Source organism: Rhinoraja longicauda, chromosome 23 (assembly GCF_053455715.1).
Source record: "Rhinoraja longicauda isolate Sanriku21f chromosome 23, sRhiLon1.1, whole genome shotgun sequence".
Taxonomy (NCBI): Eukaryota; Metazoa; Chordata; class Chondrichthyes; order Rajiformes; family Arhynchobatidae; genus Rhinoraja; species Rhinoraja longicauda.
This window is the reverse complement of record NC_135975.1, coordinates 24889624-25177981: the sequence shown is the minus strand read 5'-3', so window position 1 is coordinate 25177981 and position 288358 is coordinate 24889624. Positions and strand designations below refer to the sequence as shown.

At 40.0% G+C, this 288358-nt stretch overlaps 1 protein-coding gene and 3 long non-coding RNA genes across 4 annotated transcripts; all 4 read left to right on the top strand.

Moving 5' to 3' along the window:
- Window positions 1-96591: 96591 nt before the first annotated feature.
- On the top strand, window positions 96592-139349 carry LOC144604954 (uncharacterized). Its single transcript, XR_013548792.1, has 3 exons — window positions 96592-96621; window positions 98093-98158; window positions 139318-139349. It is a non-coding gene; the product is annotated as an uncharacterized LOC144604954 (long non-coding RNA).
- LOC144604952 (uncharacterized) lies at window positions 119420-122723 on the top strand. The gene is made up of 4 exons (XR_013548790.1): window positions 119420-119480; window positions 120669-120734; window positions 121412-121468; window positions 122658-122723. It is a non-coding gene; the product is annotated as an uncharacterized LOC144604952 (long non-coding RNA).
- A 2825-nt stretch (window positions 139350-142174) lies between the features above and the next one.
- Window positions 142175-284762, top strand: LOC144604797 (uncharacterized). Its single transcript, XM_078419461.1, has 25 exons — window positions 142175-142184; window positions 145284-145340; window positions 146529-146594; window positions 147274-147330; window positions 148518-148583; window positions 149263-149319; window positions 165179-165235; window positions 171167-171223; window positions 172412-172477; window positions 173157-173213; window positions 252347-252412; window positions 253056-253112; window positions 253612-253677; window positions 254360-254416; window positions 255607-255672; window positions 256382-256447; window positions 257045-257101; window positions 258258-258323; window positions 258589-258651; window positions 268310-268369; window positions 269731-269765; window positions 271512-271613; window positions 273916-273970; window positions 282241-282349; window positions 284410-284762. The coding sequence occupies exons 1-25, from the start codon at window positions 142175-142177 to the stop codon at window positions 284573-284575; spliced, it is 1641 nt and encodes a 546-aa protein (XP_078275587.1). The 3' UTR covers window positions 284576-284762.
- Window positions 161196-163246, top strand: LOC144604951 (uncharacterized). Its single transcript, XR_013548789.1, has 3 exons — window positions 161196-161256; window positions 162445-162510; window positions 163190-163246. It is a non-coding gene; the product is annotated as an uncharacterized LOC144604951 (long non-coding RNA).
- Window positions 284763-288358: the final 3596 nt, after the last annotated feature.

The window sequence follows — 288358 nt, the reverse complement described above, 5'->3', positions numbered from 1 at the left end:
CATCGTGACCTGTCTGACCCCCTCCATCTTTGATTCCCAAATGAACCGGAAGGTGGCCCGGGTAATTGCAGAAGCGGGGGACAGGCCACACCTGCACCAAGTACAGCAGCCCCGAGAATACCTCGCACAGTATGACCACATTTTTTCCGGTTATCGAGAGGGAGCCAATTTTTTCATGACCTTCGCTATTCGCTCCAGTCATTTCTTGTTGCATGCCTCGGCCCCTCCAAACCAGATCAGGATATCAGATTTGATGGTGAAGGGGATGGAAGATCATTCGGGCCAGTTGCTAAAGAGCATGGCCTTTGTTTGACTGCAATTGACTCTGGCACCCATTGCTAACAAACTGGTCGCAGATTCTGAGCAATCTGTGGACAGACTATGCATCCCAACAGTAGACAGCGACATCATGCATGTACACGGAGGTTTCAATCTGAGTACAATCTACCAGAAATTTTGAAATATTTGAGAATTTAATTCAGAGAAATGTGGTTTTGCATTTTGGGAGCACCTACAGATCCTACATAGGATGGGCAGATCCTACACGGTGAACAGTGAGGCTCTGGGGAGTGCTGTAGAGCCGAAGGATCGAGGAGTACAGGTTCATTGTTCATTGAAAGTGGCATCACAGGTAGATAGTGTGGTCAAAAAGGCATTTGGTATGTGGCTTTGATCAGTCAGAGCTTTAAGTATGGTAGTTAGGAGGTCATGGGAGTTAGGAGGCCATATTGCAATTGTATATGACATTGGTGAGACCGCATTTAGAGTATTGTGTTTAATTTTGGGCACCATATTATAGGAAAGATGTGCTGGAAAGGGTGCTGAGAAGATTTACAAGAATGTTGCCAGGACTCGAGGACCTGAGCTATGGCAAGAGGTTGAGCAAGCTTGGACTCTATTCCTTGGAGCACAGGAGGATGCGTCGTGATCTTACAGAGGTGTATAAAATCATGAGGGGAATAGATCGGGTAGACGACACAGAGTCCCTTGCCGAGAGTGGGGGAATTGAGTACCCAAGGACATAGGTTTAAGGTGAGGGTGGAAAGATTTAACAAGAATCTGAAGGATAACGTTTTCATGCAAAGGGTGGTAGGTGAATGGAAAAGCTGCCAGTGGAGGCAGGCACTATCACAACTTTTTAAGAAACATTTTGACAGGCACATGGATAGGGAAGGTGTAGAGGGATATGGGCCAAATGTAGATAGGTGGGTCTAGTGTAGACGGGACATGTTGGACGATGTAGGCAAGTTGGGCCGAATGGCCTGTTTCCATGCTGTAGGTCTCTGACTCGATATCAAATAAAACTTAGACTTGCGGTGTTTAGGTGAAAATAAATAAAGAAATAAATAGATAAAATGTGAAAGAAACACCAAATTATATCAATTTTTGTCAAGTGTTTGCATTGTGGAAAATTGTTATACTGATAGTCTTCTAGAAACATCCCTCCTTATTCCAGGGGTGTAGTGTAATGTTTAACAGTTGCCAAGATTAGTGATGTAGAGAGATGAGCAAAACAAATGCCTTGATGGCATCCATCAGGGAACAGGTGAGAGAGTAGCTGTCATCGTGGCATCCGGTTAGATTACTAACCGGAATATTTTAATTATAGTAAATAAGCCAGAAGCATTTCTCATGCATTCTGAAAGATCCACCACTGATATAATTTTAGATCCGGTTGAAAGATAATGAATCTTCCATGAGAAAACTAATATTTATTATTAAACAATCCTTACAGGCATTAACATACAATGATGAATTAAATGCTAACAGAACAGATTATTTTATATGTAGGACAGAACTGCAGATGCTGGTTTAAATCGAAGGTAGACACAAAAAGCTGGAGTAACTCAGTGGTCAGGCAACATCTCTGGAGAGAAGGAATATAAATTATTTTATATCCTGCACAATGATGATATCAACATCTGATATCATTACTTCTGAATAACTTCTCTTAAGAGAAACAATTCATTTTTCAAATCAAAAACCCTTCATCTGAAGGGTTTTCAACCTGAAACTGTTTCTTCAACAAATGTTGCCTAACCTGCTGACCTTTTCCAGCAATTTCGGTTTTTATTTCCGATTTCTTGCATCTGCAGTTCTTTTCAGTTTAATTGGTAAAATTGTTACTGGTAAAATAACTGAATTACTCACCTCAGTGTAAAACTTCTATTAATTTTAATGCCATTTTATGTAACTACATTTTTTTTTTAAATGATCAGTAGACATTTGAGTTTATGTGTTTTCAAGCAGAGTATTACACTGAGATGATTCTGGCCACTATAAGAAACTGATGAAATATGATAAATTGAATATTTATAAAGTAAAAATGGTGGATTATTGTTGTGAAAAGACACTAAAGAATATGACACTAAGATAAGTTAAAATTCATATGAGAAATGATCTAACTGAATGGTGGAAAGGGCGAAAAGCAGTAAGCACTGATATTTTACCTTGGACCCACTATCTTGCACTGATCCCATGCCTGATATTTTTTTTACAAAAGCGAAGGAGGTGATTCAGCCCAATATGTCAATGCTATTTTCCAGAACAATCCCATCAATCCCTTTATTCGACTTTTTTCCTTGCATCCCATTCTCTTTTACATGCTCATGAATTCCACCATGATTCTCTGATCACTCAGCTACACTATGAGTAACTTGTACTAACCAATTTGCCAACCAACCAGCATATCTTTTGATAAACCAGCATCTGCAAATGCTTGTTTCTACAGCACAACCACTCAGTTGTTGGAGGAATGAAGATGAGCTGCAGAAATGGGCGGAGAAATGGCAGGTGGAGCTTAACCCAAGCAAGTGTGAGGTTTTGCACTTTGGGAGGTTGAATGTATGGAGAGAGTATAGAGATAATGGCAAGACCCTTAATAGTATTGGTGTGCAGAGGGATTTGTCCTTGCATGGCATTGAATATAAGAATCAGGAAGTTATGATGCAGCTCTATAGGACTTTGGTTTGGCCGCATGTAGAGTGTTTTGTGCAGTTCTGTTTGCTCCAATAAAAGAAAGAAGTGGAGGCTTTTGAGAGGGTACAGTGGAGGTTTATGATATGATTGGATAGAACTTTATTTATCCCAGGAGTGAAATTGATCTGCCAACAGTCATAAAACACAAAATACACGAAGCATGAAATTAAAGTGACGAGTGGAAAGGATTGGGGATGTGCAAAGATTGGGGGGGGGGGGGGGGGGAGTCAGTCTACTGTGCTATACTCTTCTATGTTTCTGTGCTCTACTCTTCTATGTTTTAACCATAAATTTACAACTCTTTGAATTTGCACAATTCTGTTCCTCATAATACTATCTGAAAGGAAATTAATATTTCCTGTATCATTTGTAAATGGCCAGCAGGAGACCACTTGCTGGGCATGCTGCTCAATGTCAGTGCCAAACAACACCAACTCTAATTTGCCTGCACATAAGCCATATCGCTCCATTGCCCGCATATCCATGTGCCAATCCAAAGTCTCTTAAATATCACTAACGTATCTGCCTCCACCATCATCCCCGGCAGTGTGTTCCAGGTATTTACCACTTTTCAGAAATTTCCCAATGAGTTAGTACGCGCACCTCTTCAATCTATTGCACCCTTTGCAGCCCTTTTATGTCTGCTACACTTTTACTGAGGGATCGTTGAAAGCTCTTTCCAAATCTATTGGCCTTTTTGGTTCTCTCTCTCTCTCATTTTTTGGATCGCCTTCTTAGGTTTTTCCTATAATTATACAGTGTCCAGTTATTGACTCTCAGAATCATCGTGGAACATTATATTTTGTAAAATATACTTTAAAGAGAGCTTGGTGTGACCTCACAGCTCCAGCAACCATGGTTTGATCCAGACCTTCTTTGCTGTTCTATGAACATGTGGGTCACCATAGCTTATTTTCACATCCCCAAAAATAATAGCTCCAGTGTTGGGTGATAGGGTGACTAATGGGCTCTGCTTATTTGACACAGGGTATGTGCTGGTCTGACAGGCCAGTATTTTTTTAAACGTGGTTTTCAAATGATGAGTTTTTAATATTACAAAAAGATTACTAATTTTTCAAAAAACTCTTTGTTAACAGCACTTTTTTTGTTTTCTAAAAAGCACAGCTAATGGATAGGTTAGAGAATAGATTATTGGGAAATCAAGGGGGAAATGGGAAACATTGGGCTGAATGACTCGTTAATGATGCAAAGAAATGAGAGATTAAAAAAAAAAGAAAAAAATCATTCATTGTGCCTTTAAAAAACAGGAATACAGGTTCACCATCGATTTTCCAGCAACTGGTGGTCTGGCACCTTCTTTAATCCAGACTAAATTCCGAGAGCCTAATTGAGTTCCATCCTGGAAATCCCCTCGCAAAAATGGCACCGAGACCGGGTGAGACAACTGATCTCAACCGCATTGGGACCTCCATGGGCAATTGGCGATCGCTGGAACAAGATAATCCAGAATGGCTCTCGAACCAAGGGTGCCGGAAAATCGGTGGTGGACCTGTATTACTGTGCAATTGCATACACACGATTCACAAAGGTAAACCAAAGATATATGGATTTCACCACAATTTAATTAACTTCCTCATTTCATTCAAATTTGCCAGGGAGTAGTTGAGCTATATAAGAGTTCAATAAGAAGACTGCCACAGAAGGCTCAGTGTGCTGATCAGTTTCTAACTGAAACCATGAAGCACCCAATACTTTGCCTTTTCTGGTTATTGGTCCTTCTTAAAGGTAAGCTATTTTCCAATATACTTCTATTTTTCTATTGTGTACATTAACAATTTAAATGACAATGGAGTTAACATTGTTAGTACATTTGCAGATGATACCAAAATTGGTAGGTATAGTGGACAGTGAGGAAGGATATCTAAATTTACAACATGATCTCAATCAGTTAAGAAGGTAAGCCAAGGAAAGGCAAATGGAATTTAACTCTGCCAAGTGCAAGGTGTTACACTTTGTAATGCCAAACCAGAACAGGACTTAGAACATGGTGGAGCCTTAAAGAGTGTTGCAGAACAGAGAGATCTGGGAGTAAAGGTGCATGATTCCCTAGAAATGGTGAGTCATGTGGATAGTATGGTAAAGCAGGCGATTGGCACACTTGCCTTGTTTTGAGTACAATAGTTGGAACATCATGCACCTCTACTCCCAGACAAGTTGATGGTGAGACCACAGAGTACAGATGCTCCCCTACTTACGTAAGTATTACGTCCCATGGACCCTTGCTTAAGTCAGATGTTACATAAGTCGGAAACAGAAGTACTGCAGCGCATGTGTAAATTTACTACTCAGCGCAGAGATCACATGGGAGCATCCATGAGAATAACTGATTGGCTTGCAGAAACGGCCGTGTGTGACAGCAATAGAGCACTGCAACCGAGACTATTGAAATGCGCAACTCAGAAATAAAACGGTGGTCTTAAAGAATTACTTAGTAAGTGTGAGTTTATGTAAGTCACCTTTTACGTGTCAGGGAGTGCTTGTGCTGTGTGCAGTTCTTGTCACCCAGCAACAGGAAGGATGTCATTGAATTAAAAAGCGTACAGAAAAGATTCACCAGGATGTTGCCTAGGCTTGCAGCCTTGCGTTACAGGGAGAGATTGAATAGAAGGATGGCGCAGTGGTGCCTTACGTTGCCAGGGACCTGGGTTCGATCGTGGCTATGGGTGCTGTCTATGCGGAGTTTGTACGTTCTCCGCATGACCTGCGTATGTTTTCTCTGGGATCTCCGGTATCCTCAAACATACCAAAGACATATAGGTTTGTAGATTAATTGGCTTGGCATAATTGTAAATTGTCCCTAGTGTGTGAAGGATAGTGTTAGTGTCGGGAGATTGCTGGTTGGCGCGGACTCGGTGGGTTGAAGGTCCTAGGAGTGTAGAATGCTGAGGGGTGACCTTATTAAGGTGTACAAGATCATGAGTGGCATGGATAAGGTGAATGCTCAGTCTTTTTTTCCATCAGAGTAGCATATTCAAAAACTAAAGTGCATAAGCTGAACGTAAGTGTGGAGGTATTTGAGAGGGAGCTCAGGGGTAACCTTTTCACCCGGACAGTAGTCTGGATCTGGAGTGAGCTGCTCGAGGAAGTGAGAGAAACAGATACAATTATAACCTATTAAAAAAATTTGGACAAATATATGGATAGGAAGAGATAAGACGGATATAGAACAGTACAACACAAGAACAGGCTCTTCAACTCACAATGTCTGTGCCGAACATGATGCCAAGCATGATCTACAAGTACAACCTCTACCTATAGCTAATACCCTCTAATCCAGCCATCATTCTGGTAAACCTCCTCTGCACCCTTTCCAAATCTTCCAGGGTAGGAATAGGAAGATAGGGCAGATAGTGTATGGATGAGGAGTTGGTGCAGGGGGCAGGGATTCAGATCTGTGGACCATTGGGATTTCTTCTGGGGCAGAGGTGAGCTGTACAAGAAAGACGGGTTGCACCTGATCTGGAGGGGAACCAATATCCTGCCAGACAGGTGAGAAAGAAAACTGCTGATGCTGGTTTAAATCGAAGGTAGACAACTCAGCATCTCTGGAGAGAAGGATTGAGACCCTTCAGACTGACTGCCTGACAGGTCCGCTAGTAAAGCGCAGGAAGGTGGGATCCCATGAAAGACTGAGACAGGTAAGAGGCTGGAAGTTGGTGATGAAAGAAAGTTCATTGGAAAGAATAGGCAAGAGAAAGCACTTGTTTTGAATTGCACTTATTTCAATGCAAGAGGCCTGAACAGTAAGGCAGATGAACTCGGGGCGTGGATAGGTATGTCCGACTGGGACAATGAAGCCATTAGAGAAACTTGGTTAAGAGAGGGACAGGACTGGCAGCTTGATGTTCTAGGGGACAGATGCTTTAGGAGAGATAGAGGTGGGGGTAAAAGGAGGGGGCGTAGCTTTATTGATTAAGGAGAATGTCACGGCAGTGGTCAGAGATGACATTAGAGATGATTCACCCAGTATCGCTATGTGGGTGAAGTTAAATAATAAGAGATGATCACCTTGTCGGGAGTGTACTAGTCAAACAGTCAACGGGAATATGAAGAGCAAATATGCCAGGAGGTTGCAGACAGTTGCAGGATTAATTAGATTGTCATAGTAGGGGATTTTCCCAATATTGACTGGGGCTGTCAGAGTGCAAAATGTTTAGACGGGGCAGATCTTGTCAAATGTGTTCAGGAAAGTTTTGGCAGGAAATATGCACGGGGCCCTTTGCAGGAGAAACAATGCTTGATCTAGTTTTAGAAAAATGGGACAGGCAAGTGGGTGAAGTGTTTGTGGATGAACCTTTTGGGACCAGTGACCATTGTTCTAGTATGTTCAAGATAGTTTGGGATAAAGAAATGACCAATCGACAAGTTAAAATTCTAAGATGGGGCAAAGCCAACTTTGACGATATTAGATGGGAACTCGCACAAGTTGATTGGAGCTTAAAGAAAAAGGAACGTCCTGAAAGTAGGACGTTCCCATCTTTTTTAAAGTGTGCTGACAAGAGTCCATGACATACAAGTTCCTGCTCGAGTGAAGGTCAGGGCAGATGAACGTAAGAGAGCTTTGATGATGAGAGAAATATTACTTGTGACTCTTGAATTGTGAGCAAACTAAACAGATATATTCCTAATTGACATCAAATATTGCATATTACATGAATAATAAAAAACTCTTACTTTTAAAATGTTCCATCCAATTATTATCCTGTTGAAGAATAATTAAATCTGTCTTTCCTCACTATTAGTTTTTTCGCTACAGTATTCTTCTAAATTAATGAATATGATCTGATTCAAAATATTTATGCAGTAAAAATTAATACAAGTTCCTGCTCGAGTGAAGGTCAGGGCAGATGGGCGTAAGAGAGCTTTGATGATGAGAGAAACTGAGGCTCTAGTCAAGAATAAGTAGGAGGCATGGGGCAAGTATAGGCCGCTGAGCTCAAGTTTATCCTCAGAGGACTCTCAGGAACTGAGGAGCAAGCTAAAAAAGGAAATCAGGAGGGCAAAAAGGGGACAGAAGATAGCTCTGGCAAATAGTATTAAGGATAATCCCAGGAAATTTGAAAAGTACATTAAGGGAAAAAGGGTAACCAGAGAGAGAATGAGGCCCCTAAGAAATCAAAGCAGTCAACTTTATGTGGTCAGTTGATTGGAGTAGGTTGTTCGCAAGCAAAGGAACATCTGGAAAGTGGGATGCTTTTAAAAATAAGGCTTATATGATAGTCATAGTGGGGGATCTTAACTTTCCCAATATAGATTGAAACTGTCATAGTGCCAAGGACACTTAAAAGACATTTGGATAGGAACTCTAAAGTACCAATTGCCACTTTTGATTGGTGTAGTTGACATACAAAAGAAGAAGAGGAAGGTACAGGGATAGGAAATGTTTTAGAAAGATATGGGCCAAATGTAGGTAAGTCAGACCAGTGGAGATGGGGTTTCTTGGTCGGCATGGGCAAGTTGGGCTTAAGGGCCTATTTCAACGTTGAATAACTAACTCTATGACTCTTAGTCTGGTGACAGGAGTTCAGGTCATGCATGTTCCTGTTGGGGAGAAGGGCCAGGCAAGTGGCAGTAACAAAACTTAGATGATGAGAGAAATTAAGACTCTGGTCTGGAAAAAGAAGGAGGTATGGACAAGTATAGGAAGGTGGGATCAAGTGTAACCCTGGAAGAGTTTCAGGAACCGAGGAGCATTCTTCAGGAAATCAGAAGGGCAAAAAGGGGACAGGAGATGGCTCTGGCAGATAATATTACGAGGCTTTATAAGTACATTAAGGGAAAGGTGGTGAATAGAAAGGAAAAGGAACTCTTCAGAAACCAAAGTGGTCATCTTGCTGTGGAGCTGCAGGAGATGGGCAAGGTCCTTAATGAGTCATTTCTCTGTTTACAGAGAAGAAAGATGTGAAGACTGGGGAACTTGGGACAGTTAATGTGTCTTGAGAGCAGTTAGTATTACAGTCAAAGAAGTGCTGATGGTCTTAAGGCATGTGAAGGTGAATAAATTTCCTGGGCCAGATCAAATATATCCAAGAACACTGTCGGATGCACAAGAAGAAATTGTAGGCACCCTGGCTGGGATGTGCGAATCATCATTAGATTTGGGTGAGGTGTTAGAAGACTGGAGGGTGGCTGATGTTGGGCCTCTATTTAAGAAAGGCTGCAAGGAAAAGCCTGTGAATTATAGACCAGTGAGTCAAACACCTGTGGTCATAAAGTTACCAGAGAGTATTCTGAGGGATAAGATATATATGCATTTGGATAGACTGGGGCTGACTCGGAATAGTCAGTATGGTTTTCTACGAGGGAGATTGTGTCTCTGAATTTGATAGAATCTTTTGAAGAAGAAACTAAAAAGGGTGATGAGGGAAAAGCCGTAGATGTTGCCTATATGGATATCTGCAAAGCATTCGATAAGGTTCCCCACGGTAGGCTGCTCTGGAAGCTTAGATCGCATTGGATCCCAGGGAGAGCCAGCCGACTGGATAGTGAATTGACTTCATAATAGGAGGCAGAGGATGAAGGTGGAAGGTTGTTTTTTAGACTGGAGGCCTGTGACTAGTAGCATCAGGAATTGGTTTGAGCCCATTGATGTTTGTGATTTATATCAATGCTTTGGATGAAAATATGGAAAGCATCATTTGTAAGTTTGCAGATGACGTGAATGTGGGTGGCATCTTAGATAGTGAAGATGTTTATCAAAAATTGCAGCAAGTTCTTGATCAGTTGGGCAGTGAGCTGAGGAATGGTTACTTGAGTTTTATACAGATAAGTGTGACGTGTTGCATTTTGGGAAGCCAAACCAGGTCTTCACAGTGAATGGCAGTGTTCTGGGGAGTTTTATAGAGCAGAGGAATCTAGGCGTGCAGGTACATAGTTCCTTGAATGTGGCGTCACAGGGAGTATAGTGGTCGATAAGGCTTTCAGCACGTTGGCCTTCATCAGCCAGGGTATTGAGTATAGAAGTTTGGACGTTATGTTACAAATGTACAACACATTGATGAGGCCACATTTGGAGTCTTGGGTACAGTTTTGGTCACAAGATCCCACTGGATATTAATGGTATTAAGGGTCTTGCCAGAAACTATAGCACCATTTAAAATACGTTTAAACAGGTACATGGATAGGAAAGGTTTAGAAGATATGGGCCAAATGCACACAGATGGGACCAGTGTAGTTGGGCATCTTGGTCGGCATAGGCAAGTTGGGCCGAAGGGCCCGTTTCCATGTTGTGTGACTGTTTGACACCTTCACTGTTATGCAACAACTTATCCTTTTTCAGTTTGAGGTAGCTGTAGAATTTGTAACGTGTTTTTCCACAACAAAAAAGATTTCACTCTTTTTCCTGCTGTCAGTAAATGCACTAAAAAATAACTTTTACGTTTAAACATTCCATCCTCGAGACCTCTGCATCAAACTTCAAGCAGAATTCAATTCACAGGACATTAATTTCCTCTTCCTCAAAATACCATTATCATTTAACCCCCCCCTGCACACCAGTTCGCTTCTTTGTTTATTTATTCCTTCTCTAGCATCTCATTATTGACAATACACATATTGGCCATTCCCAATTGCATTTGAGAAGGTAATGGTAAGCAGCCTTTTTGGGAGCTGCAATCTATAGGTGAAGATGCTCCAACAGTACTAATCAGAATGGGAATCCATCATATGTCCCATCACGGTATTGTTGTTGCCTCTTTGAATGTCCTCATCTCCACTGTACTTACTTGTTGCAGGTGCCACTCCCTTTCATTCACTTCCTCTATGTCTAAAGATTATAAGGCATTAAATATTTTGTAAACAAGCAAATTAACAATATTAAAGCTTTTATCAACATTGCTGAAAATAATTTTGCGAGTACATTTTACAGGTTTAATCAACATTGCTGAAAATGATTTTGCAAGTCTCATTTTTAAATGATTGCTAAGTTTAAATAAATGTTTTGAAATTCCTATATTTTACTGTTTCACAGTTTCATCTGCGCAGAAACATCTTCCAAACCAACAAGGTATGCAAACTCCTTCTAAAGTTTATTATTTTCCAGGAATTGTGGAAGTTATTATCTTCTGTCAATAATCAGTGACTTTTTTTATGCCTGATATCTATTATTTTCTTCTTCCTGTAAAGCATTTTGAGAAATGTATGTTTCTAGAGGTGTCATGTAGATAGATGTAGCAGTTATGGTTTTCTTTCTGTGAATTGCATTTGATTATCCCACATTAAAAAAGCAGTTTCTACAGAGTTAGTATTGTAGATGAACAAAGATGATATGTTAATTATTTTTTTGTTTATTTATCCATGGTTATTTATTGTTGTTATCAGTCTTCCTATTCCATTTTTTCAGATGTAACGTGCACAAAAACAATGTGGATCAGATTTATTGTTAGTAATTATTTCTTCCCTGCTGCCTTTCATTAGGTACCATTGAAATTGAAATAGACACAAAATGCTGGAGTAACTCAGCAGGACAGACAGCATGTCTAGAGAGAAGGAATGGGTGACGTTTCGGGTTAAGACCCATCTTCTGAAGGGTCGATAGAAGGATCTCGATCCGAAACGCACCCATTCCTTCTCTCCAGAGGGGGCTGAAGAAAGGTCTCGACCCGAAACATCACCCATTCCTTCTCTCCACAGATGCTGCCAGTCGTGCAGAGTACACCAGCATTTTGTGTCTATCTTCGGTGTAAACCAGCATCTGCAGTTCCTTCCTACACATTGAAATTGAAACGTTGGCGAGGTTGCTTCCAATGATCATTGGATTCAAATGCTGGCAAACATGAACATGGCTTTATGGAGTTGGCTTTCTCTTCCTGTCTTCCTCCCCTCTACCTACTTAAAGAGAAGTGTATTGTGAATGCCTATATCGAATGATGTGGCCAATGTTAGAAACTTTGCCAATCGGACTGAACCAATTCCGCAACTTATTCATGAAAAATATTTTAGTAAGTTTATTCTTTTGTTCATTCCACCTCCAACCAGACATACATTTAAATGTCAAAATTGAAACATTTTAATAGCAGAAGTCTTCCTTTACATATTGACAATTTAATCTATTCGTCTCAATATAATCCCCTTCCCTACATCTAGGTACATCTACTTATCTCCTGAACATAATTATATTACTTGTGACTCTTGAATTGTGAGCAAACTAAACAGATATATTCCTAATTGACATCAAATATTGCATATTACATGAATAATAAAAAACTCTTACTTTTAAAATGTTCCATCCAATTATTATCCTGTTGAAGAATAATTAAATCTGTCTTTCCTCACTATTAGTTTTTTCGCTACAGTATTCTTCTAAATTAATGAATATGATCTGATTCAAAATATTTATGCAGTAAAAATTAATACAAGTTCCTGCTCGAGTGAAGGTCAGGGCAGATGGGCGTAAGAGAGCTTTGATGATGAGAGAAACTGAGGCTCTAGTCAAGAATAAGTAGGAGGCATGGGGCAAGTATAGGCCGCTGAGCTCAAGTTTATCCTCAGAGGACTCTCAGGAACTGAGGAGCAAGCTAAAAAAGGAAATCAGGAGGGCAAAAAGGGGACAGAAGATAGCTCTGGCAAATAGTATTAAGGATAATCCCAGGAAATTTGAAAAGTACATTAAGGGAAAAAGGGTAACCAGAGAGAGAATGAGGCCCCTAAGAAATCAAAGCAGTCAACTTTATGTGGTCAGTTGATTGGAGTAGGTTGTTCGCAAGCAAAGGAACATCTGGAAAGTGGGATGCTTTTAAAAATAAGGCTTATATGATAGTCATAGTGGGGGATCTTAACTTTCCCAATATAGATTGAAACTGTCATAGTGCCAAGGACACTTAAAAGACATTTGGATAGGAACTCTAAAGTACCAATTGCCACTTTTGATTGGTGTAGTTGACATACAAAAGAAGAAGAGGAAGGTACAGGGATAGGAAATGTTTTGGAAGGATATGGGCCAAATGTAGGTAAGTCAGACCAGTGGAGATGGGGTTTCTTGGTCGGCATGGGCAAGTTGGGCTTAAGGGCCTATTTCAACGTTGAATAACTAACTCTATGACTCTTAGTCTGGTGACAGGAGTTCAGGTCATGCATGTTCCTGTTGGAGAGAAGGGCCAGGCAAGTGGCAGTAACAAAACTTAGATGATGAGAGAAATTAAGACTCTGGTCTGGAAAAAGAAGGAGGTATGGACAAGTATAGGAAGGTGGGATCAAGTGTAACCCTGGAAGAGTTTCAGGAACCGAGGAGCATTCTTCAGGAAATCAGAAGGGCAAAAAGGGGACAGGAGATGGCTCTGGCAGATAATATTACGAGGCTTTATAAGTACATTAAGGGAAAGGTGGTGAATAGAAAGGAAAAGGAACTCTTCAGAAACCAAAGTGGTCATCTTGCTGTGGAGCTGCAGGAGATGGGCAAGGTCCTTAATGAGTCATTTCTCTGTTTACAGAGAAGAAAGATGTGAAGACTGGGGAACTTGGGACAGTTAATGTGTCTTGAGAGCAGTTAGTATTACAGTCAAAGAAGTGCTGATGGTCTTAAGGCATGTGAAGGTGAATAAATTTCCTGGGCCAGATCAAATATATCCAAGAACACTGTCGGATGCACAAGAAGAAATTGTAGGCACCCTGGCTGGGATGTGCGAATCATCATTAGATTTGGGTGAGGTGTTAGAAGACTGGAGGGTGGCTGATGTTGGGCCTCTATTTAAGAAAGGCTGCAAGGAAAAGCCTGTGAATTATAGACCAGTGAGTCAAACACCTGTGGTCATAAAGTTACCAGAGAGTATTCTGAGGGATAAGATATATATGCATTTGGATAGACTGGGGCTGACTCGGAATAGTCAGTATGGTTTTCTACGAGGGAGATTGTGTCTCTGAATTTGATAGAATCTTTTGAAGAAGAAACTAAAAAGGGTGATGAGGGAAAAGCCGTAGATGTTGCCTATATGGATATCTGCAAAGCATTCGATAAGGTTCCCCACGGTAGGCTGCTCTGGAAGCTTAGAACGCATTGGATCCCAGGGAGAGCCAGCCGACTGGATAGTGAATTGACTTCATAATAGGAGGCAGAGGATGAAGGTGGAAGGTTGTTTTTTAGACTGGAGGCCTGTGACTAGTAGCATCAGGAATTGGTTTGAGCCCATTGATGTTTGTGATTTATATCAATGCTTTGGATGAAAATATGGAAAGCATCATTTGTAAGTTTGCAGATGACGTGAATGTGGGTGGCATCTTAGATAGTGAAGATGTTTATCAAAAATTGCAGCAAGATCTTGATCAGTTGGGCAGTGAGCTGAGGAATGGTTACTTGAGTTTTATACAGATAAGTGTGACGTGTTGCATTTTGGGAAGCCAAACCAGGGCTTCACAGTGAATGGCAGTGTTCTGGGGAGTTTTATAGAGCAGAGGAATCTAGGCGTGCAGGTACATAGTTCCTTGAATGTGGCGTCACAGGGAGTATAGTGGTCGATAAGGCTTTCAGCACGTTGGCCTTCATCAGCCAGGGTATTGAGTATAGAAGTTTGGACGTTATGTTACAAATGTACAACACATTGATGAGGCCACATTTGGAGTCTTGGGTACAGTTTTGGTCACAAGATCCCACTGGATATTAATGGTATTAAGGGTCTTGCCAGAAATTATAGCACCATTTAAAATACGTTTAAACAGGTACATGGATAGGAAAGGTTTAGAAGATATGGGCCAAATGCACACAGATGGGACTAGTGTAGTTGGGCATCTTGGTCGGCATAGGCAAGTTGGGCCGAAGGGCCCGTTTCCATGTTGTGTGACTGTTTGACACCTTCACTGTTATGCAACAACTTATCCTTTTTCAGTTTGAGGTAGCTGTAGAATTTGTAACGTGTTTTTCCACAACAAAAAAGATTTCACTCTTTTTCCTGCTGTCAGTAAATGCACTAAAAAATAACTTTTACGTTTAAACATTCCATCCTCGAGACCTCTGCATCAAACTTCAAGCAGAATTCAATTCACAGGACATTAATTTCCTCTTCCTCAAAATACCATTATCATTTAACCCCCCCCTGCACACCAGTTCGCTTCTTTGTTTATTTATTCCTTCTCTAGCATCTCATTATTGACAATACACATATTGGCCATTCCCAATTGCATTTGAGAAGGTAATGGTAAGCAGCCTTTTTGGGAGCTGCAATCTATAGGTGAAGATGCTCCAACAGTACTAATCAGAATGGGAATCCATCATATGTCCCATCACGGTATTGTTGTTGCCTCTTTGAATGTCCTCATCTCCACTGTACTTACTTGTTGCAGGTGCCACTCCCTTTCATTCACTTCCTCTATGTCTAAAGATTATAAGGCATTAAATATTTTGTAAACAAGCAAATTAACAATATTAAAGCTTTTATCAACATTGCTGAAAATAATTTTGCGAGTACATTTTACAGGTTTAATCAACATTGCTGAAAATGATTTTGCAAGTCTCATTTTTAAATGATTGCTAAGTTTAAATAAATGTTTTGAAATTCCTATATTTTACTGTTTCACAGTTTCATCTGCGCAGAAACATCTTCCAAACCAACAAGGTATGCAAACTCCTTCTAAAGTTTATTATTTTCCAGGAATTGTGGAAGTTATTATCTTCTGTCAATAATCAGTGACTTTTTTTATGCCTGATATCTATTATTTTCTTCTTCCTGTAAAGCATTTTGAGAAATGTATGTTTCTAGAGGTGTCATGTAGATAGATGTAGCAGTTATGGTTTTCTTTCTGTGAATTGCATTTGATTATCCCACATTAAAAAAGCAGTTTCTACAGAGTTAGTATTGTAGATGAACAAAGATGATATGTTAATTATTTTTTTGTTTATTTATCCATGGTTATTTATTGTTGTTATCAGTCTTCCTATTCCATTTTTTCAGATGTAACGTGCACAAAAACAATGTGGATCAGATTTATTGTTAGTAATTATTTCTTCCCTGCTGCCTTTCATTAGGTACCATTGAAATTGAAATAGACACAAAATGCTGGAGTAACTCAGCAGGACAGACAGCATGTCTAGAGAGAAGGAATGGGTGACGTTTCGGGTTAAGACCCATCTTCTGAAGGGTCGATAGAAGGATCTCGATCCGAAACGCACCCATTCCTTCTCTCCAGAGGGGGCTGAAGAAAGGTCTCGACCCGAAACATCACCCATTCCTTCTCTCCACAGATGCTGCCAGTCGTGCAGAGTACACCAGCATTTTGTGTCTATCTTCGGTGTAAACCAGCATCTGCAGTTCCTTCCTACACATTGAAATTGAAACGTTGGCGAGGTTGCTTCCAATGATCATTGGATTCAAATGCTGGCAAACATGAACATGGCTTTATGGAGTTGGCTTTCTCTTCCTGTCTTCCTCCCCTCTACCTACTTAAAGAGAAGTGTATTGTGAATGCCTATATCGAATGATGTGGCCAATGTTAGAAACTTTGCCAATCGGACTGAACCAATTCCGCAACTTATTCATGAAAAATATTTTAGTAAGTTTATTCTTTTGTTCATTCCACCTCCAACCAGACATACATTTAAATGTCAAAATTGAAACATTTTAATAGCAGAAGTCTTCCTTTACATATTGACAATTTAATCTATTCGTCTCAATATAATCCCCTTCCCTACATCTAGGTACATCTACTTATCTCCTGAACATAATTATATTACTTGTGACTCTTGAATTGTGAGCAAACTAAACAGATATATTCCTAATTGACATCAAATATTGCATATTACATGAATAATAAAAAACTCTTACTTTTAAAATGTTCCATCCAATTATTATCCTGTTGAAGAATAATTAAATCTGTCTTTCCTCACTATTAGTTTTTTCGCTACAGTATTCTTCTAAATTAATGAATATGATCTGATTCAAAATATTTATGCAGTAAAAATTAATACAAGTTCCTGCTCGAGTGAAGGTCAGGGCAGATGGGCGTAAGAGAGCTTTGATGATGAGAGAAACTGAGGCTCTAGTCAAGAATAAGTAGGAGGCATGGGGCAAGTATAGGCCGCTGAGCTCAAGTTTATCCTCAGAGGACTCTCAGGAACTGAGGAGCAAGCTAAAAAAGGAAATCAGGAGGGCAAAAAGGGGACAGAAGATAGCTCTGGCAAATAGTATTAAGGATAATCCCAGGAAATTTGAAAAGTACATTAAGGGAAAAAGGGTAACCAGAGAGAGAATGAGGCCCCTAAGAAATCAAAGCAGTCAACTTTATGTGGTCAGTTGATTGGAGTAGGTTGTTCGCAAGCAAAGGAACATCTGGAAAGTGGGATGCTTTTAAAAATAAGGCTTATATGATAGTCATAGTGGGGGATCTTAACTTTCCCAATATAGATTGAAACTGTCATAGTGCCAAGGACACTTAAAAGACATTTGGATAGGAACTCTAAAGTACCAATTGCCACTTTTGATTGGTGTAGTTGACATACAAAAGAAGAAGAGGAAGGTACAGGGATAGGAAATGTTTTGGAAGGATATGGGCCAAATGTAGGTAAGTCAGACCAGTGGAGATGGGGTTTCTTGGTCGGCATGGGCAAGTTGGGCTTAAGGGCCTATTTCAACGTTGAATAACTAACTCTATGACTCTTAGTCTGGTGACAGGAGTTCAGGTCATGCATGTTCCTGTTGGAGAGAAGGGCCAGGCAAGTGGCAGTAACAAAACTTAGATGATGAGAGAAATTAAGACTCTGGTCTGGAAAAAGAAGGAGGTATGGACAAGTATAGGAAGGTGGGATCAAGTGTAACCCTGGAAGAGTTTCAGGAACCGAGGAGCATTCTTCAGGAAATCAGAAGGGCAAAAAGGGGACAGGAGATGGCTCTGGCAGATAATATTACGAGGCTTTATAAGTACATTAAGGGAAAGGTGGTGAATAGAAAGGAAAAGGAACTCTTCAGAAACCAAAGTGGTCATCTTGCTGTGGAGCTGCAGGAGATGGGCAAGGTCCTTAATGAGTCATTTCTCTGTTTACAGAGAAGAAAGATGTGAAGACTGGGGAACTTGGGACAGTTAATGTGTCTTGAGAGCAGTTAGTATTACAGTCAAAGAAGTGCTGATGGTCTTAAGGCATGTGAAGGTGAATAAATTTCCTGGGCCAGATCAAATATATCCAAGAACACTGTCGGATGCACAAGAAGAAATTGTAGGCACCCTGGCTGGGATGTGCGAATCATCATTAGATTTGGGTGAGGTGTTAGAAGACTGGAGGGTGGCTGATGTTGGGCCTCTATTTAAGAAAGGCTGCAAGGAAAAGCCTGTGAATTATAGACCAGTGAGTCAAACACCTGTGGTCATAAAGTTACCAGAGAGTATTCTGAGGGATAAGATATATATGCATTTGGATAGACTGGGGCTGACTCGGAATAGTCAGTATGGTTTTCTACGAGGGAGATTGTGTCTCTGAATTTGATAGAATCTTTTGAAGAAGAAACTAAAAAGGGTGATGAGGGAAAAGCCGTAGATGTTGCCTATATGGATATCTGCAAAGCATTCGATAAGGTTCCCCACGGTAGGCTGCTCTGGAAGCTTAGAACGCATTGGATCCCAGGGAGAGCCAGCCGACTGGATAGTGAATTGACTTCATAATAGGAGGCAGAGGATGAAGGTGGAAGGTTGTTTTTTAGACTGGAGGCCTGTGACTAGTAGCATCAGGAATTGGTTTGAGCCCATTGATGTTTGTGATTTATATCAATGCTTTGGATGAAAATATGGAAAGCATCATTTGTAAGTTTGCAGATGACGTGAATGTGGGTGGCATCTTAGATAGTGAAGATGTTTATCAAAAATTGCAGCAAGATCTTGATCAGTTGGGCAGTGAGCTGAGGAATGGTTACTTGAGTTTTATACAGATAAGTGTGACGTGTTGCATTTTGGGAAGCCAAACCAGGGCTTCACAGTGAATGGCAGTGTTCTGGGGAGTTTTATAGAGCAGAGGAATCTAGGCGTGCAGGTACATAGTTCCTTGAATGTGGCGTCACAGGGAGTATAGTGGTCGATAAGGCTTTCAGCACGTTGGCCTTCATCAGCCAGGGTATTGAGTATAGAAGTTTGGACGTTATGTTACAAATGTACAACACATTGATGAGGCCACATTTGGAGTCTTGGGTACAGTTTTGGTCACAAGATCCCACTGGATATTAATGGTATTAAGGGTCTTGCCAGAAATTATAGCACCATTTAAAATACGTTTAAACAGGTACATGGATAGGAAAGGTTTAGAAGATATGGGCCAAATGCACACAGATGGGACTAGTGTAGTTGGGCATCTTGGTCGGCATAGGCAAGTTGGGCCGAAGGGCCCGTTTCCATGTTGTGTGACTGTTTGACACCTTCACTGTTATGCAACAACTTATCCTTTTTCAGTTTGAGGTAGCTGTAGAATTTGTAACGTGTTTTTCCACAACAAAAAAGATTTCACTCTTTTTTCTGCTGTCAGTAAATGCACTAAAAAATAACTTTTACGTTTAAACATTCCATCCTCGAGACCTCTGCATCAAACTTCAAGCAGAATTCAATTCACAGGACATTAATTTCCTCTTCCTCAAAATACCATTATCATTTAACCCCCCCCCCCCCCCTGCACACCAATTCGCTTCTTTGTTTATTTATTCCTTCTCTAGCATCTCATTATTGACAATACACATATTGGCCATTCCCAATTGCATTTGAGAAGGTAATGGTAAGCAGCCTTTTTGGGAGCTGCAATCTATAGTACTAATCAGAATGGGAATCCATCATATGTCCCATCACGGTATTGTTGTTGCCTCTTTGAATGTCCTCATCTCCACTGTACTTGCTTGTTGCAGGTGCCACTCCATTTCATTCACTTCCTCTATGTCTAAAGATTATAAGGCATTAAATATTTTGTAAACAAGCAAATTAACAATATTAAAGCTTTTATCAACATTGCTGAAAATAATTTTGCGAGTACATTTTACAGGTTTAATCAACATTGCTGAAAATGATTTTGCAAGTCTCATTTTTAAATGATTGCTAAGTTTAAATAAATGTTTTGAAATTCCTATATTTTACTGTTTCACAGTTTCATCTGCGCAGAAACATCATCCAAACCAACAAGGTATGCAAACTCCTTCTAAAGTTTATTATTTTCCAGGAATTGTGGAAGTTATTATCTTCTGTCAATAATCAGTGACTTTTTTTATGCCTGATATCTATTATTTTCTTCTTCCTGTAAAGCATTTTGAGAAATGTATGTTTCTAGAGGTGTCATGTAGATAGATGTAGCAGTTATGGTTTTCTTTCTGTGAATTGCATTTGATTATCCCACATTAAAAAAGCAGTTTCTACAGAGTTAGTATTGTAGATGAACAAAGATGATATGTTAATTATTTTTTTGTTTATTTATCCATGGTTATTTATTGTTGTTATCAGTCTTCCTATTCCATTTTTTCAGATGTAACGTGCACAAAAACAATGTGGATCAGATTTATTGTTAGTAATTATTTCTTACCTGCTGCCTTTCATTAGGTACCATTGAAATTGAAATAGACACAAAATGCTGGAGTAACTCAGCAGGACAGACAGCATGTCTAGAGAGAAGGAATGGGTGACGTTTCGGGTTAAGACCCATCTTCTGAAGGGTCGATAGAAGGATCTCGATCCGAAACGCACCCATTCCTTCTCTCCAGAGGGGGCTGAAGAAAGGTCTCGACCCGAAACATCACCCATTCCTTCTCTCCACAGATGCTGCCAGTCGTGCAGAGTACACCAGCATTTTGTGTCTATCTTCGGTGTAAACCAGCATCTGCAGTTCCTTCCTACACATTGAAATTGAAACGTTGGCGAGGTTGCTTCCAATGATCATTGGATTCAAATGCTGGCAAACATGAACATGGCTTTATGGAGTTGGCTTTCTCTTCCTGTCTTCCTCCCCTCTACCTACTTAAAGAGAAGTGTATTGTGAATGCCTATATCGAATGATGTGGCCAATGTTAGAAACTTTGCCAATCGGACTGAACCAATTCCGCAACTTATTCATGAAAAATATTTTAGTAAGTTTATTCTTTTGTTCATTCCACCTCCAACCAGACATACATTTAAATGTCAAAATTGAAACATTTTAATAGCAGAAGTCTTCCTTTACATATTGACAATTTAATCTATTCGTCTCAATATAATCCCCTTCCCTACATCTAGGTACATCTACTTATCTCCTGAACATAATTATATTACTTGTGACTCTTGAATTGTGAGCAAACTAAACAGATATATTCCTAATTGACATCAAATATTGCATATTACATGAATAATAAAAAACTCTTACTTTTAAAATGTTCCATCCAATTATTATCCTGTTGAAGAATAATTAAATCTGTCTTTCCTCACTATTAGTTTTTTCGCTACAGTATTCTTCTAAATTAATGAATATGATCTGATTCAAAATATTTATGCAGTAAAAATTAATACAAGTTCCTGCTCGAGTGAAGGTCAGGGCAGATGGGCGTAAGAGAGCTTTGATGATGAGAGAAACTGAGGCTCTAGTCAAGAATAAGTAGGAGGCATGGGGCAAGTATAGGCCGCTGAGCTCAAGTTTATCCTCAGAGGACTCTCAGGAACTGAGGAGCAAGCTAAAAAAGGAAATCAGGAGGGCAAAAAGGGGACAGAAGATAGCTCTGGCAAATAGTATTAAGGATAATCCCAGGAAATTTGAAAAGTACATTAAGGGAAAAAGGGTAACCAGAGAGAGAATGAGGCCCCTAAGAAATCAAAGCAGTCAACTTTATGTGGTCAGTTGATTGGAGTAGGTTGTTCGCAAGCAAAGGAACATCTGGAAAGTGGGATGCTTTTAAAAATAAGGCTTATATGATAGTCATAGTGGGGGATCTTAACTTTCCCAATATAGATTGAAACTGTCATAGTGCCAAGGACACTTAAAAGACATTTGGATAGGAACTCTAAAGTACCAATTGCCACTTTTGATTGGTGTAGTTGACATACAAAAGAAGAAGAGGAAGGTACAGGGATAGGAAATGTTTTAGAAGGATATGGGCCAAATGTAGGTAAGTCAGACCAGTGGAGATGGGGTTTCTTGGTCGGCATGGGCAAGTTGGGCTTAAGGGCCTATTTCAACGTTGAATAACTAACTCTATGACTCTTAGTCTGGTGACAGGAGTTCAGGTCATGCATGTTCCTGTTGGAGAGAAGGGCCAGGCAAGTGGCAGTAACAAAACTTAGATGATGAGAGAAATTAAGACTCTGGTCTGGAAAAAGAAGGAGGTATGGACAAGTATAGGAAGGTGGGATCAAGTGTAACCCTGGAAGAGTTTCAGGAACCGAGGAGCATTCTTCAGGAAATCAGAAGGGCAAAAAGGGGACAGGAGATGGCTCTGGCAGATAATATTACGAGGCTTTATAAGTACATTAAGGGAAAGGTGGTGAATAGAAAGGAAAAGGAACTCTTCAGAAACCAAAGTGGTCATCTTGCTGTGGAGCTGCAGGAGATGGGCAAGGTCCTTAATGAGTCATTTCTCTGTTTACAGAGAAGAAAGATGTGAAGACTGGGGAACTTGGGACAGTTAATGTGTCTTGAGAGCAGTTAGTATTACAGTCAAAGAAGTGCTGATGGTCTTAAGGCATGTGAAGGTGAATAAATTTCCTGGGCCAGATCAAATATATCCAAGAACACTGTCGGATGCACAAGAAGAAATTGTAGGCACCCTGGCTGGGATGTGCGAATCATCATTAGATTTGGGTGAGGTGTTAGAAGACTGGAGGGTGGCTGATGTTGGGCCTCTATTTAAGAAAGGCTGCAAGGAAAAGCCTGTGAATTATAGACCAGTGAGTCAAACACCTGTGGTCATAAAGTTACCAGAGAGTATTCTGAGGGATAAGATATATATGCATTTGGATAGACTGGGGCTGACTCGGAATAGTCAGTATGGTTTTCTACGAGGGAGATTGTGTCTCTGAATTTGATAGAATCTTTTGAAGAAGAAACTAAAAAGGGTGATGAGGGAAAAGCCGTAGATGTTGCCTATATGGATATCTGCAAAGCATTCGATAAGGTTCCCCACGGTAGGCTGCTCTGGAAGCTTAGATCGCATTGGATCCCAGGGAGAGCCAGCCGACTGGATAGTGAATTGACTTCATAATAGGAGGCAGAGGATGAAGGTGGAAGGTTGTTTTTTAGACTGGAGGCCTGTGACTAGTAGCATCAGGAATTGGTTTGAGCCCATTGATGTTTGTGATTTATATCAATGCTTTGGATGAAAATATGGAAAGCATCATTTGTAAGTTTGCAGATGACGTGAATGTGGGTGGCATCTTAGATAGTGAAGATGTTTATCAAAAATTGCAGCAAGATCTTGATCAGTTGGGCAGTGAGCTGAGGAATGGTTACTTGAGTTTTATACAGATAAGTGTGACGTGTTGCATTTTGGGAAGCCAAACCAGGGCTTCACAGTGAATGGCAGTGTTCTGGGGAGTTTTATAGAGCAGAGGAATCTAGGCGTGCAGGTACATAGTTCCTTGAATGTGGCGTCACAGGGAGTATAGTGGTCGATAAGGCTTTCAGCACGTTGGCCTTCATCAGCCAGGGTATTGAGTATAGAAGTTTGGACGTTATGTTACAAATGTACAACACATTGATGAGGCCACATTTGGAGTCTTGGGTACAGTTTTGGTCACAAGATCCCACTGGATATTAATGGTATTAAGGGTCTTGCCAGAAATTATAGCACCATTTAAAATACGTTTAAACAGGTACATGGATAGGAAAGGTTTAGAAGATATGGGCCAAATGCACACAGATGGGACTAGTGTAGTTGGGCATCTTGGTCGGCATAGGCAAGTTGGGCCGAAGGGCCCGTTTCCATGTTGTGTGACTGTTTGACACCTTCACTGTTATGCAACAACTTATCCTTTTTCAGTTTGAGGTAGCTGTAGAATTTGTAACGTGTTTTTCCACAACAAAAAAGATTTCACTCTTTTTTCTGCTGTCAGTAAATGCACTAAAAAATAACTTTTACGTTTAAACATTCCATCCTCGAGACCTCTGCATCAAACTTCAAGCAGAATTCAATTCACAGGACATTAATTTCCTCTTCCTCAAAATACCATTATCATTTAACCCCCCCCCCCCCCCTGCACACCAATTCGCTTCTTTGTTTATTTATTCCTTCTCTAGCATCTCATTATTGACAATACACATATTGGCCATTCCCAATTGCATTTGAGAAGGTAATGGTAAGCAGCCTTTTTGGGAGCTGCAATCTATAGTACTAATCAGAATGGGAATCCATCATATGTCCCATCACGGTATTGTTGTTGCCTCTTTGAATGTCCTCATCTCCACTGTACTTGCTTGTTGCAGGTGCCACTCCATTTCATTCACTTCCTCTATGTCTAAAGATTATAAGGCATTAAATATTTTGTAAACAAGCAAATTAACAATATTAAAGCTTTTATCAACATTGCTGAAAATAATTTTGCGAGTACATTTTACAGGTTTAATCAACATTGCTGAAAATGATTTTGCAAGTCTCATTTTTAAATGATTGCTAAGTTTAAATAAATGTTTTGAAATTCCTATATTTTACTGTTTCACAGTTTCATCTGCGCAGAAACATCATCCAAACCAACAAGGTATGCAAACTCCTTCTAAAGTTTATTATTTTCCAGGAATTGTGGAAGTTATTATCTTCTGTCAATAATCAGTGACTTTTTTTATGCCTGATATCTATTATTTTCTTCTTCCTGTAAAGCATTTTGAGAAATGTATGTTTCTAGAGGTGTCATGTAGATAGATGTAGCAGTTATGGTTTTCTTTCTGTGAATTGCATTTGATTATCCCACATTAAAAAAGCAGTTTCTACAGAGTTAGTATTGTAGATGAACAAAGATGATATGTTAATTATTTTTTTGTTTATTTATCCATGGTTATTTATTGTTGTTATCAGTCTTCTTATTCCATTTTTTCAGATGTAACGTGCACAAAAACAATGTGGATCAGATTTATTGTTAGTAATTATTTCTTACCTGCTGCCTTTCATTAGGTACCATTGAAATTGAAATAGACACAAAATGCTGGAGTAACTCAGCAGGACAGACAGCATGTCTAGAGAGAAGGAATGGGTGACGTTTCGGGTTAAGACCCATCTTCTGAAGGGTCGATAGAAGGATCTCGATCCGAAACGCACCCATTCCTTCTCTCCAGAGGGGGCTGAAGAAAGGTCTCGACCCGAAACATCACCCATTCCTTCTCTCCACAGATGCTGCCAGTCGTGCAGAGTACACCAGCATTTTGTGTCTATCTTCGGTGTAAACCAGCATCTGCAGTTCCTTCCTACACATTGAAATTGAAACGTTGGCGAGGTTGCTTCCAATGATCATTGGATTCAAATGCTGGCAAACATGAACATGGCTTTATGGAGTTGGCTTTCTCTTCCTGTCTTCCTCCCCTCTACCTACTTAAAGAGAAGTGTATTGTGAATGCCTATATCGAATGATGTGGCCAATGTTAGAAACTTTGCCAATCGGACTGAACCAATTCCGCAACTTATTCATGAAAAATATTTTAGTAAGTTTATTCTTTTGTTCATTCCACCTCCAACCAGACATACATTTAAATGTCAAAATTGAAACATTTTAATAGCAGAAGTCTTCCTTTACATATTGACAATTTAATCTATTCGTCTCAATATAATCCCCTTCCCTACATCTAGGTACATCTACTTATCTCCTGAACATAATTATATTACTTGTGACTCTTGAATTGTGAGCAAACTAAACAGATATATTCCTAATTGACATCAAATATTGCATATTACATGAATAACAAAAAACTCTTACTTTTAAAATGTTCCATCCAATTATTATCCTGTTGAAGAATAATTAAATCTGTCTTTCCTCACTATTAGTTTTTTCGCTACAGTATTCTTCTAAATTAATGAATATGATCTGATTCAAAATATTTATGCAGTAAAAATTAATACAAGTTCCTGCTCGAGTGAAGGTCAGGGCAGATGGGCGTAAGAGAGCTTTGATGATGAGAGAAACTGAGGCTCTAGTCAAGAATAAGTAGGAGGCATGGGGCAAGTATAGGCCGCTGAGCTCAAGTTTATCCTCAGAGGACTCTCAGGAACTGAGGAGCAAGCTAAAAAAGGAAATCAGGAGGGCAAAAAGGGGACAGAAGATAGCTCTGGCAAATAGTATTAAGGATAATCCCAGGAAATTTGAAAAGTACATTAAGGGAAAAAGGGTAACCAGAGAGAGAATGAGGCCCCTAAGAAATCAAAGCAGTCAACTTTATGTGGTCAGTTGATTGGAGTAGGTTGTTCGCAAGCAAAGGAACATCTGGAAAGTGGGATGCTTTTAAAAATAAGGCTTATATGATAGTCATAGTGGGGGATCTTAACTTTCCCAATATAGATTGAAACTGTCATAGTGCCAAGGACACTTAAAAGACATTTGGATAGGAACTCTAAAGTACCAATTGCCACTTTTGATTGGTGTAGTTGACATACAAAAGAAGAAGAGGAAGGTACAGGGATAGGAAATGTTTTGGAAGGATATGGGCCAAATGTAGGTAAGTCAGACCAGTGGAGATGGGGTTTCTTGGTCGGCATGGGCAAGTTGGGCTTAAGGGCCTATTTCAACGTTGAATAACTAACTCTATGACTCTTAGTCTGGTGACAGGAGTTCAGGTCATGCATGTTCCTGTTGGAGAGAAGGGCCAGGCAAGTGGCAGTAACAAAACTTAGATGATGAGAGAAATTAAGACTCTGGTCTGGAAAAAGAAGGAGGTATGGACAAGTATAGGAAGGTGGGATCAAGTGTAACCCTGGAAGAGTTTCAGGAACCGAGGAGCATTCTTCAGGAAATCAGAAGGGCAAAAAGGGGACAGGAGATGGCTCTGGCAGATAATATTACGAGGCTTTATAAGTACATTAAGGGAAAGGTGGTGAATAGAAAGGAAAAGGAACTCTTCAGAAACCAAAGTGGTCATCTTGCTGTGGAGCTGCAGGAGATGGGCAAGGTCCTTAATGAGTCATTTCTCTGTTTACAGAGAAGAAAGATGTGAAGACTGGGGAACTTGGGACAGTTAATGTGTCTTGAGAGCAGTTAGTATTACAGTCAAAGAAGTGCTGATGGTCTTAAGGCATGTGAAGGTGAATAAATTTCCTGGGCCAGATCAAATATATCCAAGAACACTGTCGGATGCACAAGAAGAAATTGTAGGCACCCTGGCTGGGATGTGCGAATCATCATTAGATTTGGGTGAGGTGTTAGAAGACTGGAGGGTGGCTGATGTTGGGCCTCTATTTAAGAAAGGCTGCAAGGAAAAGCCTGTGAATTATAGACCAGTGAGTCAAACACCTGTGGTCATAAAGTTACCAGAGAGTATTCTGAGGGATAAGATATATATGCATTTGGATAGACTGGGGCTGACTCGGAATAGTCAGTATGGTTTTCTACGAGGGAGATTGTGTCTCTGAATTTGATAGAATCTTTTGAAGAAGAAACTAAAAAGGGTGATGAGGGAAAAGCCATAGATGTTGCCTATATGGATATCTGCAAAGCATTCGATAAGGTTCCCCACGGTAGGCTGCTCTGGAAGCTTAGAACGCATTGGATCCCAGGGAGAGCCAGCCGACTGGATAGTGAATTGACTTCATAATAGGAGGCAGAGGATGAAGGTGGAAGGTTGTTTTTTAGACTGGAGGCCTGTGACTAGTAGCATCAGGAATTGGTTTGAGCCCATTGATGTTTGTGATTTATATCAATGCTTTGGATGAAAATATGGAAAGCATCATTTGTAAGTTTGCAGATGACGTGAATGTGGGTGGCATCTTAGATAGTGAAGATGTTTATCAAAAATTGCAGCAAGATCTTGATCAGTTGGGCAGTGAGCTGAGGAATGGTTACTTGAGTTTTATACAGATAAGTGTGACGTGTTGCATTTTGGGAAGCCAAACCAGGGCTTCACAGTGAATGGCAGTGTTCTGGGGAGTTTTATAGAGCAGAGGAATCTAGGCGTGCAGGTACATAGTTCCTTGAATGTGGCGTCACAGGGAGTATAGTGGTCGATAAGGCTTTCAGCACGTTGGCCTTCATCAGCCAGGGTATTGAGTATAGAAGTTTGGACGTTATGTTACAAATGTACAACACATTGATGAGGCCACATTTGGAGTCTTGGGTACAGTTTTGGTCACAAGATCCCACTGGATATTAATGGTATTAAGGGTCTTGCCAGAAATTATAGCACCATTTAAAATACGTTTAAACAGGTACATGGATAGGAAAGGTTTAGAAGATATGGGCCAAATGCACACAGATGGGACTAGTGTAGTTGGGCATCTTGGTCGGCATAGGCAAGTTGGGCCGAAGGGCCCGTTTCCATGTTGTGTGACTGTTTGACACCTTCACTGTTATGCAACAACTTATCCTTTTTCAGTTTGAGGTAGCTGTAGAATTTGTAACGTGTTTTTCCACAACAAAAAAGATTTCACTCTTTTTTCTGCTGTCAGTAAATGCACTAAAAAATAACTTTTACGTTTAAACATTCCATCCTCGAGACCTCTGCATCAAACTTCAAGCAGAATTCAATTCACAGGACATTAATTTCCTCTTCCTCAAAATACCATTATCATTTAACCCCCCCCCCCCCCTGCACACCAATTCGCTTCTTTGTTTATTTATTCCTTCTCTAGCATCTCATTATTGACAATACACATATTGGCCATTCCCAATTGCATTTGAGAAGGTAATGGTAAGCAGCCTTTTTGGGAGCTGCAATCTATAGTACTAATCAGAATGGGAATCCATCATATGTCCCATCACGGTATTGTTGTTGCCTCTTTGAATGTCCTCATCTCCACTGTACTTGCTTGTTGCAGGTGCCACTCCATTTCATTCACTTCCTCTATGTCTAAAGATTATAAGGCATTAAATATTTTGTAAACAAGCAAATTAACAATATTAAAGCTTTTATCAACATTGCTGAAAATAATTTTGCGAGTACATTTTACAGGTTTAATCAACATTGCTGAAAATGATTTTGCAAGTCTCATTTTTAAATGATTGCTAAGTTTAAATAAATGTTTTGAAATTCCTATATTTTACTGTTTCACAGTTTCATCTGCGCAGAAACATCATCCAAACCAACAAGGTATGCAAACTCCTTCTAAAGTTTATTATTTTCCAGGAATTGTGGAAGTTATTATCTTCTGTCAATAATCAGTGACTTTTTTTATGCCTGATATCTATTATTTTCTTCTTCCTGTAAAGCATTTTGAGAAATGTATGTTTCTAGAGGTGTCATGTAGATAGATGTAGCAGTTATGGTTTTCTTTCTGTGAATTGCATTTGATTATCCCACATTAAAAAAGCAGTTTCTACAGAGTTAGTATTGTAGATGAACAAAGATGATATGTTAATTATTTTTTTGTTTATTTATCCATGGTTATTTATTGTTGTTATCAGTCTTCCTATTCCATTTTTTCAGATGTAACGTGCACAAAAACAATGTGGATCAGATTTATTGTTAGTAATTATTTCTTACCTGCTGCCTTTCATTAGGTACCATTGAAATTGAAATAGACACAAAATGCTGGAGTAACTCAGCAGGACAGACAGCATGTCTAGAGAGAAGGAATGGGTGACGTTTCGGGTTAAGACCCATCTTCTGAAGGGTCGATAGAAGGATCTCGATCCGAAACGCACCCATTCCTTCTCTCCAGAGGGGGCTGAAGAAAGGTCTCGACCCGAAACATCACCCATTCCTTCTCTCCACAGATGCTGCCAGTCGTGCAGAGTACACCAGCATTTTGTGTCTATCTTCGGTGTAAACCAGCATCTGCAGTTCCTTCCTACACATTGAAATTGAAACGTTGGCGAGGTTGCTTCCAATGATCATTGGATTCAAATGCTGGCAAACATGAACATGGCTTTATGGAGTTGGCTTTCTCTTCCTGTCTTCCTCCCCTCTACCTACTTAAAGAGAAGTGTATTGTGAATGCCTATATCGAATGATGTGGCCAATGTTAGAAACTTTGCCAATCGGACTGAACCAATTCCGCAACTTATTCATGAAAAATATTTTAGTAAGTTTATTCTTTTGTTCATTCCACCTCCAACCAGACATACATTTAAATGTCAAAATTGAAACATTTTAATAGCAGAAGTCTTCCTTTACATATTGACAATTTAATCTATTCGTCTCAATATAATCCCCTTCCCTACATCTAGGTACATCTACTTATCTCCTGAACATAATTATATTACTTGTGACTCTTGAATTGTGAGCAAACTAAACAGATATATTCCTAATTGACATCAAATATTGCATATTACATGAATAATAAAAAACTCTTACTTTTAAAATGTTCCATCCAATTATTATCCTGTTGAAGAATAATTAAATCTGTCTTTCCTCACTATTAGTTTTTTCGCTACAGTATTCTTCTAAATTAATGAATATGATCTGATTCAAAATATTTATGCAGTAAAAATTAATACAAGTTCCTGCTCGAGTGAAGGTCAGGGCAGATGGGCGTAAGAGAGCTTTGATGATGAGAGAAACTGAGGCTCTAGTCAAGAATAAGTAGGAGGCATGGGGCAAGTATAGGCCGCTGAGCTCAAGTTTATCCTCAGAGGACTCTCAGGAACTGAGGAGCAAGCTAAAAAAGGAAATCAGGAGGGCAAAAAGGGGACAGAAGATAGCTCTGGCAAATAGTATTAAGGATAATCCCAGGAAATTTGAAAAGTACATTAAGGGAAAAAGGGTAACCAGAGAGAGAATGAGGCCCCTAAGAAATCAAAGCAGTCAACTTTATGTGGTCAGTTGATTGGAGTAGGTTGTTCGCAAGCAAAGGAACATCTGGAAAGTGGGATGCTTTTAAAAATAAGGCTTATATGATAGTCATAGTGGGGGATCTTAACTTTCCCAATATAGATTGAAACTGTCATAGTGCCAAGGACACTTAAAAGACATTTGGATAGGAACTCTAAAGTACCAATTGCCACTTTTGATTGGTGTAGTTGACATACAAAAGAAGAAGAGGAAGGTACAGGGATAGGAAATGTTTTAGAAGGATATGGGCCAAATGTAGGTAAGTCAGACCAGTGGAGATGGGGTTTCTTGGTCGGCATGGGCAAGTTGGGCTTAAGGGCCTATTTCAACGTTGAATAACTAACTCTATGACTCTTAGTCTGGTGACAGGAGTTCAGGTCATGCATGTTCCTGTTGGAGAGAAGGGCCAGGCAAGTGGCAGTAACAAAACTTAGATGATGAGAGAAATTAAGACTCTGGTCTGGAAAAAGAAGGAGGTATGGACAAGTATAGGAAGGTGGGATCAAGTGTAACCCTGGAAGAGTTTCAGGAACCGAGGAGCATTCTTCAGGAAATCAGAAGGGCAAAAAGGGGACAGGAGATGGCTCTGGCAGATAATATTACGAGGCTTTATAAGTACATTAAGGGAAAGGTGGTGAATAGAAAGGAAAAGGAACTCTTCAGAAACCAAAGTGGTCATCTTGCTGTGGAGCTGCAGGAGATGGGCAAGGTCCTTAATGAGTCATTTCTCTGTTTACAGAGAAGAAAGATGTGAAGACTGGGGAACTTGGGACAGTTAATGTGTCTTGAGAGCAGTTAGTATTACAGTCAAAGAAGTGCTGATGGTCTTAAGGCATGTGAAGGTGAATAAATTTCCTGGGCCAGATCAAATATATCCAAGAACACTGTCGGATGCACAAGAAGAAATTGTAGGCACCCTGGCTGGGATGTGCGAATCATCATTAGATTTGGGTGAGGTGTTAGAAGACTGGAGGGTGGCTGATGTTGGGCCTCTATTTAAGAAAGGCTGCAAGGAAAAGCCTGTGAATTATAGACCAGTGAGTCAAACACCTGTGGTCATAAAGTTACCAGAGAGTATTCTGAGGGATAAGATATATATGCATTTGGATAGACTGGGGCTGACTCGGAATAGTCAGTATGGTTTTCTACGAGGGAGATTGTGTCTCTGAATTTGATAGAATCTTTTGAAGAAGAAACTAAAAAGGGTGATGAGGGAAAAGCCGTAGATGTTGCCTATATGGATATCTGCAAAGCATTCGATAAGGTTCCCCACGGTAGGCTGCTCTGGAAGCTTAGATCGCATTGGATCCCAGGGAGAGCCAGCCGACTGGATAGTGAATTGACTTCATAATAGGAGGCAGAGGATGAAGGTGGAAGGTTGTTTTTTAGACTGGAGGCCTGTGACTAGTAGCATCAGGAATTGGTTTGAGCCCATTGATGTTTGTGATTTATATCAATGCTTTGGATGAAAATATGGAAAGCATCATTTGTAAGTTTGCAGATGACGTGAATGTGGGTGGCATCTTAGATAGTGAAGATGTTTATCAAAAATTGCAGCAAGATCTTGATCAGTTGGGCAGTGAGCTGAGGAATGGTTACTTGAGTTTTATACAGATAAGTGTGACGTGTTGCATTTTGGGAAGCCAAACCAGGGCTTCACAGTGAATGGCAGTGTTCTGGGGAGTTTTATAGAGCAGAGGAATCTAGGCGTGCAGGTACATAGTTCCTTGAATGTGGCGTCACAGGGAGTATAGTGGTCGATAAGGCTTTCAGCACGTTGGCCTTCATCAGCCAGGGTATTGAGTATAGAAGTTTGGACGTTATGTTACAAATGTACAACACATTGATGAGGCCACATTTGGAGTCTTGGGTACAGTTTTGGTCACAAGATCCCACTGGATATTAATGGTATTAAGGGTCTTGCCAGAAATTATAGCACCATTTAAAATACGTTTAAACAGGTACATGGATAGGAAAGGTTTAGAAGATATGGGCCAAATGCACACAGATGGGACTAGTGTAGTTGGGCATCTTGGTCGGCATAGGCAAGTTGGGCCGAAGGGCCCGTTTCCATGTTGTGTGACTGTTTGACACCTTCACTGTTATGCAACAACTTATCCTTTTTCAGTTTGAGGTAGCTGTAGAATTTGTAACGTGTTTTTCCACAACAAAAAAGATTTCACTCTTTTTTCTGCTGTCAGTAAATGCACTAAAAAATAACTTTTACGTTTAAACATTCCATCCTCGAGACCTCTGCATCAAACTTCAAGCAGAATTCAATTCACAGGACATTAATTTCCTCTTCCTCAAAATACCATTATCATTTAACCCCCCCCCCCCCCCTGCACACCAATTCGCTTCTTTGTTTATTTATTCCTTCTCTAGCATCTCATTATTGACAATACACATATTGGCCATTCCCAATTGCATTTGAGAAGGTAATGGTAAGCAGCCTTTTTGGGAGCTGCAATCTATAGTACTAATCAGAATGGGAATCCATCATATGTCCCATCACGGTATTGTTGTTGCCTCTTTGAATGTCCTCATCTCCACTGTACTTGCTTGTTGCAGGTGCCACTCCATTTCATTCACTTCCTCTATGTCTAAAGATTATAAGGCATTAAATATTTTGTAAACAAGCAAATTAACAATATTAAAGCTTTTATCAACATTGCTGAAAATAATTTTGCGAGTACATTTTACAGGTTTAATCAACATTGCTGAAAATGATTTTGCAAGTCTCATTTTTAAATGATTGCTAAGTTTAAATAAATGTTTTGAAATTCCTATATTTTACTGTTTCACAGTTTCATCTGCGCAGAAACATCATCCAAACCAACAAGGTATGCAAACTCCTTCTAAAGTTTATTATTTTCCAGGAATTGTGGAAGTTATTATCTTCTGTCAATAATCAGTGACTTTTTTTATGCCTGATATCTATTATTTTCTTCTTCCTGTAAAGCATTTTGAGAAATGTATGTTTCTAGAGGTGTCATGTAGATAGATGTAGCAGTTATGGTTTTCTTTCTGTGAATTGCATTTGATTATCCCACATTAAAAAAGCAGTTTCTACAGAGTTAGTATTGTAGATGAACAAAGATGATATGTTAATTATTTTTTTGTTTATTTATCCATGGTTATTTATTGTTGTTATCAGTCTTCTTATTCCATTTTTTCAGATGTAACGTGCACAAAAACAATGTGGATCAGATTTATTGTTAGTAATTATTTCTTACCTGCTGCCTTTCATTAGGTACCATTGAAATTGAAATAGACACAAAATGCTGGAGTAACTCAGCAGGACAGACAGCATGTCTAGAGAGAAGGAATGGGTGACGTTTCGGGTTAAGACCCATCTTCTGAAGGGTCGATAGAAGGATCTCGATCCGAAACGCACCCATTCCTTCTCTCCAGAGGGGGCTGAAGAAAGGTCTCGACCCGAAACATCACCCATTCCTTCTCTCCACAGATGCTGCCAGTCGTGCAGAGTACACCAGCATTTTGTGTCTATCTTCGGTGTAAACCAGCATCTGCAGTTCCTTCCTACACATTGAAATTGAAACGTTGGCGAGGTTGCTTCCAATGATCATTGGATTCAAATGCTGGCAAACATGAACATGGCTTTATGGAGTTGGCTTTCTCTTCCTGTCTTCCTCCCCTCTACCTACTTAAAGAGAAGTGTATTGTGAATGCCTATATCGAATGATGTGGCCAATGTTAGAAACTTTGCCAATCGGACTGAACCAATTCCGCAACTTATTCATGAAAAATATTTTAGTAAGTTTATTCTTTTGTTCATTCCACCTCCAACCAGACATACATTTAAATGTCAAAATTGAAACATTTTAATAGCAGAAGTCTTCCTTTACATATTGACAATTTAATCTATTCGTCTCAATATAATCCCCTTCCCTACATCTAGGTACATCTACTTATCTCCTGAACATAATTATATTACTTGTGACTCTTGAATTGTGAGCAAACTAAACAGATATATTCCTAATTGACATCAAATATTGCATATTACATGAATAACAAAAAACTCTTACTTTTAAAATGTTCCATCCAATTATTATCCTGTTGAAGAATAATTAAATCTGTCTTTCCTCACTATTAGTTTTTTCGCTACAGTATTCTTCTAAATTAATGAATATGATCTGATTCAAAATATTTATGCAGTAAAAATTAATACAAGTTCCTGCTCGAGTGAAGGTCAGGGCAGATGGGCGTAAGAGAGCTTTGATGATGAGAGAAACTGAGGCTCTAGTCAAGAATAAGTAGGAGGCATGGGGCAAGTATAGGCCGCTGAGCTCAAGTTTATCCTCAGAGGACTCTCAGGAACTGAGGAGCAAGCTAAAAAAGGAAATCAGGAGGGCAAAAAGGGGACAGAAGATAGCTCTGGCAAATAGTATTAAGGATAATCCCAGGAAATTTGAAAAGTACATTAAGGGAAAAAGGGTAACCAGAGAGAGAATGAGGCCCCTAAGAAATCAAAGCAGTCAACTTTATGTGGTCAGTTGATTGGAGTAGGTTGTTCGCAAGCAAAGGAACATCTGGAAAGTGGGATGCTTTTAAAAATAAGGCTTATATGATAGTCATAGTGGGGGATCTTAACTTTCCCAATATAGATTGAAACTGTCATAGTGCCAAGGACACTTAAAAGACATTTGGATAGGAACTCTAAAGTACCAATTGCCACTTTTGATTGGTGTAGTTGACATACAAAAGAAGAAGAGGAAGGTACAGGGATAGGAAATGTTTTGGAAGGATATGGGCCAAATGTAGGTAAGTCAGACCAGTGGAGATGGGGTTTCTTGGTCGGCATGGGCAAGTTGGGCTTAAGGGCCTATTTCAACGTTGAATAACTAACTCTATGACTCTTAGTCTGGTGACAGGAGTTCAGGTCATGCATGTTCCTGTTGGAGAGAAGGGCCAGGCAAGTGGCAGTAACAAAACTTAGATGATGAGAGAAATTAAGACTCTGGTCTGGAAAAAGAAGGAGGTATGGACAAGTATAGGAAGGTGGGATCAAGTGTAACCCTGGAAGAGTTTCAGGAACCGAGGAGCATTCTTCAGGAAATCAGAAGGGCAAAAAGGGGACAGGAGATGGCTCTGGCAGATAATATTACGAGGCTTTATAAGTACATTAAGGGAAAGGTGGTGAATAGAAAGGAAAAGGAACTCTTCAGAAACCAAAGTGGTCATCTTGCTGTGGAGCTGCAGGAGATGGGCAAGGTCCTTAATGAGTCATTTCTCTGTTTACAGAGAAGAAAGATGTGAAGACTGGGGAACTTGGGACAGTTAATGTGTCTTGAGAGCAGTTAGTATTACAGTCAAAGAAGTGCTGATGGTCTTAAGGCATGTGAAGGTGAATAAATTTCCTGGGCCAGATCAAATATATCCAAGAACACTGTCGGATGCACAAGAAGAAATTGTAGGCACCCTGGCTGGGATGTGCGAATCATCATTAGATTTGGGTGAGGTGTTAGAAGACTGGAGGGTGGCTGATGTTGGGCCTCTATTTAAGAAAGGCTGCAAGGAAAAGCCTGTGAATTATAGACCAGTGAGTCAAACACCTGTGGTCATAAAGTTACCAGAGAGTATTCTGAGGGATAAGATATATATGCATTTGGATAGACTGGGGCTGACTCGGAATAGTCAGTATGGTTTTCTACGAGGGAGATTGTGTCTCTGAATTTGATAGAATCTTTTGAAGAAGAAACTAAAAAGGGTGATGAGGGAAAAGCCGTAGATGTTGCCTATATGGATATCTGCAAAGCATTCGATAAGGTTCCCCACGGTAGGCTGCTCTGGAAGCTTAGATCGCATTGGATCCCAGGGAGAGCCAGCCGACTGGATAGTGAATTGACTTCATAATAGGAGGCAGAGGATGAAGGTGGAAGGTTGTTTTTTAGACTGGAGGCCTGTGACTAGTAGCATCAGGAATTGGTTTGAGCCCATTGATGTTTGTGATTTATATCAATGCTTTGGATGAAAATATGGAAAGCATCATTTGTAAGTTTGCAGATGACGTGAATGTGGGTGGCATCTTAGATAGTGAAGATGTTTATCAAAAATTGCAGCAAGATCTTGATCAGTTGGGCAGTGAGCTGAGGAATGGTTACTTGAGTTTTATACAGATAAGTGTGACGTGTTGCATTTTGGGAAGCCAAACCAGGGCTTCACAGTGAATGGCAGTGTTCTGGGGAGTTTTATAGAGCAGAGGAATCTAGGCGTGCAGGTACATAGTTCCTTGAATGTGGCGTCACAGGGAGTATAGTGGTCGATAAGGCTTTCAGCACGTTGGCCTTCATCAGCCAGGGTATTGAGTATAGAAGTTTGGACGTTATGTTACAAATGTACAACACATTGATGAGGCCACATTTGGAGTCTTGGGTACAGTTTTGGTCACAAGATCCCACTGGATATTAATGGTATTAAGGGTCTTGCCAGAAATTATAGCACCATTTAAAATACGTTTAAACAGGTACATGGATAGGAAAGGTTTAGAAGATATGGGCCAAATGCACACAGATGGGACTAGTGTAGTTGGGCATCTTGGTCGGCATAGGCAAGTTGGGCCGAAGGGCCCGTTTCCATGTTGTGTGACTGTTTGACACCTTCACTGTTATGCAACAACTTATCCTTTTTCAGTTTGAGGTAGCTGTAGAATTTGTAACGTGTTTTTCCACAACAAAAAAGATTTCACTCTTTTTTCTGCTGTCAGTAAATGCACTAAAAAATAACTTTTACGTTTAAACATTCCATCCTCGAGACCTCTGCATCAAACTTCAAGCAGAATTCAATTCACAGGACATTAATTTCCTCTTCCTCAAAATACCATTATCATTTAACCCCCCCCCCCCCCCCTGCACACCAATTCGCTTCTTTGTTTATTTATTCCTTCTCTAGCATCTCATTATTGACAATACACATATTGGCCATTCCCAATTGCATTTGAGAAGGTAATGGTAAGCAGCCTTTTTGGGAGCTGCAATCTATAGTACTAATCAGAATGGGAATCCATCATATGTCCCATCACGGTATTGTTGTTGCCTCTTTGAATGTCCTCATCTCCACTGTACTTGCTTGTTGCAGGTGCCACTCCATTTCATTCACTTCCTCTATGTCTAAAGATTATAAGGCATTAAATATTTTGTAAACAAGCAAATTAACAATATTAAAGCTTTTATCAACATTGCTGAAAATAATTTTGCGAGTACATTTTACAGGTTTAATCAACATTGCTGAAAATGATTTTGCAAGTCTCATTTTTAAATGATTGCTAAGTTTAAATAAATGTTTTGAAATTCCTATATTTTACTGTTTCACAGTTTCATCTGCGCAGAAACATCATCCAAACCAACAAGGTATGCAAACTCCTTCTAAAGTTTATTATTTTCCAGGAATTGTGGAAGTTATTATCTTCTGTCAATAATCAGTGACTTTTTTTATGCCTGATATCTATTATTTTCTTCTTCCTGTAAAGCATTTTGAGAAATGTATGTTTCTAGAGGTGTCATGTAGATAGATGTAGCAGTTATGGTTTTCTTTCTGTGAATTGCATTTGATTATCCCACATTAAAAAAGCAGTTTCTACAGAGTTAGTATTGTAGATGAACAAAGATGATATATCATATCATATCATATATATAAAGCGCGGAAACAGGCCTTTTCGGCCCACCAAGTCCGCGCCGCCCAGCGATCCCTGTACATTAACACTATCCTACACCCACTAGGGACAATTTTTACATTTACATTTTACATTTTACCCAGCCAATTAACCTACATACCTGTACGTCTTTGGAGTGTGGGAGGAAACCGAAGATGTCGGAGAAAACCCACGCAGGTCACGGGGAGAACGTACAAACTCCTTACAGTGCAGCACCCGTAGTCACGTGCACAAAAACAATGTGGATCAGATTTATTGTTAGTAATTATTTCTTACCTGCTGCCTTTCATTAGGTGCCATTGAAATTGAAATAGACACAAAATGCTGGAGTAACTCAGCAGGACAGACAGCATGTCTAGAGAGAAGGAATGGGTGACGTTTCGGGTTATGACCCATCTTCTGAAGGGTCGGTAGAAGGATCTCGATCCGAAACGCACCCATTCCTTCTCTCCAGAGGGGGCTGAAGAAGGGTCTCGACCCGAAACGTCACCCATTCCTTCTCTCCACAGATGCAGGTCTTCCTTTACATATTGACAATTTAATCTATTTGGCTCAATATAATCCCCTTCCCTACATCTAGGTACATCTACTTATCTCCTGAACATAATTATATTACTTGTGACTTGAATTGTGAGCAAACTAAACAGATATATTCCTAATTGACATCAAATATTGCATATTACATGAATAATAAATAACTCTTACTTTTAAAATGTTCCATCCAATTATTATCCTGTTGAAGAATAATTAAATCTGTTTTTCCTCACTATTTGTTTTTCATTACAGTATTCTTCTAAATTAATAAAATATGATCTCATTCAAAATATTTATGCAGTAAAAATTAATATTTGTTTAAAAATTACAACTTACTAAGAATTGTGAACAATAAACGTATGTGTTTCATGTGGGAGATAGTTAATAATAGTAATGCCATGGATTCTGAAATTACACTGAGACATTATTACATAATGTCATTTAAAATTTGTTGATATTTGTCACATCATTATTTCAACTAGTTTTTAAATGTGGGTTAATCCCATTAATTTAGGTTATGGATATTGTTGTTAAAGCTTATTACATATATATTTCTAACTCCAATTAATCTACTTTGAAATAGGATGGGACTCTACGCCAAATCCAGAAACTGCTCTCACTGCTTTGTTATCAAATTGTTATTCCCGTGAGTATATTGTTCCTCTCTTTCTGAGATTTTTGAATATCCAAGGATATCATCTATACCATTGCATCATATTGAATACGTTCCTATTGTTTTATTGCAAAGTTATTATTTCCTTTTTTTCAGGTACCTGTGCAACATGGGGGAATGGAGCATTTAGGACATTTGATGATCATTTCTACCATTTTACTTCAAATTGCTACTTCATTTTGAGCTCCAATTGCCAAGACCCAAGTAATCTGAGCGTGAAGATCCTCCGAGGAAAATCTGGCAAACTGCAACATATTTTCATTGAAATAGAAAGTATTATGATTGTTGTACATGAAGGGAATATTATAGTTAAGGATCAACAGTAAGTTATATTTGATATTTTTGCTGATGGGTTTTTCAGGGTTACTTTCAGATCAGTCATCTTATTTAATGGCCATCTGCCCATAAATTCTGATCCTCCCTACATTGATGCAGTTTAGGCTGCAGTTGGAATGTTACATGCAGTTCTGGTCACCCCTTCACAGGAAAGATTTGGAGGGTTTGGAGAGGGTGCAGAAGAGGCTTACCAAAATCTGCACAGATTGGTGGGTTTCACCTACAGGGAGTGGTGGAATAGAAGGTAGACATAAAATGCTGGAGTAATTCAGCGGGACAGGCAGCATCTCTGGAGAGAAGGAATGGGTGACTTTTCGGGTTGTGACCCTTCTTCAGACTGATGTTCGGGGAGTGGGTGGGACAGAAACAAAATGTAGTCAGAGACAGTAAGACTGATGGGAGAACTGGGAAGGGGGAGGGGATGGATAGAGAGGGAAAGCAAGGGGCTATTTGAAGTTGGAATAGACTGGGATTGTTTTCTTTGGAACATCAGAGGTTGAGAGGATAGAAGTAAATAAAACTATAGGGGGGATGGATTGGGTGGACAGTCAGACCCTTTTTCGCTTGGTGGAATTATCCACTAGAGGGCATAGGTATAATTTGAGAGGGGAAATGTTTAATGGAGATGTGTGGAACGAGTTTTTTACAGACAGTGGTGGGGGCCTGGAACGTATTGCCAGGGGGTTTGGTGGAGGCAGATATGATAGAGGTGTTTAAGAGGCTTTTAGATATGCTCGTGGAAGTACAGGGAGTAAAGGGAAATGGATCATAGATATATAGATATATAGAAAATAGGTGCGGGAGTAGGCTATTCGGCCCTTTGAGCCAGTGCCGCCATTCAATGTGGTCATGGCTGATCATCCACAATCAGTACCCCGTTCCTGCCTTCTCCCCATATCCCTTGATTCTTCTAGCCCTAAGAGTTCTATCTAACTCTCTTTTGAATGCATCCAGTGAATTGGCCTCCACTGCCTTCTGAGGCAGAGAATTCCACAATTTCACAACTCTTTGGGTGAAAAAGCTTTTCCTCATCTCAGTTCTAAATGCCCTGCCCCTTATTCTTAAACTGTGGCCCCTGGTTCTGGATACTCCCAACATCGGGAACATGTTTCCTGCAGCTAGCGTGACCAATCCCTTCATAATTTTATCATGTACAGGCAGATGATATCATTCTGACTAGGCATCATGGTCGGCATAAACATTGTGGGCTGAGGGGACCCTGCCTGTACTGTACCTTTCTATTCTGTTCAAATATCAATTTTAGCATTATTGAACCGTAACCACTTTCATAATATTGGTTGAGAAATACATATTGACCAGTGTACTGGGAAAATCCCTTCTGCTTTTATTCTAATAATGTCATGGGACCATTTATTTTTATGTTTGAACCCAGACTAGGCATTATTTCAAAATATAAGCTGATCAATGGGATCTTCAACAATACACCACTCATATGGTACTAATGCTCAATTTTCGGGAGCAAAATTCTAAGCCCTTAACACAGGAGGAAGAGTCCATCCATCAATTGTAAACTAGTTGATAGTTTATCTTGAAGATAGACACAAAATGCTGGAATAACTCAACGGGACAGGCAGCATCTCTGGAGAGAGTGAATGGGTGACATTTTGGGTCGAGACCATTCTTCAGACTGATATCAAGGGAGAGGGGGATACATGGATAAGCAAGTGTAAGCTGTGAAAACAGGACAAAGGGAATCGAGATTAAGGAACATGTAGATTAGATCAGTGTTAGCTAGAAGAAGATAGCAACAAACCAAACAGAGATAAAGAGCAGTTGGACTGGTTGGAGCACTGGGAGTGGGATGGAGAGAGATAGAAGGCAAGGGTTACTTGAAGTTAGAGAAGTTAATGTTCATACCATTAGGGTTGTTAGTTGCCCAAGCAATATATGAGGTGCTGTTCCTCCAATTTGCGCTGGGCCTCACTCTGACAATGGAGGAGGCCTAGGACAGAAAGGTCAGTGTGAGGATGAGTGGGGGAGTTATTGTTTAGTAACCGGGAGATCAGGTAGTTTAGGCGGACTGTGCAAAGGTGTTCAGCGAAATGATCGCCAAGCCTGCGCTTGGTCTCGCCGATATATAGGAGTCCACACTTGGAATGAGGTCTAGTAGATGAGGTTGGAGGAGGTGCAAGTGAACCTCTGCCTCACCTGAAAAGACTGTTGAGGTCCTTGGACGGAGTCAAGGGGGAGAGGTATAGGGACAGGTGTTGTATCTCCTGCGGTTGCAGGGGAAAGTACCTGGGGAGAGGGGGTGGTTTGGGTGGGAAAGGACGAGTTGACCAGGGAGTTGTGGAGGGAACCGTCTCTGCGGAAAGCGGAAACAGTTGGAGATGGGAAGATGTGGCTAGTGGTGGAATCCAGTTGGAGGTTGCGAAAATGTCGGAGGATTATGTGCTGTTTATGCGACGGCTGATGAGGTGGAAGGTGAGGACTAGGGGAACTGTCCCTGTTGAGACTGGGGGGAGGGGGGGCAAGAGCGAAGCTGCGGGATATTGAGGAGCCCCTAGTGAGGGCCTCATCTATGATGGAAGAAGGAAACCCCCGTTCCCTAAAGAACGGGGACATCTCCAATGTCCTGGTATGGAACACCTTTTCATAGGCGCAGATGCGGCGTAGATGGAGGAATTGGGAGTTGGGGATAGAGTCTTTATCAGGGTGCAGGGTGGGTAGAAGTGTAGTCGAGATAGCTGTGGGAGTCAATGGGTTTGTAATAGACGTTAGTCGATAGTCTATCTCCTGTGATGGAGACTATGAGATCACGAAACAGTAGGGAGATGTCCGAGGTGGTCCAAGTTTATCTTTTCTGTCAAACAAATTGTTTTGGCTATGAGAACTAAAGCACCTTTCATTTGATGATTTTTCCATTTTATAGCATAACAGTGCCATACGATGACAAGGTAATCAGCGTTCAGCAATATGGAACTTATATAAAATTTTCAAATAGGAAGCAGACTATATCTGTACTCTGGAATTTAAAAGATGCATTATCGGTAAGTCATGTTCAATCATTCTTCTTTTGAATGTACATTCTAAATTGTAGATTAAGTTTCGGTCATCTGCAGGCTAAACCTGTATACATTGCTCTGGAAATCAGATCTTCTGGTCATAGACAATAGACAATAGACAATAGGTGCAGGAGTAGGCCATTCAGCCCTTCGAGCCAGCACCGCCATTCAATGCGATCATGGCTGATCACTCTCAATCAGTACCCCGTTCCTGCCTTCTCCCCATACCCCCTCACTCCGCTATCCTTAAGAGCTCTATCCAGCTCTCTCTTGAAAGCATCCAACGAACTGGCCTCCACTGCCTTCTGAGGCAGAGAATTCCACACCTTCACCACCCTCTGACTGAAAAAGTTCTTCCTCATCTCCGTTCTAAATAGCCTACCCCTTATTCTTAAACTGTGGCCCCTTGTTCTGGACTCCCCCAACATTGGGAACATGTTTCCTGCCTCTAATGTGTCCAATCCCCTAATTATCTTATATGTTTCAATAAGATCCCCCCTCATCCTTCTAAATTCCAGTGTATACAAGCCCAATCGCTCCAGCCTTTCAACATACTTTCATCTACCCAAGTAAATACTGGTCTGGAAATTCAAGTGTTACAATATCCTCAATCACTGAGAATAATATTTTAAGTAACATTACTGCTTTCAGCCTGCACCTTTATTCCTGTACCATGTAAAAAAGCAAAGTATTCATTCAGATGTACCTGGTATTTATAAAATTTGTTGACATAGTTGTAGAATGGCACAAGAAAAGCCCTTACGCTAGCAATGACTGTGGTGATGCCAAAACCATCACTTGCCTACCTGCACATAATCCATATCCCTCCATTCCCTGCAGATCAATATACCTATCCAAAAGTCTTTTAAGTGCCATTAACATATCTGCTTCAACCACCACCCCCGGCATTGTGTTCCATGCAGTCACCAACCTCTGTGGCACAAAAACTTGCCCCGCACAGCTCCTTTAAACTTTGCCCCTCTCACCTTAAAGTTATCCTCCCTAGTGCTTGATTTTCCCATCCTGGAATAAAAGATTCTGACTATGTTTACCCTATCTATGCCCCTCATAATTTTATATACTTAGAGTCATAGACATAGAGTCACACAGCTTGGAAACAGGCCCCAGTGGTGTGAACATTGACTTCTCTAACTTCAAATAGTCCCTGCTTTCCTTCTCTATCCCCTCCCCCTTCCCAGTTCTCCCACTAGTTTTCCTCTCCGACTACATTCTATCTTTGTTCCGCACCCTCCCTTGACATCAGTCTGAAGAAGGGTCTCGACCCGAAAAATCACCCATTCCTGACCCGCTGAGTTACTCTAGCATTTTGTGTTTACCTCAACTACGTTCTCTGACAGCTCATTCCATATATCCACCACCCTCTGTGTGAAAAAGTTGTCCCTCAGATTCCCTCGGATTCCTATTAAAAAATCTTTCCTTCTTACTTAAAACATATGTCCTCTGGGTCTGATTCCCCTACTCTGGGTAAAAGTGAGGATCTACCCCAATTATTCCCCTCATGATCTTATAGATCACCTCTCATGCTCCCTCACTCCAAGGAATACAGCCTTAGCCTTCCCAACCTCTCCCTGTAGCTTAGGCCCTCAAGTCCTGGCAACATTCCCGTATATTTTCACTGCATTCTTTCCAGCATAACAACATCTTTCCTAAAACAGGGTGACCAAAACTGAGCGGAAAACTCTAAATGTAGCCTCACCTATGTCTTGTACAACTGTAAGATGATCTTCCAACTTCAATACTTAAAACCCTGACTGATGAAGACCAATGTGCTGAAAGCCTTCTTGACTACTGTATCTACCTGTGACACCACTTTTAAGGAACTATAGAAAAGGACGGACCCGTTCAGCGCAAAGCTCTCCTGCATTGGTCTAGCAACCTCCCCTCCCTATTCCCCCCTCCCCCCCACTCCCCCGTCCCCCTCCCCCTTCCCCCCTACTCACCCATCATCCCCCCTCAATCCCCTTTATCCCCCCTCCTCCCCTTCCCCCCTCAGCCACTCACCCACTCCATCCCTCTCACCCCCCTAAACCTCTCCTTCATTGGTCTTGCACCCTCCCCTCCCCCACATCCCCATCCCCCCCTTCCCCTCCTCCCCACTCACCCACACCATCCCCCCTCAATCCCCCTTATCCCCCCTCCAACCCTCTCCCCCCGCACTCCATCCCCGCTTATCCTCTCCTCGTTCCCTCCCCCACACCTCACCCACTCTATCCGCCCTCCCCCCCTTACCCACTCCATACCCCCTCAACCCCCCTTAAAACTCCCCCGGGGCCAGGGGCAGACAAGGGGGGAGAGATAAGGGCAGAGCTCTCCTCATTCCCCCCCCCCCCCCAATTGGCCACCACTCCCGTCACTCGGGCAGGTCTCGCCCCCTTCCGAGCTCCCAACTGCGCATGTGCGGACCTTCTCCCATTGTGACAACGCCATTGGTTGAAGTGGGCACTGGAGGAGACGCGGGAGGAGGAGGAGAAGAAGCTGTTATTACCGTAGAGGTGTGCGTGTGTATGCCGCAATGCCCGCTGGGGGTAGTAGTCCAGTGATGGTCCGGGGTGCTGGGGCCGGGCCTGGCGGGAGTGTGGACTCATTTGCGAGGTGCGCACAAGATGGCAGAGTAGGAGGAGGAGGAGGAGAAGAAGGAGAGCGGCCGCCATTGGTGTTTGCGTCGTCGACAACACCATCGGTTGAAGCGGGCACTGGAGGAGACAGAGGGGAACTCAGGCGGGTCCCGTCTCCCTCCGAGCTCCCGTGGTCAGATCCCGTCCCAACCTCGACCCTCATTGGCCAGGCAACTGTTGGGTTCAACAGTGTGATGTCAAACACGGCTGATGGGCTGTTGAAAGTTGAAAATGGATTTATTAAAGTTTAAAAAGTGATTTTTTAAGTTTAAAAAGTGAAAAACATTTAAAATATAACAAATATTTGGACCCCATGACAATGGTGAGTAAGGTGGGCTTAAAATTGTCGCGCTATCGTGTACCGTTGTGGCTGTATTCGAAAACAAATATATTCACAAATATACAAACCCACAAATATACAAGATGAGAGTTTTAGTATATAGATATACCTGCGCTCCTCAATCCCTCTGTTCTAAAACAGTCACCAGATTCTTACCATTTATTGTGAAGGTCCCGCACAGGTTAGACTTCCCAAAATGCTACACCTCACATTTATCTGCATTAAAATCCAACATCTGCCCACTTACCCAATTAATCAAGATCCTGCTGTAATCTTTGACAACCATCTTCGCTATTTACCACTCACTTTAGTATCGTCTGCAAACTTACTACTCATGCCTTATACGATCTCATCAACATTGTTGATACAAACTACAAAACAGTAATGGGCCCAGCATTGATCCTTGAGGCACATCACAAGTCAAAGGCCTCCAGTCTGAAAGACTACCTTCCACCATCACCCTCTGCTTCCTTCCAGGAAGCCCAATTTTCTATTCAAGTAGCTAGCTATCCTTTGATCACTTAGGTCTCGCCCTCACCTCCGGCGTTCCAGTAAAAACAACCCAAGTCTGACCAACCTCTCCCAGTGGGTGATGTCCCCTAATTCAGGCATCATTCAGATAGATAGATAGATAGATAGATAGATAGATAGATAGATAGATAGATAGATAGATAGATAGATAGATAGATAGATAGATAGATAGATAGATAGACAGACAGACAGACAGACAGACAGACAGACAGACAGACAGACAGACAGACAGACAGACAGACAGACAGACAGACAGACAGACAGACAGACAGATTAGATAGAGATAGATAGATAGATAACAAATTATTTCCATTACATTTTGATGAACATATCACGTAAAACTACAAAACTATAAATATTTCCATGAATTGTATATTACAATAGTTATAGTTATTGTAGGAGCCATTTGTGTTTATTAGCTGTCTTAGCATATTATTTTATTTTGTATCTTGCTGCATTATTTTTGGACACTTGGGGGTTGTCGTGAGGTGAATACACATATGGGCATATATGGACTGTAAGGAGCCAGAATTAGGAGTATAATTGGGAATGCAGAGAAGTGATGTGTCAGACGCGGAGAAGCTGTGGCAGGATACAATTCTTACCAGACTTATGACAGGAGAAATACTAATCTGTTTGTATCACTACAATAAATGACTAATTAAACTGAAACGTCGTGTAAATCTCTCTGTTGTTGTTTACGTCAAGAACGATCACTCCACTCCTAGTGGCAAGCGGAGAGGAGTTCAGAGGGAAGGACTGAAGTTGCCACTATAGTTAGACTTAACTATAGTTAGACATTATTGCCTTTTTTCAGGTCCATCTTAATCCTCGATACCAAGCGGAGTTATGTGGTCTCTGCGGCAATTTTAATACACCTACTGCGGACCAAACATTTGATGTCGTGCGTAAGTAAAATTCCAATTGGATATCAGATAAAGCAATTAAATCATGAACTCTCAGTAACTATTCATATTTCATTGGATTGGCAAATATTATGTAAGCTATTCTACAAACTAATGAAAAAATGAAACTTACTTTCTCTTTGCAATGTTTTTTCGGTTTAGGCACTATCTTTTTATATCAGTTGAGTGCTTCAACGGACCCCTGTGAGACCATCATTTCAGAAGATGGAGGATGCGAAAAGGCTCGAGTAAGTTACATACTTTAAAAAGGAAAATGCAATACGCTCTGAGGAAAGCCTTGGGGAATTACTAGATTTCTCATTTTCGAGGGGTTTAAAAATAATAAAGATGTATAGGTACATTTAAGTTGCACTCAAAACTGCTTTCCATAAGTATATATCTATAATCGTGCATATTATTTTATACTTGGTGCTGGAACAAATTTTGCCAAAATACTTTAGGTAATGTGTTTTTTTCAATATTTTCATTATCGGTAACTTTTATATTTGTGGCTTTAAAACGTAAAGATATATTTAAAATACAAGAATCATCCATTAGAACAATTCAACTCAATATTTAAATTACAAGCAATTAATTTATAGAAACAGTGCCCTACAAAATGGATTAGACAGCAGCTGTTTCATCCAAGAAATTGCCCCTGGTCCATTTCTTAAACCAATGCTCCTTTCCACAACTTAACAATATTCCTGGCACCTTTCATCTGTTGGATTGTCAGAGTGTATAGCAGGAAGCATTAATGCATAGTCATTTTATTGTGACCAAAGCCGATTTTTGAAAGAGATTACTGAAGCTTATTACAAAAATATTACCATTGAATTCTGCCAGCTTGAAGTTTGGAGGTATGCAATTTTTGGCTGGTTGAGGTGGTTGCCATTAATATAAATATAAATATTAATATTAATATAAATATTGTGTCAACCCCCCCCCCCCCGAAAACACATAACAGCCAGCAAATGGTAATTATGAATGACCCTTTAAATAGTGACATTGTCTTTTTGGCAAAATGCTGGAGTAACTCAGCAAGTCAGGCAGCATCTCAGGAGAGAAGGAATGGGTGACGTTTCGGGTCAAGACCCTTCTTCGGGTCTCGGCCCGAAACGTCACCCATTCCTTCTCTCCTGAGATGTTGCCTGACCTGCTGAGTTACTCCAGCATTTTGTGAATAAATACCTTCGATTTGTACCAGCATCTGCAATTATTTTCTTATATTGTCTTTTTGACAGATTACTTTGTAACTACCAGGGTAAAGGATTCCTGAGTGGATAAATATGTTTGCAATAAAAGGAAAACAAGGTAGATAAAGGTGGTAGTTCATGCAGGAATCAATAAAACGTGAGAACAACTTTCACAGAAAAATGTTGAAGTATTAGGAAAATAATGTAAATTTTGCTATTTTAAAGATTATTCCTAATATCACATGCTTGGGTATTTGCTAAGAATAAGGTTGTGTCTCTGTCTTCAGAAAGAAGACAAGGAATAAATTCTGGGAGTGAAAGAAACATAAGGGTGACATCAATGCCTCCATTTGTGTGGTGAATAGATAGAGGAGGAGGAAGTAAACAGATTACATATAGCAGAAAGGAAGGAGCAGGAATTTTATAAAAGACTAGAAGGAAGAAAATGAATCGTTTAATATAACAAACAAGAAAAGGCAATTTTAATATCAAACATCCATGAGTAAACTAGCAAGACTGGATGCATTGCCTGTTGGATTTTGATATCCGTAATAAGGATATTAGCCTACTTAATATTCTCACATCCCTAGTGAGTGAGTGTTAAACTAATATGTCCAGCATGATATTATAGTTGTCTATCTGAACATTATTTAAAGCGTTACTAATTGCTAGAGCTATTCAAGGGAAATATAAGGTGCGTTTACTCCCCTTTCCATTCCCATTCTGTCCTTTCTGTTCTGGGCCTCCTCCATTGCTAGGTTGAGGCCACACGCAAATTGGAAGAACGGCACCTCATATTTTGCTATGTATTCAAGAGTGAGTAAGATATAGCACTTAGGGCGAATGGAATCAAGGGATATGGGGAGGGAGCAGGAACAAGATACTGATTTTGGATGGTAAGCCATGATCACATTGAATGACAGTGCTGGCTCGAAGAGCTGAATGGCCTACTCCTGCACCTAATTTCTATGTTTTTATGTATCCCTCTAGGGCTCACACCAGTCTCTAGCCAAAACTTGGCCTATTAGGGAACCTCCTCTCCTGTGGTCATCTGTTGCTGACCCTGATTTGTCCTGTGTTTTTGTTTTCTTGCTTCCAATTTCCCCCCCACTCTTCTTACTACAATTAGTCTGACTCGAAACGTGAAGCTGTTACATTTAGGAGTGTTGGTTAGGTTGCTGAACACGTCATGCAAAATGGATAAAATTTGCCAGTGATGCTCATTCCATCATTTGTCACCTATCCATTTTCTCCAGAGATGCTGCCTGAGGTGCTGAGTTACTTCAACATTTTGTGCCTATCTTTCGTATGAACAAGCATTTATTTATTTTTATTACATTAATGATGAATTGAATGTTGCTGGCAAATTTTATCCATTTGCATGATGCTGAGCAATCTGAGCAACACTCCTAAATGCAACAGCTTCACAAAAGATTAATTATTAATTTTAGTTAAGAAATTTTACTCCATGTAAATAATGTTAGCATAAATCTGTTGCAGTAACAACTGTTGGAAAAACAGGGAAGTTGCTAACTGTGGAGCTGAAGGGATTAAAAGTACCATTAGCAAATTTGCAGATGATACTAAGTTGGGGGGTAGTGTGAATTGTGAGGAAGATGCAATAAGGCTGCAGGGTGACTTGGACAGGTTGTGTGAGTGGGCGGATACATGGCAGATGCAGTTTAATGTAGATAAGTGTGAGGTTATTCACTTTGGAAGTAAGAATAGAAAGGCAGATTATTATCTGAATGGTGTCAAGTTAGGAGGAGGGGGAGTTCAACGAGATCTGGGTGATCTAGTGCATCAGTCAATGAAAGGAAGCATGCAGGTACAGCAGGCAGTGAAGAAAGCCAATGGAATGTTGGCCTTCGTAACAAGAGGAGTTGAGTATAGGAGCAAAGAGGTCCTTCTACAGTTGTACCGGGCCCTGGTGAGACCGCACCTGGAGTACTGTGTGCAGTTTTGGTCTCCATATTTGAGGAAGGATATTCTTGCTATGGAGGGCGTGCAGCGTAGGTTCACTAGGTTAATTCCCGGAATGGCGGGACTGTCGTATGTTGAAAGGCTGGAGCGATTGGGCTTGTATACACTGGAATTTAGAAGGATGAGGGGGGATCTTATTGAAACATATAAGATAATTAGGGGATTGGACACATTAGAGGCAGATAACATGTTCCCAATGTTGGGGGAGTCCAGAACAAGAGGCCACAGTTTAAGAATAAGGGGTAGGCCATTTAGAACGGAGATGAGGAAGAACTTTTTCAGTCAGAGGGTGGTGAAGGAGTGGAATTCTCTGCCTCAGAAGGCAGTGGAGGCCAGTTCGTTGGATGCTTTCAAGAGAGAGCTGGATAGAGCTCTTAAGGATAGCGGAGTGAGGGGGTATGGGGAGAAGGCAGGAACGGGGTACTGATTGAGAGTGATCAGCCATGATCGCATTGAATGGCGGTGCTGGCTCGAAGGGCTGAATGGCCTACTCCTGCACCTATTGTCTATTGTCTATTGTCTATTGTGCAACAACAGTGCAATAATTGTAGATATTCAATAATAAGTCAGAAAACATCCTTTGTAAAGAACATTAGGAATCTTATAGCTGCCTCACATTAATAACAATACTAGACAGAGATGGAGAGGATTCAACAATTTTGGTCCATGTTAGACAATAGACAATAGGTGCAGGAGGAGGCCATTCGGCACTTCGAGCCAGCATCGCCATTCACCGTGATCATGGCTGATCATGCACAATCAGTACCCCGTTCCTGCCTTCTCCCCATATCCCCTGACTCCGCTATCATTAAGAGCTCTATCTAACTCTCTCTTGAAAGCATCAGAATCGGCCTCCACTGCCTTCTGAGACAGAGAATTCCACAGATTCACAACTCTCTGGGTGAAAACGTTTTTCCTCATCTCCGTTCTAAATGGCCTACCCCTTATTCTTAAACTGTGGCCCCTGGTTCGGGACACCCCAGCATCAGGAACATGTTTCCTGCCTCTAGCATGTCCAATCCCCTAATAATCTTATGTTTCAATAAGATCCCCTCTCATCCTCCTGAATTCCAGAGTATACAAGCCCAGTCGATCCAGTCTTTCAACGTACGACAGTCCCACCATTCTGGGAATTAACCTTGTGAACCAATGCTGCACTCCTTCAATAGCAAGAATGTCCTTCCTCAAGTTTGGAGACCAAAATTGCACACAATACTCCAGATGTGATCTCACTAGGGCCCTGTACAACTGCAGAAGGACCTCTTTGCTCCTATACTCAACTCCCCTTGTTATGAAGGCCAACATTCCATTGGCTTTCTTCACTGCCTGCTGTACCTGCATCCTTCCTTTCAATGACTGATGCACTAGGACACACAGATCTCATGGTACTTCCCCTTTTCCTAACTTGACACCATTCAGATAATAATCTGCCTACCTGTTCTTACCACCAAAGTGGATGACCTCACATTTATCCACATTAAACTGCATCTGCCATGCATCCGCCCACTCACACAACGTGTCCAAGTCACCCTGCAACCTCATAGCATTTGTCTCACATCTTCCTCAGTTGACACAAACTGATGAAAAAAGTGGACAAAAATTGTGTAGGGGCGATAGAAATACCTGAAGCTAAATTACCAAACTTAACCTTATTGTACCTGGTATATGTTGCACCCTGAATATGCCTCCTGTCATACCCACTATGGGGGTGATTAATGTGATGTGGGGAGAATAAAACTAGTATTAGTGTAGGATTAGCATAAATGGGTGATTGATAGTTGCCACAGACATGGTGGCTGAAGAGCTTGATTTCATGCTGTTCATGTGGCTGAAGCACATTAAGGACACAATCTCCAGCTACTGAAACATAAATCCATTCATGGCTAAAGAGATAAGGGATAACTTTATAAAAAATATACATAACTGGAAAAAACAGCCAAGAAACTGGCCAGCAGGGTAAATCAGCAACAAAACGTGATATAGAAATTATACTCATGAAGAAATTTGGAAAGGAAAGCAAAAGCGTTTTTCTGCATTTTGTGCAAAAAGAATGGTCAGGAAAAATGTAGATATGTTGCAAATTGATAAAAGTAGCATGCCAAACATGCCAAGAAAACTAATACTGAATTTGGAAATTGGCTTCATCAAAATCATCATAAGGATGATTTACAGTGGTGAAGTACCCAATGGACTGAAAAAGTGCCTACTTTCCTGGCTCCTAAAATTTCCTACCTGGATTTTAAAACATGAATATTACAGATGTCTTGACTTTAATCTATCTAAATCATCTTGATTGAGGAACTATTTTATTTGTTTATTAAAATGACGGTCACCCTCCTGTTTGAAGTTAAGAGAAGGGAACAGAGCAATTTCTGGGCAAATTAAGCTAACATCTGTTTTAGGGAATTTATCACCGTCTGTACAGATATAGCGTGGAAACAGGCTATTTGGCCCACTGAGTCCACCCAGTCACATTAATTCCATGTTATCCCACTTGCTCATCCATTCCCTGCACGCTAGGAACAATTTACACAGACCAATTAACCTACACAACCCGCACATCTTTGGGATGTGGGAGGTAACTCTTCCAGAAGACCATAGTAAAAATGATTAACTTTCCTCATAATTGGCAATTAATTTTCAATGTGGGATTGATAGATTTTTGTTACTTAGCGATATTATACAATGTATATTTATGCAGCTATTCCACAGTTCAACCAATACATCACTGGCAAAATAAGCTTCAAGAGAAATGTTCCCATGTTACATTCATGCCCAACAGTTTCCTCCTCTCCCATAAACATTTGATATCTGCTTCAAATTGGCTGCATTCATATTGGACACAAATCAGAAGATATTCTAGGTCTCCTATCACTATTTTGGATTCAAGTCACCTTTAATTAGTTTTGATAGAAGGGTTTTCCATATGTATGCATCTTCCGTTATTTCCTGAAAGAAACATATTTCAGAGATGAGAATATTTAAGGTGAGGGGGGAAAGATTTAATAGGAACCTGAAGTCAACATTTGAACACAAAGGGTGGTGGGTATAGAGAGCGAGCTGCCAGAGGAGGTAGTTGAAGCAGCTCCTATCATGTTTAAAAGACATTTGAACAGGTACATAGATAGGATAGGTTTAGAAGGAGAAGGGTCAAATGCAAGTAGGTAGGTGAGACTATTGTGGTTGGGGCATGTTGGTTGGCGTGGGCAAGTTGGGCCAAAGCACCTGTTTCCACTCTCCATGACTATGAGATTTTGGGTACCATTTGACACACCTCAGGATTTATGATCACAAGATATGAATAGTAATAGTACTTGGGGTTAACTTTTTAAACCATGCAGCCTATTTGAAGAAGGCAGTGCATTGTTTTCTGATACTCTTCGAAATGTTCATTATTGTGACTCTCCTTTTTTAATGTTCAGCCCTGTGAAAAATTACCAATCTATTTCCGGAAATGCACTACCGGTGCCATTTTAGAGAAATATATGGAGATTTGTCAGAAGGATGCTTGCTCTCAGGAAGCTGAAGAAATTGACATTGTATGTGGCAGTTTTGAAGAAACAGCACGCCAGTATGCAACAACAGATGATAGTCAATGGCAAAATTGGCAGAATGATTTAAAATGTGGTAAGTTTCCTCAGCGGACTGGTATATTAACTTTAACTAAACTTTTCAAATATCTGTGGATTTGCTATTTTTATTTTATCCCTGAATAAGTTGACAAATACGAATGTTATGATTATCTTTTAGTGCTAGACTATCCAGTTGAATTTATAAAATCAAATCTCCTTTTCTTTCCAGCACCACCGCGCTGCCCCGAGAATCAAGTTTACAAGGTGTATGGTTCTTGCTGCATTCCAACATGTACTGACCCAGATCCTCAAAGTCAATGTGATAAATGTGTGAATACATGTGATTGTCCAGAAGGTATTTTTTTATAGCAACCATTTAATTGGTTTAGATCACATTACACTTGACTTAATAGGCCAGACTAGGTGAATTAAACTGAATGTAATGACATCTTAAAATTCTGGCAACTGTTCCATTTGTAGTTCTCTCGTGTGCATATGTAGTTTTCCCTCAGATAATTGTGCTGAAAAAAGTAAAAAGAGCGGTTGGTTTACTGGCCTTTCTCAGATTACTTATTTTTTCAGCAGTTTTGGTGTATGAATGGTGCCACTAATTGTTATTCCTGCCTTCCTTCCTCTTACATTTACGCACTTTTCCAAGATTCTTTGACATGTGCACCCAACAAATTCCCCTATCTTGCATTTTATTCTGAAATCTATAACATTTCATGTATCCACTACTGAGCTCTGTGCATTTCTGTAGATGTTTTCCATGTGTGCCTTTATCATGTTGCTAGCTAATGCATGATACTTACTTTTCAATCATTGACAAAAATGAGACACACAATTTACAATGCAACTTTCTTTCTTCTTATCCTGTTTCAGCCTTCACCTTAAACCCATATATTTCAAATTCCTCAGTGATGTCATTCCTTATAGATTCTGGATGAGTATAATGCTTTCTAGTTTCTTGTTAGCCTTGGAGGAGTATCAATAATGGGAGAAGAGTAAGTACAGTAGACAGGGAAAAAAACACAATGCTGGGACTGTGACATGCAGAGTTTACCGGGATTTCTGGAACTCAGAAATATAACAAACAGTGCTGGAAATAGATCAGGTATCATCTGTGGAGACAGGAAAACTGAGTTGATATTGCCAATGAATATCCTTGCATCAGAACTGAGTAGTTTTAATGCAAGCAGGAAAACTGGTTATTCAAAAATGCTGATCTTGATGTTGGGTCCCAAGGCTGCTATTGCATCTGGACAGAAGATGACGGGCTGTTCTTTGGGATTATATTGGGCTTCGGCAGAACATTATAGCAGACCAAGGATACAGAAGTCAGACTGGGAGTGGAATGGAGAACTGAATTGACAGCAAGGGGTGACATAGGATCAGAAGATGTAGAACCCTTGTGGGTAGAACTAAAAAACTGCAAAGTTAAAAAGACACTGATGGGAGTTATTTGAAGGCCCCTGATCGCAGTCAAGATGTGGGGTGCAAATTATATCAGGAGATACAATCAGCATGCAAGAAAGGCAATGTTACGGTGGATGGACCATGGTCACGGTGGATTTCAATATGCAGGTAGACTGGGTAGATCAGGTTGGTACTGGACCCCAAGAGAAGGAATTCGTAGAGTGCCTACGAGCTAGTTTTTTTGGAGCAATTTGTGGTGGAGCCAACAAGGAAAAAGGCAATTCTGGATTTATGTAATGAACCAGATTTGATTAAGGAGCTTAATGTCAAGGAACCACTTGGAGGTAGTGCCCATAATATGATAAAATTCAACCTGCAATTTGAGAGGGAGAAGATGACATCAGATGTGTCGGTGTTACAGCTGAGCAAAGGTGACTACAAAGGCATGGCTAAAGTTGATTGCAAAGGGACCCTAGCAGGAAAGATGGTGGAACAGCAATGGCAAGAATTTCAGGGAATAATTTGGAAGAGGCATGATCTTTTCATTCCAAAATGGAAGAAAGATTCTAGGAGGAGAATGAGGTGACCGTGACTGACAAGGAAAGTCAAAGACAGCAAAAAACTAAATGAGAAGGCATATAACATTGCAAAGATTAGTGGGAAGCTGGAGGATTGGGAAACTTTTTTTAAAAAACCTATAAAAGGTAACTAAAAAAGCAATATGGGGAGAAAAAATGAAATATGAAAGTAAGCTAGCCAATAGTAGGATATTAAGAGGATAGCAAAAGTCTCTTCAGATATATAAAGAGGAAGAGAGAGGCAAGAGTGGACATTGGAATTATGCTGGAAAAGTGGTAATGGGGAATAAAGAAATGGCAGAGCAATTGATTAACTTTTTTGCATCTATCTTCACTGTGGAAAACACCAGCAACGTGCCTGAAATTCTAGAGAGTCAGGGGATGGAAGTTAGTGGAGTGGCTATGACTAAGGAGAAGGTGCTTAGGAAGCTGAAAGGGCTGAAGGTGGAGAAGTCACCTGGACCGAATGGTCTGCACCCCAGGGTTCTGAAAGGGAGGTGGTTTTAGAGATTGTGGACACATGAGTTGTGATCTTTCAAGAATCACTAGAATCAGGTGTGGTTCCAGACGATTAGAAAATTGCAAATATCACACCGTTATTCAAGAGGGAGCAAAGCAGAAGAGTGGAAACAACAGGCCAGTTAGCCTGACTTTAGTAGTTGGTAAGATGTTAGAGTCCATTATAAAGGATGAGGTTTCTGAGTACTTTAAGCTCGTGATAAAATAGGCCAAAGTTAGCATGGTTTTGTGAGGGAGAGATCTTGCCTGACGAACCAATTGAAATCTTTGAGGAAGTAAATAGATAGACAAAGGAGAGTCAGTGGATGTTGTTTACTTAGATTTTCAGAAGGCATTTGATAAAGTGTTGCACGTGAGGCTGCTAAAGAAAATGAGAGCCCATTGTATCAGAGGGAAGATACTAGCATGGATAATACAGATCCCTAAAGAAGGACTTGGACAAGTTGGGAGAGTGGGCTGAGAAGTGGCAGATCGTAGACTATTTTCTAAATGGGGAGAGAATTCAGTAATCGGAGGTGCAAAGGGACTTGGGTGTGTTGGTGCATGATTCCGAAAAAGTTAATTTACAAGTCAAATCGGTAGTAAGGAAGGCAAATGCAATGCTAGCGTTTATTTCACGAGGACTAGAATATAAAAACAGGGCTGTAATGCTGAGGCTTTATAGGGGAGACCATCAGACCACAGTTGGAATATTGTGAGTAGTATTGCACCCCATATTTGAGGAAGGATGTGCTAGCGCTGTAGTGGGTCCAGAGGAGGTTTACAAGCAGGATCCCAGGGATGATTGGGTTAACATACGATGATCGTTTGACGGCACTGAGCCTGCACTCGCTGGAGTTTAGAAAGATGTGGGGGAATCTCATTGAAACTTACCGAATAGTGAAGGGCCTGGATAGAGTGGATGTGGAGAGGATGTTTTCACGTGGGAGATATGTTTCCTCCAGGACCAAAAGCCATCGCCTCAGATTAAAAGGATGGACCTTTAGAAAGGAGAGGAGGAGGAATTTCTTTAGTCAGAGGGTGATGAATCTGTGGAATTCATTGCCACAGAAGGCTGTGGAGGCCATGTCAATGAATATTTTTAAAGCGGAGATTGATAGGTTCTTGATTAGTACGGGTGTCATATGGGAAGCAGGAAGGAAAATGGGATTGAGAGGGAAAGATAGATCAGACATGATTGAATGGTGGTGTTGACTTAATGGGCCGAATGGCCTAATTTCTGCTCTTATGATTTATGAGCTTGTGAACTTATGACTGCCGATTGGAATCTTGGTGTCACTCTTCCAGACAAAAGAGTGGTGTCCTGCAATGTGGTCAGCCAATCTATTGATACATCCTGGTTTCTTGCACTAACACATCATTATTTAACAGAGCAATCATCTACTTTTTCCCAGTTTCGAAGGTTTTCCAAATGTTCTATATTCTTCAAAATTCAGAAGTCAATCTATGTCATCTTCCTTAACCTCTGTCAAATCATCTTAATTATTTCATGTCAATTCATCAGTATTGTTTCAAATTCTACAAAGATACAGAGACATTACTTTGATCCTTTTGTCATTTGTTACAACTTAAATCCTTGTCTATTGATTTATTCTTGGATTTGTCTTCTCTTCCCTTCGTGTTAATTTGTCTTTCATGATAAAATATACTAGCAAAACTTATCAGATGTCACAGCATACATCACAATCAGTATAAGCAGGATGATAAAATACTCTTGTGAATCTATCATGTGAAATATAAAGCTGATGCTTTCACAAACATATAACAAATATTGCATCAAGCAAAAATGAATAAATCTTTCTATCTGTACAGCGGGTTGATATAAAAGAGAAATAAAGTTTAAGAAACACTGGTGAAGCCACATAACTTTAGCATGAAATCTCCTAAGATATATATTTTTAAATGCTATTGATTTCAGATGTGCCTTTCGTTGAGCAAGATTTCAAGATTTGTCATAAATATTATGTCTTGCATTTACAACATCTAAGTGCCTATTCACCATAATAAGTGATACAATTGTAACTAACTCAGATATTGGACATATTAAATGTATAGCCTCTCTTTGGCAATCAAAATAATCATTTAATATTTTAATTGGAGATTTAATTATTTTTCAAAACAGTGTCAAACACCTCCAAATGCGTATCTTTTAATTATAGCCATGTACTTTTTAACTGTTTATTTTTTAGGAATGGTTCTTGATGATATAAGAAACACTAAAAGATGCATTCAGAGAAAAGAGTGCCCCTGTACATGTGGTGATAAAGTTTATTTGAATGGGGAACTAAAAGTTGAGAACTGCCAGTCATGGTAACGATAACAAGTTTGAATCATGTATATTTTATTGATTCAGTTTTAATTGTTTCATCGAAGAAATGTAGTTATAAATGTATTTTTTCTTTCTGCTTCCAGCACCTGCCAAAGTGGAGAATGGTCATGCTTCAAATTAAAATGTCCTCAAATATGTAAATTTGAAGAAGGAAACCATATTACAACATTTGATCAGAAAAGCTATCAGATGATGGGTGATTGTACATATGTTGCTGTTCTTGTACGTGACTTTTACTCTTTCTTTGTAGTGATCATTGGTAATTAATAACAGTCATGAGGCCTTGTCTATTGAATGTATTTCTGAAATTTGAATTTGAAATTGTCCTCTAGGCTCGTAATTGGACGATAACTGTTGAGATACATCCATGCCTAGAAGGTCATCAACAGATTTGTTTAGATAGTGTTACGGTCACAGGAATTGAGGAAAGTATTTTACTATTGCTTCTTTACAAAATTGCTTCACATCTGCATTGAATTTCATAAATAATACAAAGCAATGTCTATTTTTCCATAGATTGACACATATAAAATCAAAACGACTGGTGCTGTCTCTGGTAATGGAATTCCAATTACACTACCATTGATTGAAGGTAAGATAATTCATTTTATAGCCTTTAAATTATGGGAATGAATTGCCCAAAATGAATGATATTATTTTTGCTTTTACAGATCATATAACTATCTTTCATCAGTCCTCGCAATTCATTCAAATAGCAGTAGAGAATGGGATCAAAATGCAACTGAACATTAATTCCGTAGGACAACTTTATATCACTTTGCCTGAAGATGCAAAGGGAACAGTGACAGGTATGATTGAAATGTAATTAAATTAAAAATAATAACATAACATTACAATAGAATAATTAAATCTAAACTAAATCAAAACTAATTATTTAATACCACTTTTGCAGTAGCACAATGCTGTCTTAACAAAACATTGTGGTTCCATTGAACCATAATTCCCAATGTGTATAACAGTTAATGAAAAGTAGATGATTGGACAGTATAGAAGAAGTGCTCGTGTGATAACTTGCTATTATTCCATTATTCAGGGAAAACTTTGCCTTTGTGTGATGTACAATGAATGAAAGTGAGTCAGCCTTTTCTTTGACAGTAAAATCAAAGGAACTAAAAGCAATAGACAATAGACAATAGACAATAGACAATAGGTGCAGGAGTAGGCCATTCGGCCTTTCGAGCCAGCACCACCATTCAATGTGATCATGGCTGATCATTCTCCATCAGTACCCCATTCCTGCCTTCTCCCCATACCCACTGACTCCACTATCCTTAAGAGCTCTATCTAGCTCTCTCTTGCATTCAGAGAATTGGCCTCCACTGCCTTCTGAGGCAGAGAGTTCCACAGATTCACAACTCTCTGACTGAAAAAGCTTTTCCTCATCTCCATTCTAAGTGGCCTACCCCTTATTCTTAAACTGTGGCCCCTTGTTCAGGACTCCCCAACATTGGGAACATGTTTCCTGCCTCTAACGTGTCCAACCCCTTAATAATCTTATACGTTTCGATAAGATCCCCTCTCATCCTTCTAAATTCCAGTGTATACAAGCCTAGTCGCTCCAGTCTTTCAATATATGACAGTCCCGCCATTCCGGGAGTTAACCAAGGCACATTCCTTATATATGCATACTTGGCCAATAAACTTATTCATTCATTCGTTCATTTCTCTTTCCACAAATCTTGAGTACTTAGCCCCCCTACTGTACTCCCTGTACACACATGACTGTGTGGCCAGGTTCAGCTCAAACTCCATCACCAAGTTTGCTGTGGTGGTGGGCTAGATATCCGACAACGATGAGAAGGCCTACCGGGAGGAGGTGGCTGATCTGGCACTCCGCTGTCGAGACAATAGCCTCCTCTTGAATGTCAAAAAAACTAAGGAGCTGATTGTGGACTTTAGAAGGGCTCAACCTCCAAGGACGTACACGCCACTGGAAATAAATGGGTCTACTATAGATAGGGTGAGCAGCCAGGGTGGGTAAGCCAAAGCAGCGCCTTTACCACCTTAGACAGCTGAGGAAATTCAGAGTGTCTCTGAGGATCCTTCAATGCTTCTACTCTGGGGCTGTAGAGAGCATCCTGTCCGGCAACATCACAGTCTGGTTTTGGAACAGCTCTGCCCAGGACAGGAAGGCCCCGCAGAGAGTAGTGTGTTCGGCAGAACGCACCATGGGAACGTGCAGAACATGCACATGGGAGGTGCAGATCGAGAGCAAGCAAGATTATGAGGGACCCCTGCCACCCCAGCAACGGTCTGTTCCAGCTGCTACGATCAGGCAAACGCCTCCGCTGTCATGCTGTGAAAACGGAGAGGATGAGACAGAGTTTCTTCCCACAGGCCATCAGGACTGTTAACTATTATAACTCCAGGGACTAAATTTTCTTTTATTTTCTGTATTAATTTTAATTTATCTGCTGTAATTGTAAAAAAAAAAATGCACAATCCGCAGGCATTGCCACTTTCATTTCACTGCACATCGTGAAATGTATGTGACAAATAAACTTGACTTGACTTGACTGCAGAGTATTTCCACTGTTTTCTGCTTCTTAGCTGTCCAGTAGTACGCGATTTAAAAAAATTTCCATCATAAATGTTTACAGCCCTTGTGGGAAACAATGGCTCTGGCTTCTTTCTATAGAGTGTTTTACTTTTCATGAAGACCCAAACCTCACTCAATGCACATGCAATGGAGAGCAGGTGGAGAGCTATGCACTCTGATTTTTTGTATTTTCTTGTTTTACAGGATTGTGCGGCAACTTCAATGGCAAGGTAGATGATGAATTTATATCCAGAGAAAACATTTTGGAACCAACGGTTCTTTCATTCAGTCATTCTTGGAGAAACAGCGCATGTGACAATGAAATGGTCCCAGCCCCTGCCTGCTTCAGTTCAGAAAATGGTGATGCTTTATTTCAAAATACTTTTTGCTTCACAGTGTATTTTTTTATGTGATTTTTAAAAAATATCGAGTATGGAAACAGGCCATACGGCCCAACTTGCATATGCCGGCCAAAATCTCCCATCTACACTAGTCCCACCTGCCTGCATTTGGCCCATATTCTTCTAAACCTTTCCTATCCACGTACCTGTCCAAATTTCATTTAAATGTTGTTATAGTGCCTGACTCAACAATCTCCTCTGACAACCTGTTCCATCTACTTATCATCCTCTGTGTGGATAAATTTGCCCCTCGGGTTCCTATTGAATCTTTCCCCTCTCACCTTAAACCTATGTCCCTAGTTCTTGATTCCCCTACTTTGGGTAAAAGACCCATGTAATTACCCAAATTATGTCCCTCGTGATCTTCTGCACCTCTGTAAGATCACCACTCATTTTGTAGAAGGACTTAGACAGGTTGGAAGAGTGGACAAATAAGTGGCAAATGGTCATGCACTTTGGTAAAAGGAATAAAGGCATAGATTATTTTCCAAATGGGGAGAGGATTGAGAAACAGGGACTGGGAGTCCAGATTCCGAAAAGTGTAATTCCTCAACACTCTACCTATCTTCATATCATCCGCATACCTGGTTATGAATAAAAGGTTATGAATAATTGGAAAGAATGACAAATGAATGCAAATAAAATAATATTGTAGAATGCTAGAAATATAAAATATAAACGGAAAATGGTGGAAACAGTCAGCAGGTCAGACAGTATCTGTGGAAAAAGAAGCAGGATCAACATTTTAGGTCACAAGCTCTATGAGCTTGAATGACAAGAAAACAAATTGGTATCAAGCTGCAAGGAGGGCAGAGAAGATAGAAAAAAGGGAATATTTCCGATATGGTGATGACAGTGTGAGCCTCGGGATAAATTGGAAATTAGATCATATAATCCATGGAGAAAGAGGAAGAACAATAGACAATAGGTGCAGGAGTAGGCCATTCAGCCCTTCGAGCCAGCACCGCCATTCAATGCGATCATGGCTGATCACTCTCAATCAGTACCCCGTTCCTGCCTTCTCCCCATACCCCCTCACTCTGCTATCCTTAAGAGCTCTATCCAGCTCTCTCTTGAAAGCATCCAACGAACTGGCCTCCACTGCCTTCTGAGGCAGAGAATTCCACACCTTCACCACTCTCTGACTGAAAAAGTTCTTCCTCATCTCCGTTCTAACATTGTCTTTTTTAAATAAAAGCAAAGAAATAAAGGTAGACAGTATGAACACAGATAAGTAGTTGTAAAGTGCATGCTGCACAACAAACCCAACAGGTTGAACAATGCTAATGGAGCAGGGAAAACTGCACCAATATCATGCCTGTTCTGTTAATGATAGAGAAAAAAGTTAGCAGAAGTAGTAAAATTTGATATTAAGTTTGAAAAGCTGTAACATGGGCAGATGAAGCTGAGATGCTGTTTCACCAGCCTACTTTGGGCTTTGTTATAATAGTGTAAGGGGCATATTGGAAGACCTACAAGTGAATTGCTGTTTCACCTTGGGTGATTGTTCGGGCGAGTGGATGAGGTGGAAAGAGAGAGGAGGTGGAAATGCAGGTGTTGCATAGGAAGGTGCTAGAGGAAGGGAGCAATTACAATACTGTGGAGCATGGTTACTGTGTCAAGTGATTTTACGGTAGTTTCTAACTTTAAAAAAAAGACATAGATATCGGTAAAAATGAAACCCATTGTTTAACTGGGGACAACATGTACGAAAAGAGTTGAGAGGGGAGCCATGTGGAATTGAAACAAATACTGCTTCACATAACCTTAAAGCAGACAGATGTGGCCCTGTTTGCCCTGATGCATGTTTGGACTAAATTTTTTATGTTGCTGAATTAAAAGGTAATACCTACTTGAAATTGTAATTTTATCCTTACAATTGCTTGACAGAAATGTATGCGATGGAACATTGCGCCCGCTTACGGGATTCCCAGTCTGTTTTTTTTGGGTGTCATTCTACAGCGGATTTCAGAAAGTACTATGAGGTAATGGTTCAGTTTAATCCTTCACAAGTTAATTTCATTATATTGACATTATTTTGTCACAAGCATTGAAATATCTGATACAAGTGATTGAAAAACTGACAAGATTAGGATTTGCAGTTATATTGCAGTTATGACCATCTGTGACTGCAGTTCTACACTCAGTTTACCAGATAACCATTTTGCACTCTCCTATTTCTAAACTGCTATGCCATTCGGAGGTTTGCCGTTCATTGCCTTGCTTTCAGGCATTAAATCACATAACGCTGCTAGCAAAAAGTTCTATTGGGGGCTGAGGAAGGGGCCTAAATGGAATTGTCTTCTATCGATTTTTTCCCACAGATGTTGCCCAACCGACCGAGTCCCTCCAGCACTTTCTTTTTCCTCAAGGTTCAAGCATCTGCAGTTTATTGTGTTTCCATTGTGAGCTCAACAGGGTGTCAGACTTCTGCAGCTGTGTGTGATGAAAAGAAGAAGACAGGAGCCCACAATTTAAAACATGTAAATGATTTGTTTTATTTTAATAGTTCAGTGTCAGAGGAGCAGCGGGAGATTTGAACCACTGAGATTTCAAAAGTCAGTAGTTGGATTGGTTGAGTGATCAAAATCAGCTTATTGAGCAGCCAATAAAAGGAAGGCAAGGTGTAGCGGAATGGCCGTATTGGGGGAGAGGCTTTGATGCAAGAGGCTGAGTAAAAGCTGAGCAGTGGGGGACAGGAGGTAAAGGTATAGACTGATGTTTCCTGTATGTGTTTGTTGTGTCTTTTTCTTCTTGGTTTTAGTGCAGCAATGATGGCAGGTAGAATGGTGCAATGTTTCTCCTGCAGGATGTGTGAAATCAGGGCAAAACTGCTAGTGTCACTGACTACTCCTGGTGAATTGTGCCCAGGTGCAGCTCATTGCAGGCCACGTTAGGGAACTGGAGCGGTAGCTGGTTGACCTCAGGATCATCCAGGAGAATGAGAACTTCATAGAGACGAGTAAAAATTAGGTGGTCATGCCTAAAGTACAGGAAGAGAGTAGGTGAGTGACCAGGAGGAAAGGGAGCCAGCAAGAGAGTGCAGGTTATCTCTGTGCCTATTCCTCATCAAAACAGATATACCATTTTGGATACTCTTGGGGGGCTTAACCAGTCAGTGGTGAGCAACCGTAGCAGTCAGGTCTTTGGTATTAAGCCTGGCTGTGGCACAGCGGGAAAGGGTAATGTCAGGTAGAGCAAATATGGTTTGAGACTCATTGGTTAGGCAACAGACAAGAGATTCCGTGGCAGCAATCGAGATTCTAGGATGGTGTGTGCCTCCCTCGTGCCAGAGTCCAGGATGTATTGGAGTGCCTTCATGACATTCTCAAGAGGTAGGGTGAGCAGCCAGAGTCATTGTGCATGTTGGCACAAATGAATCGAGTAGGAAAAGGAATGAGGTCCCGCAAAATGACTATTGGGTAAAAAGGTTAAAATGCAGGACCACCAGGGTGGTGATCTCTGGATTACTCCCGGTACCACGTACTAGTGAGGGTAGGAACAGGAAGATAAAACAGATGAATGCTTGCTGAGGGGTTGCTGGAGAGTGCAGGGATTCAGCTTTTTGAACCATTAGGTTCTGGTCTGGGGCAGAAGTGACCGACACAAGAGTGATGGGTTGCACCTGAACTGGAGAGGAACCAATATCCTGGCAGGCAGGTTTGCCAGTGCTACATGGGTGGGTTTAAACTAGATTGGCAAGGAGGCAAGATCCATTGCAGGACTGAGGCAGGTGAGAGGCTGGAAGTCAGTATGATACAAGATACCAATAATTTAATAGCCAAGTATATATGGCAAGAGCAAATTCTCCAAATTTAGGTATCCTTCATTGTAACCATAGAGACACGAGTAGACCCAAGCACAGAGAACGCACAGAGAACGTCAGGAGTAAGTTAAACTCAATAAAGATTATTACCTGAATCATGATAAGCAAGAGTACAAGGCTTTGCATCAAGATTGAGTAAAGACTGAGATCAACATCAGCACTTAAATATGGATCTCAATGGGTAGACAATAGGTGCAGGAGTAGGCCATTCGGCCCTTCAATCAAGCACTGCCATTCACTGTGATCATGGCTGATCATCCACAATCAGTACCCCGCTCCTGCCTTCTCCCCATATCCCTTGACTCCGCTATCTTTAAGAGCTCTATCTAACTCTCTCTTGAAAGCATCAGAATCGGCCTCTACTGCCTCTGAGGCAGAGAATTCCATAGATTCACAACTCTCTGGGTGAAAAAGAAATAGGTGACATTTCGAGGTGAGACCCTTCTTCAGACTTCAAGCTGGTTAATCTCTGCTGGATCCATGTTTAGTTCAGTCTTGCTGTAACATTATCGAGAGGTTAGTAGTTCCATATGTGTCCATTATATATAAGAGACTTGTCTGAGATGATCTATGAGGTTAATGGACATATTTGTCTAAATTGATTTAATTGTATTTATATTTTTAATAACTCAGTATCTCTGTTATATCTTTTTAATATCTATAACCTGCAGAACATGCTCCCAAATGCTGCTGTCGCTTTAACTTTAAGACTTTCTATACATTTTTCTCGACCAAGCAAGCTAATATTTCCATCGGCTCAGCGTTAGGTTTTGATTCTGCTTCTGGAATTAAATTTACGCTTCTTTTGCTCCATATTCTTTTGACAACCTCATCTATGTATGAAATTGGTATTAAAATTATCATTATGAAAATCATCAATCAGGTGTAGTACTTCATTAAAATGAAATGTTTCCATTGGACATGGTTTACATACATTTTAAACATTAAAATAAGTCAAGTCTAATTATTAAATTATTCCTGCTATTATCCTGTTTGAACACTTGGTAAGTGTAATCTTTGTTGCCCCTCAGAAAACCAGGCGGCTCATGCTCATGAGCATTATTTAGACAACATGCACAAAGGGCTGATAGGCAGCATTTGTGACACATAGCATAAAATAACAGTCCCCAGCAAGGAAGGGTGCGAGTACCTGCCTTGAGATTCAATGGCACTACCACTGCTGAGTCCATCAACGGCAGTAATCTTGCGTCATAATTGACCATAAGTTCAATTGTATCAACCGAGTTCGTACTGTGGCAACAAGAATAAATTAGAGACCTAGATAGTCTTGGGTGAGTGACTCACCTCCAGGTATGCCAAAGTTTTTCCACCATCCACAAGGCACAAGTGAAAATGAAGTGGTCTCCACATTGCCTAGATGAATGCAGGTCCAGTAACTTCAAGCTCAATACAAATCAGTTCACATGATTGACATATCTTCAGCATGCTAAACATTCATTCTCCATCACTGGAGCACCATCATGGTTATCATCAGTAATATGCAATTCAGTTATTCGCTTATATTATATGCTGCTGCATTTTGCCAAACAGCACTGTAGCTTTGACCCGAGGACCTGTAGTTCAAGAAGGTGGCTCAACACCAACTTCTCCAAGTCAATTCATAGTGGACAATAAATGCAGATGTTGTCAGTGAAGCCTAAGTTCCCAAAATAAATACGTTTAATAACTGTATATAGATACACAGGCAAAGGAAAATGGTAACGCAAGTTTAACAAAAATAATTTGCTTTCATTTGTACATTTCCTCAGATGTGCATAGCTGCCTCATGTAACTGCCTGAACATTGACGAATGTATCTGTGCATCATTCGAAGCATATGCTCATGAATGTGCTGCAAGAGGTGTACTTGTGCGTAACTGGAGAACGGACATTTGCAGTAAGTGTTCACATATATAAATATTAATTGTCGCAAGACAACATAAGCAATGTTACATAGTAATTATAACTAGTCACAGTCCCCATTGAGGAAGAAGCACAGGGGTAGAGTTGCTGCCTGGAGCACCAGAGACCCAGGTTTTATCCTGACTCCAGGTGCTGTCTGTACGTTCTCCCTGTGACTGCGTGGGTTTTCTCTGGGTTCTCCGGTTTCCTCCCACATTCCAAAGACGTGCAGGTTTGTAAGTTAATTGGTTTCTGTAAATTGTCCATTAAAAGTAAAACTAGAACTAAACTGATGGTACAATATAGTTCAATTTTACAGTTGTATTCTATGATGTTATCATAACTTTGTCTACAAATTTAGTGAAGAGACTAATTTTAACTCTTGTAAATATCCAGACTTGAGAGATGGCTGGTAGTTAAATCTATAATCATTGACAGCTTTCTGGAAGTTTGATGCCATCCACTGACATTTAAATTCAACCCAAGGTTATCGGCCTGCGATTGGAAACCCTCTTTGAAAGAGGAGGATGGGTAATCATGAAGAATGATAACGCTGGAAGTTTAATTTAGTTTAGAGATATAGCATGGAAACAGGCCCACTGAGTCCACACTGATCGATGTCCACCAGTACACGAGTTCTATCCTGCACTAGGGACAATTTACAGAAGCCAATTAACCTACAAACCTGCTCGTCTTTGGAATAGAGGAGAAAACTGGAGCAGCCGAAGGAAACCCTCAGGACAGCACACAAAGAAAATCTTGTGTAGCAGTGTTGAGATTCTTGAACAAGCCCTTTTATTCAGGCCTTTAACAGTATGTATCCGGGAAGCACTTTGAGTGAGGGCTCAACGATGCTTCAGTCACTCAAACAATATTGAGAAATATACAGTATTTGCATTACAATGGTTGCACATTTTGCATTTTCACAACAATTCATCAGTAACCTATTTTTATGTGTAGTCTCTGATCCTTGTTTTATCTCTGTAGGAGTTGCCCCTATCAACCTAACAGATATTTTCATAATTTCCTCTATATATGGGAACTAAAAATTATGGCTTAATATCATGATTCCTTTTATCTTATGATCAATTTTCTTGCCCTCAGCCAGGATCACAAACAACCTATTTATTTTTACACCAGGCAGCTATGGCATAAAATCTAAACACTCCCTAATCTAATTACTGACTTGTATCATAGCATAAAATAAAACGTAACTTTACTGAATTGGCATAGATTCCCATAATAAGGCCCTTAGTCTGCCTAGGCCTTCCCGATCTCCCTTTTGCAAAACACTTTAATCCCACTTCCCATTCCCACACTGGCCTTCCGTCCTGGGTCTCCTCCACTGTCAGAGTGAGGCCCAACACAAATTACCGGAATAACACCTCACCTTGGGGAACGGTATGAATTATGATTTCTTTAACTTCAAGTAATCCTTGCTTTCCCTCTTTCACTGTCGCTCCCCCATCCTAATCCTCTGACCAGAATCAATGCCCTCCTGATTAAATATTACTAATTGATGCCTCATTGTTAGTTTCCCCTCAGCTAATAAAGCATCATTCAACATTTCCGTGATCATCTGCACTTTGATCTGTGTTTTCATACTTGCCCTTCCAGGTCTCTATGTCTCCCTCTCACCTGACTCTCAGTCTGAAGAAGGGCCTTGACTCAAAATATTACCCATTCCTTCTCTACAGAGATGCTGCCTGTCCCACTGAGCTACTCCAGCATTTTGTGTCTATCCCCTTCGGTTGACTATTTCACAAACATTTCCCATGTTATGATTCCATTTCCAAATCTTAACTTAGAAAATCAGAAAATAGATTCAAGTTTGGATGGAGTTAGGAAAGACCAAGGAACTGTAACCATTGGTGGGCTTTATATACCGGCCCCTAGTTACTTCAATGGATGGTATAAATCAAGAAATTAGAGGTGCATGTAACCAGAGTATTCATGGGGCAAATCAAATAAGTAGGAATAACATAGAAGATGAATCAATGAAGTGTAAAATAGATTGCCTTCTAGGTTAGTATATTGAGGAATGAATTGGGAACGGGCTAGTTTAGATGTAGTATTGCTTAAGGGGCGAGAAATAACTAATTGTCTGGTAAACAAAGGGCGATTTTATGGAATGTTGATCACAATATAGAGTTTTATACAGGAATTTAAATTGAAGATTTTAAATCTAATTAAAATAAAGGACACAATCATAAGGCATGAGACTGATAGATTGAAGAATGGCATTAAAATGTCTGACAATAAGTAAGAATTAATTAATGAATTTGTTTATTATTTACAAGTAATGGATAAATCTTTAAGGTAAAAAAAAACAGACAAAATGATCTTGGTGTGGCTAACAAGACATTAAAGATAGCATTAGATCAAAAGAAGCATACCAACGCATCTACCAGCACACCAATGCCTCTACTTCCGTAGAAGGCTTAGAAAGTTCGACATGACCCCAACAACTCTTACTAACTTCTACAGATACACCATAGAAAGCATTTTATCGGGATGCATCACAGCTAGGTTGGGGAACTGCTCCGTTCAAGACCACAAGAAATTGCAGCGAATTATGGACGCAGCCCAGACCATCACACAAACCAACCTCCCTGCCATTGTCTCCATTTATACCTCACGCTGACTCAGCAAGGCCAGCCGCTTAATCAAGGATGAGTTGCACCCTGGCCACTCCCTCTTTTCCCCTTTCCCATCGGGCAAAAGGTATAGAAGTGTGAAAACGCATACCCTCCATGATATTTGGGACAAGAACCCATCATTTATTTATTTGCCTCTGTACTCCACAATTTTAGAATTGTAGTAGAAAAAATTACATGTGATTAAAGTGCCCATTGTCAGATTTTAATATAGACCATTTTTATACATTTTGGTTTCACCATGTAGAAATTACAGCAATGTTTAAACATAGTCCCCCCATTTCAGGGCACTATAATCTTTTGGACACAGCAATGTCATGTCAATGAAAATAGTCATGTTTAGTATTTTGTTGCATATTCTTTGCATGCAATGACTGATTAAAGTCGGCGATTCATGGCCATCATCAGTTGCTGGGTGTCTTCTCTGGTGATGGGCCTATATTGCAGGCCTGTAATGCAGCCATCTTTAGCTAATGCATGGTTTGGGGGCTAGTCCCCTTCAGTTTTCTCTTCAGCATATAAAAGGCATGCTCAATTGGGTTCAGATTGGGTGATTGACTTGGCCACTCAAGAATTGTCCATTTTTTAGCTTTAAAAAACTCCTTTGTTGCTTTAGCAGTATGTTAGGGATAATTGTCTTGTAAAATGAACCGCTAGTCAATGAGTTTTAGAAACATGGAAACATTGAGGCATTTGTTTGAACTTCAGCAGATAGGATGTGTCTATACACTTCAGAATTCTTTATGCTACTACCATCAGCAGTTGTACCATCAATGAAGATAGGTGAGCCAGTACCTTCAGCAGCCATACACCCCCAGGCCATAACACCCCCACCACCGTATTTCACAGATGAAGTGGTATGCTTTGCATCTTGGGCAGTTCCTTCTCTCCTCCATACTTTGTTCTTGCCACCACTCTGAAATAAGTTAATCTTCGTCTCATCTGTCCACAAGACCTTTTTCCAGAACTGTGGTTGCTCTTTTAAGTACTTCTTGGCAAACTGTAACCTGCCCATCCTAATTTTGCAGCTAACCAATGGTTTGCATCTTGCAATGTAGCCTCCGTATTTCTGTTCATAAAGTTTTCTGCGGACAGTGGTCATTAACAAATCCATACCTGACTCCTGAAGAGTGTTCAAGATCTGACAGACAGGTGGTTGGGGATTTTTTTTAATTATAGAGAGAATTCTTCTGTCATCAGCTGTGGAGGTCTTCCTTGACCTGCCAGTCACTTTGCGATTGGTAAGCTCACCAGTGCTCTCTTTCTTTTTAATGATGTTCCAAACTGTTGATTTTGGTAAGCCTAAGGTTTCGCTGATGTCTCTTACAGTTTTATTCTTGTTTCTTAGTCTCATAATGGCTTCTTTCACTTTCATTGTCACAACTTTGGTCCTCATGTTGATAAACAGCAGTAAAAATTTCCAACAGTGATAGAAACACTGAAGGAAAGACGAGGTGTTGAGAGCTCTCTTGTACCTGCATTAAGGAGGCAATTAAACACATCTGAGCAATTACAAACGCCTGTGAAGCCATGTGTCCCAAACATTATGGTGCCCTGAAATGGGGGGACTATGTGTAAACACAGCTGTCATTTCTACATGGTGAAACCAAAATGTATAAAAATGGCCTTTAATAAAAATCGGACAATGTGCACTTTAACCACATGTGGTTTTTTTTTCTAGTACATATCTCAAATTGTGGAATACAGAGGCAAATAAATAAATGATGGGTCTTTGTCCCAAACATTATGGAGGGCAATGTACCTTCAGATTCAGAGACAGTTTCTTCCCAGCTGTTATCTGCAACTGAATCATCCTACCACAACTAGAGAGAAGTTCTGAATTACTATCTACCTCATTGGTGTCCCTCAGACTCTCTTTGATCGGACTTTAATGACTTTACCTGCACGAAACGTTATTCCTTTATCATGTATCTATCCACTGTAAATGACTCGATTTCCGCTGACTGGTTAGCATGCAACAAACGTTTTCACCCTACCTTGGTACATGTGACAATAAACAAAACTGAACTGAGAAATGTATAATGTCTAAAACCATAATAACTATGAGGATCAGGATGATTTAAGATTTCAGTAATGGAGGCATTGATAAAGGAGAGAAAGTAAAATGTGGGAGTTATTTATCAAGATTATCTTCAACCAATTATTTGTAGTATAACTCCTATTTTTGATGCATTTGTGACTTGTTTCTAGGAATAAATTGTCCCCAAAGCCAGGTGTTTCTGTATAATAGGAAAGCCTGCAACCAGAGCTGTAAATCATTATTCAAGTATGATGCTACCTGTAATATTGAAGATGTACCAGTTGAAGGTTGTGGATGCCCTGAAGCAATGTATATGGACGAATCTGGAATCTGTGTTGATCAGTCAAACTGTCCATGTTATGTTGATGATGCTGCTATAAAACATGGCCACAGTACAACTATTCAGGATACCATATGGTATGCACATTTCTGCACTCAAACAAATTAGATATAACTAATTACACAGATATAAAATGAATAAATATAAATTTTAAATGTTTTTTTTAATTACCCAGTTTTTGTAAAAGTGGAGTACTTAGCTGCATTCTTCCAAGCACTGAAAAACCCACAGAAGGTAATGTTCTTTAATTTCTTTCAGAATTATTGGTACATTGGTTCAGCTCAAAGTTAATTAAATTCCTTTTTTTCAGATTGCACTGGGAAAGTGTTTATGAATTGCAAGGATTCTCAAGAAAATCGACGTGCCAAGACATGCCTATCTTTAAACATACCCAGTGTAAGTAAAATTCAAATATAGGTACAGCACCGATTTTCCAGCACCCTTGGTTCCAGAGCCTTTATCTGTTTTGCCGAACCAACAGAGGAAACGTAATAACAATACAATACGTCTCTGACCCAATAATTATACCCCTTCTGTGTCTGTACAGCACAATGGACTGCTAGAAACTTAAATAAAACAAATATTAAATGTAAATTAAATCGAGAACAAAACTTGTATTTCTCGCATGGGCAGCCGAGGCCTCGATTCGCAAGTCACTCTCGGAAGTCCCGATGAAAGTCAGATCGGCAGCCGCCCGTGGGTCCGATGCTTTCCCGACCAACTACTGGGCCGACCCCCCACCCCATCCCCTCCCCCCCCCCGACCCAAGATTTGCATTTCTCGTATGTGAGGTTGGCTGAGATTTTGGATAACACATTTTTCAGAGTCACGTAAAGGGTTGGCGGAGCATTTCGAACGGTAATGGAATGTCTAGGCCACTGGGGGAGGGGGGGGGGGGGCGGCTGAGATACCAGCTCCCAAAGTTGGCTTGAGAGGTTGGCTATGGGAACAGTTCAGCCGGGCTGGAGTTCCAAAGCCACGGCTGCAGAGGGCAAATTTGACCCGTTAATCAGAAACTTGAATTTCTTGTACGGGGGGGGGGGGGGGGGGGGGGGTTCGTAGGGTATCCGGAGATTTAGGGACTGATTTTTTTTCAAGTGGCAATGTTAGTCTCGGAGGTGCAGTTCATCTGGGGTAAAGGCCCAGGCGGGTCAAATAAATGCCGGATCGGCAACGATTAGCAGGTTTGCAGTGCCCGGAGGGCAGAAACATGAGCCGTGGAAACTTGAACCTAGGTTGAGGTTGGCGGCTTCACCTGGCCAAGGTGCCATATTTTTCAAGGGGACCTCCAAACACCCATACCACTGAGTTAGCGACACCCTTGGCGAATTGCACTAAATCGATCGCGGGAGCCCCAATGCAGTCGAGATTGGCCGTTTCATCGGGCTAAGGCACCACATTTTTGGAGGGACTTCTGGGGGGAAATTTCAAGTGTGTACTCGTAATTTTGTCGGGATTAAAGGAGGTGCCGGTTGCTGGAAAATCTGTGGTGTACTTATATTACCCTTTAATAACATAATTTACAACATCAATGTTTTAAATAATGTTTTAAACTCATAGTTTCAGACTTTAAAAAAGGATCATCTTAAAATCTTGGATTTGGCCATTGACATTGTAAATGGTGCATGGTTGCTGGGCAATAAGTTCCAGAACCTTTTATAAGACTATGTAATAAAAATAGAATTTGGCATAGTTACTGTGAAATTGTGGGCTGGATATACATAAAATACATCAATAATGACATTTTCATCTAATAGTGTAATTAATAGTGCTTAAATAATAAATATTACCCATTCATTTTTAAAGGCTAGTGTCTGTGTTCCTGGCTGTGTGTGCCCTAATGGTCAAGTGAAAGATATAAATGGAAATTGCATTGCTCCTGAAAAATGCCCCTGTGAATACAATGATATCTACCATGACCCTGGAGCTACAATCCAACTGGATTGTAATGTATGGTGAGTTTAAATTGGCAAATAATAAATGAATCAATATCTGCAGCGAATTAATCAATATAAACTGCTCTGACTTGCATTCTTTTTATTTTAGCATATGCAAAGGTGGATCATGGAACTGCAGTCAAAATGAATGTGCAAAGACTTGCCTAACTCTTGGGGAAGGCCATTATTCAACTTTTGATGGACTTAGCTACTTCTTTGATAGCAATTGTGAATTCATTTTTGTTCAGGTGAGTCTTCACACTGAAATTGTGCTTGCATGGCAAAGTGACCTTATTCCACATTTCTGGTCAAATTCATTTAGTAAATTTTCCACAAATCAGTGCAATTTCGCGTATGATTTTTAGGAAACAATTTTGCAGTAAAATGTATGCATTAATATACCTCAGATGAAAATGAGACGATCACAAAATATTATTTTGACTCAGTGAATCAAACATACCACTTGTCATTCAGGTCATTAAATGATTGAAAATATCTTTAAAACAACACAGAGCCATTCACTTGTTCTGTAGTGTAAAGTTTCAGGTTTTTTGTAAGAAAAAACAAAAGCTTCTTAAAGGCACTATTAATGTATACTATAAATATTCTTCTTGAAGGCCCACAAGTGAGTACAATTAAGGGCCTGTTCCACTTAGGTGTTTTTTTAGGCGACTGCCGGCGACTGTCAAAGTCGTGGCAGATCGGCAACATTTTATTTTACCCTATGACAATGACCACGACAATGCCGAGTCAGGTCAATACAAGTTACTTTTTTTGTGAAACTAGCACCTGGCTAAGAGATTACACCGTCTTCGGAAACATCGCAAAATTCCCATGCTTATCAATGCTTCTCCGGCGTCCACATTTTCGCTGAAATCACTGACAAGTCTGTAATTACTTGAGAGTTTTGAAATATAACATCTTGCCCGGGTTACTTGAAACTAAGCTTCACGGTAACAAGGCATAAACTGGTTAAATGGATTTTTGTGTGGGCATTCTTTGAAAATGTATGGAGATGCATATCTGGTTAATGGGTTGCATATCTGGGTTGGGAGCTTACTTTAAAAGTAATCGCTTGTATTTGTTTTACTAATGTCAATGTTTATCTCTGCGTCTGGGATGGGGCGGGGGGTGGGGGGTGGGGGTGTATCTTTACACGTATTGTTTGTTCATTGTTGAAATAATTGTAAAAACTAATAAACAGATTAAAAAAATAATAATAATTTTTTAAAAAAAGTAATCGCTGATTGCCATAAACATCACAAAATTCCCACGCTTACCTGACCGTCAAACTGTCGCCTCCAATCTACCTGTCAAATGGCCTGACGGTAAATAAATTGGTTAAACACAAGTATTTTATGGTATCTTCAAATTACATTACTTAATTTAATATTACGTGCTTCTAAATGCATCTGCGACAACCCAGTAAACCTGGGGACAGCATGCGGCAGCGCCCGCAATCAGCAACGAACGATACCTGGCGACAAGCCAGCTGTCGCTGAGAAATCTCTATCTGGAAGATTTCTCAGCGACGTGCCGAGATGCACTACGATTCTTTGAAGTCTCCTCACGATCATGCCCGCGACACCCCGGCGAACTGTCGGCAACAGCCTAGTCACCGGCAGTCGTCTTAAAATCACCTAAGTGGGACAGGCCCTTTACTGGTGTTGATTTGATCTGAGAGCCAAGCCTTTTGTGAGTGAGACCTGTAATCAGTTTAATGGGTTTTAAATCAACTTAAAAGATTGTGAAAGCTGGTCTGCATTTGATTTCCACAATCATATCTGATGGTGCAGTTCATATTTGGATGAATTGTATAGATAATTACCCTTGCTCTTTGTTGACTAAGTTCCCAGCTACTTACATTCTCATAACATTTTCAATAGAATATCTATAAACAGTACCTTTCACGTGAGCATTTGCAACCTTCCAGATTCAATACTGAGTTCAAATATTACCTATCATAAGCATTTCTTCGGACATTGATGTCCACTCCTCAAAATCTAACATTGATGTCTCCATCTCCTCCACACCAGACTTGTACACTTTTTCTTTTTTTTTCTCTGTACCATCATTACCGTTGCTATTTAATCTCATCAGTGTCGATTTGAACCACTGGGTGGTGCCACCAGCACTGGCTGCCTTGCCAACAGTCCTTTCAACTGTTTTTGTTATTTTAAGTATGTTTTAGAATTCCTTCGTTTGTTTTATGTGGTGGGGGGTGGGGGGGGGAGGGGTGGAATTGGGCGAAACTTTTTTTCAATCTTTTACCTCGACGGAGATGCGATTTTTCTCCCTATCATATCTCTGTCCCCACTGTGGCCTAACATCATGGAGTGGTGCGGCCTTTCCTGGAGACCGACCCAGCACACCATGCCGTGGATCGACTGTGGAGAGCTCCAACCACGGGGCCTGTGGACTTTAACATCATGCAGAAGAGGCCAACTCAGGAGCTCCAATGCCGCAGAGAGTGTTTCAATCGGTCCCGGATCTGGAGTTTTGATCATCCCGACGCAAGGCGCTCAGACAGTTGGCAGCGGCAACTGCGGATGGTTCAGCAGCCCCGACTGTGGGTGAACAAAGAGGAAGATGTTTGAACTGTATTACCTTCCATTGCAGTGAGGAATGTGGAATCTGCTGTGATGGATGTTTATGTTAAATTTTATTTTATGTGGCTGTGTCTTGTTGCTTTTTACTTAATATGGCTGTGTGGTAACTCAAATTTCACTGTACCTTAATTGGTACATGTGACAAAAAATTGAATCTTGAATCTTCAATCTTCTTTCAAATGTGTTCCCTTTCTTTTGTGTTCGGTCTTTCCCATACTCCTTCAGACTTGTTTAGAACCTCTTACATGTGGAAGTTTAGCAACTTTTGAAAGACCATCAACAAATAATAACTTTGTTTCTCTCTCATTATTTGTTGCTTGAACACATTGCAGATTTACTGTTATTCTTATTGAACGCCTGGCATTGATTATATTTCAATCTCTTTTGATATCTAGACCTATCCAGGAGAACCTGATGCATTTCAAATACTAATAGAAAGTGTTGCTTGTGGACAGGGTCGATTTACATGTTCAAGAGTGATCAGAATTTTAATTGAGGCAAGTATTTATCATGGTACAAACAGGTATAAAGGCTATAGGATAATGATGGTGAACGAACACTTGACCAATATAAAGTTAAAAGCAAAATGAGCCTTCTTATCAGGGACTTCAGCTTGCGACAGCTGGTCTGGAGAACTCGAGAGTTCTGGTTCTTTTCTGGATCCCAGTCTGAGGAGGTCCAGTGAGCTCATTTGCAGCATGGACATATAATCAGTAAGCCTGCACTTGTTCCCCAATCTGCAAACAACAGTCAGCTTTATTTTAAATGTATAAGTCTGAAGAAAGGTCCTGACCTGAAATGTAACCACGTAACCTATCAATGTTCCTCAGGGATGCTGCCTGACCCACCGAGTTACTCCAACACTTTGTTGAGCTATATTTTAAAATATATATTTGATGTGAAGAATACAAGAACCTTAATTTATTTTCGTCCATCAAAATCATTCTTGCAGGGAATAGAATTGAAACTACTTGATGGCAAAGTGCAAGTCTCATACTACAATTCAGATGTTTGCACAGATCGTATTTATTCACTGCACATGGTGGGACTCTATTATATTCTTGAATTTTACTCAGGAATAACTGTGATTTGGGACAAGCACACTCGAATTTCTGTAACACTGGCTCCAAAATGGCAGGTAAGCAAAAGTCAATTTTCTTTGTGCCTGCCCATAGCAAATAAATAAGAATTACTTTCATAAACTGCAAGCAGTCCTTGAATTTCAATTGAGATGCTTACAGATTATTTAATATTATTTATTTAAAAAAATAACAGAGTACCAATGTTTTTCCCTGAACGCTTTGCCAGTGCAGAGATGTTGAAGATAACTGCCAGGATTACTTCCAGAGCTATGTGCCAGTGAGGGTAGAAGTAGAAAGAAAGAACAGATGAATGCATGGCTGAGGTGTTGTTGCAGGGGGCAGAGATTCACATTTTTGAACCATTATTAACATATGGGTTAACATATGATGAGTGTTTGATGGCACTGGGACTGTATTCGCTATTGTTTAGAAGGATGAGGGGGGGGGACCACATTGAACTTACTGAATAGTGAAAGGCTTGGATGTGGAGAGGATGTTTCCACTAGGGGCCTATGCCCCTATGATAAGTCTAATTGTTTAAAAAGTTGCCTACAGTAGGAAGTATTTGTTCTTCAGGGACAACATAAAGTTTGTTAAATCAAAATATTGCTTTTCTAACTGGTAATTGTATTTTATTATCATGAACCTTTATTACAGAACAAAGTATTTGGACTCTGTGGAAATTTCAATTCTCGTATTGAAGATGATCAAATGACAAAATCAAAAACATTGGTGACTGATCCTGTGGAATTTGCAAAAAGCTGGAAATCTCCAAACCCATGCAATATATTTGTAGAGGATGCTGGTTTTTGTGACAAAAATCCATATTGTTATTCATGGGCTACAAGAAAATGTACTATCATTACAGGGGACATTTTTAATGCCTGCCATAAAATGGTAAGGGTCGACAAGAATTGTGACTTTATAAAGAAACAAAAAAAAGTTTTAAATGATTAATAGAGCTTCTTGCAAAACATTCATTGTTTTCTGATGCTGTGATCTACAGGTTGATCCAACTCCATTTTACAAAATGTGTGTATTAGAAACTTGCGTTGACTGCCAGGGAGGGAAATGTTTGGGTTTCTGCACTGCAGTAGCAATGTATGCGGAGACTTGTAACAAAGCTGGCATCTGTGTTGACTGGAGAACTCCAGATGTGTGTCGTAAGTAGAACATTTCTAAGAATGCTAAGCAAGAATCAATTTAAGGAGAAAATAAATGTACTTCCATTTGCTAAATCTGATATAGCTAAATCTTCAATTTGCTATATGAAATTTTTTTTAATGTCCAGCTTGCTGGAAATATTTATGTCGGTATATTTACTCTTCCAAGAGTCATAGTTTCTGTTTCTGCAGTTGGGACAGCTCCATTGAAACTTGAAAAAACTTGAAGAACTTGAAAAAAATATTCACAATTTAAAAAATGCAAAACGTAAAATAATCTTTATACATTCTCTGTGTAACATTCAATATTGCTAGAGTAATACCCAGTATTATTGGCAATGGAGATGAGGAGGGATTTCTTTAGCCAGAGTGTTATGACATTGTGGAATTAATTGCCACAGACAGCTGTAAAAGCTAAGACATTGGGTATTTTTAAGGTGGAGATTGATTAGGAAGTGCATCAAAGGTTACAGGGAAGAAGGCGGGAGAATGGGATTGAGAGGGAAAAATAGATCAGCCATGATTGAATGGCAAAATAGATTAGATAAGCTGAATGGTCTAATGCTGTTCCTATGTCTTGCGATCTTATGCTGATCTACATGTATATACCTACATTTCCTGCATAACCAAGTGCTTTCTTTAAAAGCCTCTAAAATGCCAGTGTTGTATCTGCTTCCACTACCACCCCGGCAAAGCATTCCAATCACCCACCACTCTCAGTGTAAAAAACACTGTCCTGCACATTCCTTTAAATTTTCCCCCTCTCACCTTAAAGCTCTGCCTTCCAGCCTTTCACATTTCCACCCTGGGAAAAGGTTCTGACTGTCTCCTTAATCTATGCCTCCCATAATTTTATAACCTTCTATCAGGTCTCCCTTTGATCTCCAATGTTCAAGAGAAAACAATCCAAGTTAATCCATTTTCTCCTTGTAACTAATACCCTCTATTCCAAATAACATTCTGGTAAATGTAGGGACTTGGCTGAAAAAGGATTTTGACCTCGACGTAACCTATCCATGTTCTCCAGAGATGCTGCATGCCCTGCTGAGTTACTCCAGCACTTTTGTCTTTTTGAGCATCCTGGTATATCTCTTCTGCACCCTCTCCAAAGCTTTCATATGCTCTTTGTAATGGGGAAACCAGAGATGCACACAACATCCAAATGCAGTCAAACCAAAATTGAATAAAGCTGCAATATGAATTATTGATTCTTATACTCAATGACCCCACTGACAAAGATAAGCATATCATATGCCTATTTTACTACTATCTATTTATGTTGCCAGTTTTAGGGAGCTATGGTTCTGTACATCAATGCTGTTAAGAGTCTTGCTATTAACTGTATACTTTATACTTTACCCTTCCATACGACCTCCCAAAGTGCCACACCTCACAGTTGCTCGATTAAATTCCCCCTGCCATTTCTGCATCCATTTCCATAACTGATCTATATCCCATTGTATCCTTTGACAGCCTTCCCTCGCTCTCTGCATCTTCACCGATTTGGTGTCATTTACAAACTTGCTAACCGTGAAAAGTAACATGCTAGTCACAAACAACAAAGGTCCAAGAACAGATCCCTGCAGAACACCACTGGTTACAGACATCCAGCCAACCTCAAGATTATCTTGGGTATTTGAGTTGGAAAATGACTTTTATAACAATAAACTTGCTGTTGGCAAGTTGTTGGGCCCTGGGCTCTCTCCAGTTGCCAACTCGTTGGTTTTCTGCTAGATCTGTGCCTTCTGGTGCCTGTATAGCTGTTCCTTACCTTGAGAAAAGGTGGATCAATGTTGATTAATTGATGAAACAAGACAAGAAGGTATGGCACAGATACAAAGAGCTTATTAACAATATGATTACATTACAACATGTTTCTCAATGGTTCAATGTTCAATGGTACTTTATTGTCACTTGTGCCGAGGTACAGTGAAATTCTTTTTTGCAGACAGTTCAGTAAAAGTATTACTAAGTATAAGCACATCATTAAGTACACGTGTTATTCTTTCTCAATCACCTTTCAGATAATTATCCTGGTGACCCTACGCTACACACCCCCAATAGCAAAAATGTCCTTCTCAAATTAGGAGACCAAAATTGCACACAATACTCCAGGTGCGGTCTCACCAGGGCCCTGTACAACTGCACTAGGACCTCCTTGCTCCTAAACTCAAATCCTCTTGCAATGAAGGCCAACATGCCACTAACTTTCTTCACTGCCTGCTGTACCTGCATGCTTACTTTTAGTGATTGATGTAAAAGCTCACCCAGGTCTTGTCGCACCTCCCCTTTTCCTAATCTGACACCATTCAGATAATAATCTGCCTTCCTCGTTCTTGCCACCAAAGTGGATAACCTCACATTTATCCACATTATACTACATCTGCCCACTCACCCAACCTGTCCAAGTCACCCTGCAGCCTCATAGCACCCTCCTCACAGCTCACACTGCCACCCAGCTTTGTGTCATCCGCAAACTTGGAGATGTTACATTTAATTCCCTCTAAATCGTTAATATATATTGTAAATAACTGGGGTCCCAGCATCGAGTCTTGCGGTACCCCACTAGTCAAAGGGTCCCATTCTGAAAAGGACCCGTTAATTCCTACTCTTTGCTTCCTGTCTGCCAACTAGTTCTCTATCCATGTCGATACCCTACCCCCTATACCATGTGCTCTAATTTTGCACACTAATCTCTTGTGTGGGACCTTGTCAAAGGCTTTTTGAAAGTCCAGATACACCACATCCACTGGCTCTTCCTTGGCCATTCTACTTGTTACATCCTCAAAAAAAATCCAGAAGATTAGTCAAGCGTGATTTCCCCTTCAAAAATCCATGCTGACTTTGACCGATCCTGTCACTGCTTTCCAAATGCACTGTTGTAACATCTTTAATAATTGACTCATCTTGCCCACAACTGATGCATGGCTAACTGGTCTATAATTCCCCGTTTACTCTCTCCCTCCTTTCTTAAAAAGTGGAGTTACATTGACTACCCAACAGAACACAGGAACTGACCCAGAGTCGAGAGAACATTGGAAAATGGTCACCAATGCATCCACGATTTCTAGGGCCACCTCTTTGAGTGCTCTGGAATGCAGACCATCAGGCCCTGAGGATTTATCTGCCTTCAGTACCAACAGTTCACCTAATACCATTTCCTGACTAATGTGGATTCCCTTCAGTTTCTCCCTCCCACTAGATCCTCGGTCCCTTAGTATTTCTATCCAGGTGGAGTGGAACCAATTAAGGCTCACACTGCAGTACAACTGCATTCTTCTTTTAATCACCTTTATTTGTCATGTAACCCACTGCCTGGCATGTTTTGCTCAGATGCAGAACCAAGTTTGTCCCTGTGCTTCTGTTCTTAAGTTTGAATTTGCTATTTCTAACAAGATGGATGACCAAGAGTTATAATTTTATAGATTTGTTGCCTGTGATATCTGTGATTGTTATAGATAAATCACTGAAACTGCTGTAAACTCATTGCTCCCCTGCTCAGCAGATAATAGATTCACTCGAACCAAGCTCCTTGCTTATTGTTTTCAAAACTGTTCTTTCCTCTACTTTATGAGAATTTTAATAATTTATATCCAGGAGGATAAATTTACGGTATTGTTTTTTTAATTCATGTGATTACAATAATTTACAAGAACCCTTTGTGATGTTCAATAAATATTAATTCATTAATTTTACATGCAGCTATATACTGTGACTATTATAATCAAGATGATGAATGCAGTTGGCAGTACAAACCTTGTGGAACAGAAATTACAAAAACTTGCAGCGATCATGAAATTGACAAGAACTTCTCTCCAATTCTTGAAGGTTTCAAATTTCAGTTTTTATGAATGGCTTAATTATAAATATATAGCCAGCTTAATGGGAATATATATGCATGTGCACAAAGAGTATTAATAATGAGATAACAAAGCTTGCTTTATATTGAAAATTATTTTAATAATCTTTACATGTTTTACTTGCAATATTAATTGTTGTAAGCATTGAAGTGCACAAATTAATTAGAATCAACTGCACCATTTGAACAAGATAATACCTTGTCTAACCTTGGTGACTATGTTAGCTATTGATGAAAATTTAACATATAGCATTGGTTATTGGTGAACAAGCTGTAACTCAAGCCTCCACTAGAAAGTACACATTCACTTGAGCCAAATCAGAGTGCATGTTGGGTGAGTTAGTAACAGGCTAGAGTACATTTCCTAAGATAACAGAGCCCAAAATACATTTTAGAAGAATGTTCCCGATGTAATTTTCTGAATGTGTACCAGGATTTAATTTAAGATGCAGAAACAAAGAACTGCAGATTCAAAACGACACAAAGTGCTGATAGACGATGTTTTGGATCAAGACTGCTCAGCGTGCGATACAAATGTTTGAATCAAACATGTGTATGCTTCATCTATTCATATCCCAAAATTATAACCAGGATCCTGGATTTATCATGGGATTATGAGTTGCATGTAACAAACCACTTTCTAGTTTTAAGAGATGGGGACTATGATGTTTATCTGACGACATGCTGGAGAGCTGATCGAAATGGGTGATAACAGTTGCTACCAACTTCACCCTTTAGCTATCTCCTTTAAAACAGCCTATTTAATCCATAGAAAACATAGCACAGTTCAAATAGTTAGACATCATGATTATTATGAATGTAAATTACTTTTAATTGCTTCCACTGCCAGTTTGATGCCTTAGCAAATATGCATATAGCTGTTTAAAATACTTGAGAATTGGAAATATTTCAACTGCTCCATTCCATTTGCGCTTTCCAGGCATGTTGGTAAATTAATTAGCCTTCTGTAGTAGGTAGAAAACAGCTTACTCAAGCAGATCGGGGTACCTGGCCATTTGTAGGACATCATTTGCCTTGTAAAGTACAATAAAATGAAAAAAGTGAGAAGTTTGCCAACATATAATCTCATTTATGTTTTTTTAATTTTCAGGATGCTATGCAAAATGTCCAGATAATGCTCCATATCTGGATGAAAATACAATGAAGTGTGTTAACTTACCTGATTGTACTTGTTATTTTAATGGTATATTATTGCAACCAAATGAAGAAACAACTACAGAATGTGGACAAAGGTAAAATATCAGTTAAAATCTATTTGTTATCAATTTCCAAAAATAATATTTACCTCCAATTTCACATGCTGAAACAAATTTATAATCAACTTGGCTTTCACTGGCCAGAGAAGCTATAAGGGCCTGTAGCACTTTAGGCGATTTTAAGGCGATTTTAAGGCGACTGCCGGCGACTAGGCTGTCGCCGACAGTTCGCCGGGTGTCGCGGGCATGATCATGAGGAGTCTTCCAAGAATCGTAGTGGATCTCAGCGCATTGCTGAGAAATCAACCGGAGTGAAATTTCTCGCCAACTGCTGGCTTGTCGCTAGGTATCGTTGCTTATTGCGGTCGCTGTCGCCTGCTGAAAACCAGGTTTGCTAGGTTCGCTTAGATGCATTTAGAAGCACATAACATTAAAATAAGTAGTCATTTCAAAATACCATAAAATGCTTGTGTTTAACCAATTTACTTACCGTCAGGACATTTGACAGGTAGATTAGAGGCGACAGTTTGACGGTCAGGTAAAGCGTGGGAATTTTTGCGATGTTTATGGCCATCAGCCACTACATTTAATGCAACCCAGAAACCAGATAAGCATCTCCCATACATTTTCAAAGAATGCCCACATACTTTTCACAAAAATCCACTTAACCACTTTTTAATATATTTTTTTTAATACAGCTATTAGTAAACAGGAAGTAAATCCAGTTTATGCCTTGTTACAGTGAAGCTTGGTTTTTAAGTAACCCATACAAGATGTTATAGTTCAAAACTCTCAAGTACTTACCGACTTGTCAGTGATTTCAGCGAAAATTAGGACGCCGGAGAAGCATTGACAGCGTGGGAATTTTGCAATGTTTCCGAAGACGCTGTAATCTCGACCTGACTTGGCATTGTCGTGGCCATGATCGTCGGGTAAAATAAAATTTCGGCGATCTGCTACGACTTTGACAGTCGCCGGCTGTCACCTAAAAAATCGCCTAAGTGGGACACGCCCTATATTGACCAAAACATTTTTCTATCTTATAGAAACCATTCAGGCCTTCCTGAGATCTTAATATATTCCTCAACACCTTGCTTTTGAAATATATCCATTTGTCCCTTGAATCCATTCATAGCAATTGGAAATGCTTCAGGTACATGATTAACCACCAGTAGTCTTCTCGGGTTACATTTTCCCCCTGATTTTGACCAGTCATTTAACTCGAGTCACTCTGATCTAGAAGTCATCAGGGCCTTGATCCAAATATCTTTGAAGCACTTTTGATGCTGTTTGCAAAAGTCTTAATTCAAAACAAATTTTGTTTCTTTAGAAAACTTTCCCAGTATCTTCTGCACATTGCCCAGGGCTTATTTTTAGGATGATTGAGCGAAAGCAGGGCAAATTTATTCTGTAACCTTGTGAAAGTGCCATCAAAGCATCAAATACTGTATCCAATACCAATATCAACATAAAGTCAGTATATTTGTGCTCATAAGCATATTTCAATCATTTATTGCTAATGTTAACAAAATCAGCAATAATAATTAAAGACTGATTTATAAATTTTAATGTTTCACATATTTTGTATTTTGCAGCAAGTGTCACAATGGAACCATTCTTTTCAGTAAGTAACAGTTTTGTTAATTATTTAATGATTTTGTTAGATTCCAGGATAGTGTGTTGTCTCCCTGGTGTCGGGGTCCAGGATGTCTCTGAGCAGCTGCAGAACATTCTCAAGGGGGAGGGTGAGCAGCCTGATGTTGTGCATATTGGTAGGAAAAGGAACAGGTAGGAAAAGGAATGAGTTCCTGCAGAGCGAATATAGGGAGTTAGACAAAAGTTTAAAATTTAATCTCTGGATAAATCCCTGTGCCATGTGCTGGAGAGTAAGAGTAGGAGGATATGACAGAAGAATTTTTAGCTGTGGAGATGGTGCAGGGGCCAGGATTCTGATTTTTAGACCTTGGGATCTCTTTTGGGGTGAGGTTGACCTGGACAAGAAGAACGAATTGTACCCAAACTGAAGGGGTCTAATATCACTCAGGAGAGTTTAAAATAGATTGGCAGGGGGATGGGATCTAAAACAATGATGAGATAGGTGGGAGGCTGGAAGTCGATACAGAAACACATATGCCAATAAACCTTTCCTATCAGGTACCTGTCGAAATGACATAGAACATAGAAACATAGAAAAAAGGTGTAGGAGGGCATTTGGCTCTTTGAGCCAGCACCGCCATTCATTGTGATCATGGCTGATCATCCACAATCAGTAACCTGTGTCTGCCTTCTCCCCATATCCCTTGATTCCACTAGCCCCTAGAGCTCTATCTAACTCTCTTTTAAATTCATCCAGTGAATTGCTTCCACTGCCTTCTGTAGCCGAGAATTCCACAAATTCACAACTCTCTTGGTGAAAAAGTTTCTTCTCACCTCAGTTTTAAATGGCCTCCTCTTTATTCTTAGACTGTGGCCCCTGGTTCTGGACTCCCCCAACATTGGGAACACTTTTCCTGCATCAAGCTTGTCTCGTCCTTTTATAATTTTATACGTCTCAATTAAATCCCCTCTCATCCTTCTAAACTCCAGTGAATACAAGCCTAGTCTTTCCAATCTTTCCTCATATGACAGTCCCTCCATCCCAGGGATTAACCTCGTCAACCTATGCTACACTGCCTCAATAGCAAGGACGTCCTTCCTCAAATTAGGAGACCAAAACTGCACACAATACTCCAGATGCGGTCTCACCAGGGCCCCATACAACTGCGGAAGGACTTCTTTGCTCCTGTACTCAAATCCTCTCGTTATGAAGGCCAACATGCCATTAGCTTTCTTCACTGACTGCATGCATACTTTCAGTGACTGGTGTACAAGGACACCAAGGTCTCGTTGTACTTCCCCTTTACCTAATCTGACACCATTGAGATAATAACCTGCCTCCTTATTTTTGCCGCCAAAGTGAATAACCTCACATATATCTACATTATACTGCATCTGCCATGCATCTGCCCACTCACGCAACCTGTCCAAGTCACCCTGCAACCTCCTAACGTCCTCTTCGCAGTTCACACTGCCACCCAGCTTTGTGCCATCCGCAAACTTGCTAGTGTTACTTCTAATTCCATCATCCAAATCATTAATATATATTGTAAATAGTTGCGGCCCCAGCACCGAGCCTTGCGGCATTCCACTCTCCATTGCCTGCCATTCTGAAAAGGATCCGTTTATTCCTACTCTTTGCTTCCTGTCTGCCAACCAATTCTCTATCCATGTCAATACCCTATCCCCAATACCATGTGCTCTAATTTTGCTCACCAACCTCCCTTGTGGTACCTTTTCAAAGGCTTTCTGAAAGTCTAGAGACACTACATCCACTGGCTCCCCTTCATCCATTTTACTTGTCACATCATCAAAAAATTCCAGAAGATTAGTCAAGCAGGATTTCCCCTTCATAAATCCATGCTGACTTGGACCAATCCTTTTACGGCTTTTCAAATGCGCCATTATTACCTCTTTAATAATTGACTCCAGCATCTTCCCCACCACCGATGGTCTATAATTGGTCTATAATTCCCCGTTTTCCCTCTCGCTCCTCTCTTGAAAAGTGGGATAACATTAGCTACTCTCCAATCCACAGGAACTGATCCTGAATCGATTGAATATTGGAAAATGATCACCAATGCATCCACGATTTATTGAGCCACCTCCTTGAGTACCCTGGGATGCAGACCATCAGGGCCTGGGGATTTATCAGCCTTTAGTCCCGTCAGTCTACGCAACATTATTTCTTGCCTATTGGACATTTCTTTCAGTTCCTCTGTCTCCCTTGATCTTCTGTTCACTCGTACATCGAGGAGATTATTTGTGTCTTCCTTAGTGAACACAGATCCAAAGTACCTGTTCAACTCTTCTGCCATTTCCATGTTACCCATAATAATTTCACCCGTTTCTGCCTTAAATGGACCCCCATTTGTCTTTACTAATCTTTTTCTCTCAACATACCTAAAGAAGCTTTTACTGCCCTTCTTTATAATCTTGGCCAGCTTCGCTTTGTACCTCATCTTTTCAGCCTGTATTGCCCTTTTTGCTATCTTCTGTTGTCCTTTGAAAGTTGCCCACTCCGCTGGCTTCCCGCTACTCTTTGCTATTTTATACATCTTTTCTTTAATTTTATTCCATCTCCAACTTCCCTTGTCAGCCACGGGTGCCTCTTACTCCCCTTAGAATTTTCTTCATCTTTGGAATGAAATGGTCCTGCATCTTCTGGATTATGCCCAGCAATTCCTGCCATTGCTGTTCCACTGTCATTCCTGCTAGGATCCCTTTCCATTCGACCTTGGCCAGCTCCTCTCTCATGCCTTCATAATCCCCTTTGTTCAACTGCAACACTGATATTCCTGGTTTAACCTTCTCCCTCTCAAATTGCAGATTAAAGCTAATCATATTATGGTCACTACCTCCAAGCGGTTCTTTTACCTTGAGTTTCCTTATTAAATCTGGTTCATTGGACAACACTAAATCCAGAATTGCCTTCTCTCTGGTAGGCTCCAGTACAAGCTGCTCTAAGAATACATCTCGGAGGCACTCTACAAACTCCCTTTCTTGAGGTCCAGAACCAACCTGATTTTCCCAGTCTACCTGCATATTCGCTCAACACCTTCGCTCAGTCCGCCTTAAACAACCTGATCCCCTGGTGGCTGAGCACTTCAACTCCCCCTCCCACTCTCAGTCTGACCTTTCTGACATGGGCCTCCTCCAGTGTCATAGTGAGGCCCACCGCAAATTGGAGGAACAGCACCTCATATTTCGCTTGGGCAGCTTACAGCCCAGCGGTATGAACATTGACTTCTCTAACTTTAGATAGCTCCTCTGTCCCTCCCTTCCCCTCCCACTATCTTCCTGTCTCCATCTATATCCTTTTTTTGTGCCCCCCCCCCCGACATCAGTCTGAAGATGGGTCTTGACCCGAAACGTCACACATTCCTTCTCTCCAGAGATGCTGCCTGACCCGCTGAGTTACTCCAGCATTTTGTGACACCTATTGAAATCCTCCATAACTACAGTGGCATTACCTTTGTTACATGCCAATTTTAACTCCTGCTGCAACTTACACCCTATATCCAGGCTACTGTTTGGGGGTCTGTAGTGTCTTCTTACCTTTACAATTCCTCAACTCAATCCACAGTGATTCTACATCATCCGTCCCAATGTTACCCCTCACAAGGGACTGAATTCCATCCCTCACCGACAGAGCTACCCCACCTCCTCTGCCCACCTGCCTGTCCTTTCTATAGGACGTATAACCCTGCATATTTAGTTCCCAGTCCAGATCCTTCTACAGCCACGTCTCTGTAATCCCCACAATGTCATACCTACCAATCTCTAACTGAGCCTCAAGCTCATCCACTTTACTTCTTATGCTTCGAGCATTCATATATAGTACTTTCAATCCTTTGCTCATCTGAGCTCCCACATCGATTCTTATTACACTTCGCCATTCTCTCCTATTGCTTCATGAGCTTTCTGTCCTGTTAATTCTGGGGTGTTTCTTAATTATTCCTAAACTCTCTTTCCCTTTAACTCCATCCTTGACTATCCCATTTGAAACACCCTCCCCCACTATTTAGTTTAAAACCACTCGTGTAGCAGTGGCAAATCTGCCTGCCAGAATGCTGGTCCCCCGCCTGTTGAGGGGCAACCCGTCTCTTTTGTACAATCCATCCTTACCCAAAAACAGATCCCACTGGTCTAAGAATCTAAATCCCTGCCCCCTGCACTAGCTCCTCAGCCACACATTCAGCTCCCGTATCTCCCGGTTCGTGCCCTCACCAGCACGAGGAACTGGAAGCAAACCGGAGATAACCACCCTGGAGGTCCTGCTTTTCAGCCTTCTTCCGAGCTCTTGAAAGTCATGCTGCAGAATCTCTTTCCTCTTCTTCACAACGTCGTTTGTGCCGACATGCACTACCACTTCCGGCTGCTCACCTTCACCCTTGAGGATGCACTGCGTTTGGTCCGTGACGTCCTGGATCTTGGCACCAGGGAGGCAACACACCATCCTTGAATCCCGCTTGTTGCCACAGAAACCCCTGTCCGTACCTCTTACGATTGAGTTCCCTACTACCACAGCTCTGCCTGACGTCGGTCTTTTCGGCTTTGGTTCAGCGCCACGTTTTGCCTCGCAGACTTGCTCGCCGCTCAAATTTGCAGTGTCTTCTGTTTTAAACGTTGTTATTAAACCCGCTTCAACTATTTCTCTGGCAGGTCATTTCATATTCCCAGTACCCTTTGTGTTAAGAAAGACGCTGCTCAGTTTCCCATGAGATCTTTCCCCTCTCACTTTAATCCTTTGCCCTCCAGTGCTAGATTCCCCAACCTTGGGAAAAAGCTGATATGCATTTACTCTGTATATGCCCCTCATAATTTTATACACCTCTTTCAGATCATCCTTCACTCGTGTGCTCCACGGAATAATGTCCTAGCCTGTCCAACTTCTCCCGAAAGCTCAGTCCTTCAATATCCTTGTAAATCTTCTCTGCACTCTTTCCAACTTTATGGATCTTTCCTATAGCAAGGTGACCAAAACTAAACACAGTACTCCTGAGTGGCCTCACCAACTTTGTGTACAATGGTAACGTCAGAACTTCTTTACTGAATTCCCTGACTGCTGAAGACCAGCATGTCAAAAGCATGTCAGGAACTAGGCACTCCTATATTCCTTTCTCTACCTCACAGCCCAGGGGTCCGCCCTGGTTTAACTTTCAAAAATGCAATACTTCACACTTATTTGAATGAAATTCTATTTGCCATTCTTTTACCAATTCCAGTTGATCACGAATGCGCTGTAATTCTTAATAATTATTCTCACCATCTACAATTAAACTTATTTTAGTGTCGTCTGCAAAGTTACTAATTATTACTTGTACATTCTTATCCAAATCGCTGGTGTGATGGATAAAAAATTAGCTTCATGGAAGGAAGCTGAGGGTGATGGTGGAAGATTGCTTCTTGGACTGGAGGCCTGTGACTAGTAGTGTGCCAAGGTTCGGTATTCGTCATCTACATCAATGATTTGGATGAAAACATACATGGCAAGATTAGCAAGTTTGCTCGTGATACAAAAGTGGGTGGTTTTGCAGGCAGTGAAGATGGTTGTGAAAAATTGCAGCAGGTTCTTGATCGATTGGCCAGGTGAGAAATGTGAGTTGTATTTTGGGAATTTTAACATGGGCATGACCTGCCTCTGGGTAGTGTTGCAAAGCAGAGGGATCTTGGAGTGCAGGTGCATGGTTCCTTGAAGGTTGATAAAGTGGTCAAAAAGGCTTTTTGTACATTGGCCTTCATCAGGCAGAGTAATGAGTATAGTTGGAAGGTCATGTTGCAGTTGTTTAAGACGTTGGTGAGACTGCATTTAGAGTATTGTGTGGGCACCATGTTTTAAGAAAGATGTCAAGCTGGAGAGGGTACAGAGAAGATTTACGAGGATGTTGCCAGGACGAGAGCGTTTTAGCTATAGGGAGAGGTTGAGTAGGCTGGGACTCCATTCCCTGGAGAGCAGGAGGATGAGGGGTGATCTTATAGAGGTGCATAAAATCAGGAGAGGAGTAGATCGGGAGAGAAGTAGATGCACAGAGTTTCTTGCCCAGAGTAGGTGAATCAAGGACCAGAGGACATACGTTTAAGGTGAAGTGGAAACGATTTAATAGGAATCTGAGGGGTAACTTTTTCACACAAAGGGTGTTGGGTATGGCAGGTGGGACTGGTGTGGCTGGGACATAATGGCCGGTGTGGGCCAGTGGCTGAATGGCCTGTTTCCACATTGTATCACTCTATGACTCTATCGATGAAAAACAGCAATAGGCCCAGCACCCATCCCTGAGGCACACCAATTTTCATAGGCCTCCAGTCCCAAAGATAACCCTCACTCTCACAACCATTATTCTCTGCTTCCTTTCATTAAGCTCATTCTGTATCCAGTTAACAAGCTCTTCCTGCATCCCATATGATCGCTGAGGACAAATGGAATGGCTGTCCAAACACTTCTTTCTTTCTCACCATGTAGGGATACACAAGATCTTTCCAGGTGCAGCATTGACTCATTTGCATTTCCTGAGCATTTTGCATGCGATGTTCACAATGTGCCCTCCTCTATCTGGACAAACAAAACACAGATTGAGTGTTTACCTTGTCGAGCACCTGCAATTGTGGGAGTGACCATGAGCTTCTGGTTACTTGCTACTTCACCATCCCACTCAAACTCTGACCTGTCTGTTAGTCAACACTGGCACAGTTCAGAGGCCCAAAGTAAGCTTTGTCTGGGCACTTCTGATCTCTGGAAATGCTGGAATTTCCTTCTGGAAATTCTCCAACTTTCGAGAATGGTCTCCCGCTTTTTGTCTCTATCATATCTGTCCATTTCACTCTGTCAACATTTTGAGTCAGATTTTATTTTTCTAATATACAGTCTGGACTGCTGGACATGTCCTATAGCATTGCTACGAGCAACACATTACAGAGACAAAGAAGCAAATTCTCTTTCAAACTGTGAATTACTGCTGCATAAAATCACTACATATCAGAGATTTTCCTTTTTTTCTACCCAACCTTACTCCACTTTCTCTGTTGCAGAAAATTAACTTGTTTTCGGTGTTTTTTAGTTCCGATGAAGGCACCTGACTTGAATTGTTAACTGTTTCTCTTTCTACAGATGCTGCCTGCCCTGCTAAGTAATTCCATCTTTAGCTATTTTTATTTCAATTTATCAGTTATGATATTTTTTTGATTTTCATGATTGTAAGTATGACTGGCAAGTTATCAGAATTAGGATTAGGAATATTAGCTACTGAGAGAAATCAAATAGACTTGGATTGTTTTCTGTGGAACTGCACAGGTTGCATTGAGACCTGGTAGAGGTATACTAAATTAGGTGGGGTAAACATTCAGAACCGTTTTCCAAGGAGTTAAAAATCAAATAATAGAGGGCTAAGGTGAGAAGGGTAAAGTTTAAAGGAGATCTGCAGGGCAAGTTTTTTTTTACACAGAGGATGGTGAGTGCCTGGAGCGTATTGCTGGGGATGGTGGTGGAGGTAGATATGATAGTGGCATTTTAAAGAGACGTTTGGATAGGCACATGGATGTGCAGCGAATGGGGTGATATGGCTTATGTGCAAATAAGAATTTATGTTGGCATTATGTTCAATGCAGACATTGTGGGCATAAATGCTGTACCGTTCTTTGTTCAATGTACCTTGACCGTGAACATTGTGGGAAGGATTTTGTCAGTGTTTTCAGCAAGACATTTTCTTCAGAGCCAATTAATGCCAGAAGTAAATAAATAAAGTGTGAAACTCAGACAGGAATAATGAATCAATTCATTCTATTTGCAGCAACATTTGTTTCTTTGTAACAATGTTATGTCACAAAGTAATATAGGAGCCGCTCTTTAGTGTGAAGAAATGTCCCGATCAAAAATGCCACCTTAGTCATGTTCTCCTGAGGATGCTGTCTAACACACTGAGTGACTTCAGCATTCTGTTTTCAATTTTTATCATATCATATCATATCATATATATACAGCCGGAAACAGGCCTTTTCGGCCCACCAAGTCCGTGCCGCCCAGCGATCCCCGTACATTAACACTATCCTACACCCACTAGGGACAATTTTTACATTTACCCTGCCAATTAACCTACATACCTGTACGTCTTTGAATAATTTCCAATAATTTCTCTAATCTACAGCGCCATCAACTACTCCAGCGACAACAAGATTGACAACTGCTGCAACGACACCCTGTGAGTAATATTCCAGTTGTCAAAAAATCAAATAAACAAACAATAACAGCGCAAAGCTATATTTTCCATTAATTGGGCGATCGAGCTGCTGAACCAGGCCGTGATGCAACCAGTCAATATCGTCTCTGCTCTATTGCCTTGATTTTTAAGCAAAAGGATGATGAGATGCAGCTGGGCCAACCAGCTAATTGGACACAGTTGTTGCTCCTTTGACTGTGGCATCGGCTCAATACGGAGCTTATTCCAGGCTACTGGGGTTTACCCAGTGGTAAAGTTTTTATCAAAGAGATTTCAGCATGATGGAGAAAAATTCGAAAAATTACATTTGAAGATGTGGAACATGAGGTAAATGTGAAGCGGCAGGGATTGTCACTACACTAGGGTTTAACGAACACCACAGAGTCATAGAGTGATACAACATGGAAACAGACCCTTCGGCCAAATTTGCCCACACCGGCCCACATGTCCCAGCTACACAAGTCCCACCTGCCTGCTTTGTATGGAGGCCCATATCCCTCCATACTTGGCCTACCATGTACCATGTAACTGTTTCTTACACGTTGGGATAGTCCCCGCCTCAACTGGGTGGGTAAAGGTGCAAATAGTTGTTGCGATGGGCTTACATAATTGAAAAACAGATTAATTAACTGAAATGACAGAAAGATAAACAGACTACTCGCTTGTCGTGATCTTTGCGGCATCGTGTGCATATTAATTTCATTTTCATATTTGTTGAATGGAAAAATCCTGTTGAAAGTTTGAGGAAATATGTTGAATATCCTTTGAATAATTTTTGCTCCTTGGTATCCTCTAGCCACCGCTGGGCCATCGACAACTGTAGGGACAGGCACCACTCCAACCCCAGGCACCTCACCGACATGTAAGTAGCAGATCTTTCCAAGCTTGTGTGAAGTGTAAAACCAAATAATGGTGAGGTCATAGGTTCTAGGTTCATTGCTGAATATTGGAATATTTGTGTCTGCTGAAGTTCTATGAAATTCAGCAACGATATAGAAAATTGGAAATGAAATCGGCAATACTGGGCATGGTCTGATTAGGTGAGCAGAATGAGATCAATGTCATTTCTGAATTGACTGGCCAGCATGCCTTGACCAAGAGCCATTGATCAAGTTTTAGATCAAAATCGTTTCAACATGTTGATGAATAGATGAATAATGACACATTTAGAGACATGTATCTTAAGCAAAATGTAGAGCAGTGGTGTCCAAACTTTTTTCAAAGAGGGCCAGATTTGATAATGTGAAAATACCCAAGGGCCAATGGCCCCCCCCCGAACCTTTAACTTATGCGCTCCCCCCACCCCTGGACCTTTAACTAATGCGCTCCCCCCCCCCATCCCCCGGACCTCGAGTCTGACAATCCGCAGATCGGGCAGCGCTGAGCGTCGGGAGGTGTAGTCGCCGTCGCCTCTCCCGATTGGGGGGGGGGGATACGGCACCCGCCCGGCTGACGGCAGCGCCTGCCAATGAGCGTGACGGGTGAGGAGAGCTCAGCTGCTGCTCTCCCCCCCCCCCGCACGCCTTCAACCCCGCCGCCAGAAAGTGTAGTCGCCGTCGCCTCTCCCGCTCGGAGCGGGGGGGGCGGGGAGGTTAAGCAGCGCTGACCAACCGGGAGGTTTAGTCGCCCTCTCCTCTCCCCTCTCCCCCTCCCCCTACCTTCATTCTGTTAGACAGTGCTGGCGGGCCATAAATAATAAATTTTAAGACGGAAGCTGCGGGCCGTATAAAATGTGACCTCGGGCCGCGATTCAACCCCCGGGCCGTACTTTGGACATGTCTGATGTAGAGGGATTATCACGACTACATTGTGTCCAAAAGAGGTGTGACTTCATCAGAGACTGGGTCATTGTGCAAGATGAAAGAGAGAGCTAGCGGATGGTTAATGGAGCCAAGGGCTGTTGCAAAGAACATACACAATCGAGAACCAGGCTCATTTCCTAAAATGATAAAAGTATGGGTTATCTTCGGCGTTACATAATCTTTTCTCTGCTGCGCAAAGTACAGGCATTCTTCCTTTTCCTCAATGTTGAAAGTACCATGCCGATAGATTTTTTGAAATATGTTGAGTTCCTTTGAATAATTATTACTTCCTGATATCCTTTCTTCATCACAGCACCAAGTACAACTTCAGTGACAGAGCCCCTACACCTCCTGGCACTACCACCATCTGTAATTCACAGTACATGATATCCAAGCTTTCAATGTGCTGGTTAAGGTGTATTCAGATAATAATTTATTGGATGCATATCACAATAATGAAAAAAATACATCAAGCATGCCTCCTTTGAAACGTGCCCAATTGGTAAAAACACCACTTACTGAAAGTGTGGTTTATAATGTGTGAAGTGATGCTGTCTTATTACTGAACAATGTCAATTGATGGCATAAATGAGGACATTGACGACAAATATCAATAACAGCTTCTTCACTCTTGAGCCGGATGATGTTAATGGTGAAACTACAAATTGGGATGAGTGCCATATATGCCCTTATTCAGTCATAACAGGCCCAAAGCATTGCGATAATATGTGTGAACATAGCAATAGGAAAAATGATGAATTCATTCACTCCACTCGTCCTATCTTGAGAACATTGCATATTTCATTGAGACCTTCATCATATCATCATATCATATATATACAGCCGGAAACAGGCCTTTTCGGCCCACCCTCCGTGCCGCCCAGCGATCCCCGCACATTAACACTATCCTACACCCACTAGGGACAATTTTTACATTTACCCAGCCAATTAACCTACATACCTGTACGTCTTTGGAGTGTGCGAGGAAACCGAAGATCTCGGAGAAAACCCACGCAGGTCACGGGGAGAACGTACAAACTCCTTACAGTGCAGCACCCATAGTCAGGATCAAACCTGAGTCTCCGGCCCTGCATTCGCTGTAAAGCAGCAACTCTACCGCTGCGCTCCCGTGCCGCTCTTTGATTATCATGCATACAGAAATGACAGTCTCCTACTCAATTATCGTTATTATAATTTCTTATACTATTTGATCTGTGGGGTACAACCACCACAGAAGGAACAGGCATAACGACAACTGTTGAACACAATGTGAAATTTGTATTTCCAGATCAGATTCTTTGACATTTAGCAATACATTAGTAATTTTGAAAACGAATGGCAAATACTGGGAATATTCTGACGAGGGTAGAAAATGGAGAGCATGGACATTTCTGAAGGGGCTGTCCAGCATCTTTTGGCCGAGTGCCAAAGATTATGTTCTAGGATACAGGTGTTCAGGGTAATGGGCAAAAGTTAGTGATGACACATTTGTAGATGTGGAATCTGTGGTAAGTGTGGTGCAGTAGAAATTGGCACTCCGATGGAATATAAAGGAAGAGTGATAAATTTATGCAGAGGGTGAATGTGCAAAATAAAGGAAAGTGGCAGTGGGTGGGTAAAGATGCAAATAGCTGTTGTGATGGGCTTACATAATTGAAAAACAGATACATTTACTGAAATGACAGAAAGATAAACAGACTACTCGCTTGTCGCGATCTTTGCGGCATCGTGTGCGTATTAATTTCATTTTCATATGTGTTGAAAAGAAAAATCCTGCTGAAAGTTTGAGGAAATATGTTGAATATCCTTTGAATAATTTTTGCTCCTTGGTATCCTCTAGCCACCGCTGGGCCATCGACAACTGTAGGGACAGGCACCACTCCAACCCCAGGAAGCTCACCGACATGTAAGTAGCAGATCTTTCCAAGCTTTTTTGTCTGAGGTGTAAAAACCAAATAATGGATGAAAAGGTATAGGTGGATTGAGGTCATTGTTTCTTGGTTCATTGCTGAATATTGGAATATTTGTGTCTGCTGAATTTCTATGAAATATAGAAAATTGGAAATGAAACCGGCAATACTGGCCATGGTCTGACTCAGTAAGCAGAATGAGATCAATGTCATTTCTTAATTGACTTGCCAGCATGCCTTGACCAAGAGCCATTGATCAAATTTTAGATCAAATTATTTTCAACATGATGATGAATAGATGAAGATGACACATTTGGAGACATGTAACATATGCAAAATGTGGAGGGATTGTCATGACTACATTGTGTCTAAAAGAGGTGTGACTTCATCAGAGACTGGGTTCATAGTGCAAGATGAAAGAGAGAGCTAGTGGATGGTTAATGGAGCCAAGGGCTGTTGCAAAGAACGTACACAATCGAGAAGCAGGCTCATTTCCTGAAATGATAAAATATGGGTTATCTTCGTTGTTACAAAATCTTTTCTCTGCTGTTCTAAGTACTGACATTCTTCCTTTTCCTCCATGTTGAAAGGACCATGCTGATAGATTTTTTGAAATATTTTGAGTTCCTTCGAATAATTAATGCTTCCTGATATCCTTTCATCATCACAGCACCAAGTACAACTTCAGTGACAGAGACCCCTACGCCTCCTGGCACTACCACCATTTGTTAGTCACAGTTCATGATACGTTTATCTTGGATGTAAAGCCAAGCTTTCAATGTGCTGGTTATGGTGTATTCAGATAAAAATTTAATAATAATAATAATAATATATTCCTTTAATTCATCCCGCACTGGGGAAATTTACAGTGTGACAGCAGCAAAGTGGATAGCAAGATAGCAAGATATCTTTAATCATAAATAAAAGATACATAAGATGTCATTTGTATGCGTGTGTTCTTAGCTGTTTTTGTTGACTCGTCTACTGGGAGCAGTGCTAGTTGTGCAGTCTCACGGCAGCGGAAGGAAGGACCTCCTATATCTCTCCTTCACGCACTTGCGGTGAAGGAGCCTTGTCACTGAAGCATAAGCATATTTCTTGGATGCATATCAGAATATTGAAAAAAATACATCAAGCATGCCTCCTTTGAAACCTGCCCAATTGGTAAAAACACCATTCACTGCAAGTGTGGTTTATAATGTGTGAAGTGATGCTGTCTTATTACAGAACAATGTCAATTGATGGCATAGATCAGGACATTGATGACAAATATCATTAACAGTGTCTTCACTCTTGAGTCGGATGTTGTGAACGGTGAAATTACAAGTTGGCTTGAGTGCCCATATATACCCTTATTCAGTCATAACAGCCCAAAGCATTGCGATTACATGTGTGAACATAGCAACAGGAAAAATGATGAATTAATTCACTCCACTCGTCCTAGTTTGAGAACATTGTATATTTCATTGAGACCATGTTATGATTATCATGCATACAAAAATAACAGTCATTATAATTTCTTATACTATATGATCTGTGGGGTACAACCACCACAGAAGGAATAGGCATAACGACAACTGCAGTAAAAACCACAACCTGCTTGAACACAAAGTGATATAAGTATTTCCAGATCAAATTCTTTGACATTTAGCAATACATTAGTAATTTTGAAAATGAATGGCAAATTCTGGGAATATTCTGACGGAGATTTGTAGATGTGGAATCTGTGGTAAGTTTGGTGCAGCAGAAATTGGCACTCCGATGGAATATAAAGGAAGAGTGACAAACATATGCAGAGGGTGAATGTGCAAAATAAAGGAAAGTGGCTGTGGGTGGGTAAAGTTGCAAATAGCTGTTGCGATGGGCTTACATAATTGAAAAACAGATTAATTTACTGAAATGACAGAAAGCTTTACACAAATGACAGTGTCTAACTCTATTATCGTTATTATCATTTCTTATACTATTTGATCTGTGGGGCACAACCACCACAGAAGGAACAGGCATTACTATAACTGCAGTAAAACCCACAACTGGCTGAACACAACGTGATATATGTATTTCCAGATCAAATTTTTTGACATTTGGCAATGCATTAGTAATTTTGAAAACGAATGGCAAATACTGGGAATATTCTGATGAGGGTAGAAAATGGAGAGCATGGACATTTCTGTGGGGGCTGTCCAGCATCTTTTGGCCGAGTGCCAAAGATTATGTTTTAGGTTACAGGCGTTCAGGGTAATGGGCAAAAGTTAGTGACGACACATTAGTAGATATGGAATCAGTGGTAAGTGTGGTGCAGCAGAAATTGGCACTCCGATGGAATATAAAGGAAGAGTGACAAACTTATGCAGAGGCTGAATGTGCAAAATAAAGGATAGTGGCCGTGGGTGGGTAAAGATGCAAATAGCTGTTGCGATGGGCTTACATAATTGAAAAACAGATTAATTTACTGTACTGACAGAAAGATAAACAGACTACTCGCTTGTCGCGATCTTTGCGGCATCGTGTGTGTATTAATTTCATTTTCATATGTGTTCAAAGGAAAAATCCTGCTAAAAGTTTGAGGAAATATGTTGAATATCCTTTGAATAATTTTTGCTCCTTGGTATCCTCTAGCCACCGCTGGGCCATCGACAACTGTAGGGACAGGCACCACTCCAACCCCAGGCACCTCACCGACATGTAAGTAGCAGATCTTTCCAAGCTTGTGTGAAGTGTAAAACCAAATAATGGATGTAAAGGTATAGGTGCATTGAGGTCATAGGTTCTAGGTTCATTGCTGAATATTGGAATATTTGCATCTGCTGAAATTCTCTGAAATTCAGCAACGATATAGAAAATTGGAAATTAAATCGGCAATACTGGGCATGGACTGATTAGGTGAGCAGAATTAGATCAATGTAATTTATGATTTGACTGGCCAGCATGCCCTGACCGAGAGCCATTGATCAAGTTTTAGATCAAAATCTTTTCGACATGATGATGAATAGATGAATAAGACTCAATTAGAGACATGTAACTTATGCAAATTGTGGAGGGATTGTCACGACTACATTGTGTCCAAAAGAGGTGTGACTTCATCAGAGACTGGGTTCACTGTGCAAGATGAAAGAGAGAGCTAGTGGATGGTTAATGGAGCCAAGGGCTGTTGCAAAGAACGTACACAATCGAGAAGCAGGCTCATTTCCTGAAATGATAAAATATGGGTTATCTTCGGCGTTACATCATCTTTTCTCTGCTGCGCAAAGTACAGGCATTCCTCCTTTTCCTCCATGTTGAAAGGACCATGCTGATAGATTTTTTTTAATATGTTGATTTCATTTGAATAATTATTGCTTCCTGATATCCTTTCTTCATCACAGCACCAAGTACAACTTCAGTGACAGAGACCCCTACGCCTCCTGGCTCTACCACCATTTGTAAGTCACTGTACATGATGTTTATCTTGTATGTAAAGCCAAGCTTTCAATGTGCTGGTTAACATGTATTCAGATAATAATTTATTGGATGCATATCAGAATAATGAAAAAAAAACATCAAACATGCCTCCTTTGAAACCTGCCCAATTGGTAAAAACACCATTCACTGAAAGTGTGGTTTATATTGTGTGAAGTGATGCTGTTTTATTACAGAACAATGTCAATTGATGGTATAGATCAGGACATTGATGACAAATATCAATAACAGTGTCTTCACTCTTGAGCCAGATGTTGTTAATGGTGAAATTACAAATTGGGATGAGTGCCCATATATGCCCTTATTCGGTCATGAAAGACCCAAAGCATTGCGATAATATGTGTGAACAGAGCAACAGGAAAAATGATGAATTCATACACTCCACTCGTCCTAACTTGAGAACATTGCATATTTCATTGAGACCATGTTATGATTATCATGCATACAGAAATGACAGTCTCCTACTCAATTATCGCTATTATCATTTCTTATACTATTTGATCTGTGGGGCACAACCACCACAGAAGGAACAGGCATTACTACAACTGCAGTAAAAGCCACAATCTGCGTGAACACAATGTGATATATGTATTTCCAGATCAAATTCTTTGACAATTAGCAATACATTAGTAATTTTGAAAACGAATGGCAAATACTGGGAGTATTCTGACGAGGGAAGAAAATGGAGAGCATGGACATTTCTGAGGGGGCTGTCCAGCATCTTTTGACCGAGTGCCAAAGATTATGTTTTAGGTTACAGGCATTCAGTGTAATGGCCAATGTTAGTGTTGACACATCTTTAGATGTGGAATCTATGGTAAGTGTGGTGCAGCAGAAATTGGCACTCCGATGGAATATAAAGGAAGAGTGACAAACCTATGCAGAGGGTGAATGTGCAAAATAAAGGAAAGTGGCAGTGGGTGGGTAAAGATGCAAATAGCTGTTGCAATGGGCTTACATAATTGAAAAACAGATTCATTTACTGAAATAACAGAAAGATAAACAGACTACTCGCTTGTCGCGATCCTTGCGGCATCGTGTGCGTATTAATTTCATTTTCATATGTGTTGAAAGGAAAAATCCTGCTGAAAGTTTGAGGAAATATGGTGAATAGCCTTTGAATAATTTTTGCTCCTTGGTATCCTCTAGCCACCGCTGGGCCATCGACAACTGTAGGGACAGGCACCACTCCAACCCCAGGCACCTCACCGACATGTAAGTAGCAGATCTTTCCAAGCTTGTGTGAAGTGTAAAACCAAATAATGGATGTAAAGGTATAGGTGCATTGAGGTCATAGGTTCTAGGTTCATTGCTGAATATTAGAACATTTGCGTAGCTGAAATTCTATGAAATTCAGCAACGATATAGAAAATTGGAAATGAAATCGGCAATACTGGGCATGGTCTGATTAGGTGAGCAGAATGAGATCAATGTAATTTATGATTTGACTGGCCAGCATGCCCTGACCGAGTGCCATTGATCAAGTTTTAGATCAAAATCTTTTCGACATGATGATGAATAGATGAATATGACACACTTAGAGACATGTAACTCATGGAAAATGTGGAGGGATTGTCACGACTACATTGTGTCCAAAAGAGGTGTGACTTCATCAGAGACTGGGTTCATTGTGCAAGATGAAAGAGCGAGCAAGTGGATGGTTAATGGAGCCAAGGGCTGTTGCAAAGAACGTACACAATCGAGAAGCAGGCTCATTTCCTGAAATGATAAAATATGGGTTATCTTCGGCGTTACATAATCTTTTCTCTGCTGCGCAAAGTACAGGCATTCCTCCTTTTCCTCCATGTTGAAAGGACCATGCTGATAGATTTTTTGAAATATGTTGATTTCCTTTGAATAATTATTGCTTCCTGATATCCTTTCTTCATCACAGCACCAATTACAACTTCAGTGACAGAGACCCCTACGCCTCCTGGCTCTACCACCATCTGTAAGTCACTGTAAATGATATGTTTATCTTGTATGTAAAGCCAAGCTTTCAATGTGCTGGTTAAGATGTATTCAGATAATAATTTATTGGATGCATATCAGAATAATGAAAAAAACCCATCAAGCATGCCTCCTTTGAAACCTGCCCAATTGGTAAAAACACCATTCACTAAAAGTGTGGTTTATATTGTGTGAAGTGATGCTGTTGTATTACAGAACAATGTCAATTGATGGCATAGATCAGGACATTGATGACAAATATCAATACCAGCGTCTTCACTCTTGAGCCAGATGTTGTTAATGGTGAAATTACAAATTGGGATGAGTGCCCATATATGCCCTTATTCGGTCATGAAAGACCCAAAGCATTGCGATAATATGTGTGAACATAGCAACAGGAAAAATGATGAATTCATTCACTCCACTCGTCCTAACTTGAGAACATCGCATATTTCATTGAGACCATGTTATGATTATCATGCATACAGAAATGACAGTCTCCTACTCAATTATCGCTATTATCATTTCTTATACTATTTGATCTGTGGGGTACAACCACCACAGAAGGAACAGGCATTACTACAACTGCAGTAAAAACCACAATCTGCGTGAACACAATGTGATATAAGTATTTCAAGATCAAATTCTTGGACATTTAGCAATACATTAGTAATTTTGAAAACGAATGGCAAATACTGGGAGTATTCTGACGAGGGAAGAAAATGGAGTGCATGGACATTTCTGAGGGGGCTGTCCAGCATCTTTTGACCGAGTGCCAAAGATTATGTTTTAGGTTACAGGCATTCAGGGTAATGGCCAATGTTAGTGTTGACACATCTTTAGATGTGGAATCTATGGTAAGTGTGGTGCAGCAGAAATTGGCACTCCGATGGAATATAAAGGAAGAGTGACAAACTTATGCAGAGGCTGAATGTGCAAAATAAAGGATAGTGGCCGTGGGTGGGTAAAGATGCAAATAGCTGTTGCGATGGGCTTACATAATTGAAAAACAGAATAATTTACTGTACTGACAGAAAGATAAACAGACTACTCGCTTGTCGCGATCCTTGCGGCATCGTGTGTGTATTAATTTCATTTTCATATGTGTTCAAAGGAAAAATCCTGCTAAAAGTTTGAGGAAATATGTTGAATATCCTTTGAATAATTTTTGCTCCTTGGTATCCTCTAGCCACCGCTGGGCCATCGACAACTGTAGGGACAGGCACCACTCCAACCCCAGGCACCTCACCGACATGTAAGTAGCAGATCTTTCCAAGCTTGTGTGAAGTGTAAAACCAAATAATGGATGTAAAGGTATAGGTGCATTGAGGTCATAGGTTCTAGGTTCATTGCTGAATATTGGAATATTTGCATCTGCTGAAATTCTCTGAAATTCAGCAACGATATAGAAAATTGGAAATTAAATCGGCAATACTGGGCATGGACTGATTAGGTGAGCAGAATTAGATCAATGTAATTTATGATTTGACTGGCCAGCATGCCCTGACCGAGAGCCATTGATCAAGTTTTAGATCAAAATCTTTTCGACATGATGATGAATAGATGAATAAGACTCAATTAGAGACATGTAACTTATGCAAATTGTGGAGGGATTGTCACGACTACATTGTGTCCAAAAGAGGTGTGACTTCATCAGAGACTGGGTTCACTGTGCAAGATGAAAGAGAGAGCTAGTGGATGGTTAATGGAGCCAAGGGCTGTTGCAAAGAACGTACACAATCGAGAAGCAGGCTCATTTCCTGAAATGATAAAATATGGGTTATCTTCGGCGTTACATCATCTTTTCTCTGCTGCGCAAAGTACAGGCATTCCTCCTTTTCCTCCATGTTGAAAGGACCATGCTGATAGATTTTTTTTAATATGTTGATTTCATTTGAATAATTATTGCTTCCTGATATCCTTTCTTCATCACAGCACCAAGTACAACTTCAGTGACAGAGACCCCTACGCCTCCTGGCTCTACCACCATTTGTAAGTCACTGTACATGATGTTTATCTTGTATGTAAAGCCAAGCTTTCAATGTGCTGGTTAACATGTATTCAGATAATAATTTATTGGATGCATATCAGAATAATGAAAAAAAACCATCAAGCATGCCTCCTTTGAAACCTGCCCAATTGGTAAAAACACCATTCACTGAAAGTGTGGTTTATATTGTGTGAAGTGATGCTGTTTTATTACAGAACAATGTCAATTGATGGTATAGATCAGGACATTGATGACAAATATCAATAACAGTGTCTTCACTCTTGAGCCAGATGTTGTTAATGGTGAAATTACAAATTGGGATGAGTGCCCATATATGCCCTTATTCGGTCATGAAAGACCCAAAGCATTGCGATAATATGTGTGAACAGAGCAACAGGAAAAATGATGAATTCATACACTCCACTCGTCCTAACTTGAGAACATTGCATATTTCATTGAGACCATGTTATGATTATCATGCATACAGAAATGACAGTCTCCTACTCAATTATCGCTATTATCATTTCTTATACTATTTGATCTGTGGGGCACAACCACCACAGAAGGAACAGGCATTACTACAACTGCAGTAAAAGCCACAATCTGCGTGAACACAATGTGATATATATATTTCCAGATCAAATTCTTTGACAATTAGCAATACATTAGTAATTTTGAAAACGAATGGCAAATACTGGGATTATTCTGACGAGGGAAGAAAATGGAGAGCATGGACATTTCTGAGGGGGCTGTCCAGCATCTTTTGACCGTGTGCCAAAGATTATGTTTTAGGTTACAGGCATTCAGTGTAATGGCCAATGTTAGTGTTGACACATCTTTAGATGTGGAATCTATGGTAAGTGTGGTGCAGCAGAAATTGGCACTCCGATGGAATATAAAGGAAGAGTGACAAACCTATGCAGAGGGTGAATGTGCAAAATAAAGGAAAGTGGCAGTGGGTGGGTAAAGATGCAAATAGCTGTTGCAATGGGCTTACATAATTGAAAAACAGATTCATTTACTGAAATAACAGAAAGATAAACAGACTACTCGCTTGTCGCGATCCTTGCGGCATCGTGTGCGTATTAATTTCATTTTCATATGTGTTGAAAGGAAAAATCCTGCTGAAAGTTTGAGGAAATATGGTGAATAGCCTTTGAATAATTTTTGCTCCTTGGTATCCTCTAGCCACCGCTGGGCCATCGACAACTGTAGGGACAGGCACCACTCCAACCCCAGGCACCTCACCGACATGTAAGTAGCAGATCTTTCCAAGCTTGTGTGAAGTGTAAAACCAAATAATGGATGTAAAGGTATAGGTGCATTGAGGTCATAGGTTCTAGGTTCATTGCTGAATATTAGAACATTTGCGTAGCTGAAATTCTATGAAATTCAGCAACGATATAGAAAATTGGAAATGAAATCGGCAATACTGGGCATGGTCTGATTAGGTGAGCAGAATGAGATCAATGTAATTTATGATTTGACTGGCCAGCATGCCCTGACCGAGTGCCATTGATCAAGTTTTAGATCAAAATCTTTTCGACATGATGATGAATAGATGAATATGACACACTTAGAGACATGTAACTCATGGAAAATGTGGAGGGATTGTCACGACTACATTGTGTCCAAAAGAGGTGTGACTTCATCAGAGACTGGGTTCATTGTGCAAGATGAAAGAGCGAGCAAGTGGATGGTTAATGGAGCCAAGGGCTGTTGCAAAGAACGTACACAATCGAGAAGCAGGCTCATTTCCTGAAATGATAAAATATGGGTTATCTTCGGCGTTACATAATCTTTTCTCTGCTGCGCAAAGTACAGGCATTCCTCCTTTTCCTCCATGTTGAAAGGACCATGCTGATAGATTTTTTGAAATATGTTGATTTCCTTTGAATAATTATTGCTTCCTGATATCCTTTCTTCATCACAGCACCAATTACAACTTCAGTGACAGAGACCCCTACGCCTCCTGGCTCTACCACCATCTGTAAGTCACTGTAAATGATATGTTTATCTTGTATGTAAAGCCAAGCTTTCAATGTGCTGGTTAAGATGTATTCAGATAATAATTTATTGGATGCATATCAGAATAATGAAAAAACCCATCAAGCATGCCTCCTTTGAAACCTGCCCAATTGGTAAAAACACCATTCACTAAAAGTGTGGTTTATATTGTGTGAAGTGATGCTGTTGTATTACAGAACAATGTCAATTGATGGCATAGATCAGGACATTGATGACAAATATCAATACCAGCGTCTTCACTCTTGAGCCAGATGTTGTTAATGGTGAAATTACAAATTGGGATGAGTGCCCATATATGCCCTTATTCGGTCATGAAAGACCCAAAGCATTGCGATAATATGTGTGAACATAGCAACAGGAAAAATGATGAATTCATTCACTCCACTCGTCCTAACTTGAGAACATCGCATATTTCATTGAGACCATGTTATGATTATCATGCATACAGAAATGACAGTCTCCTACTCAATTATCGCTATTATCATTTCTTATACTATTTGATCTGTGGGGTACAACCACCACAGAAGGAACAGGCATTACTACAACTGCAGTAAAAACCACAATCTGCGTGAACACAATGTGATATAAGTATTTCAAGATCAAATTCTTGGACATTTAGCAATACATTAGTAATTTTGAAAACGAATGGCAAATACTGGGAGTATTCTGACGAGGGAAGAAAATGGAGAGCATGGACATTTCTGAGGGGGCTGTCCAGCATCTTTTGACCGAGTGCCAAAGATTATGTTTTAGGTTACAGGCATTCAGGGTAATGGCCAATGTTAGTGTTGACACATCTTTAGATGTGGAATCTATGTTAAGTGTGGTGCAGCAGAAATTGGCACTCCGATGGAATATAAAGGAAGAGTGACAAACCTATGCAGAGGGTGAATGTGCAAAATAAAGGAAAGTGGCAGTGGGTGGGTAAAGATGCAAATAGTTTTTGCAATGGGCTTACATAATTGAAAAACAGATTCATTTACTGAAATGACAGAAAGATAAACAGACTACTCGCTTGTCGCGATCCTTGCGGCATCGTGTGCGTATTAATTTCATTTTCATATGTGTTGAAAGGAAAAATCCTGCTGAAAGTTTGAGGAAATATGGTGAATAGCCTTTGAATAATTTTTGCTCCTTGGTATCCTCTAGCCACCGCTGGGCCATCGACAACTGTAGGGACAGGCACCACTCCAACCCCAGGCACCTCACCGACATGTAAGTAACAGATCTTTCCAAGCTAGTGAAGTGTAAAACCAAATAATGGATGGAAAGGTATAGGTGCATTGAGGTCATAGGTTCTAGGTTCATTGCTGAATATTAGAACATTTGCGTAGCTGAAATTCTATGAAATTCAGCAACGATATAGAAAATTGGAAATGAAATCGGCAATACTGGGCATGGTCTGATTACCTAAGCAGAATGAGATCAATGTAATTTATGATTTGACTGGCCAGCATGCCCTGACCAAGAGCCATTGATCAAGTTTTAGATCAAATTCTTTTCAACATGATGATGCATAGATGAAGATGACAGTTTTGGAGACATGTAACATATGCAAAATGTGGAGGGATTGTCATGACTACATTGTGAGCAAAAGAGGTGTGACTTCATCAGAGACTGGGTTCATTGTGCAAGATGAAAGAGAGAGCTAGTGGATGGTTAATGGAGCCAAGGGCTATTGCAAAGAACGTACACAATCGAGAAGCAGGCTCATTTCCTGAAATGATAAAATATGGGTTATCTTCGGCGTTACATCATCTTTTCTCTGCTGCGCAAAATACAGGCATTCCTCCTTTTCCTCCATGTTGAAAGGACCATGCTGATAGATTTTTTTTAATATGTTGATTTCATTTGAATAATTATTGCTTCCTGATATCCTTTCTTCATCACAGCACCAAGTACAACTTCAGTGACAGAGACCCCTACGCCTCCTGGCTCTACCACCATTTGTAAGTCACTGTACATGATATGTTTATCTTGTATGTAAAGCCAAGCTTTCAATGTGCTGGTTAACATATATTCAGATAATAATTTATTGGATGCATATCAGAATAATGAAAAAAAAACATCAATCATGCCTCCTTTGAAACCTGCCCAATTGGTAAAAACACCATTCACTGAAAGTGTGGTTTATATTGTGTGAAGTGATGCTGTTTTATTACAGAACAATGTCAATTGATGGCATAGATCAGGACATTGATGACAAATATCAATACCAGCGTCTTCACTCTTGAGCCAGATGTTGTTAATGGTGAAATTACAAATTGGGATGAGTGCCCATATATGCCCTTATTCGGTCATGAAAGACCCAAAGCATTGCGATAATATGTGTGAACATAGCAACAGGAAAAATGATGAATTCATTCACTCCACTCGTCCTAACTTGAGAACATCGCATATTTCATTGAGACCATGTTATGATTATCATGCATACAGAAATGACAGTCTCCTACTCAATTATCGCTATTATCATTTCTTATACTATTTGATCTGTGGGGTACAACCACCACAGAAGGAACAGGCATTACTACAACTGCAGTAAAAACCACAATCTGCGTGAACACAATGTGATATAAGTATTTCAAGATCAAATTCTTGGACATTTAGCAATACATTAGTAATTTTGAAAACGAATGGCAAATACTGGGAGTATTCTGACGAGGGAAGAAAATGGAGAGCATGGACATTTCTGAGGGGGCTGTCCAGCATCTTTTGACCGGGTGCCAAAGATTATGTTTTAGGTTACAGGCATTCAGGGTAATGGCCAATGTTAGTGTTGACACATCTTTAGATGTGGAATCTATGGTAAGTGTGGTGCAGCAGAAATTGGCACTCCGATGGAATATAAAGGAAGAGTGACAAACCTATGCAGAGGGTGAATGTGCAAAATAAAGGAAAGTGGCAGTGGGTGGGTAAAGATGCAAATAGTTGTTGCAATGGGCTTACATAATTGAAAAACAGATTCATTTACTGAAATGACAGAAAGATAAACAGACTACTCGCTTGTCGCGATCCTTGCGGCATCGTGTGCGTATTAATTTCATTTTCATATGTGTTGAAAGGAAAAATCCTGCTGAAAGTTTGAGGAAATATGGTGAATAGCCTTTGAATAATTTTTGCTCCTTGGTATCCTCTAGCCACCGCTGGGCCATCGACAACTGTAGGGACAGGCACCACTCCAACCCCAGGCACCTCACCGACATGTAAGTAGCAGATCTTTCCAAGCTAGTGAAGTGTAAAACCAAATAATGGATGTAAAGGTATAGGTGCATTGAGGTCATAGGTTCTAGGTTCATTGCTGAATATTAGAACATTTGCGTAGCTGAAATTCTATGAAATTCAGCAACGATATAGAAAATTGGAAATGAAATCGGCAATACTGGGCATGGTCTGATTACCTAAGCAGAATGAGATCAATGTAATTTATGATTTGACTGGCCAGCATGCCCTGACCAAGAGCCATTGATCAAGTTTTAGATCAAATTCTTTTCAACATGATGATGCATAGATGAAGATGACAGTTTTGGAGACATGTAACATATGCAAAATGTGGAGGGATTGTCATGACTACATTGTGAGCAAAAGAGGTGTGACTTCATCAGAGACTGGGTTCACTGTGCAAGATGAAAGAGAGAGCTAGTGGATGGTTAATGGAGCCAAGGGCTGTTGCAAAGAACGTACACAATCGAGAAGCAGGCTCATTTCCTGAAATGATAAAATATGGGTTATCTTCGGCGTTACATCATCTTTTCTCTGCTTCGCAAAGTACAGGCATTCCTCCTTTTCCTCCATGTTGAAAGGACCATGCTGATAGATTTTTTTTAATATGTTGATTTCATTTGAATAATTATTGCTTCCTGATATCCTTTCTTCATCACAGCACCAAGTACAACTTCAGTGACAGAGACCCCTACGCCTCCTGGCTCTACCACCATTTGTAAGTCACTGTACATGATATGTTTATCTTGTATGTAAAGCCAAGCTTTCAATGTGCTGGTTAACATGTATTCAGATAATAATTTATTGGATGCATATCAGAATAATGAAAAAAAAACATCAATCATGCCTCCTTTGAAACCTGCCCAATTGGTAAAAACACCATTCACTGAAAGTGTGGTTTATATTGTGTGAAGTGATGCTGTTTTATTACAGAACAATGTCAATTGATGGCAAAGATCAGGACATTGATGACAAATATCAATAACAGCGTCTTCACTCTTGAGCCAGATGTTGTTAATGGTGAAACTACAAATTGGGTTGAGTGCCCATATATGCCCTTATTCAGTCATAACAGGCCCAAAGCATTGCGATAATATGTGTGAACATACCAATAGGAAAAATGATGAATTCATTCACTCCACTCGTCCTAACTTGAGAACATTGCATATTTCATTGAGACCATGTTATGATTATCATGCGTACACAAATGACAGTGTCTAACTCTATTATCGTTATTATCATTTCTTATACTATTTGATCTGTGGGGCACAACCACCACAGAAGGAACATGCATTACTATAACTGCAGTAAAACCCACAACCGGCTGAACACAAAGTGATATATGTATTTCCAGATCAAATTTTTTGACATTTGGCAATGCATTAGTAATTTTGAAAACGAATGGCAAATACTGGGAATATTCTGATCAGGGTAGAAAATGGAGAGCATGGACATTTCTGAGGGGGCTGTCCAGCATCTTTTGGCCGAGTGCCAAAGATTATGTTTTAGGTTACAGGCGTTCAGGGTAATGGGCAAAAGTTAGTGATGACACATTAGTAGATATGGAATCAGTGGTAAGTGTGGTGCAGCAGAAATTGGCACTCCGATGGAATATAAAGGAAGAGTGACAAACCTATGCAGATGCTGAATGTGCAAAATAAAGGATAGTGGCCGTGGGTGGGTAAAGATGCAAATAGCTGTTGCGATGGGCTTACATAATTGAAAAACAGATTCATTTACTGTGGTGACAGAAAGATAAACAGACTACTCGCTTGTCGCGATCTTTGCGGCATCGTGTGTGTATTAATTTCATTTTCATATGTGTTCAAAGGAAAAATCCTGCTAAAAGTTTGAGGAAATATGTTGAATATCCTTTGAATAATTTTTACTCCTTGGTATCCTCTAGCCACCGCTGGGCCATCGACAACTGTAGGGACAGGCACCACTCCAACCCCAGGCACCTCACCGACATGTAAGTAGCTGATCTTTCCAAGCTTGTGTGGTGTAAAACCAAATAATGGATGTAACGGTATAGGTGCATTGAGGTCATAGGTTCTAGGTTCATTGCTGAATATTAGAATATTTGCGTAGCTGAAATTCTATGAAATTCAGCAACGATATAGAAAATTGGAAATGAAATCGGCAATACTGGGCATGGTCTGATTAGGTGAGCAGAATGAAATCAATGTAATTTATGATTTGACTGGCCAGCATGCCCTGACCGAGAGCCATTGATCAAGTTTTAGATCAAAATCTTTTCAACATGATGATGAATAGATGAATATGACACACTTAGAGACATGTAACTTATGCAAATTGTGGAGGGATTGTCACGTCTACATTGTGTCCAAAAGAGGTGTGACTTCATCAGAGACTGGGTTCATTGTGCAAGATGAAAGAGAGAGCTAGTGGATGGTTAATGGAGCCAAGGGCTGTTGCAAAGAACGTACACAATCGAGAAGCAGGCTCATTTCCTGAAATGATAAAATATGGGTTATCTTCGGCGTTACATCATCTTTTCTCTGCTGCGCAAAGTACAGGCATTCCTCCTTTTCCTCCATGTTGAAAGGACCATGCTGATAGATTTTTTTTAATATGTTGATTTCATTTGAATAATTATTGCTTCCTGATATCCTTTCTTCATCACAGCACCAAGTACAACTTCAGTGACAGAGACCCCTACGCCTCCTGGCTCTACCACCATTTGTAAGTCACTGTACATGATATGTTTATCTTGTATGTAAAGCCAAGCTTTCAATGTGCTGGTTAACATATATTCAGATAATAATTTATTGGATGCATATCAGAATAATGAAAAAAAAACATCAATCATGCCTCCTTTGAAACCTGCCCAATTGGTAAAAACACCATTCACTGAAAGTGTGGTTTATATTGTGTGAAGTGATGCTGTTTTATTACAGAACAATGTCAATTGATGGCATAGATCAGGACATTGATGACAAATATCAATACCAGCGTCTTCACTCTTGAGCCAGATGTTGTTAATGGTTAAATTACAAATTGGGATGAGTGCCCATATATGCCCTTATTCGGTCATGAAAGACCCAAAGCATTGCGATAATATGTGTGAACATAGCAACAGGAAAAATGATGAATTCATTCACTCCACTCGTCCTAACTTGAGAACATCGCATATTTCATTGAGACCATGTTATGATTATCATGCATACAGAAATGACAGTCTCCTACTCAATTATCGCTATTATCATTTCTTATACTATTTGATCTGTGGGGTACAACCACCACAGAAGGAACAGGCATTACTACAACTGCAGTAAAAACCACAATCTGCGTGAACACAATGTGATATAAGTATTTCAAGATCAAATTCTTGGACATTTAGCAATACATTAGTAATTTTGAAAACGAATGGCAAATACTGGGAGTATTCTGACGAGGGAAGAAAATGGAGAGCATGGACATTTCTGAGGGGGCTGTCCAGCATCTTTTGACCGGGTGCCAAAGATTATGTTTTAGGTTACAGGCATTCAGGGTAATGGCCAATGTTAGTGTTGACACATCTTTAGATGTGGAATCTATGGTAAGTGTGGTGCAGCAGAAATTGGCACTCCGATGGAATATAAAGGAAGAGTGACAAACCTATGCAGAGGGTGAATGTGCAAAATAAAGGAAAGTGGCAGTGGGTGGGTAAAGATGCAAATAGTTGTTGCAATGGGCTTACATAATTGAAAAACAGATTCATTTACTGAAATGACAGAAAGATAAACAGACTACTCGCTTGTCGCGATCCTTGCGGCATCGTGTGCGTATTAATTTCATTTTCATATGTGTTGAAAGGAAAAATCCTGCTGAAAGTTTGAGGAAATATGGTGAATAGCCTTTGAATAATTTTTGCTCCTTGGTATCCTCTAGCCACCGCTGGGCCATCGACAACTGTAGGGACAGGCACCACTCCAACCCCAGGCACCTCACCGACATGTAAGTAGCAGATCTTTCCAAGCTAGTGAAGTGTAAAACCAAATAATGGATGTAAAGGTATAGGTGCATTGAGGTCATAGGTTCTAGGTTCATTGCTGAATATTAGAATATTTGCGTAGCTGAAATTCTATGAAATTCAGCAACGATATAGAAAATTGGAAATGAAATCGGCAATACTGGGCATGGTCTGATTAGGTGAGCAGAATGAAATCAATGTAATTTATGATTAGACTGGCCAGCATGCCCTGACCGAGAGCCATTGATCAAGTTTTAGATCAAAATCTTTTCAACATGATGATGAATAGATGAATATGACACACTTAGAGACATGTAACTTATGCAAATTGTGGAGGGATTGTCACGACTACATTGTGTCCAAAAGAGGTGTGACTTCATCAGAGACTGGGTTCATTGTGCAAGATGAAAGAGAGAGCTAGTGGATGGTTAATGGAGCCAAGGGCTGTTGCAAAGAACGTACACAATCGAGAAGCAGGCTCATTTCCTGAAATGATAAAATATGGGTTATCTTCGGCGTTACATCATCTTTTCTCTGCTGCGCAAAGTACAGGCATTCCTCCTTTTCCTCCATGTTGAAAGGACCATGCTGATAGATTTTTTTTAATATGTTGATTTCATTTGAATAATTATTGCTTCCTGATATCCTTTCTTCATCACAGCACCAAGTACAACTTCAGTGACAGAGACCCCTACGCCTCCTGGCTCTACCACCATTTGTAAGTCACTGTACATGATATGTTTATCTTGTATGTAAAGCCAAGCTTTCAATGTGCTGGTTAACATGTATTCAGATAATAATTTATTGGATGCATATCAGAATAATGAAAAAAAAACATCAATCATGCCTCCTTTGAAACCTGCCCAATTGGTAAAAACACCATTCACTGAAAGTGTGGTTTATATTGTGTGAAGTGATGCTGTTTTATTACAGAACAATGTAAATTGATGGCATAGATCAGGACATTGATGACAAATATCAATAACAGCGTCTTCACTCTTGAGCCAGATGTTGTTAATGGTGAAACTACAAATTGGGTTGAGTGCCCATATATGCCCTTATTCAGTCATAACAGGCCCAAAGCATTGCGATAATATGTGTGAACATACCAATAGGAAAAATGATGAATTCATTCACTCCACTCGTCCTAACTTGAGAACATTGCATATTTCATTGAGACCATGTTATGATTATCATGCGTACACAAATGACAGTGTCTAACTCTATTATCGTTATTATCATTTCTTATACTATTTGATCTGTGGGGCACAACCACCACAGAAGGAACAGGCATTACTATAACTGCAGTAAAACCCACAACCGGCTGAACACAAAGTGATATATGTATTTCCAGATCAAATTTTTTGACATTTGGCAATGCATTAGTAATTTTGAAAACGAATGGCAAATACTGGGAATATTCTGATCAGGGTAGAAAATGGAGAGCATGGACATTTCTGAGGGGGCTGTCCAGCATCTTTTGGCCGAGTGCCAAAGATTATGTTTTAGGTTACAGGCGTTCAGGGTAATGGGCAAAAGTTAGTGATGACACATTAGTAGATATGGAATCAGTGGTAAGTGTGGTGCAGCAGAAATTGGCACTCCGATGGAATATAAAGGAAGAGTGACAAACTTATGCAGATGCTGAATGTGCAAAATAAAGGATAGTGGCAGTGGGTGGGTAAAGATGCAAATAGCCGTTGCGATGGGCTGACATAATTGAAAAACAGATTCATTTACTGTAGTGACAGAAAGATAAACAGACTACTCGCTTGTCGCGATCTTTGCGGCATCGTGTGTGTATTAATTTCATTTTCATATGTGTTCAAAGGAAAAATCCTGCTAAAAGTTTGAGGAAATATGTTGAATATCCTTTGAATAATTTTTGCTCCTTGGTATCCTCTAGCCACCGCTGGGCCATCGACAACTGTAGGGACAGGCACCACTCCAACCCCAGGCACCTCACCGACATGTAAGTAGCTGATCTTTCCAAGCTTGTGTGGTGTAAAACCAAATAATGGATGTAACGGTATAGGTGCATTGAGGTCATAGGTTCTAGGTTCATTGCTGAATATTAGAATATTTGCGTAGCTGAAATTCTATGAAATTCAGCAACGATATAGAAAATTGGAAATGAAATCGGCAATACTGGGCATGGTCTGATTAGGTGAGCAGAATGAAATCAATGTAATTTATGATTTGACTGGCCAGCATGCCCTGACCGAGAGCCATTGATCAAGTTTTAGATCAAAATCTTTTCAACATGATGATGAATAGATGAATATGACACACTTAGAGACATGTAACTTATGCAAATTGTGGAGGGATTGTCACGTCTACATTGTGTCCAAAAGAGGTGTGACTTCATCAGAGACTGGGTTCATTGTGCAAGATGAAAGAGAGAGCTAGTGGATGGTTAATGGAGCCAAGGGCTGTTGCAAAGAACGTACACAATCGAGAAGCAGGCTCATTTCCTGAAATGATAAAATATGGGTTATCTTCGGCGTTACATCATCTTTTCTCTGCTGCGCAAAGTACAGGCATTCCTCCTTTTCCTCCATGTTGAAAGGACCATGCTGATAGATTTTTTTTAATATGTTGATTTCATTTGAATAATTATTGCTTCCTGATATCCTTTCTTCATCACAGCACCAAGTACAACTTCAGTGACAGAGACCCCTACGCCTCCTGGCTCTACCACCATTTGTAAGTCACTGTACATGATATGTTTATCTTGTATGTAAAGCCAAGCTTTCAATGTGCTGGTTAACATGTATTCAGATAATAATTTATTGGATGCATATCAGAATAATGAAAAAAAAACATCAATCATGCCTCCTTTGAAACCTGCCCAATTGGTAAAAACACCATTCACTGAAAGTGTGGTTTATATTGTGTGAAGTGATGCTGTTTTATTACAGAACAATGTCAATTGATGGCATAGATCAGGACATTGATGACAAATATCAATAACAGCGTCTTCACTCTTGAGCCAGATGTTGTTAATGGTGAAACTACAAATTGGGTTGAGTGCCCATATATGCCCTTATTCGGTCATGAAAGACCCAAAGCATTGCGATAATATGTGTGAACTTAGCAACAGGAAAAATGATGAATTCATTCACTCCACTCGTCCTAACTTGAGAACATCGCATATTTCATTGAGACCATGTTATGATTATCAGGCATACAGAAATGACAGTCTCCTACTCAATTATCGCTTTTATCATTTCTTATACTATTTGATCTGTGGGGCACAACCACCACAGAATGAACAGGCATTACTACAACTGCAGTAAAAGCCACAATCTGCGTGAACACAATGTGATATATGTATTTCCAGATCAAATTCTTTGACAATTAGCAATACATTAGTAATTTTGAAAACGAATGGCAAATACTGGGACTATTCTGACGAGGGAAGAAAATGGAGAGCATGGACATTTCTGAGGGGGCTGTCCAGCATCTTTTGACCGAGTGCCAAAGATTTTGTTTCAGGTTACAGGCATTCAGTGTAATGGCCAATGTTAGTGTTGACACATCTTTAGATGTGGAATCTATGGTAAGTGTGGTGCAGCAGAAATTGGCACTCCGATGGAATATAAAGGAAGAGTGACAAACCTATGCAGAGGGTGAATGTGCAAAATAAAGGAAAGTGGCAGTGGGTGGGTAAAGATGCAAATAGCTGTTGCAATGGGCTTACATAATTGAAAAACAGATTCATTTACTGAAATGACAGAAAGATAAACAGACTACTCGCTTGTCGCGATCCTTGCGGCATCGTGTGCGTATTAATTTCATTTTCATATGTGTTGAAAGGAAAAATCCTGCTGAAAGTTTGAGGAAATATGGTTAATAGCCTTTGAATAATTTTTGCTCCTTGGTATCCTCTAGCCACCGCTGGGCCATCGACAACTGTAGGGACAGGCACCACTCCAACCCCAGGCACCTCACCAACATGTAAGTAGCAGATCTTTCCAAGCTTGTGTGAAGTGTAAAACCAAATAATGGATGTAACGGTATAGGTGCATTGAGGTCATAGGTTCTAGGTTCATTGCTGAATATTAGAATATTTGCGTAGCTGAAATTCTATGAAATTCAGCAACGATATAGAAAATTGGAAATGAAATCGGCAATACTGGGCATGGTCTGATTAGGTGAGCAGAATGAGATCAAAGTAATTTATGATTTGACTGGCCAGCATGCCCTGACCGAGAGCCATTGATCAAGTTTTAGATCAAAATCTTTTCAACATGTTGATGAATAGATGAATATGACACACTTAGAGACATGTAACTTATGCAAAATGTGGAGGGATTGTCACGACTACATTGTGTCCAAAAGAGGTGTGACTTCATCAGAGACTGGGTTCATTGTGCAAGATGAAAGAGCGAGCTAGTGGATGGTTAATGGAGCCAAGGGCTGTTGCAAAGAACGTACACAATCGAGAAGCAGCCTCATTTCCTGAAATGATACAATATGGGTTATCTTCGGCGTTACATAATCTTTTCTCTGCTGCGCAAAGTACAGGCATTCCTCCTTTTCCTCCATGATGAAAGGACCATGCTGATAGATTTTTTGAAATATGTTGATTTCCTTTGAATAATTATTGCTTCCTGATATCCTTTCTTCATCACAGCACCAAGTACAACTTCAGTGACAGAGACCCCTACGCCTCCTGGCTCTACCACCATCTGTAAGTCACTGTAAATGATATGTTTATCTTGTATGTAAAGCCAAGCTTTCTATGTGCTGGTTAAGATGTATTCAGATAATAATTTATTGGATGCATATCAGAATAATGAAAAAAAACCATCAAGCATGCCTCCTTTGAAACCTGCCCAATTGGTAAAAACACCATTCACTAAAAGTGTGGTTTATATTGTGTGAAGTGATGCTGTTGTATTACAGAACAATGTCAATTGATGGCATAGATCAGGACATTGATGACAAATATCAATACCAGCGTCTTCACTCTTGAGCCAGATGTTGTTAATGGTGAAATTACAAATTGGGATGAGTGCCCATATATGCCCTTATTCGGTCATGACAGACCCAAAGCATTGCGATAATATGTGTGAACATAGCAACAGGAAAAATGATGAATTCATTCACTCCACTCGTCCTAACTTGAGAACATCGCATATTTCATTGAGATCATGTTATGATTATCATGCATACAGAAATGACAGTCTCCTACTCAATTATCGCTATTATCATTTCTTATACTATTTGATCTGTGGGGTACAACCACCACAGAAGGAACAGGCATTACTACAACTGCAGTAAAAACCACAATCTGCGTGAACACAATGTGATATATGTATTTCAAGATCAAATTCTTGGACATTTAGCAATACATTAGTAATTTTGAAAACGAATGGCAAATACTGGGAGTATTCTGACGATGGAAGAAAATGGAGAGCATGGACATTTCTGAGGGGGCTGTCCAGCATCTTTTGACCGAGTGCCAAAGATTATGTTTTAGGTTACAGGCATTCAGGGTAATGGCCAATGTTAGTGTTGACACATCTTTAGATGTGGAATCTATGGTAAGTGTGGTGCAGCTGAAATTGGCACTCCGATGGAATATAAAGGAAGAGTGACAAACCTATGCAGAGGGTGAATGTGCAAAATAAAGGAAAGTGGCAGTGGGTGGGTAAAGATGCAAATAGCTGTTGCAATGGGCTTACATATTTGAAAAACAGATTCATTTACTGAAATGACAGAAAGATAAACAGACTACTCACTTGTCGCGATCCTTGCGGCATCGTGTGCATATTAATTTCATTTTCATATGTGTTGAAAGGAAAAATCCTGCTGAAAGTTTGAGGAAATATGGTGAATATCCTTTGAATAATTTTTGCTCCTTGGTATCATCTAGCCACCGCTGGGCCATCGACAACTGTAGGGACAGGCACCACTTCAACCCCAGGCACCTCACCGACATGTAAGTAGCAGATCTTTCCAAGCTAGTGAAGTGTAAAACCAAATAATGGATGTAAAGTTATAGGTGCATTGAGGTCATAGGTTCTAGGTTCATTGCTGAATATTAGAATATTTGCGTAGCTGAAATTCTATGAAATTCAGCAACGATATAGAAAATTGGAAATGAAATCGGCAATACTGGGCATGGTCTGATTACCTAAGCAGAATGAGATCAATGTAATTTATGATTTGACTGGCCAGCATGCCCTGACCAAGAGCCATTGATCAAGTTTTAGATCAAATTCTTTTCAACATGATGATGCATAGATGAAGATGACAGTTTTGGAGACATTTAACATATGCAAAATGTGGAGGGATTGTCACGACCTCATTGTGAGCAAAATAGGTGTGACTTCATCAGAGACTGTGTTCACTGTGCAAGATGAAAGAGAGAGCTAGTGGATGGTTAATGGAGCCAAGGGCTGTTGCAAAGAACGTACACAATCGAGAAGCAGGCTCATTTCCTGAAATGATAAAATATGGGTTATCTTCGGCGTTACATCATCTTTTCTCTGCTGCGCAAAGTACAGGCATTCCTCATTTTCCTTCACGTTGAAAGGACCATGCTGATAGATTTTTTTTAATATGTTGATTTCATTTGAATAATTATTGCTTCCTGATATCCTTTCTTCATCACAGCACCAAGTACAACTTCAGTGACAGAGACCCCTAAGCCTCCTGGCTCTACCACCATTTGTAAGTCACTGTACATGATATGTTTATCTTGTATGTAAAGCCAAGCTTACAATGTGCTGGTTAACATGTATTCAGATAATAATTTATTGGATGCATATCAGAATAATGAAAAAAAAACATCAATCATGCCTCCTTTGAAACCTGCCCAATTGGTAAAAACACCATTCACTGAAAGTGTGGTTTATATTGTGTGAAGTGATGCTGTTTTATTACAGAACAATGTCAATTAATGGCATAGATCAGGACATTGATGACAAATATCAATAACAGCGTCATCACTCTTGAGCCAGATGTTGTTAATGATGAAACTACAAATTGGGTTGAGTGCCCATATATGCCCTTATTCAGTCATAACAGGCCCAAAGCATTGCGATAATATGTGTGAACATAGCAATAGGAAAAATGATGAATTCATTCACTCCACTCGTCCTAACTTGAGAACATTGCATATTTCATTGAGACCATGTTATGATTATCATGCGTACACAAATGACAGTGTCTAACTCTATTATCGTTATTATCATTTCTTATACTATTTTGATCTGTGGGGCACAACCACCACAGAAGGAACAGGGATTACTATAACTGCAGTAAAACCCACAACCGGCTGAACAGAAAGTGATATATGTATTTCCAGATCAAATTTTTTGACATTTGGCAATGCATTAGTAATTTTGAAAACGAATGGCAAATACTGGGAATATTCTGATGAGGGTAGAAAATGGAGAGCATGGACATTTCTGAGGGGGCTGTCCAGCATCTTTTGGCCGAGTGCCAAAGATTATGTTTTAGATTACAGGCGTTCAGGGTAATGGGCAAAAGTTAGTGATGACACATTAGTAGATATGGAATCAGTGGTAAGTGTGGTGCAGCAGAAATTGGCACTCCGATGGAATATAAAGGAAAAGTGACAAACTTATGCAGAGGCTGAATGTGCAAAATAAAGGATAGTGGCCGTGGGTAGGTAAAGATGCAAATAGCTGTTGCGATGGGCTTACATAATTGAAAAACAGATTCATTTACTGTAGTGACAGAAAGATAAACAGACTACACGCTTGTCGCGATCTTTGCGGCATCGTGTGTGTATTAAATTCATTTTCATATGTGTTCAAAGGTAAAATCCTGCTAAAAGTTTGAGGAAATATGTTGAATATCCCTTGAATAATTTTTGCTCCTTGGTATCCTCTAGCCACCGCTGGGCCATCGACAACTGTAGGGACAGGCACCACTCCAATCCCAGGCACCTCACCGACATGTAAGTAGCAGACCTTTCCAAGCTTGTGTGAAGTGTAAAACCAAATAATGGATGTAACGGTATAGGTGCATTGAGGTCATAGGTTCTAGGTTCATTGCTGAATATTAGAATATTTGCGTAGCTGAAATTCTATGAAATTCAGCAACGATATAGAAAATTGGAAATGAAATCGGCAATACTGGGCATGGTCTGATTAGGTGAGCAGAATGAGATCAATGTAATTTATGATTTGACTGGCCAGCATGCCCTGACCGAGAGCCATTGATCAAGTTTTAGATCAAAATCTTTTCGACATGATGATGAATAGATGAATATGACACACTTAGAGACATGTAACTTATGCAAAATGTGGAGGGATTATCACGACTACATTGTGTCCAAAAGAGGTGTGACTTCATCAGAGACTGGGTTCATTGTGCAAGATGAAAGAACGAGCTAGTGGATGGTTAATGGAGCCAAGGGCTGTTGCAAAGAACGTACACAATCGAGAAGCAGGCTCATTTCCTGAAATGATAAAATATGGGTTATCTTCGGCGTTACATAATCTTTTCTCTGCTGCGCAAAGTACAGGCATTCCTCCTTTTCCTCCATGTTGAAAGGACCATGCTGATAGATTTTTTGAAATATGTTGATTTCCTTTGAATAATTATTGCTTCCTGATATCCTTTCTTCATCACAGCACCAAGTACAACTTCAGTGACAGAGACCCCTACGCCTCCTGGCTCTACCACCATTTGTAAGTCACTGTACATGATATGTTTATCTTGTATGTAAAGCCAAGCTTTCAATGTGCTGGTTAACATGTATTCAGATAATAATTTATTGGATGCATATCAGAATAATGAAAAAAAACCATCAAGCATGCCTCCTTTGAAACCTGCCCAATTGGTAAAAACACCATTCACTAAAAGTGTGGTTTATATTGTGTGAAGTGATGCTGTTGTATTACAGAACAATGTCAATTAATGGCATAGATCAGGACATAGATGACAAATATCAATACCAGCGTCTTCACTCTTGAGCCAGATGTTGTTAATGGTGAAATTACAAATTGGGATGAGTGCCCATATATGCTCTTATTCGGTCATGACAGACCCAAAGCGTTGCGATAATATGTGTGAACATAGCAACAGGAAAAATGATGAATTCATTCACTCCACTCGTCCTAACTTGAGAACATCGCATATTTCATTGAGACCATGTTATGATTATCATGCATACAGAAATGACAGTCTCCTACTCAATTATCGCTATTATCATTTCTTATATTATTTGATCTGTGGGGCACAACCACCACAGAAGGAACAGGCATTACTATAACTGCAGTAAAACCCACAACCGGCTGAACACAAAGTGATATATGTATTTCCAGATCAAATTCTTTGACAATTAGCAATACATTAGTAATTTTGAAAACGAATGGCAAATACTGGGAGTATTCTGACGAGGGAAGAAAATGGAGAGCATGGACATTTCTGAGGGGGCTGTCCAGCATCTTTTGACCGAGTGCCAAAGATTATGTTTTAGGTTACAGGCATTCAGTGTAATGGCCAATGTTAGTGTTGACACATCTTTAGATGTGGAATCTATGGTAAGTGTGGTGCAGCAGAAATTGGCACTCCGATGAAATATAAAGGAAGAGTGACAAACCTATGCAGAGGGTGAATGTGCAAAATAAAGGAAAGTGGCAGTGGGTGGGTAAAGATGCAAATAGCTGTTGCAATGGGCTTACATAATTGAAAAACAGATTCATTTACTGAAATGACAGAAAGATAAACAGACTACTCGCTTGTCGCGATCCTTGCGGCATTGTGTGCGTATTAATTTCATTTTCATGTGTGTTGAAAGGAAAAATCCTGCTGAGAGTTTGAGGAAATATGGTGAATAGCCTTTGAATAATATTTGCTCCTTGGTATCCTCTAGCCACCGCTGGGCCATCGACAACTGTAGGGACAGGCACCACTCCAACCCCAGGCACCTCACCGACATGTAAGTTGCAGATCTTTCCAAGCTTGTGTGAAGTGTAAAACCAAATAATGGATGTAAAGGTATAGGTGCATTGAGGTCATAGGTTCTAGGTTCATTGCTGAATATTAGAACATTTGAGTAGCTGAAATTCTATGAAATTCAGCAACGATATAGAAAATTGGAAAAGAAATCGGCAATACTGGGCATGGTCTGATTACCTAAGCAGAATGAGATCAATGTAATTTATGATTTGACTGGCCAGCATGCCCTGACCAAGAGCCATTGATCAAGTTTTAGATCAAATTCTTTTCAACATGATGATGCATAGATGAAGATGACGGTTTTGGAGACATGTAACATATGCAAAATGTGGAGGGATTGTCATGACTACATTGTGAGCAAAAGAGGTGTGACTTCATCAGAGACTGGGTTCACTGTACAAGATGAAAGAGAGGGCTAGTGGATGGTTAATGGAGCCAAGGGCTGTTGCAAAGAACGTACACAATCGAGAAGCAGGCTCATTTCCTGAAATGATAAAATATGGGTTATCTTCGGCGTTACATCATCTTTTCTCTGCTGCGCAAAGTACAGGCATTCCTCCTTTTCCTCCATGTTGAAAGGACCATGCTGATAGATTTTTTTAAATATGTTGATTTCATTTGAATAATTATTGCTTCCTGATATCCTTTCTTCATCACAGCACCAAGTACAACTTCAGTGACAGAGACCCCTACGCCTCCTGGCTCTACCACCATTTGTAAGTCACTGTACATGATATGTTTATCTTGTATGTAAAGCCAAGCTTTCAATGTGCTGGTTAACATGTATTCAGATAATAATTTATTGGATGCATATCAGAATAATGAAAAAAAACCATCAAGCCTGCCTCCTTTGAAACCTGCCCAATTGGTAAAAACACCATTCACTGAAAGTGTGGTTTATATTGTGTGAAGTGATGCTGTTTTATTACAGAACAATGTCAATTGATGGCATAGATCAGGACATTGATGACAAATATCAATAACAGCGTCTTCACTCTTGAGCCAGATGTTGTTAATGGTGAAATTACAAATTGGGATGAGTGCCCATATATGCCCTTATTCGGTCATGAAAGACCCAAAGCATTGCGATAATATGTGTGAACAGAGCAACAGGAAAAATGATGAATTCATTCACTCCACTCGTCCTAACTTGAGAACATTGCATATTTCATTGAGACCATGTTATGATTATCATGCATACAGAAATGACAGTCTCCTACTCAATTATCGCTTTTATCATTTCTTATACTATTTGATCTGTGGGGCACAACCACCACAGAAGGAACAGGCATTACTACAACTGCAGTAAAAGCCACAATCTGCGTGAACACAATGTGATATATGTATTTCCAGATCAAATTCGTTGACAATTAGCAATACATTAGTAATTTTGAAAACGAATGGCAAATACTGGGAGTATTCTGACGAGGGAAGAAAATGGAGAGCATGGACATTTCTGAGGGGGCTGTCCAGCATCTTTTGACCGAGTGCCAAAGATTATGTTTTAGGTTACAGGCATTCAGTGTAATGGCCAATGTTAGTGTTGACACATCTTTAGATGTGGAATCTATGGTAAGTGTGGTGCAGCAGAAATTGGCACTCCGATGGAATATAAAGGAAGAGTGACAAACCTATGCAGAGGGTGAATGTGCAAAATAAAGGAAAGTGGCAGTGGGTGGGTAAAGATGCAAATAGCTGTTGCAATGGGCTTACATAATTGAAAAACAGATTCATTTACTGAAATGACAGAAAGATAAACAGACTACTCGCTTGTCGCGATCCTTGCGGCATCGTGTGCGTATTAATTTCATTTTCATATGTGTTGAAAGGAAAAATCCTGCTGAAAGTTTGAGGAAATATGGTGAATAGCCTTTGAATAATTTTTGCTCCTTGGTATCCTCTAGCCACCGCTGGGCCATCGACAACTGTAGGGACAGGCACCACTCCAACCCCAGGCACCTCACCGACATGTAAGTAGCAGATCTTTCCAAGCTTGTGTGAAGTGTAAAACCAAATAATGGATGTAAAGGTATAGGTGCATTGAGGTCATAGGTTCTAGGTTCATTGCTGAATATTAGAACATTTGCGTAGCTAAAATTCTATGAAATTCAGCAACGATATAGAAAATTGGAAATGAAATCGGCAATACTGGGCATGGTCTGATTAGGTGAGCAGAATGAGATCAATGTAATTTATGATTTGACTGGCCAGCATGCCCTGATCGAGAGCCATTGATCAAGTTTTAGATCAAAATCTTTTCAACATGATGATGAATAGATGAATATGACACACTTAGAGACATGTAACTTATGCAAATTGTGGAGGGATTGTCACGACTACATTGTGTCCAAAAGAGGTGTGACTTCATCAGAGAATGGGTTCATTGTGCAAGATGAAAGAGAGAGCTAGTGGATGGTTAATGGAGCCAAGGGCTGTTGCAAAGAACGTACACAATCGAGAAGCAGGCTCATTTCCTGAAATGATAAAATATGGGTTATCTTCGGCGTTACATCATCTTTTCTCTGCTGCGCAAAGTACAGGCATTCCTCCTTTTCCTCCATGTTGAAAGGACCATGCTGATAGATTTTTTTAAATATGTTGATTTCATTTGAATAATTATTGCTTCCTGATATCCTTTCTTCATCACAGCACCAAGTACAACTTCAGTGACAGAGACCCCTACGCCTCCTGGCTCTACCACCATTTGTAAGTCACTGTACATGATATGTTTATCTTGTATGTAAAGCCAAGCTTTCAATGTGCTGGTTAACATTTATTCAGATAATAATTTATTGGATGCATATCATAATAATGAAAAAAAACCATCAATCATGCCTCCTTTGAAACCTGCCCAATTGGTAAAAACACCATTCACTGAAAGTGTGGTTTATATTGTGTGAAGTGATGCTGTTTTATTACAGAACAATGTCAATTGATGGCATAGATCAGGACATTGATGACAAATATCAATAACAGCGTCTTCACTCTTGAGCCAGATGTTGTTAATGGTGAAACTACAAATTGGGTTGAGTGCCCATATATGCCCTTATTCAGTCATAACAGGCCCAAAGCATTGCGATAATATGTGTGAACATACCAATAGGAAAAATGATGAATTCATTCACTCCACTCGTCCTAACTTGAGAACATTGCATATTTCATTGACACCATGTTATGATTATCATGCGTACACAAATGACAGTGTCTAACTCTATTATCGTTATTATCATTTCTTATACTATTTGATCTGTGGGGCACAACCACCACAGAAGGAACATGCATTACTATAACTGCAGTAAAACCCACAACCGGCTGAACACAAAGTGATATATGTATTTCCAGATCAAATTTTTTGACATTTGGCAATGCATTAGTAATTTTGAAAACGAATGGCAAATACTGGGAATATTCTGATGAGGGTAGAAAATGGAGAGCATGGACATTTCTGAGGGGGCTGTCCAGCATCTTTTGGCCGAGTGCCAAAGATTATGTTTTAGGTTACAGGCGTTCAGGGTAATGGGCAAAAGTTAGTGATGACACATTAGTAGATATGGAATCAGTGGTAAGTGTGGTGCAGCAGAAATTTGCACTCCGATGGAATATAAAGGAAGAGTGACAAACTTATGCAGATGCTGAATGTACAAAATAAAGGATAGTGGCCGTGGGTGGGTAAAGATGCAAATAGCTGTTGCGATGGGCTTACATAATTGAAAAACAGATTCATTTACTGTAGTGACAGAAAGATAAACAGATTACTCGCTTGTCGCGATCTTTGCGGCATCGTGTGTGTATTAATTTCATTTTCATATGTGTTCAAAGGAAAAATCCTGCTAACAGTTTGAGGAAATATGTTGAATATCCTTTGAATAATTTTTGCTCCTTGGTATCCTCTAGCCACCGCTGGGCCATCGACAACTGTAGGGACAGGCACCACTCCAACCCCAGGCACCTCACCGACATGTAAGTAGCAGATCTTTCCAAGCTTGTGTGGTGTAAAACCAAATAATGGATGTAACGGTATAGGTGCATTGAGGTCATAGGTTCTAGGTTCATTGCTGAATATTATAATATTTGCGTAGCTGAAATTCTATGAAATTCAGCAACGATATAGAAAATTGTAAATGAAATCGGCAATACTGGGCATGGTCTGATTAGGTGAGCAGAATGAGATCAATGTAATTTATGATTTGACTGGCCAGCATGCCCTGACCGAGAGCCATTGATCAAGTTTTAGATCAAAATCTTTTCAACATGATGATGAATAGATGAATATGACACACTTAGAGACATGTAACTTATGCAAATTGTGGAGGGATTGTCACGACTACATTGTGTCCAAAAGAGGTGTGACTTCATCAGAGAATGGGTTCATTGTGCATGATGAAAGAGAGAGCTAGCGGATGGTTAATGGAGCCAAGGGCTGTTGCAAAGAACGTACACAATCGAGAAGCAGGCTCATTTCCTGAAATGATAAAATATGGGTTATCTTCGGCGTTACATCATCTTTTCTCTGCTGCGCAAAGTACAGGCATTCCTCCTTTTCCTCCATGTTGAAAGGACCATGCTGATAGATTTTTTTTAACATGTTGATTTCATTTGAATAATTATTGCTTCCTGATATCCTTTCTTCATCACAGCACCAAGTACAACTTCAGTGACAGAGACCCCTACGCCTCCTGGCTCTACCACCATTTGTAAGTCACTGTACATGATATGTTTATCTTGTATGTAAAGCCAAGCTTTCAATGTGCTGGTTAACATGTATTCAGATAATAATTTATTGGATGCATATCAGAATAATGAAAAAAAAACATCAATCATGCCTCCTTTGAAACCTGCCCAATTGGTAAAAACACCATTCACTGAAAGTGTGGTTTATATTGTGTGAAGTGATGCTGTTTTATTACAGAACAATGTCAATTGATGGCATAGATCAGGACATTGATGACAAATATCAATAACAGCGTCTTCACTCTTGAGCCAGATGTTGTTAATGGTGAAACTACAAATTGGGTTGAGTGCCCATATATGCCCTTATTCAGTCATAACAGGCCCAAAGCATTGCGATAATATGTGTGAACATACCAATAGGAAAAATGATGAATTCATTCACTCCACTCGTTCTAACTTGAGAACATTGCATATTTCATTGAGACCATGTTATGATTATCATGCGTACACAAATGACAGTGTCTAACTCTATTATCGTTATTATCATTTCTTATACTATTTGATCTGTGGGGCACAACCACCACAGAAGGAACAGGCATTACTATAACTGCAGTAAAACCCACAACCGGCTGAACACAAAGTGATATATGTATTTCCAGATCAAATTTTTTGACATTTGGCAATGCATTAGTAATTTTGAAAACGAATGGCAAATACTGGGAATATTCTGATCAGGGTAGAAAATGGAGAGCATGGACATTTCTGAGGGGGCTGTCCAGCATCTTTTGGCCGAGTGCCAAAGATTATGTTTTAGGTTACAGGCGTTCAGGGTAATGGGCAAAAGTTAGTGATGACACATTAGTAGATATGGAATCAGTGGTAAGTGTGGTGCAGCAGAAATTGGCACTCCGATGGAATATAAAGGAAGAGTGACAAACTTATGCAGATGCTGAATGTGCAAAATAAAGGATAGTGGCAGTGGGTGGGTAAAGATGCAAATAGCTGTTGCGATGGGCTTACATAATTGAAAAACAGATTCATTTACTGTAGTGACAGAAAGATAAACAGACTATTCGCTTGTCGCGATCTTTGCGGCATCGTGTGTGTATTAATTTCATTTTCATATGTGTTCAAAGGAAAAATCCTGCTAAAAGTTTGAGGAAATATGTTGAATATCCTTTTGAATAATTTTTGCTCCTTGGTATCCTCTAGCCACCGCTGGGCCATCGACAACTGTAGGGACAGGCACCACTCCAACCCCAGGCACCTCACCGACATGTAAGTAGCAGATCTTTCCAAGTTTGTGTGAAGTGTAAAACCAAATAATGGATGTAAAGGTATAGGTGCATTGAGGTCATAGGTTCTAGGTTCATTGCTGAATATTAGAACATTTGCGTAGCTGAAATTCTATGAAATTCAGCAACGATATAGAAAATTGGAAATGGAATCGGCAATACTGGACATGGTCTGATTACCTAAGCAGAATGAGATCAATGTAATTTATGATTTGACTGGCCAGCATGCCCTGACCAAGAGCCATTGATCAAGTTTTAGATCAAATTCTTTTCAACATGATGATGCATAGATGAAGATGACAATTTTGGATACATGTAACATATGCAAAATGTGGAGGGATTGTCATGACTACATTGTGAGCAAAAGAGGTGTGACTTCATCAGAGACTGGGTTCACTGTGCAAGATGAAAGAGAGAGCTAGTGGGTGGTTAATGGAGCCAAGGGCTGTTGCAAAAAACGTACACAATCGAGAAGAAGGCTCATTTGCTGAAATGATAAAATATGGGTTATCTTCGGCGTTACATCATCTTTTCTCTGCTGCGCAAAGTACAGGCATTCCTCCTTTTCCTCCATGTTGAAAGGACCATGCTGATAGATTTTTTTAAATATGTTGATTTCATTTGAATAATTATTGCTTCCTGATATCCTTTCTTCATCACAGCACCAAGTACAACTTCAGTGACAGAGACCCCTACGCCTCCTGGCTCTACCACCATTTGTAAGTCACTGTACATGATATGTTTATCTTGTATGTAAAGCCAAGCTTTCAATGTGCTGGTTAACATGTATTCAGATAATAATTTATTGGATGAATAATCAGAATAATGAAAAAAAAACATCAATCATGCCTCCTTTGAAACCTGCCCAATTGGTAAAAACACCATTCACTGAAAGTGTGGTTTATATTGTGTGAAGTGATGCTGTTTTATTACAGAACAATGTCAATTGATGGCATAGATCAGGACATTGATGACAAATATCAATAACAGCGTCTTCACTCTTGAGCCAGATGTTGTTAATGGTGAAACTACAAATTGGGTTGAGTGCCCATATATGCCCTTATTCAGTCATAACAGGCCCAAAGCATTGCGATAATATGTGTGAACATACCAATAGGAAAAATGATGAATTAATTCACTCCACTCGTCCTAACTTGAGAACATTGCATATTTCATTGAGACCATGTTATGATTATCATGCATACAGAAATGACAGTCTCCTACTCAATTATCGCTTTTATCATTTCTTATACTATTTGATCTGTGGGGCACAACCACCACAGAAGGAACAGGCATTACTACAACTGCAGTAAAAGCCACAATCTGTGTGAACACAATGTGATATATGTATTTCCAGATCAAATTCTTTGACAATTAGCAATACATTAGTAATTTTGAAAACGAATGGCAAATACTGGGAGTATTCTGACGAGGGAAGAAAATGGAGAGCATGGACATTTCTGAGGGGGCTGTCCAGCATCTTTTGACCGAGTGCCAAAGATTATGTTTTAGGTTACAGGCATTCAGTGTAATGGCCAATGTTAGTGTTGACACATCTTTAGATGTGCAATCTATGGTAAGTGTGGTGCAGCAGAAATTGGCACTCCGATGGAATATAAAGGAAGAGTGACAAACCTATGCAGAGGGTGAATGTGCAAAATAAAGGAAAGTGGCAGTGGGTGGGTAAAGAAGCAAATAGCTGTTGCAATGGGCTTACATAATTGAAAAACAGATTCATTTACTGAAATGACAGAAAGATAAACAGACTACTCGCTTGTCGCGATCCTTGCGGCATCGTGTGCGTATTAATTTCATTTTCATATGTGTTGAAAGGAAAAATCCTGCTGAAAGTTTGAGGAAATATGGTGAATAGCCTTTGAATAATTTTTGCTCCTTGGTATCCTCTAGCCACCGCTGGGCCATCGACAACTGTAGGGACAGGCACCACTCCAACCCCAGGCACCTCACCGACATGTAAGTAGCAGATCTTTCCAAGCTTGTGTGAAGTGTAAAACCAAATAATGGATGTAACGGTATAGGTGCATTGAGGTCATAGGTTCTAGGTTCATTGCTGAATATTAGAATATTTGCGTAGCTGAAATTCTATGAAATTCAGCAACGATATAGAAAATTGGAAATGAAATCGGCAATACTGGGCATGGTCTGATTAGGTGAGCAGAATGAGATCAATGTAATTTATGATTTGACTGGCTAGCATGCCCTGACCGAGAGCCATTGATCAAGTTTTAGATCAAAATCTTTTCAACATGATGATGAATAGATGAATATGACACACTTAGAGACATGTAACTTATGCAAAATGTGGAGGGATTGTCACGACTACATTGTGTCCAAAAGAGGTGTGACTTCATCAGAAACTGGGTTCATTGTGCAAGATGAAAGAGCGAGCTAGTGGATGGTTAATGGAGCCAAGGGCTGTTGCAAAGAACGTACACAATCGAGAAGCAGCCTCATTTCCTGAAATGATAAAATATGGGTTATCTTCGGCGTTACATAATCTTTTCTCTGCTGCGCAAAGTACAGGCATTCCTCCTTTTCCTCCATGTTGAAAGGACCATGCTGATAGATTTTTTGAAATATGTTGATTTCCTTTGAATAATTATTGCTTCCTGATATCCTTTCTTCATCACAGCACCAAGTACAACTTCAGTGACAGAGACCCCTACGCCTCCTGGCTCTACCACCATCTGTAAGTCACTGTAAATGATATGTTTATCTTGTATGTAAAGCCAAGCTTTCTATGTGCTGGTTAAGATGTATTCAGATAATAATTTATTGGATGCATATCAGAATAATGAAAAAAAACCATCAAGCATGCCTCCTTTGAAACCTGCCCAATTGGTAAAAACACCATTCACTAAAAGTGTGGTTTATATTGTGTGAAGTGATGCTGTTGTATTACAGAACAATGTCAATTGATGGCATAGATCAGGACATTGATGACAAATATCAATACCAGCGTCTTCACTCTTGAGCCAGATGTTGTTAATGGTGAAATTACAAATTGGGATGAGTGCCCATATATGCCCTTATTCGGTCATGACAGACCCAAAGCATTGCGATAATATGTATGAACATAGCAACAGGAAAAATGATGAATTCATTCACTCCACTCGTCCTAACTTGAGAACATCGCATATTTCATTGAGACCATGTTATGATTATCATGCATACAGAAATGACAGTCTCCTACTCAATTATCGCTATTATCATTTCTTATACTATTTGATCTGTGGGGTACAACCACCACAGAAGGAACAGGCATTACTACAACTGCAGTAAAAACCACAATCTGCGTGAACACAATGTGATATATGTATTTCAAGATCAAATTCTTGGACATTTAGCAATACATTAGTAATTTTGAAAACGAATGGCAAATACTGGGAGTATTCTGACGAGGGAAGAAAATGGAGAGCATGGACATTTCTGAGGGGGCTGTCCAGCATCTTTTGACCGAGTGCCAAAGATTATGTTTTAGGTTACAGGCATTCAGGGTAATGGCGAATGTTAGTGTTGACACATCTTTAGATGTGGAATCTATGGTAAGTGTGGTGCAGCTGAAATTGGCACTCCGATGGAATATAAAGGAAGAGTGACAAACCTATGCAGAGGGTGAATGTGCAAAATAAAGGAAAGTGACAGTGGGTGGGTAAAGATGCAAATAGCTGTTGCAATGGGCTTACATAATTGAAAAACAGATTCATTTACTGAAATGACAGAAAGATAAACAGACTACTCGCTTGTCGCGATCCTTGCGGCATCGTGTGCGTATTAATTTCATTTTCATATGTGTTGAAAGGAAAAATCCTGCTGAAAGTTTGAGGAAATATGGTGAATATCCTTTGAATAATTTTTGCTCCTTGGTATCCTCTAGCCACCGCTGGGCCATCGACAACTGTAGGGACAGGCACCACTTCAACCCCAGGCACCTCACCGACATGTAAGTAGCAGATCTTTCCAAGCTAGTGAAGTGTAAAACCAAATAATGGATGTAAAGGTATAGGTGCATTGAGGTCATAGGTTCTAGGTTCATTGCTGAATATTAGAATATTTGCGTAGCTGAAATTCTATGAAATTCAGCAACGATATAGAAAATTGGAAATGAAATCGGCAATACTGGGCATGGTCTGATTACCTAAGCAGAATGAGATCAATGTAATTTATGATTTGACTGGCCAGCATGCCCTGACCAAGAACCATTGATCAAGTTTTAGATCAAATTCTTTTCAACATGATGATGCATAGATGAAGATGACAGTTTTGGAGACATTTAACATATGCAAAATGTGGAGGGATTGTCACGACTACATTGTGAGCAAAAGAGGTGTGACTTCATCAGAGACTGGGTTCACTGTGCAAGATGAAAGAGAGAGCTAGTGGATGGTTAATGGAGCCAAGGGCTGTTGCAAAGAACGTACACAATCGAGAAGCAGGCTCTATTCCTGAAATGATAAAATATGGGTTATCTTCGGCGTTACATCATCTTTTCTCTGCTGCGCAAAGTACAGGCATTCCTCCTTTTCCTCCATGTTGAAAGGACCATGCTGATAGATTTTTTTTAATATGTTGATTTCATTTGAATAATTATTGCTTCCTGATATCCTTTCTTCATCACAGCACCAAGTACAACTTCAGTGACAGAGACCCCTACGCCTCCTGGCTCTACCACCATTTGTAAGTCACTGTACATGATATGTTTTTCTTGTATGTAAAGCCAAGCTTTCAATGTGCTGGTTAACATGTATTCAGATAATAATTTATTGGATGCATATCAGAATAATGAAAAAAAAACATCAATCATGCCTCCTTTGAAACCTGCCCAATTGGTAAAAACACCATTCACTGAAAGTGTGGTTTATATTGTGTGAAGTGATGCTGTTTTATTACAGAACAATGTCAATTAATGGCATAGATCAGGACATTGATGACAAATATCAATAACAGCGTCTTCACTCTTGAGCCAGATGTTGTTAATGGTGAAACTACAAATTGGGTTGAGTGCCCATATATGCCCTTATTCAGTCATAACAGGCCCAAAGCATTGCGATAATATGTGTGAACATACCAATAGGAAAAATGATGAATTAATTCACTCCACTCGTCCTAACTTGAGAACATTGCATATTTCATTGAGACCATGTTATGATTATCATGCGTACACAAATGACAGTGTCTAACTCTATTATCATTATTATCATTTCTTATACTATTTGATCTGTGGGGCACAACCACCACAGAAGGAACAGGGATTACTATAACTGCAGTAAAACCCACAACCGGCTGAACACAAAGTGATATATGTATTTCCAGATCAAATTTTTTGACATTTGGCAATGCATTAGTAATTTTGAAAATGAATGGCAAATACTGGGAATATTCTGATGAGGGTAGAAAATGGAGAGCATGGACATTTCTGAGGGGGCTGTCCAGCATCTTTTGACCGAGTGCCAAAGATTATGTTTTAGATTACAGGAGTTCAGGGTAATGGGCAAAAGTTAGTGATGACACATTAGTAGATATGGAATCAGTGGTAAGTGTGGTGCAGCAGAAATTGGCACTCCGATGGAATATAAAGGAAAAGTGACAAACTTATGCAGAGGCTGAATGTGCAAAATAAAGGATAGTGGCCGTGGGTAGGTAAAGATGCAAATAGCTGTTGCGATGGGCTGACATAATTGAAAAACAGATTCATTTACTGTAGTGACAGAAAGATAAACAGACTACTCGCTTGTCGCGATCTTTGCGGCATCGTGTGTGTATTAATTTCATTTTCATATGTGTTCAAAGGAAAAATCCTGCTAAAAGTTTGAGGAAATATGTTGAATATCCCTTGAATAATTTTTGCTCCTTGGTATCCTCTAGCCACCGCTGGGCCATCGACAACTGTAGGGACAGGCACCACTCCAATCCCAGGCACCTCACCGACATGTAAGTAGCAGATCTTTCCAAGCTTGTGTGAAGTGTAAAACCAAATAATGGATGTAACGGTATAGGTGCATTGAGGTCATAGGTTCTAGGTTCATTGCTGAATATTAGAACATTTGCGTAGCTGAAATTCTATGAAATTCAGCAACGATATAGAAAATTGGAAATGAAATCGGCAATACTGGGCATGGTCTGATTAGGTGAGCAGAATGAGATCAATGTAATTTATGATTTGACAGGCCAGCATGCCCTGACCGAGTGCCATTGATCAAGTTGTAGATCAAAATCTTTTCGACATGATGATGAATAGATGAATATGACACACTTAGAGACATGTAACTTATGCAAAATGTGGATGGATTGTCACGACTACATTGTGTCCAAAAGAGGTGTGACTTCATCAGAGACTGGGTTCATTGTGCAAGATGAAAGAGCGAGCTAGTGGATGGTTAATGGAGCCAAGGGCTGTTGCAAAGAACGTACACAATCGAGAAGCAGCCTCATTTCCTGAAATGATAAAATATGGGTTATCTTCGGCGTTACATAATCTTTTCTCTGCTGCGCAAAGTACAGGCATTCCTCCTTTTCCTCCATGTTGAAAGGACCATGCTGATAGATTTTTTGAAATATGTTGATTTCCTTTGAATAATTATTGCTTCCTGATATCCTTTCTTCATCACAGCACCAAGTACAACTTCAGTGACAGAGACCCCTACGCCTCCTGGCTCTACCACCATCTGTAAGTCACTGTAAATGATATGTTTATCTTGTATGTAAAGCCAAGCTTTCAATGTGCTGGTTAAGATGTATTCAGATAATAATTTATTGGATGCATATCAGAATAATGAAAAAAAACCATCAAGCATGCCTCCTTTGAAACCTGCCCAATTGGTAAAAACACCATTCACTAAAAGTGTGGTTTATATTGTGTGAAGTGATGCTGTTGTATTACAGAACAATGTCAATTGATGGCATAGATCAGGACATTGATGACAAATATCAATACCAGCGTCTTCACTCTTGAGCCAGATGTTGTTAATGGTGAAATTACAAATTGGGATGAGTGCCCATATATGCCCTTATTCGGTCATGAAAGACCCAAAGCATTGCGATAATATGTGTGAACATAGCAACAGGAAAAATGATGAATTCATTCACTCCACTCTTCCTAACTTGAGAACATCGCATATTTCATTGAGACCATGTTATGATTATCATGCATACAGAAATGACGGTCTCCTACTCAATTATCGCTATTATCATTTTTTATAGTATTTGATCTGTGGGGTACAACCACCACAGAAGGAACAGGCATTACTACAACTGCAGTAAAAACCACAATCTGCGTGAACACAATGTGATATAAGTATTTCAAGAACAAATTCTTGGACATTTAGCAATACATTAGTAATATTGAAAACGAATGGCAAATACTGGGAGTATTCTGACGAGGGAAGAAAATGGAGAGCATGGACATTTCTGAGGGGGCTGTCCAGCATCTTTTGACCGAGTGCCAAAGATTATGTTTTAGGTTACAGGCATTCAGGGTAATGGCCAATGTTAGTGTTGACACATCTTTAGATGTGGAATCTATGGTAAGTGTGGTGCAGCAGAAATTGGCACTCCGATGGAATATAAAGGAAGAGTGACAAACCTATGCAGAGGGTGAATGTGCAAAATAAAGGAAAGTGGCAGTGGGTGGGTAAAGATGCAAATAGTTGTTGCAATGGGCTTACATAATTGAAAAACAGATTCATTTACTGAAATGACAGAAAGATAAACAGACTACTCGCTTGTCGCGATCCTTGCGGCATCGTGTGCGTATTAATTTCATTTTCATATGTGTTGAAAGGAAAAATCTTGCTGAAAGTTTGAGGAAATATGGTGAATATCCTTTGAATAATTTTTGCTCCTTGGTATCCTCTAGCCACCGCTGGGCCATCGACAACTGTAGGGACAGGCACCACTCCAACCCCAGGCACCTCACCGACATGTAAGTAGCAGATCTTTCCAAGCTAGTGAAGTGTAAAACCAAATAATGGATGTAAAGGTATAGGTGCATTGAGGTCATAGGTTCTAGGTTCATTGCTGAATATTAGAACATTTGCGTAGCTGAAATTCTATGAAATTCAGCAACGATATAGAAAATTGGAAATGAAATCGGCAATACTGGGCATGGTCTGATTACCTAAGCAGAATGAGATCAATGTAATTTATGATTTGACTGGCCAGCATGCCCTGACCAAGAGCCATTGATCAAGTTTTAGATCAAATTCTTTTCAACATGATGATGCATAGATGAAGATGACAGTTTTGGAGACATGTAACATATGCAAAATGTGGAGGGATTGTCATGACTACATTGTGAGCAAAAGAGGTGTGACTTCATCAGAGACTGGGTTCACTGTGCAAGATGAAAGAGAGAGCTAGTGGATGGTTAATGGAGCCAAGGGCTGTTGCAAAGAACGTACACAATCGAGAAGAAGGCTCATTTCCTGAAATGATAAAATATGGGTTATCTTCGGCGTTACATCATCTTTTCTCTGCTGCGCAAAGTACAGGCATTCCTCCTTTTCCTCCATGTTGAAAGGACCATGCTGATAGATTTTTTTTAATATGTTGATTTCATTTGAATAATTATTGCTTCCTGATATCCTTTCTTCATCACAGCACCAAGTACAACTTCAGTGACAGAGACCCCAACGCCTCCTGGCTCTACCACCATTTGTAAGTCACTGTACATGATATGTTTATCTTGTATGTAAAGCCAAGCTTTCAATGTGCTGGTTAACATGTATTCAGATAATAATTTATTGGATGCATATCAGAATAATGAAAAAAAACCATCAATCATGCCTCCTTTGAAACCTGCCCAATTGGTAAAAACACCATTCACTGAAAGTGTGGTTTATATTGTGTGAAGTGATGCTGTTTTATTACAGAACAATGTCAATTGATGGCATAGATCAGGACATTGATGACAAATATCAATAACAGCGTCTTCACTCTTGAGCCAGATGTTGTTAATGGTGAAACTACAAATTGGGTTGAGTGCCCATATATGCCCTTATTCAGTCATAACAGGCCCAAAGCATTGCGATAATATGTGTGAACATACCAATAGGAAAAATGATGAATTAATTCACTCCACTCGTCCTAACTTGAGAACATTGCATATTTCATTGAGACCATGTTATGATTATCATGCGTACACAAATGACAGTGTCTAACTCTATTATCGTTATTATCATTTCTTATACTATTTGATCTGTGGGGCACAACCACCACAGAAGGAACATGCATTACTATAACTGCAGTAAAACCCACAACCGGCTGAACACAAAGTGATATATGTGTTTCCAGATCAAATTTTTTGACATTTGGCAATGCATTAGTAATTTTGAAAACGAATGGCAAATACTGGGAATATTCTGATGAGGGTAGAAAATGGAGAGCATGGACATTTCTGAGGGGGCTGTCCAGCATCTTTTGGCCGAGTGCCAAAGATTATGTTTTAGGTTACAGGCGTTCAGGGTAATGGGCAAAAGTTAGTGATGACACATTACTAGATATGGAATCAGTGGTAAGTGTGGTGCAGCAGAAATTGGCACTCCGATGGAATATAAAGGAAGAGTGACAAACTTATGCAGATGCTGAATGTGCAAAATAATGGATAGTGGCCGTGGGTGGGTAAAGATGCAAATAGCTGTTGCGATGGGCTTACATAATTGAAAAACAGATTCATTTACTGTAGTGACAGAAAGATAAACAGACTACTCGCTTGTCGCGATCTTTGCGGCATCGTGTGTGTATTAATTTCATTTTCATATGTGTTCAAAGGAAAAATCCTGCTAAAAGTTTGAGGAAATATGTTGAATATCCTTTGAATAATTTTTGCTCCTTGGTATCCTCTAGCCACCGCTGGGCCATCGACAACTGTAGGGACAGGCACCACTCCAACCCCAGGCACCTCACCGACATGTAAGTAGCAGATCTTTCCAAGCTTGTGTGAAGTGTAAAACCAAATAATGGATGTAAAGGTATAGGTGCATTGAGGTCATAGGTTCTAGGTTCATTGCTGAATATTAGAACATTTGCGTAGCTGAAATTCTATGAAATTCAGCAACGATATAGAAAATTGGAAATGGAATCGGCAATACTGGACATGGTCTGATTACCTAAGCAGAATGAGATCAATGTAATTTATGATTTGACTGGCCAGCATGCCCTGACCAAGAGCCATTGATCAAGTTTTAGATCAAATTCTTTTCAACATGATGATGCATAGATGAAGATGACAATTTTGGATACATGTAACATATGCAAAATGTGGAGGGATTGTCATGACTACATTGTGAGCAAAAGAGGTGTGACTTCATCAGAGACTGGGTTCACTGTGCAAGATGAAAGAGAGAGCTAGTGGATGGTTAATGGAGCCAAGGGCTGTTGCAAAGAACGTACACAATCGAGAAGAAGGCTCATTTGCAGAAATGATAAAATATGGGTTATCTTCGGCGTTACATCATCTTTTCTCTGCTGCGCAAAGTACAGGCATTCCTCCTTTTCCTCCATGTTGAAAGGACCATGCTGATAGATTTTTTTTAATATGTTGATTTCATTTGAATAATTATTGCTTCCTGATATCCTTTCTTCATCACAGCACCAAGTACAACTTCAGTGACAGAGACCCCTACGCCTCCTGGCTCTACCACCATTTGTAAGTCACTGTACATGATATGTTTATCTTGTATGTAAAGCCAAGCTTTCAATGTGCTGGTTAACATGTATTCAGATAATAATTTATTGGATGCATATCAGAATAATGAAAAAAAAACATCAATCATGCCTCCTTTGAAACCTGCCCAATTGGTAAAAACACCATTCACTGAAAGTGTGGTTTATATTGTGTGAAGTGATGCTGTTTTATTACAGAACAATGTCAATTGATGGCATAGATCAGGACATTGATGACAAATATCAATAACAGCGTCTTCACTCTTGAGCCAGATGTTGTTAATGGTGAAACTACAAATTGGGTTGAGTGCCCATATATGCCCTTATTCAGTCATAACAGGCCCAAAGCATTGCGATAATATGTGTGAACATACCAATAGGAAAAATGATGAATTAATTCACTCCACTCGTCCTAACTTGAGAACATTGCATATTTCATTGAGACCATGTTATGATTATCATGCGTACACAAATGACAGTGTCTAACTCTATTATCGTTATTATCATTTCTTATACTATTTGATCTGTGGGGCACAACCACCACAGAAGGAACAGGCATTAGTATCACTGCAGTAAAACCCACAACCGGCTGAACACAAAGTGATATATGTATTTCCAGATCAAATTTTTTGACATTTGGCAATGCATTAGTAATTTTGAAAACAAATGGCAAATACTGGGAATATTCTGATGAGGGTAGAAAATGGAGAGCATGGACATTTCTGTGGGGGCTGTCCAGCATCTTTTGGCCGAGTGCCAAAGATTATGTTTTAGGTTACAGGCGTTCAGGGTAATGGGCAAAAGTTAGTGATGACACATTAGCAGATATGGAATCAGTGGTAAGTGTGGTGCAGCAGAAATTGGCACTCCGATGGAATATAAAGGAAGAGTGACAAACTTATGCAGATGCTGAATGTGCAAAATAAAGGATAGTGGCCGTGGGTGGGTAAAGATGCAAATAGCTGTTGCGATGGGCTTACATAATTGAAAAACAGATTCATTTACTGTAGTGACAGAAAGATAAACAGATTACTCGCTTGTCGCGATCTTTGCGGCATCGTGTGTGTATTAATTTCATTTTCATATGTGTTCAAAGGAAAAATCCTGCTAACAGTTTGAGGAAATATGTTGAATATCCTTTGAATAATTTTTGCTCCTTGGTATCCTCTAGCCACCGCTGGGCCATCGACAACTGTAGGGACAGGCACCACTCCAACCCCAGGCACCTCACCGACATGTAAGTAGCAGATCTTTCCAAGCTTGTGTGGTGTAAAACCAAATAATGGATGTAACGGTATAGGTGCATTGAGGTCATAGGTTCTAGGTTCATTGCTGAATATTAGAATATTTGCGTAGCTGAAATTCTATGAAATTCAGCAACGATATAGAAAATTGTAAATGAAATCGGCAATACTGGGCATGGTCTGATTAGGTGAGCAGAATGAGATCAATGTAATTTATGATTTGACTGGCCAGCATGCCCTGACCGAGAGCCATTGATCAAGTTTTAGATCAAAATCTTTTCAACATGATGATGAATAGATGAATATGACACACTTAGAGACATGTAACTTATGCAAATTGTGGAGGGATTGTCACGACTACATTGTGTCCAAAAGAGGTGTGACTTCATCAGAGAATGGGTTCATTGTGCATGATGAAAGAGAGAGCTAGCGGATGGTTAATGGAGCCAAGGGCTGTTGCAAAGAACGTACACAATCGAGAAGCAGGCTCATTTCCTGAAATGATAAAATATGGGTTATCTTCGGCGTTACATCATCTTTTCTCTGCTGCGCAAAGTACAGGCATTCCTCCTTTTCCTCCATGTTGAAAGGACCATGCTGATAGATTTTTTTTAATATGTTGATTTCATTTGAATAATTATTGCTTCCTGATATCCTTTCTTCATCACAGCACCAAGTACAACTTCAGTGACAGAGACCCCTACGCCTCCTGGCTCTACCACCATTTGTAAGTCACTGTACATGATATGTTTATCTTGTATGTAAAGCCAAGCTTTCAATGTGCTGGTTAACATGTATTCAGATAATAATTTATTGGATGCATATCAGAATAATGAAAAAAAAACATCAATCATGCCTCCTTTGAAACCTGCCCAATTGGTAAAAACACCATTCACTGAAAGTGTGGTTTATATTGTGTGAAGTGATGCTGTTTTATTACAGAACAATGTCAATTGATGGCATAGATCAGGACATTGATGACAAATATCAATAACAGCGTCTTCACTCTTGAGCCAGATGTTGTTAATGGTGAAACTACAAATTGGGTTGAGTGCCCATATATGCCCTTATTCAGTCATAACAGGCCCAAAGCATTGCGATAATATGTGTGAACATACCAATAGGAAAAATGATGAATTAATTCACTCCACTCGTCCTAACTTGAGAACATTGCATATTTCATTGAGACCATGTTATGATTATCATGCATACAGAAATGACAGTCTCCTACTCAATTATCGCTTTTATCATTTCTTATACTATTTGATCTGTGGGGCACAACCACCACAGAAGGAACAGGCATTACTACAACTGCAGTAAAAGCCACAATCTGCGTGAACACAATGTGATATATGTATTTCCAGATCAAATTCTTTGACAATTAGCAATACATTAGTAATTTTGAAAACGAATGGCAAATACTGGGAGTATTCTGACGAGGGAAGAAAATGGAGAGCATGGACATTTCTGAGGGGGCTGTCCAGCATCTTTTGACCGAGTGCCAAAGATTATGTTTTAGGTTACAGGCATTCAGTGTAATGGCAAATGTTAGTGTTGACACATCTTTAGATGTGGAATCTATGGTAAGTGTGGTGCAGCAGAAATTGGCACTCCGATGGAATATAAAGGAAGAGTGACAAACCTATGCAGAGGGTGAATGTGCAAAATAAAGGAAAGTGGCAGTGGGTGGGTAAAGATGCAAATAGCTGTTGCAATGGGCTTACATAATTGAAAAACAGATTCATTTACTGAAATGACAGAAAGATAAACAGACTACTCGCTTGTCGCGATCCTTGCGGCATCGTGTGCGTATTAATTTCATTTTCATATGTGTTGAAAGGAAAAATCCTGCTGAAAGTTTGAGGAAATATGGTGAATAGCCTTTGAATAATTTTTGCTCCTTGGTATCCTCTAGCCACCGCTGGGCCATCGACAACTGTAGGGACAGGCACCACTCCAACCCCAGGCACCTCACCGACATGTAAGTAGCAGATCTTTCCAAGCTTGTGTGAAGTGTAAAACCAAATAATGGATGTAACGGTATAGGTGCATTGAGGTCATAGGTTCTAGGTTCATTGCTGAATATTAGAATATTTGCGTAGCTGAAATTCTATGAAATTCAGCAACGATATAGAAAATTGGAAATGAAATCGGCAATACTGGGCATGGTCTGATTAGGTGAGCAGAATGAGATCAATGTAATTTATGATTTGACTGGCTAGCATGCCCTGACCGAGAGCCATTGATCAAGTTTTAGATCAAAATCTTTTCAACATGATGATGAATAGATGAATATGACACACTTAGACATGTAACTTATGCAAAATGTGGAGGGATTGTCACGACTACATTGTGTCCAAAAGAGGTGTGACTTCATCAGAGACTGGGTTCATTGTGCAAGATGAAAGAGCGAGCTAGTGGATGGTTAATGGAGCCAAGGGCTGTTGCAAAGAACGTACACAATCGAGAAGCAGCCTCATTTCCTGAAATGATAAAATATGGGTTATCTTCGGCGTTACATAATCTTTTCTCTGCTGCGCAAAGTACAGGCATTCCTCCTTTTCCTCCATGTTGAAAGGACCATGCTGATAGATTTTTTGAAATATGTTGATTTCCTTTGAATAATTATTGCTTCCTGATATCCTTTCTTCATCACAGCACCAAGTACAACTTCAGTGACAGAGACCCCTACGCCTCCTGGCTCTACCACCATCTGTAAGTCATTGTAAATGATATGTTTATCTTGTATGTAAAGCCAAGCTTTCTATGTGCTGGTTAAGATGTATTCAGATAATAATTTATTGGATGCATATCAGAATAATGAAAAAAAACCATCAAGCATGCCTCCTTTGAAACCTGCCCAATTGGTAAAAACACCATTCACTAAAAGTGTGGTTTATATTGTGTGAAGTGATGCTGTTGTATTACAGAACAATGTCAATTGATGGCATAGATCAGGACATTGATGACAAATATCAATACCAGCGTCTTCACTCTTGAGCCAGATGTTGTTAATGGTGAAATTACAAATTGGGATGAGTGCCCATATATGCCCTTATTCGGTCATGACAGACCCAAAGCATTGCGATAATATGTATGAACATAGCAACAGGAAAAATGATGAATTCATTCACTCCACTCGTCCTAACTTGAGAACATCGCATATTTCATTGAGACCATGTTATGATTATCATGCATACAGAAATGACAGACTCCTACTCAATTATCGCTATTATCATTTCTTATACTATTTGATCTGTGGGGTACAACCACCACAGAAGGAACAGGCATTACTACAACTGCAGTAAAAACCACAATCTGCGTGAACACAATGTGATATATGTATTTCAAGATCAAATTCTTGGACATTTAGCAATACATTAGTAATTTTGAAAACGAATGGCAAATACTGGGAGTATTCTGACGAGGGAAGAAAATGGAGAGCATGGACATTTCTGAGGGGGCTGTCCAGCATCTTTTGACCGAGTGCCAAAGATTATGTTTTAGGTTACAGGCATTCAGGGTAATGGCCAATGTTAGTGTTGACACATCTTTAGATGTGGAATCTATGGTAAGTGTGGTGCAGCTGAAATTGGCACTCCGATGGAATATAAAGGAAGAGTGACAAACCTATGCAGAGGGTGAATGTGCAAAATAAAGGAAAGTGACAGTGGGTGGGTAAAGATGCAAATAGCTGTTGCAATGGGCTTACATAATTGAAAAACAGATTCATTTACTGAAATGACAGAAAGATAAACAGACTACTCGCTTGTCGCGATCTTTGCGGCATCGTGTGTGTATTAATTTCATTTTCATATGTGTTCAAAGGAAAAATCCTGCTAATAGTTTGAGGAAATATGTTGAATATCCCTTGAATAATTTTTGCTCCTTGGTATCCTCTAGCCACCGCTGGGCCATCGACAACTGTAGGGACAGGCATCACTCCAATCCCAGGCACCTCACCGACATGTAAGTAGCAGATCTTTCCAAGCTGGTGTGAAGTGTAAAACCAAATAATGGATGTAACGGTATAGGTGCATTGAGGTCATAGGTTCTAGGTTCATTGCTGAATATTAGAATATTTACGTAGCTGAAATTCTATGAAATTCGGCAACGATATAGAAAATTGGAAATGAAATCGGCAATACTGGGCATGGTCTGATTAGGTGAGCAGAATGAGATCAATGTAATTTATGATGTGACTGGCCAGCATGCCCTGACCGAGAGCCATTGATCAAGTTTTAGATCAAAATCTTTTCGACATGCTGATGAATAGATGAATATGACACACTTAGAGACATGTAACTTATGCAAAATGTGGAGGGATTATCACGACTACATTGTGTCCAAAAGAGGTGTGACTTCATCAGAGACTGGGTTCATTGTGCAAGATGAAAGAACGAGCTAGTGGATGGTTAATGGAGCCAAGGGCTGTTGCAAAGAACGTACACAATCGAGAAGCAGGCTCATTTCCTGAAATGATAAAATATGGGTTATCTTCGGCGTTACATAATCTTTTCTCTGCTGCGCAAAGTACAGGCATTCCTCCTTTTCCTCCATGTTGAAAGGACCATGCTGATAGATTTTTTGAAATATGTTGATTTCCTTTGAATAATTATTGCTTCCTGATATCCTTTCTTCATCACAGCACCAAGTACAACTTCAGTGACAGAGACCCCTACGCCTCCTGGCTCTACCACCATCTGTAAGTCACTGTAAATGATATGTTTATCTTGTATGTAAAGCCAAGCTTTCAATGTGCTGGTTAAGATGTATTCAGATAATAATTTATTGGATGCATATCAGAATAATGAAAAAAAACCATCAAGCATGCCTCCTTTGAAACCTGCCCAATTGGTAAAAACACCATTCACTAAAAGTGTGGTTTATATTGTGTGAAGTGATGCTGTTGTATTACAGAACAATGTCAATTGATGGCATAGATCAGGACATAGATGATAAATATCAATACCAGCGTCTTCACTCTTGAGCCAGATGTTGTTAATGGTGAAATTACAAATTGGGATGAGTGCCCATATATGCCCTTATTCGGTCATGACAGACCCAAAGCATTGCGATAATATGTGTGAACATAGCAACAGGAAAAATGATGAATTCATTCACTCCACTCGTCCTAATTTGAGAACATCGCATATTTAATTGAGACCATGTTATGATTATCATGCATACAGAAATGACAGTCTCCTACTCAATTATCGCTATTATAATTTCTTATACTATTTGATCTGTGGGGCACAACCACCACAGAAGGAACAGGCATTACTATAACTGCAGTAAAACCCACAACCGGCTGAACACAAAGTGATATATGTATTTCCAGATCAAATTCTTTGACAATTAGCAATACATTAGTAATTTTGAAAACGAATGGCAAATACTGGGAGTATTCTGATGAGGGAAGAAAATGGAGAGCATGGACATTTCTGAGGGGGCTGTCCAGCATCCTTTGACCGAGTGCCAAAGATTATGTTTTAGGTTACAGGCATTCAGTGTAATGGCCAATGTTAGTGTTGACACATCTTTAGATGTGGAATCTATGGTAAGTGTGTTGCAGCAGAAATTGGCACTCCGATGGAATATAAAGGAAGAGTGACAAACCTATGCAGAGGATGAATGTGCAAAATAAAGGAAAGTGGCAGTGGGTGGGTAAAGATGCAAATAGCTGTTGCAATGGGCTTACATAATTGAAAAACAGATTCATTTACTGAAATGACAGAAAGATAAACAGACTACTCGCTTGTCGCGATCCTTGCAGCATCGTGTGCGTATTAATTTCATTTTCATATGAGTTGAAAGGAAAAATCCTGCTGAAAGTTTGAGGAAATATGGTGAATAGCCTTTGAATAGTTTTTGCTCCTTGGTATCCTCTAGCCACTGCTGGGCCATCGACAACTGTCGGGACAGGCACCACTCCAACCCCAGGCACCTCACCGACATGTAAGTAGCAGATCTTTCCAAGCTGGTGTGAAGTGTAAAACCAAATAATGGATGTAAAGGTATAGGTGCATTGAGGTCATAGGTTCTAGGTTCATTGCTGAATATTAGAACATTTGCGTAGCTGAAATTCTATGAAATTCAGCAACGATATAGAAAATTGGAAATGAAATCGGCAATACTGGGCATGGTCTGATTAGGTGAGCAGAATGAGATCAATGTAATTTATGATTTGACTGGCCAGCATGCCCTGACCGAGTGCCATTGATCAAGTTTTAGATCAAAATCTTTTCGACATGATGATGAATAGATGAATATGACACACTTAGAGACATGTAACTTATGCAAAATGTGGATGGATTGTCACGACTACATTGTGTCCAAAAGAGATGTGACTTCATCAGAGACTGGGTTCATTGTGCAAGATGAAAGAGCGAGCTAGTGGATGGTTAATGGAGCCAAGGGCTGTTGCAAAGAACGTACACAATCGAGAAGCAGGCTCATTTCCTGAAATGATAAAATATGGGTTATCTTCGGCGTTACATAATCTTTTCTCTGCTGCGCAAAGTACAGGCATTCCTCCTTTTCCTCCATGTTGAAAGGACCATGCTGATAGATTTTTTGAAATATGTTGATTTCCTTTGAATAATTATTGCTTCCTGATATCCTTTCTTCATCACAGCACCAAGTACAACTTCAGTGACAGAGACCCCTACGCCTCCTGTCTCTACCACCATCTGTAAGTCACTGTAAATGATATGTTTATCTTGTATGTAAAGCCAAGCTTTCAATGTGCTGGTTAAGATGTATTCAGATAATAATTTATTGGATGCATATCAGAATAATGAAAAAAAACCATCGAGCATGCCTCCTTTGAAACCTGCCCAATTGGTAAAAACACCATTCACTAAAAGTGTGGTTTATATTGTGTGAAGTGATGCTGTTGTATTGCAGAACAATGTCAATTGATGGCATAGATCAGGACATTGATGACAAATATCAATACAAGCGTCTTCACTCTTGAGCCAGATGTTGTTAATGGTGAAATTACAAATTGGGATGAGTGCCCATATATGCCCTTATTCGGTCATGAAAGACCCAAAGCATTGCGATAATATGTGTGAACTTAGCAACAGGAAAAATGATGAATTCATTCACTCCACTCGTCCTAACTTGAGAACATCGCATATTTCATTGAGACCATGTTATGATTATCATGCATACAGAAATGACAGTCTCCTACTCAATTATCGCTATTATCATTTCTTATACTATTTGATCTGTGGGGTACAACCACCACAGAAGGAACAGGCATTACTACAACTGCAGTAAAAACCACAATCTGCGTGAACACAATGTGATATAAGTATTTCAAGATCAAATTCTTGGACATTTAGCAATACATTAGTAATTTTGAAAACGAATGGCAAATACTGGGAGTATTCTGACGAGGGAAGAAAATGGAGAGCATGGACATTTCTGAGGGGGCTGTCCAGCATCTTTTGACCGAGTGCCAAAGATTATGTTTTAGGTTACAGGCATTCAGGGTAATGGCCAATGTTAGTGTTGACACATCTTTAGATGTGGAATCTATGGTAAGTGTGGTGCAGCAGAAATTGGCACTCCGATGGAATATAAAGGAAGAGTGACAAACCTATGCAGAGGGTGAATGTGCAAAATAAAGGAAAGTGGCAGTGGGTGGGTAAAGATGCAAATAGTTGTTGCAATGGGCTTACATAATTGAAAAACAGATTCATTTACTGAAATGACAGAAAGATAAACAGACTACTCGCTTGTCGCGATCCTTGCGGCATCGTGTGCGTATTAATTTCATTTTCATATGTGTTGAAAGGAAAAATCTTGCTGAAAGTTTGAGGAAATATGGTGAATATCCTTTGAATAATTTTTGCTCCTTGGTATCCTCTAGCCACCGCTGGGCCATCGACAACTGTAGGGACAGGCACCACTCCAACCCCAGGCACCTCACCGACATGTAAGTAGCAGATCTTTCCAAGCTAGTGAAGTGTAAAACCAAATAATGGATGTAAAGGTATAGGTGCATTGAGGTCATAGGTTCTAGGTTCATTGCTGAATATTAGAACATTTGCGTAGCTGAAATTCTATGAAATTCAGCAACGATATAGAAAATTGGAAATGAAATCGGCAATACTGGGCATGGTCTGATTAGGTGAGCAGAATGAGATCAATGTAATTTATGATTTGACTGGCCAGCATGCCCTGACCAAGAGCCATTGATCAAGTTTTAGATCAAATTCTTTTCAACATGATGATGAATAGATGAATATGACACACTTAGAGACATGTAACTTATGCAAAATGTGGAGGGATTGTCACGACTACATTGTGTCCAAAAGAGGTGTGACTTCATCAGAGACTGGGTTCATTGTGCAAGATGAAAGAGCGAGCTAGCGGATGGTTAATGGAGCCAAGGGCTGTTGCAAAGAACGTACACAATCGAGAAGCAGGCTCATTTCCTGAAATGATAAAATATGGGTTATCTTCGGCGTTACATCATCTTTTCTCTGCTGCGCAAAGTACAGGCATTCCTCCTTTTCCTCCATGTTGAAAGGACCATACTGATAGATTTTTTTTAATATGTTGATTTCATTTGAATAATTATTGCTTCCTGATATCCTTTCTTCATCACAGCACCAAGTACAACTTCAGTGACAGAGACCCCTACGCCTCCTGGCTCTACCACCATTTGTAAGTCACTGTACATGATATGTTTATCTTGTATGTAAAGCCAAGCTTTCAATGTGCTGGTTAACATGTATTCAGATAATAATTTATTGGATGCATATCAGAATAATGAAAAAAAAACATCAATCATGCCTCCTTTGAAACCTGCCCAATTGGTAAAAACACCATTCACTGAAAGTGTGGTTTATATTGTGTGAAGTGATGCTGTTTTATTACAGAACAATGTCAATTGATGGCATAGATCAGGACATTGATGACAAATATCAATAACAGCGTCTTCACTCTTGAGCCAGATGTTGTTAATGGTGAAACTACAAATTGGGTTGAGTGCCCATTTATGCCCTTATTCAGTCATAACAGGCCCAAAGCATTGCGATAATATGTGTGAACATACCAATAGGAAAAATGATGAATTAATTCACTCCACTCGTCCTAACTTGAGAACATTGCATATTTCATTGAGACCATGTTATGATTATCATGCGTACACAAATGACAGTGTCTAACTCTATTATCGTTATTATCATTTCTTATATTATTTGATCTGTGGGGCACAACCACCACAGAAGGAACAGGCATTACTATAACTGCAGTAAAACCCACAACCGGCTGAACACAAAGTGATATATGTATTTCCAGATCAAATTTTTTGACATTTGGCAATGCATTAGTAATTTTGAAAACGAATGGCAAATACTGGGAATATTCTGATCAGGGTAGAAAATGGAGAGCATGGACATTTCTGAGGGGGCTGTCCAGCATCTTTTGGCCGAGTGCCAAATATTATGTTTTAGGTTACAGGCGTTCAGGGTAATGGGCAATAGTCAGTGATGACACATTAGTAGATATGGAATCAGTGGTAAGTGTGGTGCAGCAGAAATTGGCACTCCGATGGAATATAAAGGAAGAGTGACAAACTTATGCAGATGCTGAATGTGCAAAATAAAGGATAGTGGCCGTGGGTGGGTAAAGATGCAAATAGCTGTTGCGATGGGCTTACATAATTGAAAAACAGATTCATTTACTGTAGTGACAGAAAGATAAACAGACTACTCGCTTGTCGCGATCTTTGCGGCATCGTGTGTGTATTAATTTCATTTTCATATGTGTTCAAAGGAAAAATCCTGCTAAAAGTTTGAGGAAATATGTTGAATATCCTTTGAATAATTTTTGCTCCTTGGTATCCTCTAGCCACCGCTGGGCCATCGACAACTGTAGGGACAGGCACCACTCCAACCCCAGGCACCTCACCGACATGTAAGTAGCAGATCTTTCCAAGCTTGTGTGGTGTAAAACCAAATAATGGATGTAACGGTATAGGTGCATTGAGGTCATAGGTTCTAGGTTCATTGCTGAATATTAGAATATTTGCGTAGCTGAAATTCTATGAAATTCAGCAACGATATAGAAAATTGGAAATGAAATCGGCAATACTGGGCATGGTCTGATTAGGTGAGCAGAATGAGATCAATGTAATTTATGATTTGACTGGCCAGCATGCCCTGACCGAGAGCCATTGATCAAGTTTTAGATCAAAATCTTTTCAACATGATGATGAATAGATGAATATGACACACTTAGAGACATGTAACTTATGCAAATTGTGGAGGGATTGTCACGACTACATTGTGTCCAAAAGAGGTGTGACTTCATCAGAGAATGGGTTCACTGTGCAAGATGAAAGAGAGAGCTAGTGGATGGTTAATGGAGCCAAGGGCTGTTGCAAAGAACGTACACAATCGACAAGCAGGCTCTATTCCTGAAATGATAAAATATGGGTTATCTTCGGCGTTACATAATCTTTTCTCTGCTGCGCAAAGTACAGGCATTCCTCCTTTTCCTCCATGTTGAAAGGACCATGCTGATAGATTTTTTTTAATATGTTGATTTCATTTGAATAATTATTGCTTCCTGATATCCTTTCTTCATCACAGCACCAAGTACAACTTCAGTGACAGAGACCCCTACGCCTCCTGGCTCTACCACCATTTGTAAGTCACTGTACATGATATGTTTATCTTGTATGTAAAGCCAAGCTTTCAATGTGCTGGTTAACATGTATTCAGATAATAATTTATTGGATGCATATCAGAATAATGAAAAAAAAACATCAATCATGCCTCCTTTGAAACCTGCCCAATTGGTAAAAACACCATTCACTGAAAGTGTGGTTTATATTGTGTGAAGTGATGCTGTTTTATTACAGAACAATGTCAATTGATGGCATAGATCAGGACATTGATGACAAATATCAATAACAGCGTCTTCACTCTTGAGCCAGATGTTGTTAATGGTGAAACTACAAATTGGGTTGAGTGCCCATATATGCCCTTATTCAGTCATAACAGGCCCAAAGCATTGCGATAATATGTGTGAACATACCAATAGGAAAAATGATGAATTTATTCACTCCACTCGTCCTAACTTGAGAACATTGCATATTTCATTGAGACCATGTTATGATTATCATGCGTACACAAATGACAGTGTCTAACTCTATTATCGTTATTATCATTTCTTATACTATTTGATCTGTGGGGCACAACCACCACAGAAGGAACAGGCATTACTATAACTGCAGTAAAACCCACAACCGGCTGAACACAAAGTGATATATGTATTTCCAGATCAAATTTTTTGACATTTGGCAATGCATTAGTAATTTTGAAAACGAATGGCAAATACTGGGAATATTCTGATGAGGGTAGAAAATGGAGAGCATGGACATTTCTGTGGGGGCAGTCCAGCATCTTTTGGCTGAGTGCCAAAGATTATGTTTTAGGTTACAGGCGTTCAGGGTAATGGGCAAAAGTTAGTGATGACACATTAGTAGATATGGAATCAGTGGTAAGTGTGGTGCAGCAGAAATTGGCACTCCGATGGAATATAAAGGAAGAGTGACAAACTTATGCAGAGGTTGAATGTGCATAAAAAAAGGATAGTGGCCGTGGGTGGGTAAAGATGCAAATAGATGTTGCGATGGGCTTACATAATTGAAAAACAGATTCATTTACTGTAGTGACAGAAAGATAAACAGACTACTCGCTTGTAGCGATCTTTGCGGCATCGTGTGTATTAATTTCATTTTCATATGTGTTCAAAGGAAAAATCCTGCTAAAAGTTTGAGGAAATATGTTGAATATCCTTTTGAATAATTTTTGCTCCTTGGTATCCTCTAGCCACCGCTGGGCCATCGACAACTGTAGGGACAGGCACCACTCCAACCCCAGGCACCTCACCGACATGTAAGTAGCAGATCTTTCCAAGCTTGTGTGAAGTGTAAAACCAAATAATGGATGTAACGGTATAGGTGCATTGAGGTCATAGGTTCTAGGTTCATTGCTGAATATTAGAATATTTGCGTAGCTGAAATTCTATGAAATTCAGCAACGATATAGAAAATTGGAAATGAAATCGGCAATACTGGGCATGGTCTGATTACCTAAGCAGAATGAGATCAATGTAATTTATGATTTGACTGGCCAGCATGCCCTGACCAAGAGCCATTGATCAAGTTTTAGATCAAATTCTTTTCAACATGATGATGCATAGATGAAGATGACAGTTTTGGAGACATTTAACATATGCAAAATGTGGAGGGATTGTCACGACTACATTGTGAGCAAAAGAGGTGTGACTTCATCAGAGACTGGGTTCACTGTGCAAGATGAAAGAGAGAGCTAGTGGATGGTTAATGGAGCTAAGGGCTGTTGCAAACAACGTACACAATCGAGAAGCAGGCTCATTTCCTGAAATGATAAAATATGGGTTATCTTCGGCGTTACATCATCTTTTCTCTGCTGCGCAAAGTATAGGCATTCCTCCTTTTCCTCCATGTTGAAAGGACCATGCTGATAGATTTTTTTTAATATGTTGATTTCATTTGAATAATTATTGCTTCCTGATATCCTTTCTTCATCACAGCACCAAGTACAACTTCAGTGACAGAGACCCCTACGCCTCCTGGCTCTACCACCATTTGTAAGTCACTGTACATGATATGTTTATCTTGAATGTAAAGCCAAGCTTTCAATGTGCTGGTTAACATGTATTCAGATAATAATTTATTGGATGCATATCAGAATAATGAAAAAAAAACATCAATCATGCCTCCTTTGAAACCTGCCCAATTGGTAAAAACACCATTCACTGAAAGTGTGGTTTATATTGTGTGAAGTGATGTTTTTTTATTACAGGACAATGTCAATTGATGGCATAGATCAGGACATTGATGACAAATATCAATAACAGCGTCTTCACTCTTGAGCCAGATGTTGTTAATGGTGAAACTACAAATTGGGTTGAGTGCCCATATATGCCCTTATTCAGTCATAACAGGCCCAAAGCATTGCGATAATATGTGTGAACATACCAATAGGAAAAATGATGAATTTATTCACTCCACTCGTCCTAACTTGAGAACATTGCATATTTCATTGAGACCATGTTATGATTATCATGCGTACACAAATGACAGTGTCTAACTCTATTATCGTTATTATCATTTCTTATACTATTTGATCTGTGGGGCACAGCCACCACAGAAGGAACAGGCATTACTATAACTGCAGTAAAACCCACAACCGGCTGAACACAAAGTGATATATGTATTTCCAGATCAAATTTTTTGACATTTGGCAATGCATTAGTAATTTTGAAAACGAATGGCAAATACTGGGAATATTCTGATCAGGGTAGAAAATGGAGAGCATGGACATTTCTGTGGGGGCAGTCCAGCATCTTTTGGCTGAGTGCCAAAGATTATGTTTTAGGTTACAGGCGTTCAGGGTAATGGGCAAAAGTTAGTGATGACACATTAGTAGATATGGAATCAGTGGTAAGTGTGGTGCAGCAGAAATTGGCACTCCGATGGAATATAAAGGAAGAGTGACAAACTTATGCAGAGGTTGAATGTGCATAAAAAAAGGATAGTGGCCGTGGGTGGGTAAAGATGCAAATAGATGTTGCGATGGGCTTACATAATTGAAAAACAGATTCATTTACTGTAGTGACAGAAAGATAAACAGACTACTCGCTTGTAGCGATCTTTGCGGCATCGTGTGTATTAATTTCATTTTCATATGTGTTCAAAGGAAAAATCCTGCTAAAAGTTTGAGGAAATATGTTGAATATCCTTTTGAATAATTTTTGCTCCTTGGTATCCTCTAGCCACCGCTGGGCCATCGACAACTGTAGGGACAGGCACCATTCCAACCCCAGGCACCTCACCGACATGTAAGTAGCAGATCTTTCCAAGCTTGTGTGAAGTGTAAAACCAAATAATGGATGTAACGGTATAGGTGCATTGAGGTCATAGGTTCTAGGTTCATTGCTGAATATTAGAACATTTGCGTAGCTGAAATTCTATGAAATTCAGCAACGATATAGAAAATTGGAAATGAAATCGGCAATACTGGGCATGGTCTGATTACCTAAGCAGAATGAGATCAATGTAATTTATGATTTGACTGGCCAGCATGCCCTGACCAAGAGCCATTGATCAAGTTTTAGATCAAATTCTTTTCAACATGATGATGCATAGATGAAGATGACAGTTTTGGAGACATTTAACATATGCAAAATGTGGAGGGATTGTCACGACTACATTGTGAGCAAAAGAGGTGTGACTTCATCAGAGACTGGGTTCACTGTGCAAGATGAAAGAGAGAGCTAGTGGATGGTTAATGGAGCTAAGGGCTGTTGCAAACAACGTACACAATCGAGAAGCAGGCTCATTTCCTGAAATGATAAAATATGGGTTATCTTCGGCGTTACATCATCTTTTCTCTGCTGCGCAAAGTATAGGCATTCCTCCTTTTCCTCCATGTTGAAAGGACCATGCTGATAGATTTTTTTTAATATGTTGATTTCATTTGAATAATTATTGCTTCCTGATATCCTTTCTTCATCACAGCACCAAGTACAACTTCAGTGACAGAGACCCCTACGCCTCCTGGCTCTACCACCATTTGTAAGTCACTGTACATGATATGTTTATCTTGAATGTAAAGCCAAGCTTTCAATGTGCTGGTTAACATGTATTCAGATAATAATTTATTGGATGCATATCAGAATAATGAAAAAAAAACATCAATCATGCCTCCTTTGAAACCTGCCCAATTGGTAAAAACACCATTCACTGAAAGTGTGGTTTATATTGTGTGAAGTGATGTTTTTTTATTACAGGACAATGTCAATTGATGGCATAGATCAGGACATTGATGACAAATATCAATAACAGCGTCTTCACTCTTGAGCCAGATGTTGTTAATGGTGAAATTACAAATTGGGATGAGTGCCCATATATGCCCTTATTCAGTCATGAAAGACCCAAAGCATTGCGATAATATGTGTGAACATAGCAACAGGAAAAATGATGAATTCATTCACTCCACTCGTCCTAACTTGAGAACATTGCATATTTCATTGAGACCATGTTATGATTATCATGCATACAGAAATGACAGTCTCCTACTCAATTATCGCTTTTATAATTTCTTATACTATTTGATCTGTGGGGCACAACCACCACAGAAGGAACAGGCATTACTACAACTGCAGTAAAAGCCACAATCTGCGTGAACACAATGTGATATATGTATTTCCAGATCAAATTCTTTGACATTTAGCAATACATTAGTAATTTTGAAAACGAATGGCAAATACTGGGAGTATTCTGACGAGGGAAGAAAATGGAGAGCATGGACATTTCTGAGGGGGCTGTCCAGCATCTTTTGGCCGAGTGCCAATGATTATGTTTTAGGTTACAGGCGTTCAGGGTAATGGGCAAAAGTTAGTGATGACACATTAGTAGATATGGAATCAGTGGTAAGTGTGGTGCAGCAGAAATTGGCACTCCGATGGAATATAAAGGAAGAGTGACAAACTTATGCAGAGACTGAATGTGCAAAATAAAGGATAGTGGCCGTGGGTGGGTAAAGATGCAAATAGCTGTTGCGATGGGCTTACATAATTGAAAAACAGATTCATTTACTGTAGTGACAGAAAGATAAACAGACTACTCGCTTGTCGCGATTTTTGCGGCATCGTGTGTGTATTAATTTCATTTTCATATGTGTTCAAAGGAAAAATCCTGCTAAAAGTTTGAGGAAATATGTTGAATATCCTTTGAATAATTTTTGCTCCTTGGTATCATCTAGCCACCGCTGGGCCATCGACAACTGTAGGGACAGGCACCACTCCAACCCCAGGCACCTCACCGACATGTAGGTAGCAGATCTTTCCAAGCTTGTGTGAAGTGTAAAACCAAATAATGGATGTAACGGTATAGGTGCATTGAGGTCATAGGTTCTAGGTTCATTGCTGAATATTAGAATATTTGCGTAGCTGACATTCTATGAAATTCAGCAACGATATAGAAAATTGGAAATGAAATCGGCAATATTGGGCATGGTCTGATTAGGTGAGCAGAATGAGATCAATGTAATTTATGATTTGACTGGCCAGCATGCCCTGACCGAGAGCCATTGATCAAGTTTTAGATCAAATTCTTTTCAACATGATGATGAATAGATGAATATGACACACTTAGAGACATGTAACTTATGCAAATTGTGGAGGGATTGTCACGACTACATTGTGTACAAAAGAGGTGTGACTTCATCAGAGAATGGGTTCATTGTGCAAGATGAAAGAGAGAGCTAGTGGATGGTTAATGGAGCCAAGGACTGTTGCAAAGAACGTACACAATCGAGAAGCAGGCTCATTTCCTGAAATGATAAAATATGGGTTATCTTCGGCGTTACATCATCTTTTCTCTGCTGCGCAAAGTACAGGCATTCCACCTTTTCCTCCATGTTGAAAGGACCATGCTGATAGATTTTTTTTAATATGTTGATTTCATTTGAATAATTATTGCTTCCTGATATCCTTTCTTCATCACAGCACCAAGTACAACTTCAGTGACAGAGACCCCTACGCCTCCTGGCTCTACCACCATTTGTAAGTCACTGTACATGATATGTTTATCTTGTATGTAAAGCCAAGCTTTCAATGTGCTGGTTAACATATATTCAGATAATAATTTATTGGATGCATATCAGAATAATGAAAAAAAACCATCAATCATGCCTCCTTTGAAACCTGCCCAATTGGTAAAAACACCATTCACTGAAAGTGTGGTTTATATTGTGTGAAGTGATGTTTTTTTATTACATGACAATGTCAATTGATGGCATAGATCAGGACATTGATGACAAATATCAATAACAGCGTCTTCACTCTTGAGGCAGATGTTGTTAATGGTGAAATTACAAATTGGGATGAGTGCCCATATATGCCCTTATTCAGTCATGAAAGACCCAAAGCATTGCGATAATATGTGTGAACATAGCAACAGGAAAAATGATGAATTCATTCACTCCACTCGTCCTAACTTGAGAACATTGCATATTTCATTGAGACCATGTTATGATTATCATGCATACAGAAATGACAGTCTCCTACTCAATTATCGCTTTTATCATTTCTTATACTATTTGATCTGTGGGGCACAACCACCACAGAAGGAACAGGCATTACTACAACTGCAGTAAAAGCCACAATCTGCGTGAACACAATGTGATATATGTATTTCCAGATCAAATTCTTTGACAATTAGCAATACATTAGTAATTTTGAAAACGAATGGCAAATACTGGGAGTATTCTGACGAGGGAAGAAAATGGAGAGCATGGACATTTCTGAGGGGGCTGTCCAGCATCTTTTGACCGAGTGCCAAAGATTATGTTTTAGGTTACAGGCATTCAGTGTAATGGCCAATGTTAGTGTTGACACATCTTTAGATGTGGAATCTATGGTAAGTGTGGTGCAGCAGAAATTGGCACTCCGATGGAATATAAAGGAAGAGTGACAAACCTATGCAGAGGGTGAATGTGCAAAATAAAGGAAAGTGGCAGTGGGTGGGTAAAGATGCAAATAGCTGTTGCAATGGGCTTACATAATTGAAAAACAGATTCATTTACTGAAATGACAGAAAGATAAACAGACTACTCGCTTGTCGCGATCCTTGCGGCATCGTGTGCGTATTAATTTCATTTTCATATGTGTTGAAAGGAAAAATCCTGCTGAAAGTTTGAGGAAATATGGTGAATAGCCTTTGAATAATTTTTGCTCCTTGGTATCCTCTAGCCACCGCTGGGCCATCGACAACTGTAGGGACAGGCACCACTCCAACCCCAGGCACCTCACCGACATGTAAGTAGTAGATCTTTCCAAGCTTGTGTGAAGTGTAAAACCAAATAATGGGTGTAAAGGTATAGGTGCATTGAGGTCATAGGTTCTAGGTTCATTGCTGAATATTAGAACATTTGCGTAGCTGAAATTCTATGAAATTCAGCAACGATATAGAAAATTGGAAATGAAATCGGCAATACTAGGCATGGTCTGATTACCTAAGCAGAATGAGATCAATGTAATTTATGATTTGACTGGCCAGCATGCCCTGACCAAGAGCCATTGATCAAGTTTTAGATCAAATTCTTTTCAACATGATGATGCATAGATGAAGATGACAGTTTTGGAGACATGTAACATATGCAAAATGTGGAGGGATTGTCACGACTACATTGTGAGCAAAAGAGGTGTGACTTCATCAGAGACTGGGTTCACTGTGCAAGATGAAAGAGAGAGCTAGTGGATGGTTAATGGAGCCAAGGGCTGTTGCAAAGAACGTACACAATCGAGAAGCAGCCTCATTTCCTGAAATGATAAAATATGGGTTATCTTCGGCGTTACATAATCTTTTCTCTGCTGCGCAAAGTACAGGCATTCCTCCTTTTCCTCCATGTTGAAAGGACCATGCTGATAGATTTTTTGAAATATGTTGATTTCCTTTGAATAATTATTGCTTCCTGATATCCTTTCTTCATCACAGCACCAAGTACAACTTCAGTGACAGAGACCCCTACGCCTCCTGGCTCTACCACCATCTGTAAGTCACTGTAAATGATATGTTTATCTTGTATGTAAAGCCAAGCTTTCTATGTGCTGGTTAAGATGTATTCAGATAATAATTTATTGGATGCATATCAGAATAATGAAAAAAAACCATCAAGCATGCCTCCTTTGAAACCTGCCCAATTGGTAAAAACACCATTCACTAAAAGTGTGGTTTATATTGTGTGAAGTGATGCTGTTGTATTACAGAACAATGTCAATTGATGGCATAGATCAGGACATTGATGACAAATATCAATACCAGCGTCTTCACTCTTGAGCCAGATGTTGTTAATGGTGAAATTACAAATTGGGATGAGTGCCCATATATGCCCTTATTCGGTCATGACAGACCCAAAGCATTGCGATAATATGTATGAACATAGCAACAGGAAAAATGATGAATTCATTCACTCCACTCGTCCTAACTTGAGAACATCGCATATTTCATTGAGACCATGTTATGATTATCATGCATACAGAAATGACAGACTCCTACTCAATTATCGCTATTATCATTTCTTATACTATTTGATCTGTGGGGTACAACCACCACAGAAGGAACAGGCATTACTACAACTGCAGTAAAAACCACAATCTGCGTGAACACAATGTGATATATGTATTTCAAGATCAAATTCTTGGACATTTAGCAATACATTAGTAATTTTGAAAACGAATGGCAAATACTGGGAGTATTCTGACGAGGGAAGAAAATGGAGAGCATGGACATTTCTGAGGGGGCTGTCCAGCATCTTTTGACCGAGTGCCAAAGATTATGTTTTAGGTTACAGGCATTCAGGGTAATGGCCAATGTTAGTGTTGACACATCTTTAGATGTGGAATCTATGGTAAGTGTGGTGCAGCTGAAATTGGCACTCCGATGGAATATAAAGGAAGAGTGACAAACCTATGCAGAGGGTGAATGTGCAAAATAAAGGAAAGTGACAGTGGGTGGGTAAAGATGCAAATAGCTGTTGCAATGGGCTTACATAATTGAAAAACAGATTCATTTACTGAAATGACAGAAAGATAAACAGACTACTCGCTTGTCGCGATCTTTGCGGCATCGTGTGTGTATTAATTTCATTTTCATATGTGTTCAAAGGAAAAATCCTGCTAATAGTTTGAGGAAATATGTTGAATATCCCTTGAATAATTTTTGCTCCTTGGTATCCTCTAGCCACCGCTGGGCCATCGACAACTGTAGGGACAGGCATCACTCCAATCCCAGGCACCTCACCGACATGTAAGTAGCAGATCTTTCCAAGCTGGTGTGAAGTGTAAAACCAAATAATGGATGTAACGGTATAGGTGCATTGAGGTCATAGGTTCTAGGTTCATTGCTGAATATTAGAATATTTGCGTAGCTGAAATTCTATGAAATTCAGCAACGATATAGAAAATTTGAAATGATATCGGCAATACTGGGCATGGTCTGATTAGGTGAGCAGAATGAGATCAATGTAATTTATGATGTGACTGGCCAGCATGCCCTGACCGAGAGCCATTGATCAAGTTTTAGATCAAAATCTTTTCGACATGCTGATGAATAGATGAATATGACACACTTAGAGACATGTAACTTATGCAAAATGTGGATGGATTATCACGACTACATTGTGTCCAAAAGAGGTGTGACTTCATCAGAGACTGGGTTCATTGTGCAAGATGAAAGAACGAGCTAGTGGATGGTTAATGGAGCCAAGGGCTGTTGCAAAGAACGTACACAATCGAGAAGCAGGCTCATTTCCTGAAATGATAAAATATGGGTTATCTTCGGCGTTACATAATCTTTTCTCTGCTGCGCAAAGTACAGGCATTCCTCCTTTTCCTCCATGTTGAAAGGACCATGCTGATAGATTTTTTGAAATATGTTGATTTCCTTTGAATAATTATTGCTTCCTGATATCCTTTCTTCATCACAGCACCAAGTACAACTTCAGTGACAGAGACCCCTACGCCTCCTGGCTCTACCACCATCTGTAAGTCACTGTAAATGATATGTTTATCTTGTATGTAAAGCCAAGCTTTCAATGTGCTGGTTAAGATGTATTCAGATAATAATTTATTGGATGCATATCAGAATAATGAAAAAAAACCATCAAGCATGCCTCCTTTGAAACCTGCCCAATTGGTAAAAACACCATTCACTAAAAGTGTGGTTTATATTGTGTGAAGTGATGCTGTTGTATTACAGAACAATGTCAATTGATGGCATAGATCAGGACATAGATGATAAATATCAATACCAGCGTCTTCACTCTTGAGCCAGATGTTGTTAATGGTGAAATTACAAATTGGGATGAGTGCCCATATATGCCCTTATTCGGTCATGACAGACCCAAAGCATTGCGATAATATGTGTGAACATAGCAACAGGAAAAATGATGAATTCATTCACTCCACTCGTCCTAATTTGAGAACATCGCATATTTAATTGAGACCATGTTATGATTATCATGCATACAGAAATGACAGTCTCCTACTCAATTATCGCTATTATCATTTCTTATACTATTTGATCTGTGGGGCACAACCACTACAGAAGGAACAGGCATTACTATAACTGCAGTAAAACCCACAACCGGCTGAACACAAAGTGATATATGTATTTCCAGATCAAATTCTTTGACAATTAGCAATACATTAGTAATTTTGAAAACGAATGGCAAATACTGGGAGTATTCTGACGAGGGAAGAAAATGGAGAGCATGGACATTTCTGAGGGGGCTGTCCAGCATCCTTTGACCGAGTGCCAAAGATTATGTTTTAGGTTACAGGCATTCAGTGTAATGGCCAATGTTAGTGTTGACACATCTTTAGATGTGGAATCTATGGTAAGTGTGGTGCAGCAGAAATTGGCACTCCGATGGAATATAAAGGAAGAGTGACAAACCTATGCAGAGGATGAATGTGCAAAATAAAGGAAAGTGGCAGTGGGTGGGTAAAGATGCAAATAGCTGTTGCAATGGGCTTACATAATTGAAAAACAGATTCATTTACTGAAATGACAGAAAGATAAACAGACTACTCGCTTGTCGCGATCCTTGCAGCATCGTGTGCGTATTAATTTCATTTTCATATGTGTTGAAAGGAAAAATCCTGCTGAAAGTTTGAGGAAATATGGTGAATAGCCTTTGAATAGTTTTTGCTCCTTGGTATCCTCTAGCCACCGCTGGGCCATCGACAACTGTAGGGACAGGCACCACTCCAACCCCAGGCACCTCACCGACATGTAAGTAGCAGATCTTTCCAAGCTGGTGTGAAGTGTAAAACCAAATAATGGATGTAAAGGTATAGGTGCATTGAGGTCATAGGTTCTAGGTTCATTGCTGAATATTAGAACATTTGCGTAGCTGAAATTCTATGAAATTCAGCAACGATATAGAAAATTGGAAATGAAATCGGCAATACTGGGCATGGTCTGATTAGGTGAGCAGAATGAGATCAATGTAATTTATGATTTGACTGGCCAGCATGCCCTGACCGAGTGCCATTGATCAAGTTTTAGATCAAAATCTTTTCGACATGATGATGAATAGATGAATATGACACACTTAGAGACATGTAACTTATGCAAAATGTGGATGGATTGTCACGACTACATTGTGTCCAAAAGAGGTGTGACTTCATCAGAGACTGGGTTCATTGTGCAAGATGAAAGAGCGAGCTAGTGGATGGTTAATGGAGCCAAGGGCTGTTGCAAAGAACGTACACAATCGAGAAGCAGGCTCATTTCCTGAAATGATAAAATATGGGTTATCTTCGGCGTTACATAATCTTTTCTCTGCTGCGCAAAGTACAGGCATTCCTCCTTTTCCTCCATGTTGAAAGGACCATGCTGATAGATTTTTTGAAATATGTTGATTTCCTTTGAATAATTATTGCTTCCTGATATCCTTTCTTCATCACAGCACCAAGTACAACTTCAGTGACAGAGACCCCTACGCCTCCTGTCTCTACCACCATCTGTAAGTCACTGTAAATGATATGTTTATCTTGTATGTAAAGCCAAGCTTTCAATGTGCTGGTTAAGATGTATTCAGATAATAATTTATTGGATGCATATCAGAATAATGAAAAAAAACCATCGAGCATGCCTCCTTTGAAACCTGCCCAATTGGTAAAAACACCATTCACTGAAAGTGTGGTTTATATTGTGTGAAGTGATGTTTTTTTATTACATGACAATGTCAATTGATGGCATAGATCAGGACATTGATGACAAATATCAATAACAGCGTCTTCACTCTTGAGCCAGATGTTGTTAATGGTGAAATTACAAATTGGGATGAGTGCCCATATATGCCCTTATTCAGTCATGAAAGACCCAAAGCATTGCGATAATATGTGTGAACATAGCAACAGGAAAAATGATGAATTCATTCACTCCACTCGTCCTAACTTGAGAACATTGCATATTTCATTGAGACCATGTTATGATTATCATGCATACAGAAATGACAGTCTCCTACTCAATTATCGCTTTTATCATTTCTTATACTATTTGATCTGTGGGGCAGAACCACCACAGAAGGAACAGGCATTACTACAACTGCAGTAAAAGCCACAATCTGCGTGAACACAATGTGATATATGTATTTCCAGATCAAATTCTTTGACAATTAGCAATACATTAGTAATTTTGAAAACGAATGGCAAATACTGGGAGTATTCTGACGAGGGAAGAAAATGGAGAGCATGGACATTTCTGAGGGGGCTGTCCAGCATCTTTTGACCGAGTGCCAAAGATTATGTTTTAGGTTACAGGCATTCAGTGTAATGGCCAATGTTAGTGTTGACACATCTTTAGATGTGGAATCTATGGTAAGTGTGGTGCAGCAGAAATTGGCACTCCGATGGAATATAAAGGAAGAGTGACAAACCTATGCAGAGGGTGAATGTGCAAAATAAAGGAAAGTGGCAGTGGGTGGGTAAAGATGCAAATAGCTGTTGCAATGGGCTTACATAATTGAAAAACAGATTCATTTACTGAAATGACAGAAAGATAAACAGACTACTCGCTTGTCGCGATCCTTGCGGCATCGTGTGCGTATTAATTTCATTTTCATATGTGTTGAAAGGAAAAATCCTGCTGAAAGTTTGAGGAAATATGGTGAATAGCCTTTGAATAATTTTTGCTCCTTGGTATCCTCTAGCCACCGCTGGGCCATCGACAACTGTAGGGACAGGCACCACTCCAACCCCAGGCACCTCACCGACATGTAAGTAGTAGATCTTTCCAAGCTTGTGTGAAGTGTAAAACCAAATAATGGGTGTAAAGGTATAGGTGCATTGAGGTCATAGGTTCTAGGTTCATTGCTGAATATTAGAACATTTGCGTAGCTGAAATTCTATGAAATTCAGCAACGATATAGAAAATTGGAAATGAAATCGGCAATACTAGGCATGGTCTGATTACCTAAGCAGAATGAGATCAATGTAATTTATGATTTGACTGGCCAGCATGCCCTGACCAAGAGCCATTGATCAAGTTTTAGATCAAATTCTTTTCAACATGATGATGCATAGATGAAGATGACAGTTTTGGAGACATGTAACATATGCAAAATGTGGAGGGATTGTCACGACTACATTGTGAGCAAAAGAGGTGTGACTTCATCAGAGACTGGGTTCACTGTGCAAGATGAAAGAGAGAGCTAGTGGATGGTTAATGGAGCCAAGGGCTGTTGCAAAGAACGTACACAATCGAGAAGAAGGCTCATTTCCTGAAATGATAAAATATGGGTTATCTTCGGCGTTACATCATCTTTTCTCTGCTGCGCAAAGTACAGGCATTCCTCCTTTTCCTCCATGTTGAAAGGACCATGCTAATAGATTTTTTTTAATATGTTGATTTCATTTGAATAATTATTGCTTCCTGATATCCTTTCTTCATCACAGCAACAAGTACAACTTCAGTGACAGAGACCCCTACGCCTCCTGGCTCTACCACCATTTGTAAGTCACTGTACATGATATGTTTATCTTGTATGTAAAGCCAAGCTTTCAATGTGCTGGTTAACATGTATTCAGATAATAATTTATTGGATGCATATCAGAATAATGAAAAAAAAACATCAATCATGCCTCCTTTGAAACCTGCCCAATTGGTAAAAACACCATTCACTGAAAGTGTGGTTTATATTGTGTGAAGTGATGCTGTTTTATTACAGAACAATGTCAATTGATGGCATAGATCAGGACATTGATGACAAATATCAATAACAGCGTCTTCACTCTTGAGCCAGATGTTGTTAATGGTGAAACTACAAATTGGGTTGAGTGCCCATATATGCCCTTATTCAGTCATAACAGGCCCAAAGCATTCCGATAATATGTGTGAACATACCAATAAGAAAAATGATGAATTAATTCACTCCACTCGTCCTAACTTGAGAACATTGCATATTTCATTGAGAACATTGCATATTTCATTGAGACCATGTTATGATTATCATGCGTACACAAATGACAGTGTCTAACTCTATTATCGTTATTATCATTTCTTATACTATTTGATCTGTGGGGCACAACCACCACAGAAGGAACAGGCATTACTATAACTGCAGTAAAACCCACAACCGGCTGAACACAAAGTGATATATGTATTTCCAGATCAAATTTTTTGACATTTGGCAATGCATTAGTAATTTTGAAAACGAATGGCAAATACTGGGAATATTCTGATGAGGGTAGAAAATGGAGAGCATGGACATTTCTGAGGGGGCTGTCCAGCATCTTTTGGCCGAGTGCCAAAGATTATGTTTTAGGTTACAGGCGTTCAGGGTAATGGGCAAAAGTTAGTGATGACACATTAGTAGATATGGAATCAGTGGTAAGTGTGGTGCAGCAGAAATTGGCACTCCGATGGAATATAAAGGAAGAGTGACAAACTTATGCAGAGGCTGAATGTGCAAAATAAAGGATAGTGGCCGTGGGTGGGTAAAGATGCAAATAGCTGTTGCGATGGGCTTACATAATTGAAAAACAGATTCATTTACTGTAGTGACAGAAAGATAAACAGACTACTCGCTTGTCGCGATCTTTGCGGCATCGTGTGTGTATTAATTTCATTTTCATATGTGTTCAAAGGAAAAATCCTGCTAAAAGTTTGAGGAACTATGTTGAATATCCTTTGAATAATTTTTGCTCCTTGGTATCCTCTAGCCACCGCTGGGCCATCGACAACTGTAGGGACAGGCACCACTCCAACCCCAGGCACCTCACCGACATGTAAGTAGCAGATCTTTCCAAGCTTGTGTGAAGTGTAAAACCAAATAATGGATGTAACTGTATAGGTGCATTGAGGTCATAGGTTCTAGGTTCATTGCTGAATATTAGAATATTTGCGTAGCTGAAATTCTATGAAATTCAGCAACGATATAGAAAATTGTAAATGAAATCGGCAATACTGGGCATGGTCTGATTAGGTGAGCAGAATGAGATCAATGTAATTTATGATTTGACTGGCCAGCATGCCCTGACCGAGAGCCATTGATCAAGTTTTAGATCAAAATCTTTTCAACATGATGATGAATAGATGAATATGACACACTTAGAGACATGTAACTTATGCAAATTGTGGAGGGATTGTCACGACTACATTGTGTACAAAAGAGGTGTGACTTCAGAGACTGGGTTCATTGTGCAAGATGAAAGAGAGAGCTAGTGGATGGTTAATGGAGCCAAGGGCTGTTGCAAAGAACGTACACAATCGAGAAGCAGGCTCATTTCCTGAAATGATAAAATATGGGTTATCTTCGGCGTTACATAATCTTTTCTCTGCTGCGCAAAGTACAGGCATTCCTCCTTTTCCTCCATGTTGAAAGGACCATGCTGATAGATTTTTTTTAATATGTTGATTTCATTTGAATATTTATTGCTTCCTGATATCCTTTCTTCATCACAGCACCAAGTACAACTTCAGTGACAGAGACCCCTACGCCTCCTGGCTCTACCACCATTTGTAAGTCACTGTACATGATATGTTTATCTTGAATGTAAAGCCAAGCTTTCAATGTGCTGGTTAACATGTATTCAGATAATAATTTATTGGATGCATATCAGAATAATGAAAAAAAACCATCAATCATGCCTCCTTTGAAACCTGCCCAATTGGTAAAAACACCATTCACTGAAAGTGTGGTTTATATTGTGTGAAGTGATGTTTTTTTATTACAGGACAATGTCAATTGATGGCATAGATCAGGACATTGATGACAAATATCAATAACAGCGTCTTCACTCTTGAGCCAGATGTTGTTAATGGTGAAATTACAAATTGGGATGAGTGCCCATATATGCCCTTATTCAGTCATGAAAGACCCAAAGCATTGCGATAATATGTGTGAACATAGCAACAGGAAAAATGATGAATTCATTCACTCCACTCGTCCTAACTTGAGAACATTGCATATTTCATTGAGACCATGTTATGATTATCATGCATACAGAAATGACAGTCTCCTACTCAATTATCGCTTTTATCCTTTCTTATACTATTTGATCTGTGGGGCACAACCACCACAGAAGGAACAGGCATTACTACAACTGCAGTAAAAGCCACAATCTGCGTGAACACAATGTGATATATGTATTTCCAGATCAAATTCTTTGACAATTAGCAATACATTAGTAATTTTGAAAACGAATGGCAAATACTGGGAGTATTCTGACGAGGGAAGAAAATGGAGAGCATGGACATTTCTGAGGGGGCTGTCCAGCATCTTTTGACCGAGTGCCAAAGATTATGTTTTAGGTTACAGGCATTCAGTGTAGTGGCCAATGTTAGTGTTGACACATCTTTAGATGTGGAATCTATGGTCAGTGTGGTGCAGCAGAAATTGGCACTCCGATGGAATATAAAGGAAGAGTGACAAACCTATGCAGAGGGTGAATGTGCAAAATAAAGGAAAGTGGCAGTGGGTGGGTAAAGATGCAAATATCTGTTGCAATGGGCTTACATAATTGAAAAACAGATTCATTTACTGAAATAACAGAAAGATAAACAGACTACTCGCTTGTCGCGATCCTTGCGGCATCGTGTGCGTATTAATTTCATTTTCATATGTGTTGAAAGGAAAAATCCTGCTGAAAGTTTGAGGAAATATGGTGAATAGCCTTTGAATAATTTTTGCTCCTTGGTATCCTCTAGCCACCGCTGGGCCATCGACAACTGTAGGGACAGGCACCACTCCAACCCCAGGCACCTCACCGACATGTAAGTAGTAGATCTTTCCAAGCTTGTGTGAAGTGTAAAACCAAATAATGGGTGTAAAGGTATAGGTGCATTGAGGTCATAGGTTCTAGGTTCATTGCTGAATATTAGAACATTTGCGTAGCTGAAATTCTATGAAATTCAGCAACGATATAGAAAATTGGAAATGAAATCGGCAATACTGGGCATGGTCTGATTAGGTGAGCAGAATGAGATCAATGTAATTTATGATTTGACTGGCCAGCATGCCCTGACCAAAAGCCATTGATCAAGTTTTAGATCAAATTCTTTTCAACATGATGATGCATAGATGAAGATGACAGTTTTGGAGACATGTAACGTATGCAAAATGTGGAGGGATTGTCACGACTACATTGTGTCCAAAAGAGGTGTGACTTCATCAGAGACTGGGTTCATTGTGCAAGATGAAAGAGCGAGCTAGTGGATGGTTAATGGAGCCAAGGGCTGTTGCAAAGAACGTACACAATCGAGAAGCAGCCTCATTTCCTGAAATGATAAAATATGGGTTATCTTCGGCGTTACATAATCTTTTCTCTGCTGCGCAAAGTACAGGCATTCCTCCTTTTCCTCCATGTTGAAAGGACCATGCTGATAGATTTTTTGAAATATGTTGATTTCCTTTGAATAATTATTGCTTCCTGATATCCTTTCTTCATCACAGCACCAAGTACAACTTCAGTGACAGAGACCCCTACGCCTCCTGGCTCTACCACCATCTGTAAGTCACTGTAAATGATATGTTTATCTTGTATGTAAAGCCAAGCTTTCTATGTGCTGGTTAAGATGTATTCAGATAATAATTTATTGGATGCATATCAGAATAATGAAAAAAAAACATCAAGCATGCCTCCTTTGAAACCTGCCCAATTGGTAAAAACACCATTCACTAAAAGTGTGGTTTATATTGTGTGAAGTGATGCTGTTGTATTACAGAACAATGTCAATTGATGGCATAGATCAGGACATTGATGACAAATATCAATACCAGCGTCTTCACTCTTGAGCCAGATGTTGTTAATGGTGAAATTACAAATTGGGATGAGTGCCCATATATGCCCTTATTCGGTCATGACAGACCCAAAGCATTGCGATAATATGTATGAACATAGCAACAGGAAAAATGATGAATTCATTCACTCCACTCGTCCTAACTTGAGAACATCGCATATTTCATTGAGACCATGTTATGATTATCATGCATACAGAAATGACAGACTCCTACTCAATTATCGCTATTATCATTTCTTATACTATTTGATCTGTGGGGTACAACCACCACAGAAGGAACAGGCATTACTACAACTGCAGTAAAAACCACAATCTGCGTGAACACAATGTGATATATGTATTTCAAGATCAAATTCTTGGACATTTAGCAATACATTAGTAATTTTGAAAACGAATGGCAAATACTGGGAGTATTCTGACGAGGGAAGAAAATGGAGAGCATGGACATTTCTGAGGGGGCTGTCCAGCATCTTTTGACCGAGTGCCAAAGATTATGTTTTAGGTTACAGGCATTCAGGGTAATGGCCAATGTTAGTGTTGACACATCTTTAGATGTGGAATCTATGGTAAGTGTGGTGCAGCTGAAATTGGCACTCCGATGGAATATAAAGGAAGAGTGACAAACCTATGCAGAGGGTGAATGTGCAAAATAAAGGAAAGTGACAGTGGGTGGGTAAAGATGCAAATAGCTGTTGCAATGGGCTTACATAATTGAAAAACAGATTCATTTACTGAAATGACAGAAAGATAAACAGACTACTCGCTTGTCGCGATCTTTGCGGCATCGTGTGTGTATTAATTTCATTTTCATATGTGTTCAAAGGAAAAATCCTGCTAATAGTTTGAGGAAATATGTTGAATATCCCTTGAATAATTTTTGCTCCTTGGTATCCTCTAGCCACCGCTGGGCCATCGACAACTGTAGGGACAGGCATCACTCCAATCCCAGGCACCTCACCGACATGTAAGTAGCAGATCTTTCCAAGCTGGTGTGAAGTGTAAAACCAAATAATGGATGTAACGGTATAGGTGCATTGAGGTCATAGGTTCTAGGTTCATTGCTGAATATTAGAATATTTGCGTAGCTGAAATTCTATGAAATTCAGCAACGATATAGAAAATTGGAAATGAAATCGGCAATACTGGGCATGGTCTGATTAGGTGAGCAGAATGAGATCAATGTAATTTATGATGTGACTGGCCAGCATGCCCTGACCGAGAGCCATTGATCAAGTTTTAGATCAAAATCTTTTCGACATGCTGATGAATAGATGAATATGACACACTTAGAGACATGTAACTTATGCAAAATGTGGATGGATTATCACGACTACATTGTGTCCAAAAGAGGTGTGACTTCATCAGAGACTGGGTTCATTGTGCAAGATGAAAGAACGAGCTAGTGGATGGTTAATGGAGCCAAGGGCTGTTGCAAAGAACGTACACAATCGAGAAGCAGGCTCATTTCCTGAAATGATAAAATATGGGTTATCTTCGGCGTTACATAATCTTTTCTCTGCTGCGCAAAGTACAGGCATTCCTCCTTTTCCTCCATGTTGAAAGGACCATGCTGATAGATTTTTTGAAATATGTTGATTTCCTTTGAATAATTATTGCTTCCTGATATCCTTTCTTCATCACAGCACCAAGTACAACTTCAGTGACAGAGACCCCTACGCCTCCTGGCTCTACCACCATCTGTAAGTCACTGTAAATGATATGTTTATCTTGTATGTAAAGCCAAGCTTTCAATGTGCTGGTTAAGATGTATTCAGATAATAATTTATTGGATGCATATCAGAATAATGAAAAAAAACCATCAAGCATGCCTCCTTTGAAACCTGCCCAATTGGTAAAAACACCATTCACTAAAAGTGTGGTTTATATTGTGTGAAGTGATGCTGTTGTATTACAGAACAATGTCAATTGATGGCATAGATCAGGACATAGATGATAAATATCAATACCAGCGTCTTCACTCTTGAGCCAGATGTTGTTAATGGTGAAATTACAAATTGGGATGAGTGCCCATATATGCCCTTATTCGGTCATGACAGACCCAAAGCATTGCGATAATATTTGTGAACATAGCAACAGGAAAAATGATGAATTCATTCACTCCACTCGTCCTAATTTGAGAACATCGCATATTTAATTGAGACCATGTTATGATTATCATGCGTACAGAAATGACAGTCTCCTACTCAATTATCGCTATTATCATTTCTTATACTATTTGATCTGTGGGGCACAACCACCACAGAAGGAACAGGCATTACTATAACTGCAGTAAAACCCACAACCGGCTGAACACAAAGTGATATATGTATTTCCAGATCAAATTCTTTGACAATTAGCAATACATTAGTAATTTTGAAAACGAATGGCAAATACTGGGAGTATTCTGACGAGGGAAGAAAATGGAGAGCATGGACATTTCTGAGGGGGCTGTCCAGCATCCTTTGACCGAGTGCCAAAGATTATGTTTTAGGTTACAGGCATTCAGTGTAATGGCCAATGTTAGTGTTGACACATCTTTAGATGTGGAATCTATGGTAAGTGTGGTGCAGCAGAAATTGGCACTCCGATGGAATATAAAGGAAGAGTGACAAACCTATGCAGAGGATGAATGTGCAAAATAAAGGAAAGTGGCAGTGGGTGGGTAAAGATGCAAATAGCTGTTGCAATGGGCTTACATAATTGAAAAACAGATTCATTTACTGAAATGACAGAAAGATAAACAGACTACTCGCTTGTCGCGATCCTTGCAGCATCGTGTGCGTATTAATTTCATTTTCATATGTGTTGAAAGGAAAAATCCTGCTGAAAGTTTGAGGAAATATGGTGAATAGCCTTTGAATAGTTTTTGCTCCTTGGTATCCTCTAGCCACCGCTGGGCCATCGACAACTGTAGGGACAGGCACCACTCCAACCCCAGGCACCTCACCGACATGTAAGTAGCAGATCTTTCCAAGCTGGTGTGAAGTGTAAAACCAAATAATGGATGTAAAGGTATAGGTGCATTGAGGTCATAGGTTCTAGGTTCATTGCTGAATATTAGAACATTTGCGTAGCTGAAATTCTATGAAATTCAGCAACGATATAGAAAATTGGAAATGAAATCGGCAATACTGGGCATGGTCTGATTAGGTGAGCAGAATGAGATCAATGTAATTTATGATTTGACTGGCCAGCATGCCCTGACCGAGTGCCATTGATCAAGTTTTAGATCAAAATCTTTTCGACATGATGATGAATAGATGAATATGACACACTTAGAGACATGTAACTTATGCAAAATGTGGATGGATTGTCACGACTACATTGTGTCCAAAAGAGGTGTGACTTCATCAGAGACTGGGTTCATTGTGCAAGATGAAAGAGCGAGCTAGTGGATGGTTAATGGAGCCAAGGGCTGTTGCAAAGAACGTACACAATTGAGAAGCAGGCTCATTTCCTGAAATGATAAAATATGGGTTATCTTCGGCGTTACATAATCTTTTCTCTGCTGCGCAAAGTACAGGCATTCCTCCTTTTCCTCCATGTTGAAAGGACCATGCTGATAGATTTTTTGAAATATGTTGATTTCCTTTGAATAATTATTGCTTCCTGATATCCTTTCTTCATCACAGCACCAAGTACAACTTCAGTGACAGAGACCCCTACGCCTCCTGTCTCTACCACCATCTGTAAGTCACTGTAAATGATATGTTTATCTTGTATGTAAAGCCAAGCTTTCAATGTGCTGGTTAAGATGTATTCAGATAATAATTTATTGGATGCATATCAGAATAATGAAAAAAAACCATCGAGCATGCCTCCTTTGAAACCTGCCCAATTGGTAAAAACACCATTCACTAAAAGTGTGGTTTATATTGTGTGAAGTGATGCTGTTGTATTGCAGAACAATGTCAATTGATGGCATAGATCAGGACATTGATGACAAATATCAATAACAGCGTCTTCACTCTTGAGCCAGATGTTGTTAATGGTGAAATTACAAATTGGGATGAGTGCCCATATATGCCCTTATTCGGTCATGAAAGACCCAAAGCATTGCGATAATATGTGTGAACTTAGCAACAGGAAAAATGATGAATTCATTCACTCCACTCGTCCTAACTTGAGAACATCGCATATTTCATTGAGACCATGTTATGATTATCATGCATACAGAAATGACAGTCTCCTACTCAATTATCGCTATTATCATTTCTTATACTATTTGATCTGTGGGGTACAACCACCACAGAAGGAACAGGCATTACTACAACTGCAGTAAAAACCACAATCTGCGTGAACACAATGTGATATAAGTATTTCAAGATCAAATTCTTGGACATTTAGCAAAACATTAGTAATTTTGAAAACGAATGGCAAATACTGGGAGTATTCTGACGAGGGAAGAAAATGGAGAGTATGGACATTTCTGAGGGGGCTGTCCAGCATCTTTTGACCGAGTGCCAAAGATTATGTTTTAGGTTACAGGCATTCAGGGTAATGGCCAATGTTAGTGTTGACACATCTTTAGATGTGGAATCTATGGTAAGTGTGGTGCAGCAGAAATTGGCACTCCGATGGAATATAAAGGAAGAGTGACAAACCTATGCAGAGGGTGAATGTGCAAAATAAAGGAAAGTGGCAGTGGGTGGGTAAAGATGCAAATAGTTGTTGCAATGGGCTTACATAATTGAAAAACAGATTCATTTACTGAAATGACAGAAAGATAAACAGACTACTCGCTTGTCGCGATCCTTGCGGCATCGTGTGCGTATTAATTTCATTTTCATATGTGTTGAAAGGAAAAATCTTGCAGAAAGTTTGAGGAAATATGGTGAATATCCTTTGAATAATTTTTGCTCCTTGGTATCCTCTAGCCACCGCTGGGCCATCGACAACTGTAGGGACAGGCACCACTCCAACCCCAGGCACCTCACCGACATGTAAGTAGCAGATCTTTCCAAGCTAGTGAAGTGTAAAACCAAATAATGGATGTAAAGGTATAGGTGCATTGAGGTCATAGGTTCTAGGTTCATTGTTGAATATTAGAACATTTGCGTAGCTGAAATTCTATGAAATTCAGCAACGATATAGAAAATTGGAAATGAAATCGGCAATACTGGGCATGGTCTGATTAGGTGAGCAGAATGAGATCAATGTAATTTATGATTTGACTGGCCAGCATGCCCTGACCAAGAGCCATTGATCAAGTTTTAGATCAAATTCTTTTCAACATGATGATGAATAGATGAATATGACACACTTAGAGACATGTAACTTATGCAAAATGTGGAGGGATTGTCACGACTACATTGTGTCCAAAAGAGGTGTGACTTCATCAGAGACTGGGTTCATTGTGCAAGATGAAAGAGCGAGCTAGTGGATGGTTAATGGAGCCAAGGGCTGTTGCAAAGAACGTACACAATCGAGAAGCAGGCTCATTTCCTGAAATGATAAAATATGGGTTATCTTCGGCGTTACATCATCTTTTCTCTGCTGCGCAAAGTACAGGCATTCCTCCTTTTCCTCCATGTTGAAAGGACCATGCTGATAGATTTTTTTTAATATGTTGATTTCATTTGAATAATTATTGCTTCCTGATATCCTTTCTTCATCACAGCACCAAGTACAACTTCAGTGACAGAGACCCCTACGCCTCCTGGCTCTACCACCATTTGTAAGTCACTGTACATGATATGTTTATCTTGTATGTAAAGCCAAGCTTTCAATGTGCTGGTTAACATGTATTCAGATAATAATTTATTGGATGCATATCAGAATAATGAAAAAAAAACATCAATCATGCCTCCTTTGAAACCTGCCCAATTGGTAAAAACACCATTCACTGAAAGTGTGGTTTATATTGTGTGAAGTGATGCTGTTTTATTACAGAACAATGTCAATTGATGGCATAGATCAGGACATTGATGACAAATATCAATAACAGCGTCTTCACTCTTGAGCCAGATGTTGTTAATGGTGAAACTACAAATTGGGTTGAGTGCCCATATATGCCCTTATTCAGTCATAACAGGCCCAAAGCATTGCGATAATATGTGTGAACATACCAATAGGAAAAATGATGAATTAATTCACTCCACTCCTCCTAACTTGAGAACATTGCATATTTCATTGAGAACATTGCATATTTCATTGAGACCATGTTATGATTATCATGCGTACACAAATGACAGTGTCTAACTCTATTATCGTTATTATCATTTCTTATACTATTTGATCTGTGGGGCACAACCACCACAGAAGGAACAGGCATTACTATAACTGCAGTAAAACCCACAACCGGCTGAACACAAAGTGATATATGTATTTCCAGATCAAATTTTTTGACATTTGGCAATGCATTAGTAATTTTGAAAACGAATGGCAAATACTGGGAATATTCTGATGAGGGTAGAAAATGGAGAGCATGGACATTTCTGTGGGGGCTGTCCAGCATCTTTTGGCCGAGTGCCAAAGATTATGTTTTAGGTTACAGGCGTTCAGGGTAATGGGCAAAAGTTAGTGATGACACATTAGTAGATATGGAATCAGTGGTAAGTGTGGTGCAGCAGAAATTGGCACTCCGATGGAATACAAAGGAAGAGTGACAAACTTATGCAGAGGCTGAATGTGCAAAATAAAGGATAGTGGCCGTGGGTGGGTAAAGATGCAAATAGCTGTTGCGATGGGCTTACATAATTGAAAAACAGATTCATTTACTGTAGTGACAGAAAGATAAACAGACTACTCGCTTGTCGCGATCTTTGCGGCATCGTGTGTGTATTAATTTCATTTTCATATGTGTTCAAAGGAAAAATCCTGCTAAAAGTTTGAGGAAATATGTTGAATATCCTTTGAATAATTTTTGCTCCTTGGTATCCTCTAGCCACCGCTGGGCCATCGACAACTGTAGGGACAGGCACCACTCCAACCCCAGGCACCTCACCGACATGTAAGTAGCAGATCTTTCCAAGCTTGTGTGAAGTGTAAAACCAAATAATGGATGTAACGGTATAGGTGCATTGAGGTCATAGGTTCTAGGTTCATTGCTGAATATTAGAACATTTGCGTAGCTGAAATTCTATGAAATTCAGCAACGATATAGAAAATTGGAAATGAAATCGGCAATACTGGGCATGGTCTGATTACCTAAGCAGAATGAGATCAATGTAATTTATGATTTGACTGGCCAGCATGCCCTGACCAAAAGCCATTGATCAAGTTTTAGATCAAATTCTTTTCAACATGATGATGCATAGATGAAGATGACAGTTTTGGAGACATGTAACGTATGCAAAATGTGGAGGGATTGTCACGACTACATTGTGAGCAAAAGAGGTGTGACTTATTCAGAGACTGGGTTCACTGTGCAAGATGAAAGAGAGAGCTAGTGGATGGTTAATGGAGCCAAGGGCTGTTGCAAAGAACGTACACAATCGAGAAGAAGGCTCATTTCCTGAAATGATAAAATATGGGTTATCTTCGGCGTTACATCATCTTTTCTCTGCTGCGCAAAGTACAGGCATTCCTCCTTTTCCTCCATGTTGAAAGGACCATGCTAATAGATTTTTTTTAATATGTTGATTTCATTTGAATAATTATTGCTTCCTGATATCCTTTCTTCATCACAGCACCAAGTACAACTTCAGTGACAGAGACCCCTACGCCTCCTGGCTCTACCACCATTTGTAAGTCACTGTACATGATATGTTTATCTTGTATGTAAAGCCAAGCTTCCAATGTGCTGGTTAACATGTATTCAGATAATAATTTATTGGATGCATATCAGAATAATGAAAAAAAAACATCAATCATGCCTCCTTTGAAACCTGCCCAATTGGTAAAAACACCATTCACTGAAAGTGTGGTTTATATTGTGTGAAGTGATGCTGTTTTATTACAGAACAATGTCAATTGATGGCATAGATCAGGACATTGATGACAAATATCAATAACAGCGTCTTCACTCTTGAGCCAGATGTTGTTAATGGTGAAACTACAAATTGGGTTGAGTGCCCATATATGCCCTTATTCAGTCATAACAGGCCCAAAGCATTGCGATAATATGTGTGAACATACCAATAGGAAAAATGATGAATTAATTCACTCCACTCCTCCTAACTTGAGAACATTGCATATTTCATTGAGAACATTGCATATTTCATTGAGACCATGTTATGATTATCATGCGTACACAAATGACAGTGTCTAACTCTATTATCGTTATTATCATTTCTTATACTATTTGATCTGTGGGGCACAACCACCACAGAAGGAACAGGCATTACTATCACTGCAGTAAAACCCACAACCGGCTGAACACAAAGTGATATATGTATTTCCAGATCAAATTTTTTGACATTTGGCAATGCATTAGTAATTTTGAAAACGAATGGCAAATACTGGGAATATTCTGATGAGGGTAGAAAATGGAGAGCATGGACATTTCTGAGGGGGCTGTCCAGCATCTTTTGGCCGAGTGCCAAAGATTATGTTTTAGGTTACAGGCGTTCAGGGTAATGGGCAAAAGTTAGTGATGACACATTAGTAGATATGGAATGAGTGGTAAGTGTGGTGCAGCAGAAATTGGCACTCCGATGGAATATAAAGGAAGAGTGACAAACTTATGCAGAGGCTGAATGTGCAAAATAAAGGATAGTGGCCGTGGGTGGGTAAAGATGCAAATAGATGTTGCGATGGGCTTACATAATTGAAAAACAGATTCATTTACTGTAGTGACAGAAAGATAAACAGACTACTCGCTTGTCGCGATCTTTGCGGCATCGTGTGTGTATTAATTTCGTTTTCATATGTGTTCAAAGGAAAAATCCTGCTAAAAGTTTGAGGAAATATGTTGAATATCCTTTTGAATAATTTTTGCTCCTTGGTATCCTCTAGCCACCGCTGGGCCATCGACAACTGTAGGGACAGGCACCACTCCAACCCCAGGCACCTCACCGACATGTAAGTAGCAGATCTTTCCAAGCTTGTGTGAAGTGTAAAACCAAATAATGGATGTAACGGTATAGGTGCATTGAGGTCATAGGTTCTAGGTTCATTGCTGAATATTAGAATATTTGCGTAGCTGAAATTCTATGAAATTCAGCAACGATATAGAAAATTGGAAATGAAATCGGCAATACTGGGCATGGTCTGATTAGGTGAGCAGAATGAGATCAATGTAATTTATGATTTGACTGGCCAGCATGCCCTGACCGAGAGCCATTGATCAAGTTTTAGATAAAAATCTTTTCAACATGATGATGAATAGATGAATATGACACACTTAGAGACATGTAACTTATGCAAATTGTGGAGGGATTGTCACGACTACATTGTGTCCAAAAGAGGTGTGACTTCATCAGAGACTGGGTTCATTGTGCAAGATGAAAGAGAGAGCTAGTGGATGGTTAATGGAGCCAAGGGCTGTTGCAAAGAACGTACACAATCGAGAAGCAGGCTCATTTCCTGAAATGATAAAATATGGGTTATCTTCGGAGTTACATAATCTTTTCTCTGCTGCGCAAAGTACAGGCATTCCTCCTTTTCCTCCATGTTGAAAGGACCATGCTGATAGATTTTTTTTAATATGTTGATTTCATTTGAATATTTATTGCTTCCTGATATCCTTTCTTCATCACAGCACCAAGTACAACTTCAGTGACAGAGACCCCTACGCCTCCTGGCTCTACCACCATTTGTAAGTCACTGTACATGATATGTTTATCTTGTATGTAAAGCCAAGCTTTCAATGTGCTGGTTAACATGTATTCAGATAATAATTTATTGGATGCATATCAGAATAATGAAAAAAAACCATCAATCATGCCTCCTTTGAAACCTGCCCAATTGGTAAAAACACCATTCACTGAAAGTGTGGTTTATATTGTGTGAAGTGATGTTTTTTTATTACATGACAATGTCAATTGATGGCATAGATCAGGACATTGATGACAAATATCAATAACAGCGTCTTCACTCTTGAGCCAGATGTTGTTAATGGTGAAATTACAAATTGGGATGAGTGCCCATATATGCCCTTATTCAGTCATGAAAGACCCAAAGCATTGCGATAATATGTGTGAACATAGCAACAGGAAAAATGATGAATTCATTCACTCCACTCGTCCTAACTTGAGAACATTGCATATTTCATTGAGACCATGTTATGATTATCATGCATACAGAAATGACAGTCTCCTACTCAATTATCGCTTTTATCATTTCTTATACTATTTGATCTGTGGGGCACAACCACCACAGAAGGAACAGGCATTACTACAACTGCAGTAAAAGCCACAATCTGCGTGAACACAATGTGATATATGTATTTCCAGATCAAATTCTTTGACAATTAGCAATACCTTAGTAATTTTGAAAACGAATGGCAAATACTGGGAGTATTCTGACGAGGGAAGAAAATGGAGAGCATGGACATTTCTGAGGGGGCTGTCCAGCATCTTTTGACCGAGTGCCAAAGATTATGTTTTAGGTTACAGGCATTCAGTGTAATGGCCAATGTTAGTGTTGACACATCTTTAGATGTGGAATCTATGGTAAGTGTGGTGCAGCAGAAATTGGCACTCCGATGGAATATAAAGGAAGAGTGACAAACCTATCCAGAGGGTGAATGTGCAAAATAAAGGAAAGTGGCAGTGGGTGGGTAAAGATGCAAATAGCTGTTGCAATGGGCTTACATAATTGAAAAACAGATTCATTTACTGAAATGACAGAAAGATAAACAGACTACTCGCTTGGCGCGATCCTTGCGGCATCGTGTGCGTATTAATTTAATTTTCATATGTGTTGAAAGGAAAAATCCTACTGAAAGTTTGAGGAAATATGGTGAATAGCCTTTGAATAATTTTTGCTCCTTGGTATCCTCTAGCCACCGCTGGGCCATCGACAACTGTAGGGACAGGCACCACTCCAACCCCAGGCACCTCACCGACATGTAAGTAGTAGATCTTTCCAAGCTTGTGTGAAGTGTAAAACCAAATAATGGATGTAAAGGTATAGGTGCATTGAGGTCATAGGTTCTAGTTCATTGCTGAATATTAGAATATTTGCGTAGCTGAAATTCTATGAAATTCAGCAACGATATAGAAAATTGGAAATGAAATCGGCAATACTGGGCATGGTCTGATTACCTAAGCAGAATGAGATCAATGTAATTTATGATTTGACTGGCCAGCATTCCCTGACCAAGAGCCATTGATCAAGTTTTAGATCAAATTCTTTTCAACATGATGATGCATAGATGAAGATGACAGTTTTGGAGACATGCAACATATGCAAAATGTGGAGGGATTGTCACGACTACATTGTGAGCAAAAGAGGTGTGACTTCATCAGAGACTGGGTTCACTGTGCAAGATGAAAGAGAGAGCTAGTGGATGGTTAATGGAGCCAAGGGCTGTTGCAAAGTACGTACACAATCGAGAAGAAGGCTCATTTCCTGAAATGATAAAATATGGGTTATCTTCGGCGTTACATCATCTTTTCTCTGCTGCGCAAAGTACAGGCATTCCTCCTTTTCCTCCATGTTGAAAGGACCATGCTAATAGATTTTTTTTAATATGTTAATTTCATTTGAATAATTATTGCTTCCTGATATCCTTTCTTCATCACAGCACCAAGTACAACTTCAGTGACAGAGACCCCTACGCCTCCCGGCTCTACCACCATTTGTAAGTCACTGTACATGATATGTTTATCTTGTATGTAAAGCCAAGCTTTCAATGTACTGGTTAACATGTATTCAGATAATAATTTATTGGATGCATATCAGAATAATGAAAAAAAAACATCAATCATGCCTCCTTTGAAACATGCCCAATTTGGTAAAAACACCATTCACTGAAAGTGTGGTTTATATTGTGTGAAGTGATGCTGTTTTATTACAGAACAATGTCAATTGATGGCATAGATCAGGACATTGATGACAAATATCAATAACAGCGTCTTCACTCTTGAGCCAGATGTTGTTAATGGTGAAACTACAAATTGGGTTGAGTGCCCATATATGCCCTTATTCAGTCATAACAGGCCCAAAGCATTGCGATAATATGTGTGAACATACCAATAGGAAAAATGATGAATTAATTCACTCCACTCCTCCTAACTTGAGAACATTGCATATTTCATTGAGAACATTGCATATTTCATTGAGACCATGTTATGATTATCATGCGTACACAAATGACAGTGTCTAACTCTATTATCGTTATTATCATTTCTTATACTATTTGATCTGTGGGGCACAACCACCACAGAAGGAACAGGCATTACTATAACTGCAGTAAAACCCACAACCGGCTGAACACAAAATGATATATGTATTTCCAGATCAAATTTTTTGACATTTGGCAATGCATTAGTAATTTTGAAAACGAATGGCAAATACTGGGAATATTCTGATGAGGGTAGAAAATGGAGAGCATGGACATTTCTGTGGGGGCTGTCCAGCATCTTTTGGCCGAGTGCCAAAGATTATGTTTTAGGTTACAGGCGTTCAGGGTAATGGGCAAAAGTTAGTGATGACACATTAGTAGATATGGAATCAGTGGTAAGTGTGGTGCAGCAGAAATTGGCACTCCGATGGAATACAAAGGAAGAGTGACAAACTTATGCAGAGGCTGAATGTGCAAAATAAAGGATAGTGGCCGTGGGTGGGTAAAGATGCAAATAGCTGTTGCGATGGGCTTACATAATTGAAAAACAGATTCATTTACTGTAGTGACAGTAAGATAAACAGACTACTCGCTTGTCGCGATCTTTGCGGCATCGTGTGTGTATTAATTTCATTTTCATATGTGTTCAAAGGAAAAATCCTGCTAAAAGTTTGAGGAAATATGTTGAATATCCTTTGAATAATTTTTGCTCCTTGGTATCCTCTAGCCACCGCTGGGCCATCGACAACTGTAGGGACAGGCACCACTCCAACCCCAGGCACCTCACCGACATGTAAGTAGCAGATCTTTCCAAGCTTGTGTGAAGTGTAAAACCAAATAATGGATGTAACGGTATAGGTGCATTGAGGTCATAGGTTCTAGGTTCATTGCTGAATATTAGAATATTTGCGTAGCTGAAATTCTATGAAATTCAGCAACGATATAGAAAATTGGAAATGAAATCCGCAATACTGGGCATGGTCTGATTAGGTGAGCAGAATGAGATCAATGTAATTTATGATTTGACTGGCCAGCATGCCCTGACCGAGAGCCATTGATCAAGTTTTAGATCAAAATCTTTTCAACATGATGATGAATAGATGAATATGACACACTTAGAGACATGTAACTTATGCAAATTGTGGAGGGATTGTCACGACTACATTGTGTCCAAAAGAGGTGTGACTTCATCAGAGACTGGGTTCATTGTGCAAGATGAAAGAGAGAGCTAGTGGATGGTTAATGGAGCCAAGGGCTGTTGCAAAGAACGTACACAATCGAGAAGCAGGCTCATTTCCTGAAATGATAAAATATGGGTTATCTTCGGCGTTACATAATCTTTTATCTGCTGCGCAAAGTACAGGCATTCCTCCTTTTCCTCCATGTTGAAAGGACCATGCTGATAGATTTTTTTTAACATGTTGATTTCATTTGAATATTTATTGCTTCCTGATATCCTTTCTTCATCACAGCACCAAGTACAACTTCAGTGACAGAGACCCCTACGCCTCCTGGCTCTACCACCATTTGTAAGTCACTGTACATGATATGTTTATCTTGTATGTAAAGCCAAGCTTTCAATGTGCTGGTTAACATGTATTCAGATAATAATTTATTGGATGCATATCAGAATAATGAAAAAAACCCATCAAGCATGCCTCCTTTGAAACCTGCCCAATTGGTAAAAACACCATTCACTAAAAGTGTGGTTTATATTGTGTGAAGTGATGCTGTTGTATTACAGAACAATGTCAATTGATGGCATAGATCAGGACATTGATGACAAATATCAATGCCAGCGTCTTCACTCTTTTGCCAGATGTTGTTAATGGTGAAATTACAAATTGGGATGAGTGCCCATATATGCCCTTATTCAGTCATGAAAGACCCAAAGCATTGCGATAATATGTGTGAACATAGCAACAGGAAAAATGATGAATTCATTCACTCCACTCGTCCTAACTTGAGAACATCGCATATTTCATTGAGACCATGTTATGATTATCATGCATACAGAAATGACAGTCTCCTACTCAATTATTGCTATTATCATTTCTTATACTATTTGATCTGTGGGGTACAACCACCACAGAAGGAACAGGCATTACTACAACTGCAGTAAAAACCACAATCTGCGTGAACACAATGTGATATATGTATTTCAAGATCAAATTCTTGGACATTTAGCAATACATTAGTAATTTTGAAAACGAATGGCAAATACTGGGAGTATTCTGACGAGGGAAGAAAATGGAGAGCATGGACATTTCTGAGGGGGCTGTCCAGCATCTTTTGGCCGAGTGCCAAAGATTATGTTTTAGGTTACAGGCATTCAGGGTAATGGCCAATGTTAGTGTTGCACATCTTTAGATGTGGAATCTATGGTAAGTGTGGTGCAGCAGAAATTGGCACTCCGATGGAATATAAAGGAAGAGTGACAAACCTATGCAGAGGGTGAATGTGCAAAATAAAGGAAAGTGGTAGTGGGTGGGTAAAGATGCAAATAGCTGTTGCAATGGGCTTACATAATTGAAAAACAGATTCATTTACTGTTATGACAGAAAGATAAACAGACTACTCGCTTGTCGCGATCCTTGCGGCATTGTGTGCGTATTAATTTCATTTTCATATGTGTTGAAAGGAAAAATCCTGCTGAAAGTTTGAGGAAATATGGTGAATATCCTTTGAATAATTTTTGCTCCTTGGTATCCTCTAGCCACTGCTGGGCCATCGACAACTGTAGGGACAGGCACCACTCCAACCCCAGGCACCTCACCGACATGTAAGTAGCAGATCTTTCCAAGCTAGTGAAGTGTAAAACCAAATAATGGATGTAAAGGTATAGGTGCATTGAGGTCATAGGTTCTAGGTTCATTGCTGAATATTAGAATATTTGCGTAGCTGAAATTCTATGAAATTCAGCAACGATATAGAAAATTGGAAATGAAATCGGCAATACTGGGCATGGTCTGATTACCTAAGCAGAATGAGATCAATGTAATTTATGATTTGACTGGCCAGCATGCCCTGACCAAGAGCCATTGATCAAGTTTTAGATCAAATTCTTTTCAACATGATGATGCATAGATGAAGATGACAGTTTTGGAGACATGTAACATATGCAAAATGTGGAGGGATTGTCACGACTACATTGTGAGCAAAAGAGGTGTGACTTCATCAGAGACTGGGTTCACTGTGCAAGATGAAAGAGAGAGCTAGTGGATGGTTAATGGAGCCAAGGGCTGTTGCAAAGAACGTACACAATCGAGAAGAAGGCTCATTTCCTGAAATGATAAAATATGGGTTATCTTCGGCGTTACATCATCTTTTCTCTGCTGCGCAAAGTACAGGCATTCCTCCTTTTCCTCCATGTTGAAAGGACCATGCTAATAGATTTTTTTAAATATGTTAATTTCATTTGAATAATTATTGCTTCCTGATATCCTTTCTTCATCACAGCACCAAGTACAACTTCAGTGACAGAGACCCCTACGCCTCCTGGCTCTACCACCATTTGTAAGTCACTGTACATGATATGTTTATCTTGTATGTAAAGACAAGCTTTCAATGTGCTGGTTAACATGTATTCAGATAATAATTTATTGGATGCATATCAGAATAATGAAAAAAAAACATCAATCATGCCTCCTTTGAAACCTGCCCAATTGGTAAAAACACCATTCACTGAAAGTGTGGTTTATATTGTGTGAAGTGATGCTGTTTTATTACAGAACAATGTCAATTGATGGCATAGATCAGGACATTGATGACAAATATCAATAACAGCGTCTTCACTCTTGAGCCAGATGTTGTTAATGGTGAAACTACAAATTGGGTTGAGTGCCCATATATGCCCTTATTCAGTCATAACAGGCCCAAAGCATTGCGATAATATGTGTGAACATACCAATAGGAAAAATGATGAATTAATTCACTCCACTCCTCCTAACTTGAGAACATTGCATATTTCATTGAGAACATTGCATATTTCATTGAGACCATGTTATGATTATCATGCGTACACAAATGACAGTGTCTAACTCTATTATCGTTATTATCATTTCTTATACTATTTGATCTGTGGGGCACAACCACCACAGAAGGAACAGGCATTACTATAACTGCAGTAAAACCCACAACCGGCTGAACACAAAGTGATATATGTATTTCCAGATCAAATTTTTTGACATTTGGCAATGCATTAGTAATTTTGAAAACGAATGGCAAATACTGGGAATATTCTGATGAGGGTAGAAAATGGAGAGCATGGACATTTCTGTGGGGGCTGTCCAGCATCTTTTGGCCGAGTGCCAAAGATTATGTTTTAGGTTACAGGCGTTCAGGGTAATGGGCAAAAGTTAGTGATGACACATTAGTAGATATGGAATCAGTGGTAAGTGTGGTGCAGCAGAAATTGGCACTCCGATGGAATACAAAGGAAGAGTGACAAACTTATGCAGAGGCTGAATGTGCAAAATAAAGGATAGTGGCCGTGGGTGGGTAAAGATGCAAATAGCTGTTGCGATGGGCTTACATAATTGAAAAACAGATTCATTTACTGTAGTGACAGAAAGATAAACAGACTACTCGCTTGTCGCGATCTTTGCGGCATCGTGTGTGTATTAATTTCATTTTCATATGTGTTCAAAGGAAAAATCCTGCTAAACGTTTGAGGAAATATGTTGAATATCCTTTGAATAATTTTTGCTCCTTGGTATCCTCTAGCCACCGCTGGGCCATCGACAACTGTAGGGACAGGCACCACTCCAACCCCAGGCACCTCACCGACATGTAAGTAGCAGATCTTTCCAAGCTTGTGTGAAGTGTAAAACCAAATAATGGATGTAACGGTATAGGTGCATTGAGGTCATAGGTTCTAGGTTCATTGCTGAATATTAGAATATTTGCGTAGCTGAAATTCTATGAAATTCAGCAACGATATAGAAAATTGGAAATGAAATCCGCAATACTGGGCATGGTCTGATTAGGTGAGCAGAATGAGATCAATGTAATTTATGATTTGACTGGCCAGCATGCCCTGACCGAGAGCCATTGATCAAGTTTTAGATCAAAATCTTTTCAACATGATGATGAATAGATGAATATGACACACTTAGAGACATGTAACTTATGCAAATTGTGGAGGGATTGTCACGACTACATTGTGTCCAAAAGAGGTGTGACTTCATCAGAGACTGGGTTCATTGTGCAAGATGAAAGAGAGAGCTAGTGGATGGTTAATGGAGCCAAGGGCTGTTGCAAAGAACGTACACAATCGAGAAGCAGGCTCATTTCCTGAAATGATAAAATATGGGTTATCTTCGGCGTTACATAATCTTTTATCTGCTGCGCAAAGTACAGGCATTCCTCCTTTTCCTCCATGTTGAAAGGACCATGCTGATAGATTTTTTTTAACATGTTGATTTCATTTGAATATTTATTGCTTCCTGATATCCTTTCTTCATCACAGCACCAAGTACAACTTCAGTGACAGAGACCCCTACGCCTCCTGGCTCTACCACCATTTGTAAGTCACTGTACATGATATGTTTATCTTGTATGTAAAGCCAAGCTTTCAATGTGCTGGTTAACATGTATTCAGATAATAATTTATTGGATGCATATCAGAATAATGAAAAAAACCCATCAAGCATGCCTCCTTTGAAACCTGCCCAATTGGTAAAAACACCATTCACTAAAAGTGTGGTTTATATTGTGTGAAGTGATGCTGTTGTATTACAGAACAATGTCAATTGATGGCATAGATCAGGACATTGATGACAAATATCAATGCCAGCGTCTTCACTCTTGAGCCAGATGTTGTTAATGGTGAAATTACAAATTGGGATGAGTGCCCATATATGCCCTTATTCGGTCATGAAAGACCCAAAGCATTGCGATAATATGTGTGAACATAGCAACAGGAAAAATGATGAATTCATTCACTCCACTCGTCCTAACTTGAGAACATCGCATATTTCATTGAGACCATGTTATGATTATCATGCATACAGAAATGACAGTCTCCTACTCAATTATCGCTATTATCATTTCTTAAACTATTTGATCTGTGGGGTACAACCACCACAGAAGGAACAGGCATTACTACAACTGCAGTAAAAACCACAATCTGCGTGAACACAATGTGATATATGTATTTCAAGATCAAATTCTTGGACATTTAGCAATACATTAGTAATTTTGAAAACGAATGGCAAATACTGGGAGTATTCTGACGAGGGAAGAAAATGGAGAGCATGGACATTTCTGAGGGGGCTGTCCAGCATCTTTTGGCCGAGTGCCAAAGATTATGTTTTAGGTTACAGGCATTCAGGGTAATGGCCAATGTTAGTGTTGACACATCTTTAGATGTGGAATCTATGGTAAGTGTGGTGCAGCAGAAATTGGCACTCCGATGGAATATAAAGGAAGAGTGACAAACCTATGCAGAGGGTGAATGTGCAAAATAAAGGAAAGTGGTAGTGGGTGGGTAAAGATGCAAATAGCTGTTGCAATGGGCTTACATAATTGAAAAACAGATTCATTTACTGAAATGACAGAAAGATAAACAGACTACTCGCTTGTCGCGATCCTTGCGGCATTGTGTGCGTATTAATTTCATTTTCATATGTGTTGAAAGGAAAAATCCTGCTGAAAGTTTGAGGAAATATGGTGAATATCCTTTGAATAATTTTTGCTCCTTGGTATCCTCTAGCCACCGCTGGGCCATCAACAACTGTAGGGACAGGCACCACTCCAACCCCAGGCACCTCACCGACATGTAAGTAGCAGATCTTTCCAAGCTAGTGAAGTGTAAAACCAAATAATGGATGTAAAGGTCGGTGCATTGAGGTCATAGGTTCTAGGTTCATTGCTGAATATTAGAATATTTGCGTAGCTGAAATTCTATGAAATTCAGCAACGATATAGAAAATTGGAAATGAAATCAGCAATACTGGGCATGGTCTGATTACCTAAGTAGAATGAGATCAATGTAATTTATAATTTGACTGTCCAGCATGCCCTGACCAAGAGCCATTGATCAAGTTTTAGATCAAATTCTTTTCAACATGATGATGCATAGATGAAGATGACAGTTTTGGAGACATGTAACATATGCAAAATGTGGAGGGATTGTCACGACTACATTGTGAGCAAAAGAGGTGTGACTTCATCAGAGACTGGGTTCACTGTGCAAGATGAAAGAGAGAGCTAGTGGATGGTTAATGGAGCCAAGGGCTGTTGCAAAGAACGTACACAATCGAGAAGAAGGCTCATTTCCTGAAATGATAAAATATGGGTTATCTTCGGCGTTACATCATCTTTTCTCTGCTGCGCAAAGTACAGGCATTCCTCCTTTTCCTCCATGTTGAAAGGACCATGCTAATAGATTTTTTTTAATATGTTGATTTCATTTGAATAATTATTGCTTCCTGATATCCTTTCTTCATCACAGCACCAAGTACAACTTCAGTGACAGAGACCCCTACGCCTCCTGGCTCTACCACCATTTGTAAGTCACTGTACATGATATGTTTATCTTGTATGTAAAGCCAAGCTTTCAATGTACTGGTTAACATGTATTCAGATAATAATTTATTGGATGCATATCAGAATAATGAAAAAAAAACATCAATCATGCCTCCTTTGAAACATGCCCAATTGGTAAAAACACCATTCACTGAAAGTGTGGTTTATATTGTGTGAAGTGATGCTGTTTTATTACAGAACAATGTCAATTGATGGCATAGATCAGGACATTGATGACAAATATCAATAACAGCGTCTTCACTCTTGAGCCAGATGTTGTTAATGGTGAAACTACAAATTGGGTTGAGTGCCCATATATGCCCTTATTCAGTCATAACAGGCCCAAAGCATTGCGATAATATGTGTGAACATACCAATAGGAAAAATGATGAATTAATTCACTCCACTCCTCCTAACTTGAGAACATTGCATATTTCATTGAGAACATTGCATATTTCATTGAGACCATGTTATGATTATCATGCGTACACAAATGACAGTGTCTAACTCTATTATCGTTATTATCATTTCTTATACTATTTGATCTGTGGGGCACAACCACCACAGAAGGAACAGGCATTACTATAACTGCAGTAAAACCCACAACCGGCTGAACACAAAGTGATATATGTATTTCCAGATCAAATTTTTTGACATTTGGCAATGCATTAGTAATTTTGAAAACGAATGGCAAATACTGGGAATATTCTGATGAGGGTAGAAAATGGAGAGCATGGACATTTCTGTGGGGGCTGTCCAGCATCTTTTGGCCGAGTGCCAAAGATTATGTTTTAGGTTACAGGCGTTCAGGGTAATGGGCAAAAGTTAGTGATGACACATTAGTAGATATGGAATCAGTGGTAAGTGTGGTGCAGCAGAAATTGGCACTCCGATGGAATATAAAGGAAGAGTGACAAACTTATGCAGAGGTTGAATGTGCAAAATAAAGGATAGTGGCCGTGGGTGGGTAAAGATGCAAATAGATGTTGCGATGGGCTTACATAATTGAAAAACAGATTCATTTACTGTAGTGACAGAAAGATAAACAGACTACTCGCTTGTAGCGATCTTTGCGGCATCGTGTGTATTAATTTCATTTTCATATGTGTTCAAAGGAAAAATCCTGCTAAAAGTTTGAGGAAATATGTTGAATATCCTTTTGAATAATTTTTGCTCCTTGGTATCCTCTAGCCACCGCTGGGCCATCGACAACTGTAGGGACAGGCACCACTCCAACCCCAGGCACCTCACCGACATGTAAGTAGCAGATCTTTCCAAGCTTGTGTGAAGTGTAAAACCAAATAATGGATGTAACGGTATAGGTGCATTGAGGTCATAGGTTCTAGGTTCATTGCTGAATATTAGAATATTTGCGTAGCTGAAATTCTATGAAATTCAGCAACGATATAGAAAATTGGAAATGAAATCCGCAATACTGGGCATGGTCTGATTAGGTGAGCAGAATGAGATCAATGTAATTTATGATTTGACTGGCCAGCATGCCCTGACAGAGAGCCATTGATCAAGTTTTAGATCAAAATCTTTTCAACATGATGATGAATAGATGAATATGACACACTTAGAGACATGTAACTTATGCAAATTGTGGAGGGATTGTCATGACTACATTGTGAGCAAAAGAGGTGTGACTTCATCAGAGACTGGGTTCACTGTGCAAGATGAAAGAGAGAGCTAGTGAATGGTTAATGGAGCCAAGGGCTGTTGCAAAGAACGTACACAATCGAGAAGCAGGCTCATTTCCTGAAATGATAAAATATGGGTTATCTTCGGCGTTACATAATCTTTTCTCTGCTGCGCAAAGTACAGGCATTCCTCCTTTTCCTCCATGTTGAAAGGACCATGCTGATAGATTTTTTTTAATATGTTGATTTCATTTGAATATTTATTGCTTCCTGATATCCTCTCTTCATCACAGCACCAAGTACAACTTCAGTGACAGAGACCCCTACGCCTCCTGGCTCTACCACCATTTGTAAGTCACTGTACATGATATGTTTATCTTGAATGTAAAGCCAAGCTTTCAATGTGCTGGTTAACATGTATTCAGATAATAATTTATTGGATGCATATCAGAATAATGAAAAAAAACCATCAATCATGCCTCCTTTGAAACCTGCCCAATTGGTAAAAACACCATTCACTGAAAGTGTGGTTTATATTGTGTGAAGTGATGTTTTTTTATTACAGGACAATGTCAATTGATGGCATAGATCAGGACATTGATGACAAATATCAATAACAGCGTCTTCACTCTTGAGCCAGATGTTGTTAATGGTGAAATTACAAATTGGGATGAGTGCCCATATATGCCCTTATTCAGTCATGAAAGACCCAAAGCATTGCGATAATATGTGTGAACATAGCAACAGGAAAAATGATGAATTCATTCACTCCACTCGTCCTAACTTGAGAACATTGCATATTTCATTGAGACCATGTTATGATTATCATGCATACAGAAATGACAGTCTCCTACTCAATTATCGCTTTTATCATTTCTTATACTATTTGATCTGTGGGGCACAACCACCACAGAAGGAACAGGCATTACTACAACTGCAGTAAAAGCCACAATCTGCGTGAACACAATGTGATATATGTATTTCCAGATCAAATTCTTTGACAATTAGCAATACATTAGTAATTTTGAAAACGAATGGCAAATACTGGGAGTATTCTGACGAGGGAAGAAAATGGAGAGCATGGACATTTCTGAGGGGGCTGTCCAGCATCTTTTGACCGAGTGCCAAAGATTATGTTTTAGGTTACAGGCATTCAGTGTAATGGCCAATGTTAGTGTTGACACATCTTTAGATGTGGAATCTATGGTAAGTGTGGTGCAGCAGAAATTGGCACTCCGATGGAATATAAAGGAAGAGTGACAAACCTATGCAGAGGGTGAATGTGCAAAATAAAGGAAAGTGGCAGTGGGTGGGTAAAGATGCAAATAGCTGTTGCAATGGGCTTACATAATTGAAAAACAGATTCATTTACTGAAATAACAGAAAGATAAACAGACTACTCGCTTGTCGCGATCCTTGCGGCATCGTGTGCGTATTAATTTCATTTTCATATGTGTTGAAAGGAAAAATCCTGCTGAAAGTTTGAGGAAATATGGTGAATAGCCTTTGAATAATTTTTGCTCCTTGGTATCCTCTAGCCACCGCTGGGCCATCGACAACTGTAGGGACAGGCACCACTCCAACCCCAGGCACCTCACCGACATGTAAGTAGTAGATCTTTCCAAGCTTGTGTGAAGTGTAAAACCAAATAATGGGTGTAAAGGTATAGGTGCATTGAGGTCATAGGTTCTACGTTCATTGCTGAATATTAGAACATTTGCGTAGCTGAAATTCTATGAAATTCAGCAACGATATAGAAAATTGGAAATGAAATTAGCAATACTGGGCATGGTCTGATTACCTAAGCAGAATGAGATCAATGTAATTTATGATTTGACTGGCCAGCATGCCCTGACCAAAAGCCATTGATCAAGTTTTAGATCAAATTCTTTTCAACATGATGATGCATAGATGAAGATGACAGTTTTGGAGACATGTAACGTATGCAAAATGTGGAGGGATTGTCACGACTACATTGTGAGCAAAAGAGGTGTGACTTCATCAGAGACTGGGTTCACTGTGCAAGATGAAAGAGAGAGCTAGTGGATGGTTAATGGAGCCAAGGGCTGTTGCAAAGAACGTACACAATCGAGAAGCAGGCTCATTTCCTGAAATGATAAAATATGGGTTATCTTCGGCGTTACATCATCTTTTCTCTGCTGCGCAAAGTACAGGCATTCCTCCTTTTCCTCCATGTTGAAAGGACCATGCTGATAGATTTTTTTTAATATGTTGATTTCATTTGAATAATTATTGCTTCCTGATATCCTTTCTTCATCACAGCACCAAGTACAACTTCAGTGACAGAGACCCCTACGCCTCCTGGCTCTACCACCATTTGTAAGTCACTGTACATGATATGTTTATCTTGTATGTAAAGCCAAGCTTTCAATGTGCTGGTTAACATGTATTCAGATAATAATTTATTGGATGCATATCAGAATAATGAAAAAAAAACATCAATCATGCCTCCTTTGAAACCTGCCCAATTGGTAAAAACACCATTCACTGAAAGTGTGGTTTATATTGTGTGAAGTGATGCTGTTTTATTACAGAACAATGTCAATTGATGGCATAGATCAGGACATTGATGACAAATATCAATAACAGCGTCTTCAATCTTGAGCCAGATGTTGTTAATGGTGAAACTACAAATTGGGTTGAGTGCCCATATATGCCCTTATTCAGTCATAACAGGCCCAAAGCATTGCGATAATATGTGTGAACATACCAATAGGAAAAATGATGAATTAATTCACTCCACTCGTCCTAACTTGAGAACATTGCATATTTCATTGAGAACATTGCATATTTCATTGAGACCATGTTATGATTATCATGCGTACACAAATGACAGTGTCTAACTCTATTATCGTTATTATCATTTCTTATACTATTTGATCTGTGGGGCACAACCACCACAGAAGGAACAGGCATTACTATAACTGCAGTAAAACCCACAACCGGCTGAACACAAAGTGATATATATATTTCCAGATCAAATTTTTTGACATTTGGCAATGCATTAGTAATTTTGAAAACGAATGGCAAATACTGGGAATATTCTGATGAGGGTAGAAAATGGAGAGCATGGACATTTCTGTGGGGGCAGTCCAGCATCTTTTGGCTGAGTGCCAAAGATTATGTTTTAGGTTACAGGCGTTCAGGGTAATGGGCAAAAGTTAGTGATGACACATTAGTAGATATGGAATCAGTGGTAAGTGTGGTGCAGCAGAAATTGGCACTCCGATGGAATATAAAGGAAGAGTGACAAACTTATGCAGAGGTTGAATGTGCATAAAAAAAGGATAGTGGCCGTGGGTGGGTAAAGATGCAAATAGATGTTGCGATGGGCTTACATAATTGAAAAACAGATTCATTTACTGTAGTGACAGAAAGATAAACAGACTACTCGCTTGTAGCGATCTTTGCGGCATCGTGTGTATTAATTTCATTTTCATATGTGTTCAAAGGAAAAATCCTGCTAAAAGTTTGAGGAAATATGTTGAATATCCTTTTGAATAATTTTTGCTCCTTGGTATCCTCTAGCCACCGCTGGGCCATCGACAACTGTAGGGACAGGCACCACTCCAACCCCAGGCACCTCACCGACATGTAAGTAGCAGATCTTTCCAAGCTTGTGTGAAGTGTAAAACCAAATAATGGATGTAACGGTATAGGTGCATTGAGGTCATAGGTTCTAGGTTCATTGCTGAATATTAGAATATTTGCGTAGCTGAAATTCTATGAAATTCAGCAACGATATAGAAAATTGGAAATGAAATCCGTAATACTGGGCATGGTCTGATTAGGTGAGCAGAATGAGATCAATGTAATTTATGATTTGACTGGCCAGCATGCCCTGACAGAGAGCCATTGATCAAGTTTTAGATCAAAATCTTTTCAACATGATGATGAATAGATGAATATGACACCCTTAGAGACATGTAACTTATGCAAATTGTGGAGGGAATGTCACGACTACATTGTGTCCAAAAGAGGTGTGACTTCATCAGAGACTGGGTTCATTGTGCAAGATGAAAGAGAGAGCTAGTGGATGGTTAATGGAGCCAAGGGCTGTTGCAAAGAACGTACACAATCGAGAAGCAGGCTCATTTCCTGAAATGATAAAATATGGGTTATCTTCGGCGTTACATAATCTTTTATCTGCTGCGCAAAGTACAGGCATTCCTCCTTTTCCTCCATGTTGAAAGGACCATGCTGATAGATTTTTTTTAATATGTTGATTTCATTTGAATATTTATTGCTTCCTGATATCCTTTCTTCATCACAGCACCAAGTACAACTTCAGTGACAGAGACCCCTACGCCTCCTGGCTCTACCACCATTTGTAAGTCACTGTACATGATATGTTTATCTTGTATGTAAAGCCAAGCTTTCAATGTGCTGGTTAACATGTATTCAGATAATAATTTATTGGATGCATATCAGAATAATGAAAAAAAACCATCAAGCATGCCTCCTTTGAAACCTGCCCAATTGGTAAAAACACCATTCACTAAAAGTGTGGTTTATATTGTGTGAAGTGATGCTGTTGTATTACAGAACAATGTCAATTGATGGCATAGATCAGGACATTGATGACAAATATCAATACCAGCGTCTTCACTCTTGAGCCAGATGTTGTTAATGGTGAAATTACAAATTGGGATGAGTGCCCATATATGCCCTTATTCGGTCATGAAAGACCCAAAGCATTGCGATAATATGTGTGAACATAGCAACAGGAAAAATGATGAATTCATTCACTCCACTCGTCCTAACTTGAGAACATCGCATATTTCATTGAGACCATGTTATGATTATCATGCATACAGAAATGACAGTCTCCTACTCAATTATCGCTATTATTATTTCTTATACTATTTGATCTGTGGGGTACAACCACCACAGAAGGAACAGGCATTACTACAACTGCAGTAAAAACCACAATCTGCGTGAACACAATGTGATATATGTATTTCAAGATCAAATTCTTGGACATTTAGCAATACATTAGTAATTTTGAAAACGAATGGCAAATACTGGGAGTATTCTGACGAGGGAAGAAAATGGAGAGCATGGACATTTCTGAGGGGGCTGTCCAGCATCTTTTGGCCGAGTGCCAAAGATTATGTTTTAGGTTACAGGCATTCAGGGTAATGGCCAATGTTAGTGTTGACACATCTTTAGATGTGGAATCTATGGTAAGTGTGGTGCAGCAGAAATTGGCACTCCGATGGAATATAAAGGAAGAGTGACAAACCTATGCAGAGGGTGAATGTGCAAAATAAAGGAAAGTGGTAGTGGGTGGGTAAAGATGCAAATAGCTGTTGCAATGGGCTTACATAATTGAAAAACAGATTAATTTACTGAAATGACAGAAAGATAAACAGACTACTCGCTTGTCGCGATCCTTGCGGCATTGTGTGCGTATTAATTTCATTTTCATATGTGTTGAAAGGAAAAATCCTGCTGAAAGTTTGAGGAAATATGGTGAATATCCTTTGAATAATTTTTGCTCCTTGGTATCCTCTAGCCACCGCTGGGACATCGACAACTGTAGGGACAGGCACCACTCCAACCCCAGGCACCTCACCGACATGTAAGTAGCAGATCTTTCCAAGCTAGTGAAGTGTAAAACCAAATAATGGATGTAAAGTTAGAGGTGCATTGAGGTCATAGGTTCTAGGTTAATTGCTGAATATTAGAATATTTGCGTAGCTGAAATTCTATGAAATTCAGCAACGATATAGAAAATTGGAAATGAAATCGGCAATACTGGGCATGGTCTGATTACCTAAGCAGAATGAGATCAATGTAATTTATGATTTGACTGGCCAGCATGCTCTGACCAAGAGCCATTGATCAAGTTTTAGATCAAATTCTTTTCAACATGATGATGCATAGATGAAGATGACAGTTTTGGAGACATGTAACATATGCAAAATGTGGAGGGATTGTCACGACTACATTGTGAGCAAAAGAGGTGTGACTTCATCAGAGACTGGGTTCACTGTGCAAGATGAAAGAGAGAGCTAGTGGATGGTTAATGGAGCCAAGGGCTGTTGCAAAGAACGTACACAATCGAGAAGAAGGCTCATTTTCTGAAATGATATGGGTTATCTTCGGCGTTACATCATCTTTTCTCTGCTGCGCAAAGTACAGGCATTCCTCCTTTTCCTCCGTTGAAAGGACCATGCTAATAGATTTTATTTAATATGTTGATTTCATTTGAATAATTATTGCTTCCTGATATCCTTTCTTCATCACAGCACCAAGTACAACTTCAGTGACAGAGACCCCTACGCCTCCTGGCTCTACCACCATTTGTAAGTCACTGTACATGATATGTTTATCTTGTATGTAAAGCCAAGCTTTCAATGTGCTGGTTAACATGTATTCAGATAATAATTTATTGGATGCATATCAGAATAATGAAAAAAAAACATCAATCATGCCTCCTTTGAAACCTGCCCAGTTGGTAAAAACACCATTCACTGAAAGTGTGGTTTATATTGTGTGAAGTGATGCTGTTTTATTACAGAACAATGTCAATTGATGGCATAGATCAGGACATTGATGACAAATATCAATAACAGCGTCTTCACTCTTGAGCCAGATGTTGTTAATGGTGAAACTACAAATTGGGTTGAGTGCCCATATATGCCCTTATTCAGTCATAACAGGCCCAAAGCATTGCGATAATATGTGTGAACATACCAATAGGAAAAATGATGAATTAATTCACTCCACTCCTCCTAACTTGAGAACATTGCATATTTCATTGAGAACATTGCATATTTCATTGAGACCATGTTATGATTATCATGCGTAAACAAATGACAGTGTCTAACTCTATTATCGTTATTATCATTTCTTATACTATTTGATCTGTGGGGCACAACCACCACAGAAGGAACAGGCATTATTATAACTGCAGTAAAACCCACAACCGGCTGAACACAAAGTGATATATGTATTTCCAGATCAAATTTTTTGACATTTGGCAATGCATTAGTAATTTTGAAAACGAATGGCAAATACTGGGAATATTCTGATGAGGGTAGAAAATGGAGAGCATGGACATTTCTGTGGGGGCTGTCCAGCATCTTTTGGCCGAGTGCCAAAGATTATGTTTTAGGTTACAGGCGTTCAGGGTAATGGGCAAAAGTTAGTGATGACACATTAGTAGATATGGAATCAGTGGTAAGTGTGGTGCAGCAGAAATTGGCACTCCGATGGAATACAAAGGAAGAGTGACAAACTTATGCAGAGGCTGAATGTGCAAAATAAAGGATAGTGGCCGTGGGTGGGTAAAGATGCAAATAGCTGTTGCGATGGGCTTACATAATTGAAAAACAGATTCATTTACTGTAGTGACAGAAAGATAAACAGACTACTCGCTTGTCGCGATCTTTGCGGCATCGTGTGTGTATTAATTTCATTTTCATATGTGTTCAAAGGAAAAATCCTGCTAAAAGTTTGAGGAAATATGTTGAATATCCTTTGAATAATTTTTGCTCCTTGGTATCCTCTAGCCACCGCTGGGCCATCGACAACTGTAGGGACAGGCACCACTCCAACCCCAGGCACCTCACCGACATGTAAGTAGCAGATCTTTCCAAGCTTGTGTGAAGTGTAAAACCAAATAATGGATGTAACGGTATAGGTGCATTGAGGTCATAGGTTCTAGGTTCATTGCTGAATATTAGAATATTTGCGTAGCTGAAATTCTATGAAATTCAGCAACGATATAGAAAATTGGAAATGAAATCCGCAATACTGGGCATGGTCTGATTAGGTGAGCAGAATGAGATCAATGTAATTTATGATTTGACTGGCCAGCATGCCCTGACAGAGAGGCATTGATCAAGTTTTAGATCAAAATCTTTTCAACATGATGATGAATATATGAATATGACACACTTAGAGACATGTAACTTATGCAAATTGTGGAGGGAATGTCACGACTACATTGTGTCCAAAAGAGGTGTGACTTCATCAGAGACTGGGTTCATTGTGCAAGATGAAAGAGAGAGCTAGTGGATGGTTAATGGAGCCAAGGGCTGTTGCAAAGAACGTACACAATCGAGAAGCAGGCTCATTTCCTGAAATGATAAAATATGGGTTATCTTCGGCGTTACATAATCTTTTATCTGCTGCGCAAAGTACAGGCATTCCTCCTTTTCCTCCATGTTGAAAGGACCATGCTGATAGATTTTTTTTAATATGTTGATTTCATTTGAATATTTATTGCTTCCTGATATCCTTTCTTCATCACAGCACCAAGTACAACTTCAGTGACAGAGACCCCTACGCCTCCTGGCTCTACCACCATTTGTAAGTCACTGTACATGATATGTTTATCTTGTATGTAAAGTCAAGCTTTCAATGTGCTGGTTAACATGTATTCAGATAATAATTTATTGGATGCATATCAGAATAATGAAAAAAAACCATCAAGCATGCCTCCATTGAAACCTGCCCAATTGGTAAAAACACCATTCACTAAAAGTGTGGTTTATATTGTGTGAAGTGATGCTGTTGTATTACAGAACAATGTCAATTGATGTCATAGATCAGGACATTGATGACAAATATCAATACCAGCGTCTTCACTCTTGAGCCAGATGTTGTTAATGGTGAAATTACAAATTGGGATGAGTGCCCATATATGCCCTTATTCGGTCATGAAAGACCCAAAGCATTGCGATAATATGTGTGAACATAGCAACAGGAAAAATGATGAATTCATTCACTCCACTCGTCCTAACTTGAGAACATCGCCAATTTCATTGAGACCATGTTATGATTATCATGCATACAGAAATGACAGTCTCCTACTCAATTATCGCTATTACCATTTCTTATACTATTTGATCTGTGGGGTACAACCACCACAGAAGGAACAGGCATTACTACAACTGCAGTAAAAACCACAATCTGCGTGAACACAATGTGATATATGTATTTCAAGATCAAATTCTTGGACATTTAGCAATACATTAGTAATTTTGAAAACGAATGGCAAATACTGGGAGTATTCTGACGAGGGAAGAAAATGGAGAGCATGGACATTTCTGAGGGGGCTGTCCAGCATCTTTTGGCTGAGTGCCAAAGATTATTTTTTAGGTTACAGGCATTCAGGGTAATGGCCAATGTTAGTGTTGACACATCTTTAGATGTGGAATCTATGGTAAGTGTGGTGCAGCAGAAATTGGCACTCCGATGGAATATAAAGGAAGAGTGACAAACCTATGCAGAGGGTGAATGTGCAAAATAAAGGAAAGTGGTAGTGGGTGGGTAATGATGCAAATAGCTGTTGCAATGGGCTTACATAATTGAAAAACAGATTAATTTACTGAAATGACAGAAAGATAAACAGACTACTCGCTTGTCGCGATCCTTGCGGCATTGTGTGCGTATTAATTTCATTTTCATATGTGTTGAAAGGAAAAATCCTGCTGAAAGTTTGAGGAAATATGGTGAATATCCTTTGAATAATTTTTGCTCCTTGGTATCCTCTAGCCACCGCTGGGCCATCGACAACTGTAGGGACAGGCACCACTCCAACCCCAGGCACCTCACCGACATGTAAGTAGCAGATCTTTCCAAGCTAGTGAAGTGTAAAACCAAATAATGGATGTAAAGGTATAGGTGCATTGAGGTCATAGGTTCTAGGTTCATTGCATATTTGCATAGCTGAAATTCTATGAAATTCATCAACGATATAGAAAATTGGAAATGAAATCGGCAATACTGGGCATGATCTGATTACCTAAGCAGAATGAGATCAATGTAATTTATGATTTGACTGGCCAGCATGTCCTGACCAAGAGCCATTGATCAAGTTTTAGATCAAATTCTTTTCAACATGATGATGCATAGATGAAGATGACAGTTTTGGAGACATGTAACATATGCAAAATGTGGAGGGATTGTCATGACTACATTGTGAGCAAAAGAGGTGTGACTTCATCAGAGACTGGGTTCACTGTGCAAGATGAAAGAGAGAGCTAGTGGATGGTTAATGGAGCCAAGGGCTGTTGCAAAGAACGTACACAATCGAGAAGCAGGCTCATTTCCTGAAATGATAAAATATGGGTTATCTTCGGCGTTACATAATCTTTTATCTGCTGCGCAAAGTACAGGCATTCCTCCTTTTCCTCCATGTTGAAAGGACCATGCTGATAGATTTTTTTTAATATGTTGATTTCATTTGAATATTTATTGCTTCCTGATATCCTTTCTTCATCACAGCACCAAGTACAACTTCAGTGACAGAGACCCCTACGCCTCCTGGCTCTACCACCATTTGTAAGTCACTGTACATGATATGTTTATCTTGTATGTAAAGTCAAGCTTTCAATGTGCTGGTTAACATGTATTCAGATAATAATTTATTGGATGCATATCAGAATAATGAAAAAAAACCATCAAGCATGCCTCCATTGAAACCTGCCCAATTGGTAAAAACACCATTCACTAAAAGTGTGGTTTATATTGTGTGAAGTGATGCTGTTGTATTACAGAACAATGTCAATTGATGTCATAGATCAGGACATTGATGACAAATATCAATACCAGCGTCTTCACTCTTGAGCCAGATGTTGTTAATGGTGAAATTACAAATTGGGATGAGTGCCCATATATGCCCTTATTCGGTCATGAAAGACCCAAAGCATTGCGATAATATGTGTGAACATAGCAACAGGAAAAATGATGAATTCATTCACTCCACTCGTCCTAACTTGAGAACATCGCCAATTTCATTGAGACCATGTTATGATTATCATGCATACAGAAATGACAGTCTCCTACTCAATTATCGCTATTACCATTTCTTATACTATTTGATCTGTGGGGTACAACCACCACAGAAGGAACAGGCATTACTACAACTGCAGTAAAAACCACAATCTGCGTGAACACAATGTGATATATGTATTTCAAGATCAAATTCTTGGACATTTAGCAATACATTAGTAATTTTGAAAACGAATGGCAAATACTGGGAGTATTCTGACGAGGGAAGAAAATGGAGAGCATGGACATTTCTGAGGGGGCTGTCCAGCATCTTTTGGCTGAGTGCCAAAGATTATTTTTTAGGTTACAGGCATTCAGGGTAATGGCCAATGTTAGTGTTGACACATCTTTAGATGTGGAATCTATGGTAAGTGTGGTGCAGCAGAAATTGGCACTCCGATGGAATATAAAGGAAGAGTGACAAACCTATGCAGAGGGTGAATGTGCAAAATAAAGGAAAGTGGTAGTGGGTGGGTAATGATGCAAATAGCTGTTGCAATGGGCTTACATAATTGAAAAACAGATTAATTTACTGAAATGACAGAAAGATAAACAGACTACTCGCTTGTCGCGATCCTTGCGGCATTGTGTGCGTATTAATTTCATTTTCATATGTGTTGAAAGGAAAAATCCTGCTGAAAGTTTGAGGAAATATGGTGAATATCCTTTGAATAATTTTTGCTCCTTGGTATCCTCTAGCCACCGCTGGGCCATCGACAACTGTAGGGACAGGCACCACTCCAACCCCAGGCACCTCACCGACATGTAAGTAGCAGATCTTTCCAAGCTAGTGAAGTGTAAAACCAAATAATGGATGTAAAGGTATAGGTGCATTGAGGTCATAGGTTCTAGGTTCATTGCATATTTGCGTAGCTGAAATTCTATGAAATTCATCAACGATATAGAAAATTGGAAATGAAATCGGCAATACTGGGCATGATCTGATTACCTAAGCAGAATGAGATCAATGTAATTTATGATTTGACTGGCCAGCATGTCCTGACCAAGAGCCATTGATCAAGTTTTAGATCAAATTCTTTTCAACATGATGATGCATAGATGAAGATGACAGTTTTGGAGACATGTAACATATGCAAAATGTGGAGGGATTGTCATGACTACATTGTGAGCAAAAGAGGTGTGACTTCATCAGAGACTGGGTTCACTGTGCAAGATGAAAGAGAGAGCTAGTGGATGGTTAATGGAGCCAAGGGCTGTTGCAAAGAACGTACACAATCGAGAAGCAGGCTCATTTCCTGAAATGATAAAATATGGGTTATGTTCGGCGTTACATCATCTTTTCTCTGCTGCGCAAAGTACAGGCATTCCTCCTTTTCCTCCATGTTGAAAGGACCATGCTGATAGATTTTTTTTAATATGTTGATTTCATTTGAATAATTATTGCTTCCTGATATCCTTTCTTCATCACAGCACCAAGTACAACTTCAGTGACAGAGACCCCTACGCCTCCTGGCTCTACCACCATTTGTAAGTCACTGTACATGATATGTTTATCTTGTATGTAAAGCCAAGCTTTCAATGTGCTGGTTAACATGTATTCAGATAATAATTTATTGGATGCATATCAGAATAATAAAAAAACCCATCAAGCATGCCTCCTTTGAAACCTGCCCAATTGGTAAAAACACCATTCACTAAAAGTGTGGTTTATATAACAGTATAACAGTATAACAGAGCTTTATTTGTCGTTCGGTACCGAAGTACCGAACGAAACTACATAGCAGTCATAGAAAAAAAAAAAAAGAACACATGACACATAACCCCAACACAAACGTCCATCACAGTGACTCCAAACACACCCTCACTGTGATGGAGGTAACAAAACTTCCACTCTCTTCCCCACGCCCACGGACAGACAGCTCGTCCCCGACCGACCCGCACAGTCCCCGCACCGGGCGCTGAAACGTCTCGCGGCCGAACCGGGCAATGAAAGGCCCGCGACCACTTCATATTGTGTGAAGTGATGCTGTTGTATTACAGAACAATGTCAATTGATGGCATAGATCAGGACATTGATGACAAATATCAATACCAGCGTCTTCACTCTTGAGCCAGATGTTGTTAATGGTGAAATTACAAATTGGGATGAGTGCCCATATATGCCCTTATTCGGTCATGAAAGACCCAAAGCATTGCGATAATATGTGTGAACATAGCAACAGGAAAAATGATGAATTCATTCACTCCACTCGTCCTAACTTGAGAACATTGCATATTTCATTGAGACCATGTTATGATTATCATGCGTACACAAATGACAGTGTCTAACTCTATTATCGTTATTATCATTTCTTATACTATTTGATCTGTGGGGCACAACCACCACAGAAGGAACAGGCATTACTATCACTGCAGTAAAACCCACAACCGGCTGAACACAAAGTGATATATGTATTTCCAGATCAAATTTTTTGACATTTGGCAATGCATTATTAATTTTGAAAACGAATGGCAAATACTGGGAATATTCTGATGAGGGTAGAAAATGGAGAGCATGGACATTTCTGTGGGGGCTGTCCAGCATCTTTTGGCCGAGTGCCAAAGATTATGTTTTAGGTTACAGGCGTTCAGGGTAATGGGCAAAAGTTAGTGATGACACATTAGTAGATATGGAATCAGTGGTAAGTGTGGTGCAGCAGAAATTGGCACTCCGATGGAATACAAAGGAAGAGTGACAAACTTATGCAGAGGCTGAATGTGCAAAATAAAGGATAGTGGCCGTGGGTGGGTAAAGATGCAAATAGCTGTTGCGATGGGCTTACATAATTGAAAAACAGATTCATTTACTGTAGTGACAGAAAGATAAACAGACTACTCGCTTGTAGCGATCTTTGCGGCATCGTGTGTATTAATTTCATTTTCATATGTGTTGAAAGGAAAAATCCTGCTGAAAGTTTGAGGAAATATGGTGAATATCCTTTGAATAATTTTTGCTCCTTGGTATCCTCTAGCCACCGCTGGGCCATCGACAACTGTAGGGACAGGCACCACTCCAACCCCAGGCACCTCACCGACATGTAAGTAGCAGATCTTTCCAAGCTAGTGAAGTGTAAAACCAAATAATGGATGTAAAGGTATAGGTGCATTGAGGTCATAGGTTCTAGGTTCATTGCATATTTGCGTAGCTGAAATTCTATGAAATTCATCAACGATATAGAAAATTGGAAATGAAATCGGCAATACTGGGCATGATCTGATTACCTAAGCAGAATGAGATCAATGTAATTTATGATTTGACTGGCCAGCATGTCCTGACCAAGAGCCATTGATCAAGTTTTAGATCAAATTCTTTTCAACATGATGATGCATAGATGAAGATGACAGTTTTGGAGACATGTGACATATGCAAAATGTGGAGGGATTGTCATGACTACATTGTGAGCAAAAGAGGTGTGACTTCATCAGAGACTGGGTTCACTGTGCAAGATGAAAGAGAGAGCTAGTGGATGGTTAATGGAGCCAAGGGCTGTTGCAAAGAACGTACACAATCGAGAAGCAGGCTCATTTCCTGAAATGATAAAATATGGGTTATGTTCGGCGTTACATCATCTTTTCTCTGCTGCGCAAAGTACAGGCATTCCTCCTTTTCCTCCATGTTGAAAGGACCATGCTGATAGATTTTTTTTAATATGTTGATTTCATTTGAATAATTATTGCTTCCTGATATCCTTTCTTCATCACAGCACCAAGTACAACTTCAGTGACAGAGACCCCTACGCCTCCTGGCTCTACCACCATTTGTAAGTCACTGTACATGATATGTTTATCTTGTATGTAAAGCCAAGCTTTCAATGTGCTGGTTAACATGTATTCAGATAATAATTTATTGGATGCATATCAGAATAATAAAAAAACCCATCAAGCATGCCTCCTTTGAAACCTGCCCAATTGGTAAAAACACCATTCACTAAAAGTGTGGTTTATATAACAGTATAACAGTATAACAGAGCTTTATTTGTCGTTCGGTACCGAAGTACCGAACGAAACTACATAGCAGTCATAGAAAAAAAAAAAAAGAACACATGACACATAACCCCAACACAAACGTCCATCACAGTGACTCCAAACACACCCTCACTGTGATGGAGGTAACAAAACTTCCACTCTCTTCCCCACGCCCACGGACAGACAGCTCGTCCCCGACCGACCCGCACAGTCCCCGCACCGCGCGCTGAAACGTCTCGCGGCCGAACCGGGCAATGAAAGGCCCGCGACCACTTCATATTGTGTGAAGTGATGCTGTTGTATTACAGAACAATGTCAATTGATGGCATAGATCAGGACATTGATGACAAATATCAATACCAGCGTCTTCACTCTTGAGCCAGATGTTGTTAATGGTGAAATTACAAATTGGGATGAGTGCCCATATATGCCCTTATTCGGTCATGAAAGACCCAAAGCATTGCGATAATATGTGTGAACATAGCAACAGGAAAAATGATGAATTCATTCACTCCACTCGTCCTAACTTGAGAACATTGCATATTTCATTGAGACCATGTTATGATTATCATGCGTACACAAATGACAGTGTCTAACTCTATTATCGTTATTATCATTTCTTATACTATTTGATCTGTGGGGCACAACCACCACAGAAGGAACAGGCATTACTATCACTGCAGTAAAACCCACAACCGGCTGAACACAAAGTGATATATGTATTTCCAGATCAAATTTTTTGACATTTGGCAATGCATTATTAATTTTGAAAACGAATGGCAAATACTGGGAATATTCTGATGAGGGTAGAAAATGGAGAGCATGGACATTTCTGTGGGGGCTGTCCAGCATCTTTTTGCCGAGTGCCAAAGATTATGTTTTAGGTTACAGGCGTTCAGGGTAATGGGCAAAAGTTAGTGATGACACATTAGTAGATATGGAATCAGTGGTAAGTGTGGTGCAGCAGAAATTGGCACTCCGATGGAATACAAAGGAAGAGTGACAAACTTATGCAGAGGCTGAATGTGCAAAATAAAGGATAGTGGCCGTGGGTGGGTAAAGATGCAAATAGCTGTTGCGATGGGCTTACATAATTGAAAAACAGATTCATTTACTGTAGTGACAGAAAGATAAACAGACTACTCGCTTGTAGCGATCTTTGCGGCATCGTGTGTATTAATTTCATTTTCATATGTGTTCAAAGGAAAAATCCTGCTAAAAGTTTGAGGAAATATGTTGAATATCCTTTTGAATAATTTTTGCTCCTTGGTATCCTCTAGCCACCGCTGGGCCATCGACAACTGTAGGGACAGGCACCACTCCAACCCCAGGCACCTCACCGACATGTAAGTAGCAGATCTTTCCAAGCTTGTGTGAAGTGTAAAACCAAATAATGGATGTAACGGTATAGGTGCATTGAGGTCATAGGTTCTAGGTTCATTGCTGAATATTAGAATATTTGCGTAGCTGAAATTCTATGAAATTCAGCAACGATATAGAAAATTGGAAATGAAATCCGCAATACTGGGCATGGTCTGATTAGGTGAGCAGAATGAGATCAATGTAATTTATGATTTGACTGGCCAGCATGCCCTGACAGAGAGCCATTGATCAAGTTTTAGATCAAAATCTTTTCAACATGATGATGAATAGATGAATATGACACCCTTAGAGACATGTAACTTATGCAAATTGTGGAGGGAATGTCACGACTACATTGTGTCCAAAAGAGGTGTGACTTCATCAGAGACTGGGTTCATTGTGCAAGATGAAAGAGAGAGCTAGTGGATGGTTAATGGAGCCAAGGGCTGTTGCAAAGAACGTACACAATCGAGAAGCAGGCTCATTTCCTGAAATGATAAAATATGGGTTATCTTCGGCGTTACATAATCTTTTATCTGCTGCGCAAAGTACAGGCATTCCTCCTTTTCCTCCATGTTGAAAGGACCATGCTGATAGATTTTTTTTAATATGTTGATTTCATTTGAATATTTATTGCTTCCTGATATCCTTTCTTCATCACAGCACCAAGTACAACTTCAGTGACAGAGACCCCTACGCCTCCTGGCTCTACCACCATTTGTAAGTCACTGTACATGATATGTTTATCTTGTATGTAAAGAAAAGCTTTCAATGTGCTGGTTAACATGTATTCAGATAATAATTTATTGGATGCATATCAGAATAATGAAAAAAAACCATCAAGCATGCCTCCTTTGAAACCTGCCCAATTGGTAAAAACACCATTCACTAAAAGTGTGGTTTATATTGTGTGAAGTGATGCTGTTGTATTACAGAACAATGTCAATTGATGGCATAGATCAGGACATTGATGACAAATATCAATACCAGCGTCTTCACTCTTGAGCCAGATGTTGTTAATGGTGAAATTACAAATTGGGATGAGTGCCCATATATGCCCTTATTCGGTCATGAAAGACCCAAAGCATTGCGATAATATGTGTGAACATAGCAACAGGAAAAATGATGAATTCATTCACTCCACTCGTCCTAACTTGAGAACATTGCATATTTCATTGAGACCATGTTATGATTATCATGCGTACACAAATGACAGTGTCTAACTCTATTATCGTTATTATCATTTCTTATACTATTTGATCTGTGGGGCACAACCACCACAGAAGGAACAGGCATTACTATCACTGCAGTAAAACCCACAACCGGCTGAACACAAAGTGATATATGTATTTCCAGATCAAATTTTTTGACATTTGGCAATGCATTATTAATTTTGAAAACGAATCGCAAATACTGGGAATATTCTGATGAGGGTAGAAAATGGAGAGCATGGACATTTCTGTGGGGGCTGTCCAGCATCTTTTGGCCGAGTGCCAAAGATTATGTTTTAGGTTACAGGCGTTCAGGGTAATGGGCAAAAGTTAGTGATGACACATTAGTAGATATGGAATCAGTGGTAAGTGTGGTGCAGCAGAAATTGGCACTCCAATGGAATACAAAGGAAGAGTGACAAACTTATGCAGAGGCTGAATGTGCAAAATAAAGGATAGTGGCCGTGGGTGGGTAAAGATGCAAATAGCTGTTGCGATGGGCTTACATAATTGAAAAACAGATTCATTTACTGTAGTGACAGAAAGATAAACAGACTACTCGCTTGTCGCGATCTTTGCGGCATCGTGTGTGTATTAATTTCATTTTCATATGTGTTCAAAGGAAAAATCCTGCTAAAAGTTTGAGGAAATATGTTGAATATCCTTTGAATAATTTTTGCTCCTTGGTATCCTCTAGCCACCGCTGGGCCATCGACAACTGTAGGGACAGGCACCACTCCAACCCCAGGCACCTCACCGACATGTAAGTAGTAGATCTTTCCAAGCTTGTGTGAAGTGTAAAACCAAATAATGGGTGTAAAGGTATAGGTGCATTGAGGTCATAGGTTCTAGGTTCATTGCTGAATATTAGAACATTTGCGTAGCTGAAATTCTATGAAATTCAGCAACGATATAGAAAATTGGAAATGAAATTGGCAATACTGGGCATGGTCTGATTACCTAAGCAGAATGAGATCAATGTAATTTATGATTTGACTGGCCAGCATGCCCTGACCAAAAGCCATTGATCAAGTTTTAGATCAAATTCTTTTCAACATGATGATGCATAGATGAAGATGACAGTTTTGGAGACATGTAACGTATGCAAAATGTGGAGGGATTGTCACGACTACATTGTGAGCAAAAGAGGTGTGACTTCATCAGAGACTGGGTTCACTGTGCAAGATGAAAGAGAGAGCTAGTGGATGGTTAATGGAGCCAAGGGCTGTTGCAAAGAACGTACACAATCGAGAAGCAGGCTCATTTCCTGAAATGATAAAATATGGGTTATCTTCGGCGTTACATCATCTTTTCTCTGCTGCGCAAAGTACAGGCATTCCTCCTTTTCCTCCATGTTGAAAGGACCATGCTGATAGATTTTTTTTAATATGTTGATTTCATTTGAATAATTATTGCTTCCTGATATCCTTTCTTCATCACAGCACCAAGTACAACTTCAGTGACAGAGACCCCTACGCCTCCTGGCTCTACCACCATTTGTAAGTCACTGTACATGATATGTTTATCTTGTATGTAAAGCCAAGCTTTCAATGTGCTGGTTAACATGTATTCAGATAATAATTTATTGGATGCATATCAGAATAATGAAAAAAAAACATCAATCATGCCTCCTTTGAAACCTGCCCAATTGGTAAAAACACCATTCACTGAAAGTGTGGTTTATATTGTGTGAAGTGATGCTGTTTTATTACAGAACAATGTCAATTGATGGCATAGATCAGGACATTGATGACAAATATCAATAACAGCGTCTTCACTCTTGAGCCAGATGTTGTTAATGGTGAAACTACAAATTGGGTTGAGTGCCCATATATGCCCTTATTCAGTCATAACAGGCCCAAAGCATTGCGATAATATGTGTGAACATACCAATAGGAAAAATGATGAATTAATTCACTCCACTCGTCCTAACTTGAGAACATTGCATATTTCATTGAGAACATTGCATATTTCATTGAGACCATGTTATGATTATCATGCGTACACAAATGACAGTGTCTAACTCTATTATCGTTATTATCATTTCTTATACTATTTGATCTGTGGGGCACAACCACCACAGAAGGAACAGGCATTACTATAACTGCAGTAAAACCCACAACCGGCTGAACACAAAGTGATATATGTATTTCCAGATCAAATTTTTTGACATTTGGCAATGCATTAGTAATTTTGAAAACGAATGGCAAATACTGGGAATATTCTGATGAGGGTAGAAAATGGAGAGCATGGACATTTCTGTGGGGGCAGTCCAGCATCTTTTGGCTGAGTGCCAAAGATTATGTTTTAGGTTACAGGCGTTCAGGGTAATGGGCAAAAGTTAGTGATGACACATTAGTAGATATGGAATCAGTGGTAAGTGTGGTGCAGCAGAAATTGGCACTCCGATGGAATATAAAGGAAGAGTGACAAACTTATGCAGAGGTTGAATGTGCATAAAAAAAGGATAGTGGCCGTGGGTGGGTAAAGATGCAAATAGATGTTGCGATGGGCTTACATAATTGAAAAACAGATTCATTTACTGTAGTGACAGAAAGATAAACAGACTACTCGCTTGTAGCGATCTTTGCGGCATCGTGTGTATTAATTTCATTTTCATATGTGTTCAAAGGAAAAATCCTGCTAAAAGTTTGAGGAAATATGTTGAATATCCTTTTGAATAATTTTTGCTCCTTGGTATCCTCTAGCCACCGCTGGGCCATCGACAACTGTAGGGACAGGCACCACTCCAACCCCAGGCACCTCACCGACATGTAAGTAGCAGATCTTTCCAAGCTTGTGTGAAGTGTAAAACCAAATAATGGATGTAACGGTATAGGTGCATTGAGGTCATAGGTTCTAGGTTCATTGCTGAATATTAGAATATTTGCGTAGCTGAAATTCTATGAAATTCAGCAACGATATAGAAAATTGGAAATGAAATCCGTAATACTGGGCATGGTCTGATTAGGTGAGCAGAATGAGATCAATGTAATTTATGATTTGACTGGCCAGCATGCCCTGACAGAGAGCCATTGATCAAGTTTTAGATCAAAATCTTTTCAACATGATGATGAATAGATGAATATGACACCCTTAGAGACATGTAACTTATGCAAATTGTGGAGGGAATGTCACAACTACATTGTGTCCAAAAGAGGTGTGACTTCATCAGAGACTGGGTTCATTGTGCAAGATGAAAGAGAGAGCTAGTGGATGGATAATGGAGCCAAGGGCTGTTGCAAAGAACGTACACAATCGAGAAGCAGGCTCATTTCCTGAAATGATAAAATATGGGTTATCTTCGGCGTTACATAATCTTTTATCTGCTGCGCAAAGTACAGGCATTCCTCCTTTTCCTCCATGTTGAAAGGACCATGCTGATAGATTTTTTTTAATATGTTGATTTCATTTGAATATTTATTGCTTCCTGATATCCTTTCTTCATCACAGCACCAAGTACAACTTCAGTGACAGAGACCCCTACGCCTCCTGGCTCTACCACCATTTGTAAGTCACTGTACATGATATGTTTATCTTGTATGTAAAGCCAAGCTTTCAATGTGCTGGTTAACATGTATTCAGATAATAATTTATTGGATGCATATCAGAATAATGAAAAAAAACCATCAAGCATGCCTCCTTTGAAACCTGCCCAATTGGTAAAAACACCATTCACTAAAAGTGTGGTTTATATTGTGTGAAGTGATGCTGTTGTATTACAGAACAATGTCAATTGATGGCATAGATCAGGACATTGATGACAAATATCAATACCAGCGTCTTCACTCTTGAGCCAGATGTTGTTAATGGTGAAATTACAAATTGGGATGAGTGCCCATATATGCCCTTATTCGGTCATGAAAGACCCAAAGCATTGCGATAATATGTGTGAACATAGCAACAGGAAAAATGATGAATTCATTCACTCCACTCGTCCTAACTTGAGAACATTGCATATGTCATTGAGACCATGTTATGATTATCATGCGTACACAAATGACAGTGTCTAACTCTATTATCGTTATTATCATTTCTTATACTATTTGATCTGTGGGGCACAACCACCACAGAAGGAACAGGCATTACTATCACTGCAGTAAAACCCACAACCGGCTGAACACAAAGTGATATATGTATTTCCAGATCAAATTTTTTGACATTTGGCAATGCATTATTAATTTTGAAAACGAATGGCAAATACTGGGAATATTCTGATGACGGTAGAAAATGGAGAGCATGGACATTTCTGTGGGGGCTGTCCAGCATCTTTTGGCCGAGTGCCAAAGATTATGTTTTAGGTTACAGGCGTTCAGGGTAATGGGCAAAAGTTAGTGATGACACATTAGTAGATATGGAATCAGTGGTAAGTGTGGTGCAGCAGAAATTGGCACTCCGATGGAATACAAAGGAAGAGTGACAAACTTATGCAGAGGCTGAATGTGCAAAATAAAGGATAGTGGCCGTGGGTGGGTAAAGATGCAAATAGCTGTTGCGATGGGCTTACATAATTGAAAAACAGATTCATTTACTGTAGTGACAGAAAGATAAACAGACTACTCGCTTGTAGCGATCTTTGCGGCATCGTGTGTATTAATTTCATTTTCATATGTGTTGAAAGGAAAAATCCTGCTGAAAGTTTGAGGAAATATGGTGAATATCCTTTGAATAATTTTTGCTCCTTGGTATCCTCTAGCCACCGCTGGGCCATCGACAACTGTAGGGACAGGCACCACTCCAACCCCAGGCACCTCACCGACATGTAAGTAGCAGATCTTTCCAAGCTAGTGAAGTGTAAAACCAAATAATGGATGTAAAGGTATAGGTGCATTGAGGTCATAGGTTCTAGGTTCATTGCATATTTGCGTAGCTGAAATTCTATGAAATTCATCAACGATATAGAAAATTGGAAATGAAATCGGCAATACTGGGCATGATCTGATTACCTAAGCAGAATGAGATCAATGTAATTTATGATTTGACTGGCCAGCATGTCCTGACCAAGAGCCATTGATCAAGTTTTAGATCAAATTCTTTTCAACATGATGATGCATAGATGAAGATGACAGTTTTGGAGACATGTAACATATGCAAAATGTGGAGGGATTGTCATGACTACATTGTGAGCAAAAGAGGTGTGACTTCATCAGAGACTGGGTTCACTGTGCAAGATGAAAGAGAGAGCTAGTGGATGGTTAATGGAGCCAAGGGCTGTTGCAAAGAACGTACACAATCGAGAAGCAGGCTCATTTCCTGAAATGATAAAATATGGGTTATGTTCGGCGTTACATCATCTTTTCTCTGCTGCGCAAAGTACAGGCATTCCTCCTTTTCCTCCATGTTGAAAGGACCATGCTGATAGATTTTTTTTAATATGTTGATTTCATTTGAATAATTATTGCTTCCTGATATCCTTTCTTCATCACAGCACCAAGTACAACTTCAGTGACAGAGACCCCTACGCCTCCTGGCTCTACCACCATTTGTAAGTCACTGTACATGATATGTTTATCTTGTATGTAAAGCCAAGCTTTCAATGTGCTGGTTAACATGTATTCAGATAATAATTTATTGGATGCATATCAGAATAATAAAAAAACCCATCAAGCATGCCTCCTTTGAAACCTGCCCAATTGGTAAAAACACCATTCACTAAAAGTGTGGTTTATATAACAGTATAACAGTATAACAGAGCTTTATTTGTCGTTCGGTACCGAAGTACCGAACGAAACTACATAGCAGTCATAGAAAAAAAAAAAAAGAACACATGACACATAACCCCAACACAAACGTCCATCACAGTGACTCCAAACACACCCTCACTGTGATGGAGGTAACAAAACTTCCACTCTCTTCCCCACGCCCACGGACAGACAGCTCGTCCCCGACCGACCCGCACAGTCCCCGCACCGGGCGCTGAAACGTCTCGCGGCCGAACCGGGCAATGAAAGGCCCGCGACCACTTCATATTGTGTGAAGTGATGCTGTTGTATTACAGAACAATGTCAATTGATGGCATAGATCAGGACATTGATGACAAATATCAATACCAGCGTCTTCACTCTTGAGCCAGATGTTGTTAATGGTGAAATTACAAATTGGGATGAGTGCCCATATATGCCCTTATTCGGTCATGAAAGACCCAAAGCATTGCGATAATATGTGTGAACATAGCAACAGGAAAAATGATGAATTCATTCACTCCACTCGTCCTAACTTGAGAACATTGCATATTTCATTGAGACCATGTTATGATTATCATGCGTACACAAATGACAGTGTCTAACTCTATTATCGTTATTATCATTTCTTATACTATTTGATCTGTGGGGCACAACCACCACAGAAGGAACAGGCATTACTATCACTGCAGTAAAACCCACAACCGGCTGAACACAAAGTGATATATGTATTTCCAGATCAAATTTTTTGACATTTGGCAATGCATTATTAATTTTGAAAACGAATGGCAAATACTGGGAATATTCTGATGAGGGTAGAAAATGGAGAGCATGGACATTTCTGTGGGGGCTGTCCAGCATCTTTTGGCCGAGTGCCAAAGATTATGTTTTAGGTTACAGGCGTTCAGGGTAATGGGCAAAAGTTAGTGATGACACATTAGTAGATATGGAATCAGTGGTAAGTGTGGTGCAGCAGAAATTGGCACTCCGATGGAATACAAAGGAAGAGTGACAAACTTATGCAGAGGCTGAATGTGCAAAATAAAGGATAGTGGCCGTGGGTGGGTAAAGATGCAAATAGCTGTTGCGATGGGCTTACATAATTGAAAAACAGATTCATTTACTGTAGTGACAGAAAGATAAACAGACTACTCGCTTGTAGCGATCTTTGCGACATCGTGTGTATTAATTTCATTTTCATATGTGTTCAAAGGAAAAATCCTGCTAAAAGTTTGAGGAAATATGTTGAATATCCTTTTGAATAATTTTTGCTCCTTGGTATCCTCTAGCCACCGCTGGGCCATCGACAACTGTAGGGACAGGCACCACTCCAACCCCAGGCACCTCACCGACATGTAAGTAGCAGATCTTTCCAAGCTTGTGTGAAGTGTAAAACCAAATAATGGATGTAACGGTATAGGTGCATTGAGGTCATAGGTTCTAGGTTCATTGCTGAATATTAGAATATTTGCGTAGCTGAAATTCTATGAAATTCAGCAACGATATAGAAAATTGGAAATGAAATCCGCAATACTGGGCATGGTCTGATTAGGTGAGCAGAATGAGATCAATGTAATTTATGATTTGACTGGCCAGCATGCCCTGACAGAGAGCCATTGATCAAGTTTTAGATCAAAATCTTTTCAACATGATAGTGAATAGATGAATATGACACCCTTAGAGACATGTAACTTATGCAAATTGTGGAGGGAATGTCACGACTACATTGTGTCCAAAAGAGGTGTGACTTCATCAGAGACTGGGTTCATTGTGCAAGATGAAAGAGAGAGCTAGTGGATGGTTAATGGAGCCAAGGGCTGTTGCAAAGAACGTACACAATCGAGAAGCAGGCTCATTTCCTGAAATGATAAAATATGGGTTATCTTCGGCGTTACATAATCTTTTATCTGCTGCGCAAAGTACAGGCATTCCTCCTTTTCCTCCATGTTGAAAGGACCATGCTGATAGATTTTTTTTAATATGTTGATTTCATTTGAATATTTATTGCTTCCTGATATCCTTTCTTCATCACAGCACCAAGTACAACTTCAGTGACAGAGACCCCTACGCCTCCTGGCTCTACCACCATTTGTAAGTCACTGTACATGATATGTTTATCTTGTATGTAAAGCCAAGCTTTCAATGTGCTGGTTAACATGTATTCAGATAATAATTTATTGGATGCATATCAGAATAATGAAAAAAACCCATCAAGCATGCCTCCTTTGAAACCTGCCCAATTGGTAAAAACACCATTCACTAAAAGTGTGGTTTATATTGTGTGAAGTGATGCTGTTGTATTACAGAACAATGTCAATTGATGGCATAGATCAGGACATTGATGACAAATATCAATACCAGCGTCTTCACTCTTGAGCCAGATGTTGTTAATGGTGAAATTACAAATTGGGATGAGTGCCCATATATGCCCTTATTCGGTCATGAAAGACCCAAAGCATTGCGATAATATGTGTGAACATAGCAACAGGAAAAATGATGAATTCATTCACTCCACTCGTCCTAACTTGAGAACATCGCATATTTCATTGAGACCATGTTATGATTATCATGCATACAGAAATGACAGTCTCCTACTCAATTATCGCTATTATTATTTCTTATACTATTTGATCTGTGGGGTACAACCACCACAGAAGGAACAGGCATTACTACAACTGCAGTAAAAACCACAATCTGCGTGAACACAATGTGATATATGTATTTCAAGATCAAATTCTTGGACATTTAGCAATACATTAGTAATTTTGAAAACGAATGGCAAATACTGGGAGTATTCTGACGAGGGAAGAAAATGGAGAGCATGGACATTTCTGAGGGGGCTGTCCAGCATCTTTTGGCCGAGTGCCAAAGATTATGTTTTAGGTTACAGGCATTCAGGGTAATGGCCAATGTTAGTGTTGACACATCTTTAGATGTGGAATCTATGGTAAGTGTGGTGCAGCAGAAATTGGCACTCCGATGGAATATAAAGGAAGAGTGACAAACCTATGCAGAGGGTGAATGTGCAAAATAAAGGAAAGTGGTAGTGGGTGGGTAAAGATGCAAATAGCTGTTGCAATGGGCTTACATAATTGAAAAACAGATTAATTTACTGAAATGACAGAAAGATAAACAGACTACTCGCTTGTCGCGATCCTTGCGGCATTGTGTGCGTATTAATTTCATTTTCATATGTGTTGAAAGCAAAAATCCTGCTGAAAGTTTGAGGAAATATGGTGAATATCCTTTGAATAATTTTTGCTCCTTGGTATCCTCTAGCCACCGCTGGGACATCGACAACTGTAGGGACAGGCACCACTCCAACCCCAGGCACCTCACCGACATGTAAGTAGCAGATCTTTCCAAGCTAGTGAAGTGTAAAACCAAATAATGGATGTAAAGTTAGAGGTGCATTGAGGTCATAGGTTCTAGGTTCATTGCATATTTGCGTAGCTGAAATTCTATGAAATTCATCAACGATATAGAAAATTGGAAATGAAATCGGCAATACTGGGCATGATCTGATTACCTAAGCAGAATGAGATCAATGTAATTTATGATTTGACTGGCCAGCATGTCCTGACCAAGAGCCATTGATCAAGTTTTAGATCAAATTCTTTTCAACATGATGATGCATAGATGAAGATGACAGTTTTGGAGACATGTAACATATGCAAAATGTGGAGGGATTGTCATGACTACATTGTGAGCAAAAGAGGTGTGACTTCATCAGAGACTGGGTTCACTGTGCAAGATGAAAGAGAGAGCTAGTGGATGGTTAATGGAGCCAAGGGCTGTTGCAAAGAACGTACACAATCGAGAAGCAGGCTCATTTCCTGAAATGATAAAATATGGGTTATGTTCGGCGTTACATCATCTTTTCTCTGCTGCGCAAAGTACAGGCATTCCTCCTTTTCCTCCATGTTGAAAGGACCATGCTGATAGATTTTTTTTAATATGTTGATTTCATTTGAATAATTATTGCTTCCTGATATCCTTTCTTCATCACAGCACCAAGTACAACTTCAGTGACAGAGACCCCTACGCCTCCTGGCTCTACCACCATTTGTAAGTCACTGTACATGATATGTTTATCTTGTATGTAAAGCCAAGCTTTCAATGTGCTGGTTAACATGTATTCAGATAATAATTTATTGGATGCATATCAGAATAATAAAAAAACCCATCAAGCATGCCTCCTTTGAAACCTGCCCAATTGGTAAAAACACCATTCACTAAAAGTGTGGTTTATATAACAGTATAACAGTATAACAGAGCTTTATTTGTCGTTCGGTACCGAAGTACCGAACGAAACTACATAGCAGTCATAGAAAAAAAAAAAAAGAACACATGACACATAACCCCAACACAAACGTCCATCACAGTGACTCCAAACACCCCCTCACTGTGATGGAGGTAACAAAACTTCCACTCTCTTCCCCACGCCCACGGACAGACAGCTCGTCCCCGACCGACCCGCACAGTCCCCGCACCGGGCGCTGAAACGTCTCGCCGCCGAACCGGGCAATGAAAGGCCCGCGACCACTTCATATTGTGTGAAGTGATGCTGTTGTATTACAGAACAATGTCAATTGATGGCATAGATCAGGACATTGATGACAAATATCAATACCAGCGTCTTCACTCTTGAGCCAGATGTTGTTAATGGTGAAATTACAAATTGGGATGAGTGCCCATATATGCCCTTATTCGGTCATGAAAGACCCAAAGCATTGCGATAATATGTGTGAACATAGCAACAGGAAAAATGATGAATTCATTCACTACACTCGTCCTAACTTGAGAACATTGCATATTTCATTGAGACCATGTTATGATTATCATGCGTACACAAATGACAGTGTCTAACTCTATTATCGTTATTATCATTTCTTATACTATTTGATCTGTGGGGCACAACCACCACAGAAGGAACAGGCATTACTATCACTGCAGTAAAACCCACAACCGGCTGAACACAAAGTGATATATGTATTTCCAGATCAAATTTTTTGACATTTGGCAATGCATTATTAATTTTGAAAACGAATGGCAAATACTGGGAATATTCTGATGAGGGTAGAAAATGGAGAGCATGGACATTTCTGTGGGGGCTGTCCAGCATTTTTTGGCCGAGTGCCAAAGATTATGTTTTAGGTTACAGGCGTTCAGGGTAATGGGCAAAAGTTAGTGATGACACATTAGTAGATATGGAATCAGTGGTAAGTGTGGTGCAGCAGAAATTGGCACTCCAATGGAATACAAAGGAAGAGTGACAAACTTATGCAGAGGCTGAATGTGCAAAATAAAGGATAGTGGCCGTGGGTGGGTAAAGATGCAAATAGCTGTTGCGATGGGCTTACATAATTGAAAAACAGATTCATTTACTGTAGTGACAGAAAGATAAACAGACTACTCGCTTGTCGCGATCTTTGCGGCATCGTGTGTGTATTAATTTCATTTTCATATGTGTTCAAAGGAAAAATCCTGCTAAAAGTTTGAGGAAATATGTTGAATATCCTTTGAATAATTTTTGCTCCTTGGTATCCTCTAGCCACCGCTGGGCCATCGACAACTGTAGGGACAGGCACCACTCCAACCCCAGGCACCTCACCGACATGTAAGTAGCAGATCTTTCCAAGCTTGTGTGAAGTGTAAAACCAAATAATGGATGTAACGGTATAGGTGCATTGAGGTCATAGGTTCTAGGTTCATTGCTGAATATTAGAATATTTGTGTAGCTGAAATTCTATGAAATTCAGCAACGATATAGAAAATTGGAAATGAAATCGGCAATACTGGGCATGGTCTGATTAGGTGAGCAGAATGAGATCAATGTAATTTATGATTTGACTGGCCAGCATGCCCTGACCGAGAGCCATTGATCAAGTTTTAGATCAAAATCTTTTCAACATGATGATGAATAGATGAATATGACACACTTAGAGACATGTAACTTATGCAAATTGTGGAGGGATTGTCACGACTACATTGTGTCCAAAAGAGGTGTGACTTCATCAGAGACTGGGTTCATTGTGCAAGATGAAAGAGAGAGCTAGTGGATGGTTAATGGAGCCAAGGGCTGTTGCAAAGAACGTACACAATCGAGAAGCAGGCTCATTTCCTGAAATGATAAAATATGGGTTATCTTCGGCGTTACATCATCTTTTCTCTGCTGCGCAAAGTACAGGCATTCCTCTTTTTCCTCCATGTTGAAAGGACCATGCTGATAGATTTTTTTTAATATGTTGATTTCATTTGAATAATTATTGCTTCCTGATATCCTTTCTTCATCACAGCACCAAGTACAACTTCAGTGACAGAGACCCCTACGCTTCCTGGCTCTACCACCATTTGTAAGTCACTGTACATGATATGTTTATCTTGTATGTAAAGCCAAGCTTTCAATGTGCTGGTTAACATGTATTCAGATAATAATTTATTGGATGCATATCAGAATAATGAAAAAAAAACATCGATCATGCCTCCTTTGAAACCTGCCCAATTGGTAAAAACACCATTCACTGAAAGTGTGGTTTATATTGTGTGAAGTGATGCTGTTTTATTACAGAACAATGTCAATTGATGGCATAGATCAGGACATTGATGACAAATATCAATGCCAGCGTCTTCACTCTTGAGCCAGATGTTGTTAATGGTGAAATTACAAATTGGGATGAGTGCCCATATATGCCTTTATTCAGTCATGAAAGACCCAAAGCATTGCGATAATATGTGTGAACATAGCAACAGGAAAAATGATGAATTCATTCACTCCACTCGTCCTAACTTGAGAACATTGCATATTTCATTGAGACCATGTTATGATTATCATGCATACAGAAATGACAGTCTCCTACTCAATTATCGCTTTTATCATTTCTTATACTATTTGATCTGTGGGGCACAACCACCACAGAAGGAACAGGCATTACTACAACTGCAGTAAAAGCCACAATCTGCGTGAACACAATGTGATATATGTATTTCCAGATCAAATTCTTTGACAATTAGCAATACATTAGTAATTTTGAAAACGAATGGCAAATACTGGGAGTATTCTGACGAGGGAAGAAAATGGAGAGCATGGACATTTCTGAGGGGGCTGTCCAGCATCTTTTGACCGAGTGCCAAAGATTATGTTTTAGGTTACAGGCATTCAGTGTAATGGCCAATGTTAGTGTTGACACATCTTTAGATGTGGAATCTATGGTAAGTGTGGTGCAGCAGAAATTGGCACTCCGATGGAATATAAAGGAAGAGTGACAAACCTATGCAGAGGGTGAATGTGCAAAATAAAGGAAAGTGGCAGTGGGTGGGTAAAGATGCAAATAGCTGTTGCAATGGGCTTACATAATTGAAAAACAGATTCATTTACTGAAATGACAGAAAGATAAACAGACTACTCGCTTGTCGCGATCCTTGCGGCATCGTGTGCGTATTAATTTCATTTTCATATGTGTTGAAAGGAAAAATCCTGCTGAAAGTTTGAGGAAATATGGTGAATATCCTTTGAATAATTTTTGCTCCTTGGTATCCTCTAGCCACCGCTGGGCCATCGACAACTGTAGGGACAGGCACCACTCCAACCCCAGGCACCTCACCGACATGTAAGTAGCAGATCTTTCCAAGCTTGTGTGAAGTGTAAAACCAAATAATGGATGTAACGGTATAGGTGCATTGAGGTCATAGGTTCTAGGTTCATTGCTGAATATTAGAATATTTGCGTAGCTGAAATTCTATGAAATTCAGCAACGATATAGAAAATTGGAAATGAAATCGGCAATACTGGGCATGGTCTGATTAGGTGAGCAGAATGAGATCAATGTAATTTATGATTTGACTGGCCAGCATGCCCTGACCGAGAGCCATTGATCAAGTTTTAGATCAAAATCTTTTCAACATGATGATGAATAGATGAATATGACACACTTAGAGACATGTAACTTATGCAAATTGTGGAGTGATTGTCACGACTACATTGTGTCCAAAAGAGGTGTGACTTAATCAGAGACTGGGTTCATTGTGCAAGATGAAAGAGAGAGCTAGTGGATGGTTAATGGAGCCAAGGGCTGTTGCAAAGAACGTACACAATCGAGAAGCAGGCTCATTTCCTGAAATGATAAAATATGGGTTATCTTCGGCGTTACATAATCTTTTCTCTGCTGCGCAAAGTACAGGCATTCCTCCTTTTCCTCCATGTTGAAAGGACCATGCTGATAGATTTTTTTTAATATGTTGATTTCATTTGAATATTTATTGCTTCCTGATATCCTTTCTTCATCACAGCACCAAGTACAACTTCAGTGACAGAGACCCCTACGCCTCCTGGCTCTACCACCATTTGTAAGTCACTGTACATGATATGTTTATCTTGTATGTAAAGCCAAGCTTTCAATGTGCTGGTTAACATGTATTCAGATAATAATTTATTGGATGCATATCAGAATAATGAAAAAAAACCATCAATCATGCCTCCTTTGAAACCTGCCCAATTGGTAAAAACACCATTCACTGAAAGTGTGGTTTATATTGTGTGAAGTGATGTTTTTTTATTACATGACAATGTCAATTGATGGCATAGATCAGGACATTGATGACAAATATCAATAACAGCGTCTTCACTCTTGAGCCAGATGTTGTTAATGGTGAAATTACAAATTGGGATGAGTGCCCATATATGCCCTTATTCAGTCAAGAAAGACCCAAAGCATTGCGATAATATGTGTGAACATAGCAACAGGAAAAATGATGAATTCATTCACTCCACTCGTCCTAACTTGAGAACATTGCATATTTCATTGAGGCCATGTTATGATTATCATGCATACAGAAATGACAGTCTCCTACTCAATTATCGCTTTTATCATTTCTTATACTATTTGATCTGTGGGGCACAACCACCACAGAAGGAACGGGCATTACTACAACTGCAGTAAAAGCCACAATCTGCGTGAACACAATGTGATATATGTATTTCCAGATCAAATTCTTTGACAATTAGCAATACATTAGTAATTTTGAAAACGAATGGCAAATACTGGGAGTATTCTGACGAGGGAAGAAAATGGAGAGCATGGACATTTCTGAGGGGGCTGTCCAGCATCTTTTGACCGAGTGCCAAAGATTATGTTTTAGGTTACAGGCATTCAGTGTAATGGCCAATGTTAGTGTTGACACATCTTTAGATGTGGAATCTATGGTAAGTGTGGTGCAGCAGAAATTGGCACTCCGATGGAATATAAAGGAAGAGTGACAAACCTATGCAGAGGGTGAATGTGCAAAATAAAGGAAAGTGGCAGTGGGTGGGTAAAGATGCAAATAGCTGTTGCAATGGGCTTACATAATTGAAAAACAGATTCATTTACTGAAATGACAGAAAGATAAACAGACTACTCGATTGTCGCGATCCTTGCGGCATCGTGTGCGTATTAATTTCATTTTCATATGTGTTGAAAGGAAAAATCCTGCTGAAAGTTTGAGGAAATATGGTGAATATCCTTTGAATAATTTTTGCTCCTTGGTATCCTCTAGCCACCGCTGGGCCATCGACAACTGTAGGGACAGGCACCACTCCAACCCCAGGCACCTCACCGACATGTAAGTAGTAGATCTTTCCAAGCTTGTGTGAAGTGTAAAACCAAATAATGGGTGTAAAGGTATAGGTGCATTGAGGTCATAGGTTCTAGGTTCATTGCTGAATATTAGAACATTTGCGTAGCTGAAATTCTATGAAATTCAGTAACGATATAGAAAATTGGAAATGAAATCGGCAATACTGGGCATGGTCTGATTAGGTGAGCAGAATGAGATCAATGTAATTTATGATTTGACTGGCCAGCATGCCCTGACCAAGAGCCATTGATCAAGTTTTAGATCAAATTCTTTTCAACATTGTGTCCAAAAGAGGTGTGACTTCATCAGAGACTGGGTTCATTGTGCAAGATGAAAGAGAGAGCTAGTGGATGGTTAATGGAGCCAAGGGCTGTTGCAAAGAACGTACACAATCGAGAAGCAGGCTCATTTCCTGAAATGATAAAATATAGGTTATCTTCGGCGTTACATAATCTTTTATCTGCTGCGCAAAGTACAGGCATTCCTCCTTTTCCTCCATGTTGAAAGGACCATGCTGATAGATTTTTTTTAATATGTTGATTTCATTTGAATATTTATTGCTTCCTGATATCCTTTCTTCATCACAGCACCAAGTACAACTTCAGTGACAGAGACCCCTACGCCTCCTGGCTCTACCACCATTTGTAAGTCACTGTACATGATATGTTTATCTTGTATGTAAAGTCAAGCTTTCAATGTGCTGGTTAACATGTATTCAGATAATAATTTATTGGATGCATATCAGAATAATGAAAAAAAACCATCAAGCATGCCTCCATTGAAACCTGCCCAATTGGTAAAAACACCATTCACTAAAAGTGTGGTTTATATTGTGTGAAGTGATGCTGTTGTATTACAGAACAATGTCAATTGATGTCATAGATCAGGACATTGATGACAAATATCAATACCAGCGTCTTCACTCTTGAGCCAGATGTTGTTAATGGTGAAATTACAAATTGGGATGAGTGGCCATATATGCCCTTATTCGGTCATGAAAGACCCAAAGCATTGCGATAATATGTGTGAACATAGCAACAGGAAAAATGATGAATTAATTCACTCCACTCGTCCTAACTTGAGAACATCGCCAATTTCATTGAGACCATGTTATGATTATCATGCATACAGAAATGACAGTCTCCTACTCAATTATCGCTATTACCATTTCTTATACTATTTGATCTGTGGGGTACAACCACCACAGAAGGAACAGGCATTACTATCACTGCAGTAAAACCCACAACCGGCTGAACACAATGTGATATATGTATTTCAAGATCAAATTCTTGGACATTTAGCAATACATTAGTAATTTTGAAAACGAATGGCAAATACTGGGAGTATTCTGACGAGGGTAGAAAATGGAGAGCATGGACATTTCTGAGGGGGCTGTCCAGCATCTTTTGGCTGAGTGCCAAAGATTATTTTTTAGGTTACAGGCATTCAGGGTAATGGCCAATGTTAGTGTTGACACATCTTTAGATGTGGAATCTATGGTAAGTGTGGTGCAGCAGAAATTGGCACTCCGATGGAATATAAAGGAAGAGTGACAAACCTATGCAGAGGGTGAATGTGCAAAATAAAGGAAAGTGGTAGTGGGTGGGTAAAGATGCAAATAGCTGTTGCAATGGGCTTACATAATTGAAAAACAGATTAATTTACTGAAATGACAGAAAGATAAACAGACTACTCGCTTGTCGCGATCCTTGCGGCATTGTGTGCGTATTAATTTCATTTTCATATGTGTTGAAAGGAAAAATCCTGCTGAAAGTTTGAGGAAATATGGTGAATATCCTTTGAATAATTTTTGCTCCTTGGTATCCTCTAGCCACCGCTGGGCCATCGACAACTGTAGGGACAGGCACCACTCCAACCCCAGGCACCTCACCGACATGTAAGTAGCAGATCTTTCCAAGCTAGTGAAGTGTAAAACCAAATAATGGATGTAAAGGTATAGGTGCATTGAGGTCATAGGTTCTAGGTTCATTGCATATTTGCGTAGCTGAAATTCTATGAAATTCATCAACGATATAGAAAATTGGAAATGAAATCGGCAATACTGGGCATGATCTGATTACCTAAGCAGAATGAGATCAATGTAATTTATGATTTGACTGGCCAGCATGTCCTGACCAAGAGCCATTGATCAAGTTTTAGATCAAATTCTTTTCAACATGATGATGCATAGATGAAGATGACAGTTTTGGAGACATGTAACATATGCAAAATGTGGAGGGATTGTCATGACTACATTGTGAGCAAAAGAGGTGTGACTTCATCAGAGACTGGGTTCACTGTGCAAGATGAAAGAGAGAGCTAGTGGATGGTTAATGGAGCCAAGGGCTGTTGCAAAGAACGTACACAATCGAGAAGCAGGCTCATTTCCTGAAATGATAAAATATGGGTTATGTTCGGCGTTACATCATCTTTTCTCTGCTGCGCAAAGTACAGGCATTCCTCCTTTTCCTCCATGTTGAAAGGACCATGCTGATAGATTTTTTTTAATATGTTGATTTCATTTGAATAATTATTGCTTCCTGATATCCTTTCTTCATCACAGCACCAAGTACAACTTCAGTGACAGAGACCCCTACGCCTCCTGGCTCTACCACCATTTGTAAGTCACTGTACATGATATGTTTATCTTGTATGTAAAGCCAAGCTTTCAATGTGCTGGTTAACATGTATTCAGATAATAATTTATTGGATGCATATCAGAATAATAAAAAAACCCATCAAGCATGCCTCCTTTGAAACCTGCCCAATTGGTAAAAACACCATTCACTAAAAGTGTGGTTTATATAACAGTATAACAGTATAACAGAGCTTTATTTGTCGTTCGGTACCGAAGTACCGAACGAAACTACATAGCAGTCATAGAAAAAAAAAAAAAGAACACATGACACATAACCCCAACACAAACGTCCATCACAGTGACTCCAAACACACCCTCACTGTGATGGAGGTAACAAAACTTCCACTCTCTTCCCCACGCCCACGGACAGACAGCTCGTCCCCGACCGACCCGCACAGTCCCCGCACCGGGCGCTGAAACGTCTCGCGGCCGAACCGGGCAATGAAAGGCCCGCGACCACTTCATATTGTGTGAAGTGATGCTGTTGTATTACAGAACAATGTCAATTGATGGCATAGATCAGGACATTGATGACAAATATCAATACCAGCGTCTTCACTCTTGAGCCAGATGTTGTTAATGGTGAAATTACAAATTGGGATGAGTGCCCATATATGCCCTTATTCGGTCATGAAAGACCCAAAGCATTGCGATAATATGTGTGAACATAGCAACAGGAAAAATGATGAATTCATTCACTCCACTCGTCCTAACTTGAGAACATTGCATATTTCATTGAGACCATGTTATGATTATCATGCGTACACAAATGACAGTGTCTAACTCTATTATCGTTATTATCATTTCTTATACTATTTGATCTGTGGGGCACAACCACCACAGAAGGAACAGGCATTACTATCACTGCAGTAAAACCCACAACCGGCTGAACACAAAGTGATATATGTATTTCCAGATCAAATTTTTTGACATTTGGCAATGCATTATTAATTTTGAAAACGAATGGCAAATACTGGGAATATTCTGATGAGGGTAGAAAATGGAGAGCATGGACATTTCTGTGGGGGCTGTCCAGCATCTTTTGGCCGAGTGCCAAAGATTATGTTTTAGGTTACAGGCGTTCAGGGTAATGGGCAAAAGTTAGTGATGACACATTAGTAGATATGGAATCAGTGGTAAGTGTGGTGCAGCAGAAATTGGCACTCCGATGGAATACAAAGGAAGAGTGACAAACTTATGCAGAGGCTGAATGTGCAAAATAAAGGATAGTGGCCGTGGGTGGGTAAAGATGCAAATAGCTGTTGCGATGGGCTTACATAATTGAAAAACAGATTCATTTACTGTAGTGACAGAAAGATAAACAGACTACTCGCTTGTAGCGATCTTTGCGGCATCGTGTGTATTAATTTCATTTTCATATGTGTTCAAAGGAAAAATCCTGCTAAAAGTTTGAGGAAATATGTTGAATATCCTTTTGAATAATTTTTGCTCCTTGGTATCCTCTAGCCACCGCTGGGCCATCGACAACTGTAGGGACAGGCACCACTCCAACCCCAGGCACCTCACCGACATGTAAGTAGCAGATCTTTCCAAGCTTGTGTGAAGTGTAAAACCAAATAATGGATGTAACGGTATAGGTGCATTGAGGTCATAGGTTCTAGGTTCATTGCTGAATATTAGAATATTTGCGTAGCTGAAATTCTATGAAATTCAGCAACGATATAGAAAATTGGAAATGAAATCCGCAATACTGGGCATGGTCTGATTAGGTGAGCAGAATGAGATCAATGTAATTTATGATTTGACTGGCCAGCATGCCCTGACAGAGAGCCATTGATCAAGTTTTAGATCAAAATCTTTTCAACATGATGATGAATAGATGAATATGACACCCTTAGAGACATGTAACTTATGCAAATTGTGGAGGGAATGTCACGACTACATTGTGTCCAAAAGAGGTGTGACTTCATCAGAGACTGGGTTCATTGTGCAAGATGAAAGAGAGAGCTAGTGGATGGTTAATGGAGCCAAGGGCTGTTGCAAAGAACGTACACAATCGAGAAGCAGGCTCATTTCCTGAAATGATAAAATATGGGTTATCTTCGGCGTTACATAATCTTTTATCTGCTGCGCAAAGTACAGGCATTCCTCCTTTTCCTCCATGTTGAAAGGACCATGCTGATAGATTTTTTTTAATATGTTGATTTCATTTGAATATTTATTGCTTCCTGATATCCTTTCTTCATCACAGCACCAAGTACAACTTCAGTGACAGAGACCCCTACGCCTCCTGGCTCTACCACCATTTGTAAGTCACTGTACATGATATGTTTATCTTGTATGTAAAGCCAAGCTTTCAATGTGCTGGTTAACATGTATTCAGATAATAATTTATTGGATGCATATCAGAATAATGAAAAAAAACCATCAAGCATGCCTCCTTTGAAACCTGCCCAATTGGTAAAAACACCATTCACTAAAAGTGTGGTTTATATTGTGTGAAGTGATGCTGTTGTATTACAGAACAATGTCAATTGATGGCATAGATCAGGACATTGATGACAAATATCAATACCAGCGTCTTCACTCTTGAGCCAGATGTTGTTAATGGTGAAATTACAAATTGGGATGAGTGCCCATATATGCCCTTATTCGGTCATGAAAGACCCAAAGCATTGCGATAATATGTGTGAACATAGCAACAGGAAAAATGATGAATTCATTCACTCCACTCGTCCTAACTTGAGAACATCGCATATTTCATTGAGACCATGTTATGATTATCATGCATACAGAAATGACAGTCTCCTACTCAATTATCGCTATTATTATTTCTTATACTATTTGATCTGTGGGGTACAACCACCACAGAAGGAACAGGCATTACTACAACTGCAGTAAAAACCACAATCTGCGTGAACACAATGTGATATATGTATTTCAAGATCAAATTCTTGGACATTTAGCAATACATTAGTAATTTTGAAAACGAATGGCAAATACTGGGAGTATTCTGACGAGGGAAGAAAATGGAGAGCATGGACATTTCTGAGGGGGCTGTCCAGCATCTTTTGGCCGAGTGCCAATGATTATGTTTTAGGTTACAGGCATTCAGGGTAATGGCCAATGTTAGTGTTGACACATCTTTAGATGTGGAATCTATGGTAAGTGTGGTGCAGCAGAAATTGGCACTCCGATGGAATATAAAGGAAGAGTGACAAACCTATGCAGAGGGTGAATGTGCAAAATAAAGGAAAGTGGTAGTGGGTGGGTAAAGATGCAAATAGCTGTTGCAATGGGCTTACATAATTGAAAAACAGATTAATTTACTGAAATGACAGAAAGATAAACAGACTACTCGCTTGTCGCGATCCTTGCGGCATTGTGTGCGTATTAATTTCATTTTCATATGTGTTGAAAGGAAAAATCCTGCTGAAAGTTTGAGGAAATATGGTGAATATCCTTTGAATAATTTTTGCTCCTTGGTATCCTCTAGCCACCGCTGGGACATCGACAACTGTAGGGACAGGCACCACTCCAACCCCAGGCACCTCACCGACATGTAAGTAGCAGATCTTTCCAAGCTAGTGAAGTGTAAAACCAAATAATGGATGTAAAGTTAGAGGTGCATTGAGGTCATAGGTTCTAGGTTCATTGCATATTTGCGTAGCTGAAATTCTATGAAATTCATCAACGATATAGAAAATTGGAAATGAAATCGGCAATACTGGGCATGATCTGATTACCTAAGCAGAATGAGATCAATGTAATTTATGATTTGACTGGCCAGCATGTCCTGACCAAGAGCCATTGATCAAGTTTTAGATCAAATTCTTTTCAACATGATGATGCATAGATGAAGATGACAGTTTTGGAGACATGTAACATATGCAAAATGTGGAGGGATTGTCATGACTACATTGTGAGCAAAAGAGGTGTGACTTCATCAGAGACTGGGTTCACTGTGCAAGATGAAAGAGAGAGCTAGTGGATGGTTAATGGAGCCAAGGGCTGTTGCAAAGAACGTACACAATCGAGAAGCAGGCTCATTTCCTGAAATGATAAAATATGGGTTATGTTCGGCGTTACATCATCTTTTCTCTGCTGCGCAAAGTACAGGCATTCCTCCTTTTCCTCCATGTTGAAAGGACCATGCTGATAGATTTTTTTTAATATGTTGATTTCATTTGAATAATTATTGCTTCCTGATATCCTTTCTTCATCACAGCACCAAGTACAACTTCAGTGACAGAGACCCCTACGCCTCCTGGCTCTACCACCATTTGTAAGTCACTGTACATGATATGTTTATCTTGTATGTAAAGCCAAGCTTTCAATGTGCTGGTTAACATGTATTCAGATAATAATTTATTGGATGCATATCAGAATAATAAAAAAACCCATCAAGCATGCCTCCTTTGAAACCTGCCCAATTGGTAAAAACACCATTCACTAAAAGTGTGGTTTATATAACAGTATAACAGTATAACAGAGCTTTATTTGTCGTTCGGTACCGAAGTACCGAACGAAACTACATAGCAGTCATAGAAAAAAAAAAAAAGAACACATGACACATAACCCCAACACAAACGTCCATCACAGTGACTCCAAACACCCCCTCACTGTGATGGAGGTAACAAAACTTCCACTCTCTTCCCCACGCCCACGGACAGACAGCTCGTCCCCGACCGACCCGCACAGTCCCCGCACCGGGCGCTGAAACGTCTCGCCGCCGAACCGGGCAATGAAAGGCCCGCGACCACTTCATATTGTGTGAAGTGATGCTGTTGTATTACAGAACAATGTCAATTGATGGCATAGATCAGGACATTGATGACAAATATCAATACCAGCGTCTTCACTCTTGAGCCAGATGTTGTTAATGGTGAAATTACAAATTGGGATGAGTGCCCATATATGCCCTTATTCGGTCATGAAAGACCCAAAGCATTGCGATAATATGTGTGAACATAGCAACAGGAAAAATGATGAATTCATTCACTCCACTCGTCCTAACTTGAGAACATTGCATATTTCATTGAGACCATGTTATGATTATCATGCGTACACAAATGACAGTGTCTAACTCTATTATCGTTATTATCATTTCTTATACTATTTGATCTGTGGGGCACAACCACCACAGAAGGAACAGGCATTACTATCACTGCAGTAAAACCCACAACCGGCTGAACACAAAGTGATATATGTATTTCCAGATCAAATTTTTTGACATTTGGCAATGCATTATTAATTTTGAAAACGAATGGCAAATACTGGGAATATTCTGATGAGGGTAGAAAATGGAGAGCATGGACATTTCTGTGGGGGCTGTCCAGCATCTTTTGGCCGAGTGCCAAAGATTATGTTTTAGGTTACAGGCGTTCAGGGTAATGGGCAAAAGTTAGTGATGACACATTAGTAGATATGGAATCAGTGGTAAGTGTGGTGCAGCAGAAATTGGCACTCCAATGGAATACAAAGGAAGAGTGACAAACTTATGCAGAGGCTGAATGTGCAAAATAAAGGATAGTGGCCGTGGGTGGGTAAAGATGCAAATAGCTGTTGCGATGGGCTTACATAATTGAAAAACAGATTCATTTACTGTAGTGACAGAAAGATAAACAGACTACTCGCTTGTCGCGATCTTTGCGGCATCGTGTGTGTATTAATTTCATTTTCATATGTGTTCAAAGGAAAAATCCTGCTAAAAGTTTGAGGAAATATGTTGAATATCCTTTGAATAATTTTTGCTCCTTGGTATCCTCTAGCCACCGCTGGGCCATCGACAACTGTAGGGACAGGCACCACTCCAACCCCAGGCACCTCACCGACATGTAAGTAGCAGATCTTTCCAAGCTTGTGTGAAGTGTAAAACCAAATAATGGATGTAACGGTATAGGTGCATTGAGGTCATAGGTTCTAGGTTCATTGCTGAATATTAGAATATTTGTGTAGCTGAAATTCTATGAAATTCAGCAACGATATAGAAAATTGGAAATGAAATCGGCAATACTGGGCATGGTCTGATTAGGTGAGCAGAATGAGATCAATGTAATTTATGATTTGATTGGCCAGCATGCCCTGACCGAGAGCCATTGATCAAGTTTTAGATCAAAATCTTTTCAACATGATGATGAATAGATGAATATGACACACTTAGAGACATGTAACTTATGCAAATTGTGGAGGGATTGTCACGACTACATTGTGTCCAAAAGAGGTGTGACTTCATCAGAGACTGGGTTCATTGTGCATGATGAAAGAGAGAGCTAGTGGATGGTTAATGGAGCCAAGGGCTGTTGCAAAGAACGTACACAATCGAGAAGCAGGCTCATTTCCTGAAATGATAAAATATGGGTTATCTTCGGCGTTACATCATCTTTTCTCTGCTGCGCAAAGTACAGGCATTCCTCTTTTTCCTCCATGTTGAAAGGACCATGCTGATAGATTTTTTTTAATATGTTGATTTCATTTGAATAATTATTGCTTCCTGATATCCTTTCTTCATCACAGCACCAAGTACAACTTCAGTGACAGAGACCCCTACGCTTCCTGGCTCTACCACCATTTGTAAGTCACTGTACATGATATGTTTATCTTGTATGTAAAGCCAAGCTTTCAATGTGCTGGTTAACATGTATTCAGATAATAATTTATTGGATGCATATCAGAATAATGAAAAAAAACCATCGATCATGCCTCCTTTGAAACCTGCCCAATTGGTAAAAACACCATTCACTGAAAGTGTGGTTTATATTGTGTGAAGTGATGCTGTTTTATTACAGAACAATGTCAATTGATGGCATAGATCAGGACATTGATGACAAATATCAATAACAGCATCTTCACTCTTGAGCCAGATGTTGTTAATGGTGAAATTACAAATTGGGATGAGTGCCCATATATGCCTTTATTCAGTCATGAAAGACCCAAAGCATTGCGATAATATGTGTGAACATAGCAACAGGAAAAATGATGAATTCATTCACTCCACTCGTCCTAACTTGAGAACATTGCATATTTCATTGAGACCATGTTATGATTATCATGCATACAGAAATGACAGTCTCCTACTCAATTATCGCTTTTATCATTTCTTATACTATTTGATCTGTGGGGCACAACCACCACAGAAGGAACAGGCATTACTACAACTGCAGTAAAAGCCACAATCTGCGTGAACACAATGTGATATATGTATTTCCAGATCAAATTCTTTGACAATTAGCAATACATTAGTAATTTTGAAAACGAATGGCAAATACTGGGAGTATTCTGACGAGGGAAGAAAATGGAGAGCATGGACATTTCTGAGGGGGCTGTCCAGCATCTTTTGACCGAGTGCCAAAGATTATGTTTTAGGTTACAGGCATTCAGTGTAATGGCCAATGTTAGTGTTGACACATCTTTAGATGTGGAATCTATGGTAAGTGTGGTGCAGCAGAAATTGGCACTCCGATGGAATATAAAGGAAGAGTGACAAACCTATGCAGAGGGTGAATGTGCAAAATAAAGGAAAGTGGCAGTGGGTGGGTAAAGATGCAAATAGCTGTTGCAATGGGCTTACATAATTGAAAAACAGATTCATTTACTGAAATGACAGAAAGATAAACAGACTACTCGCTTGTCGCGATCCTTGCGGCATCGTGTGCGTATTAATTTCATTTTCATATGTGTTGAAAGGAAAAATCCTGCTGAAAGTTTGAGGAAATATGGTGAATATCCTTTGAATAATTTTTGCTCCTTGGTATCCTCTAGCCACCGCTGGGCCATCGACAACTGTAGGGACAGGCACCACTCCAACCCCAGGCACCTCACCGACATGTAAGTAGCAGATCTTTCCAAGCTTGTGTGAAGTGTAAAACCAAATAATGGATGTAACGGTATAGGTGCATTGAGGTCATAGGTTCTAGGTTCATTGCTGAATATTAGAACATTTGCGTAGCTGAAATTCTATGAAATTCAGCAACGATATAGAAAATTGGAAATGAAATCGGCAATACTGGGCATGGTCTGATTAGGTGAGCAGAATGAGATCAATGTAATTTATGATTTGACTGGCCAGCATGCCCTGACCAAGAGCCATTGATCAAGTTTTAGATCAAATTCTTTTCAACATGATGATGCATAGATGAAGATGACAGTTTTGGAGACATGTAACATATGCAAAATGTGGAGGGATTGTCACGACTACATTGTGAGCAAAAGAAGTGTGACTTCATCAGAGACTGGGTTCACTGTGCAAGATGAAAGAGAGAGCTAGTGGATGGTTAATGGAGCCAAGGGCTGTTGCAAAGAACGTACACAATCGAGAAGAAGGCTCATTTCCTGAAATGATAAAATATGGGTTATCTTCGGCGTTACATCATCTTTTCTCTGCTGCGCAAAGTACAGGCATTCCTCCTTTTCCTCCATGTTGAAAGGACCATGCTAATAGATTTTTTTTAATATGTTGATTTCATTTGAATAATTATTGCTTCCTGATATCCTTTCTTCATCACAGCACCAAGTACAACTTCAGTGACAGAGACCCCTACGCCTCCTGGCTCTACCACCATTTGTAAGTCACTGTACATGATATGTTTATCTTGTATGTAAAGCCAAGCTTTCAATGTGCTGGTTAACATGTATTCAGATAATAATTTATTGGATGCATATCAGAATAATGAAAAAAAAACATCAATCATGCCTCCTTTGAAACCTGCCTAATTGGTAAAAACACCATTCACTGAAAGTGTGGTTTATATTGTGTGAAGTGATGCTGTTTTATTACAGAACAATGTCAATTGATGGCATAGATCAGGACATTGATGACAAATATCAATAACAGCGTCTTCACTCTTGAGCCAGATGTTGTTAATGATGAAACTACAAATTGGGTTGAGTGCCCATATATGCCCTTATTCAGTCATAACAGGCCCAAAGCATTGCGATAATATGTGTGAACATACCAATAGGAAAAATGATGAATTAATTCACTCCACTCGTCCTAATTTGAGAACATTGCATATTTCATTGAGACCATGTTATGATTATCATGCGTACACAAATGACAGTGTCTAACTCTATTATCGTTATTATCATTTCTTATACTATTTGATCTGTGGGGCACAACCACCACAGAAGGAACAGGCATTACTATCACTGCAGTAAAACCCACAACCGGCTGAACACAAAATGATATATGTATTTCCAGATCAAATTTTTTGACATTTGGCAATGCATTAGTAATTTTGAAAACGAATGGCAAATACTGGGAATATTCTGATGAGGGTAGAAAATGGAGAGCATGGACATTTCTGAGGGGGCTGTCCAGCATCTTTTGGCCGAGTGCCAAAGATTATGTTTTAGGTTACAGGCGTTCAGGGTAATGGGCAAAAGTTAGTGATGACACATTAGTAGATATGGAATCAGTGGTAAGTGTGGTGCAGCAGAAATTGGCACTCCGATGGAATATAAAGGAGAGTGACAAACTTATGCAGAGGTTGAATGTGCAAAATAAAGGATAGTGGCCGTGGGTGGGTAAAGATGCAAATAGCTGTTGCGATGGGCTTACATAATTGAAAAACAGATTCATTTACTGTTATGACAGAAAGATAAACAGACTACTCGCTTGTCGCGATCCTTGCGGCATCGTGTGTGTATTAATTTCATTTTCATATGTGTTCAAAGGAAAAATCCTGCTAAAAGTTTGAGGAAATATGTTGAATATCCTTTGAATAATTTTTGCTCCTTGGTATCCTCTAGCCACCGCTGGGCCATCGACAACTGTAGGGACAGGCACCACTCCAACCCCAGGCACCTCACCGACATGTAAGTAGCAGATCTTTCCAAGCTTGTGTGAAGTGTAAAACCAAATAATGGATGTAACGGTATAGGTGCATTGAGGTCATAGGTTCTAGGTTCATTGCTGAATATTAGAATATTTGCGTAGCTGAAATTCTATGAAATTCAGCAACGATATAGAAAATTGGAAATGAAATCCGCAATACTGGGCATGGTCTGATTAGGTGAGCAGAATGAGATCAATGTAATTTATGATTTGACTGGCCAGCATGCCCTGACAGAGAGGCATTGATCAAGTTTTAGATCAAAATCTTTTCAACATGATGATGAATATATGAATATGACACACTTAGAGACATGTAACTTATGCAAATTGTGGAGGGAATGTCACGACTACATTGTGTCCAAAAGAGGTGTGACTTCATCAGAGACTGGGTTCATTATGCAAGATGAAAGAGAGAGCTAGTGGATGGTTAATGGAGCCAAGGGCTGTTGCAAAGAACGTACACAATCGAGAAGCAGGCTCATTTCCTGAAATGATAAAATATGGGTTATCTTCGGCGTTACATAATCTTTTATCTGCTGCGCAAAGTACAGGCATTCCTCCTTTTCCTCCATGTTGAAAGGACCATGCTGATAGATTTTTTTTAATATGTTGATTTCATTTGAATATTTATTGCTTCCTGATATCCTTTCTTCATCACAGCACCAAGTACAACTTCAGTGACAGAGACCCCTACGCCTCCTGGCTCTACCACCATTTGTAAGTCACTGTACATGATATGTTTATCTTGTATGTAAAGTCAAGCTTTCAATGTGCTGGTTAACATGTATTCAGATAATAATTTATTGGATGCATATCAGAATAATGAAAAAAAACCATCAAGCATGCCTCCATTGAAACCTGCCCAATTGGTAAAAACACCATTCACTAAAAGTGTGGTTTATATTGTGTGAAGTGATGCTGTTGTATTACAGAACAATGTCAATTGATGTCATAGATCAGGACATTGATGACAAATATCAATACCAGCGTCTTCACTCTTGAGCCAGATGTTGTTAATGGTGAAATTACAAATTGGAATGAGTGCCCATATATGCCCTTATTCGGTCATGAAAGACCCAAAGCATTGCGATAATATGTGTGAACATAGCAACAGGAAAAATGATGAATTCATTCACTCCACTCGTCCTAACTTGAGAACATCGCATATTTCATTGAGACCATGTTATGATTATCATGCATACAGAAATGACAGTCTCCTACTCAATTATCGCTATTATTATTTCTTATACTATTTGATCTGTGGGGTACAACCACCACAGAAGGAACAGGCATTACTACAACTGCAGTAAAAACCACAATCTGCGTGAACACAATGTGATATATGTATTTCAAGATCAAATTCTTGGACATTTAGCAATACATTAGTAATTTTGAAAACGAATGGCAAATACTGGGAGTATTCTGACGAGGGAAGAAAATGGAGAGCATGGACATTTCTGTGGGGGCTGTCCAGCATCTTTTGGCTGAGTGCCAAAGATTATTTTTTAGGTTACAGGCATTCAGGGTAATGGCCAATGTTAGTGTTGACACATCTTTAGATGTGGAATCTATGGTAAGTGTGGTGCAGCAGAAATTGGCACTCCGATGGAATATAAAGGAAGAGTGACAAACCTATGCAGAGGGTGAATGTGCAAAATAAAGGAAAGTGGTAGTGGGTGGGTAAAGATGCAAATAGCTGTTGCAATGGGCTTACATAATTGAAAAACAGATTCATTTACTGAAATGACAGAAAGATAAACAGACTACTCGCTTGTCGCGATCCTTGCGGCATTGTGTGCGTATTAATTTCATTTTCATATGTGTTGAAAGGAAAAATCCTGCTGAAAGTTTGAGGAAATATGGTGAATATCCTTTGAATAATTTTTGCTCCTTGGTATCCTCTAGCCACCGCTGGGCCATCGACAACTGTAGGGACAGGCACCACTCCAACCCCAGGCACCTCACCGACATGTAAGTAGCAGATCTTTCCAAGCTGGTGAAGTGTAAAACCAAATAATGGATGTAAAGGTATAGGTGCATTCAGGTCATAGGTTCTAGGTTCATTGCATATTTGCGTAGCTGAAATTCTATGAAATTCATCAACGATATAGAAAATTGGAAATGAAATCGGCAATACTGGGCATGATCTGATTACCTAAGCAGAATGAGATCAATGTAATTTATGATTTGACTGGCCAGCATGTCCTGACCAAGAGCCATTGATCAAGTTTTAGATCAAATTCTTTTCAACATGATGATGCATAGATGAAGATGACAGTTTTGGAGACATGTAACATATGCAAAATGTGGAGGGATTGTCATGACTACATTGTGAGCAAAAGAGGTGTGACTTCATCAGAGACTGGGTTCACTGTGCAAGATGAAAGAGAGAGCTAGTGGATGGTTAATGGAGCCAAGGGCTGTTGCAAAGAACGTACACAATCGAGAAGCAGGCTCATTTCCTGAAATGATAAAATATGGGTTATGTTCGGCGTTACATCATCTTTTCTCTGCTGCGCAAAGTACAGGCATTCCTCCTTTTCCTCCATGTTGAAAGGACCATGCTGATAGATTTTTTTTAATATGTTGATTTCATTTGAATAATTATTGCTTCCTGATATCCTTTCTTCATCACAGCACCAAGTACAACTTCAGTGACAGAGACCCCTACGCCTCCTGGCTCTACCACCATTTGTAAGTCACTGTACATGATATGTTTATCTTGTATGTAAAGCCAAGCTTTCAATGTGCTGGTTAACATGTATTCAGATAATAATTTATTGGATGCATATCAGAATAATAAAAAAACCCATCAAGCATGCCTCCTTTGAAACCTGCCCAATTGGTAAAAACTGCCCATTCACTAAAAGTGTGGTTTATATAACAGTATAACAGTATAACAGAGCTTTATTTGTCGTTCGGTACCGAAGTACCGAACGAAACTACATAGCAGTCATAGAAAAAAAAAAAAAGAACACATGACACATAACCCCAACACAAACGTCCATCACAGTGACTCCAAACACACCCTCACTGTGATGGAGGTAACAAAACTTCCACTCTCTTCCCCACGCCCACGGACAGACAGCTCGTCCCCGACCGACCCGCACAGTCCCCGCACCGGGCGCTGAAACGTCTCGCGGCCGAACCGGGCAATGAAAGGCCCGCGACCACTTCATATTGTGTGAAGTGATGCTGTTGTATTACAGAACAATGTCAATTGATGGCATAGATCAGGACATTGATGACAAATATCAATACCAGCGTCTTCACTCTTGAGCCAGATGTTGTTAATGGTGAAATTACAAATTGGGATGAGTGCCCATATATGCCCTTATTCGGTCATGAAAGACCCAAAGCATTGCGATAATATGTGTGAACATAGCAACAGGAAAAATGATGAATTCATTCACTCCACTCGTCCTAACTTGAGAACATTGCATATTTCATTGAGACCATGTTATGATTATCATGCGTACACAAATGACAGTGTCTAACTCTATTATCGTTATTATCATTTCTTATACTATTTGATCTGTGGGGCACAACCACCACAGAAGGAACAGGCATTACTATCACTGCAGTAAAACCCACAACCGGCTGAACACAAAGTGATATATGTATTTCCAGATCAAATTTTTTGACATTTGGCAATGCATTATTAATTTTGAAAACGAATGGCAAATACTGGGAATATTCTGATGAGGGTAGAAAATGGAGAGCATGGACATTTCTGTGGGGGCTGTCCAGCATCTTTTGGCCGAGTGCCAAAGATTATGTTTTAGGTTACAGGCGTTCAGGGTAATGGGCAAAAGTTAGTGATGACACATTAGTAGATATGGAATCAGTGGTAAGTGTGGTGCAGCAGAAATTGGCACTCCGATGGAATACAAAGGAAGAGTGACAAACTTATGCAGAGGCTGAATGTGCAAAATAAAGGATAGTGGCCGTGGGTGGGTAAAGATGCAAATAGCTGTTGCGATGGGCTTACATAATTGAAAAACAGATTCATTTACTGTAGTGACAGAAAGATAAACAGACTACTCGCTTGTAGCGATCTTTGCGGCATCGTGTGTATTAATTTCATTTTCATATGTGTTCAAAGGAAAAATCCTGCTAAAAGTTTGAGGAAATATGTTGAATATCCTTTTGAATAATTTTTGCTCCTTGGTATCCTCTAGCCACCGCTGGGCCATCGACAACTGTAGGGACAGGCACCACTCCAACCCCAGGCACCTCACCGACATGTAAGTAGCAGATCTTTCCAAGCTTGTGTGAAGTGTAAAACCAAATAATGGATGTAACGGTATAGGTGCATTGAGGTCATAGGTTCTAGGTTCATTGCTGAATATTAGAATATTTGCGTAGCTGAAATTCTATGAAATTCAGCAACGATATAGAAAATTGGAAATGAAATCCGCAATACTGGGCATGGTCTGATTAGGTGAGCAGAATGAGATCAATGTAATTTATGATTTGACTGGCCAGCATGCCCTGACAGAGAGCCATTGATCAAGTTTTAGATCAAAATCTTTTCAACATGATGATGAATAGATGAATATGACACCCTTAGAGACATGTAACTTATGCAAATTGTGGAGGGAATGTCACGACTACATTGTGTCCAAAAGAGGTGTGACTTCATCAGAGACTGGGTTCATTGTGCAAGATGAAAGAGAGAGCTAGTGGATGGTTAATGGAGCCAAGGGCTGTTGCAAAGAACGTACACAATCGAGAAGCAGGCTCATTTCCTGAAATGATAAAATATGGGTTATCTTCGGCGTTACATAATCTTTTATCTGCTGCGCAAAGTACAGGCATTCCTCCTTTTCCTCCATGTTGAAAGGACCATGCTGATAGATTTTTTTTAATAAGTTGATTTCATTTGAATATTTATTGCTTCCTGATATCCTTTCTTCATCACAGCACCAAGTACAACTTCAGTGACAGAGACCCCTACGCCTCCTGGCTCTACCACCATTTGTAAGTCACTGTACATGATATGTTTATCTTGTATGTAAAGCCAAGCTTTCAATGTGCTGGTTAACATGTATTCAGATAATAATTTATTGGATGCATATCAGAATAATGAAAAAAAACCATCAAGCATGCCTCCTTTGAAACCTGCCCAATTGGTAAAAACACCATTCACTAAAAGTGTGGTTTATATTGTGTGAAGTGATGCTGTTGTATTACAGAACAATGTCAATTGATGGCATAAATCAGGACATTGATGACAAATATCAATACCAGCGTCTTCACTCTTGAGCCAGATGTTGTTAATGGTGAAATTACAAATTGGGATGAGTGCCCATATATGCCCTTATTCGGTCATGAAAGACCCAAAGCATTGCGATAATATGTGTGAACATAGCAACAGGAAAAATGATGAATTCATTCACTCCACTCGTCCTAACTTGAGAACATCGCATATTTCATTGAGACCATGTTATGATTATCATGCATACAGAAATGACAGTCTCCTACTCAATTATCGCTATTATTATTTCTTATACTATTTGATCTGTGGGGTACAACCACCACAGAAGGAACAGGCATTACTACAACTGCAGTAAAAACCACAATCTGCGTGAACACAATGTGATATATGTATTTCAAGATCAAATTCTTGGACATTTAGCAATACATTAGTAATTTTGAAAACGAATGGCAAATACTGGGAGTATTCTGACGAGGGAAGAAAATGGAGAGCATGGACATTTCTGAGGGGGCTGTCCAGCATCTTTTGGCCGAGTGCCAAAGATTATGTTTTAGGTTACAGGCATTCAGGGTAATGGCCAATGTTAGTGTTGACACATCTTTAGATGTGGAATCTATGGTAAGTGTGGTGCAGCAGAAATTGGCACTCCGATGGAATATAAAGGAAGAGTGACAAACCTATGCAGAGGGTGAATGTGCAAAATAAAGGAAAGTGGCAGTGGGTGGGTAAAGATGCAAATAGCTGTTGCAATGGGCTTACATAATTGAAAAACAGATTCATTTACTGAAATGACAGAAAGATAAACAGACTACTCGATTGTCGCGATCCTTGCGGCATCGTGTGCGTATTAATTTCATTTTCATATGTGTTGAAAGGAAAAATCCTGCTGAAAGTTTGAGGAAATATGGTGAATATCCTTTGAATAATTTTTGCTCCTTGGTATCCTCTAGCCACCGCTGGGCCATCGACAACTGTAGGGACAGGCACCACTCCAACCCCAGGCACCTCACCGACATGTAAGTAGTAGATCTTTCCAAGCTTGTGTGAAGTGTAAAACCAAATAATGGGTGTAAAGGTATAGGTGCATTGAGGTCATAGGTTCTAGGTTCATTGCTGAATATTAGAACATTTGCGTAGCTGAAATTCTATGAAATTCAGCAACGATATAGAAAATTGGAAATGAAATCGGCAATACTGGGCATGGTCTGATTAGGTGAGCAGAATGAGATCAATGTAATTTATGATTTGACTGGCCAGCATGCCCTGACCAAGAGCCATTGATCAAGTTTTAGATCAAATTCTTTTCAACATGATGATGCATAGATGAAGATGACAGTTTTGGAGACATGTAACATATGCAAAATGTGGAGGGATTGTCACGACTACATTGTGAGCAAAAGAAGTGTGACTTCATCAGAGACTGGGTTCACTGTGCAAGATGAAAGAGAGAGCTAGTGAATGGTTAATGGAGCCAAGGGCTGTTGCAAAGAACGTACACAATCGAGAAGAAGGCTCATTTCCTGAAATGATAAAATATGGGTTATCTTCGGCGTTACATCATCTTTTCTCTGCTGCGCAAAGTACAGGCATTCCTCCTTTTCCTCCATGTTGAAAGGACCATGCTGATAGATTTTTTTTAATATGTTGATTTCATTTGAATAATTATTGCTTCCTGATATCCTTTCTTCATCACAGCACCAAGTACAACTTCAGTGACAGAGACCCCTACGCCTCCTGGCTCTACCACCATTTGTAAGTCACTGTACATGATATGTTTATCTTGTATGTAAAGCCAAGCTTTCAATGTGCTGGTTAACATGTATTCAGATAATAATTTATTGGATGCATATCAGAATAATAAAAAAACCCATCAAGCATGCCTCCTTTGAAACCTTCCCAATTGGTAAAAACACCATTCACTAAAAGTGTGGTTTATATAACAATATAACAGTATAACAGAGCTTTATTTGTCGTTCGGTACCGAAGTACCGAACGAAACTACATAGCAGTCATAGAAAAAAAAAAAAAGAACACAAGACACATAACCCCAACACAAACGTCCATCACAGTGACTCCAAACACCCCCTCACTGTGATGGAGGTAACAAAACTTCCACTCTCTTCCCCACGCCCACGGACAGACAGCTCGTCCTCGACCGACCCGCAGTCCCCGCACCGGGCGCTGAAACGTCTCGCGGCCGAACCGGGCGATGAAAGGCCCGCGACCACTTCATATTGTGTGAAGTGATGCTGTTGTATTACAGAACAATGTCAATTGATGGCATAGATCAGGACATTGATGACAAATATCAATACCAGCGTTTTCACTCTTGAGCCAGATGTTGTTAATGGTGAAATTACAAATTGGGATGAGTGCTCATATATGCCCTTATTCGGTCATGAAAGACCCAAAGCATTGCGATAATATGTGTGAACATAGCAACAGGAAAAATGATGAATTCATTCACTCCACTCGTCCTAACTTGAGAACATCGCATATTTCATTGAGACCATGTTATGATTATCATGCATACAGAAATGACAGTCTCCTACTCAATTATCGCTATTATCATTTCTTATACTATTTGATCTGTGGGGTACAACCACCACAGAAGGAACAGGCATTACTACAACTGCAGTAAAAACCACAATCTGCGTGAACACAATGTGATATATGTATTTCAAGATCAAATTCTTGGACATTTAGCAATACATTAGTAATTTTGAAAACGAATGGCAAATACTGGGAGTATTTTGACGAGGGAAGAAAATGGAGAGCATGGACATTTCTGAAGGGGCTGTCCAGCATCTTTTGACCGAGTGCCAAAGATTATGTTTTAGGTTACAGGCATTCAGGGTAATGGCCAATGTTAGTGTTGACACATCTTTAGATGTGGAATCTATGGTAAGTGTGGTGCAGCAGAAATTGGCACTCCGATGGAATATAAAGGAAGAGTGACAAACTTATGCAGAGGCTGAATGTGCAAAATAAAGGATAGTGGCCGTGGGTGGGTAAAGATGCAAATAGCTGTTGCGATGGGCTTACATAATTGAAAAACAGATTAATTTACTGTAGTGACAGAAAGATAAACAGACTACTCGCTTGTTGCGATCTTTGCGGCATCGTGTGTGTATTAATTTCATTTTCATATGTGTTCAAAGGAAAAATCCTGCTAAAAGTTTGAGGAAATATGTTGAATATCCTTTGAATAATTTTTGCTCCTTGGTATCCTCTAGCCACCGCTGGGCCATCGACAACTGTAGCGACAGGCACCACTCCAACCCCAGGCACCTCACCGACATGTAAGTAGCAGATCTTTCCAAGCTTGTGTGAAGTGTAAAACCAAATAATGGATGTAACGGTATAAGTGCATTGAGGTCATAGGTTCTAGGTTCATTGCTGAATATTAGAATATTTGCGTAGCTGACATTCTATGAAATTCAGCAACGATATAGAAAATTGGAAATGAAATCGGCAATACTGGGCATGGTCTGATTAGGTGAGCAGAATGAGATCAATGTAATTTATGATTTGACTGGCCAGCATGCCCTGACCGAGAGCCATTGATCAAGTTTTAGATCAAATTCTTTTCAACATGATGATGCATAGATGAAGATGACAGTTTTGGAGACATGTAACATATGCAAAATGTGGAGGGATTGTCATGACTACATTGTGAGCAAAAGAGGTGTGACTTCATCAGAGACTGGGTTCACTGTGCAAGATGAAAGAGAGAGCTAGTGGATGGTTAATGGAGCCAAGGGCTGTTGCAAAGAACGTACACAATTGAGAAGCAGGCTCATTTCCTGAAATGATAAAATATGGGTTGTCTTCGGCGTTACATCATCTTTTCTCTGCTGCGCAAAGTACAGGCATTCCTCCTTTTCCTCCATGTTGAAAGGACCATGCTGATAGATTTTTTTTATTATGTTGATTTCATTTGAATAATTATTGCTTCCTGATATCCTTTCTTCATCAAAGCACCAAGTACAACTTCAGTGACAGAGACCGCTACGCCTCCTGGCTCTACCACCATTTGTAAGTCACTGTACATGATATGTTTATCTTGTATTTAAAGCCAAGCTTTCAATGTGCTGGTTAACATGTATTCAGATAATAATTTATTGGATGCATATCAGAATAATGAAAAACAAACATCAATCATGCCTCCTTTGAAACCTGCCCAATTGGTAAAAGCACCATTCAATGAAAGTGTGGTTTATATTGTGTGAAGTGATGCTGTTTTATTACAGAACAATGTCAATTAATGGCATAGATCAGGACATTGATGACAAATATCAATTACAGCGTCTTCACTCTTGAGCCAGATGTTGTTAATGGTGAAACTACAAATTGGGTTGAGGGCCCATATATGCCCTTATTCAGTCATAACAGGCCCAAAGCATTGCGATAATATGTGTGAACATACCAATAGGAAAAATGATGAATTAATTCACTCCACTCCTCCTAACTTGAGAACATTGCATATTTCATTGAGACCATGTTATGATTATCATGCGTACACAAATGACAGTGTCTAACTCTATTATCGTTATTATCATTTCTTATACTATTTGATCTGTGGGGCACAACCACCACAGAAGGAACAGGCATTACTATAACTGCAGTAAAACCCACAACCGGCTGAACACAAAGTGATATATGTATTTCCAGATCAAATTTTTTGACATTTGGCAATGCATTAGTAATTTTGAAAACGAATGGCAAATACTGGGAATATTCTGATGGGGGTAGAAAATGGAGAGCATGGACATTTCTGAGGGGGCTGTCCAGCATCTTTTGGCCGAGTGCCAAAGATTATGTTTTAGGTTACAGGCGTTCAGGTAATGGGCAAAAGTTAGTGATGACACATTAGTAGATATGGAATCAGTGGTAAGTGTAGTGCAGCAGAAATTGGCACTCCGATGGAATATAAAGGAAGAGTGACAAACTTATGCAGAGGCTGAATGTGCAAAATAAAGGATAGTGGCCGTGGGTGGGTAAAGATGCAAATAGCTGTTGCGATGGGCTTACATAATTGAAAAACAGATTCATTTACTGTAGTGACAGAAAGATAAACAGACTACTCGCTTGTCGCGATCTTTGCGGCATCGTGTGTGTATTAATTTCATTTTCATATGTGTTCAAAGGAAAAATCCTGCTAAAAGTTTGAGGAAATATGTTGAATATCCTTTGAATAATTTTTGCTCCTTGGTATCCTCTAGCCACCGCTGGGCCATCGACAACTGTAGGGACAGGCACCACTCCAACCCCAGGCACCTCACCGACATGTAAGTAGCAGATCTTTCCAAGCTTGTGTGAAGTGTAAAACCAAATAATGGATGTAACGGTATAGGTGCATTGAGGTCATAGGTTCTAGGTTCATTGCTGAATATTAGAATATTTGCGTAGCTGAAATTCTATGAAATTCAGCAACGATATAGAAAATTGGAAATGAAATCGGCAATACTGGGCATGGTCTGATTAGGTGAGCAGAATGAGATCAATGTAATTTATGATTTGACTGGCCAGCATGCCCTGACCGAGAGCCATTGATCAAGTTTTAGATCAAAATCTTTTCAACATGATGATGAATAGATGAATATGACACACTTAGAGACATGTAACTTATGCAAATTGTGGAGGGATTGTCACGACTACATTGTGTCCAAAAGAGGTGTGACTTCATCAGAGACTGGGTTCATTGTGCAAGATGAAAGAGAGAGCTAGTGGATTGTTAATGGAGCCAAGGGTTGTTGCAAAGAACGTACACAATCGAGAAGCAGGCTCATTTCCTGAAATGATAAAATATGGGTTATCTTCGGCGTTACATAATCTTTTCTCTGCTGCGCAAAGTACAGGCATTCCTCCTTTTCCTCCATGTTGAAAGGACCATGCTGATAGATTGTTTTTTAATATGTTGATTTCCTTTGAATATTTATTGCTTCCTGATATCCTTTCTTCATCACAGCACCAAGTACAACTTCAGTGACAGAGACCCCTACGCCTCCTGGCTCTACCACCATTTGTAAGTCACTGTACATGATATGTTTATCTTGTATGTAAAGCCAAGCTTTCAATGTGCTGGTTAACATGTATTCAGATAATTATTTATTGGATGCATATCAGAATAATGAAAAAAAACCATCAATCATGCCTCCTTTGAAACCTGCCCAATTGGTAAAAACACCATTCACTGAAAGTGTGGTTTATATTGTGTGAAGTGATGCTGTTTTATTACAGAACAATGTCAATTGATGGCATAGATCAGGACATTGATGACAAATATCAATAACCGCGTCTTCACTCTTGAGCCAGATGTTGTTAATGGTGAAATTACAAATTGGGATGAGTGCCCATATATGCCTCTATTCAGTCATGAAAGACCCAAAGCATTGCGATAATATGTGTGAACATAGCAACAGGAAAAATGATGAATTCATTCACTCCACTCGTCCTAACTTGAGAACATTGCATATTTCATTGAGACCATGTTATGATTATCATGCATACAGAAATGACAGTCTCCTACTCAATTATCGCTTTTATCATTTCTTATACTATTTGATCTGTGGGGCACAACCACCACAGAAGGAACAGGCATTACTACAACTGCAGTAAAAGCCACAATCTGCGTGAACACAATGTGATATATGTATTTCCAGATCAAATTCTTTGACAATTAGCAATACATTAGTAATTTTGAAAACGAATGGCAAATACTGGGAGTATTCTGACGAGGGAAGAAAATGGAGAGCATGGACATTTCTGAGGGGGCTGTCCAGCATCTTTTGACCGAGTGCCAAAGATTATGTTTTAGGTTACAGGCATTCAGTGTAATGGCCAATGTTAGTGTTGACACATCTTTAGATGTGGAATCTATGGTAAGTGTGGTGTAGCAGAAATTGGCACTCCGATGGAATATAAAGGAAGAGTGACAAACCTATGCAGAGGGTGAATGTGCAAAATAAAGGAAAGTGGCAGTGGGTGGGTAAAGATGCAAATAGCTGTTGCAATGGGCTTACATAATTGAAAAACAGATTCATTTACTGAAATGACAGAAAGATAAACAGACTACTCGCTTGTCGCGATCTTTGCGGCATCGTGTGCGTATTAATTTCATTTTCATATGTGTTGAAAGGAAAAATCCTGCTGAAAGTTTGAGGAAATATGGTGAATAGCCTTTGAATAATTTTTGCTCCTTGGTATCCTCTAGCCACCGCTGGGCCATCGACAACTGTAGGGACAGGCACCACTCCAACCCCAGGCACCTCACCGACATGTAAGTTGCAGATCTTTCCAAACCAAATAATGGATGTAAAGTTATGGGTGCATTGAGGTCATAGGTTCTAGGTTCATTGCTGAATATTAGAACATTTGCTTTGCTGAAATTCTATGAAATTCAGCAACGATATAGAAAATTGGAAATGAAATCGGCAATACTGGGCATGGTCTGATTACCTAAGCAGAATGAGATCAATGTAATTTATGATTTGACTGGCCAGCATGCCCTGACCAAGAGCCATTGATCAAGGTTTAGATCAAATTCTTTTCAACATGATGATGCATAGATGAAGATGACAGTTTTGGAGACATGTAACATATGCAAAATGTGGAGGGATTGTCATGACTACATTGTGAGCAAAAGAGGTGTGACTTCAGCAGAGACTGGGTTCACTGTGCAAGATGAAAGAGAGAGCTAGTGGATGGTTAATGGAGCCAAGGGCTGTTGCAAAGAACGTACACAATCGAGAAGCAGGCTCATTTCCTGAAATGATAAAATATGGGTTATCTTCGGCGTTACATCATCTTTTCTCTGCTGCGCAAAGTACAGGCATTCCTCCTTTTCCTCCATGTTGAAAGGACCATGCTGATAGATTTTTTTTAATATGTTTATTTCATTTGAATAATTATTGCTTCCTGATATCCTTTCTTCATCACAGCACCAAGTACAACTTCAGTGACAGAGACCCCTACGCCTCCTGGCTCTACCACCATTTGTAAGTCACTGTACATGATATGTTTATCTTGTATGTAAAGCCAAGCTTTCAATGTGCTGGTTAACATGTATTCATATAATAATTTATTGGATGCATATCAGAATAATGAAAAAAAACCATCAAGCATGCCTCCTTTGAAACCTGCCCAATTGGTAAAAACACCATTCACTGAAAGTGTGGTTTATATTGTGTGAAGTGATGCTGTTTTATTACAGAACAATGTCAATTGATGGCATAGGTCAGGACATTGATGACAAATATCAATAACAGCGTCTTCACTCTTGAGCCAGATGTTGTTAATGGTGAAACTACAAATTGGGTTGAGGGCCCATATATGCCCTTATTCAGTCATAACAGGCCCAAAGCATTGCGATAATATGTGTGAACATACCAATAGGAAAAATGATGAATTAATTCACTCCACTCGTCCTAACTTGAGAGCATTGCATATTTCATTGAGACCATGTTATGATTATCATGCGTAAACAAATGGCAGTGTCTAACTCTATTATCGTTATTATCATTTCTTATACTATTTGATCTGTGGGGCACAACCACCACAGAAGGAACAGGCATTACTATAACTGCAGTAAAACCCACAACCGGCTGAACACAAAGTGATATATGTATTTCCAGATCAAATTTTTTGACATTTAGCAATACATTAGTAATTTTGAAAACGAATGGCAAATACTGGGAATATTCTGATGAGGGTAGAAAATGGAGAGCATGGACATTTCTGCGGGGGCTGTCCAGCATCTTTTGGCCGAGTGCCAAAGATTATGTTTTAGGTTACAGACGTTCATGGTAATAGGCAAAAGTTAGTGATGACTCATTTGTAGATGTGGAATCTGTGGTACGTGTGGTGCTGCAGAAATTGGCACTTCAATGGAATATAAAGGAAGAGTGACAAACTTATGCAGTGGGTGAATGTGCAAAATAAAGGAAAGTGGCAGTGGGTGGGTAAAGATGCAAATAGCTGTTGCGATGGGCTTACATAATTGAAAAACAGATTAATTTACTGAAATGACAGAAAGATAAACAGACTACTCGCTTGTCGCGATCTTTGCGGCATTGTGTGCGTATTAATTTCATTTTCATATGTGTTGAAAGGAAAAATCCTGCTGAAAGTTTTGAGGAAATATGTTAAATATCCTTTGAATAATTTTTTCTCCTTGGTATCCTCTAGCCACCGCTGGGCCATCGACAACTGTAGGGACAGGCACCACTCCAACCCCAGGAACCTCACCGACATGTAAGTAGCAGATCTTTCCATGCTTGTCTGAAGTGTAAAAACCAAATCATGGATGTAAAGGTATAGGTGGATTGAGGTCATAGTTTCTAGGTTGATTTCTGAGTATTGGAATATTTGTGTCTGCTGAAATTCTATGATATTCAGCAACGATATAGAAAATTGGAAATGAAATCGGCAATACTGGCCATGGTCTGACTCAGTAAGCAGAATGAGATCAATGTCATTTCTTAATTGACTTGCCAGCGTGCCTTTGATCAAGTTTTAGATCAAATTATTTTCAACATGATGATGAATAGATGAAGATGGCACATTTGGAGACATGTAACATATGCAAAATGTGGAGGGATTGTCACGACTATATTGTGCCTAAAAGAGGTGTGACTTCATCAGAGACTGGGTCCATTGTGCAAGATGAAAGAGAGAGCTAGGGCTGTTGCAAAGTCATGATCGAGAAGCACGCTCATTTCTTGAAATGATAAAAGTATGGGTTATCTTCGGCGTTACATAATCTTATATCTGCTGCGCAAAGTACAGGCATTCTTCCTTTTCCTCCATGTTGAAAGGACCATGCCGATAGATTTCTTGAAATATGTTGATTTCCTTTGAATAATTATGGCTTCCTGATATCCTTTCTTCATCACAGCACCAAGTACAACTTCAGTGACAGAGACCCCTACGCCTCCTGGCACTACCACCATCTGTAAGTCACAGTACATGATAAGTTTATCTTGTATGTAATGCCAAGCTTTCAATGTGCTGAGTTTTAGATCAAAATCTTTTCAACGTGATGATGAATAGATGAAGATGACACATTTGGAGACATGTAACATATGCAAAATGTTGATGGATTGTCACGACTATATTGTGTCTAAAAGAGGTGTGACTTCATTGGCACTCCGATGGAATATAAAGGAAGAGTGACAAACTTATGCAGAGGGTGAATGTGCAAAATATAGTAGAGTGGCCGTGGGTGGGTAAAGATGCAAATAGCTGTTGCAATGGGCTTACATAATTGAAAAACAGATTAATTTACTGAAATGACAGAAAGATAAACAGACGACTCGCTTGTCGTGATCTTTGAGGCATCGTGTGCGTATTAATTTCATTTTCATATGTGTTGAAAGGAAAAATCCTGCTGTAAGTTTGAGGAAATATGTTGAATATCCTATGAATAATTTTTGCTCCTTTGTATCCTCTAGCCACCGCTGGGCCATCGACAACTGTAGGGACAGGCACCACTCCAACCCCAGGAACCTCACCGACATGTAAGTAGCAGATCTTTCCAAGCTTGTCTGAAGTGTAAAAAACAAATAATGGATGTAAAGCTATAGGTGGATTGAGGTCATAGTTTCTAGGTTCTTTGCTGAATATTGGAATATTTGTGTCTGCTGAAATTCTATGAAATTCAGCAACGATATAGAAAATTGGAAATGAAATCGGCAATTGTGGCCAAGGTCTGACTCAGTAGGCAGAATGAGATGAATGTCATTTCTTAATTGATTGGCCAGCATGCCTTGATCAAGAGCCGTTGATCAAGTTTTAGATCAAATTATTTTCAACATGATGATGAATAGATGAAGATGACACATTTAGAGACATGTAACACATGCAAACTCTGGAGGGATTGTCTCGACTACTTTGTGTCTAAAAGAGGTGTGACTTCATCAGAGACTGGGTTCATTGTGCAAGATGAAAGAGAGAGCTTGTGGATGGTTAATGGAGCCAAGGGCTGTTGCAAAGAACGTCCACAATCGAGAAGCTGGCTCATTTCCTGAAATTATAATATATGGGTTATCTTCGGTGTTACATAATCATTTCTCTGCTGCGCAAAGTACAGGCATTCTTCCTTTTCCTCCATGTTGAAAGGACCATGCTGACAGATTTTTTTGAAATATGTTGAGTTCCTTCGAAAAATTAATGCTTCCTGATATCCTTTCTTCATCACAGCACCAAGTACAACTTCAGTGACAGAGACCCCTACGCCTCCTGGCACTACCACCATTTGTAAGTCACAGTACATGATAAGTTTATCTTGAATGTTAAGCCAAGCTATCAATGTGCTGGTTAAGGTGTATTCAGATAATAATTGATTGGATGCATATGAGAATATTGAAAAAATATATATCAAGCATGCCTCCTTTGAAACCTGCCCAATTGGTAAAAACACCATTCACTGAAAGTGTGGTTTATAATGTGTGAAGTGATGTTGTCTTATTACAGATCAATGTCAATTGATGGCATAGATCAGGACATTGATGACAAATATCAATAACCGCATCTTCACTCTTGAGCCAGATGTTGTTAATGGTGAAACTACAAATTGTGTTGAGTGCCCATATATGCCCTTATTCAGTCATAACAGGCCCAAAGCATTGCGATAATATGTGTGAACATAGCAACAGGAAAAATGATGAATTAATTCACTCCACTCGTCCTAACTTGAGAACATTGCATATTTCATTGAGACCATGTTATGATTATCATGCATACACAAATGACAGACTCTTACTCAATTATTGTTACACTCATTTCTTATACTATTTGATATGTGGGGCACAACCACCACAGAAGGAACAGGCATTACTACAACTGCAGTAAAAACCACAACCTGTTGAACACAATGTGATATATGTATTTCCAGATCACATTCTTTGACATTTAGCAATACATTAGTAATTTTGAAAACGAATGGCAAATACTGGGAATATTCTGACGAGGGTAGAAAATGGAGAGCATGGTCATTTCTGAGGGGGCTGTCCAGCATCTTTTGGCCGAGTGCCAAAGATTATGTTTTAGGTTACAGGCGTTCAGGGTAATGGGCAAAAGTTAGTGATGACACATTTGTAGATTTGGAATCTGTGGTACGTGTGGAGCAGCACAAATTGGCACTCCGATGGAATATAACGGAAGAGTGACCAAACTTATACAGAGTGTGAATGTGCAAAATAAACGAAAGTGGCTGTGGGTTGGTAAAGATGCAAATAGCTGTTGCGATGGGCTTACAAAATTGAAAAACAGATTCATTTACTGAAATGACAGAAAGATAAACAGACTACTCACTTGTCGCGATCTTTGCGTCGTTGTGTGCGTATTAATTTCATTTTCATATGTGTTGAATGGAAAAATCCCGCTGAAATTTTGAGGAAATATGTTGAATATCCTTTGAATAATTTTTGATCCTTCGTATCCTCTAGTCACCGCTGGGCCATCGACAACTGCAGGGACAGGCACCACTCCAACCCCAGGCACCTCACTGACATGTAAGTAGCAGATCTTTCCAAGCTTGCCTGAAGTGTAAAACCAAATCATGGATGTAAAGGTATAGGTACATTGAGGTCATAGTTTCTAGGTTCATTGCAGTATATTGGAATATTTGTGTCTGCTGAAATTTTATGAAATTCAACAACGATACAGAAAATTGGAAATGAAATCGGCACTACTGGGCATGTTCTGATTAGGTAAGCAGAATGATATCAATGTCAATTCTGAATTGACTGGCCAGCATGCCTTGTCCAAGAGCCATTAATCAAGTTTTAGATCAAAATCTTTTCAACGTGATAATGAATAGATGAAGATGACACATTTGGAGACATGTAACATATGCAAAATGTGGAGGGATTGTCACGACTATATTGTGTCTAAAAGAGGTGTGGCTTCATTGGCACTCCGATGGAATATAAAGGAAGAGTGACAAACTTATGCAGAGTGTGAATGTGCAAAATGAAGGAAAGTGGCCGTGGGTGGGTAAAGATGCAAATAGCTGTTGCGATGGGCTTACATAATTGAAAAACAGATTAATTTACTGAAATGACAGAAAGATAATCAGACTACTCGCTTGTCGCGATCTTTGCGGCATCGTGTGCGTATTAATTTCATTTTTATATCTGTTGAATCGAAAAATTCTGCTGAAAGTTTGAGGAAATATGTTGAATATCCTTTGAATATTTTTTGCTCCTTGGTATCCTCTAGCCACCGCTGGGCCATCCACAACTGCAGGGACAGGCACCACTCCAACCCCAGGCACCTCACCGACATGTATGTAGCAGATCTTTCCAAGCTTATCTGAAGTGTAAAACCAAATAGTGGATGTAAACGTGTAGGTGCATTGAGGTCATAAGTTCGAGGTTCATTGCTGAATTTTGGAATAATTGTTTCTGCTGAAATTCTATGAAATTATGCAACGATATAGAAAATACGAAATGAAATCGGCAATACTGGGCAAGATCCATTGATCAAGTTTTAGATCAAAATCTTTTCAACATGAAGGTGACACTTTTCGAGACATGTAACTTATGTAAAATGTGGAGGGATTGTCACGACGACATTATGTCTAAAAGAGGTGTGACTTCATCAGAGACTGGGTTCATTGTGCATGGTGAAAGAGAGAGCTAGTGGATGGTTAATGGAGCCGAAGGCTGTTGCAAAGAACGTACACAATCGAGAAGCAGGCTCATTTCCTGAAATGATAAAATATGGGTTATCTTCGGCGTTACATAATCTTTTCTCTGCTGTGCAAAGTACAGGCATTCTTCCATTTCCTCCATGTTGAAAGGACGATGCTGATAGATTTTTAAAAATATGTTGAGTTCCTTTGAATAATTATTGCTTCCTGATATTCCTGCTTCATCACAGCACCAGGTACAACTTCAGTGACAGAGACCCCTACGCCTCCTGGCACTACCACCATCTGTAAGTCACAGTACATGATAATTTTATCTTGTATGTAAAGCCAAGCTTTCAATGTGCTGCTTATGGTGTATTCAGATAATAATTTATTGGATGCATATCACAATAATGAAAAAAATACATCAAGCATGCCTCCTTTGAAACCGGCCCAATTGGTAAAAACACCATTCACTGAAAGTGTGGTTTATAATGTGTGAAGTGATGCTGTCTTGTTGTAGAACAATGTCAATTGATGGCATAGATCAGGACATTGATGACAAATATCAATAACAGCGTCTTCACTCTTGAGCCGGATGTTGTTAATGGTGAAACTACAAATTGTGTTGAGTGCCCATATATGCCCTTATTCAGTCATAACAGGCGCAAAGCATTGCGATAATATGTGTGAACATAGCAATAGGAAAAATGATGAATTCATTCACTCCACTCGTCCTAACTTGAGAACATTGCATATTTCATTGAGACCATGTTATGATTATCATGCATACAGAAATGACAGTCTCATACTCAATTATCTTTAATATAATTTCTTATACTATTTCATCTGTGGGGTACAACCACCACAGAAGGAACAGGCATTACTACAACTGCAGTAAAAACCACAACCTGCGTGAACACAAATTCTTTGACATTTAGCAATACGTTAGTAATTTTGAAAACGAATGGCAAATACTGGGAATATTCTGACGAGGGTAGAAAATGGAGAGCATGGACATTTCTGAGGGGACTGTCCAGCATCTTTTGGCCGAGTGCCAAAGATTATGTTTTAGGTTACAGGCGGTTCAGGATAATGGGCAAAAGTTAGTGATGACGCATTTGTAGATATGGAATCTGTGGTTAGTGTGGTGCAGCAGAAATTGGCACTCCGATAGAATATAAATGAAGAGTGACAAACATATGCAGAGGGTGAATGTGCAAATAAAAGGAAGTGGCAGTGGGTGGGTAAAGATGCAAATAGCTGTTGCGATGGGCTTACATAATTGAAAACCAGATTATTTTACTGAAATGACAGAAAGATAAACTGACTTCTCGCTTGTCGCAATCTTTTCTCTGCCATGTTTTGTGTGTATTAATGTGTTGAAGGGAAAGATCATGCTGACAGTTTGAGAAAATATGTTGAATTTCCTTTGAATAATTTTTGCTCCTTGGTATCCTCTAGCCACCGCTGGGCCATCTACAACTGAAGGGACAGGTACCACTCCAACCCCAGGAACAACTCTGACTCGTAAGTAGCAGATCTTCCCAACTTTGTCAAGTGATAAATCCTTATGTCATGATTTAGGTGTATTGAGGTCATAGGTTCGTGGTTCATTGAATATTGGAATGTATGTGTCTGCTGAAATTCTATGAAAGTCAGCAATTAAATAGTAATTGGGAAGTTATATTGGAAATACTGGGTATGTTCTAACTAGGTAAACAAAATGAGATCAATGTCATTTCTGAAATCCCTTGAATAATAAATGGTTGTTGATATTCTTTGTTCATCACAGCACCAGCACCAAGTACAACTTCAGTGACGGGGACCCCTACACCTCCTGGCACAACCAGCATCTGTAAGTCACAGATCATGTACAGTTTATCTTGAATGTAAAGCCAACCTTTCAATGTGCTGTCAAGTTTATGGAGGTAATAATTTCCAGGTTGCTTATAAATAAATGGAATTTATGTATCAAGCATGCCTCTCCGGAATGTGGCCATTGGTGAGGATCCCAGTGAAATAATGCTGTCATAACATGAGTATCAATTGATAGCATAGATGATTGCATTGATGACAAATATCAAAACCCTGCTCTGATAAGGATTTTGCTAATAGAGGCATAGAGTGATAGAGTCATTCAGATTGTAAACCGGCTCTTTGGCCCAACTTGCCCAAACCGGCCAACATGTCCTTACTACACTTGCCCCTCCTGCCTCCATTTGGCTAACATCCATCCATGTACCCATCTATCTGTGTCTTAAACGTTGCTGTAGTACCCATCTCAACGACCTGCTCTGGCAGCTCGTTCCATACACTCACCACCATTTGTGTGAAAAGGTTACCTCTCAGATTCCTATTAAATCTTTTCCCTTTCACCTTAAGTCTATGCCCTCTACTCTTTGATTTCCCCTTCTTTGGGTAAGAGACTCTCTGCATCTACCTGATCTATTCCTCTCATGATTTTATACACCTCTATAGTATCACCCCTCATCCTCCTGCGCTCCAAGTCAGAGTCCCTGGCTACTCAATTTCTCCCTCAGTTCCTCGAGTCCTGGCAACATCCTCGTAAATCTTCTCTGTACCCTTCCCAGCTTGACAACATCTTTCCTGGGACGGTACCCAGAACTGAACATAATACTCTAAATGCAGCCTCACCAACATCTTATATAACTGCAACATGACCTCCCAACTTCTATACTCAATACTCTGACTGCTGAGACCAATGCGTCAAAATACTTTATGACCTCCTTATGAATCTACAACCACCTCAAGGAATTATGCACCTGTGCCATTAGATCCCTCGGCTTTATAATACTCCTCAGAACTCTACCATTTACTGTGTAGGTCATGCCTGTGTCAGACTTCTCAATATACAACACCTCATTTCTCGCTATATTATATTTCAATAACCATTCCTCGGCCCATCCGACCAACCAATCAAGATCCTGCTGCAATTTTTCATAACCATCTTCATCTGCAATACCAAGTTTGTATCATCTGCAAACTTGCTATTCTTGCCATGTACTGTACGTTCTCAAACAAATCATTGATACAGATGACAAACAGTAACGAGCCCAGCGCTGAACCCTGCGGCACACTGGTCAAAGGCCAGTCTAAGAAGCAGCTTTCAACCATCACCCTCTGGTTTCTTCCATGTAGCCAGTTTTTTTAATCCATTCCGCTGTCTCTCCTTTGATCCTACGTGATAATGAAAGAGGTAAAGTAATTACAAAAGAAACAGATCACAAAATGGATGCCTGCTTCTTCTTGCACATTGTAAATTGCTTAGTTAAGCAGAAAGGAGGTAAGCTGTGTTTAACCTTGAGAAATACAGCATGTACTACATGAAAAAAACTGACCTTTAGTTGGCTTTACTGAAAATAAAAATAAGCTGAGATTGCTTTATTACGAAAAAAAAACTGACCTACTATTGACTTTTTAATACCCTATATGGACATGGTTTTATTTCCTTTACTACCTTGTATGGGCATGATGTGAGTTGTGTCACATCATTCACTGATAAGAAAAAGATAAAACTAAACCGTTTTGTCCTTTGTTTTCTAGAGTGAGACACGAGGTGAGCTTGGGTATCTGAAGACACCCAGTGCTGACCTCCCCACTCCCGTCTGGCGTAACAAAGATTTACTGTTTTACCACTAATTTTGGTGCATTGTTGTTTGTTTCTCTACAAACTTTAACAATCTCACCTTCCGAGCAGTCTCCCATGTGGAACCGTATAATGCTTTGCTGAACTCCATATGTACAATGTCTACAGCTCTGCCCTCATCAACCTTTTTGGTCACATTGTCAAAAAACTGAATCAGATTTGTGAGACATGACTTCCCACGGAGAAACCATGTCTAATCAGCCCTTGTCCATCTAAATGCATGTATATCCTATCCCTCAGAATACTCACTGGTAACTTTCCAACTGCAGATGTCAAGCTCACTAACCTATAGTTCCCAACATTTTCCTTGCGGCCCTTCTTTGAATTTGCCAATCTCCAGTCTTCCCCTCTCCTGTATTTAAAGATGACTCAGAAATTTCAAGCAGGGCTCCCGCAAGTTCCTCTCTAGTTTCGCACAATGTCCTTAGATATATCTGATCAGGCCCGGGAGATTTGTCTACCTTCATACACGATAGTACCTTCAGCACCTCTTCACCCGTAATACTGACTATCAAGACACTTCCATTGACTACCCCAAGATCCTCCGTCCTCAGTAAAAACAGAATAGCAAGAGTGTAGCTGCAGGTTACCGAGGAGACCTATGTGAGGGCCTCATCTGTGATGGAAGTGGGGAAAACCCGTTCCGTAAAGAATGAGGACGTCTTGGATGTCCTGGCATGGAATATCTCATCTTGGGCGCAGATGCAGTGTAGGCAGAGGAATTGGGAGTCGGGGATAGAGTCTTTGTAGGAGGCAGGGTGGGAAGAAGTGCAGTCTAGATAGCTGTGGGAGTCTGTTGGTTTATAATAGATGTCCATCGATCGTCTACCTCCTGTTCTGGAGATGGTGAGATCAAGAAGCGGTAGAGAGATGTCAGAGATGGTCTCAGTGAATTTGAGTGCAGGATGGAAATTAGTAACAATGATCTATTCTCCAGTTTCCTTGATCGTTGTCCCCTTTGACCTCTCGTTTTCACACCTTACCCTTCCTTATCTCTCGTTTCCCTCTCCCCTGACTCTCAGTCTGAAGAAGGGTCTTGACCCAAAACGTCATCCATTCCTTCTATCCAAAGATGGCTGCCTGTCCTGCTGAGTTACTCCAACATTTTGTTTCTATCTTTGGTGTAAACCAGCATCTGCAATTCCTTCCTACGCAAGACATTGCTAACTGGCCAGCATTCTTCAATTAGTTTCATGGGCCATTGATCAGTTTTAGCTGAAATTCTTTGCATTGAGCTGGAGAATATTTGGTGATTACACTTTTGTTGATGTGGAACAAATACAAAATGAGGAACAGCAGGCATTTTCAAGCAACAGGGTGTAAAGGATGTATGACTTCATGAAGGAGAGTGTGATTGTGCAAGTTAAAAGAGAGGGCTATTGGCTGTAGGATAGTCCCTATTGGGTGTAGGATAGTGTTAATATGCGGGGATCGCTGGTCAGCGTGGACCCGGTGGGCCAAAGGGCCTGTTTCCATGCTGAATCTCTAAAAAAAGGGACTTGCACAATTGAGAAGCAGTCTAATTTCCAGAAATGTAGAAAGTACGGGTTGTCTTTCTGCTTTATGTAATAGACAATAGACAATAGGTGCAGGAGTAGGCCATTCAGCCCTTCGAGCCAGCACCGCCATTCAATGCGATCATGGCTGATCACTCTCAATCAGTACCCCGTTCCTGCCTTCTCCCCATACCCCCTCACTCCGCTATCCTTAAGAGCTCTATCCAGCTCTCTCTTGAAAGCATCCAATGAACTGGCCTCCACTGCCTTCTGAGGCAGAGAATTCCACCCCTTCACCACTCTCTGACTGAAAACGTTCTTCCTCATCTCCGTTTTAAATGGCCTACCCCTTATTCTTAAACTGTGGCCCCTTGTTCTGGACTCCCCCAACATTGGGAACATGCTTCCTGCCTCTAATGTGTCCAATCCCCTAATTATCTTATATGTTTCAATAAGATCCCCCCTCATCCTTCTAAATTCCAGTGTATACAAGCCCAATCGCTCCAGCCTTTCAACATACGACAGTCCCGCCATTCCGGGAATTAACCTAGTGAACCTACGCTGCACGCCCTCCATAGCAAGAATATCCTTCCTCAAATTTGGAGACCAAAACTGCACACAGTACTCCAGGTGCGGTCTCACCAGGGCCCGGTACAACTGTAGAAGGACCTCTTTGCTCCTATACTCAACTCCTCTTGTTACGAAGGCCAACATTCCATTGGCTTTCTTCACTGCCTGCTGTACCTGCATGCTTCCTTTCATTGACTGATGCACTAGGACTCCCAGATCTCGTTGAACTCCCCCTCCTCCTAACTTGACACCATTCAGATAATAATCTGCCTTTCTATTCTTACTTCCAAAGTGAATAACCTCACACTTATCTACATTAAACTGCATCTGCCATGTATCCGCCCACTCACACAACCTGTCCAAGTCACGCTGCAGCCTTATTGCATCTTCCTCACAATTCACACTACCCCCCAGCTTAGTATCATCTGCAAATTTGCTAATGGTACTTTTAATCCCTTCGTCTAAATCATTAATGTATATCGTAAATAGCTGGGGTCCCAGCACCGAACCTTGCGGTACCCCACTGGTCACTGCCTGCCATTCCGAAAGGGACCCATTTATCCCCAGTCTTTGCTTTCTGTCTGTCAACCAATTTTCTATCCATGTCAGTACCCTACCCCCAATACCATGTGCCCTAATTTTGCCCACTAATCTCCTATGTGGGACCTTGTCGAAGGCTTTCTGAAAGTCGAGGTACACCACATCCACTGACTCTCCCCTGTCAATTTTCCTAGTTACATCCTCAAAAAATTCCAGTAGATTTGTCAAACATGATTTCCTCTTCGTAAATCCATGCTGACTCGGAATGATCCCGTTACTGCTATCCAAATGCTCAGCAATTTCGTCTTTTATAATTGACTCCAGCATCTTCCCCACCACTGATGTCAGACTAACTGGTCTATAATCACCCGTTTTCTTTCTCCCTCCTTTCTTAAAAAGTGGGATAACATTTGCTATCCTCCAATCCACAGGAACTGATCCTGAATCTATAGAACATTGAAAAATGATCTCCAATGCTTCCACTATTTCTAGAGCCACTTCCTTAAGTACCCTGGGATGCAGACCATCAGGCCCTGGGGATTTATCAGCCTTCAGTCCCATCAGTCTACCCAAAACCATTTCCTGCCTAATGTGGATTTCCTTCAGTTCCTCCATCACCCTAGGTTCTCCGGCCCCTAGAACATTTGGGAGATTGTGTGTATCTTCCTCAGTGAAGACAGATCCAAAGTAACGGTTTAACTCGTCTGCCATTTCTTTGTTCCCCATAATAAATTCCCCTGTTTCTGTCTTCAAGGGACCCACATTTGCCTTGACTATTTTTTTCCTCTTCACGTACCTAAAAAAACTTTTGCTATCCTCCTTTATATTATTGGCTAGTTTACCCTCGTACCTCATCTTTTCTCCCCGTATTGCCTTTTTAGTTAACTTTTGTTGCTCTTTAAAAGAGTCCCAATCCTCTGTCTTCCCACTCTTCTTTGCTATGTTATACTTCCTCTCCTTAATTTTTATGCTGTCCCTGACTTCCCTTGTCAGCCACAGGTGTCTCTTACTCCCCTTAGAGTCTTTCCACCTCTTTGGAATAAATTGATCCTGCAACCTCTGCATTATTCCCAGGAATACCTGCCATTGCTGTTCTACCATCTTCCCTGCTACGGCCTCCTTCCAGTCAATTTTGGCCAGCTCCTGCCTCATGCCTCTGTAATCCCCTTTGCTATACTGTAATACTGACACTTCCGATTTTCCCTTCTGCCTTTCCATTTGCAGAGTAAAACTTATCATGTTGTGATCACTGCCTCCTAATGGCTCTTTTACCTCTAGTCCCCTTATCAGATCAGGATCATTACACAACACTAAATCCAGAATTGCCTTCTCCCTGGTAGGCTCCAGTACAAGCTGTTCTAAGAATCCATCTCGAAGGCACTCTACAAACTCTCTTTCCTGGGGTCCATTTCCAACCTGATTTTCCCAGTCTACCTGCATGTTGAAATCTCCCATAACCACCGTAGAATTACATTTTTGACACGCCAATTTTATCTCCTGATTCAACTTGCACCCTATGTCGAGGCTACTGTTTGGGGGCCTATAGATAACTCCCATTAGGGTCTTTTTACCCTTACAATTTCTCATTTCTATCCATACTGATTCAACATCTCCTGATTCTATGTCACCCCTTGCAAGGGAATGAATATCATTCCTTACCATCAGAGCAACCCCACCCCCTCTGCCCACCTGTCTGTCTTTTCTATACGTTGTGTACCCCTGAATATTCAGTGCCCAGCCCTGGTCCTCTTGTAGCCATGTCTCAGTGATCCCTACAACATCATACTTGCCCATGACTAACTGAGCCTCAAGCTCATCCACTTTATTTTTTATACTACGCGCATTTAAGTACAACACTTTAACTTCTGTATTTACCTCCCCTCTCACATCGGTCACAATTGGCCCTGCCCTTCATTTCTTTTCCCCTCTAGAACTTCTGTTCCCATTCTTCCGAGAGTCTTTTGCAATATCTCCTGTATTCCCTTTTACCTCATCTTCATATTCACAATTTGTTAACCCCTCCCCCCCACTACTTAGTTTAAAGCCACAGGTGTCACACTAGCAAACCTGCCTGCCAGAATGTTTGTCCCCCTGCTGTTAAGATGTAACCCGTCCCTTTTGTACAAGTCACCCCTAGCCCAGAAGAGATCCCAGTGGTCCAGAAATCTTAATCCCTGCTCTCTGCACCAGCCCCTCAGCCATAAATTCATACCCTCTATCTCTCTGTTCCTGGCCTCACCAGCACGAGGTACCGGTAGAAGTCCAGAGATAACCACCTTCGACGTCCTACTTCTCAGTGTTTTTCCCAACTCTCTAAACTCCCGCTGTAGCACCTCCTTCCTCTTCCGCCCGACGTCATTCGTGCCCACGTGCACAACGACTTCAGGTTGATCGCCTTCCCTCACTAGGATTTTCTGAAGCCGGTCCGTGATGTGTTGAACCCTGGCACCAGGGAGGCAACAGACCATCCTCAAGTCCCTCCTGCTGCCACAGAATCTTCTGTCCATCCCTCGGACGATGGAGTCACTGACCACTACGGCTCTTCCTGACTTCGGTCTCCCCTGTCGAGTATCCTTGCCAACAGGTCCGCCACTCGGACTGGAAATGTCTTCTGCCCCGACAGTTCCCAAGAGGGTATACCTATTTGCAATAGGCACAGCCACTGCGGTCTCCTGTAGTCCTCGTCCACTCCCCCCTGAAACAGTCTCCCACCTTCGCTCGACCCGGACCCTTGGCGTGACAGCCTCACAATAGGTCCTGTCGAGGAAACTCTCGCATTCCCGGATGGCCCTGAGGTCATCCAACTGCCTCTCCAACTCCACCACACGTCCCTTCAGGAGCTGCACCTGGACACAGTTCTTGCAGGTGTAGCTCCCAGAAGCTCCAGCGACGTCCCTGTCTTCCCACATCCTGCAGGAAACACACTGCACCAACTTTTCCGCCATTACCTTGTGTCTATAACCAGTTCTGGCTTAAAACAATTGTATCCTCCTCACCTCAGCCTCCTCACCTTTCTCACTGGGCGCTTCCCTCACTGGGCTGCACCCTTTTGCAAGTCTTGCTTATATCACCAATTAAATTGCCTGATTGTCCAATTTACCTGACTTCTCACTTAAAGTAACACTTATTTTTCTTCTCAGCCAACGGGCGTCCTTGCTCTGCTCCCGGACTTTTCAAACTGACTACTAGCGTCCTCTTGGCGTTCTTTTTAAACTGCCTTTTCCACTGTAATTAACACTTACTTTTCTTCTCAGCCAACGGGCGTCCTTGCTCTGCTCCCGGACTTTTCAAACTGACTACTAGCGTCCTCTTGGCGCTCTTTTTAAACTGCCTTTTCCACTGTAATTAACACTTACTTTTCTTCTCAGCCAACGGGCGTCCTTGCTCTGCTCCCGGACTTTTCAAACTGACTACTAGCGTCCTCTTGGCGCTCTTTTTAAACTGCCTTTTCCACTGTAATTAACACTTACTTTTCTTCTCAGCCAACGGGCGTCCTTGCTCTGATCCCGGACTTTTCTCTGCTGCGCAGAAGTTTTCCATTTTCCTCTATGTTGAAAGGTGCATGCTGATAGTTTTTGGAAATATGTTGGATTCTCTTGAATCCTGATGCTTCCTGATATCCTTTCACCATCATAATCGCCAATTACAATTTACTAGGTGTATTGAGATCATAATTTCCAAGTTCCTTGATTGAATGTTGCAATGTGTGTGTGAGGTGTCCCTCCTTTGAAACAAATGCCCATGGTTAAATTCACTGACCATTCAAGATCTGAAGTGACCTTGATTTTGAACAGAAGAGTATCAATTGATAGCATAGAATAATGCATTGATGAAATATATCAAAACATTGTTTCTGTTCTTGTGCATATCATGCAAAGGATGTTGTTAATATTCAAACTGGAAAATTCCTTGGGAATTTTATGTCCTAAGTAAGTCAGCAGAAACCCCATTTGTTGCATGAATGAGGTATGAACATAATATTTAGCAAAATGATGAATTAGGTCATTCAACTCATCCTAAGGTTTGAAAATTGTCCATTCATTGTGACCTTGGAAAGATTATCTGTGAGACCCTCTCTCACTGCTTCTCCTTTGTGAGACCCTCTGCTCTCCTGCTCTCCAATTTGTCTGAAGAAGGGAACTGACCTAAAACGTCACCTTTCCATGTCTTCCAGAGATGCTAGAGCAATTTGTGTTTTTGTTTAATGATTATTGTCTAGTTCTCCCTGTGACTGTGCAGGTTTCTCTGGGTGCTCTGGCTTCCTCTGATATTCCAAAGACGTGCAGATTTGTCAGTTAATTGGCTTCTGCAAATTGTCCCTTGATTGTAGAATAGAATTAGTGTGATTGCTAGTCGGCATGGACTCGGTGGGCTAGATGGGACTTCTTGGTCGCCATGGATGAACATACAACTTAAAAGAGTACAGCACATAAAGAGGGAACTTCTAAGTACTGCGTAACCTCATCTATAATTGACTCTCGAATCTTACCAACCACCAAAGTCAGGCTAACCGGACTATAGTTTCCGCTCTTCTGCTTTGCTCCCTTCTTGTACATAGGGGTGATATTCGCAATTTTCCAATCTTCAGGAACCACTCCTAACTCTAGTGAATCTTGAAATATCACAACTAATGCCTCCACAATCTCTGAGGCCACCTCCTTCAGAACCCTGGGGTGCAGTCCATCCGGTCTGTCCACCCTCAGACCAGTCTATCCAGCCTCAGACCTATCAGTTTTCCTAGCACCTAGTAACATAGTGACATTGATATAGAACAGAATAATGCCAATTGATGGCATATTGGGCTGGTGTAATTTGTCTATATTTTGGACCAAATCCCTCTAAACCCTTCCAATCCTTTCCGGATCCTAACCCTTCCAACCATATATCTAGATAATTTAAAGATAATGCATTTAGAGATGTGGAAAAATTGTGGAACAGCAGGGATTGTCACAATAGGGTGTAAAGGAGGTGTGACATCATGATGCAGAGTGGTGATTGAGCATCGTAAAACAAACTAGTACTGGATGGGTAAATGAGCAAAAGGCGATAAAATTTTAAAACAGTGAAGCGGACTCAGTTTTTAGCATGACAAACGGAGAAGTTGTCTTTTTGCAGTCTTTTGCCTGATGCGTCATGCACACAATAACAGTTTCCTTTATATCGAAAGCAAAGATTGGACTTGTCGCTTTAGCATACATATTGAATTTCTTGACTATTATTTGCTTCCCCATATCTTCTAGACACCTCGGAGATAACAATGACTGGATCAACAGGGACCACGAGATCTCCTGCTCCAGGCAGTAAGTTATGATTCTTCAAATGCAAATCCAATCAATTGAATGGTTGGGTTTTGGTGTATTGAGGCCATAATTGGGAGTTAATCTGCCTTAACTATCAGGCCTATTGTATTAAAAGAAGTGCAATTCAAACCAACAGACTTTCCATGCTCCATGCCTTTCTCTTGCCTATTACATCCATTAAGCTTTTCCGCAGGGGCATGGGACCCTATGCAGGACCCAATCTAGTTCAAACTCAACCATGCAGCACCAGGGAACCACCCTGCCAGGATATTGGTTCCCCTCCAATTAAGATGCAACCCATCCCTCTTGTACAGGTCTCATCTGCCACTGAAGAGATCCTAATGGTCCAGAAATCTGAATCCCTGCCCCCTGCACAAACTCCACAACCATATATTCACTTCCCGTATCTTCCTTTTCCTACCCTCACTAGCAAGTGGTACTGGAAGCAATCCAGGGATCACTGCACTGGAGGTCCTGTTTTTAGTCTTTAACCTAACTCCCTATTCTCATAGTGCAGTATCTCATTGCTTTTCCTACCTATGTCATTTGTGCCAACATTCACAACGACTTCCAGCTGTTCACCCTCCCCTTGAGAATGTCATGCAGCTGCTCTGAGACATCTTAAACCCTGGCACCAGTGGGGCAGCACATTATCCTGGAGTCTCGAATGCTGCCACAGAATCTCCCTGTTTGAACCCAGAACAAAAGAGTTACCCACCACTCTGGCTCTGCCTGATGGAACCCTTTCCTGCTGAGCCTCAGAGCCAGGCTCGGTGCCACAGACCTGCCTGGCATTGCTGCTCAACCTTGAGATGTCACTCCCCACAGCACTCAAAAAGGCATACCTGTTTTGAAGGGGGAGGGCCACAGGGGTCACCTGCACTCCATGTCTATTTCCCTTGCTCATGGTCATCCACCTTCTCTCTGACTGGCCTTTGGGTGTGATGACCTCACCCTACATCTTGTTCAAGAAGTTCTCATTCTCCTGGATGGTCCTGAGGTCATCCAGCTGCTATTCCAGTTCACTAATGCAGTCTTTAAGAGCTGCACCTGGACACAATCTCCACAGGTGCTGTCATCAGGGACACCATCAGTTTCCCTGATTTCCCACATTGTGCAGGAGGAGTGTTGCACCAATTTACCTGCCATCATCACTGCAACTGAACCAAGAAACTTGCAGCTTTCAACCATCACCACTTAGGCACCATGAATGCACCCTGAGGGTGTGTCCCAAAGTTAATCACAATCTCCTTTGTCTTGGATTGGTCATTCAGTTCTTTTGGCATTTTGTTTTATGGTGGCAACCAAGGTTTGTGAATTTCTAGTTTCATTGTATAAATATGTGTTCCTTTATTCTTAAGGTACAACACCTGCAACTACAACACCTTCATGTGTGGTAGGTCAGCATGCAAACTGATTCATTAAGACTTTCTGAATGATGCATGCTTAGAAAATATTCTGATTGACTCTCATTTGTTGCATTTTTATTAAATGTGGGCAAAGCCTTCTGCACAGTCTGGGGCAATGTCATAAAGATATAAATAATTAAGATATTCTGTTTTGCTGCAGAGCTTTTTAAGCAATCGGGGAATATCTCTTCTAGCTGGGAGTGTAACTCTGTAAAACTTGGATAGGGACGCTGTTACTTCTGAGAATAAACCGTTAGTCCCACGGGATTTTTGTCAATCTCACTGTTTTTGCTGTTCATAGTGCTGAGTCAATTCTTGATATCATATTTTAAGCGAATCAAATTGATTGAAATCTGGTGTCTGAGAGAATGTGACTCGGAAATACCAGGAGGGACCACCTACCTGGGATTTTATTCTGAATTTAATTTCAAGTGTATCCGCCATGACCTAGAACTAATCATTGTTCTTGGTATTTTTTCCCATGTCCTATTAATAAACCACCACAATTCATATCTACAGGCCAGGACCATAGAGCTTTGAATGAAAATCTGTGTTGTAGGATGCCTTAGTTATGTTTTATTGTAGATATGTTTTTGCTGCATTGCATGTATATTCTGTGCTATTTCTTCAATTGCTGCTCCCTCACCATTTTGTATGCCTTTTCAACACTTCTCAATGAACAAAGGTTGGAATCATACATTGAGAGATAAACTGGGAATGAGGTTATAGGTTGTGGTTGAATAAAGTTCTGCTGTCACTGATGCCTTCTACCTCCTTATGAATGCCCAGATTTGAATTGTTCCATTTTTCCAATGTTAGTGCATTGGTCACCCTCTGACAATGCGCTCTGTATAGACAGGTTGGCACTCAGTTAGACAGGTACATAGTCCAGGTTTGGAGGGATATGGACCAAGCGCAGGCAGGTGGGACTAGTGTAGTTGGGACATGTTGGCCGGTGTAGACAAGTTGGGCCGAAGGGCCTGTTTCCACACTGTATCACTATGAGGTTATAAAGAGAGTTTTTGCAGTATAGTGGGCATTTCTATCAATACCGTCAGGCTGCGCACAGCACCTGCCTCAGAACCAGGAAACCTGCCTACAGGGAAACTTGAAGAGGGCAGCAGCCAAGCCCGAAGAGGGAAGCTGCCCAGCCAGGCCACTGCTTTCTCCTGAGGACTGGAGAGGAGGGTGGAGGAAGTTGCCGATGGTGGCAGAAGCAGAAACAAAGGGCCGGTTAGAGGAACTGGGGTCGTACCTTCTGCGCACTTAAGGACGGCTGCAGGGGGCACCCCCGGAGCATAAAGGTTGAATGGTGGCCGGGCGTTTGCTGCAATGGGCCTTTAGGGCCAGCTGCAGCCTGGGCTAAAATGGCACCCACCTGGCGACCCTTGCATATGGTCTCAATGGGCTATTTCTATACACTTTGTACTTAATCTAGGATTGTGCAAAAAAAGAATTTCACTGCACCTGAGTACATGTCATAATATTGAATTATTGAACCAATGCATCTGCAGCAACTAGACTAGCTAGGATCAGGGCAAGGTGCTTTGTCCCAATGGCTGGTTCTGTCACCACCTGCCACTGACCCAGTCCGAGAGCCACCTACTTTAAGTTAATTTTTTGCAAAATTTAGCCCAAAACATTATCTATTTTATGCTTTAATTCTGTAGTTCTATATGGTATAAATTCCATTTTCAAAAGAAAAATTATTTAAAAGTATTTTTCATTTCTAGGAAGGACCAGATCCCAATGACACTTGTATTCATTACACGTGTCCAAATGGTTTACAAGCGATTCATAAATTAGAATGTGGCGAACTCCAGAACTGTTCTGAGGTTTGTATTGTAAAAGCTATAATATTGTTATGCTGCATTAGTGGAACAGAATTTGAGTCAGAATGGTTGGATTAGGTGTTGATAAAATGGGTGATCAGCTCATGGGAATATAATATTGTTGCATCACAGAGACCTGATCGAAAGAGCAACATTGGCAACTTATTGTTCATGAGTCTACAAGCATCGGGATTAAAAGGAGTGGAAGCAAAAGTGGAAGGTGCATGCAATATCGTTTAAGTAGACCATCACTGCAGTAATGAGTAAGGATGTTCAAATGAGGCCATATGAATAGAACTCAGAAATATAAATAGGTGATCACTTTGCTAAGGATATACCATAGGCCTTCAAACATTCAGCAGGGAACAGTGAAGCAGATAAGTAGGCAAAGCACATAAAAATGCAAAATAAATAAGCGTTTGGTGTAGATCCCTGTCTGGTTTTACTGTTGTGCATCCGGTCCATAATCCAGGCCGGGTTTTGTACTGTGTTATCCTGGTGTTAGTTAGGAGATTATCCTGAGAGCTGGAGGTAATGGTAGCCAGCATCTGTACTGCCAATGATCTGCTAATAAAGGACTTATATACGCAGGAGTGCCTCTGAATGTACCCACTCACAAACATTTGTTAGCAGTGGATTTCAACTTTTCTGAAATAAACTGGGATCACCATAGCATGAAAGGCCAGGAGACTGAATTTTTAAAATGTGAGAACTTTTGAGCTAGTATCTAGAAATGCCTATTGGAGAATGGACAGGATTGGAAATGATCTGTGGGAAGGAACTTCAGTGTTTATGTGTGAACATTCTGGAGACAGTTCATATACATTTCAATGTAGTTATCGAAAGAGGTAAGGGTGGTGTAGAAATTAAGATACGGAATTGGAGGAAATTTTTTTTCAACATCATAGGGCAGGACCTAGGAATACATAGAGTGAGAGCAGCTACCAATGGGTAAATCTACACCTGGCAAGTGGGAGCCTTTAAAAGTAGAATAGTTTAGAGCTCAAGAGAGAGCTAGATAGAGCTCTTAAGGATAGCGGAGTCAGGGGGTATGGGGAGAAGGCAGGAATGGGGTACTGGTTGAGAATGATCAGCCATGATCACATTGAATGGTGGTACTGACTCGAAGGGCCGAATGGCCTACTCCTGCATCTATTGTCTATTGTCTAGGACAGATCTGAAAGATGGGGAGAGCAAATCCAAGGATCCCAAGGAACCATAGGGCAGATATTAAGTACTGAAAAAGTTGGTGTCCCCTTGGGATTGGTAATAGGAAACAGCTGGCTTGGTAATAGGAAACAGAAGATGATGGTGGAGAGATCTTTTATGACTGGAAGTATGTGAACTCTGGTGTACCATGGGGATCAGTGCTGTAAATCTCACTGTTTGCCATAACCATTCATAATTTAGATATGAATGTAGAAGGTATGATTATTAAGGTTACAGATAACACAAAAAAATGTGTGTTGAAAGATTAGTTTTAAGTTACGGAATAATATTAATCAGTCGATATATTGGGCAGAGCAATTGTAGATAGATTTAACCAACTAAGTGCAAGGTGAAGCATTTGTGAAGTTTAATAAGTAAAGCGCGTTTACCATGAATGGTAGAATCCTATGGTGTATTGTGGAACAGAGGAGCTTGGCTACATTAGCCCTGAAGATGGCAGCACAGGTATATAAAATGGTGAAGATAGCATGCAGACTGCTGGCTTTCATTAGACAGGGTACAGAATATAAGACCAAGGAGGTAATGGTAATTTAAGATTATTAAATTAAATATACAATGTAAGAATTCTTTCCCATAATGATGATGACTAAAACCTGAGAGCTTAGGCCTAGGGTGGGGAACAAGAGGGTTACAGGAGACCTCATGGATTTTTATTTCACCTAGAGGATGTTTGAAATCTGGAATGCATTACAGGAGAAGCAGGGACTTTCACAACATTTAACAAAAATCTGGATGAGCAGTCAAATAGCCAAAGCTTGGAAGGCTATGGACTGAGTACTGGTAAATTGGAATATTGCAAATGGGTATTTGATGATAGTTAGCATGGACATGATGGGCAAAAGGCCTGTTTATGTCCTGTATGAATCCGACTCTTTATAGTTTAATATGAACTCATAAAATTCAATAACTCGTTTGAAAAATTGAACATGATTGTGGTTTTTCAGAACAGGGTGGGATTTGATGCCCTCTGTTAAGCACATCGTACAATGTAATGGAAGTACCAACGGATTGGCAGAGGAAGTGAAAGAGAGAGAAAATAAATAATGTACCTAATAATGTTCTTTTTTTTTATTAGTCTGAAAAGAAATGGGATGATTATAAATGCTGTTATTCATGTCTTGAAAGGCCAGGTAAGTGTGTGTTTCAATTGATCTAATTGTTATCTATTAAAGGTATATTGTTTGAAGAAGGGAAAATGCTTAACTATCCCCAATTTTAGAAAATCAAATAGTATGTTGTAAAATTGGGCACTCCTGCTGCAAACAAGATAGAAATGAGATAGCTTCATATTCATAACTTACTTCAATGATATATTCCAATATAGTCAAATTTACAGCAAAACCAAATGGAAGAAAACAGTGTAGGATAATGGGACAAAAGGGAAAGATTAAAGTTAGCAAATGGCATCAGTGGCTCATCACAATATATCAGTGAATTGGATGCTTTGAGAAGAGGAGTGGGAAAACTGCAATTAGATAAGAGAATCATGCTTAAGGTGATACTTGTGGCATTCTGCAACCTCAAGTAAAGATTCACATACATACTTGGACTGCTATTACAGTTACAGTTTACAATATAGATCCTTTCTCAAATGGATCAGTTCTGAAACCTTTAGAACATGAGAATATTTAGAACAAACATTTGGGAAGGGGTGTGAATGGGTGATTGAGAGGATGGGTGTGGTCCAAACCCCAAGCTTTGGGTGAAATAGAGAAATGTGAAAAATTGCACTTGAAATTGCATTGGTTGCGCTGCTAAATGCTGTAACATCATGTTCCACCTCTGAATGTTTTTCTCATTGTAACAATCTGTTGCACATATTCAGTGCATTCAGAAAGTATTCAGACCCCTTCACTTTTTCCACATTTTGTTACGTTACAGCCTTATTTTAAAATGGATTAAATTCATTTTTTTAATTATCAATCTACACACAATACCCCAGAATGAAGAAGCGAAAACAAGTGATTAGAAATTTTTGCAAAGTAATGAAAAAGAAATAACTGAAATATCACATTTACATAAGTATTCAGACCCTTTGCTACGACACATAATTGTGCTTAATTTCATCCTGTTTCCATTGATTATCCTTGAGATGTTTCTACAACTTGATTGGAGTCCACCAGTGGTAAATTAAATTGATTGGACATGATTTGGAAAGGCACACACCTGTCTATATAAGGTCCCACAGTTGACAGTGCATGTCAGAGCAAAAACCAAGCCATGAAGATGAAGGAATTGTCCGTAGACCTCCGAGACAGGATTGTGTCGAGACACAGATCTGGGGAAGGGTATAAAACAATTTCTGCAGCATTGCAGGTCCCAAAGAGCACAGTGGCCTCTGTCATTCTTAAATGGAAGAACTTTGGAACCACCAGGACTTCATAGAGCTGGCCGCATGGCCAAACTGAGCAATCGGGGGAGAAGGGCCTTGGTCAGGGAGGTGACCAAGAACCCGATGGTCACTCTGACAGAGCTCCAGAGTTCCTCTGTGAAGATGGGAGAAACTTCCAGAAGGACAACTATATCTGCAGCACTCCACCAATCAGGACTTTATGGTAGTGGCCAGAAGGAAGCCACTCCTCTGTAAAAGGAACATGACAGCCCATTTGGAGTTTGCCAAAAGACCCCTAAAGGACTCTCAGACCATGAGAAACAGGATTCTCTGGTCTGATGAAACTAAGATTGAACTCTTTGGCCTGAATGCCAAGCCTCACGTCTGGAGGAAACCAGGCACCGCTTATCACCTGCCCAATACTTTTCCTACGGTGAAGCATGGTGGTGGCAGCATCATGCTGTGGGGATGTTTTTCAGCGGCAGGAACTGAGAGACTAGTCTGGATCGAGGAAGAGATGAACGGAGCAAAGTACAGAGAGATCCTTGATGAAAACATGCTACAGAGCATTCTGGACCTCAGACTAGGGCAGAGGTTCACCTTCCAACAGGACAACAACCCTAAGCACACAGCCAAGACAACGCAGGAGTGGCTTCATGACAAGTCTGTGAATGTCCTTGAGTGGCCCAGCCAGTGCCCGGACTTGGACTCGATCGAACATCTCTGGTGGGACCTGAAAATAGCTGTGCGTCAATGCTCCCCATCCAACCTGACAGAGCTTGAGAGGATCTGCAGAGAAGAATGGGAGAAATTACCCAAATACAGGTGTGCCATGCTTGTAACGTCATACCCAAGAAGACTTAAGGTTTGTAATCGCTGCCAAAGCTGCCTCAACAAAGTACGGAGTAAAGGGTCTGAGTATTTATGTAAATGTGATATTTCAGTTATTTCTTTTTCCTTACTTTGCAAAAATTTCTAAACACCTGTTTTCGCTTTTTTATTATGGGGTATCAATGTGTAGATTGATGATTAAAAAATTTTTTTTTTTAATCCATGTTAAAATAGAATAGAATAGAATAGTTCCTTTATTGTCATTGTAACATGAGCCATGTACAACGAAATTGTAAAATGTCAGCCAGTCAGTGCACCATTCAAACATTTCTAAAAGCTAACGATACATACAAGGTAAAATATTTTAAAAAAGATAAACAACTAAAATAAATATCATGAAAATAGCACGCATAAACACCCAACCCTACATCCTTCTGTCGATTTCACAGTCTCTTATTATGTATCGCCCCTGCGTTCCTTGGCGGCTACATTTAGTGCCTTTATAGCAGTGGGGTAAAAACTATTTTTAAGTCTGTTTGTCCTTGTCCTTGTAGATCTGTACCGTCTGCCTGACGGTAACAGTTCAAACAGGGAGTGTCCGGGGTGGGAAATGTCCTTTATAATACTCTGGGATTTTTTGATGCAGCGGGAACTGTGTAAGTCCTCCAAGGTAAGTAGAGGGCAGCCGACAATCCTCTGGGCGTTGTCAATGGCCCTCTGGAGCGCTTTCCTCTGAGCCGCTGTGCAGCTGGTGTACCATACGCATACACAGTATGTTAGGATGCTCTCAATGTAGCACCGATAAAAGGACAACAGCAGTCTCTGAGTGATGTTATTCTTCCTGAGCACCCTCAGGAAGTGCAGTCTCTGCTGGACCTTTTTCAGCAGCGCAGAGGTGTTCACGCTCCACGTCAGGTCCTCCTCGATATGGATTCCCAGGAAGCGGAAATCCGCCACCCTCTCCACACAGTCCCCTCTGATAGTTAATGGTACCATGTCCGTTTTATTCTTTCTGAAGTCTATTATTATTTCCTTTGTCTTTAAGGTGTTGAGGAGCAGGTTATTTTCTCCACACCACACTGTCAGCTGCTCCGCCTCATCCCGGTAGGCGTACTCGTCCCCCCCGGTGATGAGTCCCACCACCGTAGTGTCATCCGCAAATTTGACAATGGTGTTGCTGTGGTGGGCGGGGGTGCAGTCATGTGTATAGATGGTGTAGAGCAGGGGGCTCAGCACGCAGCCCTGTGGAGAGCCGGTACTGAGGCTGAGGGCCGTGGATGTGTGATGGCCCACTCTGACTCTCTGGCTGCGAGCTGACAGGAAGCTATTTATCCACATGCAGGTGGAGTGTGGAAGTCCCAAGTCCCCCAGTTTGTCCACCAGTTTATGGGGAAGGATGGTATTAAAGGCAGAGCTGTAGTCCACAAAGAGCATCCGCACGTAGCTCCCCGGCTGCTCCAGGTGGAACAGTGCAGCATGGAGGGCTGTGGCTATAGCGTCCTCTGTGGATCTATTCGCTCTGTACGCAAACTGGTGGGGGTCAAAGCTTCGGGGCAGGAGTGATGTGATATGACCCCGGACCAGTTTTTCAAAACACTTCATCACCACTGGTGTGAGTGCGACTGGCCGGTAGTCGTTGAGGCTGGAAATGTGGGGTTTTTTGGGCAAGGGGACTATGATTGCGGACTTCAGACAGGATGGAACAGTGGACTGGGCCAGAGACTGGTTGAAAATCCTCGTACAGACTCCAGCCAGCTGGTCAGCGCAGTCCTTCAGCACGCGTCCAGAGACGCCGTCGGGTCCAGTAGCCTTCCTTGGATTGATGGCCCGCAGCGTGCGCCTCACCTCATGCTCCTCTATCTTGAGGGTTAGGCTGCTGTGGACCATGTGGTGTGATATGGCTGTCTCGGGTGGCTCCACTTCAGAGCGAGCAAAGAAGAGGTTCAGCTCCTCTGCCAACGAGGCGTCACCTTCAGCAGCTCCAAGGTTGGTCTTATAGTTGGTTAGATACTGGATCCCCTGCCACACCTGCCTGCTGTTGTTACTGTCCAGGTGGTCCTCTATCTTCCTCCTGTAGTCTAATTTGGCCTCTCTGATGCCTCTCTTCAGGTTAGCTCGGGCCATGCTGTATAAAGCCCTATCGCCAGACCTAAAAGCAGTGTTCCTCTCTTTTAACAGCCGCTGGACCTCCCGGGTCATCCAGGGCTTCTGGTTGGGGTAGACCCGGATGCGTTTGTCCACTGTGACAGTGTCCATGCAGTTTTTAATGTAACATAGTACACTGTCTGTGAACACCTCCAGGTCCCGGTGTTCAAACACATCCCAGTTGGTCCTGTCGAAGCAGTCCTGCAGCTGCTGAGATGCACCATCAGGCCAAGTTGTGATGGTCTTTGTGATGGTAGGAGCGGTTTTCCTGAGGGGGGCATATGCAGGAATTAAAAACAGGGACATATGGTCCGACTGACCCAGGTGTGGTAGTTGTCTAGCCCTGTAGCCCAGCTTGATGTTGGAGTAGACCTTGTCCAGTGTGTTAGCTCCTCTTGTAGCACATTTAACATGCTGATAGAATTTGGGGAGCATTTTCTTCAAGTCCGCGTGGTTAAAGTCCCCTGCTATGATGTGAACACCGTCAGGATATATGCTCTGTTGACTGCTAGTGCTACCATACAAATATCCGATAGCCGAGTTAGCATTAGCATCCGGTGGTATGTACACAGCAGTTATCATGACAACAGTAAACTCTCTAGGGAGATAAATGGGCCTGCATTTAACAGTCACATACTCCAGGTCCGGGGAGCAGTGACTGTCTACAATCACTGTGTTTGTACACCAGGTGTTGTTCACGTACACACAGAGCCCTCCACCTCTGCTCTTACCAGAGTCTCTTGTCCTGTCATGACGCTGTGCTGTGTAGCCTGCTAGCTCGATAGCAGAGTCCGGAATGAAAGAATGAAGCCAGGTCTCCGTGATCAACAGGATACAGCTGTCCTTCACGGCGTTGTTAGCTGCAGTCTGCAGCCTAAGTTCATCCATCTTGTTAGCGAGGGATCTGGCGTTCGTTAGAAACAGGCTGGGAAGCGGTGGTTTCAGTGGCTGCCTCCGTAGCCTGACCAGAGCGCCGGCCCTGCCGCCTCGCTTTTGCCTTCTCTCTCTGCGCCGCCTTCGCCTCCTTCCCGCGGGGATGGTGATCCACGGAGAGTCGGGGCTCCTCGCTATGTCCGCCGGGATCTTGTATGAGTGGACAAACTCGGCGGTAACCCCCCATTCGCGACCGGCTCCAATCCTAAGAAGATCCTGCCGGCCGTAGACGTTGTTCGCCCGACAGTAAGTACACAGGGCACAAAACAACACGCACACATACACATACACATACACAAAAAAACACGAGCACTGACCGGGAGGACATCGAGCCGCTGCAACTGTGCGCGCCGCCATCTTAAAATAAGGCTGTAACGTAACAAAATGTGGAAAAAGTGAAGGGGTCTGATTACTTTCTGAATGCACTATATGGCTTGATTGTACCCTTGTACCCATGCTTAGTATGATTTAACTCAATTGCATGCACACAAAGTCTTTCACTTCATCTCAGTTCATGTGACAATATGCTGAAAGTGTGCAGTGCTGTTGAAAAGATTGTAAGCTGAGGGAAAAGTAGAATTACCCCCATATTCAGCCTCTGTGCCTGGCAGGATGCCCCATACCTGACCCTCAATCAGCACAAGAAATATAGTTCTGATGTAAAATTTCATTACGCCATTTTCACTTCATACATTGTCCTTACATCATTTCAATTTTTAATTTACAAGACCTTTAAAAACCCTGTTTATTACAGAATAATCAGCATTTGCAATTATCTTATTCCAAGCCATACCATTGGGAACTCTTCAATTACATTTCATGTCGGGCTACTTGTCAGCTCTCCGCAGCCTCACTGCTCCACATGTAAGAATGAGCTTCCTTTACATTGTCCATGACTGCACTGTACTTAAAACTTCCTTCCAATGTGTATTTGTCTACAACTAACACATCTCTTGTGGAAGCCATGAAGATGGACTTTAGATGTGAGAGCTACAGATGTGGAAGGAGGCAGTGAAGGGCTCATCACCATATCTTGCTGGGGTTTCTTGCATACGGTATTGTCAACATAGAGTATCCTTCAGCAACATGATCACCACTGATATTTAAGACATCTTGCAATCTCAAATATAGGTTCACGTTAGTGGCTGGGCCCTTCCAAGTTATAATCACTTCCTGCTCTTTAGATTCAATTCATTTCAGATTTTTCCCCCTGCAGTCGTAGAGGGATCTCTTATGTGCACCTCCTCTGTTCTATGTTCTAGAGAATTTAAGTGGGATTTTGGCAAATGGGCAGAAGAATGGCTCATGGAGTTTTCATAGAACGTAGAAAAGTACAGCACACAAACAAGGCCTTTGGCGTACAATGTCATGATGCAGCTTTCTAGGACATTGGTTAGGCCACTTTTGGAGTATTGTGTGCATTTCTGGTCGTTCCATTACAGGGAAGATGTGGAGGTTTTGGAAGGGATGCAGGGAGGGTTTACCAGAATATTGCCTGGATTAGGGGGTATTAGCTACCGGGAGAGGTTGGACAAACATGGATTGTTTTCTTTGGAACGTTGAAGGTCGTGGGCAGATATGATAGAAGTATATAAACTTTTGAGAGGCATAGATAGGATACACAGTCGGCCCTTTTTCCAGGAATGGAAAAATCAAATACTAGAGGACATAGCTTTAAGGTGAGAGGGACAACATTTAAAAGAGGTTTGTGGTGCATGTTGCTTTACACAGAATGCTGAATACCTGGAGTGCGCTGAATGGTTGAAGCAGATATGTTAGTGGCATTTAAAATACTTTTGGGTAGGTATATGGATATGCAGGGAATGGAGGGATATGGGTTGTGTGTGGGTCGATAAGTGATGTTCTTGGCATCATGTTCTGCACAGACATTTTCAGGCAAAGGGCCTGTTCATGTATGTGCCGAACATGATGCAAAGTTAAACCAGTCTCCTCTGCTTGCACATAATCCATATCCCTCTATTCCCTGCATTTCCCAGTTCCTATCTAAATGCCTCTCAAATGCCACTATCGCATTTGCTTGCACCACTCCACTGGCTCCGTGTTCCAGGCACCCAACACTGTGTAAAAAAGAAATCTTACCCCCGCACATCTCCTTTAAAGTTTGCTGCATCAGCCTAAAGTTATGTCCCCTGGCTCTTGATATTTCTATGCTTGGGAAAAGGTTCTCACTATCTACCTTTTCTCTGCCTCTCATAATTTGATATACCTGTCAGGTCTCCCCTCAGCCACCGATGCTCCAGAGAAAACAATCCAAATTTGTCGAACTTTTCCTTGTGTCTTATATTCCACGTCATCCAGGCAGCATTTTGGTTAACCTCCAGCACCCTCTTCAAAACCTCCACATCCTTACAGTAATGGGGCAATACTGCAGAACTGCACACGATAATTCAGTTTAATTCGGATAAGCATAAGTCGTGTTGCATTTGGAAAGTCAAATCAGGGCAGGACCTTCATAGTGAATGGTAGGAAGTGCTGCAGAGCAGAGAGATATAGAGGTACAAGTACATAGTTCCCAGAAAGTGGCATTGCAATTAGGTAGGGTGGTGAAGAAGGCTTTTGGTTTGAGTTTTAGCAAGAGGTTGGGCAGGCTAGGACTTTATTGCTTAAAGCGATGGAGGCAGAAGGGTGTTTTTGTAGGTGTGTAAAATCATGAGGGGAATAGATTTGGTAAATGCACAGAGTCTTTTTTTTCCAGGATAGGGGAATCAAGAACTAGAGAACACAGGTTTAAGGTGAGGTAGAAAAGATTTAATAGGGGCAACTGTTTCACACAGATGGTGAGATATATTGAAGAGCTGTCAAAGAAAAAAGTTGAGGCAGGTACAATAACAACATTTATAAGACATTTTGACAGGTATATGGATAGGAAAGGCTTAGAGGGATGCGATCCAAATATGGGCAAATGGGATTAGCTTAGATGGACCACCTTGCTCAGCACTGACGGGCCTGGATCAGTGCACAACGACTGTATTAGGTCCCTTGTGCAAAATATGTAATTAGTTACACACCACTGTGAATAGGAGAGGGTTAGAGGCAAGGCAAATTTTGTTGATTTAGAAAATACCATACACGCTTTCGGTTTAATTTTCAAATATGTTGCAATAATTGTTTATTTTACAATTTGTTTTCTTTTCACAGTATCAGTATGTAAACCGATCAATTACACAACAACATTTGAAATAGAATCCTGTGCAACAGTTGTTCTTGAACTTAGAAAATGCGAAGGATATTGCCCAGGATCAGCAGAGTAAGTTTTTTGTATTAACATTCCTAATTTAAATAATACCAAGGAGTGACATGATAAATTATATTGATGCACATACTGAAGGTGAAAACTGATATGTTTTTTTGATGAGTGGGTGAAAATAGACATTAAATGTTAATTCTGGTAATTTGAACAATTCCGGTGATATTGATTGAGTACTCAAGTGCTGACCCAATGCAGTTTCTTTCACAACAAGGCACATGGGCTCCACTAACTGACTCCATTGATGGTGTAGATAGGCACAAAGTGCTGGAGTAACTCAGACGGTCAGGTTGCATCTCTGGAGAAAAAGGATGGGCTGTTTTCGGGTCAGAACCCTTCTTCAGACTGAAATGTCACCCTCCTTTTTCTATGGAGATGCTGCCTGTCCCGCTGATTTACTCCAGCACTTTGTGTCTATCTTCAGTGTAAACCAGAATCTGCGGTTTGTTTCTACACATCCGTTGATGGTGTGTTATGAGTAGTCTGTTACCTGGTGAGAGAGGGCAGCATTGGAAGTTCTGGTGGAGGAGTGGTGACCACGGATCATCCTGCCCTTTGGCAACTTTAACAACAGCTGGTGCTGTCCTGCCTTGCTTATCAGTTCCTATTCCTACTGCACATCAACGAGAACATCAAGAACATGTTCTTTTCTGAGCATTACCTTTCTTTATTGATTCTTATAAGATATTCAATAGAATTGTAAAAATACTTTATTTAGATGAATTTCTCACAGAATTTCCTGAATAAATGCATCTTAACTGTTGATAAATTGCAAACAGCCCATAATATCTATGCTGAACACCATGCCCATACTAAACCTCCTTGCTTGCAATATTTCACATATCCCTCATTCAAATTGCTGTCAAGATGTCTCTTAAATGTTGTTCTATTCCTGCCTCCACCACCTTCCCTGGCAGCTCATTCCAGATACTAAACTACAATTAATTATATATACCTCTATCATGTTACCTCTCAGCCTTCATTCCAGAAAAACAGACCTAGCCTACCCAACATATTTATGTATATATATAAATTAAAAATAAGTTACATTTGTGCAGAGTATGTGTTAGAGCAATACAAGGGAAACTGCACGAAAGAGGGGGCTAGGGAGGAAGGATGGGAGGGAAATGGGCAGAAACAGTAAAAAAGAATAAAATCAGAGAAATTAAGCAGAGGGAAAACATTTTAAAAGAAAAATAACAAAAAAATGTGAATTGATTCTGCATGTTTCTGCATGTTTATGGTATAATCACACAAAATCCCCCACAACACTGATTACACTGCGAGAGGCATAACGAACGGCGGGTTTTGCTTCCTAAAATGGCAGACGTTCCGCTTCGTTGCATACTATACTTCAGTATACGTACTTTAGATGGAGTGGTCCATCTTGCTCTGCTCTATTATCTTTGATGCTCATGCTGTTGGGTTGTAGCTAAATACGTTCCTCCAGTTCCAGATTAACGGGACTGATTCAGGAGGCATAGTTGGGCAGAATAGCCCATTTTTATGCTGTGAAAGAAGGCTAAGAAATGTAAATGTTATATACTAGATAAATGGATGGTATTGTGTTGATTTACAAGGATAGGGGGGATGAGAGACCATGTTTTCACTTGAAGAAGGGTGCTGATCTGCAATATCACGTGTGCATATCCTGTAGAGATGCTGCCTGGTCCTCAGAGTTGCTCCAGCACTTTGTGTCCCATGCTTTCGTCTAAAATAAGTTAGTTATCTGGCAGTTCTGCATAATTTAATGGTTGGAAAAGCTAAAAAAAAAGTTTGTTATGTTTATATCTGTAGGTGATAATTGGTTTTAGTAGTAAAAACATCAGACAAAGAGGAGGAATGGCAACATCACTGAGGTTTTATAGGTTTACCCTTGAATGCTGCTCCCTTCAATCATTGCAATTTGGCTTAATTTGAAGTTATATTTCAACCATTCAACATAATTAAAAAAGCAAATATATAAATGTCACTTAAGATCCTCATTATAAATGATACAGATAAATGATCTATTGTTTATAATAGTTCCCTTTTTAATCAGTGTTTTTGTAATATTCCAGGTATGATATTGTCACAGGCAGTATGAAGCACACATGTACATGCTGTCATGAAAAAGAGCAAGAAGAAAGGAACATAGAACTTCAGTGTAACGCTGTACGAAAAACCTTCACATATATTTTAATCAAATCATGTATGTGCAAAGAATGTGAAGCTGAAAGTGATTAATGCTGAGAATAGATTTACTTTGCTGCTAAATTTGAAATAAAATAAAATTCAATGTTTAAGAAAATTGCTTTCACGGTAAAGTTACTTAATTTTAAATCGCATGCTTATTGATGCTGACTGAAAATCTACTTTCAAGCAAAATAATGCTGTTGTATTTGGAGAATCTATCCTTTTTGTTTCAAATCTAATGGGCTTTCATGAATAATAAATCAATTTGTGAATTAAAGAAGGCTTGTGGTTCTCATTAAAATATTTATATTTATAAACTCTTCATAAACGATACAGATATTGAATACCTAAATGGGGATTTCCAGATAGAGCTATAGAAGGAGAATTCATCGGACATAGAAATCATAGGTACTAATAGACCCATCGGCCCACAATGACTGTGCTGAACATGATGCCTAGATAAACTAATCTAATTTGGCTGCACATGATCCATGGCCCTCCATTTCCAGCATATCCATGTGTCTCTTAATCTTCTGAATGATTAATTTGAGTTCATATGATCTCAGAATTTCCTCAATATTAAACAATGATTGAAATAGGTTGATTGTCCATTAATTCTAGAGTACCAATAAATACATGTAAGGCTTTCTCAAGCCAATAACAATTTATAGTGATAGGCCATGGCAAAGTTATTACTGCCACAAATAATATGGATTTAAACCAGCTACTTTAAATTAAAATAGATAGTAAAAGTAAAATATTGATGACTCCACAAACTGACAAAGGGAATTGGGCAGGTGTCATTAATTTCTAAATGTAAAGCACCAATAAAAGGCTAACAAAAATTACCTGTGCAGAATAAAATGTCTTCTGTCCACAAAACAAAACAGACAAACAAAACATCAAGTTTACACTTAACCAAAGACACTTGATTTTGCATTATAAGTCATTGCATTGAAAGCATTGCAAGGTTGTAGGGATGTCAAGTCCTTCATCGTGCAATTGAAATATTTTTAAGATAATGGTTTTAATCACACTTTAAATAATTATGGTCCAATTAAAACATTTTGCACACCTGTCAACCATTGGTACGGGTGGGGCCAGGAGACTGAGAAGAACTCTCATACTGTTAAATCAAATTCTTTACCTTCAGTCTGAATAATCACACGTGATACTGGATTAGCACATCAGATTTATTCCACCATGGGGTTCTTCCCGAGAAGATCTCCAGACACAACACTAGTGTCTGAAGAGACCTCAACTCAGGGCAGGGGAAGGAGAACAACTTCTCCACCATTGTTTACTTTTTTACACAGAAAAAGAGAGGTGTGACAAAAAGAAATCAAGGACCAATTACACATCTAATACAATGACCAATTGCACATCTAATACAATTTCCATGGTTACAGAGAAGACAAAATCATTGATACAGGTCACATGCTCAAAAACCAAACCATTAATATAAGTCACATGTATTTAGAGAAACGCATCAATTTACCTAGCGTGGATTCAAACTTTTCCTACTTTTACACGCACCCAAATAAGGAGTTGCTAATAAGAAAGAAACTTTCTTATCTCTATAGACGAGCAATCTCGCAGCTGCATGACCTTGCTTTACTGTTTCAATACACAGTACTCACAGTCAGACAGAGTGGGAGAGGACAATAGCCCATCTCTTCTGTACACTCCTTATCACTCGTAAAGGGACAAACACATTCTGTTCCCAAGGATAACATTTCTGCCACAAGCATCCATCTTACTGCTTTCCACTAAAACAAGCATCCATTTTATATTAGCTAAAACAACAAAAGAAACCATCTTTACTACAACAAAATATAATATCTCTAATTGACTATACCAGCTAATAGCATAGATTCTCAATACGAGCAACTTAGCACGAGTTAGAGGTAAAGGATCATTACCTTTCGACCTGGATGTGGACAGCGTAGGTAAGAGACATGACATGCTGCTACTATTTCCACTCCTCTGGCTTGGGTTGATTGAGGGCTACTGATTTTGTTAAAGATGGGAATGGGATCAAGTTTCTGAAGCAAATGCAGTGAATGCATAAATCATTTGAGGCACTGAGGTGAGGAGTATGCCTCTATCAACATGTGTGGCCATTTTCAGAGACCTGTGGACCTGAACAACAAGATCCCTCTGCACATCAATGCTGTTAAGAATCTTGCTAACTGTATACCCTTTGCATTCAATCTCACAAAGTGCAACAGCTCACACTTGCCTAGATTAAACTGCATCTGTCATTTCTCTGCCCATTTGTGTAGTTGATCTACATTGCACTGTATAGTTTGACAACTTTTCGCACTGTTTGCAACTCCATCAATTTAGATGTTGACTGAAAACGTACCAACTAACCCATCTATGTTTATGTCCAAGTCATTTTTATATATCATAAACAACAGAGGTCCCAGCACAGATAGTTGCAGAATCCCAATGGTCACAGGTCTCCTGCCAGAATAATATCCTGCCACCACAATGCTCTGTCTTTTTATGAGTGTGACAGTTTTTAATCCATATGATCAAGTCGCTATGACACTGGTGCATCTTAAACTTCTTGACAGCCTACCATTGGGGACTTTATCAAATGCCCCACTTAGATCCATGTAGACAACGTCCTACCGCTGCCCTTATCGATCACCTTCGTCAGCTCCTCAAAAAACTCACTCAATTTAGTAAGACATCACCTTCGGGTACAGATCCATAATTAGCCCATTCCCTTCCAAATGGTAGTAATCCTATCCCGAAGAATCCTCTCCAATTGCTTCCCTACCAGTGGCATGAGGCTCATTGGCCTATCATTTCTTGTACAAAATTGTACAATTTTGTTCCTTGTACAAGGGAACAAAATAGGCCACTCTCCAGTCATCCGGAACCTTGCTTGTACCTGGAGAAAATGCACAAATCTTCATCAAGGCCCCTGCAATCTTTTCTCAGCTCCTCTTAATAACCTGCGATAGATCCCATCAGGCCCTTGGGATTTATCCACCTTAATAAACTTAACACCACCCACTCCTTGATCTCAAATAGCCCTTGCATTAATAGTAACCTCCACATTGATCTCACTGTCCTCCATGCCCTCCTTCTTTGTGAATACAGGTGCTAAGTATTCATTTAGTGCCTCGCCTGTATTATCTGACTCCAAGCACAAATTCCTTCCGTTATCCTTGAGCGATTCTACCTTCTCCCTGGTTACCCTCTTGATTTTCAAGTATGCGTAAAAAATCTTTGAACTTTAAAAATAATATCCAACTTGCCCAAGGCATTTCATGACCCCTTTAAGCCTTTTTACTACCCTTTTGATCATCCAAAATGTTCTTAACTTGCCATCCTTATCCCTGTACATGGTACCTGGTGGCCTTTAAATGACTCCCACATGTCAGATGTGGAATTACCCAACAATAAATACTCCCAATTGTTTCTCCCCATCGCCTACCAAATAATTTTGTAATCTGTCTTACTCCGATTTAGGTAGACACAAAATGCTGGAGTAACTCAGCGGGTCAGGCAGTATCTTGGGAGAGAAGGAAAAGGTGATGTTTCGGGTCAAGATCCTTCTTCAGACTAATGTCAGGGGAGGGGGCGGAAGGGCCTGCTCCTTCCCCTAACATCAATCTGAAGAAAGGTCTCGATCCGAAACATCACCCATTCCTTCTCTCCAGAGATGCTATCTGACCCGCTGAGTTACTCCAGCATTTTGTGTCTACCTTCGATTTAAACCAGCATCTGCGTTTTCTTTTCTACACACTTTTCTTGCTCCGATTTTGTACCTTCGTCCAAAGTCCAGATGTTCAAAACAATCTTAAAACTGTGGAG

Excerpts from the sequence above, each read along its gene's own strand:
- LOC144604797 (XM_078419461.1), top strand. Across the intron at positions 148,584-149,262 it reads CCCAGGCACCTCACCGACAT|CACCAAGTACAACTTCAGTG; the intron begins GTAAGTAGCAGA and ends TCTTCATCACAG. Across the intron at positions 149,320-165,178 it reads TCCTGTCTCTACCACCATCT|CACCAAGTACAACTTCAGTG; the intron begins GTAAGTCACTGT and ends TCTTCATCACAG.